Genomic DNA, 243,793 nt, shown 5'->3' on the forward strand with positions numbered 1-243,793 from the left:
AGGCCGGTCCAATGAGCTTCCTGGTTCCACAGTGCAGAAACTCCATGTTCCTTCATCGTATGAGTCTCACCACCTGCTCCCTGAAGCTGTATTTGATGAGAAAGGAATTATGGGAAATCTCAGGAAAGACAGGAATAACTGGGCCACTGGCGGGGTGTGAGCGATGAGGGAGTGCAAGCGTCCATATGTCTGTCTGCAGAGCAGGGAGCCTCCATCCTATCAGGGCGCCGGGATGCTATGTCATGTGATCAGCTCAGGGGTTGCTGGGATAGCTTTGGATCTTGGTGTGTGTGATGGACTGTGCTGTTTGCCTATGTACCTGAGAATCCCTCTAAACCAGGGGTCATCAACTATATTTGTCAGAGGGCCAGAGTTTTACCAGACAGTCTCCTTGGGGGCCGGACCCCCAAGAAGAAAATCAAATAAAAATCTAATTTTGGCTTAACATTATGTTTAATGTTTATACTTTTTCAATTTCATAGCCTAAATATAGTCATTCTGACAAGAGACTCAGTTGTTGTTATTGTTAGTTGCTTTAATAGTGTGGACCACTATTTTCTTTTTGATCCTCACAATTTTGGAATCCAGTCGCGGATTGAACGGCTCAGTGGGCCGGATTTGGCCCGCGGGCCGCCAGTTGATGATCAGTGCTCTAAACCTTCACCTGTGAGATCTTACCCACCAATCAGAGTGCTCCTAGCAGCGTAACAAACACTCCAGATCTCTCCAGGCCGCCTCCTCCACATGACCATCACTACCTTGAAGTTCTGTCCTTTGTCAGCCCCCCACCCTCCAATCTGCTACCCCAATTTGCACCCCAATCAGGGCAAATAATTCAAGGATAATACAGAAGACTTTGCTCTCGCCCCCATAATCTGCAGCAACCTTTTTCAGAGCTTCATGTGAACATCAGCCTAGAGTTTCAAGAAGAGGTCGGACCTCAGTGGGTTAACCTGCTATATGCTAACAAGAGCCAATCAATGGGGACCTTGACAGAGTTGAGTCTCACATCAGCAGCTCTATCAGCACATTCAGCCTATCGCATCAACAAGAACCTGCTAAAGTGTCCTGAGAAGATAAGCTTGTGAGATGTGCATGGCAGTCATTTTCTGAGCACATACAGAATGGGGGAGGAATACTGGGCGCCCCTAGTGGCAGGAACAAGTAGTGGCAAAAGGGAAATGAAGATCTAAAGAAACACAAGGTCCTGTTAGGGAAGCCACACCATTGGCAGCTTCTGCACAAGCTCCCAGTTGCCAAAGAGGGAATCATCGCTCTGCAGAAGGGCGAGATGAGCTGAGTGTTCCCAGCTGCTGGCCATTCTGTCTTTATTCAGCATGTTTATGGTGCACCACGCGTTCAAAGCGCCGTTATCGCTCCGCATTTTACCAGGGAATGTTTTCATCTTCTGCTTCCCTATCATCCGAGATGCCGTTTGAGCTGCAGAGGCGCGTGAGTGAGCAGAGAGTGACGGTCACCCCACTTCCCCAATAAATAAAACATCCCCGTAAAGTGGAAGATTAGAGGACGGCCTGCAGGCTTGTGTCCGGTCCAAGTGTCGCGCCGCTCCTGAGCCCGTCTGATCTGTAGCCAGGCCCGACCCGACAAGTCCAAGGGGGGTCGACTGATGACATCACAGGGCACAGTGGTAAGAGCCAAGCGCTCGATGCTTCATAACCCCTTTGTGATGCTTTCGAGCAGCTCAGTGTCGTGCCACGAGGATGCAGGGGGGGTCAGAGTGAGAACAGAGACATGCGGCTGACCTAATGTCCTCATTCAATATTGCAAATGACTGATGCCGGTCAAAACCCATTGGGCGACACAGGTGGCCTTGAGCGCCATCTTCTGGTGAGTCACTGACTTGGCAAGCGAACCCCAGAGCAACGCTCTAGGGCTCCAGGTGGGCTTCGGCCGGCACTGCGGACGACTGCTGCCGCTCTGAGGAAGGTCAAAAGGATGCACTGAATAAACAACAGCCTCCAGATCTCACACAAAGCGGGCAAACCGTAGCACCCATGCTAACATGGCATTAGCGGCCAGACCGTTGGGTCTCGGGTGTCCCCAGGGGTTGAGGCTGGATCTTCAGGGAGATCCGACAGAGCCGTCCAAGTGTGATTTACTCTCCTTAGTGTGAGTCACACACCAGTGCTACGTGCTACATCCAGGCACCCGTGCAGCACCAAGTCACTCCAGTGAGTGTTTCCCTCCGGAGCAGATGCGTTTCCCAGTGTGGCTGGCAGCCTGGCACCAAGGCCGGTCGTCACGCAGGAGAGCGGGCAGCCATGTTGAGGAGTGGTGCTCAGCCTGCTGAGTTTGTTTATTTTTAAAACAAATCTGAATAAATCTGTTCATTTTTGGAAAACAGAATCATCTCACAAGCTTTGCGGTCTCCGGGTAAATGTCCCCGAATGGTCGTTCCTCATCGATGGCTCTTGCACTAACCCTGCCCCCGTGCTGACGAGGAGAAGTGCTATAGATAATTAACGATTACGTTTACCGTATTTATCTTCGCGCCCCCACACCGCGACCTGGAGCACCGCGTGGTCCTCGGGAGCCTCATACAGACACAGTGTGATGCATGTGAAGCATCTCTGGCCACCCTGCGGAGGGACTGCAAATGAGGCAAAACCAGGCTGGGGGTCCTCATCCACCTCCTCCCCCCACCCACCCGCCCCCAAGCCATTCCACAGGAGACAAATCACTTTAGTCTTCTTAAAGAGCCGGCGTCACTGAAGAGCACCGGGATCCGCTGAATTCCAGATCTCACTCTACTGTTGATCATTGTGAATCTTATCAGTCAATACCCACAGGCACGACCCTAGTGCCAAAACACGGGCGTCATTTTTATCCATCTGGCTTCTGTAATGGCTCGTCGAGGGTCCCACTAAGTCTAGAGCCTATTCCTGGAAGCATGACAGAGAGCTGCCAGTCTATCACCGAGCTAACATGCACAAAACCACATACTCTGAGTCATTTAGAGACACCTGTTCATCTAACTGTATGCCCTTGGATTACTGGAGTAGAGGGATTCAAACCCCTGGAGGTGGGAGATGCAGTGTGCTCCCTACTGACCCACATCACCACCTTTTTTCATGTACCCTCCAGCACTCCACTTGAGTTGCCGCGTTTCACTCACGAACCGCTATAAACGCAACAATACTTTTACTTCCCGCAGGCTGGACCACATGGGTGCAGTGCCGCTCACTGGCACTGCGCCAAAGTGCCGCAGTCGAGAGGCACTGGATACTTTTTGATCCAGTATTTTCTGACATTTGGCGTCAGGAGGAGTCATGCAAGAATTTTACTGTACCACATGGCCAAGTAAGAAATCACTTCCCGTATTTCTCAAACGTTTCGTGGAAGAGCACGCTGAAATTAGAAGAGCGAGATGGATCGCTGTGGTAATGAGGCACTAATGATCACCGTTTGTCTTTGAAAGACATATAAAGAGTTTTAACCGGAGCAGGATGTGGTGTAATAGACCCGAGCAAGCAGCTTCCCTGCTTCTGGGCTCAGAGGGCCCGCAGTGGGCGCTCCATGTTGGATGCGAGTCATATCTCTCCATATGAGGCGATTTTTGGGAGAAGGTCATATTCAAGATGGAGGAAGATGTTGTTTTGAAGGTATAGTACAGAGGAACATAAGACTGTATAGAGCGATTCCAGAGAGCATCTGGGGGGAATGAGCCCTCGTAAATTATGTAGCTGCTTCTAAAGTTCAGCTATAGGTTTAAGAAAATATTTCACTAGGGGGTAGAAAAGCACTGGAAAAATAACTGAAACCTATGACTGAAAACCAGTGCTGGATAGAATTTCTGTTCAGTAGTGCTTCTGCTTGTAATATTACAGCCATTTTGTATCTGAAACTAATTGAAGATTATTGACTTAGGACATTGCTTGTCCTAAGCCTTGCTTTGCAGAGCAGATTTTTAAAACGTCACCCTTAAAAAAACACAACTGAAAGTCAAATTAGCAACAATGAAGTTAACAGCATGTGCTGCCATTTTGCTGCGGTAAAAGTCACCCTCGCTTTTGGTGTACCATCAGAGATAGTTTACGAAGCCAAGCTTTTTAAGTATTAAAAAAAAACCTTCTAAAAGCATTTAGGAAGGCAGAGACTTTGTGATGAGCGCTTAGAATTATAACAGCACTCTGGCATCCGCGCAGCCACACAGTTATGCATGTGAGCCACCTACTGGCCGGTTGGGTGAACAGCCTCATTGTCCATCTGCTGGAAATTCTGTCTGGAATCCCAGAAGACCAGAAAAAAGGTATATTTTGGAGGAAAAAAAATGCCAACTATCCACCCCACACTTGCGATTTATTTCATTATTTCACTTTTTTAAAAAGTACCACACAAGGACAGAATATGTAATTGTTCGTTTTTTTTAAAGACAGTCGGTTTGAGGCTACTTGGAGAATCAATAATTCATCCCTAACTCCATGGCAAAAATTTCCATTTTCATGAGCACAGAGGAGCTTAAACAAAGTGGTGTCCATTAGAGATTGTGGGGTTTGAGACAGGCCACACTCTCATTTGGGGAGTGGCATCAGAATCAGCCCACTGAGTAAAATGCACGTGAGGGGGGGGTTTTGGTGGGGGTATATTCTGCTATTGTAGCATTAAGTTCAAGCCAAGAACCGTTACCCCTTCACCAATCATCAACTCCACCACAGAGCATGTTGGGACCAAGAAGATATACACAAAACTCAACCAGAGAATATGACCTGATCTGCACGTGGAAGGGTGATTGCATTTCATAACCATAGTGGTCACTAGCAGTATATGATAATAGCATTTGGCCTGGCAAAATCTTCTCTCAATTGCCAGGCATTCGTGAATGACATTCTGTGTGATTTGTGCCTCCCAAAAAATAATTCATTCTCAGAGAAATTCGTTTTTCTCCTTGAGTGACTACATGCCTCTTCATTTTCTGGATACACAGGAGTCTGACATACCCGGCAGCTGATTCAGGAGCAGTTCTGGTGGCACGGGAACACAGACACCTTGGTCTTGGCCTTGGTCTTCTCCTCTTGAATACAGTCTAGGGAACACAATGATCCTCACCTGCTCCCAGACTGAACCACTGGGGGGGGGGGGCAAACTATCACACTGGGGTCTGGAAGCCAAGTGGAACCCACATCAATGGTACATGTTCGAGGAGGGAATGCAATCCAGGAACACCTGGAAGTCCAGATAACAAGCCTGACCGGCTATATAAATATCCATCTTTGGTTGTTGGTTTGTTTGTTCATTTCATAGTTTGACACTTAATTTATCATAACGTCTTTGGCACAATCCTTCATTACCCCGTGGCCCTTTCTGCAGCTGTACATTCGTTCGCCTGTGTCACCTCACTGCATCCTTTCAGTTATCAGTTTTGCACTTATCTGTGTATTTTCATCTTCTCCGCTTACCTTCAGCTCCTTCTGCTCCATCTGTTGAGTTCCGGTTTGTGTCCTCAAGCGCCGGAGCCCCCCGCCCGTCACCAGCACAAGTTCCATCATCCGCAGAGGAGGACCTGTCGTTCTCACCAGGCAGTGACCGGATTCGTGGGCATGTTTGTTGCTATTTTCTCAGCTATGCATTGTCTTTAGTTAATAATGCACCTGGGTTTTCAGGTCAGTTTCCCCTGTCAGTTCCTTTGTATAATATGTCACAGGAACCAAATGAAATGATGCTTTTTTTCCCATTTGCACAGTAGATTTATTACTTTTTTGCATATCCCATCTTGCTCTCCTTTAAGACATACATGCATTTATACAGGTGAGAGCAACACTTGGGGTGCTGAGTGCAATGTCAGCCATTTATCTGCAAGCATGGAACATTTTTCAGGTGGGTTAAGAGTCTTGCTCAAGGGCTCAGTTGAGATTATTGACTATTTTGCCAAGGACAGAATTCGAACCGGCGACCTTCCAATCACAGGCACAAAGCCACATGCCCCCCCAAATTAGCAAGGAACGAGCCCATGTACATATTTAGTTTGTTTTAGAACTTGTAGGTGCCGATGGGCCGTAGAAAAGCGTGAACGGCTCAGAGGGGAGGAATCCTGACAGCAGTGGATATGCAGAAGCCAGCGTGAAGGGTTCAGCACAGGCTGCCAGAGAGAATAGGGAAATCGTGGGCTACAGACCGGTCAAGGTGAGCGCGTACAGAACCAAGAATTTTTCCTCAGAAATCTGGCGGTCAGAGCAATAAATCCATAATTCAAGTACTGCAGCTAAAGAGGAAGGCCTACATTTTTGATTAGATTTAACACCTTTAGAAATCAAAGAAAGTACAGCAGACCACTGGGTCACGGTAAACACTGGACCAAGCCAGGCCACTGCACCAGCTTCCATTAGGGCAAATGCTTTTAAAAATTCCTTATTTATGCACCTCACACCTTGTTTGCATTATTTTACTGATGAGAAATACGTACAGCCTCTCTGTAGGTTACTACGGGGTTACATTCCGATAAACCTATCGCAAGGCAAAATGCATTCAGTACACCTAACCTAACACCTAACCTAACACCTAACCTAACACCTAACCTAGCCTACCGTAAACACGCTTAGAACATTTACATTAGCCTACAGTTGGGCAAAATCATTAACACAAATAAATGTTGAATATCTCATGTAATTCGTTGAGTAAATGTACTGACGGTGAAAAACATTTACTCGTCGTAAAGTCGAAATATCGTAACATGGACCATCGTAACGCGGGGAGTGTCTGTATTAGAGACGGCCAAGACAGACTGCTTCCAGGAGATTTCTAAAAAAACTTTGAGGTAAAACAACTGTTTCAGGGATGTCTGAAATTGATTTTAGATTAATGCATAGATAAATAAAGGTAACACTTTCCTGGAAAGTCTGTGAGGGTGGCAGACCTGACCTCACAGAATAGTGCTGTTTAGCTGCTGTCAGCCATTTTTACTGGCTGTTCATGGGCTGTGTGTTTTTCCCTTTGAGTATGAAAAAATTGAAATAACAGAAAACTGCGTCAGTGGGAAACAGAGCTAGCAGACAGGAAGGATTCAGGCAGCTTAGAGGACAGCTGCGGAAGGGACAGGGCCCATTGCCCCGGTCATGTCTCCTCACTGCTATAAAAGACAGCGGGGGGGAATAATTTAGGGTCCACTCTGAGCACAAGTTCACAAAGGAACAGATCAAAGCAGCCGAGAGTGGAAACAGATTGTGGGCCATATTCCGTTTCCATACAGGATGTGCCAAATCCAGAGGGTATCGGTTTACATGTGTCTGCTAGCATGCAGGAGTCACTCAAACCCGCTGCTCTGGGACGCGCTCCGCACATATGCACCCCCCGGACGGCTCTAAGTCAACAATTCCCCAGAGGCGCCTCCCAGTCACTTATTTTAAGGGGGGGACAATACCATTGATTGTTTCTTCCCTCTAATTAAAAATAGTAATCGGATTGGGACAAACGGCTTATCATTCTACTTCATCTTCCCCCACAAGCGCCGTAATGAGCAAACTTATTTATCTCCACCCTTTTCTTTAGGGCAAATCCCTCCGGGTTTGTTGTCAAAGGCAGCGATCACAAACGCACACGTCTTGATATTCAGCCGGAAGACTCTCCTCCTTCCTCGGTGAAGGAACCCCCCTCCCTCCGCCGCTTGGCGTCAATCCTTCAAATCCAAAGTGCGGCTGCGACAATAACGAGGCTGGCGGGACTAATTGAAACGAACCGGTCGTGAAATATTAAACGGCTCCTTCAAAGCGCTGCCAGACCTCACATCCCCGCATTGAGGGACCGGCTGTGGTGTCCTTCACTCATTAAACCCTAATTCAGCCATCGTCTATTTGTCTACGCGTGAAAACTTGCAAGAACTGCATTGTCGGCGTTTGCAGTTTCCAGAATAAATTGAATAGCTTGGCAGCGGACAGAGACGGAAACCTAAATATTTTACGGGCTGTCCATCGCTGCTCCATAGGGCGAAGCTGTATCAGATGCGCGCACATTCGATTTTCACGACCCAAACTGCTCACTCAGATCTCAGCGTCCCCTGCAAGGGACTCGATCTAATCACGTCGCCACCCAGAAAACGCAAACGTGTAGAGAAGCAAAAGTCTTCAGTAAGAAGCACAGTTAGGAACTGTACCTAATACATTATAATTTTGTATGCCCCAGCAGACGTTGTCAAAGAGGGAATCAGCAAGGATGGGAGGGGATGTGTAAAATCCATTTAGGATTTCTTAAAAAAATATAAAAAGCTAAAGAAGCTTGCTTCATAATTTGTTATAACGTAATACAATGTCAGGGAACATAATTTCCTACAACGATTTCCGATTTAAGTTTTTTATCTTTGATAGGGATTCCTAGACTCTGATATCCTGGATTTTTATTTAAGAACAACCGGCAAGTGCTCTTCATCTTAAAAACATCTACTTGGCGCTTTTCATCTGGCAGCTGGCGTATCTGTGATGATAGCAGGGAAGCTCCTGAATGGAAAATTACCGATCTTTGTTTCCTTAAGTCTAAGGAACGATTTTATCCTGAAGCTTCCTGCCAGCGTGATCATGCTTATGACAACAAGTGAAGCAGAAAAAAACTAAAAACTCCCGTGGGTTGTGTCAAGAACAAACAAAAGATGTGATCTCAAAGTTTACTTCAGAGGGCAAGAGTATTTGGGTTTGTTTATGAAGTGCTGCTGCCATCCAGTGGTGAAGCTTTGCATTACCACATGATGAGAGGCATCGAAGATCGCTCTCTCCAAGACGGACATTGCTGTGCCAGATACAGCAGGAATACGGTTTGGTATATCAAAATGTTGAGTACTATTACAAAATTCAATAAACATATTTAAATGAAAGACACAGACAAAACAGGTGACTCACTGTCGCTGGGTGACCCAGTGACGCAGATCTCCTCAGACACTCATTTGCCTGTGGAAAGTTAATTTATTTACAGATTAACCCATTTAAAATTACATACCATAGACCTCGGGGTCTAATTAGTGTCTCATATTGAGCTGGAACATTAAGAAAGTTTCAAAGAGAAAGTTTTATTTATTTATTTTTAACGGCAGCAGTAATAGCACAACTATTTCCTGCGTGACTGAGCTGATTTTTTTTTCCCAGTCTCTGGAAAGGCTGTGACCTCTAATTAAATGGGAATATCGCTGTGAAAAGTATGACAATGCTTCTTTGTGGGACTGGCTTCCTGCATTCCTCATAATTGAAATAGGCCATTATACTGTTCAGCAGCGATGCTTGGCAACACTCAAACCATGCATTTTATGCATGGGGGCCCTGGGCATTTGGAAGCCCCCTGTTGGCCACAAATGCTCACTACACAGGGGGTGGTCAGGGAGGCCCAGATACAAAATACCCCCCCGATATTGCTGCAGGAAGGAAGGAGCCTATTGGTTTTCCACAGCAAAGCCTGTTTCTGGAGTACGTGTTTATTTTTTAAATCACGCACATCCAGCACAATCCAGGACATAGGCTGCATTTATAAAGAGCTCTGGGTTAGCTGGAGGGTCCGACTGGGGCTGGCCGTGCTTCTCTACGGTAATGGGCCAACCTGTTGTGCTTTGAAGCCGCTTCATTTCCGGCAAAATCAATACCTGCAAGAGAGCCTTCCTCTCCTGCGGGGTAACTTCTCAGGAAGGCAGGCTGCAATACGCGAAAAGATGGACATCATCACTAGGGGATGAAGAGCATTAAAAATATAGGTGGTGTCCGTAGACCCCCGTGCTGGGATCAGCTCCAAATGACCTCCGCGAGGCCCTCGCCCGAAGGAAAAGGTCAGCACAAGTTACTTCAGAGCCTCTCCATAATGCCATCCAGGCCACAATGCCAGATGACAGCAAGGACATGGAGTTTAAAGGCCACTTTGGTCTGCGATGCGTAGGGACCTGCAGCTGGAATTATGGTGGCACCATGGGGTCAAAAAGAAACACCGGTTTTCAAAACACAATTGACACAAATTGATGTTCACTGTGTAAACAAATCAAAAAGTAAAGATTAAGAAACCAAACAGGATATTTGCCTATTTCACATTTTGTGGACATCGGGCACTGCGATTCGGGCGGTAGCACCATGTCCTCTCACCTTCGTGATTCTACGTTTGCTTCCTGCCCCTGCTCTGCATGTGTGTGTGTTTAAAATTATTACATTGTGAGGACCAGATTTCCCCACTATGTGATTAAAAACCTGTAACTTTCCACATTTTTTGGTCCCCACCAGGGAAAACTCAATTTTATAAAAAAAAATAATAATAATTAAATGTCTGACTGCAATCAAAAAACTACAAAATGGTTAAGGTTAGGGATACGTAGGAGTTAGCGTTGTCACTGCTGGGATTACGATTATGCCCATAAAAATGAATGGAGAGTCCCCATAAAGACATGAATATATGGACTCTGTGTGTGAGTTTGTATGTGTGTAGAACTTAGCATACTGCATGCAGCTGTGTAAGCTGGTGCCTCTAAACCCATTCTCATAATAATAATGCGAGCATGTGCCTTGCAATGGACTGATACCCCACCCTGTCTGTCCCCTGCCTTATAGCACAGGCTCCAAGCTTGTCATGACTGTGTACTAGATACGGGGCCAGAAGATGGATGGATGGATTTTACAGCTTAATTTAATTTAACAGGTCAAACTTAACCTCTTCCCCAGTGGCACTCTGCCTCCTGAAGACACATAAATCCTTCTCCTGCAGAGAAACGTGATTATAGAGCAGGAGTGGCCCAAACCTTATTATACAAAACCAGCCTTCTGTTGAAATATCTCCAGCCAGCGTAGAGCTGGCATGCTGCCTAGATCAGCGTCACGTCTGCCCCCAGTCCACTCCGCTCTACGCCTTGTGTAAATGCTAATGGTTATTTTTGTAGCTCAAGTAAAGTTACTACAATCTGTCAATCAGGCCCCGAGTGGCTCATTCACAAATCCACTCCCCTGCACTTTGTTCTGCAAAATAAGGACTGCATTATGAGTGTACACATCAAAGAAAAACATGTACAGAGGGAAATTTACCACGATTTGTATTTGGTGTTTTGGGACTGCAAGGAATCGCAACATTCTGACTTTTAGGGACACATAGAACAGGTAAGCGGTAATGATTTATATTTAAGGTTGTCACATTACTAAGATAATGCCTAAAACAACAGCATCGGGAATGCGTTGCCATATATGTCGATTTTCTCTCATATAATGGTATACTTTTAACTTCTGTAATTACCCAAAGTCCTCAGCCTATAGGCAAGCAGGTGCCCCCTAGTGGAAATGTTTAAGACTGCATTTCTTAGGAGTGGTTTCACCTTATACATTCTTATATCAGCTCTTGCTTGGTTAGCATTTGGTTAATATTTTCCACACTCAGTGAGTGTCACAGGACGCTTCCATACTTCTGTCACACGCTGCTTCATAGTCCCAAGTATAGCCTTTCAAGAAGCCACTAGTATAGTTGCTTGTTTACATAAAGGAAAGGTTCTCACCAACGGAAAAAACAACATACAAGAGATTCAAAGTTACACATCCTGTTTGCACAATCGTTTGCAATTTCCACATACTGACAGCTGGCCCAGTGCATATCACGCATGGAAAAGGATTATTGAAAGGCGATCACACACTAATGCATAGTTGTAGTCACAAGACTTACTGCTGGCTTGGTCATGATCGCGACGTGTGTATCATCTGTTCATTAAGACCAGCTGAGTGTTATATTTAAACCCCTCTGCAATATCTACCTCCATCTGCAACACGAACCACTTCATGCCCCATACACTGAATTAGTGCTCCAAGGTGACACACGTGTCACATAAGACTCAGAAAAACAGCTCAAATCATGTTCACACTGCTTTTCACAAACTTCAGTGGTTCAAAGAAACGTTCCCACCTTTTTGTGGTCAGTTCATTGACGAAATTATGAAGCGTGTCAACATCAGTGTCACCTTATGGCAATACATTACACTTTAGTCCTGCGTGGCAGAAATCACAAGTCGTGTAGTCCTGTTGTAACCCTATTACAACGTGTGTTCTTCATGCCCAAGCAAATTCTCAGCTGCTTGACTGGAGCGATTTTCCAAACAAGTGTAGTGCACCACTCATTATACAGTGTAAATATCGTGTTTCCCATCATAATGACTAGAGCTGGGCAATCGGGTTATTAACAAAGAGTTTAGTCCTATGTTTGCTTGTTACTACGGCTTCGTAATTATAGACAGATGCCTTTCTTTAAACTGGAACGGGAACAGGACAGTGTCACACCGACATCCACAGACCAAACGGCGCACTAAAGCCAGTGCCTCTCTGGCCACCATGTGGGGCAGCAGATTCTAACCCCAGGGACAATCTTCTGCGAGTCATATACTCAGCAAGTGTGCTTCAATGTGGCACACACATAAAAGAGTGGGCTGGGATCTTTTGAATGCACAGGGAAGCAGCTTTAAATTCCAACTGGGGTATTATTTCCGAGCGAAACTGTTATGCGGTTTAGGTGAACACGGTACTATTTTTAACACTTTGGGGTGTAACTCTGAAATTGCAACTCTGTCAACAGTATATCTATATCTACAAGACTCCAAGGAGTGAAGATAGCTTTCCATTCTAAAACTCTACCTGTATATTACAAACTATACACAAAAATAACTTGAAAGTCATACATACATTGGCAGACACCCCTCCTAGGAGAGCAAAATTGGTCTCTGCAAATTCTCTACAATGAATGAATGCTTTATCGACCCCTTACATTTCATAAAGCGCTGCCTGTATTCCGGAAACACTCAAGTTCATGTCTTCCCCATAAATTTTAGATGGTGGTATGAAAAGATCAGGAGTCCTGGGGAACTGTGACATACATCATAAACGATGACAGTGGAATCGTACAGATTTACTTTGCATATTTTATAAAGTCAAATAACTTAGGCTCATACATCTTTAAGGGGAAAACAGGTACATTGCAATACGATGCTGTTCTCAGTCTAAATTGGCCAGAGGTCCAAAAAAATAAATTTCTCCTAATGAACATGAACTAAATACCACACAATCTGCGATTCCAAAAGCAAAAGTGACTGGATGAATGAACACACATCGACTTGAACAAATTTATTTTTCAAGCTTAATCAGTTTAAATATTGCCTCTTTAAAAGAAAAAAAGTGAAAAACTTTATAGTGCTGAGCTAATCCTCAGTGTGCATCTGCAAGCCCTACCCCGCCCCCCCACCAGAGGTTTTTGTGATGCCTGCTTGTGATGCGTGGGGGGGGGGGGGGAGGGGGAGGGTGTCGTCGCTCACAAAATCCGATCCTTCCCCAGAAGTGGGGAAAGCCTAGACAAATTGCCACTATACAAGATCAACGGACAGCAGAGCAAGTTTCAAGGATACCTGAAGACAAAGTTAAAAGCTTGGTTTAATGCAAGAATCATCGTTATACATGAATACCTATTCAACGCTTTGCACCTTTTCTTTTACAAGAAGTACCACATATATCATACCAGCACCTAAATGGTAAGTATATACATTATTTACTCACAAAAAATTAAGTCTAGGATTATCCATGAGGGGAGACATCCGGTATCATGTTATTTTGGAGGGCGATGGAGAAATGAATATTAGGCCATACTGGAATACTAAGTGCGTGACCATTATGGCGCCTGGTACTATGTCACAAGAGAAGAATGGGCGACGGCTGGAACTAAAACAAGACAAAATCAAATTTTGTGGGAGAGACCAGTCTCACAAAGTCCAATATTCTGTCAAGTGGTGTCACACAGGGGCCTGGGAATCAGTCTCATGCTGCAGATATAACTTAATATGGTAGGTGGCAAAGCTGCGGGAATGGGGGGTTTTGGTGACCCAACAAAGCAGGAGTAACATAAGAGTAATCGCGTTCAAACATCTGACCCATGGGACTGGACACAAGTAATTCAACCTTAAACCTGGAAATGTTCACCTTTAATGAACTTGCTAAGTACTAACAGACATTCTGAGTGACCAAAACATTAGTGACATGGTCCAATCATTACTGATCTCACTACTCTTGGAAATGGCATCAATGATGGCCCTTGTTTCCTTAAGGATGGGGGGTGTGGGGGTGGGGATAAAAATGTGCTGAGGATTAAGTGGCTTTTATTTTAAGCAGCACAGTGCATCACTGAGAAACTCCGCTCAGATCATTCGGTTGCGTTTATGGGTCGGGGAGTCTGTGATGACGTCGCCACACTGGGCTGAGGTCCGCTTCCTGGTTCCACCGTTGTCCAGGTGGAGTGCCATCTCCTCTGATATGAAAGTGTTCAAGTCCACGTCGTGGAGTCCATTTCTCCTGCGGCTGGGGTTGGAGCCACTGCCCACGTGGGTAGGAGACCCCGGGGTACTGGACCGCACGCTTATGCTCGCCATTGCTCCGCTCAAACCTAGAGAGACGACACAGCCACTGAAGGACACGTGCGACAGGTGATGACCACCTTTTCAAACCTGACAGCCCGTCCTTGACACCCAGAGCCCAGCATATAGGCTGCAGGCTGACACCACAAATAGCACCCAGCCTGCTCTTTACGAATATATATAGTCACTCTGAAAAGCTGTAATTACAATTTGCCCAGCTGTTAATTTAAAAGGGCTGTCAGGACCCTTAAAAGGAGGTTGAAATGCTTAAACAACCCCCCCCCTCCCCCAAAAAGCCACTCATCCAGTAAAAGAGCTGGTCTTCAAAGGCCACCAAACTTAGCTATACATGAAACCATGGCCTCCTCCAACCACCGAAAAATAAATTCGCAAAAGGAAAAAACAGGATTCCAACAGCACCTGAACACACCGTGAATCAGGCACAACGTACACTGGCATTTATTAGCTATTTATTAGCAGTTACCAACTAACACTGGTTCTCTCAGGTCCACAGGTACCTGCTGTTCATAAAGGTGTCAAAATGGTCTGAGGAACAAAATCACTGCCGCCACTATCCATGACACACACATGCACACAGTCTAATGGGTAACAGACACGGGTGAGATGTACTTACCATGCAACGCTATGGCTTCTCGAAAAGGCTGTAAATCAGTCTCTACGGACGAGCTCGTTTCCGTGGAAGGGGCCCGGCTCGGAGGCACGACAGTCAGTTTCGGGGGGGCTCTGGAAGTCCTTGGTGGGGGGGCTTTCCCACACAGGAAACTGATCAAGTCCTCCCTGCGAATGGTCCTCCTGCGCTTTTTCACCCAGGCCAGTACGTCCTTGTTGCGGCGCTGGTAGCCGATCTGAATTCCCAAGTCGTAACTCCTCTGATGAGCTTCCACGCTTTCTGCAGGGTGGGGGGGGGGGGGTACAGCAGCAAGCAGCCCAGATTAACCGCACAGCTGGGATGACTGGTCAACCACCCCACCACATCGGACACATTTCAACCAAAATCTTAACACAACACTAAAAACTAAATCACAGACGACTGAGGTAAGAAATTGCCTTTGAACAATCAGTGTGAGTGGTGGGGAAGACCAGGCTGAAACACAGCAGCTAAATACCTTCCGGTACTCAGCACAAGAATTCATAGCTATTCTTGAAAAAGGAAGCCAAACTTCTTTTCTCCTTTCTGGAGAACTCTACTCAAATAAGTGTCACCTGACAGTTTAAATCTCCCCTTTCTTATAAGAAACCAGCCATCTACCACTAAACAGTGATGACAAGTGAAACTACAATTACAGCAGAGCTAATTAACCCAGTGGTATCTCATTATCCCAGGAGAGCTAAGGAGCAGCTGCTTCACTCACACACCAATAAGCAATGAAAGCAATTTGCTCCTATAAGGCATAATTTGCAGCACTGCATTGTGCAGTGTTAATGACACCCAAGTATCAAGTATTCAGGCCTCACAGGGGCAGATCTCAAAATGACACCAGCAGATATGCACAACCGCTTACAAGAACCTTCCCGTTTACCACAGCGACTTTCTAGAACAAGTAAAGTGAAAAATATGGCCTTTATGTATCAACAAAGGGGTTTTAGGATACCGGAGCACAAAGTCAGAGCAGAGCAAGTTTTATGAGTACATTTTAAAAAGCAGGAAGTCGGACATGGGTTCATTACCTTTATATAGATTGGTGACAGCTGTGGCAGCATTCTGAAATGGTACCCAGAGTGAAAGGCCCTGCTGTTGGCACACTCGGTCTGTGGGGTGGGGATAGAAAAAGAAAGAAAAAAAGAAAACCAAAAGACATGAGAGCGCGTTCAGACCACGCCGCACGCCATTAATGTGGTTTATCTAGAGCCAGCTGTGAGCCACCCTGAACAAACGTCAAAAAACGTCACAGTGCCAGCTAGGCATATAGCCGACTGACGAATGTATCGCTATATGGCGATTTTCAAACACGTTATTTTATATATATGTATAAAACAATATTCTGTAATGCGGTCGATTGGCGTTGCGCCATTTCGTTTAGGTCTTTTCAGACTTCAAAGCCGCGCCGGACCGCTGCCCTCCCCCCCCGCCGCCCTTATCTTTCACCCGTCAGCCGAGCCACCCTGCCTGCGCTTCAAAACAGCCGAGGCCCGCATGTAGCAACTTCATCGAGAGGAGGATCGAAAAACACCCGAAATATCCACATCGTGTCATAATGTATCCGTCGCGATGAATTCCCTTCGCCATTTTGTCAGGCGCTCGCAGCTAAACAGATCAAGACGCGACTGGCGTTTCTTTAACGCCGGCTGAGGGAGGTGAATAACAACTCGTCTATTTAATTGTTCGGTTTACTAAACTTATCAACTAAGTAATAGTTTAGTAGGAGCACCGTCGGTTTAACTGGACAGCGCTTAAGGGGGGCATCTGTCGCCCGTGGACCTCCTGCCAGGACTTCGCCATTTTGTTCCCGTTGCGCGGCCCGGTCGGCGCCCTCTGTCTGTGTCTCTCCCCGGGCCGCCGGGCAGCCAAAAATGCTGCCAGGACTCGGAGATCCGCCTTTACCGGGCCGCCAAAGCCCTAGTCAGGCCGAACGGAACAGAGGAGGCCGCGTAGCCTCCTCCACCCCTCCCTCTTTCTACATCCCACCCAAACACACTCGGGAAACCGCAAATATTACGGTATCCATCGCCATCTTGTTAAGCTAACGGGTCGCTAACGCCAGTGCCTAGTCAATAACTAAGCTCCCGCAAACCTCTTATTAGTTAGTCTATTAACAGTTCTAGGAAACTTCTCAACAGTTCGTCCGACTGGGAACAGGGGTAACCGATTAGGATTCCAATTTCCGTTTTTGTCCGCTACTCAAAATGTCGGTGGCTAATTAGCGAAAGGGGATAGCTTATTAGCTTATAGGCTAACGGTAGCTAACGTCTGGTCGGCGGTCGGGTGTAACCGGTCTCCGTGACTGAACTACCCGAAAATCAGGCAGCTCACGGCGTCGTTCGGACCTTTATAAAGCTGCGCGACAGCAGTTGCGGAGTTCTGGAAGAGGTGCCACAGTTTTTGTTGGCCCGGATCGGCCTCTTCTTCATTCGGTTCCTCCTGCTCGGCCTCAGCCAAACACTGCCGCTCCCATTTCGAGAACCAGTGCTCGGGACCGTGTTCTTGGATCTCCGCTTCCCCCTCCTCCTTTTTATCCTCCATCGCCGCGTTTATATTGCCTTTTGATTTAAAAGGACAAAGTTATATTTCTGTAAAAATATATAACCGGGCGAAGCGGAAGGACTCTCCTTCACGGACTCATCAATACAATACTGTTATTTCATATCTATGCGTTACACTACTTCACTCTGACAATTCCCAAACAAACTGAACCTATTACGCCACCGACTCGAACCTATAATGAAGACATACTACCTTGCTCACATTTAAAGCCCCACCTTTTTAACGGAAATATTATAGTGATTGGGTACAATCGCACCCTTAACGTGGCTTTTAAATCACATTTAAATATATAACTGGACAAATGAGACGTCTATCAGCTGACGTCACAAAAGAATGCCATGTTTTAATTCGGCATACAAAACGTCACGTAGCGAGGCAGACAAACTTGAATGTATGCTCAGTGCGCAGACTCACAGCTGCCACCGCTCTGTTTGGCTGACACAGCTGAGGGGCTTTACGTTGCTGTCGATAACAAGACATGAGTAGTGAAAACATGCGTCACATGTAGCAGCATATGAAAATGGCCGAGGTGATGAAGCGTTAACAGGACGTATTGATTCATTAGCAGGCATGTAATATGTTTAAATATACTAACGCAAAAATTGTCAAGAGATGGAATACTGTTAATTATGTCATGAGATAAAGTAGGCCTTCTAAGTCAAACACTATTGAATATCTTCAATAAATCAGTAAGCGGCCTGCAGTTTCTGGCCTATTGCTATGTAATACAGACTAATTATAATAAATGCTCTAAGCATCTGATGTGATTTGATGAGCAGCAGAACAGGTCTTAAACACAAGTTTTTGATGTATGTTCACTTATAATGCAACAAAATAATTAAAATGTATCAAGGTGTGGGGCCCAACCAGCACTCTAGACTAGACCGTTAATTTAGTAGAAATGCAACATCAAAATGAAGAAATATGCCAACTACGTATGTTTCTCTTCACAATAGTCTATGCTTCATTTACCCCTGACTTTACTACAACTTCACTTTCATAATGGCCCATATGTCACAACAAGTTTGTCTCAACAGCCTCTGTGATAAGGAGTTTGCCAAATGAAGACTGCCTCAATTACCTGGAAGTGTCTACACTTGTCAGTATTTTACTGATTGCCAGCCAATAAGTCATATTTCTGTCATGATGTTGGTTTTGAAAATAATTTAAATTTATTTGTGCCCAAAACACATTACTGACCATGCCAATAGTAGTAACCTATCTATTTGAATTAATATGTTATAATATGCCCTTGTTCAAAGATTACAATAAAAGACAAATGAGTTATCCAAGTGCAACAATTTCACATTACCATATCCATGCTTAATGACAATTATATGAGTGTACATAAATTTGAAATGTTGGAATGGCCATATGGAATGTTTACTCATTCACCACGCTGGGTGCAAAGACCAGTATACAAATAATAAATAGACAATAGACGTTTGTGCAGTAGTGCAGTGACACAAGCACCACTGCAGACATTAGAGTTGACGTATGGTGCAGGTGCACGTGCCATTGACGTGGTCTACATTTAACTCGTGATGCTACAGATAGGTAAGGGGAAGAAACTGTATCTGAATGCAGTAGTCAGCACTGTGATACTGTGATACCTCCAAGCATGTTCCAGCAGTGAAAGCAGCTCATGCTTGGCAGGTTTGGGGGAATTAGCTCTCAAATGTGGGTATTTTGCTATCACAGACATTAAATCTAAATCAAAACATGTATTTTATATTACAGTATATTAAAATGCGATCATGAAAATGTATTTGTATACTTCTGAAGTGCTTTGGAAAAGTAATCATAATGAGAAATGGTTCAATACTTTTAAAATATTAGAATTATTCCCCTGATATTTATTCTTTGTAGTCACTGGGACTGTTTGGATGCTATATTTAAGGCTGTGCTGAATCACCATTATGTCTTCATAGCTTTCAGAGATACTGAGAAATGTTCAGTGTGGGATTGCAAAAAGCAATCTCTGTCTTGAACAGAAAATCTCAATCTGTGTTTTGTTTGATATAGTTTGCAAATAATTTCCATTTCGCCACTCTGTGCATCATTGCATAAGGAAACAATGCACAGAGAATAAAAAATGTGCCTTCAGTATGTGTAGGCAGTAGGGTATTTTCCATTTGCTACAACCCCAGTGGATCCAGTTCTATTTACCATAAGGATTGTCATGCTTTATGAAAAGTAACTGGTGAAGAAAACAAAATGAAACAGACAGCTTTGACTTTTGTTTTGCTTGAAATTTTTTTTGTTGCAATATAAACAAAAACAAAATTCCCACAATGCATTGAAATGTGGTTGATGTTGGCAACACATAGGTACAGCTGAGGTGTGTACCTGCTTGGTTAATCATACTGATTGTAGCTGCTAGTCAGTGCTGGATTTGATGATGTCTGTGAGCTGCTTACATTCCTGTAGTCCAAGTGCTGCAAAATCTGATTCCAGGGGTTTTGAAGGGTGACCTGGTAGTTCAGGACATGGCTGAACCATTGCCCTAAGCCTGCTTGAATGGCCTCCCTCCATTCCCATCATATTGTCTGCCTCCTTCCCTCCATCCAAAAACATGTGGGACTGGACTTCCGTTAGATTGTGATTATGTGTGGAAGAATCTTTTTTGACTTCCTGTGATTTCCAGCAGAAGATCAAAATCATTGTAAATATGGCTGGATAAGCTGCTGTAAAACAAACCAATGGAGGACTGTTTTGTTCCTTATCTGATTAAAATAAGATTAACTTTACTGGTCCCAGGGGTCATTGTAATTTTTAAATATGATCATTGTGGTTTTGCAGAGTGTTTATTGTAGGCCACAGTGACATTTTTTTAAATCAATTTAATAAGGTAATTTAGCACATTTTCGCTCTGAAAACAGGCATAATCAGAATACTAAATAATCGGAGTAAGGGACTGTAGAGAATAAGGGCCATTTAGTATCGTTTCATACATAAGGCATACGTTTTTCATATTTAATTTTTATGTATCTACATGTCACATCTTGCAAACATTTTTCCTGTTTAAGTAAAATGGGTTACTGTATATGTAACACAAAATGCGATGTTAAACAGTGCCACAAAGTTCCAATTAATAATCAATGTAGTGAATAAAAAAAGAATGCTTTATCAGTAGGTTTACTGCAAAAACTGCTGTGCAAGGACTTTATTTGCATCTGAAGGAGGTATTTCCGTAGGGATTTTTATTATTAATATGGCATTACTGTGCTACATTTCTGTCACAATAAATTCAGCAATTATAACATGAGTATGAATCATTCAACGAAGATAAATTTGCGATCACTTACTGATATAAATTTCTTTTAGGAGAAAATAATACTAAGCTTGCAGTATTTGACTTTTGTCTAAAAAGCACCGCAGAACATAAAAGGGGGGCTCTGGACACTATGTGATTAAGAATTGCAAGGGCAAATAATGATTATTTGTGTATTATTATTAATAACAATGATGGTAAATTGTAAGCGCGGCTGGCTGCTGGCGGGCAGCGCAGCGGCGCGGCGCTCCGGTCTCCATGCGGATGTGACATTTCAGAGCAGAGCGCGACCGCCATTTTGAGTTTTACCTCAAACGGAACATCACAAACCGAGAGAGTGGGGCGAGAAGCTTGGCTGTGACTGGGCTCAGAAAGAGAAAAGGCCATCGCATATATTAGAAAACAAGAAGAATTGCGACGACAGTAACCGTCACCATCATCGACGGCTGCACTCGACCGCGAAAAGCTGGAGCGTGTCCGTCCGTGTTGGTAAATACGGTGGTTTCATGTCAGGGGGGGAGGAGGAGGGAAAAAAAAAGTCGAGCACCGGCCGGGCGCCTCGCGTCGCATCGCCGCCGAACTTCCAAATTAGCGCGATTCCCGATTAGCGGCGCGTTTGAATGGATAGCTTCTCTAGTCGCTCTCCCCCAGTAGCGGGACGGTCGGAGGGGCGCACGGACTGGAAAGGCTGCCGCGGAAGCTGTGTTTGAGCCGATATAAATATCCCGAGATCGCCTCGATTTAAATATACGCAGATATACGCGCGTCGGCGTGGTGTAGCCCATTCGGCCCGGGCTTTAGCTGCCTGTCTGGCGTTAGCTAGCCGTTAGCACCCTGTTTGTGCTCACCGGCTGCGGGTAGCGGTGCATCTCTGCCCGACTGCTTCACTCACCTCGCCTGCCGCCCCATATTTTTGGGGTAAAGGCGCACTGACTCTTATTTTATTCACGCGTTGGAGCCCCGGTTTATCTAGCGCCGCGTAGCCTCCCCCCCCGTTAAGGCGCCGAGATTGGGCGAATAGCGAGCAAATACGTCCGCGTTTCGCTGCCTGCTCCCCCGCCGACCTCCCACCCCCAGTCCCCGGTGCTGACGGCAGATAAGGCCCAGGTCGTCTCGGAGCAGGCCCGGCTGCCCGGACTCGACCCGTTGTCCGCACCTCCGCGCTCGCAGGCCCCCCACCAGCCGCCCCGAACCCAGCCGACCCCAGAAGCGACGTCGGAGAAGGCCGAGGGGATAGAAGAGGAAACCGAGCGCCGCGCCGCAACACCCGTCGACATGAACCACCACCATCACCATCACACCCAGCAGCAGCAGCAGAAGACCGGCGAGCAGCAGCTCAGCGAGCCCGAGGATATGGAAATGGAAGGTGAGCGGAGGCCGAGGCGGGCATTGTTCCCAGCTCCGTGTGCTGGGCCGGACTGGGGGGTGACAAACCTCAGGTTATCATATCTTTGGGGGTGCGTCGCGGTCGTCTAGCGGCGTTAGCTTTCGCACCGCGGGCTGTCCTGCCCCGGGGGCCCGGATATTTTATATACTGAGGGGGGACGTGCGTTATGTGTAGTTATTTTATAAAACAGCAAAATCCTAAAGTAACACTGACTTCTGCAATCAATGTTAACTACCTATATGCCCCCCAATATACTAACGTTAACAGTGCGCCCCGTTGTCAGCTATATCAATCGCCAATTCGTTTAAAACCCACTAGTAGTACTTACTAGTATAACCGCGACTAGGTGGGAGTTAATAGACCGTTGGGCCGGTAACGTTATCCTTATTGACTAGGTGGGTTGGTGGGTGTATAATTAGGTTAGTTTTTTAATTCCTGGTATTGCCGGTGTGTTAGCGGCTCGTTTTACCGATCCGGGAAGCATAGCGGGTAATCTGCACTAACCACACCGGCTGCTGGAGTGGATACCGATGCGGTAAAAACCATTAAATGATGGTGGAGGGCGGCAGGGTGTCCGGCCGCATGTTTAGCCGTAAACGTCGATGGCTAGTTGCGACCCAGCCGGTCACGGCGCGGCGAATTAAAAACTGAGGTGAACTAGCGAAGTATCCCATCAGATGGGCTGTGTTTCTCACGGGGGATCTTGGCACGTCAGGGAAATGCTGTTATTTAGCCGGTTAAACGGGTAACTATCGCGGTGAAGATGTGCTGGTTAAGCGGATAGCTAGCGATTTATTAGCTTTCGGAAGGTGAAGGCAGTTTGCAAAAAAAAAAAAAAAAAACTGCCTATTTCCCGCCTCTGTCGACGTTCAGATTTTAATTATTAATGTTTTTAGCTGTAATGATAAATTTAGAGTGATTTTTCTCCGAGCTGCTAGTCGAATTGAATGACACACAGAATAGCTACTTAGCACGTTAGCCAACTGGGGGTGGGGGGGGTGGTGAATGGCCATTTCCATCCAAGATGGTGGTGGGATATATTTTGCAACAACCCATTTTTTTTATGAAAGACCTTTGCGCATGTTTTACTTGATCGGGATACTGACAGGAGGGTTAAGACTTCCTGCGTGAGCGCGATCACCGCCGGGACAGGACCGTCAGCTAGTGAAAGTTAGCAATGCGTTTGACCCGCGATTACTGGGACATCGCGGGCAGTGCGGTGCCGTGCATTTCCCCCTAACATTGCGGGGACGGGAAAGTGGTAGGGATGCACTGCTGCTTTGTCCCGACCCGGGATCGGAGCACGGAACAGGCGCTGCCAGTCCGATTTTGGCTGCGGTGCGAGTAGGCCTGCATGTGGGACCTGCGCCGCGCGGTGATTTGCTGCTTCATTGTATGAAGACACCACGCGTGGGGCTCGCCATTTTTAATCATCCACATTTTCTTTCATCCCCCCGTCCCGTCTGCTGTCGTCACCTATTTCTGCGGTCGCTTAGTGGACTGCCGGCCCGGAGGCGATATTTTTTCCTCTGCTTTTGCATCTGGGTCCTTTGTCGATCGGGGTAAAAATCCGAACCGCAAGTGCTATCAATGCAAAGTCATTAATGACTGCTGGCGAGCCAGAGGCGTCGCTGGTTTATTTATCGGGGGCTGGTCGTCGGTTTTCGGGCCTGGTGTCAGGAGCTCACCCGACAGGCCGCGCTGATCGCCGCAATTTTAAATGCGCATCTAAGGCACTATTTAAGTTACCGTCCGCTCCTGCCGTTTTTCCTACACGTAATTCGTGAACGAACGCACGTCAGGAAATAGGGCCGAGGCAGCATCCTTATTCTCCGTATTTCTAGAATTACACGCGTTAGGGAAAACCCGGAAACATCAGGAGGAATTTACTGTGTTACAATGTATGTGGGACAGAATTCCATATTCCTGAGTTTTATCCGACATTGTATGGCTTGTTTACCGCTTTGGTAATTTTAAACGTGATCTCATCAAGGGAAGCTGGGGTTCTGTTACACAGGCTTCCTATTTGTAGTTTGAATTAAACAGTCAACAAAAATTTATGCTAAGACTACTTGTGTGACAGTCCTGGCAACCTCACAGGCCTGTCTGGTGGCTGACAGGATCAGCCTGTCCCAGCCGGGATGCGTCAGCATTGAGGCTTAACACTAGGGACCGGATGCTCTTATTCCAGATAAAACCCTACTCCTGCATGCTGGTGGTTCATGGTGCGTCCCATAACACATGATGCGGTTGAAAGCCACGTGATGCTTTTAAACTCGCGCTAACAAACATTTTTTATCTTATCTGAGGTTAAGTGGGGGTGGGGGAGGGGGCAGTGTCACTCATCTTTCTGAAAGTGATACAGACATTCCTGCAAGGATTTAAGAGCAACTATCGGCAGTGAAGCTTTAAACATAGAAGCCAGACACAAAAGCCTCGCATCAGTACGAATGCATCTATATGTGGATATACACGAATGTATACAGCTAAGGGTTTGTACAGGGAATGAGCAATGTGGTTACTGATGACATAATCGCCACGTTTGCCCTGAATCCTGACAGGCTCGATTATTTCCCATAATCCTTTGGCCGGTAGATGAACTTCTGCTTTTGCTTCAGATAGGAAAAAGCAGTCTATCACAGAGCTGTGAATTTGGTTCTCATGTTGTCCTAATGTCTGCAGGATGCAGGCCCCGCTTTGAGATTCACTGTATGTAGTTCTTCGATTTTTATTGAATTTTTAATTTTTTTTTATTGCATCCGGAGGAGCGGCAGTAGTACCCACCTTTCTTTTCCGTTTTCCAGCTGGAGACACCGATGATCCCCCGAGAATCCCTCCGAACCCCGTCATCAACGGAAACGTAGCCATGGCTGACGGCCACAACAACACAGAGGAGGATATGGAGGATGGTGAGGGGCCGGCGGGTCTCCGGGAGAGGGGGGGGGGGCGGTCAGGGAAGCTACAGGAGCGTGTTGGTGCCACCGTGGCGCGTCTGGACGCGGTGACAGACCAGATCAGCTCCTCCTTCGAATGCCACCTGTCTTACGTTTGGTTAAAACCTCTATAAGGCATAGCACAATATGGAAAAAAAAAAATCCATTAAATTTAGTTAACTGCATTTGAAGTACTTTTTCAAATCCCATTTGTTTGTTCTGTACGTTAAAGAAAATATAGGCGCTTCAGAACTTGAAATCAAGCTTTGATGTATTAAGCGCCTGCCGGCTGTTCTGTCCCCCGGCCACCTCAGACACCAGCTGGAGATCCGAGTCCACCTTCCGCTTCGTGGTTGAGCGCTTCAGCCGGCTCAGCGAGTCCGTGCTCAGCCCATCCTGCTTCGTGAGGAACCTACCGTGGAAGATCATGGTGATGCCGCGCTTTTATCCCGACCGACCCCACCAGAAGAGCGTCGGCTTCTTCCTGCAGTGCAACGCTGAGTCCGACTCCACGTAAGAGCCGTTCTGCGCGGCGTCTATGCCGAGGAGCGTCCGGGGTAACGGGGCACGCGTGACGGAGCGGAACCGGTCTGACCGCCAGTTAGGTGCACCCTGAAATGCTTCTGTTTGAATTGCTCTGCATCCTGGTTTCTTTTTAGAGCTAAGGAATATGAATCATCCCATGGAAGCATTAACTGGTGGTATCTTTGTGAAGGGCTCTTGTTGGACACATGACAGTTTGTTTTAGAGAACTTCAGCTGTGTTGAGTCCGGTAGAGATGCATGATATATAGGCCAAAAATTAAGACATTGACATTGGCCAGGGTTGTCAGTCTTGGCCGATAGTCAGCTGATATTTAAACTAACCCATATTCAGAGTTAGCAGCACCAGAGGTAAAAACAGAACTACTAAAATAATGAAGATAAATGGGCGATCGTTCGTGCAATTTCATTGTGGAGGGTGAGGGGATTTTTACGGCTCATTCGCCAAGTAGATCCTCACTACAGTCTCCCAAGTCGGCACTGCTTCTCTGAGGTCTCACTGCCTGCGTTATATGACGTTATATGGCTGCTACACACATTCATAGGATCTTAAGTAATAACATCATTGAGGTTGTTTTTTTCTGTGGATTTGTGGAGCTCAGGGTTTAGCCGGTTGTCGACATCAGTAATAGACAAAAATATCTTATCGGTATCCGATTACTAGCAGTAATGACCATTGGATGTTTCCCTGCTGATCTGAGTGGTTCTGCGATCCCTCACAGGTCCTGGTCCTGCCATGCCCAGGCCATGCTGAAAATAATCAATTTCAAAGACGACGAGAAGTCTTTCAGCCGGAGGATCAGCCACCTCTTCTTCCACAAGGAGAACGACTGGGGTTTCTCCAACTTCATGTCATGGAGCGTGAGTCCATTATGTCACTCCGGTTTATGCGGAACGACTGTTTTCCAGCAGCTGTGCAGCACAGTCATAGCATGTGTAGTTTTTATCAGGTCATGGCTTTTATGTCGTTGACTGGTGGGTCCCTTATGATGCTGCACCAATAGCTGTTGGCTGTTTTATTTTATCGTTCCGGTTGCGGTGTCACGAGCACTTCAGGATGAAATGGATGCTGTCGGTCTGCTCGAGGTTTACCTTAGTTTGGCTGCGTCACCTGCTAGTGCGCAGCTTTTTCAGCCCGACCGGGAGTCCATGTCTTTAAAATCGGCACACCAATCACAGACGCGTGACCCAAATGGCTGCCAGTCTGAGCCCCTTGCGGCCTGCAGATTTCTCATACTCCTGAGAAAGACACTTGACCTTAATTGGTTCCGTTTTAAAAATAAATAAATAACCCGTTGTTGCGATGAAATTGGATCAGATCGCCTTGATGCTGAGCAGTGGAGGAGTCATTTGGGTCCGTGTGGTGAAACTGAAGGTTTTCTCCACCGAATTCAGGATGTCACAGATCCAGAGAGGGGCTTCATCGAAGACGACAAGGTGACCTTCGAGGTCTACGTTCAGGCTGATGCCCCGCATGGAGTGGCGTAAGTTCACACCCTTTGTCCTCTCCTGGTAGACCACCTGATGATGTATTACACCTGTGGTATCAGCACTGATTTAAGACGCATCTTTATATAATCACACCCTGCCAGTCAGGGCGGGACCTTAGCGAGGAATAGCTGCTTTTGGAGTATTTCTATAGGTCAGGGCTATTCAAATCTTCAAGGCCCGGGCAGTGCTGATTTTTTTTCCAGCCTTCCTTCACCTGTGAGCCCAGGTATCAAGCCTGTGGCCAATCAGAATCAGTAATTATTAAACTAACCACCTGGGAGAACTGAAAACGTGGCCTGGATTTGGAATCCATGGCCTGATTTGAAGAGCCCTGCTATAGGCTGACTGCTGCCCTTCATCGCCCAATCACAGGTGGGATTCGAAGAAACACACAGGCTACGTGGGCTTAAAGAACCAAGGGGCCACGTGTTACATGAACAGCTTACTGCAGACGCTGTTCTTTACCAACCAGCTTCGGCGGGTGAGTCTCCGTCCTGGTCTTGCTTTGCCGGCATCGTGATCAAACAGCACCTAACCAAGGGCCCCCTTTGTCCCCAGGCCGTGTACATGATGCCCACTGAGGGGGACGACTCATCAAAGAGCGTCCCGCTGGCGCTGCAGAGGGTCTTCTACGAGCTGCAGCACAGCGACAAGCCGGTGGGCACGAAGAAGCTGACCAAGTCGTTCGGGTGAGAGGACCGCGGGGGGGTGCCGGCCGCTGTACTCTCCATAAAACCTGATACAGTAAATCAATCTGACATAATTGCTGAATCATATATGGTGGGTGCATCATGTTAAAGCTGTACGTTCGACATCTTCAGAACGAGTAATGTAGAAACCCCCCATAAAGATGGAGACTAATTTTGTTAATTTGCATTGATCAGATTGCATGTGATTCCAGATCAATCGCATATACGACCATAAGAGTTGGATAATTACGGTTTCGGCTTCCTAATGGGAATGAATCTTTTATCTGTTCTTCAGTTTCCTGTCTGTGTCTTTATATCCTTATTCCCATGGAAAGGATTTCAGTTGCACTTAAAAGTAACACACATGCAGTGCAAGTGCCCGTCTGATCCTGAAACCCCCGCTTACCTTGGCAGGTGGGAAACGCTGGACAGCTTCATGCAGCACGATGTGCAGGAGCTGTGCAGGGTGGTGAGTACGGCATCCTACCGTTCACTAATTTTAAGTTCATTACTATCTGGAAACGGGTCCCTTGTAAATTCATGCCGATTCACTGTTATCTGTCCCACGCGTCTGATCTCCAGCTCCTTGACAATGTGGAGAACAAGATGAAAGGCACGTGTGTGGAAGGCACCATCCCAAAGCTCTTCCGAGGGAAGATGGTGGTCAGTTGACATATTTATTTATGTATCCCACAATTTCTTACACCTTGTTTCCTGTGTTGTGAATGTTTTTTTCCCCCCTTCAATTTCCTCCATTCTAGTCCTATATCCAGTGTAAGCATGTGGACTACAGATCTGAACGAATAGAGGATTACTACGACATCCAACTGGGCATTAAAGGAAAGAAGAACAGTGAGTCTGCCGTATATGCCGGCTGTGCATCTCAGCGTGTTCCTCCCCATGCAGGAACCCTGGGCTATCAGTCATTCTTGATCAACCAGTTCCTTCTGCTTGCAGCGGCGATTACTGAATTGCAGCACTGGTTGTTTTCGAAGACTGGGAGCAGTTTTCAAAACATTTGCTTCGCCCTAATCCGTATGCAGCAATACATAAATATGATTTGAGGACAAAACTGTTCTTTTTGCAGATTATTTCTTGTAGACACATGCCAGGTTTACAGGTATAGCTACTATTTCATGCATATATGAAGCTATCGGGGATGGGCCGATCCACATTTTTTCAGTTCCGATCCGATTCCAATACAAGAGCTCTTTTTACTTTAATATTTCAATAATGTATGAAAATTATATGATTAGAGTTATTAAACTAGCAAATACAGATGGAAAAAAGTATGCCAGAAAATCTTTAATTAGGCTACTAGAAAAATGCATGACGTCCTGTTCCATGTCATCTGTACATCTCATTTTAAGCGTTTTTGAGGCGTTCTACAGTTCAATTTGAACATCTTCCAAGCGCGGATACGCAAGTGCTGAATGGTTAAAATGCACCACAATGTTTCTCCCACTGCCAACAGCGTCACTTACACTTCATAGTGATAGCAGCCCCTCCTGTATCACAAGCTGTAGCGAGTGTGAAACAGGCCAAGCTAGTGACTGCTAAATCATCCATTGCTTTTTTCATATTGCTCTCATCTCGTACAATTGCGTGCACTTTTAGTGGGATTTTCCACTAAACGCTAACTCCCACTTCTTAACTTTATTTTTACAAAGATTGCAAATCACTGTGCTACTAGTTAGTGGCAAATTGACTGAGGCCTTCTGCTTGAATGCCACAAAAACACATTTAAAATGGGAGAGAGCCGTCTGATTACTTGAACAAATAGCTCCTATTTCATGTTAAACCTATCTTCTTAGAGACTGCCAAAAAGTAAATAAGTATCAGATGTGGATCGGTCATGTATGGTCAAATAGGTCTGGATCGGCTCTGGTACCAATCCGAATATCGGATCAGTGCATCTCTAGAGGTAACCCTGCCTCGGGTTGAGATTATCCTTCATGTTTTTAAGATATCCCTTTCTTGCCACTGGTTTTCTAGCCTGTGCCATGTCTGACAGACAAACATGTATTTTATTAATGCTGAAGGAAATTCCTGGTTTATAGTAGCCTGAAACACATTTTAGATGGTGAAAGACATTTACACACTTAGACTGACAATAAAGAAATGTACAGGGATGGTGCACAAAATGTTGCGGAGTTCCACAGTAAGGGCGCAGTGGATTGAATGAACGAGCGATCTGTAGTCTTACACTGGGGGTGTGTAACACAGGCTGCCGTGTGCATCGTCATCAGGGAGGTCTAATGCTGCTTCTCTCCGCAGTTTTTGAGTCCTTCAAGGATTATGTGGCCGTGGAGCAGCTGGATGGGGACAACAAGTACGACGCGGGGGAGCACGGTCTGCAGGTGGGGGTCGCGGCCTGGGCAGGAAAGCTGGAGCCCCCCCGGGCCCCTTCACCTTGTTGGCCGGGCGAATGACCCCTGTTCTCTGGCTGTTTCACAGGAAGCTGAAAAGGGGGTGAAGTTTCTGACATTCCCCCCGATTCTGCATCTGCAGCTGATGAGGTTCATGTACGACCCTCAGACAGACCAAAACATCAAGATAAATGACAGGTAACGGGAACAGAACGGCCGTTCACTGCTGCCCTCTGGGAGGCGCCCTCGTCTTCCTCCCCCCCCCCCCTCTGCCCCGAATGTCATCCATTCTCTCCCCCTCAGGTTCGAGTTTCCCGAGCAGCTGCCCCTGGACGAGTTCCTGCAGAAGCCGGATGTCAAAGATCCTGCGAACTACATCTTGCACGCCGTCCTGGTGCACAGCGGCGACAACCACGGCGGCCATTACGTCGTCTACCTCAATCCCAAAGGAGACGGCAAGGTGAGCGTGGAGGCCTCCTCTCTGCCTTGGGGTGCCGGCCGTCGCAGGGGCCGTGCTTTAGTCGCCGGAGGCTGGTTCATGCTTACTGGGAACATGCCACCACTCTCACAGAGGTGGTGGTGGTGTAACTCTCATCACCGAGGTCGGGCCCGCAGACACCCCTTAAATTGGAACTACACGTATAGTCCGTTCAGTGATGCAGACTAAGCCTCAATTGTTCATTGGCCAGAGGAAAAGTAGCAGGAGTCAATTGTATACAAACATTTTATATCCCCTCTGTTCAGACTGAAGCAAACGTATAGCTTTGTGGATTGAAAGAAAGTCCGCAAATACCAGTATTTATATGGTTTCTTAATGGATTATTAACTCCCAGCTGGCTGCAAACTAAAATAAAATGTTCAAACAGCATATGCCTGCGTATGTCCTTGCACCAGTTTTTTTTAAATTTAAGTTTAATTTGAAATTTCATTCTAAGTATTTAATTATTTTAAATTTGTATATCTGTTTAGTTTTTAATCTATGTATTAGTTTTAGTTGTGTCCCAACCCCACCCCACCCCTCACCCCCCCCCCATCAGCATGTGTCCTGTCCTTCTGCCATGTATTGCCTAAATACATTACGGCACAAATCTTTTATTTGAAAAAGAAAAAGTCGTTTCTTAGTTGTTGGTTATTCACTGGGGGGATTGATTGCAGGGCACAGGTTTTTATTTCTATTTTATTAATACGACCCAACGTTTATGATTCAATCCTAAATCTGGCCAGCAGATCGATGTTTAATTTTCCACAGAATAAAAAACACAATGTAGCGTTATCCTGCTAATAAGCGCCGGCCCCGGTGTTGTAGGTAGACGCAGGCAAACAGTATTCAGTCTTATTGAGGTACAATCTGCTCCGTCTCTTTTCCCGCACTTCCACGTAACTTCCATGTTAGTGCCAGTGCTTGTGGTCCAAGCAATCAGCAAGTAATCGCTGTAAGTGCCTCCATCACAGTGCCTCAGAGGAACTGAATCAGAGAGAGTTCTGATGATCTTGCTCACACACACACATGCATACACAAACCGATTCTCGCTCTCTCTGGGTGTTTCTATATATGACAATATGGTCAGGCCCTATATCTGGGGCATGCTTGCACATAAATGAGGGCCGAATATGCAAGTCGCAGTGATCTGCCTAGTTAAAACATTTAGTCGCACTCTCCAAAAACAGTTGCAAGATGCGACTATAAATGGTGGCAGTCTGGAACCCTGTGGAGCCATACTTTGATTCCTTCTGCGTTTTCTATGTGTCAAAAACAAGACACACGAGCCAAGAGTCTGTTTTTCCTTCAGGCCTCCGTGATGTTTGTGTAACGTTACGTTGGACAGCCAATCACCACTGACTTTAGATCTCTACACAAGTATGCTGCATGGCTTATTAGCTCACAGACACTGAGATTTATTGTTTGGGTATCATAATTTGGCACCGAAAGAATTTTTCGATCCTTAGTAGGATCGGAGCCTTTCGGTTGGTACCACAAAAGTACCGAAGTTCGTTTGTATGAGCCTGAATGTCCCCTCTTATTTGACACCACAGTGGTGCAAGTTCGACGACGACGTCGTGTCCAGATGTACGAAGGAGGAGGCGATCGAACACAACTACGGCGGGCATGATGACGACCTCTCCGTGCGCCATTGTACCAACGCTTACATGCTGGTGTACATCCGAGAGTCCAAGCTCAGTAAGCGGCCGTCTGGGGGGGGACGTCATGAGGATGGGTGGCCATTAGAGGACACTGACCAGCCATGTCCCCCACGCAGGCGAGGTGCTGCAGCCCGTCACAGACATGGACATCCCACAGCAGCTAGTTGAGAGGCTGCAGGAGGAGAAGAGGGTGGAGGCCCAGAAGCGTAAGGAACGTCAAGAGGCCCACCTCTACATGCAGGTCCAGGTGAGCGTGTGGGGTCCTGGTTCCGGGTGCGCCCCGCGGTGACTGGGGGAGGTACATCACCCTAAACCGAGGTCCATGCCATTTCAGATTGTCACCGAGGATCAGTTCTGTGGCCACCAGGGCAACGACATGTATGACGAGGAGAAGGTGAAGTACACAGTGTTCAAGGTCCTAAAGAACTCCACACTGGCAGAGTTCGTCCAGAACCTCTCACAGAACATGGTGAGCTCCCCTCCTGCCGACTCGGCGCGTCCATCTGTCCTTGCAGTGGGATTACTGGGGCCCGGGGGAGACAGAGAACCTACAGCCAGGCTTGTGTTACTCTATCGCAGGGATTCCCGCAGGACCAAATCCGGCTCTGGCCCATGCAGGCCAGGAGCAACGGCACCAAGAGACCAGCCATGTTGGATTACGAAGCCGATTGCAGCAAGTCCGTAAGTGTGCAGCAGCCTGCGTGCCCGTGCGGGTTTGTATTTGGTCCCCACAATGTGGTAAAACCTGCTACATTTTAGCTGATGTCATAGTTAGGGTTATGCCTATGGAAATGAATGGGGAGTCCCCACATTGTTAGGAATACATGAAGTATGAGTATCTGTGTGCAGGTTGTAAAGGCTGTGGACCTCTCTGCTTGCTTGTCTGGGTGTGGTGGTTGTTTTCAAGCGCTGGTGATTTTAACTGCGCTCATTTGTGGCCCTTCCTGCACCAGATGATTGATCTGAGCGATAACGAGAACCCATGGACAATTTTTCTGGAGACCGTGGACCCAGAAATGGCTGCTAGTGGTGCAACATTGCCCAAGTTCGACAAAGACCGTTAGTGTCCATCCCGCCCGCACACAGAGCCTCTGGGCCGCGATGACAGCCTGGATCCGTCTGTCCGTCATATATGCGCTGACTTGGGCTCTTTGTTCCCCCACAGATGATGTGATGTTGTTCTTGAAAATGTATGATCCAAAAACAAAGAGCTTAAATTATTGTGGACATATCTACACACCTATATCTTGTAAAATACGTAAGTAAATGAGTAGGGGAGGGGTCAAATAGAGAAAAGGCTGTATTGACGGAAGGCATTAAAGTCCCATTTTTTTCTCTCCAACAAACAGGAGACTTGCTGCAAGTCATGTGTGAAAGAGCAGGATTTCAGCAAGGAACTAACCTTATCCTCTATGAGGTATGCTGTGGGCGGGGCTTCATGGCTCAGGTCTTGTTTCCTGTGCACTGATTGGCTTGTTAGTTGTAAAGTTCTTTTGATTTAGCACTGCTGTCTAATCCAGGTAAAAACAGAACAGCCAGTTTTCTCTAACATAGCCAGGCTACACTTTTCATGCCTAAAGCTTCTTGCGTCGCTCCCCTTTCCAGGAAGTTAAACCGAATTTAACGGAGCGGATTCAGGACTACGACGTCTCCTTGGACAAGGCTCTGGATGAGCTCATGGATGGGGATATAATAGTGTTTCAGAAGTGAGTGCTGTTCTGGTTCCCTGTGGTCGTGCTCCGTTGGTGACCGGCCGCCCGTCACGCTGTCCGTGCCCCTCTTTCCAGGGATGACCCCGAGAATGATGCAGGTGATCTGCTGACTGCAAAAGACTACTTCAGAGACTTGTACCATCGCGTTGATGTCATCTTCTGTGACAAAACCATTCACAACGATCCAGGCTTCGTTGTAACGCTTTCAAACAGGATGAACTACTTCCAGGTATGGTTTTTCACAGCTGGTTTCCAGTAGCAAAAGCTTCAGAAATTCCAGACTATATGTATTCACACTTAATGTACGATAATGGCTAAAACGTTTTCTGCAGGACGATTTGTAAACTGTTCAGCAGTTGATTTTTCATGGCTCAAACTTCATGCAATACCGATCTCATCCTGCAGGTGGCGAAGACTGTTGCTCAGAGACTAAACACCGACCCCATGCTCCTGCAGTTTTTCAAGTCCCAAGGGTACGTGCCCCCTTCAGGAATGACGGAAACGGGCGCTACTGCTCTCTGTTCGACATGCAGTCAGCAGGCTTTTGTCTTTTTTTTTATTTATTTTGAGCAAAAGTGCAGGCCTAGCCAATAAGGCTCAAAGCCTCGGCTCTACGCGGTCAAATTAACGATCGCCACTGCTGTTTTTAAAGGGCCCGCTAGCTTTTGAACTGGTAACGTTTACCCCCTTTAGCCACATTAAGTGCCCATATGAGTCTCTCCCTTTCTGTGTGGTGCAGATACCGCGATGGACCAGGCAACCCCCTCAGACACAACTATGAAGGCACCCTACGAGACTTGCTGCAGTTCTTCAAACCCAGGCAGCCCAAAAAGCTGTACTATCAGCAGGTGAGCATTCGCGCCCCCTGCCATCGCCACGGTGTACTGCGCTCCCTCAAGGATTAACCTGGCAGGTTCTCTGCTAGCTAGTAGGTTCACCCCAGCGTTTATGCCCTCAGCTGAAGATGAAGATCACAGATTTCGAGAACAGGAGGAGCTTCAAGTCCATATGGCTGAACAGTCAGTTCCGGGAAGAGGTAATAATGAGCATACAGTGGCACAAGCTGATAGATGTATCTGTCACCAAAGAGCTGCCGATGGACTGGGTGTTTTCTGCTGTACAGGAAATAACACTATACCCTGACAAGCATGGCTGTGTGCGTGACCTTCTGGAGGAGTGTAAGAAGGCGGTGGAACTATCTGAGAAGGGTTCTGAAAAGCTGAGGTACGCTACACTTGGTGAATCTTACACTTGTAGGAACAGGGGCAGTCTGAAGAACGTGTAGCTATGTGTGGTTCTGACCATTCCACTAGGAATCTGGGTGGGGTGGTATGTGGCTCAGCGGGTTATAGGGCGCCGTACCTGTGATCAGAAGGTTGTCGGTTCACATCTCACTCTCTCTCCACAGGCTGCTAGAAATTGTAAGCTACAAAATAATTGGAGTTCACCAAGAGGATGAGTTGTTGGAGTGCTTATCCCCCGCAGCGAGCCGGACGTTCAGAATAGAGGTTCGTACCGTCCAGCCTCTCGCCAGACAGATCTGGCTGCCAGTCTCAGGTTTGAAAAGTGTGCCTGTAGTTTTCTGTACGTTTTGTGATGGCCCTCTTCCTCCCGGCCAGGAAATCTCCCTGGACCAGGTGAACCTTGACAAGGAGAAAGAGATGCTGATTCCTGTTGCACATTTTCACAAGGAAGTCTTCGGGACATTCGGGATTCCTTTCCTGCTGAAGATTCGCCAGGTACGCCTCGGGACGTCAGAGATCATGCTCACGCGGGACGCCGGTTTGCTTTCCACCCCTGACATCCGTGAATTTGTCTCTCCTCGCAGGGCGAACCGTTCAGAGAGGTCATGAGAAGAATTCAGACCATGCTGGACATCCAGGAAAAGGAGTTTGAAAAGGTCAGGCTCGTGAGGTTTTCCGGTTTCTAACTACTTATCAGTAAATAAGGAGATGTGGATGATGTCATTGTGGATTCCTTAATAACTATGCAGTACTTTTATTAGCCTTAGGGCTAATGTCTTTTTTTAATTATTTATAGTTCAAGTTTGCGATCGTCATGATGGGACGACATCAGTACATCAATGAAGACGAATACGAAGTAAATCTTAAAGATTTTGAGCCACAGCCAGGTAACTTAAAACTTTAATTGTGTATGTAAATTATTTTAATATTGTCAAAGTGTCTGTCGTGAAATTCCTTTAAAGAGGGTTTTCTCAGTCCAGTACTCAGAGAGCCTAGAGAAGCCACATTTTTTGCTCCCAGTAGGGATGTGGGAGGCAGCATAAAATGTACCTGTCTGGGGCTCTCAAAGAACTGGTTTGAGAAACACTGCTTTAAAGGAACCCAAGTCAATGTGGTATGCAGACGATAAAGCCAGAGTAAGTGAGCGGTGTAGATTTTTGAAATGCTGAAAGGCATAACTTCGGGAATGTGCTCCGTCTCATGTAGCCCTGCTTTTCATCCGCCGGCTGTTCATTGAGAAACCTCTCAACCATGCATTCCCCCCTCCCCAGGGAACATGTCTCACCCCAGGCCTTGGTTAGGGCTTGACCATTTTAACAAAGCCCCGAAGAGAGGCCGCTACACTTACCTGGAAAAAGCAATCAAGATACACAACTGACGTCCCCACCCCAACCCGCTGTACTAAAGACTTTAACCAAACCCTTTGTGTGCATCATTTTAACAGCCGCAGAGTTTGGGCGTTTGGGTACACACGCACCGTTTATGAAGTCTTCAGCAAAACGGATCGCTGCTCCTTTTCCCCTTTTTTTGGGTTCTTTTTTGAGGCTGTTCGATTTGGCTTCTATGTAACTATTGACTGCCTATTTTTGTCTGGAAGAATTCATTGGATTTTAACACGAGAGGACTGTATGAACTTAGGGGTTTTTTTTTTTTTTGGGTTTTGTTTTTAAAAAAAGCTGCTGCCTGGGGGGCGGAGCAGAGGGATAGATGGAGGGAGGGGCCATTTTTGCAGGAAGGCGTCTGACCTGGTCGCAAGAACCGCAGCTGGCTTGGGCTTGCTAGTTGCCTAACGTGGTTGTCATATTTTCCTGGTCCCTTAGTGCAACTAGTTCACTTCATGTTTACACAATTCTTTCTCACTTAGTTTGGTTGGAGGAATTCAGTTTTGTCTTCTTTCAAATCTTGTATAATAAAAAAAACCACAGCATCCATTAAAAAAAACAAAAAAAAAAATCTAAGCGTCTGTACTTCATCTTGCACGTTGGCACTTAAATCGCAAAGATGATACATTTTTCAGCACTGTTAAATGTAATCTTTGATCCTCCCCCCCGCTTGTTTCAGTTTCCGGAACTCTCCTCGCCATTTTGTTCCCGCCTTGTTGGCCCCTGTCCTTTTGCTGTGGGTTTGGTGACGCCGTTCGGGCTTCTGATCGGCTCGAGGGGTTTTTACTGTAGTGTACATTGGCAACAAACAGCACACCCTTCGCGGTAATGGGTTTAGGACAGTGTTTCCCAATCCTGTCCCTGTAGACCCATAGCCAATCCACGTATTTGCTCCCTCTGAGTGGCCTACCAGGAGAGTCTACATTTTTGCTCCCTCCCAGCTAGGGAGCAAAAACAGGGACTGTCTCTGGGTCCCCCAAGGACCAGATTAGGAAACACTGGTTTAGGATATAGTGAAACCAGCATTATAAACGGAAATCCAGCCCTTTCCAAGCACAGGAGACGTGCTCCCTAGGGTGTAGTTGGCTTTGTAAAGAAATTCAAATTGTATATTTAAAGAATGGACATGTAAAATTAAACACAAATTTTGTTGGTTACAACACAGTTCAGATGTTCATATTCCTTGTGTGTAGTTTTTTTTCCTGATTTTTGTTTATTAACTAATGGCAACAGTGTCTAGTTAAAGTGCAGTACAAAGATGACCTTCAGATCATATCTTTTCTCCAGTCTAATTCCTCCCTGTAGCAGCAGTGTACGACAACTATTCCTGTATATTGCCTTTTTGCTGGAAAATGTATGTTGAATAAAATTTTCTATAAAATGCTGTGCATTAGTCAACTTTGAACAAAGAAACACTTATAAAATTGGGGGGTGGGTGGCTTCTGCGAGCCCCAGGTGTGTCTTTACCACTTACACTCGATTAAAAACATGAACATGGTATCTGGGCTCACTGGGCAGCCTCCCTCCACCGCCATTGGCTGTACTACCTAACTGGTCATTTCCTGTGCTCAGGCATGAGCCTCAACACACTTTGCCTTATAGGTGGTAAGTTTGCTACCAAACAGCCCTTGAATTATGGGAAAATGTTCCAAGCTGCTATCAGCACTGGTTCAAGTCCATCAATTGAATCTGCATACAGACGGCAAAACACGTAATTGGAAAATTAACTGGCTTTATTGAATTGTTGCGTTTAAAAGTACTTCAATACACCATAAGATGTGATTATTTACAAAATATTCATACATCTTGGGATATCCTAGACATTTCTGGGATGACATCTTCCTGGATGCCTTTGTGCATAAAAATGACTTCTGATTAACAATCATTCTCTCACTTGGCCGTAGTTCAGCTGAAGACTGAGCAAGTTTCTGGTACATGCACCCATATTGCTTAACTATGAAGGTTGTGTGAGGTTTGCACTGGCTGTTGAGGAGATCCCAGTGTTAGCAACATTTCTTCTTTTGCACGTTTATGATCTGGTGACACTTGGGGCAGGAGTGGTAGACATCCTTGAAGAATTTCATGAAGAAGGGGAGTAGGCAGCATCCAATCACCAGCCTGCAAGTGAACAGGGTGCCCAATCACCGAATACAACCCAATCAGACGTCGTTAATCAGAAGCGTCATCAGTGACCGACAGCACAACAACGCCCACCATGGATTCTAAGGTACAGATTAGCGTGTGGTATAATCCGAACTAAAGTGATATAATTTACGAGTCATTTTCAGTGAATACAGGCACAGAGAAGCAGCACCCTTACCCACAGAGTATGAAGAGCAGGCACATGAGCCATGCATAGGCTCCAACTTTGTAGGTAACTTCAGTCATGACCTGCTGTTGACAGTTTATACATGTCGTCATTCCAGGGGAACGGGACAGCTCGGTTTCATAACTTACAAACTTGTTCTTGGATTCGGGTTGGACTGAGGAGAAAAAATAAAAACAAGAGATGTGACATACAGTAGCTGTGAAAAGTACTTGACCGCACAAAAGCAGGCAGACCTTAAAATCTTCACTGCCAATCTTAGTTAAAATTTAAGTGGGGGGGGGGGGGAAATCAAAATTTTAAGGCAAGATACTCACCGTTGCGATACGGGGTGCTCTCTGGGGGGGTAAATGGCGTGTGCGGGTGATAGACCTTAACATCATCCGTCTCACCCACTGCAGGTGCGGAGAACAGATCGGTGAGAAAAGCATTAGTTTTTTTGCAGGCTGTTAATATCTTTTCCAAATGCATCATTTCACCCAAATAAGCTGGAGGAGATCTGTTACGCTCTGACTGTAATAGTGTCTGTGCAAATCAATGAATTTACATCTCGAAGCGAAAAGCCCCCATGAAGTGATGATGACTGACACATGGTGTCCAACTCAGCATTGCAGGTTCATCAGGTCTACAGCCTGAGGAAGAATGGAGCGGCAACTCGAGTGTCCATGCTGATGTCAGACTAGGGCCTTGAGATAAGTTAACCTGCGCCTGGGTTCAGCCCCAACGTTTGAGCCCTCAGCTACTTAACGGGAGTTTATCCCATAACTGTGTATGGTGGTTTAACAACAACATGATCACAGAGCATCAGGTAAGCCTTGCCTGAGATGACGTAGGGTGGGGGTATAGTCCCAGGGTCCCCATTCGCCGACGCACTCATGTTCTTCAGCTAAAGGATTTCTTGGGGGAGGGGGGAAGAGAGAGAGAGAAAACATGAGGACAGTCAAGCATCAGGAGGCAGATTGTCACAACAGGATGCATAAATTAAAGTAGGTGAGATCTGCTTCCTGACTGAAACGGACATCGATGCCACACTCCACTGTAAACACGGACAAACTTTGACACACATCAGTCAGTCTGCATCAAGTGAGGCATGCATCTCAGTCAGCCCGTAGCAGAATCTAGAAAAAGAGCACCAGTCACTGGCTCATGTTCCTCAGAAGTTCAACTCAGATTTATTTTTAGATAGCACCTTTCACAACTCGGTTGCCCCAAGGCACTCGAAAGGTGTGGCAATCTATCATTACATAACTTACACAAAATGGTGCATGAAATGGAAAAGATACAAGTGGAAAGTAAATCCAGAAGACAGAGGAGAGGACCCAGAAACTAAAAAGTAATGAGAAACACACACACAGCCCCTGGTGGTCCAAGGTCAATTGGCTGTGTACCATCTGAACCAGATTACAGAAAGGGTTAAATTGGCGCCCCCTTCTGGAACATTTGTTATATTACACACCTATAATCCAGTCAATCCCGGATAGAATTTTACAACCCGATGCTTCAGCCCCGTCAACACCCCACACACTGTCGTACAGCTTACGGAAAAGTCACACCATGTAGGAACAAGTGGTATTCTGTCGCACAACCAGTGACAGATGTACACGCGTCGCCCCAAACCCTCAGAGATGGATGTGACAGTACTGGGTGTAATCCAGATCACAATCAGCAAGACTGCAAACACACTACGAGTTCAACAAGTAGGTCACACTGAGGAGAGAGCATGGAGAAAAGGAATGGAAACTGTTTCTCAGATTTTTTTTGGCAGATCTGACAGGTCGTTTCAGCCAAAAACAGAGGACATTCCTTTGAAGAAAAATGTGCTGACAACTACGATTTTCTCAGAGTGAGTTTTGACTTTTCATTAAGATTAGTAATCACTCCATTCGCAAATCTAGCCTCAGTCTGGACACTCGTTTCCCTGTTCATGGGCAAAATAAATAAATGAATGAAACCGATGAACAGGTGATGTAGAGGACTTGAATGCCTGTACCACACGTGAAGGAACCGCCTAGTAATGATAGAAGGTGAGTCTTCTGCAACCTAGAGCTATGGACATTACTCACCAAGAACTCAAAATACAGTCAAATGTGCTGCTTGACCGGTTCCTGTTGGTTAAAACCAAGCTTCGACAGGCATGACGCACTATAATCCTACTCTGAGTTCTGCACCCTCAGTTCTCCAGTTACATCTCATTAATGCGTTTCCTGCTGAATCCTTTTTGCTTTGTTGTTACAGGCAATGCAGAAATGCTGTACAAAAAACCCCCCAAAATGAAGCTATTTTCCTGGCTGACAACAATTAGCAGTTTAAGGCAAAGCCCCTTAATTCCGGAAGTCCGCACAGACTATTGAGGTTTCTCTTCCTTGCTGCAACAAAACATATTTTCTTAGGTCAAATTCCTCCTCCCCCCAAAAAAAAGAAAGCAAAGCAAACAGCAAAGCTACAGTATGTTACCCTTTTTCTTATAGTATTGTAAACATTTACTCAAAAACTGTCCCTCTCAAAGATCCTCATGGACCATGCTTAGTCAACATTGTGGTTTGCCCATTATTACTTAATCAATAAACTCCTCTACAAATCACTCCATGGAAATCTCTCCCTACCTCCGTGCACATCCATATAGTGAATCCTCACAGCATCCAGTGGATAAACCCTCATGCTTTGTCTTCCTGCCCTAAAGTCTTTACAGTTCAAAAATAAACCCATAATGTAAATTACTTTCTGCTCAATCATGTACATACGAAGGAAATTTGATTCCAAAGTGCTTTAAGTCATCAAATTCCAAGATAAACACAAAATGGTAATAAATTCATACATCAATGATGATGTCTTTATGTCTGTAGGTGGGTCTGGAATGTCAGTCAGTGGCATTTTTTTCATTCTTCTGTCATATGTGACACTTCCTGTCATTCCTCAGCAGTCTCTTGCAGTCATTCAGAAAGAAGAGCATGATCAGCTACTGGAGGTGTGTCTAGACATGGTTTTAGATTTGTAGCTGCAGACCTGTAAATTCCTTCTGAAGCCAAATGGGCCGTTTTAACACGTTTAAAAATCAAGAAGTGAAAAATTCCTGCAGAAATAGTGACGATCGATGAACCAATACCGCCCACGGTACCAATGGAGACTTGATAAACCCTCAGCAAACTTGGTTTAAAAGGGACCTCACATCAGTCAACCATTCCTTTTAAAAACCATTCCTTTTTTTTAGCTTTCGTTTCGGACACTTCGCTGGGTCACGTTTCAGCGTCGCACGGATAGCAGAAGGCCAGAAACTGCGTGTAGCAGATGTGAAGTTCGAGTAAGATTGGTCATGTGAAAGGCCCCGATCGGGCATATTGGATACACAACAATACACCGGAATGAGGAAATTACGCCGATCTCAGAGTCCTGGAAATCCCCACAGTGCTATAAATAATCCAAGTCAATCAATCAATCACTCAACACCAACAAAGAAAAAAAAAGCTGCGAGGATGCTTTAACTGTTTTGGTCGCGTATAGGCATCATCGGGCACAGTCATAAACACCAGTCGAGAGAGTTTATAAGCTTTTCCAAAAACCATGTATAAATGTGCGAACTTTACTCTGTTGTCTTCCCATGCTAATAATTCGTTCATATTCATGATACATTGACATCCATCGTCTGTTTGTATTTAGAGAATTAAAAGGCGACGTATTTAAAGGTAAATCATATGTAGCATTTCTCATTAACTTTAAAACACTGAATAAAATGCTTAATTGTGTTGTAAAGGTATTAAAAGACATTTAAAGGATCTTACCTGTGTGCAAAACAGTGATTCTGTACTAAATGATCAGCTGTCAATAGACTGCCGCTATTTATACGACACCACCTCTGGTTTGAATTAAGAGGAAAATGAATATGCATGGGTCTGAGTCACGGGCCAGGTGATTGGGTCGGTGCCATTCTGTTTGCTTTGCACATCTGAGGAATCCTTCCTACTGCTAAACCTGTTTCTCCCCCGACAAAGGCAGGCTCTGTCAGTCGCTGACCAAGAATGTGCCCCGGTCTGCCTGGGACACTGACTGTCACGGCGTCACGAGCCTGCATGTCACTGACACATCTCTGCTTTTTTTCTGATTTTTTGATGGGTTTAAGTGTTGTTACGCTTTTTTGATCCAGATTGGTATCGGGTTTTTTTTTTTGCTCCCTGTGGCTGTCAGAGTTGCAGCTAACGTTGCATGGTAAGGGGAGTGGAACAAGGATTTACTAAATAAAAAATGCTTTATGTTTGTGTTCTGTAAACAAAACCCAATACCGTAAAATATACCGGAACTTTTCCCCTGGGGGATTCTCATGCATTTTGCCGAAGTAATTTTAACACATGTAAACAGTAACCATCAAGCACGTGCAGTGGGGCGGGGGATACCTGAGCAGCCGCCCCTCGAAAAATCTGTGCACGTCATTGCCAACCATCATGCTATTACACTCAAAAGTAGGCCTAATTTGGTAATTAGCCTAAATAAACTTCAAGGAATTTAATTGACGGAATTTTAACGCTACTATTGGTGAAGTTCTAACTTTCTAAATTTATTTCTAAATAGTCACAGAAAACAAAAATGCAGAAAGAATAACTGACGCCATAAAACACATATAAGGTACTATTAATAGGATAATTGTAATTGGTTTTGTTAATCATCAGCGAAGAGTGTTCCTGATTAGGTGAATAACTGAAAGCCAATGCATCGTAAATGATCAACACGTTTGTAATGCATGGCCGTCAATGCTGGCGGAGCCAGAAAATTTTCTGTGGGGTGGCCAGGGTGGCAGGGAGGTCATTTTGTGGTGGAACATAAATCTAAATATGAATACAAGGCATATTAAGGGAATATTTAAGGTACTTTAGGTAACTATACATTGTTTATAATTCAGGCAGTGGTAGAATTATCAAACACACATTTAATGTATTAATTTCTTGCAGTCAAGATAACAACCTTACACTAAGTACAAGATTCATAAAACTTCCGCATCACTGTTCTGAGAGCAAATGTTTAGCTCAGTAGTACTATGAGTTCATTATCTGTCAGTGTATCATCAGAGACACAGAGAAACAGTAAAGTAATAAAATGAGTGTTTTTTTTATCACTCTGATTTAACCAGAATGCAAATACGCCGGGGGTGGCCAATGGGATGGCCAGGGTCACCCCTTGTCACCACTACCCCCCAGGTCCGTGTATGCCAGTTATAGGCTATAGCGATCAATATTTATTTGTGCACATATGTGGGAATTTCCTACATATGTTACTGCCGTGGGTCATACTGCGAAGGGTGTGGTGTTGTGATACTGGTGTGGGAGGCGTATTCACACTCAGACTAGGGGCCGCTGTTTGTGTGAGTCAGCTGGAAGATTGCTGTTGCTCCAGCGGAGCAGCATTCCTGTAGACGGAGGTCTAAACCGGTTTTTGGGAGGGGATTAAAGTTAGGGGGCCTGAACGGTCTTCTGAACAAAATCGGATCAAAATAGGCATTCTTTGTGACAACACCCTCTCCCGCCCTGTACACACCCCTTCCCTTTTCTACACCAGTCGGTGGTACTCGATCGGTACTAGCTTACTGCAGAGGTCCACGGTGGTATTTTTAAGGCGATAAACCTTAAAGACAGCAATAATAACGTTTTGGTCCAGTAACCTGATTTTAATGCGGTAACTTTTATTAATTGTTAATTATTCATTTCAACACTGCATGACGTCTGGGACTTTCTTTAAAAATCCACAGAGTACACTCCGATGCCCTGATGCAGGAGCCCAACCGGACGCTGCCGAATTACCTTACAGTCAGGAAAAATAAATTAAAAAATATTAATTTATTGAAATGTCGCCATTGGCTCCCTCAGATGAGACCTTTGCACCATTAAAAGCTTTACACTGACACAACAGGAAATGTATTCGACGAATATTTTATTTAGCTAACAAACCGCTATTTGTGTCACTGTGACCTGAAGGGAAATATCTCATGCTTATTTTCGAGAAATCCTTCCCCGTCACAGGGTTGCCAACTCAAATGCATCTCGCGTGATACTCACGCTTTCTGACGCTCACGTAAGAAATCTTTAGGCAAATCTATATTATTCCATTATAAACCTAAACTTAGCTACATCAAAAGCGTTGAGGTCGTTTGCACACCCTACAGACTATTTACAACTGTTACATACATGTAAACGTGTGTGCAGACTTGTCTCGAATGGAAAACCTCACGCCAGCCAGCTGACCAAAGCTGGCAACCCTGCTGTGTCTATGCTTTCTTATATGCGGGTTTGCAAGTTGTTGTTGTTTGTGGGGAGGGGGGTCTTTTTCACTTTATAAAAGAACGTCTTATTTCTGGGCTCTGGTCACTTTACTATTTAGCCTATTTATTGTCATGTTACTGACACTCGCATTTATTCTTTCTCTTTGCTGTCACGTTATTTTGTTTCATTATCTTGTGTCACTGTAAACATGTTTAAACTTTATCCTCCTGATACCCGACCTATTCATTTATGTCCATTGCAGTGGACATTGTATTTTTGCATTTATTTTTTCGCTGATGTTGGGAAACGTATTTATTCTTGTTGTGCACTAAAGAGCACATGCTGTGAAATTAAAATAAAAATAAATTTGAAAAAATCTAAATTGTAAGATGTCTTATTTCCTCCAAAGACAAATAACCTACAATTGAAGGACACTTTTTTCCTTGGGTCTCAGGAGGATATGGTACGTCAATAAAACCCCTAATAATAATTCTACTATTGAACAGGAGGAGGCGCCGTGCCGCCCTAGTGTGACCCGTTTCGGATAGGATATTGTGCCGGCTGATAGTGGACTGTCAAAGTAAAAGGAAATGCAGACTTCCCTTCACGCGAAAGCTTATCTGAAGCTGTTAAAAAACAATGATATGAGTAGAAAATTGGGTAAACTGGCAAACCCTTATCTCACCCAATGAACACGAATATTTGTGATACGTAAAGAGTTTTTAAAAAGTTGGTTTTAAATAGAAGTAGGTATAGATGCGGGCTTGGTGCCTGTCGCTGCAGCAGAGATTGATCTGATTTTAAATGAATTCAAGAAATATCTTAAAGGAGCACTGACGTCTGAATGTGGACAAAATTGCTGATGCCGACATAAACTGCATGTTTCTATGCGAAGCCATATTGTCTTCTATTAGTATAAAGCTTACTCATCATAATTTAATTCTTGCCAGTAAAAATAACATTCTTACTAGAAAAATATACTAGTATTATATAATTTCTACTAATTCTTTTTATAGAGCTCTATAATTCCTTTTTACTATAGTCATATATATATTCCCATTGACTTCAACCGTATTATTGCCTCACATATCCTAATTTCAGTTTATTTTTTACTAGGAATAATTCCTATTGTATATATCTGTAATTACATTTTGACTAGTATAGGCTACTAGTAAAAACACAATTCTTACTAGTGAAAATAATGATTCGTACTAGTCCTAAGAAAACTATAGATATTTAAAATTCACATTCTGACTAGTAAAAATTAATTTTTTATTAGTTAGAATGTTATATCTACTAGTAGAAACCAAGTTGTGTCGAATAAACCTTATACTAATAAAAGACTATATTTGGCTTGCTATACTGGTTTGTCTGAGTACAGTACGTGTTGTTTAGTCTGGCGTGCTTTTAATACCGTGGTTAATGCTTTACGTGTTTTAATAAGTTCTTAGTGTTACCTTTGAATTCTTGCGAACTGAGCAACACTTTCTGTATGTATATTCATCGTGCAGCAGTTTAAGCAAAAATATGTCATAATGTATTAGCGGGCTGAAGTCAGGTTGTACAGTATTTCACATGTGACCCAGTGCCGTAGCCGGGATTTTTGAAATACCGAGGTCAAAAGTGATACCGCTTCCTATAGGTGTGCCCTGTAAAGAATGTCGTGGTTACTGGAGTTGCAGAAAATACTGAGGACTTGACCTCGGTGTTCTCACTGGTAGATACGGGCAGATCGACATGCACTCATCACTCATTTTTAATATTACTGCGCAAACTGTTAGGATGCTCAACACGTTATTGTGCGGAAAAATGAGGAATTTATGTTAGAGTGACAGAGTGGGGGGGGGGGGGGGGGGGGGGGGATTGGGAGTGTTGAGATGGGGAGGATTATCCCCCTAAATAATATCACATATAATGTCTGATTTACAAAAAATACATACGATTGATGTGTGTCATTATATAATTATTTTCTTTCAATTTGTATTTGGAGAATCCCTACTCTCCGTTAAAACGGTTTCTTCCCAGATAGCATCATGTTATTGTTTCAGCGTTGAATTATAGTTAAATGCGTTGAATTATGGCCAATGTTAAATTATCAACGTTGAAACTGAATTGATTTTTGGTCGAATTTTCAATATTGAAAAATTGATGGTGGCAAAACCTTGATTCAGTGTTGATATAAAGTGATCAAGATTGAAAATCAACGTTTTTGTCTGATATGGAATCAATGTCATTTCAGCATATGTGTGCTATCCGGGTTCTCAGCTCCCGCTCCAGCAGTCAGACGCTCAGCTCCAGACCCGAGAGTAAAGAGCCGATTAACACAGATAGCGCTCAGCGTAAAGGCGCAGTTCGGCTTTGAATGTAAATACTTAACTCAGTGAAGACTTTGTATCCCAACCAACAGGTAATCAATTAAAGGTTATGTGAAATGGTGGAATTTAATCGTTTTATGTCGATTAAGTTTCAAGGTAATCTTATTTACTTGTGCAAACTGCAACTAGCTTGGTTAGATAACAGCATAGCACAAATAGCAACGCTGATAACGCAGCGGTACATAGCGTTTGTGTCAGTTACAATTCTCACCCTACCGTCATTGCTGTTACGGCGTAAGATTGCGTAAGAAGCCCATCAAAAACAGGGACAGACCTGGCATTTATTTGGAAAACACCGTAGAGTGAGTCATTAAAGAACCAGAAACTCCAGAATCATTTAGTTTATAAATTGTGTTGGCAGAAAGTCCCATTTATTGCCAAGAAGAGATTCAGTAAATCTCCTGTATTTACTTTTATGGGTCTCTAGAAGAAGGTTTAGTCGCTGTTGTATGTGTGTTGCGTTTCTTTAGGATTTTAGGATAGTTTGTGAGAGAGACAGGGTGCAGGAAAATGACAGGGGCATCATAGTGGACCCTGAGGTGAGGTCATTTTTCCGCTGTGCATGGCCGTTCATGGACGCAGACGCATTCATGGACAAACATAGTAGATCAACATGGCATGTACAACAGCACCAGCAGCCATAGTTACGGTGTGTTATGTGTTAAGTTGTGAGTAAGCTAAACTTAAGTAATGCAGAACATAAGCTGGCAAACTTCCACAATAGAGGCCCTGTAGCAGAAGGGTTTACTCTCAAATGTCACTTTATTTATATGTGGAATGGTCACATAACCTGCGTTCTGTGATCTGAGTGGACAATGAGGCTTGTAAACTTGAAGTAATTCTGTTATGTAGGCGGGTGCTACACCATTAAATGCCTTATATGTAAGTATAGTAGTAGAACTTTGACTTCCTGCACCTGGTGACAATTCAAGCTGCTGCTTTTTTAATGCACTGAAAGGTGTTTAATGTGTGATCTGTGCTCCCAGATAATAGAACATTACAAAGTCTTATCTCCTGTATACAAAAGCATGGATTAGTTTTTCAGCGTCTTGAATAATGAGAAAACATAGTTTGGCAATGTTCCGTAACTGCAGGACGCACGCCTTCGATACCACATCCATGCGACATTTGAACAACAGGCTTGCACTGACAATGACGTTCAGCCCCTCAGAGTAAGGTGAAGAGGTTACAGCGAACTAATGTGTTTGAGAGAGAGCGAATCTGTGTCTTTGGGGCATCTGTTAAACCCATCTGATGATAGTTTGGTCCCTTGATGTCAACCTGGCAAACAAGAACCACCCCCCCCCCCCCTTCTTTTTGGAGCATCCAGTGATGGGATGGATCTTCAAGTCTGGCTCCTCCCCACCCACCCACTACCAGTGCCGCTGAATAAAAGCCCCACCCTCGCCATAGGGGATCCTTTATTCAGGCTCCAGCGGTGAAAGCCACATCTTCTCACATCCATCATGCCGGACTGCAGAGTGAGAGTGGACCTCATCCTCATCGTCCTCTGCCTCCACACGCAGCTCATCATTGGCCAGGATTGGGTCCAGACAGAGCAGCCTAAGCCTGTAATCCACAGGCTCAGGCATCTGGATGAGCAGGTCAGTCACGAGCCACACTGGACCCGTCCAGTCGATTCATTTCAGTCAGGCAAATCTACTCGGTGAAAATTCTGCATGTCTCAGCTCTGCTATCTGCTAGAACATCGTCCTCAAGGCTTCTCACGGCATCCAAGATCCAGGTGATGGCTTAAAGTGAAAGCAGAACTATGTATGATGTTTTTTTTTTGGACATTCATTTTCCTATTTTTATGCCTTCAAGTCTCAGATTCAAGTTTCATGAAACTTAAAACGTGAATCTTGCGCGAATAAAAATAGGAGAATGGGTATTAAAAAAGCCAAAGCCACTTTAGTCCCTGCATACTCGTCAGCTCTTGTCTTGCCAACAGTTAACATGAAAATAAATGCATCACATTTGCTGCTGCCCGTCTGTTTTGAACAACTGTTTTCGTATTTCCATTTGCTTCGCAGTTCCGCCGATTCCAGGAGGTCACTCTCATGCGCCTCAGTGACATCGCCGCCAACTACAACATCTCCTACAACATAGACGTGCGCTTCCAGGAGCTGATGGAGCAGTACCAAAGCATCTCCGACGTCCTGAAGGAGTTCCAGACCATGACAGCCAATGACCTGAAGAGTCTGAAGTTCTGGATGACAAAGCTGCAGAAGAAGACCAAAAAGATGGAGGTGAAGGTCATCGCTCTGGAGAAAGCTGTGGATGAGAACGGCAAGGCCGTGAGGAAGGACATCCAGAAGGTCATGTTGTCCAATCTCACCAGGGAGCTCCAGGTCCACAAGGAACAGATCAGCATGATCTCAGCTCACAGTGAACAGCTCCAGAGCAGTTTGAGAACCCTGAGGGACTCCGTAAGGAAACAAGAGAAGAAGATCTCCAGGCTGGAGAAACGGTTGTGGGACATGTTTCAGGCCATGGGCTTCCATCACTTCGATTCTGGCTACACCCCCCCAGTTACATCCGCTCGGCAGGAAGAGGATCCCAGGAGTCCCCACCCCATTGAGAAGCTCCTGGCCCAACATTCCAAAGGCCGGAAGTCCAAGGCCGACCAGGTGCCGCTCACAGCCATGCCAGAAGCTGCAGCCCAGGAAGAACCAGAGCTACGCGACGTGCCGCAACTACCTCTGAGGCACAGAATCCCTCATCAGCAGCACACGTCCAGGAGACCAGGCACGAGTATGTATCCCTAAGGGCGGCTAACCATCAGGCTTATCTCCTAGCAGGTCTCATGGCACCTACATGGGCGACACCTGCACAGCCTCATCACATAGCTCTGCAGTTAGCTCATCGCCACGCTTTCTTTTATGCGTTTAAAACCGCACTCAAGCCGAAGGTCATAGCTGATCGTACTTCAGGAGGTAACTGCAGGCATTCAGAAACAATTAGGTAACAAAGTATCCAAATTTGACATAGGTTTGTCATATAGCCTGCAAACTCCACCCATGTGGAACCCTGGCAGGGACTCGAACCCGGGCCAGGAGGTGTGAGGTGACTTTTGAAAAGCCAGGTCTCCAGCATTCTGACTTTGCTGGCAGGGGGGAATAAAATTTTCTATGACTGAAATTCAGTTTTTGCTATTGTGATCAAAGGGGGGAAGCTTATGTAAACAAAGAACTTATCAATCTCAGTTATAGACACAAAACACTGGAAGATGTATTATGATTAGAATTCGTAATGGGAAGACACAGAGAATGAGGGCAGGAATTGTGAAATATTTTTAATGATTCTAACAGGAAGAATTACAGTCTTCCAGCTTCTGTAACTGGAATAACATTCAGACTTCTGACTTTCTCTCAAAATGCCAGGTTTTTTATAAGAATGTGATTTTTCTGCGGAATCTCCTCCTTTTGCATCCCGGATGCTCTTGATAGATTTCAGGGTTTGAATAACACTCTGAGAAACACACAGGCAGCTCGGCAGCTCTGGTGAAGTAAGTCCAAAGTGCGCTAGATGCTGGAACGTCACAAAATCTAGAGCAAATTAACTGATGTAATTACAAGGTTTTGGGGGAAGGAAGACATGCCACATTCAAAAGGGAGAGAGTCACTGAAGTGGAAGTTAAAACATTTGCCTTGGCCTTTGGTTATGGCCTCTTAATCATTCCCTGAATAGTAAGTCACATGCTTTTATGTTGTACAATCAAACCCATTCAAGTGGCTCAGTATGATGTGATCAGCAGAGGTGGAAAGTTCAGGTCCAGAAAGTACAAATCCAGACCAAGATTTTGTTTCAACCAATCAGTTGAGTAGTCTGTAACTGTGACTCTTTATACTGAACTAGTTGGTTGAAACAAAACCTTGGTCTGGATTTGTACTTTGTGGACCTGAACTTTCTACCTCTGGTTATCAGTAATGGTTCTTCATTCCAATGACAGACTCAGTACACCGTTTACAAATTTGGAGTGAATTTCCATTCCATCCATCCGTGTTCTGTAGCTGCTTGTCTGGTAAAGGCTCATGGTGTCCCTGGCACCTCTCCCAGGATAAGAATGCCCTGGTCCATCGCAGGGCAGGACACACACACACACCAGCATGCACACACACACACAAACACACACATGTAGGGGTGGACATCAAAGCCACAACCCTGGAGTTTACAGAGCCAAGCACTAAGCCCCCAGCTCACCAAACTACCAGTGAATTTGTTATGCTTTTCAGACTCGGGCAGTCTGGCAATCCCTGTTCTGAGGGACTATTCTGCTCTTCTTGTCCCCTCCCCCACAGTATGCAACGTGAAGTCCATGCTACTGTTCCCCTCTGCCTCGATCCAGAACTACGTCACCTTCAGAAAGGGCTTCCCCTCCGGGATCCACGAGCTGTCCATGTGCACCTGGCTGAGGCTGAGCACCCCCTACATGGGGACCCTGCTCTCCTACGCCACTGAGGACAACGACAACAAGCTGATTCTCTATGGTCGCAACTCCAGCCAGCTGAACAGCATGGACTTCGTCATCGGCGACCCGTCGTACCGCCAGCTGCCCACGGCGGGACTCCTGGGCGGAGACTGGCACCACCTCTGCGTCATCTGGTCCGCCGCCGAGGGCCGCTTCTGGCAGTACGTGGACCGGCGCCTCACCTCGGCCGGCTCCAGGTTCCAGAAGGGCTACGAGATCCCACCGGGGGGGTCGCTGGTGATGGGCCAGGAACAGGACTCGGTGGGCGGGGATTTCGATGCGGCCGAGGCCTTCGTGGGTCGGGTGGCCGGCTTTGCCCTGTGGGACCGGGTGCTGAGTCCTGGTGAAGTTTCTGCAGTCACCACGGGGAAATCTCTACCCAGAGAACCCATTCTAACCATGGACGATGTGGACCAGCTCAATGGTTCCGTGCAACTGGTGGACTGTGCCTGCCTGGAACACTGTACTTAGAACCCTATTTGTCTTCTGAGGGGTACTTTAACATCCAGCCAGCCTGGAAGACCACAAACTATCCAAATGCTTGAGCCACATGCATGCTGTCCATTGCACACATGTGGGGGCATATTTAAGAAGCTCACAGAACCTTTTGTATCTAAATGAATATGCACTGTTCTTGATAGGAACCTTATATGGAAATCTGTTCAAGAACAAATATAATAGCAGTATGTAAACACTGTGTTTCTTTGTTGTTTAGCATCATGTCTAACTGTAAAAATATTGCTTAAAGGAAGCATTTGCTCAATCAAGCCTCAACTCATTTTTTCACTGTTTGCATTTCATCTAGGTGTATTAAACACATGGCCCTGTGTTTTGATTCCAGATAGGTGGTGCTAATGTTGTGTAAAATACTTTAACGCAGTGTTTCTACCTCAGGGACCCCTGGACAGTCCCTGCCAGACAGCTGGGGGGGGGGGGAGCAAAAAACCTGGACTTTCTGGGGGTCCCCGGGGACCGGTTTGAGACACACTGTTACAGTTACAGATGTTATCAATTATGTTGTTCAAGTTTGTGGAACTATGAGTACTACATTTCTGAGTGATATCTGTCATTTCAATATGGAAATTCTAAATAAAAGTTTTTTTTTCTTGAGTGAAATTATACTCCTTGGATGTTGTTATGCCTTCTAGAAGCTTGAACAATTGTTACGTTTTAGATTCTATCTGCAACAGTGTTTTGTATATTGTTATACAAGTTGCAGTGGTAGGGGTGGCATGGTGGTGCAGAGATGGATGGAGGTTGCAGCAATTTCTGCAAAACTTTGTGCGATATCGATCAGTTATTATCCACTGTCGGGACAATATCAAATGAAAATGGTTAGTAAGTGTCTGGTGCAACAACGTGAATAACATTAGTTTCTTCTTGGTTTATTTTACAATTGCGAAATGCCTGCCGATACTTGCGTGTCCCTAAAATGTCATGACGCCCCATCAAACGGCGTGCTAAATGACTAGGACGGTCTCGTGCTAAGGTGTCTTTCTTTTTTTCGGTGCCATAAAAAAATCTTTACGTTATGTTATTTACATTACATTTCTAATATAATATGTTGATCTAACATAAAAAGTCAACTGTTAACTGCAGTAATGTGGTTACTTTAGCATGCATATACAAATAGATATGAAATTTATGCGGTCGTTTAAGACCGATGAAGCAGCGTTTAATTTCCTTTTAATTAATTTCAAGTTGACTGGCTGAGCACTATACCGCTTGACTGCTGTAAAACGAATTATGCTGCTACCCTGTTTGTCGCGAGGGGCTTTCCGTAGTCTGGGTGCTTCCTCGTCACGTGAGTGCTGGTCACGTGAGTGTCATATTGGAAAGTGCGGCTCTGCAAGGGAGGACTGGGCAGCGGACTTGCTGGGATAGAAAAACGCCCCGGGAGAAACGGTGGACGGCTGAAGTCACCGTGCAGTGCCAGCATTATGGCGAACATCGCGAAGAAAGTGTCGTGGTCCAGTCGGGGTGACGAGCCGGCCCAGGGGGAGGGTACTCCGCTGCTTAATGGCACTGGCGCAGCAAGATATTCCAGACAGGTAACTTGCTTGTTTACCTGGTATCTTGCAGTTAGTCCTCTGTTAGCTACCAACAAGGCAAGATCAAATCTCATTCTAATTAGCAAGTTGTCGAAGTGGTGTAGTTTTGGTTATTTGTAATACAAGCCAAGTTTCATAACCATAAGTGACTTATTCATTCGTGACAAATGTTCCCCAGCCCGCTGCGATACTTTTTAATAATCTGTCTGATATGCTTAACATAACGGTAATTAAGTCCCTTTCATGTTTGTTGCTGTAATGTTTATTGCGGTAATGTAGCGAAGTCTTGGTGGGTTAAGTTGGGCATTGTATCCTTGATCCTCCTAACACTGGGCGCATACTCTGTTTTTTTTAATTATCCACGAAGGGACGAAGTTAGGCTACATAATTAGAGTAAAAGTATACAGTTTATGTTGCGAAAGTATCAGATTCAATTGAACTTTTCCCAGACTTGTAAACTTTCTTTTTCGTCTGATACCTTTTGACTCTTTTACAGTATTATGATTCATTAACTGTTTAGCTTGCTTACATTATATTTCATTAAATGACATTTAGAGTTTGTATGTTTAATGTTGTCCCTTAAAGAATGATCCCCCCTGTGATCAGTAAAGTATTTTCTTGTTACCTTGCCTTGCTTTATCTCAATTGTTTAACTGACTTGAGATTTTACTTGAATAAAACGTCCTATCTCTGTCCACAGTTTTCCGGTGGTAAGCTCTTTCATATAGGAAGGCTCAGCACCGTGGACCTTGAAGAAGAAATAGACGAAGAGGTAATCTTGGAGGTTTATCAAATTTCCTCTTTTTCATGCTATTTTTTTGTGATCCGCTGTGGTTTTTCGTGTCGGTATTTGTTTGTAGCTGGCTGCGGCATGTGCTGTATCAGAACTTTTATTTTTATTATACTGCTTTGGATTCAGAGTGTGACAGTTACTGTAATGTGACACACGTGCTGTTTGTGGACCAGATTTGGTGCCTTACTGCTCGACACATAACGAAATCGCGGACCCGCGTGTAAGTCTGCGGGAACCGCTGTGGTCCGTTTCTCTTCCCGTCGCTGTTGCACACAGCAGATTGCGCTAATTTGGATTTTTAGATCCAAAAAAAAAAAAAAAACTTAAAACTGCAATTGCATGCACACGCACAGGATGTCAGGCAACGTTTGAGTCAATGCTGTGATAAGACCTGTTTTTTAGTTAACCTGGAGCAACTACCAAATCTGTTTCTTGGTAATAAGTGTAGGCAGTGATTTAAAAACCCAGTCGCCCTCATCCTCTCGCAGACCTTTAGCTGTTAATCCTACTGTGCAGCAACTTGCGAAATAAAAGCGCTCAGTATTTGGACAACACCCTCCAGTCATGCAGGGTTCATTGAAAATCCCTTGTGTGTGTTTCTGGTTACTTTGTGTGCTTTTGATTAGGCCCACAGACAAGTTAGATAACTTAATGATCGCTCTCGCATTATTCTGTGTGCAGGAGTCTGTTGTTTCCCGGCCAAAGGAGATTCCACACAACGAGAAGCTCCTTTCCCTGAAATATGAGGTAAAGGGCCAGCTTAGTTTTTCCACATAAACCGGGGTCCTTGATGAATTTTAACGCCTGCCACGAATGTTGTCATGTTCAGTGAGGGCCATGTTTGTGTGTTTTAGAGCCTCGACTATGACAACAGTGAAAATCAGCTGTTTCTGGAGGAGGAAAGACGGATGAGCCAAATGGTCGGTCTGACCGCTGACCGATTTCTGTTTTGGTTATTTTCTGATATGCGGTAAAACAAATCTGGGTGGAATATGGGGGTGGGGTGGGGATCATCCTTTAAGACGTGTCTTCTTCATAACGGGTAGGATAGAGTAAGAAATTGAGCCCACACTATGGTTTATAATTGGGCAAGGTATAACTGTGAATTGTTTTATTTTATTTTTTTTTACAGTGGCTTAGTATGCCTCACTAGAGGAAACGGTGAATGCAGTAAGAGTGTGTTGGATGTTGGGTAGTTGATAGGCCCTAACTAGCGTCAGTGCTAACGATGATGCTAACGGTGGCGCTAAACTGACATTGATGCTAACGTTAGCGCTAACGTTGATGCTAATAATGATGCTAATAATGATGCTAATAATGATGCTAATAATGATGCTAATAATGATGCTAACAATGGCGCTAACGTTGACGCTAATGATGGTTCCCCCCCCCCATCTTCTCGGGTCATGGCCTCTGTAGGGCTTTAAGTGCCTGGAGATGAGTCGCTGGCTGGTGTGTGCCCTCATTGGGATCCTCACCGGCCTCATCGCCTGCTTCATCGACATCGTGGTGGAGAACCTGGCCGGTCTCAAGTACCAAGTCATTCAGCAGAGTATCCTTCCAACAGGGACGAATGTCCGTGACCTAGATGCCTCTTGGATTTTTTTTTTTCCTTAACCTCTTCTGTTTTCGCTCAGATATTGAAAGGTTCACAGAGACAGGGGGATTGTCCATCTCCCTGATCTTATGGGTGCTGCTCAACTCCGCTTTTGTCATGGTGGGCTCTGTGATAGTGGCCTTCTTCGAGGTAAGGCACAGCCTCACTATCAACCTGGTGTCTGATTGGCTGAACCAGCGCAGGGCTGGACTGGAAGGCCCCGTTGGTCACCGATTGGTTGATCCCCGTTTTTCCGGTCAGCTTATTGGTGCTCTCTTTCTGTGTCTCTAAGCCGATTGCAGCTGGAAGTGGAATTCCCCAGATAAAGTGTTACCTGAATGGTGTGAAAATACCCCGTGTTGTGCGTCTTAAGGTAATGTGCTGGTGTGTTACCTCATCCCCTCAACCCCTCCTGGGTGTGGTGATTCTGTGAATGACTTGTCTGGTCAGATCCACAATACCATTAATTTCCCTGTTTGCCTGGTCATTGCTGCAAGGCCAGATAACCTTAATGTAGTAGAGTAGGACAAAAGCAGTAAAACTGAGTCATTAGATGACATCACTGCCCCCCCCCCCCCCCCCCCCCCCCCCATCCCCTGTGCCCAGACTCTCGTGGTGAAGGTCTGTGGAGTGATTTGTTCAGTGGTCGGCGGCCTCGCCGTGGGGAAGGTGAGAGATTCCATTCCGTACCACCGTACAGTCAAGGACCACTTTGGCCAAAATGGTGGTAAGCATCTCTGCCCCCCCCCCACCCCCCATGTGTCTGAAGGAAGGACCCATGATCCACTCGGGTGCTGTGGTGGCGGCTGGCATTTCCCAAGGCAGGAGCACATCTCTGAAGAGGGACTTCAAGGTCAGTTTCTCCGTGGTCTTGTTGTCTTTGTCTACATTAAGAGTTACGCATAGGGTCTCGTCCATCTTTCCTGAGGCTCTATAGAAGCCCTCAACTCGGTCACCAGTTTGTGAGGAATTTGTGTCAGATGAATGAAATCTCTCAGATCATAAACACTAAAAATCCTCTCCTGAAGTCTTCTGCGTGAGCTCCGGCTGCACGGGCTTCCACAATGGCGCTCAAAGCTTCTTTTGAGAGCAGAACCCTGAGTCTGATTCATCTGCAGATCTTCGAATACTTCCGCCGGGACACAGAGAAGAGGGACTTTGTATCGGCGGGCGCGGCTGCAGGGGTGTCTGCCGCTTTCGGAGCTCCTGTGGGTAAGACCTGAACCTCTGATCTCAGATCAGTTCCACGCCTCCAGAATCTGATGGTACCCCCATCAGGGTCCCCCTTCCCAAGAAGGGAAGCCATGACTGATAAAGAAGGTCATTGCTTTTTAGGTTTCAGGATATGGAAGTTCATGGTGGCTCTGTGTCGATGAATAATCCAGGAAAAAATGTCATAATAAAGGCATGGAGTCTCACTAAAGGAGCCTTATCCTTGTAATGGAGACCCCTATATGGCCTTTGCTGAATATTTCCAGTTTAGTGGCGCTAATCTGTGAGTAATGCAGTCATGCAGCAGTTTCTGAAGGTTTCTGGACTTGCAGGTGGTGTCCTTTTCAGCTTGGAGGAGGGAGCCTCCTTCTGGAACCAGATGCTGACCTGGAGAATCGTGAGTGACGTTTCCGATTAGCATACCGTATCTCCTTCCCTCGCCACGGAGCTCTGGTATAATGTAACCATTTAGTGACCCGTATCTTTCAGTTCTTCGCTTCCATGATCTCGACCTTCACCCTGAACTTCTTCATGAGTATCTACCACAACAAGCCGGGAGATTTTAGTAACCCGGGTCTCATCAACTTTGGACGCTTTGACAGCGATGTAAGTTTCCCCTTACTGTCGGTTTTGTGATGCGGATTGTCCCTTTTTTAAAAGTTTGTAGACAAAATCTTGAAAGTCATTAGATTATTGGGCGTCGGTAGTTGATCCAGTTATCTTGGCCAATGGGATGCTGTCAGCTATTACCCTCTGACATTGACTAACGGGAGGCAGGGAACCAGTGGAGAAAATGTGATGTTTATGGACGGTTGGACAGCTTAGAGTGGAGAGCATTTTATAATCATCACCTCGTTTGGGGGAAGGACGGTGGTCTCATTCTGGATTTTGGTCAAAATTATACCAAGCTCACACTATTCCCGAACACATTTTGGTCATTCCCGTCTGAGCCGTTCAAGAAGGGGCTGATCTGTGAGCTTTATGCGGAAACAACGGTGAGAGAAAAGGATGAGCTGTTATTTCCAGAAGGGGTTTGACTCGATACTCTGTCACATGAGAAGTGATGTATTTTTACCTGCCTTCTGGTCACACGGGTCGGAAAGGAAAACGTGAAAGGTTCATTGGGGGGCTTGGACACAGCCCCCCCCCCAGCACATGACTTTCCTGGGAGTCCCCCTGGGCTGGAAATATAGTGATCATCTCGGTGGATATGAATTCCGTGCCGGTTTTAGTTGAATGTCCTGGCTAGGTAGACTTGTCAGCGATGGCTGTGGATGTTTCTTGTTACAAGAGAGGCGCCTGCAGCAGGTTAAATGCTAAGCAGACACGACTGTTTATTTTTTATTTTTTTGCAACAGAATTTGACCTTCGCTGCCTGAGGTTTTTGGGAACCTTCACTCCGGAAGCCTACTGTATGCTTCCTAAAATGAAAAGTTGCCGTAGGATCACAACACGTCCGCCATTTTTTAAAATATATATAAAATAAGGTGAACAAGTGGTCCCCCATGTGTGTAGTCCTTGAGGGTGTGATGTCATCATTTGCATGTTTGACTGGAGGATTCTGGGTATTGATTTTTCTTTTTTACGCCCCCCTCCCCAGAGCACAGAGTACTACCTATATGAGATTCCTCTGTTTATCATCATGGGAGCCTTCGGTGAGAGAGAGTCTTATTGTGGAAACCTAAGCCTTGCTCTTTTACATTTTAACGGACCGGTTCTGTTTCTGGTTTTCTCACGTCGTGCCCATGTCTCCTTCACCCCCGCAGGTGGATTGCTTGGAGCACTGTTCAACGTCCTGAACTACTGGCTCACCATCCTCAGGATCAGGTGTGCCTGTGTGTGTGTGTGTGTGTGTGTGTGTGTGTGTGTGTGTGTCTATGTGTGTGTGTGTGTGTGTCTATGTGTGTGTGTGTGTGTGTCTATGTGTGTGTGTGTGTGTGTGTGTGTGTGTGTGTGTCTGCCTGTGTGTGTGTGTGTGTGTGTGTCTGCCTGTGTGTGTGTGTGTGTGTGTGTCTGCCTGTGTGTGTGTGTGTGTGTGTCTGCCTGTGTGTGTGTGTGTGTCTGCCTGTGTGTGTGTGTGTGTCTGCCTGTGTGTGTGTCTGCCTGTGTGTGAGGCCTGGTCTGTCTGAAACTTGCTCCTCTCTCCATCTAAACACTTCAAATTATATTGACACATATCCCGAGACTGTGGAGCTGACCTTGAACCTGCCCCACACTGGTTTGATGCAAATGAAAGTTGTCCCACAACAATGCCCCCCCCCCCCCCCCAGGTATATCCACCGGCCCTGCCTGCAGGTGATGGAGGCCGTGCTGGTTGCCGCCGTGACGGCCACCGTGTCCTTCACTATGATCTACTTCTCTGACGACTGCCAGCCCCTGGGGGAGGATCAGCTGGAGGAATACCCCTTGCAGGTAAGGCAGTTGGAGGTGGGGTCTGTGGTGGGTGGGGTTTCAGAGGGGTGTGGTCTGTGGGAGGCGGGACTCAACCTGCCAGTGTCTGGGAGACGGCAAATGAGGTGACTTGAGCTCCAGGAGGTTTAATTTTATTGGTTGAACAGGTGAGAGGGCGTTTACTCCGTCCTCAGGCCTGAACCTCCACTTATCCCCCTCACAGCTGTTCTGTGCTGATGGCGAGTACAATTCCATGGCCACAGCCGTCTTCAACACCCCGGAGAGGAGTGTCCGCAGCCTGTTCCACAGCCCCGCAGGTCCGTGGAGCTTCCAGCACACGTTACGGGTCGTGACCTGAAGCAGGATTGGTCGCCCCTGCTGGGCCCTTCCTCTGGAAGAGATTTCAATTTCAGTCCGTTGTCCATCTTCAGAATGAACACCTGTGTTTGATATTGGTGACAGGCGGGTGGTGACTCGGCTAGGTCCGGGGCAGCTGTTTGAACAGTCAGACTCCTCTGTCGTGTCGTAGGTTTGTTTACGGGCCGCTTTTGGCTGATGGTTTTCCCAGACAGTCAGCTAAACCCGCACACACAATCCTCCTCAATTATTCAAGGCTTCCCTCGTTCGGGATAAGAGGGAATGTCACCCTGCCTGGGCAGCAGCATCAAGGAGATACAGAGGGGAAGAACGGGTGCGCTTCTTTGAATCTTTGATTCTTTGAATCAAGTTCTTTGAATCTTGAATCTTGAATCTTAAGTGCCCTGACAAATGCCACCGAAGTCAAGTTTGATCAGCACTAAACTATTCATCTCTGCCCTCTAGTGGACAAAAGAGGTACCAAAGTATCTTGACTTGGTCTTGATTGGCTTCAAATTACACTTTACAACAGGTAGAAAATATTTTGCGGTAGAGAAATGGAAATGATCGTATTAAAATTGCCACTCATCATGAAATAATTTCTGTAAACCTGTATACTCATTACAAGGGCGAATCAAGTAAAACTAGCTGGGTTCGCTAGTTTAGCGTTTCCTAATCCAGGCCTCAGGAACCCACAGATGACCCAGCTCCCTGCCACACGATCAACATTTTAGCAAAAACGTGGACCGTCCATGGGTCCAGATTGGGAAACACTGATGAATTCCTATCCCCCTCGGCAGGTTCCTACAATCCCGTGACCTTGGGAATCTTCACCATTACCTACTTCTTCCTGGCCTGCTGGACATACGGCCTGACCGTGTCCGCCGGGGTCTTCATCCCCTCGCTGCTCATCGGCGCCGCCTGGGGGCGGCTCTTTGGCATCCTGCTGGCCTCCATTACGCCGCACAATTCCATACAGGTACATCAGGCCGGGTCGCCATTCCTGGGGAAGCGCTGTATAGCCAGTAAGGCGGCGGCGTCCGCTGGCAGAGGGGCGGTTATAATAGCGGAACTCATCCCCCAGCAGAGAGAGACTTCACAGTAGCGCCATTTCCGCTGACCTTGATTTTGAAGAAGCAAAACTGAAAATCCGTTGATGGGGACGCTCAAATTTCAGGAAAACAAACCCTCAGACACTGTGGAAAAAATGTTTGTTTGATTGAAGTGGTTTTTGTGGCGAGTCGATGAAAAACGATTTGCAAGACTGAAATGGAAGCCGATTTTGTGAACGTATCTCATGAAAAGCTCAATCCATGTTGAGGCACGGAATCATAAACGGCAAGTATTATTTCCATGATGTCACTTAATGGAAACACCCTTTTCACAATTTCACTTTGTCAACAAATTTGCTTATTTGTGCAAAACTTTAATGGAAGCATAGCAGGTTTTGATCTATTAAGGAGGTCAAACAAGGCCTTTAAAAGTCAGAGGGCCTCCTTCAACACCTGCTTTAGATTGATTTTCCTCTTTGTATTGTCCAATCAGATTTAGTCTTTAGGCAGTCACATGATTCTTTGAAGGTGCCTTATTGGTTAGTGCTGTATCGATTTCCTTCCAGTCCTGGGGAAGCTGGGATACCCAGCATCGTGTCGACATAGATGTAGTTTAACACAATGTTTGGTGGAAGTTAAGCCCCTCGAAGTTTTTGAATGAGCATGTTTTATGATTTGTGGCATTTCGTTTGACAGACGTTGGCCGACCCTGGGAAGTACGCTCTCATCGGAGCCGCCGCCCAGCTTGGTGAGTGTCCGTGATGTCAAGGGTCAGCCTGCTTTCAGAGCTCGTCTAGAGGTGCACGGAGGCACATGAGGCTCCGGGTTCGCGTCTGTTGACAAACGTCTTTTCCAGGTGGCATCGTGAGGATGACCCTCAGCCTGACTGTCATCATGGTGGAAGCCACCGGAAACGTCACCTATGGCCTGCCCATAATGCTGGTTCTGATGACAGCGAAGATCGTGGGCGATTATTTCGTGGAGGTCAGTGTTGACGTGGCAGGTTGGAGCGGGTTGGTCCATTGGCATTATGTGTTCAGCTCACAGAGCTAGTCAATGAGTGATGGCCTCATCGCCTTTCAGACTGTGCAGAACATGGAATCGGGGCCAGTCATGTCTCATTAACTGCTCCGGTCTCATGTTTGCTTTTAGTGTGGGTGGTGCAGCCAGCCACCAGTCTGACGCCGTCTTCTGTATCTGTCCTTCCAGTGACTGACTTTTGAGAACCCTTCCGTTATTGTTTTTGCACAGCTGTCTAACTCAAGGTGGCACTTAGTGCTGCGACAGCTCGTTCCGCTTCCCTGTTCCTCAATGTGCCAGCAGAATCTGCTTAGAGGAAGTAGAACTTCATGGGGTGGCAGGGGAGGGGGGGGGGGCAGCTTGTGAATGTTGTGCAGATGTGACCTTAAGCTCTTCTGAGTGTCTCGAATATCCCCACAGGGGCTATATGACATCCACATCAAGCTGCAAAGTGTGCCCTTCCTGCACTGGGATGCCCCAGCCACCTCCCACTCCCTGACTGCCAGGTAGATCACCCCCTACAGGAGCTCCCCTGCTAATGCCACAAAGAGCCCAGTACATGCATTTAGCAAGACATTGGTGCTTCATTCTCACTGTATATTCGAGTTTGGTGTGTCTGTCCATTCAGGGAGGTCATGAGCTCTCCAGTGACCTGCTTCAACCTGGTGGAGAAGGTGGGCACTATTGTGGATGTGCTCAGCAACACCTCGACCAATCACAACGGGTTCCCTGTAGTCTCCAGGTTGAGTGATGGCTGTGAGGTATGTCCCTCCCACTAGGGGTGATTTGTTCTGGAGATTTGTCACATGGTGTACTTTGGGGCTTCACTAATCTGAATTTTGTGCTTTTAGCCAGGGAAAATCTGTGGCTTAATCCTGCGTTCCCAGCTTATCGTGCTCCTGAAACACAAGGTGAGTGTGACCTATGATTCCTGCAGATGTCAGCTGAAGAAGGAGCGTGTCTGTCCACACTAACATCTGTCAGGGTGCTTTGTGTATATGCATGCCTGTGAATGATAGCTGTGCAGCTGACCAATGAGAGGTTTGCTTAATGAATACATGGCTGTGACTGGCAGTGCCAGTGACCAATGAGGGGTTTGCTTACTGTATGCACGGTTGTGAATGGCAGTGCAGCTAACCAATTAGAAGTGTGCTCATCCACGTTGTGACCGGTGAACTCTTGTCAACCAGGTGTTTGTGGAACGGGCTCGTTCTCGTCTCAATCAGCGCAAACTGCAGCTGAAGGACTTCCGGGACGCCTACCCTCGCTTCCCCCCGATCCAGTCCATCCACGTGTCCCAAGACGAGAGGGAGTGCATGATGGACCTGACAGAGTTCATGAATCCCACACCCTACACTGTCACGCAGGTATGAGTCTCAGCCTTGGTCTTGGTCCTTGAGTTTATAAAATGAACCAGAGACAGATCTGACTAAACAGTCATGTTCTGCGACTGTCATTGTGTCTCTTTCAGGAGACGTCCCTTCCTCGTGTCTTCAAGCTGTTCAGGGCCCTTGGTCTGCGGCACCTCATTGTGGTGGACAGTGACAACCAGGTACGTCTGTCTTGCGAGGCCATCTGGCCATCGGCATCTTCAGCACGTATCTTCATTCTCATTGTAAAATTCTAAAATTACTGCATCGGTTTTCAGCCTTTGGCCATTGGGCCATTTATCTAGATCAAGGTTGTTACCCTGGCTTCCTGTGCTTGAGCCCCCGCCCCTTCCTGGTCACATGACCAGCTATCTATGCCGCCTTCTATCTACCAATCATGTTCCCGGTGCCCAGGTGGTGGGACTGGTGACGCGGAAGGACCTGGCCCGTTACCACCTGGGCAAACACGGCCTGGAGGAGCTGCAGCTGGCGCAGACGTGATGCATGGAAGGCGACTGCCACGCTGTTCATCAGGCCGCCCCCCTGCCCCCAGCCAGCCCCCGCCAGAACCTGCACCAGACGTGCATTACAGAAAAGTCCGGAGCCCAGATGGTTTCTGGTTTTGTTCATCGAGGTTGGGTTGGGATGGGGGAGGGGTTCGATTTCATGTCTGTTTTCTGACTTTTTGTTGCCCCGTCCCAGTTTGCACATAAAATAATTTATCAGTTATGTTTTTAAAGCACTTCAGAGAGAGTGTGTGTGTGTGTGTGTGTGTGTGTGTGTGTGTGTGTGTGTGTGTGTGTGTGTGTGTACACACACACACTTAGGTGTCAATCCTTTTATGTGGTCATTTGCAAAGCTTTGGTAACATTGTGATGTACATTAGTGTCAATGTGTATAAAGCATTTCAAGGTGTGTGTGTGTGTGTGTGTGTGTGTGTGTGTGTGTGTGTGAGAGAGAGAGGGAGAGATTAGCCAGGCCAAAAAGTTTTTTGAGTGTATGTGCTGGTCTGTTGTGGGGGGTGTGGCTCAGTTTTCCCACGACTAATTTTATTTTAGGGGGAGTTCATTTTCCTCTCCCAGATAATTGTATTGCACATTGTACCATTAACCAATGCCTCCCACTCCTCCCATGCCAGTGCGGGTAAGACCAACCCCCCCCCCGCCAGTGCATGACAGTACATACCCCCCCACCCCACCCCCCGACCCGCCTTGACCTCATGCTGGATGCTAGCGGTTTTTAGCATACAGTGTTTTCTCATGAATTCGCCCATCTGCTCACTGCCTGCCCCCCCCCGCCAGTGCATGACAGTACATACCCCCCCACCCCAGGTGATTCTGAAGGTTCTGTGTTTTTCACAGCGAATGTTTTTTTTTTTTTTTTTTATTTATTTTTTTTTGTGCCGTACAGCCTCTAGATGGCAGAAACTCTGGTTTCTGAGATATACCTGAATAAATTATGCAAATCGGGGTCAGGTTTACATGGGTCGGGTGCCAAACAATGCCAGTGGGGGGGGGGGGGTGACCATGGGTCGTGTTTTGGCTGAGAGAGCACTGGTGCATTGAGCAAAGGAACTTGTGTTGGTCTTTGCAGACTGTGCTAGACTTTAAATGCCTTGTACCCCACCCCATTTCCCATCTGCACCCTACAACTTGCAAATCTTTGCAATGTCACGTGCAGGGGGTCCCCCTACTGGGCAAGCGAGGCCACTACAGCTGCTGGAGCCCTTGGAGGTCCATCCATACAGTTTTTGCCAACAGCAGAGTTTACACTTCGACTAGTCATGTGCTGTTAGTTATTTTGTTTTTAATTAAGGTAAACTTACCTAAGTGACCCAGATCAGCTAAATAGGGTTTTTCCCCACCCTTCAAACCTATCAAAAATGAGCGTACCAGCTAAACGATGTGAATCCCTATCAGATTTTAATTATTCTGAATATTAAATGTCGTCGTGTTTTAATTCAACCTTAAATTAAAGTATTTCCATTTTAAAGAGCACTGTGACTGGATGAGAGAAATGTTTTGGTATTAGCAAGTACCACCTTAGAGTACATTTATAGAAACTGCTGGAATGTAGTGGATAATTTTGCATAATTTTAATTTTATTGCCAAGCTTGATTTTCTGCAGTGATTTATGAAATCTAATAAAGGTTTTGATCCATATGCCTATTTGTATTGCACGAGTCAGTCATGCTGTTTAATAAGAATCATTTGTATTTATACAAACAATGCAAACTTCTATTAAATAGCGTGTTTGACGATACTGCTGGTGGCTCCTTGGCACTCATTGAGCAACATGTCTGGATCCTAAATTTCTACCTTCTGGCACACAAATTCTCTGACTAAATGAGATTATTGCAGTCCCATTGCTGAGGTAATCCCATTATTTAGCTAGATGTTGCTGAATGTATTTCAATGGGAGGTCTAGAAAGCTTGGAAAGCAGCTTGACGGGGTACAAATGAGACGTGCATTAATGTTTTGTACTTTTCTGTTGTTGGAAACTAACATAAAAAAAGTGTGCCATAGGACATGAACATGCCTTTCCATCCCGATCCCTGAGCCCGATTTTCCCAGATATTAGCAGAACAATGAGAAATTCTATATATGTAACTAGCAACAATTTGAAACCGACAATCAACATTTAATTAAGTTTTCGTTAATGTTTGCTTGTTAAAGAATTCGGTGCACATTTTTTTTTTAACACATAACATTTGGTTGAAACTGTAATGTGGCGCCATAAAGGGGGGCAGATTAGGACAATAAAAAATTTGGAACATAACTGCATTGGTGTGGGTTTGTGGCCCAATATGATATGCATTCATGGGGCCCAAACTATCTAGCAGGATCCCTGCATAGATTTCTTTGTATATTTTTAACTAAGGTTTGAAGGACTCCAGAGATTGAGGTATTGTGTTTTAAAAGTTTCCTTGGACCACCACAGTAAATTTTACAGAGCAGGGGCCCCCATAACTTTTGCTGTGCAGTAAATTTTGCTGACTGGGAAGGGGGGGGGGGCTCACATACCCATCGGCCCACCTTGAAAATGCCCTGAACGCCAACTGACTGTCCAGCCCTGCTGTAAAGTTGCAGAAAGATGCAACATTGTATTGTGACCTTATGATGCATTACTGATGCGAGGAACAACGCATTAAGCGGCACATGACATGTTAAGGTGGACCTTACGAACCCGTAACGCACTAATGTGGCGCTATGGACGCCGGGCGTTTTTCGCTTGACGATGAAATGCCAGGCTATGCGTCAGTAATGCTTTCAGAGAAGATTCACTCATTAGTCTGATGTGAAAACTTAATCAGATTATGGGTCCTTTTTAGTGCCAGAATGCTACATAATCCATGGCAAATGGACATTGGGGCCGTCTTTATGATGTTATGCTGACAGTGCCCTTAATCCCCCCCACCCCCACCAATCCCTCTCCCTACTTCACGTTGTCTCTTAAACCTGTATGTTTCAGTAATATGAACACAGAATTTCAGTATTTTCTTGAAAGCAGTTGTTTTATTTTTATCCTGCAAGTTTCATGCATTTTTAAGAACTGCAGAACATCAGTCAGCTGTGCACTGCTAGAATCATGAGGATTGCCTTGATGGGTAGTGGAGTTGAAGGATTTATGTAGTCAATTTTAATTAAAAAAAGAAGAAGGAAATCTATTACAAAGTAATCTGCAAAATAGTAGTTTTTTTACATAAGAATTGCAAGACAACCAGATTAATTTGACACTCGTACTGTGTGGGTGCAGAGGGCACAAGGCTTTAACTTTCATGACGCAGAACCTTCACAAGAAAAAGTGCAGAACGATTCTGCAAAACCATATAAGGAAATAAAGCAAGTGGTGCTATATTATTATTAAACATTTATTTCTGCTTTCTTTAAAGGGTTATTGTTATAAACTCAAACTTATTTCAACAATATTGTTTAAGAGTTGACTAGGGGCAAAGTACTGCTGTGATTTACAGTGCTTACCTGGCTTAATATTTCATTGCACTAATTCTGCTTAAATACCTAAGGTATAACAGAAGGGTACTTCCAGGGGCTTAATAAACCATCGATCCATCTTTCAAAAATGTTTATCCAGTCCTGGGTTACGGTGAACCCAGAACCTATCATAGCTAGAATAGGACATGAGGCTGTTAGTGGCTGCCAGTGCTCCACAGGGCACGCACACACACACACACACACATTAAGAACAATTCAGGGTTTGCCAGCTCACAAAAACGCATTGCATTATGGGAAGGCACTAGAGTACCCAGGGAAAACATGTAAACTTCACTAATTCAAAACACTTAGTATTGGGCTTCCATTGTGAGCTTCAGCAGCTGATAAACAAACCATCAATAATGAATATCCCAGGCTTTGGTAATGGACAGAAACTTCCTGACGCGTCCCATATTCCTGACGCATTCCTCACCGTGACACTGTCTACTTCACATTCACAGCTCAATATTTTATTCAAGACCCATGTTTTCAGACTGGAGCCGAATGGAAAATTTTAAAGATCAACATAGTAGAAAATTTAGTTCTAAAAGATGTCACAGTGTGGAAGAAAGTTTCGGTGTTCAATGAACGTATGAGATGCAGTAGAAATTCATCTTACTCTAGGTAATCTTCAGTTTTATCTTTCAGGGACGGGGATATAGTTAATTTAGAAATATGCTGCTTTTTGAAACACTAAGTAGGATTCCAGTACTTTTCCAAGACACGGTATAATAGTATAATGTATTGTTGGTAGGCTGTGGGAGGAGGGTGCTGTCCTGGGGGGAGGGGAGACAGGTGACTGAAACCTTTTGTACCGATTTGTTCTGCCTGTCTGTTGGGTAGCATTTTGTTTGCTTTCTTTGTGCTTCCAGTAAATCTAGGTCCCTTTCCCATCAAACCAGCAAGTCCGTGCGGCGTGGATCTCTGGCTAATCCCTTTTGTTGTTCGATTCCCTCCGCGGAAAAAAAAAGAACTCGAGATGACCTGCAAGCATGTTCTTGAAATGCTTTCATCACGTGGTTCCGAACCACATCTCCAGCAGGTCAGTGATCTCAGAGTAACACATGCACTTTATAAGCCAAAAGAAAGGTACCTTGAGAAGTACGACACTTGTGTTATTCCAAATTGATATTTAAGTGACAGAACTCCACTAAAGGTGAACTAAAAACTTGCTTAATTTATTGAGAAATGCTGAGGAAGTAAATGAACAAAGGACAGGAGAAGCAACTGGAATCTAAAGCGGACATGATGCAGGCTCGATACTGTGCACTGTTTTGATCTGGAATATGGGACACAGAATCCACATTATAAGCACTGAGCAAAATGCCAAGTTTTAAAACGGCTATTTATCTATTACACCCATTGTTTCAGTGAAAGTTGTATGCAGATGTTTATTACTTAGTAATAAGGCAATATTTGGCTCAACTATGGCTTGTCTGTTACTAAATGAAATAAACTTTTCCTCTATATAGAGACACAGGACTTTTCTCACTTAAAAATTCTGATCTAAACCATAATTTAGTCTGTTCTCATTTAACATGACACTATAATAAAAATAGATCCAATGTTAAAAAAAAAAAAAACCTGGAAGACTGCGTCAAATAGAGCAGCAGAGCACTGCCCCGAAACAGCCTCTGTGGGGCAGCAGTGAGCTCAGAGTGCATCCCCCCCAGGAGGCAATATTAGGAAGAGCAGGCTGCTGTGGGACTTGCCAGCGACCCCAGGGACTTGGTCTTGCTGTTGTCCTCTAAGGCCTGGGTGAACAGGGCAGGGTTACGGCTGGAGTGCCGCTGGCGTCTCACAAAGGGAAAGACGCTGGGGCATGATGGGAAGGAGAACATGTCACCATTAGCGTTGTGCTAACACTTGTAGCACTGCCTTTAATATGTCAGCCATGTTGGAAAATGCTTAACTCGGAACACTACCGTGGAATTACAAACAGAAACTGGAGAGCATCACAGGGGACGCAAAAGCAATTAACGTTACACAACTCTGTGTAGTCTTAGTGACGAGGCTAAGCCGAAGCCAGCAGTTCACACTAAGCCCAAAAATCCCTGGAATTAATCATTAACAACCCCAGCTACTTAGATATACACCAGAAACAGAACTTGTGTGTTCCCCACACCAATATGAGTCTTATCCCCTTATTATACAAAATACATGGAATATATTACAGAAAGTCCCCTTTTATAGAAAATAGTAGTTTACCTCTTTTTGGTCTCTTGTGGTTCTATGGCTCTAGCCAGCATGTTTTTGTAGAGATCGGACTTTAAATAGCGGGCGTAGGAGTCCTGCGGGCGAAAGGAGAGGCAGAGGGCCCGTTTTAATGAAGCTGCCATCCGTTGTCATGGCTGTGCACAGCCAACGCTCCTACCTTCTTCATCAGGAAATAGATATGCATCTGGGCGTCATCCAGGACAAAGCGATGTGGGCTCTTCATGCCCTGCAGGGTCTTCTCCATGGTCTTGCTGTCTACGTTTATCCACTTGCTGGCCCCCGGGGCCAGGAACTGCCTGGGGGGGGGAAGGAAGTGATGAGCCTGAGCTTTGCAGTCCCACAGGGAGTGTGCAAGTGCCATATCAGGGCATGCTCTAAATACGACTGGGATGCAAACCGTCCCACTGGGCCACAAGGTCGCACTCACTTGTAGACCTCGTCCACCTTCTGCGGGATCGTGGCGCTCTCGCCGTGCCGGATGTTCTCACAGGCCTCCCAGAAGCAGAGGTTCTCCACTGTGAATAAAACAGCACATGCATCAGTTACATGCAGGAGCCTCTCATCACAATGCCAATTTGGAGGAGTTGCCTTTCATAGAGGGATCATGATTATTTATTTAGCAGATGCTACATCCATTTTTTTTGAGAGGGCAGGGTCAGTCAGTCCCTCGAGTAACTGGGTTTAAGGTCTTGATCGACGGCCCAATAGTGAGGTCACTCAGCTGACTCTGGGATTTGAACTGATGACCTCCTGCAATGATTCCCGAATCTGCTGAGCCACACACCGCCCACAACGATCAAACAATGAATATGATTTTACTTGTTGACAATGCCTCCATGAAACTGATCTACTTGGGGGGGTTCTACATGCTGCTCACCACTGAACTCCTTCTCCAGGTACTCCCTGAACTTGCACCGTCCCAGAGGGTCCCTGAGGAGCTCCGTGAAGCCAAACCCCCATCGTTCCACCCGCAGCTTGGTGGGTGTCTCCACCCTACACCAGGAGGCATGAAAGCGAAGAGAGGACAGTTACCTCTGGTGGGGGGTGGCCCTGAAGCGGCAGGATGGGGGGGTAACGCACACTCACATATCGGCATTCAGCGTCCAGAGTGCTGTGTCGTCCGTTATCCAGGGATTGCTGGGGGGGCAGCCTTGCATCATGGGGTCATGGTTCAGGTACTGCTCGCTGAACTTAACGAAGCTGAACACAGAAGACCAGCCAATCCCAGTTTTAGTGCTACTTTCTTTATAAACCTTGCAAGTCATCAAATATTCAGTTTTAATGCTGGCATATTCCAGCAAGCTGGAGTTGGAAATGAAGTGAAATGATGATGAAATGATTATACTTTATTAAACCCCATAAGGAAATTCTCTTTTCGCCTCCCCCATCTTGCTCTCCGTAGGTGAGAGAAAGCTTGGCGGTGAAGGGCAGCCACCCGTAGCGGTGCTCAGGGATCTGGGGGTTACGGGCCCTGCTCAAGGACCCGCAAATGTGCTGAAGCCGGGCTTGAACCAGCGACCTTCTGATCGATATTATTTTAAGTAATTATTTGCAGTTAAATACAGTTCAATTCAGTTTAATAGTTAACTGGTGTCAATACTAGTTAAGCATCATTAACCCAGGATATGTGTGTCTCTGAGATTGATGGTGAAAGATGGACGAAAGGAAGAAAGGAGGAGGTAAGGTTTTCACAAAGAGCAGCCCCCAGCATTTTTGTCAGAATGAACATGAAATAGATCCCCCCCACCAATCAGGCACAGTAGACAGAATACCCAGAGATATCCCCCAGTTAGGGACTAATGTGGCCTGATGTGGAGCCAGTGGCCCCCCAGCCATGCTGGGACTGAGGCTGAATCACGGGTGTTGGGGGTGGGTGGGGGAGGCTGTTATCCAACCTTTCCAGACAGATGGAGGACTTGACCCTCGAGCGGCCTAGGGATTTCCTGATGTGTTCAATCTGGTGTCGGGAGCCATGGAAAATCACACGGGGAAGATAAGAGTCAGAAAAAAGGCACAGCATGATGAAGAAAGCTTTCCAACCCCTGATAAGAGCCCTGCTGTTGTACCCTTAAACGGAATTTGTCAATAACTGAGAGTGCAAACAAAAGGAAACAATAACAGATGTAGATCATTCAGCAGCAATTTTCTTATGATAGCATTCTTAAGAGCCCACTTAATCACCCTCTCTGGTTGTTCTAGGCAACCATCCCATCAGCTGAAATAGGTTCACTCCAAATTCTGTCAGGCTTACCTCTCCTTTGTAGTAATCCGCGTTCTGTTCTGTAAAGAACAAAGAAACAAAACCATCTCTGAACATGCTATGAGCCACATGTTTATGGGAGTTTTACTTACGCAAAAATGTTCTGAGGGCATAAGGTTCATTGGTTCAGAGAGATAACCAATCAGATTGTAGAAGTGGTGGATACATGCAACTAGAGGAGGGGGGATCAACCAATCAGATGTCTTGTTCCTGCCTCCACTAGTTGCTTAGACCCAGCTCCTCTACAATCTAATTGGTTATCTCTCTGAACCAATCACTTTTCCTTCTGCCCTCAGAACATTTTTGTGAGGGTACAACTCCCGTGACCGAATCACATGCTAGGAATCAGACAGTAGGAATCCTGCTCACACTCAGTTACTGACTTTACTAAGCAGACATCCAGTCTAAAAACCATGCATAATATAGCACTATTACGAGTATGTATTTTGGGACTGCTGATGTACTTACGTTAGCATGGAAAATGAGAGCAGGAAGTGAAAAAGAATGGAGACAGAAAGTTCAGCACAACGAAGCGCTCTCACACACTCACACACACGCTTTACTTGGAAGGCCCTCCTACCATGAAAACTGATTATCACTTCACTACCTCAGGTAAATTGGGGGCCCAAAGCAACAGCCTATTCTGCCTATAGCTGCCATATATATGTTATTTATATATAGATATTTATATACATATTTTTTTTCATGACTTTGACTTTGTCTAGGCCACAAGCAGCAGCCTTGTCTGCCTGGATCCGGTCCTGTGACTGACAGAGGCGATAAACAGCAGGTACTGGCATATTATATTACCGAACAAATGTATATGTTTAATAAAAAGCTCAAACCAGCTGCACTCGGGAGTTATGCCGGTTCCTTCGCTCAGGGCCTTGGTCTTGCACGTTGAATGCTCCCGGCTGCAGAAAATCAGGGGGGTGAGAAATCCTTAGGTGTACTTTAGGTGAAGAGTGAGCTCGTTTATCTCAAGCAGGTCTAACGCTGCATTAACACCACTTAACACTACTGGCCACATTTCCCACGATGCCACGGGGTACAGCCCATGGTGACACTGCCCAGTAGGGGGCAGTGTGACAGCTTTCCAAAAGGACCATTCGGTAACACAGTATCCATGAGTATCCATTCTGTAAACCCTAGTTTACAGAATAAACTAACCAAACATGGATTCTGAATGCATTCTGATTTAACGTGGTTTCCTTAAATCTCAATTAAAGTGCTTCAGATCAGCTCAGGATTTAACAGCAGAGAGACTATTTGGCAAATTATTACGCTGCTATTTGCAATTACATCCATTATCTATCCGCTAACATGCAGCATTAAGGCTGAGCCGCAGGAATAGAGGTCAGATAATGGATCCGGTATTCCGGAGGTGGGATCCTCTTCCAGCTCGTTTAAAAGGCCCAACAAGCGGGGCGGGGGGGGGGGGGGGGGTCTCTTCACACTCCTTCCTCCCAGATTCATGCATCACCAGCCTTAGCGATGCGTCTCGTGCTTCTCAGGCAGAGAGAAAGGAGGCAGGAAGCGGCTGTTCTGTCGTCTGCTGGTTTAAATCCCCCCGCTTCCCCCGTCAGCCAGGCTGTACCGGGGCGCAGAGCATCTCCTCCGCAGGACGCCTTCTACACACGAGCAGCACCTGACTGGGAGCCCCGACACTGCGTGGTTTTTGGCTAAACTGTGTTTCCGTCCGATTGACGTCAAAACGGTGGGTTTCATCAATGAGGGTTTGTGTGTGGCTGAGCAGTCGCTGCCTAAGACTGGAAGGTTGCCGGTTTAAATCCCACAGTCAGCAGCGTGACATCGCCACTGGACCCTTGAAAAAAGTCCCCAAACCCCCCAACTGCTCTAGGGGCAGTCTCAATAAAATGTACATCTGCAAAATAATTTAGGACGTGATCCGCAGCTGCGCGGCTGCCGTTCCCACCTCCCGATGCCGCCCCGGATGGGGCTGATGGCCAACATAAACGCTGATGCTTATTAGCCCTGAGAGATGTTCTTCCTGAACATGAAGTCTAGACTCTTTCAAGGCTGGAGATGCTGCTCACCCAGCAGAACGGGGTCCCAGTGACTGCCAGGATACAGCCAGCCACACACCCCACTCTTCTCCTCTCCCAGGCTTTCATTCTCCACTCTCCTGTGTTATTCATGAACTCCAAATTACACTCAGCGAGGGTACGGCCACTCTTCCCCGCAGCCTGCTGTCCTGTGCGTCTGCTGAAAGCTCTCGTCCCACAGCACATAGGCTTCTTCCCAGCTAAGTAAATATTTCATGATCACACTGAAGCAGTAGTGGGTTATCAGGCCTGTAGTGATATATTCTCCCCCCCCCCCACAAAGTATGCATGGAGACACTCTGTGTGTCTTACTTAACGAAGATAAAATGCCCCCCCCCCCCTCTGTGATGGAATGGGACACTGCCTATGTCTTCAAGGCCCAGACCACACCGGAAAACCCTCACAGACGATCTCATAATAGTGATCAGGGTAAAAGGAGCGGATGCTGAGGGAGGGGTAAATACAGGGGGCGGGGCCAAAGGGGCACCAGCCCCAGCTGAAAGATGATTGGCTTCCAGAATGCCGCCTCTCCTGACACTCACCGAGTCAAAACAGAGCAGTGGGTAATGATAAGGCTGGCCGCGTAAATGATTATGCTGCCACACCCAACACATGACAAACCACCTCAGGGATGAGAACCTGAGTGCAGCCATGTGGCGGGTGATACCTCAGCACCACACCAGTGGCTGGAGTGCCAATCCTGCCACCAACCCCCACGTTTTCCCCTGTAAATTGGAGGACCTCCTTATTGGGCTGGATGTAGATTAACGTCATACCCAGGATGAAGCAACTGCAGGTTAAGGGCCTTGCTCAAGGGCCCAACAGAGTAGAATCACTCCAGGCATTCATGGGATTTGAACCAGCAACCTTCCAGTTGCAGGCACAGATCCCTAGCCTCAGAGACGCTACTCCGCCCACCAACCTTAAAAAAACTCCTAGATTCGCCCCCAGCCTGAGGGGATATTCGAGATGCCAGGGTGCACTGAATTCGGATTCACCCAGTGTGTGCCTCACTCTATTCACAGCCTACTGGGTTTTCAGATTTCGGGGGAGGGGCTTACTGGCGGTCTGTTGACGAGCCAATAGGCCTGCTCCTGACATTCCAGCACGATGCGGTCCGCCTTGCGCCTCTGTTTGGCTGCCCTGGTTGGAGGAGAGCAACCAATGGAGAGTCAGAGAGCATGCTGGGTAATAGTGCTTAGCATATAGCGGTAATCACTGAACTGCAAGGTAGGGTTTTCATTTTTCTGTTTTCTTTTTCAGGGGTCTGATTTAGCAGATAGGAGGGAGATTATGACCATACACCATGTTACTTTTCAATTTAGGTAACTCATCATCATCCTGTTAATATGAGATTTATTCATCCATTCTCATCTGTCCCCTTGTGCACATTTATGAAATTGGTTTCATAGCTCGATGCGACAGTGTCCCCAGACGGGGGTGGGGTTTACCTGAGCTGTTCCTTCGCCTGCATCACCACAAAGTCCCAGGTGTGGTTGATCCGTTTGTGCAACATGTTGTAGCTGTCCTGCCGGGACAATGTTTAAATGCGACATTGCCAGGTCACACGGCTGGCTGCATTGCCGCATGGGTTCACGTTAAGACTCACAGGCAGAACCCCTCCCAGGATATCAGCTGGCAGCGTCGGATTCACAAACCCCCTTACTGAAGAGAACCTAAGATGCTTTGACCCTGACGCAATATGGCGGCAAGCTGGTGGATGTCTATGTGCGACCCTACTATGCACATAGTTGGTGGGAGTTTTTCTTACACAAAAATGTTCTGAGGGCAGAAGAAAAAATGATTTGTTCAGAGAGATAACCAATCAGATTGCAGAGGAGGTGGGTCCAAGCAACTAGAGGCGGAGGGAACAAGACATCTTATTGTTTGCTCCTGCCTTCTCTAGTTGCTTGGATCCACCTCATCTGCAATCTAATTGGTTATCTCTCTGAACCAATCATTTTTCCTTTTGCCCTCAGAACATTTTGTCTAAGAAAAACTCCCATGAGCATTCAGCTATCAAATGATCTCATCATGCAGTGCTTCAGACCAGTGAATAAGAATAACATTGAAACGTACATAAATAAAATCTCTTACCTTTTCATAGTCTATCAGCTGCCCTTGCTTTCTGATATTCTTCTTAGTCAAATAAATTGCTTTAGGACAGCAAAAGAGAAACATGGCAAGAATCTGTGTTTTTTATTATTCTAGTAAAGGGAAATAATTATGTAATAGGAGAGCACGTGATTAATAATTGGTAATCACCGTAATCCAGCTCGGAGGCTGGCCACTGCTGAGAGCTCCAGAAGTATGGAGTCTGGCAGAACAGGAGACGTTGTCATTTGAAACTATTCAAAAGCGCCGTGACAAAAGTGCTTCATGATTTAACATGTCAGGGACAGGGCGGGTGGAGGGCATTTTGCTACTCTAACTTGCATTGGTTCTCATACATAAGTGTTTCCCAATCCGGTCCTCGGCGACCCACAGATGATCCACGTTTTTGCACCCTCCCAGCTCCGGAGACCGGACCAGATTAAGAAACACTGTCCTACACAGTAATTCCAGTCTCTCCAACGAATAGTTACGATATGCGTGCCCAGTCATGGCCACCACCCTCTCGCGCTCCCCTCCATCTCAGGAAACCGTGGTTTTCAGGTTACCTGGAAGCGATACGGCGTCTCGTCGGGCCGCAGGACAAGCGTCCTGGGGTCCTTAAGGGGGTAAATGTAGCCATGCTTCACGATCAGATTCCCCACATGAAGTGCCTCTGAAAACACATAAAGTGGTCACTCATTTCCACGCAAACTACTCAGAGCTCAAACAAATTCACTTCGTGTATCCCAGATTTACTAATTCTCTAAATTCATGTCAGTGGAGTACTAGTACACTAGAACACAGAGTAGGCCTATTATATTTTATTTACGGTATAGCAAGTAACTGGAAAAAACGTGGACATGCACCCACAGAATAAGCCGCGGGGATGGTGCATTCCTCATCGGAACTATAATTAATTACGAGTAATTGGGACTTTCCACTTTCCGGCTGCCTCCGCTGCCATTGGCCGTTAGAGGCTCCCGGGGGGCTCAGACCGGCGCAGCAACAGCGCTGCTAGGGGGAAGCCTGGTGTTTACAGGAAGGCGCAACTGCTTACCGGGGCAACAGGTTTCTTGCCCATGAGTGTACATTCAAGTCTGTTAATGCATCTGCCATCTACTGCCTAAAAGTCCCCTCCTTTCCATTCCGACTTATGTTCCAATCTGGGCTGTAAATCAGGGATGCCCGCTCCCTTGCTATTTAAAACCTCACCTGCATCGCCCGGGAATTCAGGAGAACAGCGTCTCCCAGAAGTGCATAATGAGGGAGACGGATAATGATATTTCTCCAGGCATGATTGACTGCCTCTGGCTGTCAGCGACGTTTGCATCGGGATTATCAAACCGTACAGCTCACCGTGCGCAGAGAAGCGACTCGGGACTGGTCTAAAGATTATTTGTACTAATAGCCTCTCAACAGAAACATAAATAATTCAGCAGATAAATTGACGCCAGGGGAAGAAAATCCCAAAAGCTTCAGGCGAAGGGGGTGTCTATGTTATGGATAAGCTCACGTATTCATTCACAGGCTCAGCAATATGAATAGAACAGAACATGCTTCTGTCAGACACGTTGTGAATTGCATATGCCTACACATAAATGCAGCTAGGCTAATCTTCTGTTGTATATGGATGACAAATTCAAGTACATCATTTGTGTTTATTATTCAAAAGACAGTAGTTTTTTCTGTTATTTTATTACAAAAAAAACTGATGACGTCTTTCGCCAGCTGGGGCGCCATCGTAGTCATGAAGGGAAAAAACAATCAATTAACCTCACATAAGAGCACCAGGTAACGCTACCCTACAGACCTCTCTCGGCCCTACCTTCTTCCATGATGGAGTACTTCTGAATTAGCCACTCCACGATATCATTTCCTGGGAAGGCACAGCGAGGAAGGCATCTAGTTAGAGTCGAGAAATGCATTAAGCCGTCATAAATCAAAAACGCTGAACTCGATAAATAAATTACATAAATAAATATGAGCGCAAGGAGATCGATGACAGTCTTAATGCACAGGATTCCTGAAGACCGCCGATGTATGGGCTTTCCTGTGAAGGGCTTAAATTACCATTAGGACCCGGCCCCCGGGACAGCGTGCCTGGCACTCACTCCCGGCGGTAAGACAAGCCGGGCGGTAAAAAGAAATACTTTTAAAAAGTAAAATATGTATCTTGCACCTGTCATCGCATGTGGAATCACTGTGATTAGCAGTCTTTGATTCTTCATCTTTATCCCCATGTCGGGATCTTGCATCGCCACAATGACTTGTTCAATCTGGGATAAAAAAAAAAGAACCAGACATAGTGAAAATGTTCGACCTAGTAATATAACAATTGCTTCATCGGAGTGTTGATTTAATATGTAATCGTTATATTCATCATTAAATCACCGGATAGACACAATCATATAAATTTAGGCATATAAGAAAACTACAAGATTTTTCCTCTGATTATCTTAACTGCACGTCAAAGACGTTATCGGATATTCCCGACTACAGACTTTCGGTTAGATCATTTATTTGCGTTATTAATTCGGCTTCTGATTACATTAAACTAAACATACTCAGATTTTTACAACCTTTGCTTGTCGGTTATTTTTGGGATCTTTCTGGATGGGCTCAAGGCGGGGTCAGTAAGCACAAGCAAACTGCCAAAAAATGTGTTACATGAAAATAGTTTGATGTTGGCCTATGGCGATATGTTTGGCTATAATTAGGAGGCAATATCACACAATAGGACTATATATATCGTGTGTATATATATGTATGTATGTAGCCTATATGTTGAATTATTTTGTTGTTATCACAAACGTATAGCCTGATCATAAATTCCACGGATACCTGGGTGTTGTAGGCTATGTTCCATTATAGCCTAATTATGAAAGTTTGATTTATATGTGAAGTGTGGCTTAGATTCGAGAATTAACCATAGATTTTAACAAGGTTTTCATTTAAAACTTATATCATATAATAAAATCCTCGTCCGAACGAACATAGACCTATGTCAGAATGAAAAATCATTTTAATTACTTTTGTGATGCATCAGTATCAACAGCTGATTTTTACAATGTCATAATAGATATAGATATAATGCGGTTCATACTTTTGAAGTTGATATATCTCCCGAAAAAAATCAACTCAAGGATAGTCTGCGTCTGTATAGGTCTGAACTTCAGAATAGACCTTACCTTTGTTAGGCGCGGCATCTGTGACTTGCAGCTGTTCCCTTGGATAAAGATGTTTATTGTCATGCTTACAGCATCTCTCCGGCGTTTGTGAAGTTGGGATTGACTGATGCTGTCCTGTGTGGGTTTTTTTTTTTTATTCCTTCTACACGCGAACTCTGCTTGTTACTGCCCCATAGTGGAGCGCAAGTGAAGCGGGCTACCGGAGATTTGCACTATTTTTCGGTATTTGGTTAATGTGCATACTATGGCTTCAAAAAAAGACTCAGTTTGGCCAGTAAAAAAAATTGCCATATAATAATAGAAAAATTTTCTTTCCCACTTTTTTTTCTTGATTTGATTACCGACTTCACGTAGGTTACTTACACTGTATTACGTCGCACAATGTAATATTGCGAAACTGTGATTTGGTGACAGTGTTTCTTCATGGAATTTCCCGTTTAAGTATCATCTTAATATAAAGTTATATGGCTGCTCTGATATCAGCGGAGATGTACTTTTCTTTTCTCTTAAGGACCACCATGACAAGAAACTCAATCATTGATTACTCTCGAGTGTTAGTAGTCGTCTACATGAACATATAGAAATATTGTACATACATCTCCTCGTTAGTATAGTGGTGAGTATCCCCGCCTGTCACGCGGGAGACCGGGGTTCGATTCCCCGACGGGGAGTAAGTTACATTTTGTAATATATTTTCTTAATTTATTGCCTTGAACAGTATCATTTGCTAGATTAAGTAAAAACTTCAGCAGCAGTGAAACGTTATGGCAAGAACGGTTGCTAGCGTTTACTGACTTCCGCTAAAAATCAGTTGGTGAAGAACCGAAGCACCAATGACCGAGTAGCCTACTATTCGCATGAGGCGCTTGTTGGATGAGTGACGTGAGTAAGATCAAATCCCAAGGGGCATCTTGTTTTAAAATTAAGGTTATTAACAACTTGAATCAGTGTAAAAATCCAACAGGTATTTAAAGTATAAGAGATATTCGTGATACAGCCTATCCAGGGTTTGGATTACGGACCGGGCCAGCGGGGCCGCTGCCCAGGGGCCCTTGGGGTGCAGGGCGCCCGTGGGGCCCCTAGCCCAAAACAATTTGCAACGCTTATCAACAATGTATTTTCGTTTGTCTATTTTAGAGGGCCTACATTCTTTGATCCTCTGCCTACAAGGGCCCCTGACCCTATAGGGCCTCTGATGGAAACATGGAGGGAGGGTGTTGAATTGTGGTGGTGGTGGTGGTGAGGGGGGCCCTCGCGAACGTTTTGCCCAGGGGCCCACACAACCCATAATCCGTCCCTGAGCCTATCCCTATATATACGACTGATTTCAATAGCCTATATACCTTTATTGTGTTCTAAGTGTCAGGAAGTAGCATACTTCGAAACAGCAACTAACTTTGGACAGCCATGCACCTCTCACTTCCAAGTACTCTTCCGACCTGCAACGTACACTCAGCTTTCTTGACTTCCTCACCCTTCACCTTCTTCATCGAATTCCTCAGTTAGCCGCTAGATGGCAACAGCATAAACGCGGAAAACGCTTCTCTCAACTTCTAGGTAAGCACGTGATGCATTTAATTAACTGCTTCTAAACTGTCGACTGGGAAGCAGCTTGTCTCCAGTACTAACCTGTTGCGTTGTTCTTTAAAGAGCTCTACAGTCTTGCATCTCTCAAATATAATAAATATTTAACCACAAACAAAACAATAGCATTATTGATTACAATGTTTTATTGTGTTTTATTAGTGTTTAAGCCCATTTATTTGACCCTAAACAAGTAACTGAGCATTAAATTAATATATGAAAAAAGATTACTTGGTGATCAGTGAATGATATTTCGATGGCTGATGAATGCTTCTGTTTCCTACTGTGAATGATGGGGCTCTGAAAAGTAGACCCACAAAATATTGCACTCAAGTTGTGAAGTTCAACCACGTAGCGTAATGCAAGAGCTTCGCCTCCATCCTGATTGGCTTTCTTATTTCCTGAACCGACCTCCGCTGAATCGTGCAGCGCATCAGAAAACTTCGGTACACATTGATCGCTTGCAGCTTTGGGAGGTAAGTTTATATACATGTAAAGTACATATATATTATTGTTTGTAATTCAATTCGTGGGTATCACTTCGACGTATGCTCGTTAGAATGCGATTTTAATGAAAAGTTCAAACGCTGAAAGTGAAAACTTCAAATAGCCTAAAGAAACTTAAATTGTGCGATTTACTTGGGGTTGGGAGGGGGGTAAAACTGCAAACGGCAGTAAAGCGCATTACATTCGTTTGATTGTGATGAAGAATAAGATCTGCTTTTCATAACTGTTGAACACGGAGATCAGAGATTGTGTAGCTGTTGCTAAATTAGAATGTAGTAAGACTATGAAAAGCATCCGCAATGCCGTCGCATCCTGTCCTATCATGTCTACGGCATGTCGGAAACATCCAGTCTTGGTAGGCTTATATTTGTTCTCGTTTCTTGTTTTTGATAATGAGAAATATATAAGCTACTTGTGCACCCCCCCCCCCCCCCGCCTCCCAATTTTACTGTGCTTAAAACGATCATTTTTGTATGTTGAGTTGACTTACACATCTATCCTAAAAAGGCAAAGTAAAAATTCACACTTTTTGAATTACAATGTTACGTTCCGCCACTAGTTAAATATGACATGATTATGGAAAAACATTGCCTCAAAAGTATATCTTGCATATAAAATAGCCGTCCGTTTAAAGCAAATGGACAAGGAATTAGCCACTGCCTCTTAAGGAATCTTATCTGTCTATTAAAGTTAAATTGTCCAGACTTTTTCGTCATAGCCCCCATATGGACCGTCTATTTAGTAAAAAAAGAAAAAACATTAAGATGCTTCTTTATTAGATCCTGCAAGGAAATTAGTAGGCTCTTCAAAACAACAGGAAATGCTTGCACAATGAAGGCACCTTTTTAGTTGAAGTAGGGGTTCTTCAATAATTTTTCTGTTGACCCCTTTGGTAGTCTGGTGAAGCGTACCGACACCTTCCAGCTACATCACGTGCGATATAGTGGCGCTTCTGATAACTGCGGCAAGTAGTGACGATCGTTAAGTAGAATATCACTAAAAACTGTAACTGTGATCGCAGGTAGGCTCATGTTGGCTCTGCTGCGGTTTGCCGCCTGCATTCATATTACTGGAAATTTCAGTTAGAAATTACCGAAGATAAAGATGTAATTTCACAGATCCCGTGACATCTCTCCGCGTATCCCAGGTTAATAATCCCCGAATTAAAGGATCCTTTGATTTTCTGCCATGTTTGCTAGCGTCTTAACTGATGAAATATAGATAGTCGGGACTGTTCCTCTTCACGCGCTATGCAGGAAGTAGAATATCTCAGAAACTGATCTCCTACTGCATGTAGGCCCTAAGTATTATTGTAAAAGAAGAATCGTGCGGTAAATTCATGTAAAACAGCCTGTTCTGTTTTGTTTTGTTTTGAGCTCGTGTTAATCCTCATTGGTCTTATTTAAAATTGAGTTTACTTGCAAAAGATTACTGTGTTGCTCTGCATTTTATGGAATAAATGAAATCTTTTTGGGCCAAACTGCAGCCGAGATATGATGGTGAAAATCAAGACACGTCTCTCATTTGCAACTTATTTCACAATAAAAGTAGAAAATGGGAAGCAACGTAGGAATATGTAATGCAATATTGATTGGAATGTTTTATTAATTTGAATCATGAATAATGATAGCCTGTAAGGGCCTAGCAACAGCAGTCTTTATAAGACGGGATTGAATGTTCTAACAATATTGTATTTGGTTAGTACCAAACAAAACACGATGTTAAACAGAAAAAAAACAATATTATCATGCGCAATGCAGTTCTGCCGCCGAATAGTGAAATCGGCATTGTTCGGATGGCGGCGGTAGCAGAAATGAAGCTTCTTCAACGGCCTCTGAACAGGATGTGACACACAAATGCATGATTGTGTGGGGTGTTTGTGTGCGTGTGTGGTGTCTGTCAGCCAGCAGCTTTCTGTTTGATGCTGTGAAAATGAAGAACTAGTGAATAAGCGATTTTCTGATCAAGGGAATAGAATATTGATGTATTAAAATGAACTGAGCAGGAAGATGTCTTTTCGGGAATTAACAAGGTATAGAGGCCTAGAATTAACTGAGAGTCACACAGTTGCTTAATGCCGGATTGCCAGGGTAACCATAAATAATCCGCCACGCCAATGTGGTCCGTTTCCCCTGCGTTTTGCTTAACATCTTCTATGATCCGTAACGCTTTTATTTTCTATCTGCGGCGTTACTCCGTCACTCCACCCGCCTTCGTATCTCAAGGCAAACTGAAGGCGCTCTTTTCAGGAAAAGTGCGTGATCAAAGCCTTCCCGCCTCTTAAAAGCAGCTGCCGAGGATGCGGGGCAGTTGTGAGGATGCCTCTGCGCCGAGGCGATCCGTGTGTCTCGGATGGCAGCCCCGCGAAAGAGGCAGGGGGTGCCTGCCTCCGATTCGATGCCGCACCGCCTAAGGCCGAAAACATTTGGGGGTGAAGTTGTGCAGTTATGTATGATTTATTCATCGTCGCACAACCTGCAGCTTTCCCATTTCGCGGAGCTGGGTATCTCTGCCTTACCGCAGCAGGGTAATAAAATCGGATTCGTGATTAAATCGGAGCTTCTGGGTTAGTTTGATGGCATTGCCTGCTGGCTTTTCTTGCGGGAAACCGATGGGTGTAAATGAGACTTAACTGAGTTGGACGCCAGGGGACGGAGTTTAGATGCAGGGCATGAGAGCCGGCGGACAAGTGCTCCCTGCCGGATCAATTTAATCGATTCTTGCGAAAAAGCTATAATAATAATAATAATAATACATTCATGTCTCCGCAAATCTGACAGTAGAGTCTAACAGGAAACACAACTAAATATAAAATTGCATAGTAAATCTGAGCGCTGATCTAGACAAACATGTTTGGCAACATTTAGCCTAGTTATAGAGGCCACTTACAGTATCTTACAGGGTGGATTTTAAGTAAGTCTTTAGATTCAACTTAATTAATTATTGCGCGAAGTGCACGTAGGCTGCAGGCACAATAAGGTGCGTCACTACGTCACGGACAGGATTCGAACCTGTGCGGGGAAACCCCATTGGATTTCGAGTCCAACGCCTTAACCTCTCGGCCACCGTGACTGTCGCTTCGTATTTATTGTCATGGGAATGCGGTTTGACAGTGTTTTTACAGCGTGTTGGCCGCTGCATTATTTAAAGATGAGTGTTCATTGTTTTTAAGAACGCCCAGAGCGCAACTGAATGAATAGGCGGACGGAGTCCCATTCATCCATTCATTCATTATGGGTCGGGCTGTGCCTTAACAGATTACAGAGACCTTTTCTCCTCGCTGCGTGAGGTGCTTCTCCGCCTGGGCCCCTGGTTTACCGCAGCGGCGTGATGGAGAGGCGCGTCTCACACCGGCGCTGGGGGCAGTGTGGGGACGCCGAAGCCAGTCCTCCCCCCACTCCAGGTCCTGGCTGGTCCGTGATTAACCCATGAAGTGTAATTCTGCGGGTTGGTGTGTTAATGTCAGCGAAAAAAATATAGCCTACAGCCCTGGGGAAGAATGTCTTAATTCAGCACGCTCCGGTTTCGTTTATTCTCATTTTGTTGCTTCTTTGGTCTTTATTTTGTTGTTTTTACGGCTATGCGATTCATAGCTAAATGTAACTACCGGCATGTATATTCAAATGATAAAATCCCGCTTTGCATTAGGATGGGCAAATCCTATCAAATTAAATTCTTAACGCGACAAAAAATACGAAAATATTTTTTTTTTAAAGTGTCTGTCTTGCTTTCAGCTAACCTGGCTTTTCAAGTGATGTGGATTAGATAACTAATTTAGTAGTAAATCGTATCTTGAGATAAAATATGCGGCAGGCGAGGAGTCACGCATAATCGAAGTGGGCTCTGTGTTTGCAGCCTGACAAATTAGTTAAAATCGCTTCATAAAACGCTTCGGGGAGATGCAAAGTTAGTGTCGCCTGTCCATTGTTATTCCCTTTTTATCGGTGGGGGACAGACCCCGGACCCACGTGGGCATTTAGGCTCAGGTGCCCTGAGTTTTGCTGTTACCATGGAGACCCGGGTCCGCATGTAAAATCGGCATCAGGTTGGCGTTGACGTCACGGTCATCCGCGGCACCCTGGTGATGTCCGGTTGGGTTGCACGTGGGGATGCCTTTCTTTCTCCTGGCTCACCTCTTTCATCTGCCCGGAAACAGGGATGCTGGGTCACCTGGCTGCTGTGCCCACGCTTGATGGAGGTTGTGAGGTCATTAAAAAAAAATAAAAAATCTTGCATACACAAAGAGGCTGTTACAGGTGACCCAAGTGTGTCCCTCTATCAGAACACACTTGCGGTCGTCTATTGTGCTAGCAGAGCGCAACTGTGAGGGCAGCCCGTGTCACTGACCGCAATTCGATTTCTCAACCGAAAAGGCCAAAAGTCAAAATGGTGGAGGAGTTGCAGCCAGCCTGCAGCCAGCACTTTGGCATCTGGGGCCATTCAGATGGGCGCTGACCTTGCACAGCAACGGCAAGATACTCTGAGAACGCAGTGCTTGCGGGATCCTTTTTATTTTTTGCGGGAGTAACTCGGCTTATGATGCCAAGCTCTGTGTTTTCTGTCTCGACCTCCTGTGAGCGTGATGGGATACCCCACGGGGGAGCGGGCGCTGGCTCAAATTGCCGGGGGTTGGTGGAGGAGGGTCCCTTGTTGACAAATGGAGAGGTGGAGCCAGGCTGTAAGCTGACAGATCCTGTGTGCAATAAGAAGGGAAGGATCCTCTTTATATTTGCCGGCAAGACTTGGATCCCGCTGCTGCTTAAGCGAAAGAGAGGGAGGGAGGGGGGAGAGCGAGGGAGCAAGGGAGGGGGGCTGGGGTGAGCGGAGGAGAGGAGGAAAGAAAAGGATGAGATCATCGCAGTCTCCCAGCTAATGAGCGACGGGGCCGAGCCTGCTGAGCCGGGTGGGGGGGGGATTGTGGGGGGCGCTCTCTTCTCTCCGCTGGTGAATCGATAGCCTCTGCAGACAGACGCCGGGCTTTCGCATCACGGCCCGCTCCTCATGCTGCCAGGAGAGTCTCTGCCATAGCGTGTCGCCATCGCCGATCCGGAGCAGGTCCTGGGTCCCCCCTGTGCTGCCCGTCCGCCTCCTGCGCCCCCCCGGCACCGCCCCTTGGACGCTCAGGAAGTGCACCTGGACAATCAAACTTTAATCCCATCTACAGCCGAATCCTATTTTTAAATCCGTCTGTGGGAACGCTTGCTCCACTTTTCTTTTTTCTGGATTCACCCGGAATCTCGGAGAACATCCGGACGAGGCACGATGCTGGGCTTGGATGTGTGTGAGTTTGGTGGTCAGCTTCTCGAGCTGTTCTGGTTGACGCTCTGCTACCGAGGTGAGAAATACAGTTTTTTATACAGGGCGGGGGGCGATTGGGTTCGATAGCATCAGTGTTAGGATAGGGGTGCTGTCACTGTGCTCCCCCCTAATTTGTGCCCACGGTTAGCTGAACTCTGTCTGCCGGCGTTGTCGTGGCGCTATGCCTATTGGCGGTGCTGATCCGGCTCTCTTCCCTTGCCGAGTCACAGGAGGCTTGGCTTTGACTCTCTGTTGCCCGCGTCCGAGTCACAGCCATGCATGATATGTCTCTTAAACAGCCGGAGTGGGAGTGCCAGGCTGGGCATCGATCAGGCTGTTGTCACTGTTGTACAGGCTTGGACTCACAGCCCCCCCGCCCAACAGTGCCTCCTCGCCCACCCGGGCATCCCCTTTTCCCTGCCGCAAAGCTTCACACCCTTTTCGGCGACCAGTGCGAAGCAGGCTGTGTACATACACTCCACATCTCTCTCGGACAGGATTCATGATGATGGGCGTGAGCAGAGTGGCCTGTTTGTAGATCCAGGGCAACGATGCGGCTTATTTTAAGTTTGGGAAAATCCCATCTGTACCAAAATGGGATGGGGGGGGGGGTAACTCCTCAATGCCCAGCTGGCTCCAGATTAATTGTGAATCTCTGCTCACATTCAGCTGTGGCTACACCTGTCTGTCTAGTTCCTGCACCGCCTCTGAATTCACCCCGAGAGTCTCTGCGGACCAGCCTGTCGGCCAGACGGCTGCTTAATGAACGAGGTTCGAAATAAATAGGTCTGTGGCACTCGCGAAGGACCCTGGGGATTAATCTAGGCCGGTCGGATGGTGAGGGAAGCTTCCGGAGGCTGGGAGATGGACGATGGCAGCGCTGCCATCACTCCCGGTCCCCCGTGCAGAGTGTCGACAGAGGCAGCGGAAGGAACATGACTGGTGACCATGGTAACACTAAGGCATGCGTCTGGGGACAATAAACGTGCGAACCACCAACTTAATGACGACTCCTACAAAGTCCAGGAGAGAAGTATCTTGTAGATCTAGATCTAAACATAACCAATGGGGATCGCTCCTTTTAAAAAGAAAAAGATTCAGCTCGACCCAGTGACAGTTCCTGAATTCCTGGAGCAGGGAAAGCGAACGTGTATGATGGGTAGGAATTTTCCCCCGGGGCGACGCCATACGTGGTCTTGCAAGTTCAGATCTGTCTGTGGCAGGATATCTGAGTCGTGACGGAATGTTCGAGTCCCTCCGTATCGTTCCTTGGGAGTTAGTCTTTGGCGACTATCCTCCATGTTTGAATCATGGGATTTAACAACCAGATTCACTGTCGTTTTCTTTGCCAATTGTAACTCGACTGTCCGGCCTTCATTCCTGTGCCGTATACCAGCTGCATTGATTTTATTTACTTTTTTTTTTGCTTGAACACACATCTGATAAGCAGGAATTCATCCAAATCCTGCCGATTAGAAAAAGCCGTTGATGGACATACTGGAATTTTGGCTCTGATGTGCCCAGTACCATTTCCAGTCTGACTACTGGCATGTAACAACAAGTAAAAAAAATAATAATAATAATTGGTAAAAAATAACCTCCCCCAGTGTAGGTTTTGTCAGATCATAAATATCTTCGGCCAGGAATTTAGATTAGCATTGTGTCTCTGTCTGCTCTCCCCCCTCCCCCATTCCATTAATTATCTGCTTTTATAGAGCTGAGTCTCCAGGTCCCCTTGGCCTTGATGGCCAGCCGTGTGCCTGGCTGATAAAACTGGGGGGGGGGGGGTTGGAGGGGTGCTATTCAGGGGGGGCTGTCATCCTGCAGGCGAAAGGCTCAGGATGGGGAGGGTAAGCTGATCCTGGATCAGTTGTTAATGCAGCATGTCTGGGGTTGTCAGTATTCAGGCATCATTCAGGCATCATTTTAGCTTTATGCTAAGCATCTTCCAGGGACGTCTCACTGGAATCTGTAACGTTGTCTCTGATGTGGTTCGGACACGTGCACCAGTGTAACAATCCCCAGGCCGTTCGGACCACTGAGTAAACATACTCTGGCGTTTAGAACACAATAAGCAGTGCACGTCTTCGGTCACTGGTGTGGTCGTTGGATTGGTGGCTTGTAGCTGACCCGCCCGCCACTCTCCCATCTCGTTTGACATCAAGCGGCCCTGACAGCAGTTACTGTCAAAGGTCAAAGGTTAACTGGCTCTCATGCCCAGCGGGCTCTTTGTGTTTATTGGCAGCCACTTACACGGAGACCTCCCCCACGAAGCTCCGCCCAGTGCTGCTCTTAATCCCCTCCCCCGGTAATTACATATTCATTATTTGGTGCACTTTAATAAACTTGGAATAGCAGTCTCTGCAGGGAAGGGGGGGGAATGTAAAAATAATTTTTAAATTCCGATCCGATTCGGAATGGGATGTTTCCGATTCCCCTTTGGGGGTGCTAACCTGCCTGCAAGGCCCCCCCGCCGACGTGAGGCAGGTCTGGCATGATCTGTGTCCCTGCCAAGCTAACTGCCCAATCAGGGCAGGTTTGGGTGCCAGTGCACAGTCATAATGAAGGTAATTAGGTTATAATGGACTGACTTAATCGTCCATTAATTGGCCTCGTCTCTGAGCATCCATGTTTGCATGTTTCTTTTCTCAAGTACTGTACATGCTGGTCTTTGACTTGCTGGTTCGTGGTCAGGGCTGAAACACAGACACTGAAAGATTCATGAGCAAACTTGCAGGGTCAAGGGCACAGAGCCTCATCCTCGCCCCCCCCACCCCCCACTCGCTCGGCTGCCCTGACTAAGATGAATTTTTCATCCACCGGTTATAAATATTTTTATAGGAAAAGTTTTACTAGTGGTCGAAAGCGAACTATTTTGTTAATATTTAATTCTGCTTAAAAAAAAGATTCTGGTTATTTAAATTTTTGATAGACTCTTGGAAGTTTTTCTTCCCCCTGGGCCTCTTTGCTATTTCCCTTAAACTCTGTTTATTAGCTGCATGTTCAAATTAGCCTAAACTCTGCGGCGTGTTTAAAAAACTATAGGAGGAACTGTCCGTTTCTGCATATCCCACAATGCACTGCAGCCAGATGCCAGCAGGCGGACTGAGTGCCTGGTGAGTGATTAGCGCCAGTGACGGGATGAACCTGGAGGTGGTGGCCTTCCGGTGTCATGTGACTTGGGGGGTGTTCGGTCAAAATGGGCGAGGGAGAGTAACGAGCGCATTAAATGCGTCTCCGTCCCGCTTTATGGATGTTCCAATATAAAACCCATTATGGATTTAGCTCTGCATTACAGAGGCCCACTTCTGTGCTGATGAGGGAGGCCGGGGCAGTGTCGCTCCCAAGTGGGGGTGCCTTGTAAATAACGTTAATAACGTTGTAAATACCGTAAAATAATGGTAACCACGTGGGCGGCATGCAGGATGATGCCGCTGCCTCGCACCGCCCTCTCTTTATTTCCGTAACCAAGGATACGTGTCCCTCACAGGGTAATAAATGCCCTCCCCCACCGTAGATAGGTATAAGGTATGATGTCATTGTTTTGTGGCGCACGGTGCACTGTCTGATCCAAACAAGAGCTTGGACGCTTAACGAGTTCCCTCCTCTCCATATAATGCCTTCGTTTGGTTAATTAATACAACAAATGACCTCATCAGCTTCACATCCATCTCTATAATGACTTCTGAAGGGTGCTTAGAAATCTGCTCCTCTCACTGGTGGAGCAGGTAGCAGAGAAGCTGTTGCTGATGTCTGTGGGAGACTCGCCACGCAGCCGCGCAGTCACGCAGTCACGCAGCCGCGCAGTCACGCAGTCACGCAGCCACGCAGTCACGCGGTCACGCGGTCACGCGGTCAGACGGGGACACCGAGGCAAGGGACACTTCCAGAGGATTCTCACACCATGCTTCATGTCAGAAACTGACAAATGGCCACCTAAACATGTGTAACATTCCTGTCGCCATCTCCAGAAATGGGGAAATAATGACACGAATTGCGAGTTGACCTTTTCGTGTGAAAGCGGACGTCTGACTGCGATGAACTGAATTTGCTTTGATGGCGCTGATGGATTCCTACAAGCTCGCGCTGCATTATTCCGGCAGGAAGTGATGTCACTAAGAGTGTTTCGCAGTTCTTTTTTTTTCCCAACCCTAGTGGATTGGGGAGCGTCGATGTTGGCTCTTTCATTTCTGCACAGGCTGCGTCGTTGTATTTTATTTCTTGTGCTTCTGTCGTGTTTCGGTCTCGCGGATTTTCCCGTACCCTCCGCTGCAGCTGTCTGTTCCCTTGAAGTCAGTTTAGCCACCAGTGTCCAGCAGCCCAACCCTCTGGCCCAGTGTCTCCCAATCCGTTCCTCAGGAACCCACAGCCAGTCCATGTTTTTGCTCCCTGCCAGACAGTCCGAATTTTCGCTCCCTCCCTGTTCCCGGTAGGGAGCAAAAACGTGGAGTTTCTCTGGGTCCCCAATGACCGGATTGGGAAACACTGATCTAGCCCGAGCTCCTTCCCGCCATGTTAACCTGCTGAGCCGACCTCTTGAACCCGCAGACATCATGGCCGACAAGGAGGCTGAGAAGCACGTGGCCGGGCAGGCAGAGGACGACGAGGTGGACCTGAACTACCAGCCGCCGGCGCAGAAGTCCCTGCAGGAGATCCAGGAGCTGGACAAGGATGACGAAAGCCTCAACAAATACAAGCAAGCCCTGCTGGGATCTGGCCCAGCGGTGTCCGGTGAGTTCGCCTCCTCACCACCATAACAGGGCTGTGATTTATTTCCCTTGACCGCTGTTTCCTGCCACAGTCCAAAGACATGCGGTTAGGCCCCCCCGTGACCCTGGCCAGGATATCATCAAAGATGGATGGATTATTGCTCAATATGGATATAAATAGTAAATCAGTATGCATATACTTATTTAATCAGACTGATTACACTGTTTTGTTGCCATAAATCAGCAGTTTGTACAGATTCCCCTTGTGGTCAAAAAGCGTTTTTAAGGGGCAGGCTACACGTTAAATAGTGGGAGGGAAAAATACCTGGGGGTGCTAATTTTATCCTCCTCATATCACATCATCATGGATCAGACTAGTCAAAGACCCCTTTGATTAACCCTCAAAGGGCTCTTTTAAAGACCCAGGTGTGTCTTGGGGAGTGGGGGGGGGTCATTTGCAGCTGCAGGAATCTGCCACAGGGCTCACCACTGGTCAGGGGTGGCAGACACGCCTGTCGTGAATCAGATGCACGGGGAGCGGGGAGGCGGAGCATCACGGCAGAGCGTAGGGGCCAGCTCTGCGCGTCTATGCGGAACCTTCCATTCTCCTCGAGAGATCAGTGCCGCGGAGATAACAGGAACCCAGCACTTCCCCTTTCGCTGTTTGCTGGGGCGTGCGGGTACGGGGGGTGGGGGTTACTGCTAACTGCGACCCATTTGGGGGAGCTGACTGGTGGGGGCAGCTTCTGCTTTCCTTACGTCTCGCCAATATCACGCCCGTTCTCCCCCAAAGACGGCTGGTGTCGGGATGTGTTGGCGTGCGGAGAACGCTGAACGTTCCCGTGTTCCCTTGCAGACCCCGGCGTGCCCAACGTGCAGGTGACGCGGCTGACACTGATGTGTGAGGAGGCCCCCGGACCGATCACCATGGACCTCACAGGTATGCCGTTGCCACGGAAACTGTAGAACACGCCCCTGATTCACTACGAGGGCTGGGGTAACATGTGGGCGGGGGTTGTGGCTTGGGGTGGCCCAGGCACTGGTGGGCATGGCCTGACGACTCCTGAGTTGGGTTTGTGGTAAATACAGAATGGCTTATACTTTCTATTCTCCCGCCATCCTCCCCCCCCCCACCCCACCCCCCGGTGCTGAGACTGCAGTGTTTGCACAGTGGACGCGACCCCTGGGCCTCTGTGGCATTCTAATGAGCCCCGCCGCTATCGGCGCTGTGGGTGATGTCATTCCCGTGGAGACCGAGCGCTGGCCCTGCAAAGGGGTGACATCATCGTAAGACAAATAACCGGCAAGGGCACATAGTGCGTCATGGTCACTCTGGCTTTGTCCGTCCCTCTGTTGACGATTTTTAGCCAGTTGGACTCGCAGCTGCTGGGCTGGGCTCGGTACGGCTGTTAATCCGACTGCCCCTGTGGCAGTGGGCGGGGCTTTCAGCTTTTGGGGCACGATGCGGTTTCAGCTGCCGATCTGAACAGGAAACTCTGGTCCTGTTTCTGTTCCACTCATCCGCCTACATCCCACTACACTCCCCCCCCCCCCACTTGTGGCAGCTGGATTTCTCAAACTGGGCGAGAGAAGGCAAAACATGCATAAGATCATGGGGGAATCGGGGGGCGGGGGGAGCGGAAGGGGATTGCCGCTGGGAGATGTCACGTATCCTTTTCATACCTGTGGCCCCAGTGCTGCTGGGAGCTGGAATGGGTTTGTTTTTTGGACCTTAATTGTGGGTGAAACAAGCCCTCGGTGCTAGACTAAGGTGCGAAGCATGGGATGGGGTGGGGACACTCTGAGGTGCTTGGGGACACTCTCTAAGGCGCGTGGGGACACTTGGGGGTTGTGTGACCATGCTGGCTTCTTGCTCTGCTCTCGGTGTCCCTGTCTGTCCCTGCCCACAGCGATCCATCTGAGTGGTGCACAGGCTTGACCAGGGGCCGGAGCTTGATGTCAGTCCCTCTGATTGGGGGATAAGTGACTCTTCAGGTGGGAATAAGTGGGCACCCTCCGTGGTCGAGGCGTGCCGTCATCAGGGGCATCGGTGGGCTGGCATGATGATGATCTTCTCACTGCCCGGGAGTGCAGATGAAGCAGTGGGAGCACAGATGAAGCAGTGGGAGCACAGATGAAGCAGTGGGAGCGCAGATGGAGCAGTGGGAGCGCAGATGGAGCAGTGGGAGCACAGATGAAGCAGTGGGAGCGCAGATGAAGCCGTGGGAGCGCAGTTGAAGCAGAAGCAGTGGGAGCGCAGATGAAGCAGTGGTAGCGCAGATGGAGCAGTGGGAGCACAGATGAAGCAGTGGGAGCGCAGATGAAGCAGTGAGAGCGCAGATGAAGCAGTGGGAGCACACATGAAGCAGTGGTAGCGCAGATGGAGCAGTGGGAGCACAGATGAAGCAGTGGGAGCGCAGATGAAGCAGTGGGAGCGCAGATGAAGCAGTGGGAGCGCAGATGGAGCAGTGGGAGCGCAGATGGAGCAGTGGGAGCACAGATGAAGCAGTGGGAGCGCAGATGAAGCAGTGGTAGCGCAGATGGAGCAGTGGGAGCACAGATGGAGCAGTGGGAGCACAGATGAAGCAGTGGGAGCACAGATGAAGCAGTGGGAGCGCAGATGGAGCAGTGGGAGCGCAGATGAAGCAGTGGGAGCACAGATGAAGCAGTGGGAGCACAGATGAAGCAGTGAGAGCGCAGATGGAGCAGTGGGAGCACAGATGAAGCAGTGGAAGCGCAGATGGAGCAGTGGGAGCGCAGATGGAGCAGTGGGAGCACAGATGAAGCAGTGGGAGCACAGATGAAGCAGTGAGAGCGCAGATGGAGCAGTGGGAGCGCAGATGAAGCAGTGGGAGCACAGATGAAGCAGTGGGAGCACAGATGAAGCAGTGAGAGCGCAGATGGAGCAGTGGGAGCGCAGATGAAGCAGTGGGAGCACAGATGAAGCAGTGAGAGTGCAGATGGAGCAGTGGGAGCACAGATGAAGCAGTGGGAGCACAGATGAAGCAGTGGTAGCGCAGATGGAGCACAGGCCTGCCTGGCGTTCCCGGCGATCCATCTGGATGGTCAGTGTACGTCGGACAAAGTTTCCATATTTGCAGAACCTGCATGAAGGTGGACTTTGACTTTGACGCACCGCAGTTTCTGTTCCGCTCTGGGTCATCTGTCGCGACCTAGCAGGAAGTGACACAGGAGTTCGGTCATCAAGCCGGTGCCGTCTCCCTCCCAGCTGCTCATGCCCGTGTTCCCGATAGACCTGTCAGTCGGGTTGCCTCACGGAGAAGGTCCCCCCCCCCCCCCACCACGTCACACCGTAAACAAAACCATCGGCTGACCCCGATTCCGGCCGCAAGGTGCATTGGGCCACAGATCACAGATGCCTCCTTAGTTGAAGTCTCTCCCCAAAACTCTGTCAGGCTGAGTGACTTGGATCCGGAGTGAAAGACGTGAGACGGCTGACCTTTGACCCCTTAGCGAGCCGTCGGTGTGACGGGAGTGCTTCAGGGAGTGGCAGGACAAAAAAGTGGCGTATTGTCACGGTGGAAGCGGCCAGTATGAGCCCCGGACGTCCCCAAGAGCAGCCTGAGTGTGGAGCTGGCGGTCGTGAGGTGACAGGAAATGCGGCTCAGGGGGTTTGCTCCTGCTGAACGCTGATGCCAGGTTCTGGCGAGCTGGGCCGGGTTCCTGACTGCAGACTCTGTGTGTGTGTGTGTGTGTGTGCGCGAGCGGGTATACCTATCCTTATTCGGACACAATGTCCTCATAACGTTTTTTTTCCCTTATGGGGACCGGTTTCCTGGTCCCCATAAAGGAAAACTCTATTTTATAAAAATCGGTGACTGCTATGAAAAAACTAAAAATGCAAATACTCTTGTATTTTGTTTGGTTACTTATGGTTATGGTTAGGGCAGGGTAGGGGTTAAGGTTGTCATAGTTAGCGTTAGCATTTTTCCATTGAAATGAATGAGCGGTCCCCATAAGGATATATTCACCCTACATGTGCGTGCGTGCCTGTGTGTCTGTGAGTAAGCTCGTCCCTTAACGGGCACAAAATGTAGTACAATTTGTGGAGGTGTGACCCCCACCCAACAAATACAACTGTTTATGCAGCTGCATCTGTTACGTTGAGGACCTAAAATCACACAAATGTCTCATTTTTATCCACATTTCATTTTTTTGCTGAAATGTTTCTAGGCACCATTCTGTGCATTAAAATGAGATCCGGTGTGAAGTCAGTTATCAGAAAGTATGTGCGTGTGTCAGTGCATGTGTGTGTGTCTGCGTGCCTGTCAATGTGTGTTGGTGCGTGTGTCGGTATGTGCATGTGTGTCTGTGTCAGTGCATGTCTGTGTGTGTGTCAGTGCGCGTGTGTCTGTGTGTGTGTATCTGTGCGCACAACAAGGACACCAACCCATTTTCTTGCATCCATCCATCCTCCCCCCGTGGAAGTACATTACCATTCTGTTACTTATGCAAATAGCTGATGAGCTCATATTTCTCTTTGAAGTAACACCCCCCCCCCCCTACACATTCCTGTTGAATGGTTATTCAGCCCAGAAGCCCCTCCCCAGAGACGCTATCTGGGGCCGGGAGGATTTAAGTGCTGAACGTGAAAATCGGCGTTTGTTTGAAGCAAAAGTTCAAACGAGCGGCGTGCAAGACTGCTGAGTCCCGGGGCGAGATCGCAGGAGGCTCTCTGGTTTTTACGGTCGTTTATATCACGGTCTGCCGCGGAACATGGCCCGGCACTGGTGTCAGCAGGACACGGACCCAGCACTCTGAGTGGGAACTTCAATATTGGGTAATATCACTCAGCTTTAAATGTCAGTGTTAAAGAAGCTCAAGGGTGACAGAGGGCGGAATGCAGGAGTGACAACGGCCGTGACCACAGAGAACAACTAAATAAAACATCCCAGGGTTGAAATGCAGGATCGGACCCGATGGATGAGCTGCATCTAACCACACCCTGACTGTGATCCTGCTAGGACCCCAAGCTTCTGTTTTCCCATCAGCCCCGGGGGCTGTGGCGCGTAAAAGGATCTCTGTGTGCCACAGCAGGGCCATTATCTTGCGGCCTTATCAGCTTCCTCTTCTGAGCCGAGGGGCCGTACGACTGCAATCGTGTGCAGTTTCGATATCAGTCTGCCTCCTTGAACACAGACCGTTCAGAATGAGGGGGGGAGGGGGTTCTGTGCATAACCGTTGGTTTTCTTCGCTTCCTCCCCTGACGACAACATTCTCGTAACGAGTCACAGGAGGCGCTAAACGAAACGAGCTACGCTGTAATACTTAGAAAGTGAATTGATCCGGGATGGATTTCTTTAGTACAGAAATCAATAGCGCAACAGGATTCCGCCAAAGATTGCAGCGGAGTGAGATGGTTATAAATTTAGGGAGAGCTTCCAGTTTTTTGAGATGCCATTCATGTGTCCTCTAGGTGACCTTGAGGCCCTGAAGAAGCAAAATTTCATCCTGAAGGAGGGCGTGGACTACCGGGTCAAGATCCATTTCAAGGTGAGCTGAAGATCAATACGCCCAGAGAGGCTGAGCCACTGGCAGAATAGGTGTTAAACTGTCCCTCCTGCCTGATGGTGTTCTATATACATAGGGCTTGTGTATCAGTCCTCAGTACTCTTTGAGGGAGGGGGAAACCCACAGGGAGTTGGAGGGGGAGGCAGCAGAGGGTGAACTCAAAAGTCGTTCCCTGACCTCAAGAAACAGGCAGCAAAGAAATCCTGTGGAAAAATAAAAGGACAGGAAATTAATGGAGCGTAGCTGAAGGAGGAGGGCGATCTGGCGGGAGCTGAGTGATTGTGTGTGCTGCGCGGGCCGTGCCAAAAACATCACACTACTCTGGGGCACAAGCAGTGATGATCTGCCCCTGCCTGCCCCCGTCTCTCAGGTCCAGGGAACATTTAGACAGGCTGAAGTAGTTCTTTGGTATATACATGACATATACTCCAGTAAATACCAAGGCTTATGAGCCTACAGTGACAGTGTTATAGGCCAGGACTGAGGGTCACAGGGGAGGGATTCCATTGGGTCATTTCCAAACATCACCCGGAGCTTTCACACCACAGAGACTTTTTCAAGAACCAGAATCATTTTCCAGAGCCAGGAACTTTTGTCGTGTTCACACTGCAGTCCCTCAGACGCAGTTCCAGAACCCTTTTTAGTCCCTGCTCCAGGCTAGGTAATTTTCGTTCAAGCACAAACTACTAGGGAGGGGCTTATAGAGATAGCTTGCTGGTTGGTTAACCAGGTTAACCACAAGCACCTTTGCTAGCTTGGAAATTGCATGGAAAATAGATAGAGGTTGTGGAGCAAAAATTGAGCAGATGGAATTATTTCTGTATCCCAATTGCATTAATAAATACATTTTTGTTAGCTTCTCCATGTTTCTGCACTGGAAGATTCAATCAGTAACCAATATACTTTTGTCTATTAACGCCAGTGCCAGCAGTGAAACTTGCCAGTGCTTATTAGCGGGATAACGTTACATAATTTTTTAAAATTCTGTGGAAAACAAAAGATCGATCAGCTGGACAGATTGAATAATGAATTATAAACATGCAGTGGGTCATATAAATCAAATAAATTTTTCAGACAATGTGATTGATCTGTCCAATAATTAAAACAGCTAGGTCGTCCTCCTTTTTGTTTTGGTAGGCGGTGTTGTTTCGTACAAAACTACGTGTTAAGTTTATCCTTCGAGCTTTATTCGTGTCCCTTGCTTATTTAGCATAAAGGTCAGAGTTCCTGATGGGAAAGCGACACACGAAAGTGTCCAGGAGCTACAAGAGTTCCAGGTCAAGAACGTGCAAGAATTCGGAACCAGGTTCCGGAACTGCAGTGTGAAAGCATCCACATGGCCTGTAACAAACATCCCCAATCCTGCCGGTTTTCCAGGAGAGTTGACGCTATAGCATTCTGCTTCTGCTGCCTGCCTCTGCGGATAAAAGCTCAGTCATTTTTGGGAAATTATTACAGCGAAGGTAGGACGAAATGCATCCAGGGCGACTCGAGATGTTTTCGTCATCTCCGTGTGGCCGGCACAGGACAGTGCTCAGCGTTTGAAGACTCCCCTCCCCCCCACTCCAGCTGGCTCATTTTGTCACACAAACCCATGGACACAAACAGCCCATATATCTAAATCACCCCACGGCTGTATGTCACTTGGTGGGGTGGCCTTTGGGCAGCATTTCCTCTCAAATGGCGTAGGCGTCGATGCAAATAAATGGATCTGCATGACCGCTTCCCGAAGGTCACCAATATTAAAGCGTACATCTAAACACGGAGCCGCTTTCCCAAGCCACCGCAGATCTCTCTAAAAATAACCTTCCGAGAAGAAAGGGCGAGACGGAAACACTCCGCGTTTATGTTAGCGATTTGGGAACGTTCTCCCTAAGGCGGCTACACACATCGAAAACTGTGACCCAACCAGCAGTGTCACGCCCGCAGGGGGATAGACATTCAGGATATACAGGAAATTGATTCTCCAGTGTCTTTCCCAGAGAAGATGGCTCTGGCATTCGTGGGATCTGGCGGTAATTTTTGCAGGAAAACTAACAAAAGGGGAAAAAAAACAAATGGACTCGATTCAGAAATCAGTGTTTTGGTGGGAGCAATCAAAAACATGGGGGGGAGAGAGACATGGATGGGATGCTTGAGTATATGCTTCACAGCCCTGCGATGGTGTTTTTTCCCCAAACGTTTCAGCCACTGTATGTGTCTGGAATAAGCAAGTGTCCCTTTTCCTGCTGCTGCGAGGCCCCCTGGTGGCAGACAGCTGCATTGTCCTTTATCGCGGCGCTCTGACTGTTGGATTTGGCAGAAATACGCGGCATTAATAGGGGAAAAACCAGCTGTGCTTGCTATTAACCCCCTTTTGTCTGGTTCGAAACAGGTGAACAGGGACATCGTGTCAGGAATGAAGTACGTGCACCTGATGTACAGAAAGGGCCTGAGAGGTAAGGAAGGATCTGTAGATTGGTGTAAAACTATGATATCATACCTAGGAACTGATGCCTGCCCATCACAGGGCAACACTTTCACACGCTAGGGGCATAAACCAGGGGAGCCAGACCCAGGGAAGGGGGGGGCAGGAATCACAGCTGTTCTCTCCCATAGTGGACAAGGCCGTGTACATGGTGGGCAGCTACGGGCCGCGGGCAGAGGAGCATGAGTTCATGACCCCGGTGGAGGAGGCGCCCAAAGGCATGCTGGTACGTGGGAGTTACCACATCAAGTCTTTCTTCACGGACGACGACAAGACCGACCATCTGTCCTGGGAGTGGAACCTGCAGATCAAGAAGGACTGGGACTCCAAGGAGTAGGGTGGAGGATGCCCGCCCCCCCATCCCATCCACCTGCGACAGCGGTGTGTGCGTGAAAGCTGTACAAACAGGAAATCAGGCTGCTTTGGGGGGGGGGGGGGGGAAGCAGATCGCGGCTTGTGTAGAAAAATAATGATGATTAAAAAAAGAAATTTGAAAAAATGGTTAACTGGGTCTAAGTGTGTTGGAAAGGGGATCGAAATTAATTCCATTAATTGAATTCCTTGCCCCCGTCACCTCTGGTCGCTTTGTGTCCTGAAGCTCCCACATTACTGTTGCGATCCTGTTCCTGCGCTTTACTGTTTTCGCTGCCGTTTGGGACCGTGGCGTCGTCTTCTTGCCGTGCTTGAATGTAAACGGACTGCATTCCTACTACGCCTAGAGATTTGGGACCCGCCCCCAGGGCCGGCAAACTGGTTACCTGTAGGCCGAGTATCCCTGCTACAGATAATACAGCCTGGGGTGTCCGGAGGTGTCCGTGGTACGTTCTTTGTCTGATCGCTCTGTTCTTACAGCTTTCATTACCATACCCCACGTCCTTTGCGACAGTGACATTCGACCCTTAATTTGAGTGATGGATTACTGATTTCAGAAACGTAAGTGTGATTCTAAAGAGCCGAAAAAGAAGTGATGAGGGAAAAAAATAAAATAAAATACACCACAACCAACCCACATTGTCTTGGCATGTCTACATGACCGTTCTGCATTTCAGTCCTATTGTTTTATTTCCCCTGTGTCTGTTGTTAGACGCTTTAACTTGAAAACATTTTTAAACTTGCCGTTCTTGATCATGTGTCATACTGAGTGTTTCCTGTTAATTGACCAAAATGAAGATGTAGTCAGAATGCTTAATGATGTCTGCGTAAAAATTAAAAGAATGCGTTTAAGAAATGTACAGAATGCATGTAATACTGGATGTCTCGCAGATAAGATCTCAAACCTTTCTGGTGACCTCAGTGGGCTACATAATATTTTCTTTTTCTCTTCGGATGTAAGGAGAAAATAGCGAAGCAAAGGTTCATAGGATGTCCTAAGATTTTTTTGTTTTTCCTTGTGTAACTAAAACGGTGGTAGTTCAACTGTCTGATTCAGATTACTGTGGAGTTTAGATGTACCGCTATATTTCATCGTCACTCAGAAACCACAAAAGGAGGCAAAAGTCGAACCTTGGACAGTGTTTGTACATTTTAAAAGGCTTAGTGTTGGTGGTGTATATATACATCTACACTCCCTTCCGCTGAACCATTGAATTCGAGTATCTGTGATGTCTTGGTGCGTGCTGCATGCATAGGTCTTCTCCAGTTTTTTTTGTACTGTGTTTGCCAAATGGATTAAAATAACGAGAGGAAAGTGTAAGGGTCTGGCCACTGCGGCAATTTCCGGCCTTTCGACTTTAATGATAAATTGCTTTTTCTTTGACGCAGTTCACACGTCCATGATGACCGATTGCTGTAACTTCGAGTTTTAGTGTCAAAACTTTTTCAAGCGTCTTGTACCTTTTAATAAAGCTCAGATTAAATAAGCCTTCCTATGTTTGAAACTCTGCTTCTAATTTTGTACCCACAGCCAACATTGTAACCCGGAATACTGAACAGCTGCGTATTTTAGCCACCTTGCTCAAAGATAACAGCAGGGACCGGGATCAGCAGCCACGGGGACCCAAGTTCATGCACTTAACTACTGTGCAACATGTTACCTTAAAGCCCATCCTGCAACCAGCTATTCTTTGGTTTCACCATTTCAAATGTTTTCACAAATATTGACCTTAAGCTAAGATCCGCTTAATTTTGGGTAATATATTTTCTGGTGCTATTTTATTGCAAAGGAAATGGCTGCAGTTCCTTAAAACGCACAACTGCCCTTTGTAGTCTATAAAATGGAAGCGGATATGCACTTAGGTATTGATTTGTTATGTGTATAGCGGTATACAACTTCTGGTGCTTGGACCTGCGTGTTACCAGCACACGTCCTTGTCACGCTACATGGTGAATCATTATCATGTAGCATTTTGGAATATGCTGTTAAGTGTCTGGTTCGAGGCACGAGGAGGCAAAAAGACTACAAAACAGTAATGCCATTACTCAGGGTTGCCAATTTTAGTCAGCTGGCTGGCGTGAGATGTTCGATTCGAGACTAATCTGCACACACATACACACGCATTTACGTGTATGAAACACTTTTATCACCTTGTAGTCTGCAGGGTTTGCAAACTATCCCATCGCTTTTAATGTTGGTAATTTTAGGTTTATATAATGGAATAATATAGATTCGCAGTAAGATATCTTGCGCGCGTGTCGCTCCTGAGTATTTCAGTAACTAACATTCTGAGTACAGGTATGAACATTCAAAAATGCCCCCTTTCTCATTCAGTAAAATTATACAACAGCTGAAAATCTTAACTTATGTTAACCATAGGTGGACAAAGTATACAACTTCATTACTAGAGTCAAATATATTACTCCCGTACGAGTTAAAGTTATTCAGTCAAATTTAGTTCAAATACTGGAGCACTCGCTATTAAAAAACTTAGGTATTCTAAAGTACATTTTCTTTCTTTAATGCTAACGCACTGTTGTATTGTTGCCACAGGGCATTTGCAGAACCTGATAACGATTCAAAGAACGCGTACAGGAACCAGTTAGCTTGACAAACAGTTGAGGCAACATCGGTTCCAATTAATATTGCGACTTAGCGGGCAAAACCATAAGGTCGTTTGACCAGCCATAGCGTAAACACTGCAATCACTATAGCACAGACATCTTGGTTTAAAATATTATGTAAATCGACATGCTTTGTCAGGTTGGAGGGCGGATTTTTATAGGCCTTGAAGTTTTCGCGGGGTAGCTAGATAGAGCAGACATTTAAAACGAAACACATATTTCTTCATTTCAAAAATCTAAAACATGGGCCATGGGTGCTCTGCTAAGGAATCCTTATCATCTTTATCTCCCGTAATAGCAGTCTTCATCAGTTTACTGTGACTGATTTTTTTTTCCAGTGATGAACACGTTATAGCCTATCGCGTTTTAGAAAATAAAATTCGTCCGCTGACTTCAAAGCTGTATTTTAACATAATGAGTAACAATTAAGAACCTTCATTGAAATGTAGTGGAATCAAAAGTGCAATATTTTTGTAAAAGTCATAAGTTTACAAACAATTTGATGCTCAGATAAAGTACTTATACTCGTGAAATTAATTTCTAATTTATACTTCATTACTGCCCACCCCGATGCTAACCCTGTAAAACTTATTAAACACGCTAGGGAGGAGAAGCTTGGAGTTGAAATACAATATTCACAATATTCATGACTCAATGAATTAATTCAGTGCATCACCCCAAAATATTTAAAATAAGAATTACCCATATACATTTCGCGTTAATGTATAACTCACAGTACATACAGGTATTTTGGACCATTTGGTGGTCCGTATCTAAGCGCTCGTACCACGCCCACATTAACAACGTCATCACTCCTGAGAAAGCTACTTCCAATCAGATCTGAGAAAAGTATTGCCGAACACGCCCCCTTGTTGCTGCAGGAATTGAGAAGAAATGGCAACTGCGTTGAGGCGGTTAGCGAAGTGCAGCGTTTCTGGTATGCTTGAATGTATTGCTCCTTGGACATTAACATCTCGGTGGTTTGCACAGACACGCTTGCAGCATGTGCTCTGTGCATTTTGCCCCGTATTTTTTCTTGAATTCAAGTTTACTAAATATGCCAGGCTAAACTGGTGCCCTTTTCAAGAATGAGGTTAAAGGTAATCAGATGGTGTGATTTTCGTTTTGCGCATCAATGGCGCAGCGCCCTGCGCGGCAGATTTATTAATTAAGAGCATTTGTAGACAATTTGGTGAACAAACCCAAATTTAATTTGAGAATCGAAGAACCCTTCCCAGAGTATCCACCCTCCTCCTAGTGTCCCTACTTATTTTAAGTTTTATTTTTTTTCCCCGCAAAAATATTACTTGTAAACAACGCGGGATGAGTAAGTGCTTTAAATCAAACTATGAACCTGTCCTACACAGCGTGGGGTAAATTCGAGGCTGTACGGGCTGAAATACCTAATAACCTTCGCACACTTTGTAAACTTTCCCCAGCAAGGTTGTTGTCCTTCGCCGGGCACAGCCGCGGTAGGAGAGGTCATTTTGCTCGGCCATGCACGGTGGTAGCTCAGAGGAACTTCTCGTCGGCATCCACAATGACAGTGGACTTGGACAGCAGCACAGGTAAGCAACCCCGAACCTTATAATGGTAACCAAATACAATTGCATGTTTTTGGGGTAGGAAAACTTTTTATGTTATGCAGGTCTTCAAGTAGTGGGACTTGGCACGCTAATGGCTCCACATGTAAGCTAATTAAAAAACTGAAATACTTAAGGATTATCTTTACTATCTGCAGGGTTGGGTTAATTTGTTCCATCTTGTTTAAGAACAGTCTATATTCATGTCTGTGCTAAGACCCACTCATGTGCATTTATGTCACACACACTCTCAGCACCTCCATATCTTGAGTGTTTTTCGTTCGATTTTGTTGGGGTAGGTATTGCGGTGATGAAGCTCCATAGCCCCCCGGTTAACAGCCTCAGCCTGGACTTCCTCACGGAGATCGCCATCAGCCTGGAGAAACTTGAAATGAACAAGGGTTGCCGGGGCGTTGTTGTGACCTCTGTAAGTTAGCTGATTTAATCAGCAGTACCTCTTAATCACCAGCAGGTGGCATAGCAGTTTAAGCTCTCCCAGCAATTGACCTAAAAGAACCTTCTAAAAGAACTACTTAAGTTAAATATGTACACATATTCAGTGGTACCTTGGTTTACGAGCATAATTCGTTCCGGAAACATGCTTGTAATCCAAAGCACTCGTATATCAAAGCAAATTTTCCCATTAGAAATAATGGAAACTCATATGATCTGTTCTACAACTCAAAAATATTCATATAAAAATTATTAATACAAAATATAAAGTAAAAATACATAAAACAAATTAACCTGCACTTTACCTTTGAAAAGAATCGTGGATGGTGTGAGGGAGACGAGAGAGGAGAAGAGGAGGGTTATTTTGTAGGACGACTTTCACTATAATTAACGGAATCACTGCTATCGGTTGGCTCACTGGAATCTTTTTCTGTTTGTGCGACTTTAACAAGGAACCTATCCAATGACAGCCTCTTTTGCCTCCTTTTCGATATCGCAAAAATGTGGACATTTCATTGTCGTTAAACAGATTCATTGCTCGCACTGCTACACCCTTATTCAGGTGGTGCTTTTCTACTAAATTTTGAATATACAAGTGAGGCATGCCGACTGAGACAAAGCATGGGAGACGATTACCCACAATTCCGCAGCATGAGAAAGTGAATAACCATTGGTTCAGTTGTGATGACGTGTGCTCAGTGTCAAAACAAGAAGCGCACGCATGTGCTTCCTGTTTTGAAGCCGAGCGCATGTAAAAACAAGAAAAACAAGGAGCGCATGTGTGCCATGATTTTTGATGATACTTGGCGCTCGTAAACCAGGACTTGCTCGGTTTCCAAGTCACAATTCATTAAAAATCTTTGCTCGTCTTGCGAAACACTTGTAAACCGCGTTACTCGTAATCCGAGGTTCCACTGTACAGGTAAAATTCACAAATATGCACTGAGTAGTTTTCTATGAAAGTATGTTCTAAATGATTCTAAGAATGATTATTGTTGCTATTTTTCATCAGTAAAACAATTGATTTAGGCATATGAAACATGCCTCCATCTATGGTCTTTGTGTCAGCCTTGGTGTGTGTTTTCTGTTTAACAAAGTCTTTAATTTACATAGTGTTAAGCGTGATGTTCTGTCTGGTTTGTACTCGTCGTTCATGTCCCAAATGGAGAAGGCTCAAGATGTATGGGCGCCGTGTTTGGTTGTTGTGCTGCAGGCGTTGCCGAAGATCTTCTCTGCGGGCTTGGACATCTTGGAGATGTATGGAAAAAGCCCGGAGCGCTGTGGCGAGTTCTGGAGAGCCGTGCAAGAGATGTGGCTGAAGTTCTACAGCTCCAGGCTGGTCACCGTCGCTGCCATTAATGTACGAGCCAGTGCCCAGGATGTGGAGCTCTCTCATGCTGTTTTTGTGGAAGAATGGAACCTGGCGCCAGAGGGTTGCTTGGTTGCGTCCTGTGAGCGAGATGCTAAACCTTAAATAATTTAAACTACATTCAGTGGAAATGCACTGTGTAAATTCAGTTGAGAATCACAGTAAGTTCTGACAAGAACTTTGACTTATTTGTGGGTTTTTAGAAGTAATTTACAGATCAAACCCATTTTAAATACCTGGAATAGTTGCCAGCAGACTGTTAGTGTATGAGAGCATAACAGGAGTCATCAGAGGAGGTATGATTTCCTCCTGCCCTTCCCCGTTTTACCCTTTTGACCTATCAGGGTTCCAGCCCTGCAGGGGGCTGCCTTTTGTCCATGACGTGTGACTACAGGATCATGGCCGACAACCCACGCTACAGCATCGGACTGAATGAGACCCAGCTGGGCATCGTGGCACCTTTCTGGTGAGTGACGGCGGTCGTTATGGAAGGGAATGGTTTGGGGGAGGTGTGTAGTTCAGCAGATTATGACGATGTGTGTGAGATCGGAAAGTCGCTGGTTCAGATTCCATGATCGCAGGGAAAATTCACCTGTTGGGCCCTTGAGCAAAAGGGCCCCGATCGCTCCAGTGACTGGCTGATCCTGCTTTCTCAAAAAAAATATACCTTTTGGATAAAAGGATCTGCAACGTAAGTAAAATACAGTGCAGATGCGACTTATGAGGTGGGATTCACACAGTCCAAGGGTACTGTGGTGTTAAGCTTCCACATGAGCACCAGAGATTTGTGTCGCTCCAGGTTTAAGGACACCATGGTGAACACAGTGGGCCACAGGACAGCAGAGATAGCCCTACAGCTGGGGCTGCTCTACTCCCCCCAGGACGCCCTGAAGATCGGCATGGTGGACGAGCTGGTGCCCGAGGAGAAGCTCGTGAGCACGGCCACAGAGGCCATGGCAAGGTGGTTCGCCATCCCAGGTCAGAGACGCGGCTGTCATGTGATACGCCAGCAACCAATGAGCTGCCCCCAAATTCGTACCATGTGCTTCGTGGGGAGATTCAGGCCACATAGAGGCACGGATGTGCTGGAAGAGGGTCTAGAGTCATGTGATGTGATGTGATCAGGGGAACTTTAAAGTCAGAAATGTAACTTTAAAAAAATAATGTAGGGCAGTCTTTTAGTGATGTGGGCTGATGGGTTAATACCCATGATGCAGCTGTCACACCAAAATGAGACATGACTTAGTTTAATGTCCAAAGCTTTCCAATGATAACAGTCCAGCTCTGTGTCTGTAGAGGTCACACGGTGTGTGTGTGTGTGTGTGTGTGGATTAAGTTTATATTAGATTGTGGGGACCAGATGTCCCCCACAATGTGATATAAACCAGTTATTTTAACATTATGGGGATCATTTTTCAGGTCACCACAAAGATCTGTGCATGCAGTCAAAAAACAAAACATGCCAAAAGTCACATATTTTGTTTGGTTACTTATGGTTAAGGTTAGGGCTGGGTAGGGGTTAAGGTCATCATATTGCGATTAGAGTTTCCCCCATAGAAGTGAATGGAGAGTCCCCACAAAGATATAATTACAAACCTTTGTGTGTGGGTGTGTAACAGTCTCCTCACACCTCAGCATGCCCGTGAATTACCCTCCAGGTTTACTATGAATGATGGGTGTAATGCAGTGTGATGCTGTGCACGCTCCGCGATTTCGGCGCGTGCCCGAGCCAGCTGTCCTCACGCATGTCGGCCCCCGCCCCCCTCTCGCCATCAGATCACGCCCGGCAAATCACCAAGTCCGCGATGAGGAAGCCCACCATCGATAAGCTGCTGTCCGCCAGGGAGACGGATATCAGCAACTTTGTGAGCTTCATCACCAAGGACTCCATCCAGAAGTCCCTCAAGCTGTATTTGGAGAACCTCCGAAAGAAAAAGGCATAGGTGGGGGTCCTCCCCGACCCCGAATTTGACAGCGATACCCTGTGACTCACACACACCAATGATAAGGGATCTAAGGAGTACTTTTATCGCTATACTTAATCGTTAGTATTAAGGTAGTGTCTGAATACTCTTCTAACAGACTAATTATAAGCCTACAATTACAGGTTTTGCTTTTTGTAGACATAGAAATTAAACATAAAATCAATAGTAAACAATACACATCTTTGAAAGCCAAGGAGGAAAAGCTGAATAAACTCGTTCTCTTCTACTTTTGCTTTGTCTTTTATTTAAAGGAGGCAGTGTTAGGTTCTCTTATTGTCACGCCTTGAAGCACACAGGCTTTGGATTTCCTTGGCTTCATTCTTTAATTCGATCACTTCTGGGGTTGAGGTTCATGGAATTCCTCAAGCTCCCTTAAGCTGCACTTCGACGGGAAAGTGGTCACTGACAGCCAGAGCCTAGAAGAAGGAGATACGGTGAGAGGAAGCAGAAGTTCAGCATCTCGGATGCATGCTCTGAATTTCAGCAGCACTTTAAGGTTCTTCTGGATGGTTCTTTTATTTTGTTCACCCAGCAGGGTTCTGGTTCGACCCATCAGCCCTTGTTCTGATTGCAGTGTGAGCTTGCTTACCAGGCTTTGGCTCAGTTTCAGTGCCGTCATGAAGTCATAAATGGCCGCAGACCCCGGAACCACGTACTGCATCATTGTTGCCGTGGCGACAATTCTGATTCACATTTAAAAAGAAATGAGGACCAATTAGGTTGAAAGCTGGCGTGTTGGACAGTGTCGTGGTACCAGTACGTCTCTCTGGCCACTCACCGGTCATATGGGCACTCTGTGTTCGTCACCGTGGTGTCTGCACTGTTGGGGATCAGCCAATGATAGCTTCGGTCTGTGTGAAGTCGGATCTGCTCCCAGTCCGATTCAAGGACGTAGTTACAACCAGCATTGAAGTCTCCTAAAAGCAGTATATTCTAGAAAAAAACAAGGCATTGCTAGCATGTTTTTATGCAGTGTACTATTTGCAAGAATGGTTACAGAAGTTATAGCGTAATACCTCAGAACCTTGTCGCTATATAGTGATAAATGTATCTTAATAAAGAGCACTGGCAGCACCCAAATCAGTAGAACATCCAATTCAAAGTGAGAACTGAATATTCACTGAGATTCATTTAAAAATTCCAATTTTCATAAGCAGTTCAATATTTGGATCGCAAATTTTCATTTCTTTGTGCTGCCATAAACCAAAAACTTTCGTCATAATCCCTTGGGCATGACTTCTGACCCACATCTGTGCCCAAGAAGCTCCTCGTCTCGTCAACGACGTCGTAAAGGGCGTCGATTTCCTTCACGGCGGAATCTGGGGAGGTGTGCTGGGGGATGAGTGCGAAGTCCGGCACACCTAGAAAGTCATATAGGCAGTCGCTGATGGTTAACTGTGGGTAAGGGCTGTGCACAATCCATGATGTGCCCATGGGGATTGTGGGTAAAGAAGTGACCGTGTGATCAAAGGGTTAAAGCCTGTTTTTTTGGCTCCTGAATTAAGATAATCATCAGAATTACATGTGAAAATGCCTGTGTGTGGTTGGGTATCCTATAAAATTGCCCCACAGAGCCTTAAAGTTTCAGGCTTTGTCTTGAGTTTTATTTGGTTGTTTTAATATCTTAATTTAATATGAGCGTTAGTGATTGATCTTAAGAATTGCTGGTAAATTTTGCTAAGAATTCCGAAATGTAAACTGTTAAAGTGGTTTTGTGCATCGCCCACCAGAACGTTTGGATGAAAACATGACGACAAAGGGCTCGCGGCTAAACGTGTCTGTGCCGCAAGCTTCACAGCCGTCGTCGTACAGGAAGCTCTCGACGACGGAGACCATGTCATCTCTACCAAAAGAAAATGCACACAAAGGTTTTATTGTTGGGAAAGGAATTATCAGTTTCAATGAACTGTGTAAATTGTACATATTTGACAATCAAGAAAGCCTTGTGTAAATTTAAACTGTCATAAGGTATGAACTTACCACATTTAATTCACGGGAATGTTTATTTGACCAGAAAGGTTTACCTGTATATGAAAAGGTATCGTTCCTTGTAGGTGTCTCTGCCAAGTGGCTCACTGGCTATGTATTCATAGTGAAACGGTGAGATGCCACTACAACAAAACGAAAACAGAAAGTCCATTTAGTACCAACCATGCAGAGCCTATCTGTGAACTGACGGGATGGTTATGGTAGGGGCGTCTGCTTTGATAGTTTCCTACCTGTTAACACTCTCCATCAGTTTACGCGTGGCTGTCAAGTCACTGTCTCTCACCTCCTGAATAAGTATGACGTCATACCTGTGGACTATCTGTCACATATGAAAAGAGAGTCACCAGATCAGAATTATTGTAGGAGGCCTTATTCATATAGATATGTACAGGAAAGCTCATGATTTGAAATCTGTATTACAAAGGGTGGAACAAATGCAGGAGACCGACTGAAATTAAAATAACATCGTCTTTAAATAAAAGACAAAGCAGAAGTGGAAGAGAGCAATAGTGCGGTGATATCTAATTTGCATAAAAGAAAATTTGTCATGGTGTTTTAATTATCCGCCTTGCGACACTGACCAGGATAAGTAGTTGTATGGTGGCTGGATGGATGCCCATCCTTAAACCACCCTCACCTGTGGATTGTGACATTAAAGTCCAGATCAACTCACTTTCACAATGATATCAACCAGAGTGCTGTTGGATGCCTTTTTGTCTCCAAAGGTTTTGATGTTGAAGGCAGCAATCAGTAAGGATCCGGTGGCCAGGTGTAGCCAGGGTAGAATCAGCAAAAAGGAAAAACCCAGCCTCATTCTGTCTGAACAATGAAGCAAAACACAATTACACCATTACAGCCAGCTTTATAGATACATTCACTCTATTTTCATTACAACTGCCCCTTAAATAATAGGAATCAGAGACAAACATAAGTATTACACTGTAACCAGTGCCATTTTTTTCACATTCTATCCTACTCCCACTAGGCTTCAGAAATGTACGTTGTTTAAATCACAAACATTCCTCATAATGATTCAGATATAAAACTCCTCTATAAAAGAACATTTTCAAAAATCTATGTTACTGCCACATTTTTTCTAGTTCTTTCTTAATAGTTAGGAAGTGTAGACGTCTCTACCTGTTCCTGATTTTGGGAAGATCTCCTGGATTGCGAGGAAGTGTTTGCCAGTGAGCAGCTTGTTTGTATGTGATGAAAGGATCACATGTTCTGGTATTTTTAAAATCAACAATGGCGTGTGAAAATGCACCATGTGCATGTTGATGAAGGGAGGGTCTTGGTGATAGCAGGGGGCACCCGTTGGGGGAGGGGGCAGGGGGGTTCAGTCAAATGAACATGTGCAAAGCTTCACATTTGGAAGAGCATACAGAAAATATTGGACTTTCAAATGTTTTTTTTGCCACAAAACAAAGGCTAATACCCCTTTCTGCTGCATAATGCACGTGTTCAATAATCTACTGGGAGGCAGAAAGTGTAATTTATAAAGATTATTATTTTCTGATTATAAACAGTGAATTTCATATATATAAAAATGGACCGCCATATCCTGCAATGAATAAGCAGTTGGAAGATGGATGAGTGGCTAGAGTAGCTGGATTTGCAGAATTGATCCAAGAATTAGGAACAAAAGTTTGCAACGAATACAAAACAGGCGATACAAAATTATATGATCAATAACAATATAATTGTTAAATATCTAGTTTTATATAGAACGTGACGCACGTAATCATGATAAAAATTCTTTAAAAATTCGAAATCATTGAATTGTTCTCCCCCCTCCTTTCATATTCTCTTGCGTGGCCTTCCGCGCATTTTTTGTCCTAAAAGGGCCGCCGTACTTCGCAGTGCAGCGCGCCGCCGTTGCACATCGTGGGGACGTTTTCCTGTATCTTTTACTCATTTGTTGTGCTAAACGTTAATTTGTATGTCTTGTAGAGATATGCTAGGATAACACTGAGAAACTGGGTAAGGAAAAACCTTAATGGCATGTCGATGTAGCGGTTTCAAAAACCACTGATCAGGATTTCTGTGTACGTGAATGCCAAAGCGGAGGTGTCATTGTTAGTACTTTAGCTGGTTTCAAGAGTTTGGAAATGATATTTTAGTCTTCCCAGTAACAACGATTCAACCAATTGACAGGTTAATATGAATGAATGAGTTAAACTTTTTTTGTTGCAAGTTTTACTTCTGAAACAATGATGCAACCAGTGATTTTTTATTATGTTATTTTATGGTGATAAGTGATCCGTGAAGACGGGGTTTCGTTTTAAGTGATTGTTTACGTGTTGGTACCGTCGCCCCTATTGCTGTTTAGCATAGATTGTGGAATTCATGTGATTGCAGTGTTTTTGGTTGGTCGCCGGTGAACATGCAGGTACGACACACTGACAGTAGGTCGTCACGTTGTAAAATAATCAGGAAATATCTGGCTAGCTACCATTTAGTTTATTTTTTAGCTATTTTGTTTTTTTTTTATTATCTGGTTTAATTAAGTGGTCTGAGCATTTGTCTTAAAAGCCGAAAACTAAACTGATCCACCAATCACACGCCGGATAAAGTTGATATAGTAAGTTTCGAGAACTCCCAGCTCCGTTAAGAAATGGCATTTGCAGGATAATATCGCGCATACTCGAAACAAAAAGTACGATGGCGTTACAGCGACGGTCCCTAAACTACACTTTGTAACAATGGCTTCTATGGGACCCGAGCACATGGGGGTAATGATGGGCTTTACGGATCGCGCGAGGGTCACAAATGTCTCACCTACCGTCAGACTGAAAAGGCCCAAGGGTCACACCGCTTCCTGTTTTTATTATATTAAACACCTTGCATATATATTATGAATTTAACCTGTTCTCCACCGGTAACCGCTTCTCCTCTTGCTGATTATAATTGAGGCGTAAAAGATTCGCGTCGAAGTTATTAGAGTTCCTGTAATTAAATTGATTAAGTGTTCGTGGGATATTTAAATATAAAACCAGTCCCTTACTCATGCAATTATTTTGGGTTTAAAAGTTTTATGTAGTGACTGTACAACATCGTTTGGTAAAGGTGTATATCGTGGGCAGGGTTATGTATTAATTTACAAATGGACTTTCACAGACTGCCCCATTTTCTGTGATATTGACTCCCGTTGCTCTCTTGCTTCCCCCAGACCCACCATGAGTGACATTCGCCATTCCCTGCTGAGACGGGATGCCCTGAGCGCTGCCAAGGAGGTGCTCTACCACCTTGATATCTACTTCAGCAGCCAGCTGCAGAGCACGGCGCTGCCCATCGTGGACAAGGCCACCATCGAGCTGGTGGAGGACTTCATCTTCCACGTCCCCAAGGACCGTGGAGTCCAGCTCAAAGTGAGTCCCCCTGCCCGCCTCCGCCGACAAAGCGACCCGGTGACCGCAGGTTTCTGAGTCTGTTTTGTGGTTCCTTAGGAACTGAGATTAATTTCGAGTTTACAGAGGAATTTTTAGCATTTGCACCTGAGATTGTCTTCCAGGAACCTGGCACCCCCTGGACCAAAATCCAGAAGTTTCCCCATAGATATTATGCTGTATTCCTGTGTGAGACTTGAACCCCGTATCATCCTGTGAATTAAAAGTAATTGTTAAACTTGAGGTTTAGTTACATATCAGCCAGTGTAATAACTTTTTAGGAGACATTTTACCTCAAAGTGACTTACGTTTTTGAGAAAGCACGGTCAGACCGTCCCTAGGGCGATTAGAGGTTCAGAGTAAGGTCTTGTTCGAGGGCCCAACATTGACATCACTCTGCTGACCCAGAGATTTGAACCAACAGCCTTCTCATCACAGGCTCAGCACCCTAACCCACTGGGCCCCCATAACTGTTCATAGTTTGGGGGGGGTAATTGATATATATCGGGCATGCTACATGGTGAAAGTATAAATTACTGCCACCAATTCCATTCAGAATAAATGACCCCCCCCCCCCCCCCGTCCCACAGAGGATGAGCTCCCTGCAGGAGCTGCAGCTGCTGGAGATCATGTGCAGCTACTTCCAGGAGCAGAGCAAAGACGCCGTGCGCCAGCTCATCTTCTCGGCCCTGTTCAGCCCCCAGGGCAACAGGGCGGACGACAGCCGCATGGCCATGCTGGGCAAACTGGTTTCCATGGCGGTGGCCGTGTGCCGTGTGCCCATCCTGGAGTGTGCCGCATCCTGGCTGCAGGTGTGTGAAGGTGGGGTGGGGGGGGGGGGGTGTTGTCTCTGGCTTTGACGACAGTGGACTGTGAAGCTGAATGCTGCATGCATGCTTCTAAGTAATGCTTGTGTCAACACTTCATTCCTTTAATGCCTAACAAGGTTAAGTATGCCAGTAAATATTTAAGTTGCTGTATTTAACACAAGGCCGTGAGGATGGAGCAGCTGGCAAGTCAGATAAGTGCCATCTGACTGGTGGCACTTTTTTTGTCGCCCCCACCTCACCCCCCCCCCCCCCCCCCAGAGGACCCATGCGCTCTACTGCGTGCGGCTGGCTAAGGTCCTGGTGGACGATTACTGCAGCCTGGTACCTGGATCCCTGCAGACCCTGCAGCACATCTACACAGCCAGCCCGCGATTCTGCTGCCAGTTCATCACGGCCGTCACGGCGCTCTACGACTTCTCCTCAGGTATCCCCCCCCCCCCCTCCCCGGGTGACCGTTCTGCGGGGCGGCCTAACTGCCACCTGCAGCACAGCAGTGGCCTTGTTAAAGACATGAGCAGGATTACTGGCCACCAGGTCAATCCATCCATCCATAACCATCCAATCAGTAAGGCCCGAATCAGGAAACACGGGAACAGGGCAGGGGACACCCAGAGTGGGATGTCAGTCCATCGCAGGCCACATAGTCGCACACTGTGGACGATTTACAGATACTAATGGTGAATGTGTACCATGTTACCCCTAGGAAGGTCCAGGGGTGGTGAACAGGCAGTTTGGGTCTCAATCAACCAATAGCAGTAGGTACCCAGAAGTGGAGTTCAGAACCACTGCTTTATTAGTGGCTGATGGTGAGGTCATCCCAAAAACCCACACCGGCTCTCCCTGGATCAAGTTCGCCACCCCTGTCTTAGACCTTAACTAACAACCTTCAGGTTAAAAAGTCCTTGCGTTTGAACAATGTCGCCCTTAAGCTTATCTTGCTGAAGACCCTTCACTGCTTATTTCATCCCGTACGTTTCCTTCTTAAACATCGTGGTGATGAACGTGGAGGATTCATTCTTTCGGTTGGTCTGTTTCTCCTACAGAGGATTTGATCCCTTCCCCTGGCCTGCTGGAGATGGTGGTCACCTGGGTCGTGGATGATCCCAGGCTCACACTCATCACGTTCCTCAACATGCCCATTTCGGCCAGCCTGCCGCTGGGCTCGCTGGGGGTGACGCCCCTGTTGGGCCTGGTGCGCTGGTGCGTCAAGGCCCCACTGGCCAAGCGGGCCAAGGAGTCGGCGCCGACTGCCGACACAGAGTCCTTCTACTCCAAGCTGCACCTGGGTGTCCTGCAGATCCTCCTGATGCTCCAGGTGCACCTGACCGAGAAGAACCTGTTCGGGCGGCTCGAGCTGCTGCAGTTCGAACACGTGGTGCAGCTGGTGGAGGAGCTGAACCCCCTCAATGCCTCCAGAGAAATCGAGCTCTCCCTCAACCGGCTGGCTCAGGTGCTGCAGGTCTCCTTGTCGGCTGGGGCCCTGCTGTGCACGAGAGGTGGGTTCGGAGTCCATCGCGCGCCGGCGCTCCTTGGGTTTCCCTTCAGACTTTTGACGGCCTGTTCCTTTCCTCCACAGAGGACCTCAGGTCTCTGTGTTCCAGGTTACCGCACAACAAGTAAGTCGTCTGCATCGTATTTTTAGATCCGGGATGCAGGGATCCATTTCGATTTGACTCCAGATCGTTGTGACCCTAATTGCATGAGCAGCCTTGTGGGAATGACTGGCAGAATGGCTGGGTGACTTATCTTGTGATTGGTGCATGCTGATTTTTGAATGCCGCTGCCTCCGCCCCCCCCAGCCAAACCAAGCTAGACCTAGGACTGCTCTCTTCCCTCAACCGGAAAAGAGGTCGATGTCATTAAAATAAAGATGCAGACCTACTGCTTAGAGCTCTTACCACGGTGACCTTACGTGACACCCTTGTAAAGAAGAGGTCTTGATTTTCTGTATTGTCCCTCCCCAGCCTGCTTCAGCTGGTCATGTCCGGTCCAGTCCAGCAGCCGCCTCACTCTCCTTTTCAGCCCGGGTTTTACCCCCACATCCACACGCCGCCGCTGGGATACCCTCCTCGTCCCTCCCCCCCTGCCCACAACACGCACCCATCTCACCCAGCGCCACAGTTCCTTCCCGGGATGTCCTTCCCCTACCGCCCCATCCGTTGACCACGTCCCCACACCTATTTGTAAAGATCAGCTGCATGTATGTATGTATGTATGTATATTGACTCACATTGCCATTGTACTAAATATGGAGGTTTTGTAACAAAATCATATGTTGGGTCTTGCAGCATAAGCTGATAAGCTGTGAAAGATGAATAAATGTATGGATGTAGAAACGTTATGTTTTAAATATTTAATGTTTCATTTGTTTTATCATATTGTAAAAAAATATGACACTGGGAACATGACTGACTTGTTGAAGTAAAATGGTCAAATTAGTGAATGCATCAAATGTTTGATGTCTGACACAGGTATTGTTTCAAGATTTCATTCTGAACAGAGAATTTTATACATTTGCCAAGTCAGAGGAATGGCTTGATATCTAACCTATTTTTGTTGGTATGACTGTAAGCCCAGAAATAGTAATATGTTGTTGTTCAACCAAAGAAACTCCTGTATATGTTTGGCTAAAGTGCAGGGAATCCTACGATTCCTACTTTAAACATTTTTAAAATATAATTTGTTATCAGAAAACTATTTTTATTTGGATGTTTATTTTTATGGATGATATTGGTAGAACTGAAGTACTTTGGCACACAAATTTGAGGAAATGACTGTATACACAAGTACATTATCGACAAAATAATTTCTTGGGCACTTGTAATAAAGATTTAGTTTCAATTTCATTATGATGACTTATTCATGTGGATGTCTTTAAAACACGACACATTTTTACCCTTAGTCTGTCATTTTAAAAAGCTACATTTGCCCGGAGTACTTCAAGTTAGATACCTTTTAAGCAAAGTACTTATGATCACTACTATTGGCAATTGTTCTGCCAAAGAAACGTTCCTACATGTTATACACTGCCTGGCCAAAAAAAAGTCGCCATTTGAATTTTTTGCGCCTTTAGCTTTGATTATGGCGCATATTTATCATGGCATTGTTTCCACAAGCTTATGCAACATCTCATCCTTTATTTTCATCCCGATTTGCATTAATTTCTCACCGAGATCCTGTATTGACGAGTGAGTTGAACCACACCGTAAAGCCTCCTTCATCACATCCCAGAGACCTTCAATGAGGTTAAGGTCACAACTCTGTGGTGACCAAGTCACGCGTGAAAATGATTCCTCGTGCTCCCTGAACCACTCTGACAATTTGAACCCATTGAATCTTGGCATTCTTGTCTTGGAATATGCCCATGCCAACAGGGAAGAAAAAATCCATTTATGATGGATGGAGGTGTAACCTGGCCATTCAGTAGATTCAGGTACTCAGCTGACTTTACTCTATTGCTGCATAACGTTGCAGGACTGTAATAATGATCTAGTCATTGGCTTTTAAGTATTTGCTGATATAAATTCAAATAGTGACCTTCTTTTTGGACGGGCAGTGTATAATCACATTTACACAACCATATCAGACAGGCACCACAAACTGAGATTCCATGTGCAATGACGTCATGCGGAATATGAGAAGGAGGCTGACTTCCGGTTCGGCGACGGAAGACGACGAGCTGCCCGGTCGACGGTCGTTACGGAAACCACGGGAGCTAGTGACCGAGACGATCTGGGGCGCTCGTCTGAATGTTAATTTTCCTTGAAGCAGGAAGAAAACGAAAGTTCATGTTTTGCCATGGTTCTGCCGCTACACTGAACGAGCGTTGGGAACGACGAGGGAAACGACGGTTCACATTCTTTTTGCTTTAAGCACAGAAACAAGGCAGGTGGCCAAAACTATTTGGCTAGCCAACATTAGCTGCAGAGCCGAGTGCTACATGCAGCTGTGCATTTGATATTAGACACCTTGCTAGTTGTTATTTATTTTCCCGGTATACTATTTAGAGCAAGTCGACCTTTATGTGAGTTATAGCATCTTCTAAGTAGCGCAATAAATGTTGTGAACTTAAACGACCGCGCGCCCGAAGGTTGCTAATCTTATGCCTAACGTAGTTCCTGGTGCTACGCTGGGGGTCATTCGCTAGTCTGCCGGCTTATAGACAGGGAAATGAAATGCATGAGTCGTACCGAGGGTCCCCCCAGCAGCTGCTGCTTGTCATTCTGCTGAAGCCTCTAGTTAAGCAGGTAAAAAGTGCCTTTTGCTCATTCAGGTGGCTCACCGCAGTAAAAGTGCACCGTTATTCCTGCAGATGTGTGCTAGGGGTACGTAGATGATTGTGGTCATTTTGGTTTCTGTTGACTGCTGCGTCCCGCCAGGTCCTTGTAAGTGCCAGTATAATCGGCTGCTGAGATGTTCTGCACAGGCATTAAGGTGCGAGGTAGGGAATCCCTGTCAGGTGTGGGGTGATTTAACAGTGAAGGAAACAGTATTGCCAGCCAGGTGTGTCAAGAGCTTCCTGATTATTCAGTGTAACCTGTGTTATAACCTTTGTGTTCACTTATGGGGTTAACACGATGCTGTCTCCATCCGTTTAGCGAATTGTGTTTATCTTTCACGCGTCGCTATATATTCGTAAAGGGACGGATTTGTTAATAAGATTTAACATCTTTTTTTCTAAATAGCTGGGTAAAAGATGGAGGAAATTGGTTTTGAATACATAAAGTACAGTGTTACGGGGAATAAACTACACATTAATTCACTTTAACGTTGTAAATAATTGTATTAGTTTCAATTGAACTGCACTTATTTTCTTGGCCAGCTTTCATGCATTGTTATGTATAATGTATAATGGCTTCTCTTTTTTCTATGATTGTCAAGTTAGAAGTGACAGCCGTTGGCCAGTAGGACTCTTATGCTCACCTAAGGACTTCATTATTATTATTCATTATTATTTAAGTGTTTGTTTACTTATTTATTTATTCATTTATTTGATTGGTTCAGGTGTGAATGACAGACGTGGTGCCCTCTGTGCTCAGTGAGATCAAGCTCCGCCTGCTTTGCCGCGATGACATAGACAGCATCAAGCTGCTGTGTGGTGATTGGTTCCCCATCGAGTGAGTACTGCCCCCCCCCCCCCCATTCTACAGCTGAATCCGGTCCTCACAGCCTGGACTGTATATCATTTAAGAGACCTGATTTATGTGTAATTATGTGGGTCTTATGTACATTTTTAGAGTTCTTAAAATATGTTCATAGTAACTGTTGTGATTTGCATTATAACTTTTGTTTGATTGCTTTTTTTTATATCTAGTTTTTTAAGACATCACTGCCATAATAATTTACACACCCGCTCTGTCTCCTGACTCATTTACTGCAGTCTAGTCTATATGTGACCAAGGCAGTGTTTTTAACTCTGCTTTGAATAAAATCTCACAAAGCAATGTCATAATCCCTTTGACATCACTGTACCATATATTGTACCTCCAAATCAGGTGAGTTGATCACTTATTGATCTGCTTATCTCTACTTACTTGACTTCGTATAATAGGTCACATCAACATCACCAGTGACTGTCAGACTTTGTGCGTCTAAGCACGACACACGAGCCATATGTTACCCATTATTAACAGCCTGTTTGCTAACAAATTAATCAACACAAGGATGAAATGCAAGAAAATAAGTCTGTGTTTGCAACGGTAGCTCCTTTGTTCCAGGTACCCGGACTCATGGTATCACGACATCACCTCAAACAAGAAATTCTTCTCCCTGGCTGCCACCTTCAGAGGTAGCATCGTAGGAATGATTGTGGCCGAAATAAAAGGCAGAACGAAAGTGCACAAAGAGGTAGGCAAGGTGTCCACTCAGGCCAAGCTGCCGCTTGGGGTCCATCGTCTTGGATGGGGTGTTCAACACCTGTCCTCTGGAGCTATGTGTGACCAACGATTAGGTGAAGATCCCTTCAGAGAAACAACCTAATGACTGGCTTGGGTCGTTTGTGTTCGTATTTCTCCTATTTCGGCCTCAAAGTCTTCTAAATGGAGCAACTGGATTGACATAAAGTTCTGTTTTTAGACTGTGATTAATTAGCCTGTACTCTGTGGCCTTGACTTTTTTTTTTTCTTCCCAAGCAAAGAGGGACCTTATTACTGTTGGTTGGGTTGGTGATAACCAGCTGACTTTGCTCTTTATTGGTTAACAGGGATTTTCTGGTCTTACTTCTGGTTCTAGTTCTAGGTCTTAGGTTTTGGGATTATCTGCTACCATACCTAACCATGCACAACCGTTTATTGATGTAACTGTAACGAGTGGTTTTTTATCTTAAGTACTAAGACTCTGGTTCTGTACATGTTTGTACACTACCGCATATGTTCCGATCATTTCGCAGTACGAGAGAGCTCTCTCCTGAACGCAGCGCACACTCCTCATCACGGGTTGTTTTTTTTCCTGTCCTCCTCCTCCACCCTCAGGATGGAGACATCCTGGCCTCTAGCTTTCCTGTCGACACTCAGGTCGCATACATCTTAAGTCTGGGAGTGGTGAAGGAATTCCGTAAACATGGAATAGGTATGTCGCCGGCCTTGTATCCCACGAGAACCTCTATCATGAAGAGTGACGCGGGTGGCGCAGGGTGAGCACTTTGACTCAGAGAGATCGGCACGTGCTTTCTGGCCCTTGCAGGCTCTCTTTTGCTGGACAGTTTGAAGGAGCACATCTCCACTACGGCTCAGGACCACTGCAAGGCCATCTACCTGCATGTGCTGACCACGAACAACACCGCCATCCACTTTTATGAGAACAGATATTTCAAGCAGCATCACTACCTGCCCTATTACTATTCCATACGTGGGGTTCTTAAAGACGGCTTTACTTATGTTCTCTACATTAATGGTGGACATCCTCCCTGGACCATGTTATATCCTTTCATGCTTCTTTGTAGGGCTTTTAACTGTCATAGCGGGAGTTTTACTTGGTTTCGTTTCACTCGCACTGGATGACTTATTATTTTCTTAGTTTGCAGTTGGCCTATTATGTAAAGCAGTAGTCTCCAACCTTTTTTGTGCAGTGATAGCCAAATTTACAGCAATCTGGGGAGCTACTGAACCTTGGATAGATTTTGCCAACTGGGGGGACCAATTGGGGGGCAAGGGGGTGGCGTGCCGGTCAGCTAGGAAGGTCTTAAACATCCACCGGTCAATCACAGTTGACTGGTTGGCACCCCCTGGTCTGTGATTTCCTTTACCTATTATTTTTTTTATGTCTACCATAGGTAGGCTAAACACTCACTTTACTAGCAATGGGAAAATAATATGCTGAAATGCAAGGTGGGTCTTAATGAAGTAACCAATGGGACGGTGGTTTGGAAGCGTAATTTCTCCCGTCACTAAAAACACTCGCGCTGTGAGAAATGCTGCCCCCTGCAGTCCATTATTTCTGGTCTTCAGTTATTCAGTGTGGTGAGTTTATTTCTCTTGTAGCTGCTGTTTTTCCTCAGGCATTCACCGTTCTTAAACTGTAATTGCTCAGTTTTTGTCTCTGTGCGTGATCATGAATCAGAAAATACGAGCTATGTCCCAGCAAAGGATATTCTTTATTAAAAAATGTAAAAACTGTTACAATAATGGCTTCATTTTAGTTTATATGGTACGTTTCAGTGACATTAGACCTGCAGCTGGTTCCTCTCCAAAACCGCAACTTAAACAGTGAGGTAGCATGAACCATGTGACCCTCCAGGACTGATATACAGGAAGTGTTTTTTTTTCCTTGACATTTCCCCCACTGACTATATCCAACATATTGGCTCCACTCTGGCCAACCTGAGCCCGTGTACCATTCCTCAGAGGATTTACCGGCAGGCTCATAACCTCCTGCGCAGTTTCCTGCCCTGGTCAGGGATCTCGTCGAAGAGCGGCATAGAATACAGCAGGACCATGTGACCAGGGAGCGGCCAGAGCGGGCGGGCACGTGCTGACCTCGGTGAGTGTCCAGAAAGGCTCCCGTAAATGATGGATGCTCATCTTGTTTTAATCTTCCAAGTGCCCCTTCTTAGTCAGGGTGCTAACAGGTATCACTAGTCCATTCTTCAGAGTGCTCTCTTTTAATGAGATTTTTATTCAGTATATGATAGTGGGTTTGCCTGCTTGCTTGTGTGAAAGTAAAAAAAATATTTGGATTTAAAATTGAGAATTCAGATGTCTAATGAGAATTATGGTTGTATTTACCAGAGCAGTGTAGTATTTCATGATTTATGACTTTTTATAAGCATGTTTTGTTCTTTGTTTTAGGAATGGAGTATTATTTTTCTTCCTTTTGGAGCCATCATTATTGGCCATCTGGACCCGTTGGGGGAGTCTCTTGATGAAAGAAGTCCTGAATGCACTCTTGCCTCCTCCCTGCTCAAAGACACAGACAATGTAATATACCTGTACATTATATATACTAATATATGAGCAGATTTTTTTTTCACTTGCCATCTGCTTGCATAGTGCAGATTTTTTTTCTCTCTCCTTCAGTCAGTAATGTGCTGCTATGCAGAGCACCTCTGTATGCCATGTCCACGTTTTTAATGTAGCATTAGGGCCATAGACGTACCCATTTGTTTTTAAAGGAAAAAGTATCATATTTACAGTAGTGAGCGCATTCCTCAAGGCGCACACACACATAGCCACCCGTCTGACACGACTGTCAACAGAACCGGAGTAGAGGAAGGCATCGCTGACGTTCTGCCGACCTTTCCTGTGACATTTCATTTCACTGGGTTTCTCCAAATTCTCTCCAGTCAGCAGCTCATCGAGAGTGATGCATTTGGGACTGGCGAATGTGTTCGATACGAAACAATTTGTCTGTATGCAATATCCTGCAGTTTTTATTTTGAGATCACGTTGTGCAGTTACTTGCATTTCGTAATAATTATCGCCCTTGTATAAGGAGATGCATGCCAACCTAACAGTACAAGAGTGAAATGTAATGCAATGTCAAACCAGGGATGTTTATCTAAGATACATGTATGACTCTCTTAAGGATACTCCACTGGGAGATAATTTAAGGTGTCTTCACTTTGACCGTCTGACATAGTTTAATGTAGTTATGTCACTGCAGACATAATGACCTTCAGTGTCTTTAAGAAGAAGAGACCTTGGTTTTATCCAGCATTTATTATTAAAGTTAACATTTTAAAAAGAACATGTTCTTCAAATACCTTTTAGAAGTTTATATTGTCTTGCATCTGAAAAGTATATGGGCAATGGTTGACAACATGATTCATGTGAACCCAGTGAAATCTAGCCTGCCTTTCACAGTTATTTTAGAATTTGTGGTCACTTTAGTAAGGGTTAAAAGCATTGGATGTGTTTGTTTTTCCTTTCTGTGACCCTGTAATGGGTACCGGGTTGGGAGGTAGAAAAAAGGGTGTTTGATTCCCCTCCCCGTTATTAATTGGTTACATTTCAGATGCACTGCATTGGGTATGTGTCATTGTCATTACACTGTTTGTTTTTAATGTTGTACAGTATCCCACGTGTTTTGATGATAATAGAGTTCTGTTGAACACCCTAACCATTGACTGATAAATATTTTTTGGATGGGCAATATTTGTCGGTATTTTCTCCTCAAATGTATTTGAAGAACAGGTATTGTGGGTATAGCAATGTCCTGTTTTTTTTTAAACTTTCCTGACCCTGTTTTTGTACACAATATACGAATACTTTGTGAGATGTATATCTGTATACAATATTTATATAGGCTTGTACTGATGACAGTTAAAACACCAAAAATATATTAATTCATCCATTCATATAAGAAAGGCTTTAAGGCGATTATTACGCAAGCCTATCTTTTCTTTTTTGTAATTGAGCAATTTATTGGTTGCAGCTGATCATTAAATAAGAAAATTACGTTTGCAGCAGTTTCTTCGAATTGTTTTTAGTCGGAATACCGTAATTGCATGTGACGAAGTCGCATTTCCTTTGCTATTCGGAGAAATACGGTGGTATTTACTTTGTGACGTCAGTCTTGAACGAACGGTGCCGCGACGCCCCTTGAAACACGCCCGCGCTCCTGGCTTCGAGAATCGGTAGTTGTGAGTAGTGTGGTTGTTTGTCTTGCTTCCGAAGAGGAAAAACATCGGCCTCTTGAAGTACTGTTTCCATCTAAGGCTAAATCTTGAAATACTTATTTTTTACTAGATAACCTAGATTATAACCGGAAAAAACATTTTCCATCACTTACAACTACAGAGTCGCTATAATAAGGTAGGTGACCTTAACGCTTAACTGTCCATGTGTAAATAACAAATGTTTCATCACGGAATTGTCGTATCATGAAGATAAAATTGTGACTAAGAAATTTTGAATGTATGTAAGTAATGCTTAATAAATCTGTAAGTGTTTTCTGGCTTAAGTTTGGGAAAGCTACTTTCGTTTGCGATGTTCTTTAAAACAACTGGATGACTACAAAGAAAGCGAAGCGGATTTCGAAATTTCAACAGGAAAATGTTTGTTCGACGCAATCATATCTTTACATGCATAATGAAAATAAGCCAAATGATTTGAAATAATGCCAAGGTGCCCTTTTATTCGTCCAGGCCAGTGGTTAGGAAGTGGTCTGATCAAGTCGGGAAATATTGTGATCTTTCTGGTGTGTTGCCAAACAGTGCACAAGACATTATTTAGTTACTCGTCAGATGTAGCCTATATACACAATTTCCTATAAAGCATAATGATGTCCCCATGTGCTCCGTGTACTCAATTTATAAAGCACGCCACGAGTTATTAAAGTGAGAATAACTTGAAAATATTTATTATATTTGTTAAGCAGTATTGGCTGTGTTTGTTATTGTGGGTTTTCTGCTGATCTCGGTACAACGACGGTGCACCTCTGTCGTTGCCTGCAACAGATCGTGACGGCTTCCAGGACGGAAAAAAGACACGCAATCCGTTGTTGCTTTTTCAGCCTGGGAAACCAGCGCCAGGAACCGTACCAAGCATAAGAATAACTGATGGCTATCTGCAGCTTCATAGGGAAAATCCCCAGTACAATTAACATAGTTAATCGGTTTAGCAAGCAGACCAAGCGGTAGTATTACACTGTCGTGTATTTCATCCGATGTGACTAAATTGATACGATTGTATGTGTTAAAACTATTAGAGAAACTCACAATAATGAGTAACTCTTGAAGATAATGATGTTCGATTGAGACGGACTTCTATGTATGACTTTTTATTGGCATTTAGACATCAGTTCCTTGAAAGGTTCCCTTTCTTTCACTTTGGGGATGTGGGTGTGTTTGGTCTTGATTTTGCAGCAGCTCTCCCAAGATTGCTTTGTTTTCATAGCGTCATTCACACATTTGTTCGGATGAAAGCCAAGTAGATAAGATCGAGTCCGGAGCCACAGAAAGATATGCCGGAAACTTGCGATTTTTATGACTTTCTCAAGCCTGTGTTTCCCAGATCTACTAGGATGTTTCCTGCAGAACTACTGTTCTGGTTGTTAAAGAGCGATGGATACATGTTTACTGAATAAATGTGACAGCTGTTAACATGGTACATTAACATAGTTCGAAGTACCACGTTACCAGACCCAAGAAGGGTAGTATCACAGTATTGCTAGGTGAAATATTCAAGATGTGTAATTGGGCAATTGTCAGTAATCCACAAAAGTAATATGTTTTACCGTTAGTTTTATGTCATCCTCTCTCAGTACGGGCTGCCCGTCAGAGCCACAATGGATGGATCCAAATTCCCCAGTGCATGCACTGATGTTTCAGAGTACTTGTGGCGGCTGTTTGGGTGGCTGAGAGTACTCTCCCTAATGCCTGTTTAACTTTCTTCATCCAGATTAGTGGAATGGCCTTTTAGTTGATTTATATGCCGCTCCAGGTCCTCCTTTTCCAGGAACAAGTGCACCAAGAAAACCACTTTAGTAAAGATGAATGGTGTTTATGGACAGGGGCCCGGAGAGACGGACTTCTGTCATCCAAGTTAAGGTGTCTGATTTCCAGCATTATCCTCCATCTAGATGGACTTTAACACAATGGGTTGTAAGTGTTAAAGCGCATTAAAACACTTCCTTTGTACCCATAGATGTTTTCCAGACCATAAGTTCTTAGTCCAGTAGGGAACCAGAAATCATTCCTTTTTTTGTCATCCTGAGCTGCAGTGCAAGACTTATGTTCTGATTTTGAAAGATGAAATGAGATGCTTAAACCACCAGAAGATGGTGGTTAGTCAATGGACTCTTCACATACTGGTGGAATCATCATGAATCAGCTGAATCAGATATTAGTTTCTACAGGCTGGGTGGGGTACCAGCATTCGACTGTGCCTTGTGATTGTGCCCTGCATTCATAAATCCTTTGTAGTTTCTGTAACTGATTAAACCCATGTATTGAAGTGTCTCGAAAGACTTGAATTGGCTTTATTTTGTTTTGCATGCAACTAGGTAAATTCCTTTTCATTTTGATTTTGGAAGGTTCCCTAAAAAGCCATGGCTGACATTCTGTCATTCTGGATTTTTGGATTCTCTACTGGTCAGTGTGTGTGTGGCACATCTCTAGCATTGGAGCTACTCGCAATTAGGCTGAAATGCTTGCAAATTTCAAACGAATAGCAACAAGCGTTTACTGGAGGTGTAACGCTTAAAGGGGCTTTGAATGTACCGCGCTTACCTGTCTAATGAAGCGTTTGCCTTGTCTCAGGGCAAACAAAACCAAGGAAGAGCTCTTATTTAAAATATAGAATACGGGCAGGATTTCTTGTTAAGCTAGAAACTTGTTGGATTTAAGTTACCCCAGTTTAAATTGACTTTATCTTTGTCTGACCTTCAACTAATTAATCTACTTAAAATCTAGGTGTGATGTCATTAATTAAGTAACGCAGAGAAAGGAAAATGCTGAGGGGCGATTTGGGTTTTATCAGGCGCGGACTTCTCAGCTGAGCTTCCTGAGGTCATGGGCGCTGCTCGCTGGCTAGTCTTTGGTTCTCCTGAGAAATCCGCTTTTCAGTTTCTGCATGTCATTTAATTTGTCTCTGTGAGGTCACCTTAAACTGGAACCTTGCAGTACGTCTCATCAGGAGAGAGGCTTTAGCTGAAAGTGTTTTGACCTGGTTTTTTTTTTTTTTTGTAACAATGCTACTTGGAGTTGTATTCTGTTTCTAACATGTCTCTGTAGATTTGCCTCATTTTTAGGTTCATTTTTGGTACTATTCCAATTTCACAGTGTATCTGATTTGGACGGGCAAAATCAAAGACCTGCTAACTTGGCTGAGGACCCTTCATCTGCCGAGAATCGATAGGCACAGCCAGAGATCTTTCAGGCTGACCCTGGCAGCTGTTTTATTATCGAGCAGATCTTTTTATTAACAGGGTTTTTCAGCTTAACTCTGAGGCTTAGTAGTACCTGTAGTTAATTGCATGTTCATAGTGGCTCAGTGTTTATGAACAGATTCCCAGAACCAGAGTCAAGTGACATAGCGTGGCGTCTGCTCGAATGCCTGTACTTGGTGGACATGGGATCGTAAATATCTGAACGAAGGTCACCTTATCGTTTGGTTTTACTTCTTGGCATGATGGAGGTGACCACGGCTGATGGGACATGTTCTAAGCAAGCATTTAACATGTGGTATGTTAATGTAAAATATCGTCGTCTGGAAAGTTTTGTTTTGTATTTTGATATGTAGTATATGGTGTTCAGAGGAGACTGACACCGCATTAAATTGCGACTTGAATTTCATGCACGTCCCTGAATAGGGTTTGCCCGTTCATAAATATTCGACCACAACATTTCAAACATCCATCCATCCATCCATCACCTAACCTCTTATCTTGGTCAGTGGGGGCCTGGAACCTATCCCAGGCTGCGTAGTGTACAGGCCCGGGGAGGCCTACACCTTGGACGGAACACCACCGCTTTCAAAACATGTCCGAAGAAATGAAAACAAACTAAAATAACAGCAGTTAATATTCTCAGAAATCTCATTAAACTTGTTTGCCTTGTACCTAAACAAAGACAAAGGAGCAAGACTATCTTTTTCTGGCCTTTGGGTGGTGCCGTGATGATTGTTCTTCCCGATAGGCACGGATTCAGCTCCCTTCTACACGGCGAGCTAACCGTTATCCTGAAATCCAGCTAAAAGGTCCCTATTTTCCATAGAATGGCCCAAGAATTTTTTGCCCTTGCTCCTTTAGAACAGGAACTGAGGAGCCGAGGTCAGCATTCCTACAACCCTGGAGTACGAACACTACTTGTGACAATAATAATCCCAGTGGGGTAATTCTTATATATTTTAGCCTTATTTTAAATGCTTACCACAATTTTAAACTCAAACCTTTTACTGAAGTCGCCTAGGGTAAGTGATCACTGTAACAAAAAACATGCTTGTAAAGTCTTTGACCATATTTGTAATATACTGTGTATAGTTACCTACAACAAGTTAACCCTTATCCGTCACCTCACTGCTTCTTGCTAACTTGCCGTAAATTCCCCTAACTATATTTTACAGTGTTTACATGGAAGGACATCACTTGTAACATTAAGACTGGGCAACTATGGTGCAGTTTGGTACTTATGAAGTTTACATTGATCTTCTAAAACATTTCACTTTATCTGTGTGGGGTTTTAATGCTTTCTGTGTTAGTTTAATTTTAGGAGTCGCCTTTACGTTTAACCGAAAGCAAAATGACGTGACCTTCTTTATGCTTTAATCGAAGTGCGCAAAGCTTTAATCTCGAACCCGTGCCGAGTCGCGAGAGTCAGCAGCTGATCGCTTGCTCCTGAGGATTAAAAGATTAAACCATCCTGACATTTAGCTCTGGTAATTGTTGACACATTCTTGATAAAGGTTAGTAACGGGTAATATCAGGTTGTTGAGATATCATGGCTTTGTTGCTATAAGAGAAATTTTCCCATCATTGCATTTATTTATAAAGGTTTGATGTCATTCTTAGTGAAAATACCCACATAGGTTGAAGGTTGATTCCTTTGGAAAAAGATCAACATTTCTTTGTGGAAGAACCATCTGAAGGTTCATGTTTCGGATGCAATTCCAAAGCAGAGTCCCTTCTGACACAGGAATACGGTACTCTTAAAGGCTTGTGCTTGTGAAATTTGCTCAGGTAAAAAAAAAAAAAAACAAAAAAACAATTTTGTGGTTTTGACCCTTCTTTGATGGTATGATAGCAACCCACCTGACCGGCAAGCAAACAAGATGTTTTTCAGCCACATTTGGTGTGTATGTGTGTGTGTGTGTGTGGCGGGGGGGGGGGGGGGGGTGTTAACTGTCATTTGTTTTGATAAGTGGTAATTTGTTTTGTTTCCTAAGTGTTGGATGCAAAAAAATGAAACGTTTGTAAGCAGATACGCATGAACACTTTAAGCTGTTGTTTTAGGAAAAGGGTAAAATATTCCATGTTTGTTTGTGAAATTCCGGGGCCATTTGGGATAATGAACTTTACTCATGAGTCAGCAGGTAGCTTGCAGTTACCTGTCGATCTGTTACCAGTTTATTCATCTGTTCAGGTCCAGAACACGCTAAACAAATCGTGCACTTCGCGTTCATGGCTGTTTCCTGGAAGTCAGCTGATCTTAGCCCGCGACAGAAAGTGGATGAAATCGCCACATGGATAGATAATGCTTTGTGTAATAATCCCCCGGGTGCCTGATACACAAAGCTGCCTTTGTCCTGGTAACCTTGCTACCCAGAATGCCACAGAGGAATGGCAATTGCGGCCATTGCTGACTGCTTGGGCTGCAGCTTATCAGAGCCTGTTGGTGTGTGTTTACGTGTTTTAATGTGTAGGCCTAGCGCTGGCACAGTCATGAAATTTTAGCTCACATTTAATTGTCATACAAATAATTGCAATTATCGATTGTCTTTTTATGTTCATTTTATAACACTATCAGGCTAGATTTACCCTAATCATAGTTTAATAATATGTATACTGTATACCTTATGAAGAATTGAGTATTGAAAACAAAACTGAATTAGCTTTGTAAACAAGATTTGTACTGGCCATGCAGACATGACAGTTAAACGTTAAGCCTCGAGATAAACAGTTACTCTTGTTACTTCCCGATTTTTACCTCGCACGTCTGCACCCGCGGATCCCTTCATCCTGCCATTTTACTGCAAATCATATCGTCTACATTTACAGCAAACTAAGCTGGATAACTTATTGAAATGAAGGTAGTCTGGGGCAAATATAAGGTGAACCAAGATAAAATCTATTTAAACTGGCGTATCTTAAATCTTACAAGTTATCCAGCTAAGCAAGAAATCTGGCTTAGGTACAAATAGGGCAGCTGATGCTGTCATTAAATGAGCGCTAGTCAAACCTTACACGGTAGAAAACTATGTAGTGATAGTGATAGAAATACGACAGTTCTGTATCATCCAGCCAGTTTTTTATACTGATGAATGGAGACGATTCTAGCGATTATTCAAAAAATAATCGTGGTCTGCTGAAATAATCGCGATTATGTAATAATTGTGACAGGCCTATTTAGCTCCATTCAGGAGCTGCCGATGCCAAAGGGGGGCATCCTACACCTGCCCGGTGCCTCTCTGTGTCCCTGTCAGCCTTATTGAGTCTTAATGTGCCTTTACATTTTAAGCTTTGTTAAAACGGGTTGGCACGCCGTGTCTGTGATCGGAAGGTCATCAGTTCAAATCCCAGGGATGGCAGTGATTTCACTGTTGGGCCCCTGAGCAGCGGCCTTGATTTTAGTTGCCCCAGGGACTGTCTGTCCTTGCTTACTCAAAATAGCATAAAAAATGTATGGCGCTTTGGGGGGAAAAAAGCATCTGTTAAATAAAAATAAATCACAACTAGAGACGTGTTGTGGGACCACCATAGATGGGATGCCAGTCCATGACAGGAAACATGCACAAACTCAGCTTAACTCACACAGTCATACGTTTCTGGCAGTTTCTTATGTATGATTCCTGTTTATTACTGTCTAAATGTGTATATTGTGGTACTGTAAACCTGCAATTTCCATTGTAATTAATAAAGTATCTCTATCTTATGTATTTATAGTATCTGTCTAATCTGTTTAATCTGATTCGTTTTGTCTAAATGTTTTTACTTTATATTTCAGGAATGTAATGCGTCAGAATCTTAGACAATCCCATCCTGCCAGCTTCAGGTCCTGTGTGTCAGCTGTCAGGCAGCCAGAGGTGGATAGTTCAGGTCCAGAAAGTAAAAATCCAGACCAAGATTTTGTTTCAACCAACCAGTTGAGCGTAAAGAGTCACAGAGTACTCAGCGGGTTGGTTGAAACAAAATCTTGGTCTGGATTTTTACTTTCTGGACCTGAACTATCCACCTCTGCAGGTTGGGCAGTGCGGGGCGCTGATGCTCTGACCTTGCCCTGTTCAGCAGATGGACTTTCACCGTGTTTATTCAGCCACGGTATTTATCTCTGCCTGCTTTGAAATGATCTGTTCATTCCTGGTCATGGTCACACCTCGCCTGGTACCTCGACAGGAAATTTCACTTAAGCTCAGCATGTCCTTTTCCTTCCATTGTGTCTTTTTAAAGCCCGACGTGGCAGAATGTTCCGGTCGCTCTGTGACCTGTTGCGGACACTCATTCCTGCTCCTGAGATAACTCTTCATTAGTCTATTGTGTTTTTTTTTTTTTATCTTCGTGTCCTTTTTACATGCCCATTTTCCCTCCCTCGTTTCAGGTTATCATAAATTACCTCCCAATAATTTTATCCAAATAGGTAATTTTAACACTTAAAGCACCTCTGGGTTTATATTCTGAAACTGTTAAAAATGATACTTTAATGTAATAACTGAATTGTCCAAAAACACAGGAGCCTAGTTGTTCGGCATGCTGTGTCGCTGTATTTATATCTCATCTGTTGTAATGGACTTCGAGATTTGAATCAGTTTGAATCCTGTATATCCATTCCTTTTGGCGTTAATGTGACATTATATAGCAGTAAAGGAGTTCTGAATGTGAACGTGCTCTTGCGGCCAGTGCCTGGGACAGGCCTGCACATACAGGGTAAAGTGAACGGCAAAAAAAATCTGATTGAATTTGTGCATTGTCATTGCATTTTGAGGCTTTGTTGTTTCCCTGTAAGGGGCTTTATTCGATTACCATGGACTCTGAGCCCAGACTGATGTCCGGAAGTACGCGGAGTACTGTGAATGCGACAGAAAGGCCGTCCTGTGAATCATCTCTGCCCTCGCGGCCGTGGCTCTAAACACCATACCCCCCCCCGAGCCCCCCCACCTCTGCCTTTCAATGGAACACAGATCTTTTGATCTTTTGTCGACCGGTGAGAAGCTTCTGCCTTCCACTTCCTTTCTAGAACACTCTGATTCATCTCAGCCAGATGTTAATGCCCATATGCGGACATTGTAGGGGGGGGGGGGGGTGTTCACTCATCATTGTGCCTTTTGAGAATGGACTGTTTGAACTGCGTAATGAGACTTTGCCATCCTGGCTGGTAACCCGGCCTGATGATTACAGGCCCGTCGCTGTGGATGATGCAGCCAAACCGGGCAAAAATTACACGTCAACTTTACCCATATAATCACACACACAGACCTAATGTCTTCGCTGTCTGAGTGTAAGGAAACAATATTTAATGGCGGAAAATGCGCTAGAGGAGAAGCACACAGAAATGAGCAATGATTAGCCTTGTGTTTGCATTTTGCAAACCTCCAGTATAAAATAACGTTAATGTTCAGTAATGTTTCAATGAGGGCGGCTTTTAACTGAATGCACTGTACTGCTGTTCAGTGCTGCATTTAAATATATAATAAAAAAAATACAATATCTTTCTGCGCCCTTGGTGACATGCCTGCGGGCTGCTAGTTTGGAAATCCTGAATGTGCCTGTAACTCTGTGTCGTAAGAGATGGCGTGAAAATCGAAAGGGTTTCACGCTCTTCGGGGAATCGCGACCCATTTGGCAAACGTAACCGAGAGCTCCGGACAGCAGGCGGCCTCTTATGCAGGGATCGCGTTACAGCCGGCAAGTGGCTCCGAGCGACTATGCTCCCGCCGTTTGGCTTCGCCACGTCGCGCTATTTCGTGCTGAGACGTCGCTTGTCCTCTGGGACCACAGTTGTTTGCTTTTTAAGCCGTAATCGGGCCATTAGTATCCTGAAGCACAGCGTCGTGAATGTGGACAGAAGGTAAGAGCTGCGAGATCAGTCCGCTAACGCTGGGTCTCTGATTAAAGGCCACAGAAGCGGTTAGACCTCACAATGTGAATATCCTGCAGGTGTTTGAGACAAACATGTTGAATAAGATCAGCTGGGTCACATGGCCATTGATCCTCTCCGCCTGGGCTGTCTTTGTCATGTCTATCAGTTTTGTTGAATTTGATCATTTTAGTAGTTTTTTTTTAAAGTAGTTAGTCATTTTAATAGTTTTTTCCAGTTTTTTTCTTTTTTCAGGTTAATGGTGGTGCTTTGAAGTGCATAACACATTATTTCTTTGATCGCATTTAACCGTGTAAATTTTGATCCCCCGATGGGAGATATGAGCAAGTTGTCACCATTCCCCCCCCCCCCCCCCCAACATTATGACAGCATAAGCGCGCCCTGTCCACAACAAAGTGAAACTGAAAGTTAGCGCCCCCCCCCCCCCCCTCAGATTTTGCCAGTCTTCGGGGGCCCACGGACACCCCATGCTGCTGCTGTGTGAGCTGGCAGGGAGCGAAAATGTGGACCGTCTGGCAGGGAGCCCAATGGGAGCGAAAACAGGAATTGGCTGTGGGTCTCTGAGGACCGGATTGACTGGCCCTGCATCCACAACACACTTGCCCTTATTAGAGCTGGTATTGTACTGATTTCACGTTTGCATCCAGCTTGCTGTATGTCCATGTTTAATCTCATCTCTTTGGAACACAGTTTAATCTCATGGGAGCATATATTTCCTCAGTTTGGTACTCTTATCCTAGGCCACATTGTTGACCAAAAAAAAAAACGTCGCCATTTGAATTTATATCAGCAAATGCTTAAGAGTCAATGACTGGATCATTATTACAGCTCAGCTACGTTATGCAGCAATAAAATGAAGTCAGCCGAGTACCTAAATCTACTGAATGGCCAGGTTACACCTCCATCCATCATCAATGGATTTTTTCTTCCCTGTTGGCATGGGCATATTCCAGGACAAGAATGCCAAGATTCATTGGGTTCGAATTGTCAAAGAGTGGTTCAGGGAGCATGAGGAATCATTTTCACGCGTGACTTGGTCACCACAGAGTTGTGACCTTAACCTCATTGAAGGTCTCTGGGATGTGATGAAGGAGGCTTTACGGTGTGGTTCAACTCACTTGTCAATACAGGATCTCGGTGAGAAATTAATATGGATTAAAATAAAGGATGAGATGTTGCTTAAGCCTGTGGAAACAATGCCATGACAAATGTGCACCATAATCAAAGCTAAAGGCAGTCCAACGACAAATTCAAATGGCGCCTTTTATTTTGGCCGGGCAGTGTAGGTTGATAGACTGTTAAACTAAAAAAAAAAAAAAAACTTTTTAAAAAATTTTTTACTTGTATTTCATTTCTGCTAGTTCTGAACTGGTTGTTTCAGTTTAGTTTCTCTGTTTCACTTATGCTTTTTGTATTGTTTTAATTTTGATTAACTCAATGCTCTTTTTTATTTTCAGTATTGGTTAACCTGGATGTGAACATTAGGGGGGGGAATTGGCAGTGACCTCCCAATTCAGTGTTCTATCGATATTCGTTTGCCGAATTGATATGTATCACGATATGAAGTAGTCTTTGCTGAAGAGCATTTTAGGTCTACATCTAAAGAAAAGATGAGCTGTAACAGTGCATGTTTGTTGTGTGCCCCCCCCCCCAGTGAACATTACATGCTGTGTTTAATTCCGCTGTTGGGTTCCCTTTTTGGATCCTGTGTTGTGCAATATTTTTCATTTAGTAATTCTCTGTGCAATATAATATTCATATTATTGTTAATTCATTGTCCTGACAATACCTCATTGTTACCTTATTAGCTGTATTACCTTATCTTGTTCAACGTTGCTACTTTCTATACACTTTCAAGAAGTTTTTGTACGTAGTACTTTTTGCATGCACTGTATACGTGTCGTTTTTCTTTGTATCGGAAGGGGTAGCTGCTTTGTACTTTCATTGTACATGACAATAAAAGGCTTCTAATTCTTTCAGGAGAATGGTGATACTTTAAGCTGGGTTTCATGAATTTTTATTCATAAGATCCATCCTCTGACCTTTCGGCTTTCATTTCCATCACTGCTCAATTGCTAAAAATGAACAGCAGTGTAACCAGTAATACTCCAGTGATCCTGCTCTGCTTTTCCTTCTGTGACTCATATTTCAGTCTTGGGCACTTTACAGCTCTGGGGAAGACAATATAAGGGTTAAGAAAGGGAGTTTGTTACTGTCATGGTTTTCAATATAGTAAGAAATGGCTCAGCAGGTTAAGACTCTGCCTGTGATCGGAAGGTTGCTAGTTGAAATCCCAGTGATTTTACAACTGGGCCCCCTGACTAAGAACCTTCTGTTAAATAATTGAAATGTAAAATATAAAAGAGTGGGAACCTGATTCGGGGCAGGAATGTCCAGCAGTAGTCCTGATTGGGTTGGGTTGAAGTCAACTGAGCAGCTGCTGTTTGTGTAAACAGGTTCTCATTTCTCTCAGAGCTCAGTGGCTGGGAGGTTCCCTAATTCCTCTGAGAGTCGGGACCAAATGAATGTCCAGGATCGTGCTTTAAGTATCTCCTTCCTTGACGTGTAACTGAGAAGGACTCTAGCAGGCAGTAGTGTCATCAGGAAGAGCTGATTTGGTGCCGACCTACTGTAGGGGTTCGCAAGTTAATGACAGGAACTCCGGCTGCCTGCAGTGGGGGGGGGTCTCTGGCATTTCATGCAAACAGCCATAAAATTCAATTAAGGAGTCCTGCTTGGTGCATAGGTGGGAGGGATGGGGCTTATTCATTATCCCTTAACATTAATGCCGATCAGCTGCTCACAGAAGTCCTAAGTACTTTGTACAATTACTTGTTTATATCACGTTGATTCAGTAAAGAACTTTGATGCTACTACACCGAGACAACCGCTTGGTCTCGAATCAACAACCCTTGTGTTTTATAAGTTTGGGCTGTTCTGCTGAATATGATTTATTGACAGCTCTACTGCTCTCAGCTCTATGAATGTGGCCCGTATTGGTTATCTTTTGGGATAGACTCTACATTTAGTGGACTCCACCTGTACTGGTTTAGCGTATGAAGCTATGGAAAAACTGCATAGCACTGGTGACCTGTGAACATTTACCAGCTATGCAACCCTGAGGTATTAAAGAAACCAGTCTTTGCTTGTACATTTTCAGCATAGTACGGGATATTGTACTGTGCCTGACTCCTTATTGACCGATGCTAATGGAGAACATGCCTCCTCCCTCCCCTCCCTAGGGCCTGCCACGGTAGTCATGTCCTCAGAGGCATCGTCCCCGGTGGCCCCCCCCGCCACATCGCCCACCTCCCCAGCCTCGCCGACATCCCCCGGCTCCCTGGACCTGCCCTCATGCCGGCAACGGGGGCGTGACCGCTCCCCCTCCCCCATGCGGGACTACCTTATCCCCAGCCCGCTCCCCACACGTCGCACACGTACCTGCTCGGCGTGAGTATCCTCGCTATCCCGACCAATCATAACTGTTGTTAGTGGGTTTAAGCCAATGGAAGCCAAGAGCCAGGAGGATGTGGGCAGAATCAGATGGTAATTGACAGCACATGATAGCCCAAACCTCTCCTTTGGATGTGGTTGAACTCTCATCCTCGGCCTAAAGTGCTTATAAAAGATATAGGGCTGTGAAAGTTAACACATCAGTCTATTAGCATATCCAAGTCATAATGTCAACTGTTAATACGTTAATTTTGACATCCTAATGGGAGACTAGTATAAGCAAAGAATCTTAATAGGGCCATCACACGATTAATTTTTAATCACAATTAATTGCACACCTTTGCGATTAATCATACAATTAATCGCCTACCTTGGGGACTAATGGCATACAGAATCATGTTACAATACAATCAAAAAAGATTTTACAGTCTGCATGCTCAGTATAGAAATTGAATTCTATAAAAAAAAAAAATCTTTACTCATACTATTCTCCCCTTGGGGCAGTAAAATTAGTAGACAATCAAATAACAAAGCTTTGAGATTAACGCTCATATGTTAATGAGTTAACTTTGACAGCCCTAAAATGATGGATGAAACATGTGCTCTTTTTCACCTGGGACATCCTCATCCTCTGGTTCCTGATGGCCAGCTTCTTTGTCTCCAGATATTTCCACGTTGGACTTTTTTCACTTTTTTTCACGTCTCTGGTGTCTGTGGGATTTGAAGCCTTAGGGGAGAGAGTATCTCACCTGCCGTCCTCGTGAGGGCCTCCCCTTTGTGTCTGTTTGGGGTCCCTCCTGGCGAGGAGGCTCAGCATGTACCGCTGTCATTTCCCTAGTAAAACACTCGTAATACCTATAATACTGATTAAAAAATATTGAAAAAAGGGAACTGTCGTGTATTAGGGTTTCAAATCCCCCAAGTGCTGTCTGTATGGAATTTGCATGCTCTTTCTCTAATGTGAGACCTTCCTGTAGACTCTTGCCCTTTTGCATATGATTGTGCATGTCCTGTAGTGAGTTAGCGCCCCAAGCAAGGGGTCCCCCAGGCTTTGCAGTGCTTCCAGGGTAGGGTCCAAGCAACCCCTGTACTTCTGATCAGGAAAGCAGTCAGAAGACCGAGAGATGCATGAATAAATCCTAACTCTAGTTGAATAGACCCCAAAACCAGATGAATATCATTTAGATAAGAGAAGCTTTAGCTGTGGATACGAGGGCTAAGCCCCCAGCAAGGTGCCGTCTGTCCCTGTGACACAACCGATCTGTGAGCTGTTGCCGCCTCGCCCTGCAGCACGGCGCGGGCCGCGGCGGGACCCATGTTCACCGGCGTGTGCAAGTGCTTCTCGCGCTCCAAAGGACACGGCTTCATCACGCCAGCCGACGGTGGCAGGGACATCTTCGTGCACATCTCAGAGTGAGTCCCCCTCTCCCCCAAATGCCTCTGGGTTCATGCGCATCCAGGGAGACAAGGAAACCGCTGGGAAAAACCGTCGATATATCGTTAATTACATTCCTTTATTTATTAACACACTTTTATCCAAAGCAACATACAACTAGGTGAGCAGCGTTAGACTGTCTCTGGGGCTTTAGGGGTTAAGGACTTTGCTCAAGAGCCCAATCGTAAAATCACCCTGCCAATCCTGGCATTTGAACCTCCAACCTAATTGCAGGCAGAGTCCCCAAAAGGGGTCTCGACCCAGATAGGACTCAAACTGACAATCCCTGGCTTAGGAGGCCAGTACCTTATCTATTAGGCTGGTAGGGCTGCCTTCATTTCCCTCGTATAATATTAACTGAGGGCCCTGGTTCTTGTGGTTCCAGTGTGAATCCTGTGGCTCACTGAGTGTGTTTTTCCGAGCTGTGTGTGCAGCGGTGGTGTTAACCACCTTTCAAACTGCATTTGTGTGGGACCTGGAGGTTTGGGGCCCCCTGTTGGCAACAAAGTCACCCCACTAAATATTTTAAAAACACATTTTATAATTATCACTGACGTTTTGTAGAAGCATGTCCTGCTAATCATCTAGCCTGCTATAATCCCCTGACTGTACTCAGTGTTTGTTTAGTTTTGGAAACTATCTGGGGGTTAGGGTTGTTGGGCCCCAAAAACAACACGTCCTCCCCTGTCTGTGACTATGGGGGGAGGCTGCGATAACAGCTATACAGTGAAGCACAGTGAGAAATGCCAATATTCATTATCGCTGCATCTTAGCTCTGAATTTCCAGTCTTGACCTGAGCTAAACCAGTGGAAATTTGAGCTTGCTGCCGCAGACCAGGGCAGCTGCTATTTCCTTGCGATGTGGGTGAAAGATCCGGCCATGTTACATTTTTCTGGATTTAATTACAGGCGTCGTTAGCCACTGTGACTCATGTTGGGCATCCAGGCCTCATTCACCACACACACACATTTAGTGTGTGTCATTCATGGACTGCATTTTAAATTGCCTTTTGTTTCCTTAAAGGAACCTTTATTAATTGCATGAGTATGAAGTTTGCCTTTTGTTTTGGGACTTTTTAATCCCAGTCATATTTGTACAGGATTGCTTTGAAGTTGATGTGCATGTATTGAGACCCTTTGATTCCATAATCTTTCGATCGCCATGGTGACCGACCGGGACAGCAGATGTGTCCTCAGAGGGAGATCTTAAGCACTTTGTTTAGCCTGGGGAGGGAGGCGGTCCACCGCATTAGCCGTCACGATCGTCTGTGGGACCCGTCGTCACCAATTCCGCGATGTCTCCCCCACAGCATCGAGGGCGAGTATGTGCCAGTAGAGGGTGATGAGGTCAGCTACAAGGTCTGCTCCATCCCACCCAAGCTCCAGAAGGTCCAGGCTGTGGAGGTCACCATCACTCACCTGGCCCCTGGCACCAAGCATGAGACGTGGTCCGGCATGGTGCTGAACTCGTAAGGGAGTCGACGGGCAGCCACACGCCGGCATTGAGTCATTTGTGGTGCCGGGCTGGTAGGGTCAGGTCAGGTGGTGAATATATCTTCAAGATGCCTTTTTTTGTATGGGGGGGGGGGTGTTGATAACAGGGACAAGAATATAAGAATATGTCTTACAAAGCATTCCTATCTAATAAAGTCTTCGCTTGAACTATTAAAAAAGCATATTATTGGAAGAACTTTATCTGTGTTGGCTGACTCGTCATTGCAGTCCTGGTGACAGTCTGTGTTTATGGGATGGACATGTTTGAAATGGTGACGGTGAAACTGGAGCAGCGGTGACACAGCAGTAGGAGCGGGAGCTGCAGTCACTGCGTTTTTTGCATTTGAGTACATGGGAGGAGCTATTTTTTTTTTTGCATTGCAGGAAACCAGTCGGGCATGTTGAAGGTCGGTGTCTAAGCAGATGCAGACATTGTTTTTGAGAAACAACTTATTTTTTGCGACGAATGTTTGGATCTAATTACAGTTGTTTTCCCTAAAGCCACAGTTGCAACAGTTCTCAGAAGCTGACTAATTTAAGCTCTGTTTTGAGTGGGAAAAATAATAGCAAAATTAGCCTTTGATGGGAATGTGGCCCAGCCAGCTGAAGTTTTTTTCTGTTAAAAATGTATCACTTGAGTTTGGGGGGGGGGTTGTGTTATGCTGATTGCTCAACCTTGACTGATGACAGGATGACGCTTTAGTGTGTCGTTACTCCTGCAGGCAGAGTATTGTGTTAGAGAATATGGAGGTTTAATGATGATTCAGTATGACTGTTTTTTAATTATCACCCTGCTGCCATCAAATATCTCCCCACCTTAGAAGTTTCTCAAGGCAAAGTGACTTTACAATAAAGATCCCCAATTACAGCACCATGGCAACAGCCCTCAAGGGACAAGTGACACGGGGACGAGATGAACGCAGGTGTCACTTAAGAAACATGGTAATTAGTGCATCAAACCACAAACATCACGAAGCTGTTCTCCAGACGTGCTTTAACCAAAGCACAGCTAACATGTGCGTTTACTTCTGTATGTATGGAGTCTTACCACAAGTGTTACATAAAGCCTTTGTATGGTAAAATGCATTACTGGAGTTGCGTGCCAAATAATTTCCAATGACTGCTCGTAAAAATCAACTAAAATAGACTAATGAGACACAGACTGCATACAGCTATGACGGCGTGAATAACTGTAGACGTAGACCAGTTATGAAATTGCAGTGGTGAAAGCATTCCTGGCACTGTGACTCACATTAGGGTTACATGCGGTTCCTGATAATTGGTTTGCATTATCAACACCATCTTCCCATGACCAAACGACGTTGTCCTCAGCAGCGCAAGTCTACCTTCAGGGTCTCGAGAGTCCGCTCCGTTTACCTCGTCTCTGTGAAAGCACTTCCCCCATGAGTCTGGTTGTCAAGGTTCCAATTTGTGGATTTATTTTTTTCCCCCCAGTCTTGTTACGAATGTTTTTTGTTAAGGATATAAGAACCTCTGACACGGAAACCAATAAAATTGCCATAAAGATATTAAACCTGAACATCTTCAGTGGTCCCATGCAGCAAAGACTATCATCAGCCACTTTTTCCCCACCATAGATTTAATGTTAAGACTCAAAACATTCTTTAAAAAAAAAAAAAAAAAAATACAAATACAAATTTTAAACAAATTAATGCAAATGTTATTTACAGATATTCACAACGATGGTGACAGAAATTAAAAGGTCTTTTAGAATACATAGTCGTTAGACAACAATTAGACCAGACTTGTAATTACATCTAAACTAGCAATTCTTACATTACCATATAACAAAGCGTTTCTCATGTTAAATTGCAAACATCCTTTTACAGTAGATTTACTTGAAACATCTAATGCTTTTAATTCCTGGAAATAAAATTACAACTCTAGTACAGAGAGAGAGATTTTAAAATGGCTGCAGCTTCAGGATGTGGTCACGACTTCTAAAAATGTTTAACATTCAAAACGTTTTAAACACGAGACCATTAACGCTTAAAACGGGTTTGGCTGCATCACAAAAATAAGTCGTTATTGACACGGTGTAAGACGGGTTCCACAAGTTACTTTAATTTGGGACTGAGACTGAGCTAACTGTCCCATAACTAGGACTAAAATCGACCAGAGGTGCACAGTTCTTCTGTATGAACTGTAGAAGGTTAGGAGGACATCTGTGTTTAGGTTCATAATGGGACTACAATGGCTGAACTCGGTTTCTTGATCAATGCAGATTCTCTCCTCTGAATATGTACAACCAACTAAACGAGGCAGAAACTGCCAAAAACCGTAGATATCTACCGAAGGTCAAGACCGGCACACCGCAGCAAGGTAAAGTGCGATCGACATGATGTAAAAATGGTGATTCACAGACTCTAGGTGCGTTCTGAGCATGGAGCCGCTCTGTCTTGCTCTGCCTGGAAGTTTAGCACCTGGGTCGGGCATAACGGGCGGCGCCGGGCTCACTTTAGCGGGGAATCGCTAAAGTGCCCGGCGACGCGGCAGCCGGCTTGGAAAGGCCTAGGATTCAGGCACGTTGCAGCTGACACTAAGAGAAGGAGCACGTCTGCAGAATAAAAGGAGCCACACTGGGGAAATAAATGGCACTCGTGCCCATATGGTCACAGAGGAGCACGAACGGACCCTGACTTCTATCAAAAACATCTCCAGGTTCCTTCATTGAGCCATTTCTCCTCCTCTCACTGACTCTGTTCCTCACACCAATATAAATAATTTAAAAGTACTGTGTGTAGTGTGGCACAGTACTTTCAAGCCGTTTACCTTCTAGGAGCACAAACCCCTGCCACTTTTTTAAAATCCAATTTTATATATAATTCTTTTAAAAAACAGGGCAAAAGTGTGGTTAGTGTTTCTGTAAACTACTGTCAAGATAAGACCATTTACTTAAGGAATGAGTATTGTGCGTGACATCATAAGCATTGCTGTTTGATAGTATTAATTAGTACATCAAATCGCCCGCTAGTATCTAGTGCTACGAGCTAAATGCCCAGGTTCGTGTGAACTTGTTCAAAGGTTATACATTTATACAGAGCACCAAGACTCAAAACTGTCCATTGGGCAGCCACTTCATAAAGTTTAAGGAAACGGTTCAGCAAGGTCTCATGTCACTGCCTTCATCCACCACACCATCCATCTTCTACACCCTTGTGTCCTACCAATGCTTAAAAATTAATTACAAGTCCTTTCAGTGTCACGCCACTTGCAAGGATGAATAACAGGCTTCGTTAACGTCTCATTACATTAGTTTAAAATCAGACAATGGGATGCACACAATGTTTTATGACGTCTGAAAACAGATGCCAGCCTCCGCCCCACCTAGTGGAGACCTAGAGTACTGCTAGATTAACGGTCACAAAGTTAGCGTCTGAAATGTTGTTGTGACATCCACATACTCTGACTGTACTCCCACCTCTGCAAATACAAACCCGACTTTGCAGGACTGCATGATTATCCCTGTAACACTACTGCCAGCAGATGTGATCACATTTTGGAAAATAATTAATTGCATGAGACAATGTCGAGAAATTGTGCTCTTGCTAATGAGGGTATAAGAACTGATTTTGTGCAATTCTTAATATCTATACATGTTACTGAAAGAATGAATGTGGGTGGAACTTCTGTTAAAGAACATGTGTGATTGGCTCATTCACATTATATCACTATGGATTACTCCCCCGATTGGTTTGACTCTGTGCTTCTCCCAGGATGGCCAGCCCCCCCACCCCTCCGCCACTAGCCTATTTGTGCTCGGCCAGCACGTCGTTGAAGATGTTGAGGAAGAGGTGGACGTGGTACTCCTTGAAGACCAGAGAGGGCCGGAACCGAATGGACTTGTCGCCACATCCGCCCAAGATGACCCCTGTGCATCAGAGCAGAGGATCGGCTCATCAGACCACTGCCATATAATCAGTCACATTCAAAAACATAAACACCACATTTACCCCGAAAAGCCAAAACATTATGACTGCGCCCATGTGAAGCAAAAATCAAGTCTCGTAAAAAGGTGCGCATATATTACATGGTAAGTTAATGTTCGGTGCTCGTAGTCGACATGTGGAATGCAGACGAAATGGGTGGGGATAAAATCTGAGTGACTTTGACCAGACGACTGGGTCTGAGGATCTCCAATACAGCAAGGCTTGTGGGGCTCCCAGTCAGGTGAGGCGAGTGCCTACTGGGAGAACACCGAGGAGGAAAGAAGTGCCAGCAGCCATAACACTGGCAGTTCAGACTAGGTGATTCCCTTGAAGCTAAGCTGGTTTGGGCCTGGCCAGTACTTGGATGGGAGACCAACTACGTTGCTGCTGGAAGAGGTGTTGGTGTGGCCAGCAGGGGGAGCCCATCCTGTGGTCTGTGTAGATCCCAGTACGGTGATAAGGACATTGTGCTGTAAAAATGGTGCTGTCCTTCGGCTGAGGTGTAAAAACCGTGGTCCTGACTCAGATCCCTGGGCATCTTTCGAAAGAGTAGGAGTGGTACCCTGGTGTCCCAGTCATATCTTAGCTACTGTGTGGTGAGCATACTGGTGCAGAATGGCTGCCGTTGTATCATCCAGGTGGGGGCTACGTGGTGGTGGTTCAAGTTGCTTCTATAAAGCACTATGGGTGTCTAACATGCTGTGGCACAAACGGAAGATAATTTTGATGGTCTTGGAAGTAGCGTGTCAACATAGTACTCCCAGGGATCGATCCCTGCTCAGTACAGTACAGTGTCATCATATTTTGGCTCATAGGTGTATAAACAGCTCAACTAACTCGCATCAAATGAAGATCATGTGTTTAAACGGAATTACTAAAATAAAATAATCAGTAAAATCACATTGATGCTTTAAAGTTATAGTTGGTTTGTGTTTTAAGTACTGGTTTGTGGTCTGAACTTTCTGAAGTAGGAAGTTACACCACCTCCTACTGGTGTAAGGTCAGCATCGCACCCAGCCACCTACCTTTGTCCCTGACCTTCTGGATCAGGGCGTCTCGCGTTTTGTCATCACAGGCGTCGATGGCACAGAAGGTGCCCAAGCCTCTGGCAGCGTTCAGGAGGTGGGGGTACTGGGTCTGGGTGGAAGGGGGTGGAGAGGCAAAGCCCTGTTAGATGCTCAACTGCTAAATGAGCGGCTCGGCTCGGCTGGCCGTTCACTACCTGGAGCTCGATGAGGCCGTGCAGTAGGGCCGCCCCCGAGCGCGTGACCTCGCCCAGCAGCCGCTCCGTCTTGATCACGTTCAGCACCGCGGATAGGAAGACGTTCTTGGAAGGGTCTCCCATCCAGGTGTTGAAGATACGGTACGGCTGTGAGGAACACAGCAAAGATTTTAAACACAGCTTATGAGCCCCCCCTCAGAACCGCAGTAACAGCCCCTCCCCATCTCGCTATAAAACACCGCGGTTAATTATACCTGGATGTGGGTCGAAGCTTCGCTATTTACTCCTATTTAAGTGGTCAAATTCTACGGCAGAAAAGAACATATATACTGTAGATGTTCAAGTACCTTATCAGGCATGAGCTCATCTCGGAAGAAAAAGCCCCCAGTCAGCATTTTCTTGCTGAAGGAGACGACGTCCACGGGCTCGTCCAGATCCCAGTGCTCGTGCGCCCAGAACTTTCCGGTAGGACCGCACCCGGTCTGGACCTCATCCACTTGGAAAGCACAGCCATGCTGCCAAGGATCAGATTGGAGAATCCCAAGATACATCATTAAGAAGCTGATCTGTAGCTATGACACAGGAGCCACCAAGAGGCGTAAAGAGGGGCGGGGCCAGAGGGGCACTGGACCCAGCTGATTGGTCCACAGCATACCCATTCCCTTGTCACTCAAAAATTCATATAAAAGTGTGTATTATTATTATTATTATTATTATTATAGAATTTCTCCTGCACCCCACCTTGCGTGCAATGTTCCTCAGCTTCTTGAAGAAGTCTGGAGAGGCGTGGTTGTCCCCCCCCTCAGCCTGGATTGGCTCGATCACAATTCCCGCCACGGTCTTGCCCTTCTGCCTCCACTTCACGATGAGGTCCTCCACCTGCAGGGGGGGGGGGGGGGTGCATGCTGTCAGACCTGCCCGAAGCCTCCGCGTTTACCCTGTGGAGTCGCTGTTAAAATATCCCTTCAGAGAGCGAGGGAGCTGAAGAGTAGCGGCAGAGGAGGGAGTGCGTGGGGGAGCGAGAGGGCAGGGCGGACCTCCTCCAGGCAGCGCGCCTCCTCCTGGCCGTTCTCCCGCACAAACTCCTCCAGCGGGTACCGCAGCTTAGGGAAGGGGGCGATGGGCCAGTCAAAGGAGGGCACGTCCAGCTTGTGGATGGCCTTGGAGTGCGTGGTGGCCAGGCAGCCTGGGGGCAGGAGAAACATCCCGCTATGCACCACACTTCTAGCGAGATGACTTGGCTACCCGAGAGGAGCACGGAGCCTCCACCCAGCTCTGCATTAAACATCAAAAACAGCTGGAAAAAAACCAGGAACGTTCCTGAAATCAGCTCCTGGCCCACAAACGACATTCCAAAGCCCCCTTAGCAGGGCGACTCCGGGACGATGTTGACGTGACATCACCTACCCATAGTCCTTCCGTGGAAACCGCCCATGAAAGACAGGATGCTGAGGTCGGGGCAGCCCGGGCCCTGAGGGAGGGACCCAGAACAAGGGGGACGGTCCAATCAGCTTTAAACTCATCGCAAAACAAACAATCCAGTCATATTTGAAGAAACACAGAACAAACTAGAGCTGGAACATGTTCCCGCAGAGGTCGCCCCGCCTGAGCTGGCTGAATCTGGCTTGGAGGGGATGTTTTTTTACCTGGTTGACCATGCATGAGGTCATCTCCTCCTGTGTCGGTGTTTTGTGTCCCCGCTCCTTGTTCTGGGAATTAAAACAGTCATCTGAGGATACAGTGCGTCATTACCTTGGCAATCCACACGTTCTAAAAGCCGTAACGTTAGTAATATGGGCTCAGTTACGATTTGAACGCAAAAACTATGACAATTTCCGAGACCACAGATTGAAAATGATTCGGGGCCATGAGGAATAGATGTTAACGACGGTTGGACCCTCTTGTATTCTGCACACAATCAGGAGTGACGAGGACAGCAATCTGCGCCCGTTTCTCACAACGTTTCTGGGGCCCATCACTCACCCTGTGCCAGATGAATATGGACTTGAAGGCGTTCTCGTTGGAGCAGGAGCCGCAGGACATGGTCTGCACATGTCTCATGCCCCTGGGGGCCACCTTGAAGAGTAAGAAACCTTACATTACTGACCCACTAGGGGGCAGCAGAGGGAGCAGTAGTTAGAATTTGGAACTGCATCTAAATATTACCATCTGAAACCCCAGGAAGAGAATCTTGGCTGTAGCCCAGAGTGCAGTTAACTAAAATATTTATTTTTCGATTATTTTCTATTTGAATGCCTCGAGGAATACAGCTGCAAACAGCGCCAGTCTGGTTAAAATATATTCACTCATGATAGGGCAGACGAATAAATTAAGTGACATCATTGCCAGCAAGCAGTCAGGAAAAGTTCAGGTTGTTGGAAAGTGGTGGCAGCTCCCTGACGCAGATGAAATAATCAGATGTGGAGCTTTTGCGCTACACTGGATGTCATGTGGCCACTGGTAAACAGTCCAGTTGAAGCTCAAGCAAAACGTGTCGAGGATATGAAGGTATGTTTTCAGGACCCAGATAACCACACTGGGTCTCCAGCCTTCCATTTTAAAAACCACCGACAGCATATGGACCCAAGAAGGCACAAAGGTCCTGACCGCACTCACCGAAAGCAGGCTCTCGTTCAGCCGATCCGGAAAGTTCTCCGGCGGTAGGATCCCAAGGGCTGGCCGATTCACAAACGTGCTCTGAAAAGCAATAGGGAAAAAAAATAATTAACCACTCAGACACGCAATTGCATTTAATTTAATTGTTTTATGCAGAACCAGGTGAGGAAGGATAAGCAGTAAAACCTCATGCCAACACTGGTACGTTCAGATAAGGTCACACAGCTATGAAACGGCTGCCGATAAGAGCCATCGTTTGGCGAAGCAGTGAGATGAATTTTACCCATAACGCCTTGGGTTCCCTCCCCCCCTGCTTCCGCTTACCAGGTTGTGGGGGCTACTCATGACCTTCATGAGGGCCGGATGGTTGTATCCTGGTGACAGAGAAGACATGGCATTAGCTCATTAGGAGATTCATAACCAGTGACCTTTAACCTCTGACCTCAGACAGTTTAATGCATCCATTCACTGCCAAATGATTCAGTGCAGCCAGGTTATATGGATAATAGTGCTTTAGAGGAACTCTAATGTCAGAGCAGATATCAGAAGAGTAGATAATGCCCATCATCCCAAAACAGGACAGTTACACAATGACAGACCAGATCCTGCCATTACATAAAGACCATAAAAGTTATTGTGCGTGAGGCTGTATAACTAGAGGACACTCTGAACCAGTGGAACCAGAACCCTGCCCAGTTCCACCACTGGTGACATTTGCGGTCACAGTAACACAGCGAGCTCCACCAGTAAACAAAATCAAGCAAATTCCAATATTGGGGGAGGGGAGTCAACATTAACACCAAACAGGGGGCTGAGTGCGTCGAGGGGAGAAGTGAGGCAAGACCCAGGAGACCACAAGATGTGGGGAGGCGTGACCAAACAGCGGCCAGGCCGTCCACTGGCCGCTCTGGCCGATTCCCGTACCGCTCGTCCTCCAAGCATTGGGGGGTGTTTGTCAGCACTGGGTCGTCCTGGTGTCACCGTGCCACAAACACTTCCAAGCCTGCCACTGACTCCTCCTGTGCATCCCATGTAAACCCCTCTCACTGAATAAATGGGTAAGAAATTAGACATTTTGCACAACCTTCTCACACTATGTCCCTGTACCGGTGCACTTCCCCGACCCTGTTCTGCTGCAGGCAAGCGTTTTTTTTCCCCCCCTTGAGATCTTTAATACATGCATGCCCGCATGTATCCGACAGTCACCCTGGGGGAACACCCCATGGGATTCTGGGTAAATTTTCAGGAAGACAGTCAGCTCAATCCCTCAATTCAGACCCATGACGCATTAACACTGTGTCTTCAGGACCTCCCCCACCCCCAAACCCACAAGCGAAGAAATAGAGCTATAGCCCCTCCCCCTCACCAAGGATCCACAGCAGACTCCGCCACAGCCCCCCGCCCCCCCCACCCCGGCTGTTGCCGCAGCAGCACCGAGGCGTCATACCCGCTCAAGCCGGATCTGCTCATCACGAGCCGAGAAGAGGCCGTCTGCAGCTGCGTATGACCGGCTGCAGGTCTGCGGCTGCGTATGACCGGCTGCAGGTCTGCGCACATGAGCGCTTTGCATTTTATGAAAACACACCTGCACTATAGCTCTAGTGCTGTCACACACACACACACACACACACACACACACACACACACACACACACACACACACACACACACACACACACACACACACACACACACACACACACACTCTGGAAAAAGACCTTTATCAGCTCCCATCTTTTCCTCCCCTGAACTGGCACGTCACGGACGCCCAGATTTGTCACTGTGTGATTACTCGGCGACACAGACATCCTCCCCACGCAGACAAGCTTCCTCTGAGCCCCGGGGGCACTGCGTCAAACAGCAATTCCCAGTGCTCAGCTACACTCCACCAACTGGGAAGGGAGTGGGGGGCTCACTCCCCAGGGACATTCAAAAAGGGCCACCCCCACTTTGCATTTGTAAACCTTTAAGCAAGGAAGAGTCAGCAAGACAATGAGTATGATGTCACAGCGGAGAAAAAAATTATAATAATAAAAAAAGCACAGGATCTGGCTCATTGCTGTTCACAGGCCTGTGTGTCAAAACATCTCGGAATCGCACAGAAATACACAGCTCTACTTTCAGCATCTATTCATCAGCCTCTGCCAGCATCCCCCCCCCCCCCGCCTCCACTTTGGTATTTTTAGAAGGTTTCTTATCCAACTTCTGCGTCTAACATGGAGTTTATTTACAAGGCGCACATTGTAAAAAGGATCAGGTTACCGTTAGCGATGGGGTGGAGGGGGGTGACGCGAGCCGCGCCGGGTGTAACACTCACCGATGGGGATGGAGGAGATCTGGGTGTACAGGTCCAGCATGCGGTTGCCGTCCACATCCACCAGATAGTTGCCCCTGCTCTCCTCATAGTTGCAGAAGAAGTGGACGGCACCCACATTCTGCAGGAAGACATGACCTGAATGTCAACTCTACTTCTGGGAAGACGCTCCATTATTATTATTATTATTATTATTATTGAGCGTCCAGTTTCAAGGTACAACATGTGTCAACATACTGGAAATACCAGGCTATACTCCCACACGGAAGGCTACGCCGTGCCGGACCGGGCTATACTCCCACACGGAAGGCTACGCCGTGCCGGACCGGGCTATACTCCCACACGGAAGGCTACGCCGTGCCGGACCGGGCTATACTCCCACACGGAAGGCTACGCCGTGCCGGACCGGGCTATACTCCCACACGGAAGGCTACGCCGTGCCGGACCGGGCTATACTCCCATATGGTGTCATGTAAACCGTAAGCTTGCATCGGTGCTTCAGTCATGCATGCTGGGAGACACAGTGTCCTCCACAAGCCACTGGTCAGACTACAAACAGCACCACCTATAGGGATAAATAAGCTTCCTCCTGCCCAGCCGGGAACGTTCCCCCGTGGTCCACAAATGTTCACACTGCTAGACGACGTGTCCTCGTTCAGTAACCCACTTCTTTCCTGGCTCAGCTCCCAAAGACCGTAGGACCCTCAAGCACCCCAAGACACCGCGCCTGCACGTTAGGCCCTGGCGAGACATTTGATCCACATAAAAACAGGACGGGAAACAGCCAAAACAGACCCAAAGCCCACGGCCAAAGAGAAGCAAAAGGGCGAGTGCATCTCCTCCTCTGGGGTCCAAAAACATCTTTATGCTACGAAATGTCACGACCGGCTCAGCGTGTCCCAGTCCTTCTGCAGCGATAATGCAGCCCGAGACGGCGATCTGCCAGGTTACGTCACGCTTAAGGTCAGCCAACGAGCAGATTCTGAAACCTGCTGACTCGCCCTCAGCGAAGGACCGCTTCCATGAGGCGAGACGACGCACGACAAGAGCTACAAGCATAAGGGATCTAATTCACTTGTTCTCTGACGAGACTAGAGTTGCGTTCCAAACGCAATAAGAAACGCTGGCTGAAGGAGTCATTCACAAACGGTTTCAGAAACAGGATCTACCAGGTCATGCAGATGCATGCCAGCTACCTACTTAAACCTAAGAGGATCTTTTATTTAATCAAGAATTTTGTGTGTAATGTTACTGTATATTCGGGGGGGGGGGGGGGGGGGGAGGTTCCCCATCTCCAGTGTAACCGCAGGCCAGTTCTAGGTAGCCTGGAGCATAAAGATGGGATGTCAGTCCATCACTGGTCACATATCGGCCTAAAAATCACACCCTACGGGAAATCTAGAGAAACCTAACTGCACATCTTTTAACTGGGCATGGAAACTAGCATGTTGTGGGACGAACATGCAAACCCTCCCCGCACACAAAGAGGGAGGTGGGATTCGAACCTGCTGTCGTAAGGCAACAGCGCTAGCCAGCGAGTAAACCTTCCTTAAGAACGAACAGTGTCGGTTTCAGGTGGACAGTTCAAGGAAGCGCGGCGATGATGGACGATCGGTTCCCCCCTTGCCGGTTCTCACCTGAATCTCCCCCAACTGCCTCATCAGCTCCTGCAAGCAGAGAAAGACAACAGAAGATCCCCTTAGTTATTTGAACTCTTGGTCTCTCGGCTGTTCGGCGATTGTAACGTCCTGGAGGACAGACAAACAACCTGCTGCTGTATGAGTGTCAATTGCAAAACAACAAGCTGCTGATAATCCCATCATCTAACAGAAGTTTAAACCTTTCAGCGGATCCTTAAGTAACCTTCGAAGGATCCTTTCCACACAGGGAACCCAGAGGCGCATAATATCTACTCAATGGAAGTTTTAAATCACAACCCCAGCAACGCCACATCTATCATAACCCAGCATCCAAGCTGCACACCAGTGATGCTATAATCATTACCAAAAATGGCTGAATAGGGCGCAGCGAGAAAATGTGCTTTAAATAACCCCATAACTCATGTTACCTGTCTGAGAAAAGCAGCAGTACAACCTCGTAACTATAAATTAGAGGGGCAACAGACCGCCTGTGACAAATGTGACATTCAAAGCACGAGAGGTATCTGAAAGTCTGGGAAATATTCAGGAAGCAAGTGAGGAACGTGACCATTCACAAGCGTGTGCACGCTGCTCACCTTGGACCGGGGTCCAGGCACCTTGCTTTTCATGGAAGGACCGTCATAGTCAAACTCATCCAGGGTCTTCGCTGCGGTCTTGCTCACGTGTCTGTATCCTGCAGATATTTAGAACATACAAGAGACTAATGAGTTATTAAAAATTGCTGAGGCAGCCACTGAGCATTAGACCTTATTTAAAATATAAATTGTAATAAAAGAGGTAATCTTCACAGAATTGAGGTACACATCTCTCTAGTTAATGGTCACATCCATAATGGGAGTTTTGTAATCATTAACTACCACAGTACCCTTACTTATCTACTATTACTACGCTATTGAAGGGAAGTTTCGGAACAAATATGCTGGCATGTTTCTATACAAATATGTAGCAGTTACATTTGTCAACATGCTACATTTAAAACATGACAATGGGCCACAAGAACTAATAGAAAACAAAAAAAATGCAGGAAAACCAGCACATCTACACTGGGCGGTTTCTAAGCCTCGCACCCTCAAACAGAGTCACGGGACGGGAGTGTGAGGGGCGCATGCATCTACTGCATTACGTCTCCAGAAGAGCTGACAAAAAGGAAACTGAGATTCTCAGCTGCAGGGCCCTAAAACAGGCAGAGTCGCTGCCGCTTCCAGAATCTTCCATCTTCCCTTCACAAACAGACACACAACATCCCAGCAGGTGTCAAGACGACCGCAAGACTCTCCACCTTTACGGGGCGAGATCAGCACGGCCGACTGGATCAAACTGGAATCTGTCGATCATTCATTTCCCCTGTGCTGTCAAACCTTTGTACTACTGGAGAGGACCGTGTGCTGGGGGCTGGGGGGCAAGCTGTCCTCCACCAGGCAATAAAATGCAAATTTACCACAGTTCATTCTACACTTTAAACTAGGAGGTCAAATTTCACTTAAAAAAAAAGAAAAAAAGACTCCTTTAAATTTAACGTCACTTTAAGAATAAACAGCTGAAAATTACAGGTTACAGGTTAACGACAGCAGCTAAACCCCGGGGGCCTTGTAAACACGGGGATCTGTGCCCCTCCCCCCACCCCCATCAGAGGACAGCACTGCAGACTCACCCGGGCCAGACAGACGCAGGCTCTGGCACAGGGGCACTGTCAGGTGGCGGCTGAAGAGGCTACAGGCCATGCTTGCGTGCCAGGGAGCAGGATGGGGTCAGGCCTCAGCAGCTGTGGGGAGATGGGGGTGAACCAAGGTTAGAGAGCAACGACAGAGGCCAGTAGGACATGGGATCAAGTCCCAGTAATCACAGGTCTAATAAAATTTAAAATAATGGAACTGTTCGACTTGACAGGCTGCAGGAATGAGCAGAGATGATGAAAACTATTCAGAAACGCAAGAGCACTGTGTCTTTTATAGTCTAATATTTACTGTAATGCTTGCATTTTTTTTTGGATAAAATAGTCCACAAAGCTAATGAATAGTGACAGGATATGATCAGTTACCACTGGATTTCACTGGTTCTTCAAAAACAGAAATATAAACAAAACCAGCTAATATGAGAACGTATAAACCCAGCGGCACGGCTCCTGATATTCCAGCAAGACCTTCTCACTCAGAGCAGACACCTGCCCAGGAACCTCAAATGAAGATCAGAAGACAGGTTGTTTCTAAAAGTTGTGGTCATAGAAATGACAGATAACCCTAAACGGGAGAATGACGGGTATCGGAATCGCAGCTGTCGAGGAGGGTTTATACATCCCGTTTATTCTGCTGATGCTCCCCCCTCCCCAGCCCCGACCTTACTGGCAGTTTAAGGTCTGCTGGTAGCTGGAACAGAAAAGCGACAGCGGTCCAACAAAGCCACTGCGTTAAGCCAGGAGAACACGAGGCGAGTGCAGTCTGGAACCGCTGCTGTCCAATGACAGGAGCCGCAGAGGGGTGTGGGAGGGCTTTCTGAGATTGGCCAATCAGAGGGCCCCTCTACCTCAAAACGGCCAGGAGCTTTTAGACGAGTCCCATCAACGTTAATGTCCTAGTTACAGCTAGCAGGAAAGCTGGCACCGGCCCAAAGACCATCCAGGGTCCTTAGGCTGACTTGCCCTTTGCTCACATATGGCATCTGCTAGTGGCCTTAACAGGAGATAAGGAGGGTTATTTTAGAGCCAAGTATGCAGTGTGCTGAGTCTCCACATAACACACACACACACACACACACAGTCCTTAATGCTCATGGTGCAGCGCCTTAGACTGTGCTGTCAGAATGCATCGCTCACTTCTGTGAGCATGGGGGGGGCTTTCCGGTCTGCACTGGATCGGGGGGGGGGGGGGGGCTCCGCTTACGTAACCTGGTGGGGCAGAAGCAAGGCCATTCCAGGCATCTTCCACAGAGATCTGTGCAGTCACTCCTAACTGGATTGCACTGGTTTACAAAAAATAAAATATAGACTAACCCCCGCCTCTCCCCCAATACATCCAAAAAAATTAGTTATAATGGCTGAGCAGTGTGGGGGTTACCCAGTCATTCTGCTAACAGCAGCCCCGAATATACATAAATGTAATAAAAATCAATAATAAATACCTCAAAAGCCAGACGGGAACCATGGAATATCAGGCAATACAAGAGTTTTGAAAACATATATAGTGGGGAAATATGAACAATGACTCATTCTAACGGTCATTCTTTTGATGCAGCACAAGCCAGCAGGCCCAAGAGGAAACGGGCGAGGATCTCGCTAAATTAAATTAGCGTCGAGCGCATTTAGCAGCAAACAGAAATCGGGCTTCATCTACTCTAGTGTAGCTACTTGTTATTCATCGAGGGCAGCAGCCTCGGCCGGGCACTGGGGGGGACATTTTACCAGGGAAAACGGCCTACTGGTGAATATTACATAAGGATTGAGGCGGGAGGGGGGTGGGGTATTGTTTCAAATGACGCTAGTCAAACCACAAACCTACATGCACAGAATTGAAAACTAACTTCTTTCATGTTTATAATAAAAATAAAAAAATAAAAAATAAAATGTAGACTGAGCAGAGAAGATGAAAGCTATTCTGTAACTTGAAAGCACTGTGCCTTTTATAGTCTGGTATTTATTTTCTGTAATGCTTGCAGTTTCCTTCAGGATCAATAAAGTTTCTCTCTTATTGACTTGTAGCTGTAAACTTGTACATGGAAAAGGGTTCTAGATGCACGAGTACACAAAACGGCGACCCGGTCATGTGGAAAAGCCTTCCCGCCCGATAACGCCGATGTCCAAGGCAGCGGACGCTGGCTGCCCGTGATCTGAAGCCAAAGCGACTTGCTACATCACTACCACCACCCGCCAGGCCCCCGTTGGTGGGAGAAGACTGAGCCCGTTTCCAAAGACTCTCCTATTAGAACAAGGAGAGGACATTTTGTTCATATGGTTTATCTACTGACCAACTGTGGCAGACAACGGTCAACAGCCAACAACGCCGCGATAATTTCCCCAGTCGGATCCCAGTCAACACACCTTCAGAGGGTTAACTTAGTGCTAACAAGAGGCTCGCTAATTGGTTGTCATAGCAACAGAAGAGGCTTTTAAACGGACTACAGGGAGCAGAAGTAGCATTGAAGGGTTATAGAGTTGGGCTCTATCCGTTCCTGCACACGGCAGCCCAAGGTTGTCAAGGCAACGAAAAATAAATAAACAAAAAGACGCTGACCTTTAAAGGTACATGCCCACCAGCGACAGCGAGCCTTTAAGCTAAACCTGAAAGTACCTGTGTTACCCATGTGGCATAATACAAGTAGTATGGTGTTAAAAAAATAAAAAAATAAAAAATTAAAATATAAGTATATTATGTGTGGTCAAAACATGTCGGGACTCTGGTGCGGCTCCTCGGGCGGGATTCAACGGAAAGCGGCGCTCCCCACGCATTCAGGGTTCCGCTTAATCTCACGGCGGGGCCTCCTTCACCGCGGGGAGGGAACCATCCTGAGACGGCCCGGCCTTCCACCCCCACCATACCTCCATCCTCCCCTACAGCCAAGGCCTGGGCTTGAGTTCGCAAAAGCAATTCACAGAGTGTCAGTATTTAAATTAAAACAGATGGGGAAAGACCCCCCACCCAGTGGTTCCCACTGGTGTGAGATACCAGTGATGAATTACGACACCTTTCCATCGTAGGCAGGAAACTAAACAACACAAGCACTTAAAGGGCGTTTCGGGGTCACGGCCCAGCGAGTCTAGTTCTCGTTATTGGTTAAACGGCGAGGCCAATGTGTCACATCAGGAACCAAATCAATTTTTATCAAAGCATCAGTCTAAGAAACTACACTGTATAATGTACTTACGCTGTACCTAGACTTGTGGAAAAATAACACTGTAAAAGCATGAAATATGCCATTTTACATATACGTGCACAACACATCTTTTCCCATCCATAAACTCCACCGGGTAAGTGCAGTTGTAATGTGTGATGTCAGCCCACTATTGGTATTAATGTTTGCCTCAGCTCACTTCAGAAAGACTGGACATCCCCAGACCTGGTGGCTTTGCACCTTTACGCCGGAGTCACTGTGGATTTAATTGGTGCAAAACAATCACAGGCCACACAAGCCATCCTCCCACCCACCCCCAACTCAATACCAAAGCCCTTTGCCTGCATTCGTTCCACTGGATTGGAAAAACTTTATTGAACATATCAATTACAATCAGGACTGGAATGCCGCTATTTCATAGATTTCAATGTGAGTGGTGCGGGTGGAGACTGCTTAAACTGCATCCACTTCACCTACCAAATTTACCTTTCTAAGAAAATAAATATATAATAAAAGTTTACAGCCCAAAGGATTTAGTAGGTGACCCACTTGGTGAATCCACCCGGCACATTAATCAGCAGTAATTCCAGCATCATCAGTCTGCTTCAGTGGCTGGATTTCCTCAACTGTGTCATTCATAATTAATAATTGCAGACCGAAATTTAGTTCAGCGTGGAGCCAGGATGTCATTATTTAAAGAATATCCAAATCCAGTGCGGAAATATCACTAGGCTCTCGCCCAATTCATTGTCTCCCGACTCTTCGTCGCTTCTTTAACTCCTTAATCGCTGCCATCTTGGTTTTGCTCAAACAACTTCCGATTCCCCAGACCGACTTAACATGCAGAAGACACGCTGTACTTTCACGAAATGCAAACTCTTTCCCAACGCGACTAAGGTCTCTGATAAAAGCTCACGCACTCAGGCACAGCACCGCGCACTCGGCGCCGATCCCCCAGCGAGCCGGTGCCTCCGACCCTCTCCGACGTGCCCAGCGCCCGCAACGGCGATCGACGCGTCTATCCTTATAAACATCTGCAATTACACTCTCTGCTATAACTTAAACCCGATGACGAACCAACATGAGTATTTAAAAATAAAACAAATTCGGCATCATAACAGTCTAGACAGAACCATGCACATCAGAGAATTAAAACATTAAAATCCCAAAGCATCGGCGTAGCAGCCGCAGTATTTGACGGCTCAGACCCACCAGGATCCTCAGGCTCCCCGAGCGGCGCAGCGCTGAACGGCGGACGCCAGCAAGAAGCAACCGGTTCCGACTGGATCGATCTAGCCGGATGTGTACCGTAAACGACACACTGCAGCTGTCACCCCCCACCCCCACCGCGGACCCATCGCCCCGCAGGCGTGCCCGGGTTAGGCAAAGTGAAACGAAAGAAGTTAACTTAAGATGGCTTGCAAGTCTGATGCCAAGACGCAGCCTGGATGCGCAGGTGCAGCACGTTACGGCACCGCCGACAGCCTGTATGGGAAGCTGCGGCATGCAATGTTCATCACCGCAGGCACCTGTCAGGCGCAAACCGGCCCGAGGAAGGTGGGAGGCGGCGGGTCTTCGGCGCCCTAACGGCGCCCCGGCCGGACTTACCGGGCAGCGCGGAACAGGAAACCGCGCGAATCTCAGCGGCGAGCAGCACCGCGCATCCGACTGCTTGCAAGGAGGCGTCTGTCTACAAAAACATCTATAGAAATTTGGCTTCGGTCCTGTGGAGGGAGGGAGTCTCTGATCCGGTGGGGGGGTGGAAAGGGGAGAGACTCCGGTAACCAATGGGGTGGCGGAGAAAGCGAGACGGGGAAGCCGACTCCCCCGGGCCGGGTTGAGCGCTGGGTCTCACTTGTCATCTTATGCAACCAAGGATCGGCGATTGCATACTCGGCTGGACAAGAAAACAACAAACATTAGTTTAATTAGGTGATTGAATTATCTTCATACCAGACTGAGCTAGTTTTCGCTCACGCTGCAGAAACGTATGCCGCATCTGATTTAAAAAAAAATAGCCCTTAAATGTCACACGTCATTTGCAGTTACTACAGAATCAAGGAAACTACTTAATACTTAATTACTAGTAATTAGCTAGGTTAAAAATTTGGTTTAAAAATAGGCTACTTGGTTGGATCAAGTTTTGGATCAAGCTTAACAGTGTCCTGTTAATACTGTAACTTTTCTTATATTGGCAAGAAATACCTCGTGGCTGTATTGAATCTATGAAAAGGTGTCATTAAATTCTGTCTGAATTTCGCAATGAATTTGAGATTTAAGATTGAGATTTTGTGATTGTTGTGCAGGAGGCAGCGCTCGGAAACTCAGGGCAACGTTTTACTGACAGGGCAATGATGTTTTACTAAAGAGAAAGCGACCCCCCTCCCCACATCGATAGGATTATTGAAAAGAACAAGACGGCTCTCCGCAATTTATCTTGTAAAAACACAGCCTTTGTGCGCCGTGCGATGACTTGGAGACGCACCCCGATGCACGCCATCTTGAAAACTAATTCATCATTTGGACCTTCAGAGTAAACTGTGCGAGGCGTGCAGTTAAAGAAAAAAACAAAGACCTCCCCCCCCCCCTAATGTCTGCTACTTTAATCGGCATCCAGCACAGATGGGTGCCAGTGAGGCAGCATGTCGCGTATGTATAAATGCTGCAATTGATCCCGGTGAAACACGACGCTGCTGGATTACTGGATGTAAACATCAGACTAAACCTCATGTCCGCCTAATTTAAGTTTAAAATAACAGGTTTCTGGTGGTGTATTTGGTTACATGGAAAGGGATTCTGTGAAATGTGGTGTCCCTAACTTAGCAAATTATGCAAAATTTATAGGTGCTGCTCATGAATCAGGACGCACCTAGTAAAATTCTTATTTTATAAAGTCTAGCTGTGTCGTAATTTTTGATGCGGTGCCGCGTGCTTTTCCCCTGTTAATCCAATTGTGAAAACAGGATCCATGCGGGTCATAAAATGGACGGTCTGTCATCCGAAATGCTTTCTAGTATTAACCCTTAGATAGATTTTCACTCACCAATAAAACTTTAACCCTCACATTCACAAAAAGCTTATATAAGCTTATAAGACAACGACCCGAAGCACATATCGAGGTTATGCAAGTACTGCAGCCTATTATCTTATCATTTTGTGAACACGGAAAGAGATGCTACGACAGATGATTGGCCCGCCCCCCAATCCCCCAACTTGGAATGTGTTAGATCAGATAGTAAGAGCAAGGTAGCCAACTTGTGTCCAGAACTTGTGTGGGAACTCCTTCAGCACTGTAGGAGAAGCATTCCAGATGGCTACATCTGTAAGCTGATTGAAGGAATATCAAGAGTCTGCAATGCTGTCATTGAAGAAAAGGGGGCTATTTTGAAGAGTGTAATACCTGAAAAAATTGCGATGTTGAACACTTCCTCGGTTTTAGCAATATTTAATATGTATTACTTCATCACCTCTAGGTTGTTTACTATAAGATGAATGGCATATCTAAAACAGAGACAAATGCATTAAAAGTTGGCGTGTTCAGACTTTTGACTGGTACTGTAAATAACATGATTATTTTCTACCCCAAAAGAAAAGTAAACGAATATAAAAGCAACCGGGAACAAGTTCAGCTGATTTAATAATCTAAAGCTAAACTGTATATTTTATACATTTCTGCAACCAAATGATAAACATCCAGCCACCACACAAATCTTGTACACTTTAATAAATATTAAATGTTATTTCTTTTTAAAATGTGTCACCTCGATCAAAGCCACTTTGTTAAATAAACACAAACTGCAAAACGCATCGACAAACAATCGTGATATAATCACGTTTATCACACAGTTGTTACTCGGTTTCACTTGATTTTTTAACTATGACAAACCTCCTAAAACAAGTCAAACAAAAGCAATCCTTAAACGGAAAACCACTGCATAATTATTTAAACAAACTCTATAGATTACACACTGCAAAAAAAAAAACATTAAAAGTTTGAGTGGAAAATTACCCACGCAAGCTGTGGAGGTTAACATCCACTTGTGTTAGTATTCTGGTGTCGACGTCCGTCCGCTACATCCGAGTCCTCTGGGGTACAGGGGCTGCTGATCGTACCTCCGGAGGTCGCGGCGCCTGGCTTCTGAGATGTGTTAAAACGCTATATCTATCAACGCAGCCATCACTTGCATAGAGGGAAGCATCACCAGGGTATCACACCTAGTTCTCAGCTACCAACTGGAAAATGGCCGAATTTGCGTTTCATTCACAAATTCAAAAGCCAGGGGTCACAGTTTATGTACTGCAATTAATCTATTGCGTGCTGGGACTCGGTGCCCCTTCCAATGGCACAGGGATTACAGGTTTTTCTCTTTTTTTTAATGAAACAAATGAAGCTGTTACTTTCCACAACTCCTGCAACAAGACAAAGGAAGAGTGGATTAGCAAATTGGCAATACAGATACAGTGATCAAAGAGGAATATTCTAACTAAATCAATAAGACTCTAGTAAAGCTTCAAAACTACATCAGCGAAAGTTTTCTACACTGCAGGTCAGAAAATCAATAAAATCACTACACACGTTACTAATGAGCATAATAAAGACGCAACTTCATGACCTGTGAAGCGAAAATGCTGCTTTGCTTGTTTAAATTGTTGTGCCAGGCGCTGCATTCCAGGGTCCAGCAGTGTAATGCATTTTTCTACCCAAGTGGAACTAAGTGGATGCAATCGCCGGAGCACAACAGCACCCTCTAGTGGCGCATAGTCGTGCCGAACGCGGCTGCCGTACGGGAATGCGAATAATCTCACCAGCTGCTCCACGCGCTCATATTCGAAGAACTGCGGGAAGCGCGTCTCCACCGACTCCACGGAGAATCTCATCTTGCCGTCAGTCAGACCTCCCAGGTCTCTCAGACAGCGGCGGAAGTGGTCGTAAGCTTCGCAGGAAATGTCCAGGTGCTGGATGGTGAAATTCAGCCTGGGAGGCAGAGAAATCAACTACGGCGGTTGGTCTGGACCACACCCGAGCGCGTCCCTAACCAGCGGAGCAGCTTACCGCTTCTCAATCGACAGGTAGATGGCGCTGGGCTGGTGGAGGTTGCTTGTCATTCTATACAGTGTCCGGAACAAGCTGTCCGTGAGATCCTCATCATAGCACACTGTTGGGGGGGGAGGGGCACAAACAGGTTTTAATCAAAAAGATTTTTTCCACTTTATAATGACAAAATTTCTTCTTAGTGGTGTCATACACGTAGGTCTGGGGTGGAGGGGGGAGGGGGGGTTACTTTCAAACACCTACAATCAGCAGCTATTAGCACAGTGGTGCCGTCGTGTAGGTCCGCGATCTCCTCTTCCGACCAGCCAAACTCGGAGGCCGCATCTAACCAAGAACAGGATGCAGGAGTGTGGAATTCAGATGAGGGACTGTTATCATGCCGTCATTAAAGACATTAAGGGTTTAGGGGTGGACTTGAGACCGGGGGGTTGTGGGTCTCTGGGGGACAAAATGCAGGGCCGTGATTGGCTGTAGATCTGCACAATCACGAGCTGTGCAAAAGTCCAATCTGTGTCCTCAGTCCTCTCTGAAGGTGCTGTTATAAATCATCTGATACTACAATACTACAATAATAAAAGTAGTACCATCCATCGTATGAATAATATTACATCTTAGCTGTGTAAATGATAATAGTTGCAGGAACCGACTTTAAGCCTGTGAAGAGAATGAGAGCAGCCTTCCAGTTTAGTGCAGAAGGTGAATGTTACGCCATTCTACCTGAAGGGAAATCGTCTCCCATCCAGTCCAATTCACGCACTTTGACTTCACCACCTGTCAGAGAGAAAAGGGAGCGAGAGTCACCATCTGACGTGGCCCTGGTTCCGTCAAAAGAGAGAGAAAAGGCAGGCAAACAGCGTGGAAGTACCACGGAATGACAGCAGGTGGCGACAGTGCCTGATCCCACTCTCAGTGCCGAGCCATAAAGGCGGAAACGCCGAGCTACAGGAACGGAGGCCTGACTTCAAGCTAGCGGGAAACTACGCAGGGATTTAGCAGGTAGCGCTAACGAGGAGCACTGAGATGAATTAAAACGGAATGATAAGGTGGTCCAGCAAAGGCAAATTAATTTCCGAATAAAATGGCAGCAAACCGTTAATCAACAAACGAGAGCCCATCTGGATGCAGGGCTGTAACATCCCGCATTTTAAGGAAAGTAATCAAGCATGAAAGCACAGCCCAGCTCCAAAGAGGCGGCCCCTCGATTCAAAAAGTCAGCCGGCGTGCGTTTGGTTCACCTGCGGACTCCAAGAGATGCCTGTTCAAAGCCACGTTCCTCTGACACATGCCTAGAAGGTCACGGCCAACATCTAACAGAACACAGAAACATATTAAAGTTAAAAAGACAGACATTTCAATTTAAGATCAGTGTGATACGCAATATCAAAGATTTACAAACAAACAGCACATTTAACAACACAAGAAGATGCCTTAAAAATGCATGCACATATATGAATATATATATATAGATGTACAGACCAGTAAACAGCAAGACTGCATGTATGTCTATCAGTGTGTTTGCAGTATGCAACTTACTATATGTTTACTATTTAATATTATTACTTACTATATGTCTACCTTAACTGCTCTTTGCCAGAAAATGTTCAGCTTCCCGTTTTATTGTGCTGGTGAATACAAAGCAGTTCTCGTCAAGCCTTATATCTGTTCCCTATCTGTTATTCATACTTGGAAAAAAAAAGAAAGCTCAAGGTCATTTACATTCAGTGCACCAGATGGTGATCTAGAGTAAGAAAGTTTACAGAACTTCATTAATAGACATAATGAAGTAGCATTCATTTGAAAGAGTTGTTCATTTGGCAGTTTAAGCTATATTCATAAACCATGGCTTATAATTAAAACAAATCAGTTTCATGGCCGACATCTTTTTCCAAATACTCTGTTTTCTAAAAAAAATATACACACAAGTTCCTTGGGAATGGCATTGTGCTAATTGCTATTTTTGGGCAGGAAAATCTCTCCAGATTGTTAACAGTAAAAGTATACTTTAAAAGGCCCAGCTTTTTATATGGAATAATAGTGTCACGTTGCTTTAATGTAGATTGCTGGTGACACTGTCTCGTCAAGTTATCCCCCTCCTGGCTGGTCAAGGGACTCTCAAATATGACCTTCAAGGCTGAAATCATCGGCACATAATGTAGAAATGCACTTTTAATCATTTATCAGGAAGAACATTACTACACTACCTCAGAGTGAAGAGCTCCTCTGTTATAATTCTTCACATTCAAATAATTGATCCAGGCTGTTCTTTTCTACAAAAGCAGACCAGTACAAAAGGCTATTCTGCCAAACAGCCGACCGAATCCTAACTGAGTGATGTGCTCAGTCTGGCTCACCCAGTTCAATAATTATTTTCGCAAACAGTTCCCTTGAGGTTTCTGGAAAGTTCTTTTCATAAAGACAAGCCACACTCATTCAGACAAAGTGATTCGTTGAAAATGTTTTTTTCTTTTTTTTTTTTTTTTTTTAAATCGCTCTTATCCAAGGTCTCTCATGTACTTGGAAAAATTCGCGTCTGAAATACAGTTTGGCCAGTATGCAATAAATAAGCTTTACAGAGCTGGCAGTGTGGAATCCAGCTCATCTTGCTCTCTCATCATTTTGCAGTGCACCTGCATTATTGTGCTACGCATATCTGCTGCTGGACAATTTTTAGCTAACCTATTTCAGCCCTCAGATAAAAGAAACCTTCTGTATCCATCTTAAGGCTGCAACATGACTTCTGCCACCTTCTTAAAAGCCCGCAGAGACTGGCAGTGCCCTTCTCTACCTGTACCTGTGCAGTAGACCCGCTTGGCAACAGTTGCCATGGCCAGGCTGGTGAAACCCATTCCAGCGCCGAGTTCGAGTGCCGTGGATCCTTTGAATAGCTCCGGCTGGGAGAGGATGAAGTCGGCCATCAAGAAGGCACCACGCCACACCTGGAGGAGACCACAGGTGTCCATCACATCGGACACCGTCGCCAGGCAACAGGAGACAGAGCACAGAGGAAGCTAGTGGAGCTCACCTGCTTCCCTACGTCTTCTAACGGTGTGGCCATTGTATGTTCTACTCAATAGGGGGGGGGGAGAGAGAGAACCCATCAGATTACACATGAACGCAGGAGTGTGCTGCCAAATGTTAAGCATAATCAACATGACAGGCCCTTAATAAAACAAGTTAAACTGATGGTGATTAAAATTCTTCAGAATCCAGCATGCTTCACTCCACGGAATTCTCCGAAGGTTCTCGTTAATAGTGGACTATTTTTAGTTAGGGAACAATCAGGTTCCTTAGTTGTGATATTCTTGAAATAGATGAACAGCCTTGTTGGCAGTAAGCTGCTGTCGTCTCATGCATAAACACCACTGCTTCTGCACGTTCTCTCTGCTCCCACTGTACGTTTGCTCAAGACCCCACAGGAGATACCAGAGTGCGCCTGTTATTCTAAAGGGGGGGGGGGGGGGCTCCCTGTCTGCCCCCCCATGATCTTAAAAGCGCTGTGGGAGCCTCACCGATTTTAATCACGTCTTTGGAATATTCCTCCTCATCCACCCACTGCAGCTCCGTGGCTTCGCCCCTGCTGAGGATCGTGGGATTCACTCTGTCGCGAATTCTAAGGTCTGGTTCAGAGGTACGACTCTCCCTGGGCCTCCTGACCACATCCAGATCTCCATCTTCATCCACAAGAGATTGCGGGGGGGTCTGTGTCTCATTCTGCTCCCCCGCCCCCTCCTGTCCTCCATCCAGGCTGCAAACGCCCTCGGAACACTGGAGAATCTTGAACCGGGAAACAAAAACTACACAGGAAAACAAGAAATAATCATTTCTATTCTTAATGGGTAATGTGTTTTCATAACATTTTTTTTTTTTAATTTCCTCTTGAAACTAAAATAATGTATGTGTGTTTGTTTGGGAGGTATGTATATAGTACGTTGTGGGGACACTTAGTCCCCACAAAGTGATAAAAAACTTGTTATTTTCATGTTGTGGGGACCATTTTTAAGTCCCCACAAGGGGAAACTTTAGAAAAATCTATGATCGCAATTAAAAAAAAACTAAAAATGCCAAAAATCTTGTATTTTATTTGGTTACTTATGGTTAAGGTTTGGGCTGGGTTAGGGGTTAAGGTCATCATTGTTGGGATTAGGGTTTTTCCAATAGAAATGAAGGGACGGTCCCCACAAACATTATTTTCTATCTCTCTATTATTATCTATTACCCCCTGCTGCATCAAAGATGGGCTGCTGAGATCAGGTTTAATATAAAATGGAAGGTAATATAATACACTGATAGGGAGTTGGAGGCTTTAAAGCTTGCTAAGGTTGTTATTTCTTACTAGGGAACATGTCACATGCAATCAATGCAGTACATCTGCAGAGGAGCATTGATCATCCTTTACCACTAACCCCCACCTGCTTTTTATTTGTTACACCCCAATCAGGACCCAGAGCCAAACCCACCAGAAAACATCCTAATGTTACATCAAAAGCAGAGAATACAATGCAGAGTCACAACCCAAACCTTTACGGATGTGGAGTCCAGTTTTAAAACGAACGTGCTGAATTTCAACAGCACGCAGAAGCACAAACAAAACCATTTCCCAAAAACCATGATAATAACCCCCCCCCCCCCCCAAGTAGGTAGGTTTCTGTCTTTCTGTTCTATTCTGGGCTTTTTGGACAGGCCAGATGTCACGTTTCGATGTGCCCCGTGGAAAACTTCAAGAACAGCAGGCCTGACAGTTTCACGGCAATCGTACTGACGCAGATGGAAAGGTTTCCACTGCTGATGCACGGCGGATGTAAACACTGCATTTAACGGCCTGCTGGCTGTTCAGCCAAGCAAACGCCCCACTGGCTTAGCCAATGAGATGATGGAGAGATATGTCCTTGTTATGTCACGTCCCAAGCTGCGTTAATATACTTTTATATATATATAAATGTTTATAAAGATAAACTTCATTATTTCAGGGGGGAAACTCTTGATAAGTTCGGCTCAGTTGGCTGGGAATTGAGGTTAGGCCTACTGCTTGTAAGGCAGCTACGCTAACAAGGAAGGACTACAAGTTATGTCCACCAGAGGGCAGTGCAAGAAAATCATCTTGGTCGGCTCCGTTTCTGGTCTCACTTGTTGTGCCATAAAATGTTGTACACTCACCTGCTAATTTTGTGACATGGCTGCACCATTCTCTATATTCTACCCACTGCTCCACATCGTATTAGTACTTTGCTCTGCCACGTATCACTTTACTACTTCATGTTGAATGTTGCATTATATGTTGTTAGATCTCTCGCAGTAGTTAGCATGTCCTATTTAGTATATTAAGGCTGCACGATACTGGAAGTTTGTGTTTCTGCAATAATTATATATATATTTCTGCAATGTTAAAAACAAAATGGAGTTCAAAATAAATCAATTTCTCACAAACACTTCTGTAAGTGATTTAAAAAGCAAGTATGAAAATGATTACGATCGAGTGACTCTGAAAGTGCACGCACAGCTCGTGCAGAAGCAGTGGAGGTAAACTTTAATTTTAAACATATACTACATCATCTTGAAAAGGAAGGATCATTAAAATCTAAAAGCTTGCTGAGTTTTGTTTCTTATAAATGATTTAGCGAAACGTAACCGCCCCCCCCCCCCCCCCCCAGTCTTGGCGAATTTCATCACCGATATTTCTAATTACCGGATCTGCACTGAAAAATAACATTGCTTATAAAATTAACTTATACTGCAGTACAGTATGAAAGCCTGATCTCAACCCAGCTGCGATGCCAGAATTGCAATGTCGATAATAGTACCGGCAATTACCCAACCCTACTTAGTATTTTTTTTTCTGTACTGTAACCTTGCACTGTCTTCTGCATTGTCTGTAGTCTGTGGAGAAGGCATTCAGTAACAATTTCATTGTATTCTATACATAGGCAGAGTTGCCACCTTTGGTCCACTGGCTGGAGTGAGATTTTAAATTTGAGACTAGTACGTCTACACACATGTATGTAAGACTTTTGTTACATTGTAGATAGTCTGAAATGGAATAAGTCGGACAAGATTTTGTTGTCCGAGTTGCCCCTGTGACGTAATTTCAACATGGCGACTTGGTTTGTTTGTAGTTTGTTTACCGATCCAAAAAAGAATATCGCTATGAATGTATTAAAATATTTTATAAAGCTTTTAATGTGGTTTGACTAGTTCGTGTTTCTTGTTTGTCTCTCGGAAAAATCTCCATTTCTCCATTTTCTCCATTTGGAAAACTCCAAATCTGCTAAAATATAAAGCAACAACACACAGCAATGTGTGTTCATGGAGGCAGCCATGTTTGTTCCGAGATGTGGGTAGCTCGAACGGGAGATTGTCGGACGTGATGTCACTCAACTCGGAATTTCCGAGTTCTGAGAGAAAAACGAACGCACCATTAGATACAGCTCTATGACGGTGTCAATTCCTCCAGAGGCCACAGGGGGGCGCCACATTATAAACAACAAGGACAAGTATCTGAAGCGTGACTGGTGATTGATGCCACTAAGGAAATTGTCAAGACTGACCGACATACAGGGACAGGCTTTGTCGCATACCTCTGCTCTTGCTGCTTACACAAACGCACAAAATTTAAGTCACTGAGACTTAAATCAGGATCATTTCGGCTGCTACTGCCCCTAGTGGTCAGGTCATATGCCCCCCTCCGCGTTACCTGGCTGTCCTGCAGCATTGAGGCGGACCATGAGGTGGCGTGCATTGGGAATCAGCAGGTGGACGTCGGAGAGCACAGTGTCACTGCGGAAGGTGACCTGGTCCATATCTGGCCCAGGGCATCAGGACTTGATGGTGCTCCTGGAAGGCAAAGCACCGAGAGAAACTGTATCATATCTACCCAAGCCTGAACTGGTGGTAAGCTTAAAACACCTCACTCAACAGCACAGCCAACAGTACAGCCTAAGAAACGCTTGTTTCTAATAGGCTCCTCTCTGAATGCAAAATAAAGCCCATCTACTATAAAAAATTTGGACTAGAACAAGTAAACTGCAAGCAGTTAGATATACGAGTGCAGTCAGATGAATTATTATCACATGGAAGTCTGGAATGAGAACTGTTAAGGCAGGGAATGTGCTTTTTTTAGATGCTGATAGAACTTAGTTTTTTTTTATTCATAGTGCACATAAAATTGTTCACGGGAAACATAGTAAGAGTGCTACATTCTATCTTGTTTACAATGGGATAAATGCTCTTTTCCGGAAAAACAAGCGATATGAAATTCATGCATTCTGCAATACGTCATTTAAAAAAATCCTGGGACACAGACTTTCCATCGATTCAGAAAAGCTGCCGTTCCCCTCCTCAAATCGCAGCAAATCCCTTCTCCTCTACCGTATCGAGCCTTGCTCATATGGCTCAAAACTAGGAAATCAACAAATAAAAAATTAGGCTGCGAAATACTGGTTAGTTTGGAAATCCAAAACGCCATGCCGAGTCGCACCCATTCCATACCACTTACTTTGGTAATGTTCTCTAATGCACGCGTTTGCTATCCAAAATCATCAATCTCTCTGTAATTCCCAGTTAGTTTGAGACCCAGAGGACACAAAGAGTTTTGGTGAAACTTACGGGGATCTAGCGCCACAAATCCCCGTGGCTGTCAAGTTTCAGATACTTGCCACACGCCGCCTTCAATCACAAGGGGGCACCTAACCAGATATTCGTCGTACTCTCGTAAATTCCCGCAAAAACAAGCTGTTGTTCCATAATAGCTGTTATTAATTATTATAAATTTATAAACAAAACTATTATTCCAACGTCACCCACATTTAAATAACATTTTACAAGTTTTGTAAAATACTACATGTTAGACGATTACCTTACACTACAAGGAGCGTCACATTCAATAGGATCCTACCTTGCAAGGGGAACAAGTTATAAAAGGTTCCGCTGAATTTGTATTTCGACGAAATTTATTAATTTTATTTTAGATTATAATTTTAAATTCACATTATTTTATACTGTATTTCATTTTAATGTTTAGTGTTTGCAATTTGCGCACGATTTATTTCTAAATTTGCCTACGGTACCAGTGAGCCATTAGTCTTTCTGCAAAAGGAAATCCACACCTGCTCACACATCGTTAAAGTTTTATATAATAGCCTACTAGTTCTGTGTGTTATCTTGAATATGAACACCGTACTCTGGTTTTATAATCATTTCAGCCTATGCACAATGATTCATGGTTTCGTGTTTGGGAGCATTTATGAGTTTCATCCTTTTTAATAACAAAATATGCTTATTCACTGCCTTAATTATATAAATGAATATTCTATTACAACTGCTATCCGGTACAGGGTCGTAAAAGGGTCCTATGAAGCATAGGGCACCAAAGTAGGCAGGGTTGCCAACTCAGGTCAGCTGACTGGAGTTATATTTTCAATTTGAGACAAGTCTGCACACACATTTACAATATGTATGCAACAGTTTTATTATCTTAAAATAAATTACCTAAATAGTTTGTAGGGTTTGCAAGCTGCCCTGGCGATTTTGATGTAGCTAATTTGATGTAGCTAATTAGGTTTATGATAGATTAATATAAATTTGCTGTAAGAATTCGTGCATTACCCCGAGAACCTGAAAGTGGAAGTGCGTGAGATGCGTGAGAATTGGTATCCTGGAGTAGGAGTACACATTGGACGGAATGCCAGTACATTGGAGCGCATATACACCTCATATAGCCTAAATGCATGCTTTTGCAAAGACTCCAATGGAAACGTAAAATGTTGAAATTGACGAATGCAGTGTGATGAAAATATGAAATGACGCTTTATTTTCCATTTGTACAGGTGCGAGGGCAGGTACATTTGAATGCTTATCTTCTCATATAACTTTTTTTTCTCCCTTGAGACATACATATACACACGTGAAGCCCGGGATCAGAGCGCAGGGTTAGCAAATTATGGAGCATTTTCAGTACCTGTCAGCAAGAGAGTAACTTCGTATTGAACATTGTGGGGTTAAGGTCCTCACCCATTCATCATAACAATATGATTTTTTATTTCATTTTATTTATTTATCTATTTATTTTGGTAGGGGTGGGGGTGTATTGGCCAGTTCTGAATATTGGGGGGGGGGGGGGGGGGGGGGGTTTACAACCCCAATCCTCCTCCTCCCTATAATTTACGCCCATGTATGTCAGTATAGTTAGCTATGCGTTTTATTTGTAAAGGTCGTTGTGGCCGTGGCACAATAACAAGTGATGCTGAACTAGTGTCAGAAAAGGGACGGTTTTCTGTAAAATCCCAGCAGGTAGGAGGCGGAGAATGAGGGCAAAGCCTTTAAAAAAAGTGCCACCTCCTTGTTAAATATGACAGCTGGTCATGGAGTCGGGTGACAGTCGACAGATAGAACTGTGATATAACTGACTAAAATATGAACTGCAAAGCTGTGGGCGTTTGACACTTTGTCCCCTAACAGATTATCCTGAGCTACAGATCTCCACCAAGTCTGTCAAGATGAAGCTTACGCTGAACGCTTTGGCTATTTTCGTGGCTGTCTCCGGTGTTTTGAGTTTCGTGTTTCTTGTCCTTGCTATAGGAACGGATTTTTGGTATATTATCGATACATCCAGACTGGACCGCAACTCCTCACATCTTAGTTCGCATTCGGGGTTATGGAGGACTTGCAACGGTAAGTAAAATGGATTTCGTGAAGACGAATCAACTATTTGGATTTGGATATATGACGGTTCTAAAATACAAATTCTATTCTAGCTCAAAACCAATGCTGGCCATTCATAAACCCTTTTGGAAATTCAAACAACTACACGAATTCTGAGAGACAACTTCTTGGTAAGAATCCTTTAAATTCTAACCATAAATGATCACATCGATGTGGGCTGTGTAACCAGACTGTAAAAAGCTGAGCAAATACAGTGCTACAGTAAACTCGACAGCTGAAAAGCAGACGGTAATTAGGGTGACTTTGAATCGGAAAGACTCTTAATTATCGCACTTTTTACATCGACGCGGGGAAGATACTTAATGCAACTAGTTGCATAACGGCGTATGAGAGAGTTTGGGGAAGAGATATTGAGGAAGACAACTTGTTCATTTAAATAAATTTGGGTATTTATTGGGGGATTAATGAAGGCAAATGAACTATTACGGGGTACACGCCCCCCCCCCCAAAAAAAAATATGTTAAGGACAGCATTCGACCGGCACATGGTATTTAAACTGGATTTTTTTTTTTGTGAAATTGCTGCTGATTTTAACAACTGAGCTGGTTAGGCAGTACTGGGCACAGATTCTTAAACAAATATCCATCTTCTGTCGTAAGATATTTGAATACAGACTCGTTTCTTTCGTCCACAGTTTTATTTAACACAATTCTTTGGTTTGAAGGAATTAAATCTATGTGAGCTATTAGAAAATTACCTTGGATTATAGTCTTTTTTAAGATTAAAAATAATGGAACAATAGACCGCATGCACTCCTCATTTCTAGTTGCTGTTACAGTGCCTTCATAGACCATCGTGTTATTCGCCTTGAGTAAGTGATGTCAGAGTTTGTCTTAATCTTGTAAAGACTTAAGGGCCAAGTTATTGACATCATGTATTCATAGCCAGGCTCTACTTTACCTTAATAAAACTGTCAACAGGGGTGCATAGTTTCAATAATAAACGCGCAAACACACGGCTGTGCAAAATATCTGCCATAAACAGTTCGCGAGACGTTGGCCCGGCAGTTTCCATGGTGATAATGTCGTCCATTGAGACGGCGCGAGCTTGCAAATCGATCCCTGAACAGGGACCGGTGCGGGAACCGAACCTTCAGCTCCATGTGCAAGTATGGCAATGTTAATTATACTTAAATTTAGATGGTATTATATGGCATTTCGGGAGCTGTAGGTTTTGTCAGTAAGGATTTATAAGTGAGTATAAATTCCCGCAAAACCTTAAATGGACAAAATAACCAGACATGTTTACATATGTACGGTTATTCTTCTGCTAGGTGCATCTAGAACTGATGATAGTGTAGAAATTTTCCAACCTATATCTGACCTTTAACAGACCTATAGACACTACTTCCAATAAGACAACTTTAACTGTAGGTTCGTTGGAACAATTAAACTTTAGTCTGTTTGAGCTAATGGGGTTGGTATGAATGGCAGGGACACGCTCCTACTAATGTTGTGGGAGTATCGTGGGTGTTTAGTGGGGCGCTCGGTTCGGGTCCGATTTGATCCCTACCGATGTTGAAACCAAACCTGCCCCCTTGGTTTGGAGCCAGTGCTGCAAAGAATGACATTTGAAATGGCTGTCCAGCAGTTACATTTGTTGAAAACGAGTCAGCACGGGGGCAAACATTGTGCATCATTGCCTGACACCTACTGGGCTTTGGGTTTGAATGTCAGCTCTGATCTATGTTTGTGGTGTTTGCGTATCTTCCCTGTGTAGTTTCCTCGCGGTCTAAAGACAAGCAGACATGCTATAACTGCACCCTGCATTGCCCCCTGCATTGCCCCCACCAAGTCTGATCATGCTTATATATGAAAGACAGATGGATATCTTAACACTAAATAGATTTGATTTGTAATCCTGTATTGATTCAACTTGATACAAAAACAACGAATACTTTCCCAAGCCTATAAATCAGTCTGAGCCAGAGGAACTGTTTAGTAGACCACTCGGGTGGTATAAAACAAAACTACGTGCAAAAAAACATAAAAAAAAACGAAAAACAATAATGTTTTCTACATCTACACCTGAACGAGTCACACACGGTACTCTTTTCAAGTCTGCACAAATAACAAAAAGGCTGAATCACTTTAATTACATAAACCACTTACCACGGAAGAAGAAAGTACTGAAATACTGAAAAGAAAGATTGTCTTCTGAAATTACCTTACAGTTTCTAATAATAAAAGAAACCACTTTCGCTTTTATTTTAAATAGGTCTAAATATTTTTGCTGCGACAGTAAAGGGAAATAAATTACGTTCTCTTTAACCAGTCATTACATTTATGCATTTTGTATTCTGTACGTTCACTGCAGGTAATTTTGCCTAATCTGGAGGTCAGATGTAGCAATATGGCCAGAATTACCCCGTTCATTCCAAGTGCAGGCCGAATGCATAGTATTTTACACTGCATAGCAGTTAGGCAAACCATCGTATTTTGGCGACGTCCTGTAAATCAGACTCGTGACCACAGCTCTTTAAACACATATTATACCGGGAATCAAATGATCAAATTACCGCTTTTCACAGAAGTACCCCCACGAAAATGTGTGTTGGGAACTAAATGACAAAATGACCCACATTAGCGGGAGCGCACGGGAGAGGATGAGCTTGCTACCCTTTTGTGTGTCAGCCGTGATCCCACCGTATTTTGGCCAGCAGCGAAACAACAGTGTTAATTATGCATATTCACAATGTACATCCTATAATAACTCCTCTCATTTTCCGTGTTTCATATTCAAGTCATATTTCTCAGGGAAAACAGTTTTATTATGCACAAAGTCGCCTTCTATTTTGGGGCTACCGTGGCAGCTATAAGTCACCTTGGTTTTATGCAAAGAGAACAGTTGGCAGGGGTAATTATATTAATTAACATCCCACGCAGTTATGGCATTATTGTATGCAACGTTTTACAATACTTTCTAGCCAATAATTGCACAGACGGTAACATAAAGGGAAATGTCACGGGGTTAAGGTTTTAACCTTAAAGGAAAGTATGCGCAAAGAAAAAATGGGAAAGGAAGGCAAAATATGCCGTTTTTTGTATACGGAAAGAGGAGCCAGTAAGGAAAGAGTTCACTGGGATATACCTGCGAGGTATGTCTTAAAAATGCGACAGTAAATAAAACAAACACACACACACACACACACACACACACACACACACACAAGATGACATTACATCATTGGTAACCTCTTCATCTCTGAGCAGGAAACATCTGCACATGTCTAATACGATTGTCCAGGCAGACCAGAGGCGGTCAGTCACCGCTGCAGAAGCAAAAGAATAAATCAGAATTAGACACACTCCAGCTTCTCATAAGATTGGCTTATATATATATATATATATATATATATATATATATATATATATATATATATGCCTACCGTGAATTCAAGCTATAGACCTACGTCCACTGACAGCAGAAATAAGTGCCTTGCGTCTCAATGCATCTCATTACTCCTAGAGGACCTAATGGAGACATCCAATATGGCTTATGAACAGACAAGAAAATATCAGTCGCCGGAATATTGTAGGGGTTTATTAACGCGAAGCAATTAAACCACTCAAGCAGGCACGTGCGGACTGCCCGAAGGTGTCTGTCCCTTTTGCCCGAACGATCAAAAGTGCCCCGATTTTAGTGTTAGTTTCGATGGTCATTAACGACCACACTAAGTTTACTGGGGGACCCCCCCACCACCACCATGCCCCCGTCAAGCTCCCTTATCTAGAAAACGGCATCGCTTCGTGTGTTCGAGTTTACTTACTGAATATTGCATGTACGCCAGCATTTCGCTCCTATGCCGAAACTTATAAACTTAAATACGCGGAAGCAATTTCAAATATCAGTAAATGTATCCGGTTGTCTTAACTTTTAATTGCAACAGAAGTATCATCTTCGAACTCTTTTCGAATCAACATGATCGTAATCAATGCGCGCTTATATAGTATAACCACTGTAAATCTGATTTTTAGATGTTTAAAGCCGAAAGCCAAGGGGGACCTAAAGGATCTTGTTCTGTAGTTGTCTTCTTCGTCCCACAGGAATGCACGGCACCTTCGTCATCCTACTTCCTCTGAGCCTTATAATGATGGCGGTCGGCGGCATGGTCAGCTTCATCAGCATCCTGGCCCGGGCCAGAGTGATGCTGCTACTTACCGCAGTTTTTCTCTTGTTCGGGGGTAAGCGGATCCTGCCTCTTTGTCAAACAGGGGGGGCGGGGTAATTGGTTTAGTCTGAGATGGGGGCCCAATTTGACATCCTTTCATCTGGTCCAAAATCTCTAGAGGCTCCCCTGCTCCTTAGGGTTGAGGGCTCTCATGACATTTGGGTCTTGAGTGTTAAGTTCTTTAGATGGAGCTTAACGAGACGTTCAACTAAGGGAAATTAACTTTACACTTATTTTTTTTAAACAAAATTCCCTAGCCTCTACATTGCGAAGCATTTGGGAAATGTATAAAATATTCATAAATGTGTATTTCAGCATCTGATTTCAACATCACCATGAGAAATTGTAACAATAAGAACTTTCCTTGCGCAAACTGAAAATAATTAAAATGATCTGTAAAATAATTATTTAAACCTCTCGTTTGTACTGCAATATCCCAAACCATTTGAATTAATTAAGAGCGACCATGTTTGCAAGACAGGGAGCTCACCGCTGCGCTGTTGGATCCGCATTGCAGACATCGGTGCTGAAGCTTCCTCGTGTGTAGCTCACGTAGCTTTTCTCACTTACCTGGGAAATGCCAGCCTTTGACTGCACTTATGTCTGTTAATGGAACAGAAGGTGTACGCATTCGCCGGTGAATCACTCAAGATGCCCCGATGGTTTGTGACTTCGAACAGCTTAAGTAAATGCCTTATATTTTTTACTTATATACGTTAATGACCATGTGAAAAATTAATGCCAGATGAATTATGGATTCATAATTCACTGCTTCCTTCAGGTGATATATGGATTTTCAGCACTGAATATAATAGCTTGTGTAATTATATACAGTATATAAGTATAATAATCAAAATAATTAAACAAGCCCTGGTTGTTACCCATAGAACTACTGCACCCATCTGACTGACTGTGGACCAAAAGGGTTGTAGATCCTTTCTGCAGCACATGGAAAGCCTGACACCCCCCCCCCCAAATTCTGCCCCCAGCCCTAGTCAGCCTGGCCGGCATCAGCGTCTATGTGGCATACTCAGCAGCAGCCTTCAAGGAGGCCCTGTGCATCTCTGGCAGGAAGACTCTGGAGGGCCTGGACGTCCACTTTGGCTGGTCTCTGGCCCTGGCTTGGATCTCCTTCATCACTGAGGTGCTCACCGGCGCCGCCCTCCTGGTGGCATCTCGCATCACTACTGTGCTCAGCAGGCAGGAACATGCTATTTGAGTTCGGGACCGATCTTCGAAGAAACTCAACGTCAGTGTCAGCTTCTAGGGCTCGAAAACTGACACACACCTAACAGATCACGTCCCTGAACCGGGTCTGGGATTCAAAGACTCTTAGCCATGATCTGCTTTTGACAGTTCCAGTTTCCAAGCTAGTATCCTAACAGTGTGGGCCAGATATTTTTTTTTTCTGTCGAGAAAAATGTCTTACTGATGACCTATGTTTGATTTGTTGTTGTTGCTTTGTGGAAACACTTAAAAGCTAGAACTAGTGCTGAATTTTCATAAAAACATTAAGTGCAACAACATCAATTGCATTTAGTGCTAGTAATCCAGGAAGTTGCCTTTATTAAAAAACGTATCTCTAAGCCACGTAATAATCTTAATCTTACCCCAGTTTTGTCCCATCAGCAAAGGTGTAATTACGAGGTTTGAATTTCCCTTCTGATAGCAGTACAACCTGGGGTATAATGATTATCAGAAAGGCTCACAGACGTGAAGGGGCGCCTGTACGAGCTGTGTTTGAGTTGCATTATCTGAATCCCTAAGCATATTTCAGGCAATAAATTTGCAGTTTGTTTCAGCCTATGAACCATTCTCTGCAAGAAAGAGAAATGCCATTTTCCAGTAAAATCATGTGAAGTGTCCTGTGTCATTCTGTGGATTTAATTTGCAGAAATGAATCAATGTTAATTAATCTCGAGTAAAATGTCACGATGTGTGAAGAACACTAATAACAACTTTATATACTCGTCCATTTTCTTTCTTTTGTCCTTTTATAAATATGCATTGCATGGTTCCAGCCAAAAAAAGAACCTGGCAGCTCTCCTGGCGCAGCGAGTAGAAAGTTACCTGTTTTTGTGGAAACAGATAAATACAAACACAGGCCTACTGGCAGGACCCAAATGTGCCAAAGCCAGCAAGGTTGGTATAATTATTAGGAACAAGTACCACTGGCTGTGGACTGCTCTGCTGACTGAATAAGATTTCCCCACTTAATTAAATTCAAGCATGTCACATGACCGTTATGCACAATAACCTTTCATACACACTCGGTGACAAAAAAAAATGTGAATCTGCAGGTGGCGAAAGGTCATGTGACTGTATCGCAATGATTATAATATCAGATGAAATGGAGGAGTTGGCAGTAAGGGCACAGTGCTGGCCCCATGTCAGTAGGGTGCGGCCGGTCTGCACATGTACCAAATTACATCCAAATTGGACCATCATTTCTGGGTGCTTACTTTTTTTTGTCGAAAGTTTCGCAATAATTAAATGCATAAAATGATTTAGCCAGTGCCTGTCATATAACCGCTACTGACACGTCTGAGTCACGGGATCCGAAAGTTTACAGTCACTTTGAACTGCCGGACGGGCAGAGCCTATAACCAAAGTGGCTCTTAAGGAGACATTCGCGTTTTCCACAGGAAACGGCAAACAAAGTCGTATAGCTCAGAGTGGTAATTAAGAGCCATCATGTGCCTGTACCCCTGCAGCAAAACCATCACTAAGCATAACAATATATTAACTTTCCCCACTTAGGCCCTACCGTTATCTATGACGAGCAAGGGCCAACGATTCGCTCGCTCGTTGTCTAAAAGCCGACTCTGGATAGGCTATAATAGCTTTTATCGTACGTGCTTTATCTAATAATACCGTTACATCACACTGCATTATTGCTATATTAGATCATACCTCCTACAAGTCCCATGACAGTATCTCAGAGATGAGAGACGATACTAAATCGGCACGTCAGGTGTTGGAGCGGCACCAGGCCGAAGGGGATGTTTCACATGCTTTCAAAATATTAGTATTCACGGATGTGTTACAGCTTTCTTGCAATATTTTATCATATATTGTACGTTGCACCTAAAACACACACATTTGTTTACGCAAATACAAAATATCTCATCCCAGCCTGGTAAGGAGCTCAGTCTGCTTGGGTAATGAAGGGTTTCACGGTGAAACCTGTTGAGAGATCAGAGAGCGAGCAAAGACTGATCTTAATCCCCCTTCCCCACATCCACGCTGGATGATATTCATCCCGCAAACAGTGAAGGCGACGCTGTTCTTTCAGTGTAGGCACTAGATTTTCTGTAACACTTAATCACGCGCTAACATAAACAAATCTGTCATACTGACACGCGTCTACCTTGGTTTGACAGCTCAATACAGTCGTACAGGCATAGACAATTTGTAAACATATCACAACAACAACCTGCCATTTTATCAAAGGGCAGGGTTGTCCTGCAAAACGCGAGTTGCATTTTCAAGACGCAATTCGGTTCGTCAAATAAATGCCAACCGGAAATCATTACATCTTTGATAACGCAAAGGCTGAGAATGTAATTGGATAATTGTAATTTGAAATGCAGCTACGTGCATAATAGAGGTGGTATTAAACTCCCGCTTAAACACTGTTCACCTGCAATGTACGACCTGCCTCGCTTGTACGTCGCTTTGGGCTAAATATGCAAATTAAAATATATCTGTACACGTTCAGATACCGATTTTCATTGAGCTCTGAAGGCACCTAACGGCACTTACAGGTGGATACCGTGCGGTAAGGGACGACCCTTGCTTAATATTTAACGTTTTCAACATAAACCTATAAATTCCCTAATGAGTAGATTTGTAGGGCGTTTAAACTCAGATTAATTTAGCAAATGGTCATTAATACAGCATTCAGATACATCTGAACGCATATAAATGATTTCAGAAACACAGCTGGGGGTGCCTTGGCCAGTAATCCTGGGGAATTAGATGGTTTAAAAATCGATTCCATTAAAATGCAAATGTTTTCTGTCAAGCATCCTCTCGCAACCGTAAGACGCTACACTTGAGAACATAACAGTGTCCTAATGTTAAACTTTTGTTTTATTCTTTGAAATTATGTCGTATCATGCAAACTGTCAGCTTGGATATATACAAACTGTGCACCAAACAAAAAGGCTGAACGTTCACAGCAAACCCTTACTTTATATTCCCGCAGTTACACGGTCTATGTACAGTCCATGGGTTTGAACACATTCTCAGCACTGTCGTCTAATCCATCGCCACCTCATCCTCTTCATCATCCTCCTCCTCTTCCTTGCCTTCCTCTTCATCGAAGTAGCGCTCCTCCGCATCGCGGCTCACGATGTCCAGGTTGTCGTAGTCCGGATTCTCGTCCACCTCGCTGGAATGCAGCATCACGGCATGTTAGTCACAGCTGTGTGTCCCGGTGGTCTAGGGTGGCCAGCCTGTCCTCAGGCCTGTCAAATTCTCGCCACCTTAAATATATACAGCCTGCTCTCGACCTCATTTGTCTTGAGAATTTTTTATTTTATTGTTTCTTAAAAAAACCCCTACATTTTCTCAAAACACCGCAACTTGCCCACAGACCCTCAAATACAACTGGATACACAGACTAACAAATGAAATGCATGGCTTCTCACTTCACACATACAGGCATTTACACCTGGGATTTTTTATCCACTAATATCACCCAGCCGCAGCCATATAACACCGTCTGGGAGTCCAGCTCTCCCAGGCGTGACCCGCTGACCTGTAGTTGAAGTCCTCATCTTTTCCTTCCAGGAAGCGTTCATGCATCTGACTGACGAACTCCTCCCGCAGCCGGGCCTTCTCCTCTGGGGTGGGCTCCCACTCCGAACCCCTGGCTTCACAGGCCTCTGTGGGTGCAGGCCGGTAGCATGATGACAATGTGACATCCACCCACCTTCGTCAGGCGGGAGTGAAGAAATACTGCAAATTTTGCTTACTGACTGCTCTGAGATATTCTGGGATGGCTTATGACAGGCGAATCCTGTCTATTATTACCATCAGTAAAGATAACTCTAAGGCACAAGGCAAAGGGACTAGAAGGTTCTATGCTATAAAGGGACAATGGGCATCATGCAACTAAAACAACCTGCAGTCCCCTGTCTGTATAGGTCAAATGTTGGTAAACTCTGGGTCAAATCACCCAGCTGTCTTTAAACCACTAATGACCTCAGGATTAGCGGAAAAGGCTAAAGTTAGCGAAAAGGGCTCCCCACCATTTACAGAGGCTGAGAACGGGCAAGCACAATGGCGCCACCTAGTGCAAATCTGTGGCCAGTCAGATTATCAAAGTGAAAGCAAATAAGGACAGAGGAAGACAGCTCTCACCATCGTCTTCCTCATCATCCTCCTCCTGGGCGCCCTCTTCCTTGTCCTGCTGCCAGTGCAGGCGGCGCTGGAGCAGCTGTTCCTGGTAGGAGTTGATGAGCAGGTCGGCCAGGCCTCCAGCGCCCCCTGCCAGCAGGCCCTGGGAGCGCTCAGCCAGCTCGTCCTCGTTCAGGTACTGACCGATGTACTGCTCATACAGCAGTGGCTCTCGGCCCCTCATCTGCTCCTCGCTGAAATACTTGCCCTCTGGTGGAGGTGGGGGGGGGGGGTGCTGGTGAGAATAGGCAGGTGGCAGGAAAACAGTCCCTACGCTGACACCCAAGCATGTACCCATTGGTGGAAACTATCACTCCAAAAAAAAAAAAAACCCACAAAATTAAAATAACATAAAAAATACAATGCATGATTGAAATCTAGCATTATTCATTCTAAACTAAACTTAATCTTACCTAATTATGGTGTTTCTCATTCTGATAGTGCCATTACTAGTTCAATAGATTTAATTCCTTAACAAATAACCAATTGATAATCAGTTTTAAAGGGATTAATGAGCAGTTGAGCAGTGAGCCCTTTTGATTGGATAATGATGTGGGCCAGTTGCCCCGGCAACACAGCTCGTGACCCTCACCCTGCTGCAGGGCCCTGAGGGCGGCATAGCGGTGGTTCTTCACACTGGTCTTGCTGGCCTGGCCGGTCGCCCTCCTGCGCACCTCATCACTGTAGTACTGGGTGCGGCAGTCGGCACTCAGGTGGGCGAAGGCATCCAGGTGCTCTGGCTTCAGGTGAGCCTGGTAACGCTCCAGGAAGACCAAGGGCTTGGATCGGTACTGCTCCAGCAGGACAGCCCGCCGCTCCTCAAGTGTCAGGTCAGGCTCCCCGAGCTGCTGGCTCTTCACGGGGTTCGCACTGACCGCCACCGCCTCGATCATATTGGACAAGGCACTGGGACACTCATCCTAAACAGGAGCCAAAGCGTGATGTCACTGCAAGGGACTGCCATGTTGGCACTTACCATGCCAGGAGGTCTCAATGCCAGTAACTACCTCTGGCTTATCTGGTCTAATAATTATGCTGTGTAATATTTGGATTACCCCAAAAGCAGCAGTAAGGTATTTTCTAAATACACTCACCTAAAGGATTATAAGGAACACCTATTCAATTTCTCATTAATGCAATTATCCAATCAACCAATCACATGGCAGTTGCTTCAATTCATTTAGGGGTGTGGTCCTGGTCAAGACAATCTCCTGAACTCCAAACTGAATGTCAGAATGGGAAAGAAAGGTGATTTAAGCAATTTTGAGCGTGGCATGGTTGTTGGTGCCAGACGGGCCGGTCTGAGTATTTCACAATCTGCTCAGTTACTGGGATTTTCACACACAACCATTTCTAGGGTTTACAAAGAATGGTGTGCAAAGGGAAAAACATCCAGTATGCGGCAGTCCTGTGGGCAAAAATGCCTTGTTGATGCTAGAGGTCAGAGGAGAATGGGCCGACTGATTCAAGCTGATAGAAGAGCAACTTTGACTGAAATAACCACTCGTTACAACCGAGGTATGCAGCAAAGCATTTGTGAAGCCACAACACGCACAACCTTGAGGCGGATGGGCTACAACAGCAGAAGACCCCACTGGGTACCACTCATCTCCACTACAAATAGGAAAAAGAGGCTACAATTTGCACGAGCTCACCAAAATTGGACAGTTGAAGACTGGAAAAATGTTGCCTGGTCTGATGAGTCTCGATTTCTGTTGAGACATTCAAATGGTAGAGTCAGAATTTGGCATAAACAGAATGAAAATAAATGGATCCATCATGCCTTGTTACCACTGTGCAGGCTGGTGGTGGTGGTGTAATGGTGTGGGGGATGTTTTCTTGGCACACTTTAGGCCCCTTAGTGCCAATTGGGCATCGTTTAAATGCCACGGCCTACCTGAGCATTGTTTCTGACCATGTCCATCCCTTTATGACCACCATGTACCCATCCTCTGATGGCTACTTCCAGCAGGATAATGCACCATGTCACAAAGCTCGAATCATTTCAAATTGGTTTCTTGAACATGACAATGAGTTCACTGTACTAAAATGGCCCCCACAGTCACCAGATCTCAACCCAATAGAGCATCTTTGGGATGTGGTGGAACGGGAGCTTCGTGCCCTAAATGTGCATCCCACAAATCTCCATCAACTGCAAGATGCTATCCTATCAATATGGGCCAACATTTCTAAAGAATGCTTTCAGCACCTTGTTGAATCAATGCCACGTAGAATTAAGGCAGTTCTGAAGGCGAAAGGGGGTCAAACACCGTATTAGTATGGTGTTCCTAATAAGTGTATATACCTCACATAAGGATGTCTCCAGTTATAAATATCGTGATTAATGCAGGGCGTTGTGTTCATAAAAATTATATTTAAATGCACACAAAGCCCGCCAGGACTTTTAATAACGCCAGAAACAGACGTTACTACCAAATGCACTTTGTATTTATGAGATTTTAATCTTTGTCATATTCTTTGAATTTTTGCGAGGCTGACAAGTGTTTCGAGTCATCAGAAATACGGTGATGAGCATTGCAGTGAGACAGTTAAACTCTATGGCTATACTTTATTTTTGTAACATTGTTAAAATGACTTGTTCTTTACCTGTGTACTCTTCGGTTTTTCATCATCGTCCGCCGCTTCACGCGCTGATGCGTAGTCCCGTGCTTCGAAACTGGAGCCGCCCGATACCGTCGACCCGGTACACGGTTCGATTTCACCCCACATGCCTATGATGAGCCATCCACGTTTTATATACAAGTTAAGTTTAGCCTGCAATGTATATAGGCATATTTTATGCAGATGCTTATGTATACATCAAATGTATATAATAATGTACGCTGCAGGCAGTTGAACTATAATTTCACATCGGTAAATCTTGCCTAGGAAATAACCTGGATAATCTTTGGCACGACATTCGCCAGCTGTTTAATTACATGAAAATGATTTAAAACACGGAGTTACCTTTTTTGCTCTAGCGAATGCACCTTCCTTTTTAAGCCGAATAAAACATAAATCACAGAATACTCAACCATGTAACTAGATGTAATTAATTATTGCACAGCATTCTCGAAGCTATAATAATTTATTTACTTGTTAAAGTTAAAACGTCTGAAAATCTTTTCTTGACGGCTGTTTCTACAATCCCATGTTTTCTACTACACTTGTCCGTCAATATTATCAGTCCCCGGCGCACGCTATACGTGGGAGAGTAGTTCCCCCGCTAATGATTTGTCGTTGTAGAAACGTTTAGGCTACCGATCGTTGCGATTAATGTATGGAAATAGTCAATGCTCCCAGAACGTTATCCCGCTACTTCGACTTCTACCACAACTAAGACTAATATTATAAAAGCCAATGAATGGCATGGTAGAGCAGCGGGTAACATCGTCACTTTAGACATAAAAGATCATGGACGGCATATTCGTAATATGCGCTTATAGAACTTTTATAAATTATAATAAAATATATTTTATTATAAAACGTTATCTCTATCTCACCCTTAATTATATGAAAAGGATGTTCAGGTAATAATTTTATCATGTTGACATTAACAGAACCTTTGTTAAAATGTAAAACGTGGAAATAAAGTTCTCTGCCAAATCGGAGAAGACCTTTCATACACTCACCTAAAGGATTATTAGGAACACCATACTAATACGGTGTTTGACCCCCTTTCACCTTCAGAACTGCCTTAATTCTACGTGGCATTGATTCAACAAGGTGCTGAAAGCATTCTTTAGAAATGTTGGCCCATATTGATAGGATAGCATCTTGCAGTTGATGGAGATTTGTGGGATGCACATCCAGGGCACGAAGCTCCCGTTCCACCACATCCCAAAGATGCTCTATTGGGTTGAGATCTGGTGACTGTGGGGGCCATTGTAGTACAGTGAACTCATTGTCATGTTCAAGAAACCAATTTGAAATTATTCGAGCTTTATGACATGGTGCATTATCCTGCTGGAAGTAGCCATCAGAGGATGGGTACATGGTGGTCATAAAGGGATGGACATGGTCAGAAACAATGCTCAGGTAGGCCGTGGTATTTAAACGATGCCCAATTGGCACTAAGGGGCCTAAAGTGTGCCAAGAAAACATCCCCCACACCATTACACCACCACCACCAGCCTGCACAGTGGTAACAAGGCATGATGGATCCATTTATTTTCATTCTGTTTACACCAAATTCTGACTCTACCATTTGAATGTCTCAACAGAAATCGAGACTCATCAGACCAGGCAACATTTTTCCAGTCGTCAACTGTCCAATTTTGGTGAGCTTGTGCAAATTGTAGCCTCCTTTTCCTATTTGTAGTGGAGATGAGTGGTACCCGGTGGGGTCTTCTGCTGTTGTAGCCCATCCGCCTGAAGGTTGTGCGTGTTGTGGCTTCACAAATGCTTTGCTGCATACCTCGGTTGTAACGAGTGGTTATTTCAGTCAAAGTTGCTCTTCTATCAGCTTGAATCATTCGGCCCATTCTCCTCTGACCTCTAGCATCAACAAGGCATTTTTGCCCACAGGACTGCCGCATACTGGATGTTTTTCCCTTTGCACACCATTCTTTGTAAAGCCTAGAAATGGTTGTGCGTGAAAATCCCAGTAACTGAGCAGATTGTGAAATACTCAGACCGGCCCGTCTGGCACCAACAACCATGCCACGCTCAAAATTGCTTAAATCACCTTTCTTTCCCATTCTGACATTCAGTTTGGAGTTCAGGAGATTGTCTTGACCAGGACCACACCCCTAAATGCATTGAAGCAACTGCCATGTGATTGGTTGATTAGATAATTGCATTAATGAGAAATTGAACAGGTGTTCCTAATAATCCTTTAGGTGAGTGTATAACGTTGGCTAATATTCTGGGAACGTTTCCTGTTACCTGGGTCCGCGTAGCTACACCAGGGGTATTCTTTGAATGAATAATTATTTCGTGTTTTCTCAAAACACCACTGGATGGTGCTATAAATACACAGAAGATAATGCTTGTGTTCTTATCCTTAACACCCTGAACAGGATACAATTTGAAAGACATTTCAATAACATTCGCAATTTAGGCCTACATTTTATACGATTCAGAGTGACAATCAATCTCTAAATCAAAATTATACTAAAACTTTCACGTATAACCATCGTTCTTGGTTTAAGTGACAAATAGCTACAGGAGTAGTAAACAAAAGATATTTATTAAAAATAAATAAACCAATGAGCATGATGCAATATATTACATTGTAATATGTGATTCAGGCCATTTTTGAATAAAAAGAAAAACATTTTGAATAAAAAGTAATTTTCAGTAATCTAGAATAAAAAACAAACATTGAAATCGAGGGAAATCGACTTCTAAATTTCAAAGCTTTTCTAAAACTATTTTTTTTTCCTACAGCTAATCTTCCTTGCACGCTCATATTTTTAGTTTTATTATGGATATATATTAACGGCAGTTAACGGCAACATAACTAAACACGTAACTTCAAGTAGAGAATAAGACAAAGATAAATACTTTCATTTCTTCCCATTCATGGTCTAAACAGACTATGGCTTTTCAGCGATTATCGTACAAACGCTCACAATACTCATTTCATGAAGTTACAACAGAAAGCCAGCTCACGTGATACATATGTGAGACTAGTTCCACACATCTACAGCCCAAACGTGTATTGGAAAGACAGAACCGTTTACATAAACGCTGACACAATATGTCAATGTGCGGTCACTACTAAGAGCAGGTCTTTGTGTAAAGAAGCAAGATATTTTACTTTTTTTTATCATTTTAATCTTTACAGACTACACCCCTTCTGTACATGTCAAACAACCAGTCTCAATAATAATAATTATCATCAATGACATTGATGTTGATTTTAATCTGGTTGTCAGCAAATGAATAATAAAATAAACTTATTCAATAGCATTTCAGAGAAAACGTGAAATACAAGAAGTGCCCCTTTGTTACCGTCCGCTGTTTCTGGATTCTCGCGCTGCCAGTTCGATCTGCGCTAAATAGCGCAGCACCTACTGGAGTTTCCGCAAGTCATCTGCACACCCATTAGAAAAGTCCATTTGCGCTACACAGTATCAATGCTACGTCTGTTTTAGCCATTTTACTTCTGGACCTGCAAGGCTTTTGCTAATTTTTCCACGTCACCAGTTAACGGATATCAGCATCGGCTACATAAAGCTATCGATTGCAAAATATATTCGCAGGATCATGATTATTAGAATGTTAGAACGTACACGTTCTTATTTAGACTTATTTTCTTTTAGCCGGTAAAAAATTCTATCCAGTTATTCAGCCAAGCACTGCAAGCCAGTGAATAAAACTGGGCCTCTCATGTGAAACAAAGAGCGTAAACCAGGGAGAACATCTTCGGCGTATTAAATGTAAAAAATATTGGAGTGTTTTTGCGTCCTTAATTAAAATGAAATAACAGAATAATCTACGACAAAGTTGCTCTTAAACGATGCCACAAGATATATTATATCCCATAGCTTTACCCACACAACTGACTACCAAGATCACGTTAGCCTTTTTGTGACTCGGCGCCGTTAAAATTAAGTTAATATTATCGATCGAGTACTTACACAAAATGTAATATCATCGATAAAAAAACGAGAGATGTGCAGCGCTCATCTTTGAATCAATGTTTTTCTTGAAGTATTAACAGGGAGTAAAGTCTCCGCACACCGTTGATGTTCCGAGGCGCCAAAACGCGCGAGCTGTTTCTTATCCTACATTATGAGCAGGACGAAATTCTTTGGATGTGCACGCGTTCAACGAGTGTAAATATTAATTAAAATACTTCATTTTATTGCAAGTGAAACAAAAACACACAAATAATTCAGAGTGTTCTGTGAGGAAAACACGTTTGCCATTACTATGGACTGTATATTTGAGGCACTACTGCGTATTCCCAAGCTTTTAAATATCAATGCTTCTTCTGAGGTAAATGTTTATACTCACAATAAATTTCATTTCAAAAGTACCCTTTAAGTATTTAAAAAATCAGAACTGTTTTTACTAGTACGGGACTTGAAGATTCAGATTAAAAATATTTAAATATCACCTGTGTAATTTTCAAAACATATAAATACTGAAGAGGTTTCCTACTGTGTACATATTAAAATTATTTTTCCCCTTTCTTCCTATCAAAGCCTAAACTACTCATTAAAGTGTGGGAGAGCTATAAACATTGCATTTTTATACAAAAAGCCCTGAACCCACAATAACATACTAGTCTGAAGGCCGAAATTAGTCAAAAAGGGTCTTCGGCCATGTAAAATCATTCATGCAACTTTATACTTGTACATGTGATAAATATGTTACAAACTTCAGATTTGTTCTAATCCCCTAAGTAGTCTCACTGTTACAGTTGAGTACCACAAAAAAAGCCACAAAGTTCTCCTTCTGTGTGCAATATAATCAAATATCGTTTGATAAGTGAGAAACTTCACATCCTGTTTAAAATTAGCTTCTGAACTCTTGTCAAAACCTGAAATTCCCAACTCTAAAGGCACCACTTCAAGGCGGAAAATTCAAATGGTTTTAGTGGGACGTCTAATTAGATTTCTTGTATCACATCATAACATCATGACCAATTGACTTTTTCTGTAACAACTTAAGCCCTACTCCCAACAACTACAAACATAAAATACAATACAGGAAAACACACTTTGTGACAATTATTATTTGATTGGCTATTCAAAGTGTTTCATGTACAGTCGGGTTGGTGGTAAATTCCCAGTGAGTTCATGTCACTAGCACAGTTTTCAGAAGGGGAGAAAAATTCATAAAAGTGTAGTTAAAAGTTTGTCTCCTTTTGAATGAAAAAGGGTTGGTTGTTCATCGTTCTGGTCACACTGCACTTCCGGTGGGAATTCCATATATTCACACAATCTCTTTGTAATAAATTGAACCCTGAATATCACTTATTGCACTCGGGTTACAGAAAATTAGTAGTTTGGTTTTCAGTGGATTTCATCAATACAAAAGATCTGTGTTCTCCACAGAATAAAAAAATAAACTTAAATTTTCAGCAGCTCTATGTATGCAAGAATCAATCCAACGACTGCTGAAATAATAATTAAAAAAAACTGTACATTCACAAAAGGACAACAAAACACCAACCCACTTCAAATTCAAACTGGTATGTGCAAAACGGCACTCATCTCTATAAAAATATGTGCATATGAACACAGCTATTTTCTTCAATGGTACAATATTTTCCTGTTATACCACAAGATGTACAGAACATGTACAAGTTTTTTTTCTGAATATGTACCTTAACGTACTGTGTCTTTAAGGAAATGACAGTAAATAAATAAATCTATAAAATAAAACAAGTCGGTACATATTTTGGAACCCAAATCAATGTGATTGAGCCATGGGAAGTAAAGATCCCAGTGCGAAAAGAGTTAAATTGCATATCCAATGGAAAGTACCGGAACCCAGGTCAGGTGGGCTCCCTCTGTTCCACACAGAGATGCAGTATCTGACAAGCTCCGGCTATGCCACAGCGTCGTCCACATCTTCAGTCCTGGTGCCCGCCACTCCAATGAGGCCCCTCTTCCGGAGTGGACTCCTGGCAGGGCTGGCCAAAGCAGGGTCACCGGCCTCGTCAGAGCGAACGTTTGGACCGTCCTGGACCCCAGCCTCCCGGCCGGCAGAGCAGGACGATGAGCCCAGTGGCTCAGAATCCCGAGAGACATCTGCCACACTGTTCCGCGCATTCAGGTCCGGCAACTGCAGTACAGACAGGTGCCCACGGCTGCCAGGACAGCGCCGGAGGTTCTCAGATTGGGAGGCGACCTCTGCAGGCTGCAGCGTCTCCTGCAGGTCCAGTGTGGGGTCACCACGCTGCGGGGGCAGCTCGGAGGAGGGGGTTCTCCTGCGCAGCAGCGTGCTGGTCTCTGGAGGGGGAACGAGGGAGACGGTCGCAAGCTCCGCCTCCCGGGGCGGCTCCACTGAGATGCAAGGTGGGCTCATCTTCTTCTTCCTGGGGGCGGTTTGGCTCCGGGTTGGCACGGACCTTCCCCGGGATGAGCCTTGCCATGGGTGGTGGGTTGGAAGCCTGAGGACTGAGCCGTCGGCATCACCATTTTTGGCAAAGCGGCAAATCTCGATAGAGTGACGACGAGCCTCGTTGGCCCCAGAGGGCTTGGCCAAGAAGCCGGCGGCATCCACGCTAGAGAACTTCTTTGGGTCCTTCTCCTTGGTCCGGCAAGCTGCCAGGTGGGTAGAGCTGCCTCTCTTCGGCAGCCGGGCAGCAGGCGTGGCACACGGCGAGAGCGAGTGGCTGCGGGCGGCCGGCTGGCTGCATCCCCCCCGGCGCCGGGCTGAGCTGTTGATGTGCCAGACTTCCTCATCAGTTGGGTCCTTCAAGCTGGGAAGCAGGCCGTCGGGGATGGCAGCTCGGCGTGAAACACGGTTTTGGCCTAGAACTGGACAGCGGGGGTACATGCTGCCCTTGTGAGGTCGTGAGGATGGTGGAGGGGAACCCTGTGGGCTGGCAGGTCCAGAGGACGCCATCCAGGGCAGTGATAGAGTCAAGCTGTCTGGCATTGGAGCTCGTATATTCCAGCTATCTCCAGACTGCCTTTCCAGGCCATCAAAGCTTCTGGCCTCCAAAGAATCCTTTTTCATCATCTTCCTGAAGTCCTCCTGGAGGAAACATGACAGCCTGAGAAACAGCTCAGGGTCCACGGACCGTGTTGACCATGCCGGTAGGGCCGCCTCATTACCTGTTGGCGGCGCGACTTGCCGTTGCCCAAGTAGGCTTTCATCGGGGGTGGCTGGATCCTTGGCCGGCCCCCGTCGTCACACTGTGTCTGGGGAGACGCTCCAGGCACCTGCAGCAGGAAGCTCTCCCCACAGGGTTGGGACTGAACAGAAGTTGTGGAACCTGCAGAAGCGGAAAGCCAAACCACGGGGATGGGTTTCTCCTGCTGGCAATGAGTCTGACACAGGTCACCTGAAATTTCTTATGAAGTGCTATTGTGACTTGTAATGACTTGATACCAGAGATATGATGTCCTAAAAACTTCTGGGACATAGCTAGTGCAGTGACCCCCAGTCCTTGGCCATGAGTCCCTCATCGATTTATTTTGCCCGGTTGGAGCTGGATGGCCTGCCCCCCCCCCCCCCCCATAAAAACAAACCCATTCAAAGGTAGCTAACTGGGCCTTTCAACACAAAGTCTTAACCTCATGCTGACTCAGCGACCATGAATGCTTAAGACATTACCTAAATGAAGACTTCTGCCAATGGGACTATCCTCCGGCAAAGGATAGGGGGCGCTGGCTGGTCTCACAGGCCGGAACATGTAGCTATCATTAGGCAACGAGTGCATCCTGGAGACAGACATCTTCTGCAAAGACAGCAAGTCCTCCTTGGGCTGAAAAGACCCTCCATCCTGCAGGCAGAAAACCCTGTTTACTCATTCTTTCCTTCCTTCTTTCATCTCATTAACGTCTCGAAAATTGGAACAGGTTTTCCGAATAAGGTACGGTGGCCCGGGTGCGAAAAAGAAAAAAATTCAAGATTCATGAACCTCAGCTGCCTACATTTCAAAGAACAGATAAGAGCTGAAAAAATCTCTTCTCTTCTGCAATGTTAATTTTCATTCTGTGGGTTGTTCAGTGACTTAAAGACTTATTTTTGTATTGACTGCCTTAGAAAACCCCCAGTTATTTTTAACTCGTTTGTCCTGGAGTCTCTGGCGCATCATTGGCATCCCCTGCCGGATGACTGACAAGAGAACTAATGCCGGCGTCCGTCCACCAAATCACCACTTACATGCTTTAAAGCAGAGGGTGACTGACAGAGCTTTCAGCACGGCCCCTGTCTGGAGAGGCCAGTGGATGCTGATTAGCTGTGTTTGCCTTCAGATCGAATTAAAGACCCCGGCACTCTGCCGTGTGCTTCTTCTGCCGGCTCCATGTGGCAATTAAAGTCCCATCTAGTGGATGTTTCGCAAAATGATTTTTATTTAGGGACTGGATAATGGACAAGATACTGTATTACCGTAGCAAACCAGGTGATGCCAGAAGAATGAGTCATGTGACCAGATTCTTCTTCATTACCCCTTTCAGTGCCAGAGCCCCTATGGCTATATGGCAAATCGTGCAAACCAGAAGCCCCTGGAGGAGCAATCTTATGGATTAACGTATCTGTGAGAGGGGAAAGCACAGTCACTCGCCTGATCTGGTGAGCCAGAGCGTGGTGTCATGTAGGTGGGCCGGTTCTCCGGTCCCAGGTCCAAGCTGTCCGAGGCCGCACTGAATCGCCGCTCCTCCTCTGCTTCCATCTCGGCGTCCATGTCGTCGTCTTCATTCATTTCCTTGTTGCTCTCCTCCAGGTGCTTCATGAGCACGGCCACCACCACGTTGACCAGCACGAACTGGGCGATCAGCACGAAGGTGACGAAGTAGAGAGGCGAGAAGATTGGCAGGTAGCTCAGGCAGTGCTTATCCTCAGTCCTGCACTCCCGCAGCGTGTCCTGCAGAGGGCAGCACATGTCCTGTATCACCTTCACATCCATAACATTTCACACTCCTACGTCAACTTCAATTCGCCGCACTTCAGCATCTCATACTCAAACACGACGTTCCTCCAACGTGACAGTTCATCATCACATTCTCCTACATCAGCTTTCTTCATTATCCCACACCTTCAGTAGTCTCCTAAACATACCGGGGCGATTCTAGGATCTTCTATGGGATGGGGGGGCGGGCAACCTTATCATAGGCAATGACAGGGGAAGGGGGCACTCAGCGCACTTGCCTTCATAATGCCGTTCCAGTTGTCCCCGGTGGACACCCTGAACAGGGTCAGGAACGCCATCCCAAAGTTCTCGAACGTGGCGTGCCTGCTCAGACCTTCACAGGGGTTGTCATCTGTACATTCTGGAATGTAAATCGGAATTATCAATAATGCCCCCGGCACAAAATTAGTATACCATTAGCATAAAACAGGCATCAAATTCATTAGTTGTGAAAGCACGCTGTGTCTTCATGTTCCGCTTTGCTTAAAAAAAGATCTTAATGGCTGCATATTTTTTTCGGAACTGATCCTGACTTATTTTTTTTCTCAACCACTCACCCCGAAAGATATTTAATTCTCTGTTATCTCAAAAGTGTTACATTTTTCATGACCTGCCTTCCGAAGCGCGTCAGAAACTGCAGCGGAACACCCTTTCGCGTGCAGTGTCCAATATTGCGGCTGGCTTTTTATGCTCTTGTGCAAAAACCACGCTTCTTCTCCCGCCTGTACCCTTCCCTGCAGTGTTACCATGGTGACCGGCGAACGTTTACATTGTCTCCCAACACTAGCCCCTAGTTAGCCGCCGCACAGACCAGCAGATATGAGATATGTTATTGAAATCTTAAAACTCCTGCTAATGTGATTTGACATTCCTGACTAGGACGCGGTGGCTTTTCCCTGTCACGTAGCCCAGCAGTTTGTGCCTTTTAAAGTGGTTCTTGCAGAGAACAGCGACCTATTTGACAGGAGCGGCCGTACTGTGGCGCCCATAAGGCCGTAGCCGTGGCAGTTTTCGCTTTCTGATGGCGGAAGAGGCACAGCAGGTCCCAAGGTAACAGGAGGCCTGGACGTGGTAATGAAAAAACGTGTGGATGATCACTTCACACATAAATACGGTTTCGGTGCCTCTACACAAACAGGGACACAGTGACAGCAGGTCTGCTCGAGTCGGAACGCGTTCTCCAGGCGGTTCTCGACTGAGCTAATCTTCGATCTGGAATATAACAGGCCATCACCATTCTAAATAAGGACCCATGAGAAACTGTCTCATAATCTAACCACCCACTGCACAAGTTTCGTACCCTTATAGACTCGTTTGCACTATAAACAAGCTGTTATGTTTCTTCCGAAAAAGGCCAGTTCTTTATTCTACTTAATGTCTTTGTATTTTTACAATTAGATTTTTAGTTGTATGTTTAATTTGTATCAGTCATGACACCACCTGCGGCCAAAGAAATTCCTTGTACTTCTCTGTACTTGGCAAATAAAAAGATTCTGATAAGAGTCTGTCACTGCAGTATTCCTGTCAGGTTCCTGCAGATTCATTTAAATAATAAACCAGGCACATCTTTCACAGAGAGTATCTGGACGACGCAGATGTGAGTGCAGATCTCGGGAGCTGCATCTCAGATGTTCTGAGGAGGAGAGATACCAACCCAGCTTCCCGAAGAGCTCCACGCCTAGGGCCGCATAGATGAAGAACAGCAACATGAAGAGCAGCCCCAAATTCCCCACCTGGAAGTGGAGAGAAGTGGATGACGCAGGGCATGATGGGACAGCGGAGGTGGCAGAGACATGTAATGTGCAGGACACACCTGCACGCACTTGGCCTTTCACATGCTCACATTCACAAACACACACACACACACACACACACACACCTGTGGTAAGGCCTGGACCACTGTGTCCAACAAGGCCCTCATCCCCGTGGCCATCTTCAGCAGCTTCAGCACTGGTGTGGAGGGTGGGGGGTGGTTATTGGCAAGGAAACATTGAGTGAGGGGGGTTCAGACTTAAGAAATCATACCAAACCATAACATCCTCGCTAAGCAACCAGGACAGGTGGGGGGGGGGGGGGGTTACCTCTAGCAATCCTGAGGACCCTCATGATGCGGATGATGGTGGGATTTATGGGCAGGGAAGCGTTGATCTCAATCTCCTCCAGCGTGATCCCCATGATGGACAGTAAGACAATTCCCAGATCCAGCTGGTTCCACCTGGGAACAGACGGGCATTCCCGTAACCCTAATCCGCCACTGGATGATGACTCACAAGTCACCTGCTGCTTCATCTGCCCCCTTGCACAAATTAATTGAAACAAATTCAACATTTCAACATATAATATGACCTCCTCGGTAGCATTTGGATGCAATTTGGCATGACATCCAGCAATTTTGAGCAGTCTTCAATGATCTTGGGGTCTTAGTACCATTACTGAATTAACACCTGAATAAGCTTATCTTTTGTGGTACAGTCCATTCTACGAAAACCCATTGAAAAAGTGATTAATGAAGGCGTAGTTTTGGCTTTACAGAAGGAAACTTATAATCAGACTAAAAAAACTATTACTTGTTTCAAGTAATTTGCACAAGGTTGTAGTTATACAGCAGGAAATTTTCTGAAGTATTTCTACCTAATTACCTCAACGCTCTTATAGAAAGGACCCTCAACGGATTTGAACTAGCGATCTTCAAGTCCTTACTGGGCTATGTGTTGCCCACAGTTCCCAAGAGACAGGGTTTGCCTTGCTGTCATCACCAGAGTTAAACTGGGAGAATGGATGTCACATCCTTCAGTGGAGCTTCAAAAGGCGAAGTACCAAGCCATTTAAGATAATTTCCCCATTAATGGAAAATAACACTTCACTGCGGGTGACAAACACCTCCCCTCTAATGGGTGATAATAAGCCCCAGCCTTTCCACTTCAGACTGGCGCTGCTATAGGCCTCACTGGCGTCAAGCTTCACTGTGAGCCAGGTGATGAAGTCCACGGCCCAGGAAGCTCCCCCCCCCCGGCGAGACCCGCTACCTGTCTTTGAAGAACCGGCGGAATCCGAACGCGATCAGCTTGAGCAGGGCCTCGAGGATGAAGATCACGGTGAAGAAGTAGTTGCAGTACTTCAGCGACACCTCAAGGTACTGCGAGGCAAGAAAAAGCGGGTCACGGGTCAACGGCTTGATCCATCACACCACATCTGCGGGAACCATCATCCATCTGGACGTCATGTTTTCAGACCCCAACCGAGGGGTTTTTAACTCTGGACACGGAGCACCTAAGATTACGGTTTTTTTTGGTGGACGCTTAATGCCTTAAATCCAGGGGTCTCCTACTCCTGGTATATTGCGTTCATGAGACTGGAGGAACAAGCTGCAACGGTGAATGACTTAGACCAGTGTTTCTCAATCTGGTCTTTTGTGGACTGTCTGCCAGGGAGCTCAGAGGGAGCAAAGAAAACATGGACTGGCTGTGGATCCCTGAGGACTGGATTGCGGAACACTGCAATATATACTGCTGAAATATTTCACATTTTTAAACGAAAATTTTAAGCCTGCGATGACTTAACAGACATATTATATGAGTAAAACTGGCAGAATACATTAGTACAAACCTTACAGGTAACTAGATCAACGACCTCAGCAGAGGTCGAGCGTGAAGGTGTACTGTACTGATAAGGAGACAAGCCAGCAAAAGAAAATTGTCCAATTTCAGATTGTAGCATAGTAGCAAATGTAATTTTTGAATCATTCAATGCTCTAAAGCAGGATTCCTTAACCTTTCCAAACACAAAGCCCAACTATTCAGCATTTATCATGTTGGAGGCCTGGGGGCAGGGGTCCTCAGCCCTCTGTAAATTTCATGGACCAGGGGGGACCTCTGTATATTTTGCTGTGCGATTCAGTGGTTGGGAAACCCTTCCATAAAGTATTTACTAAGTTCTGGTCTTCGAGATGATTAAGAAGCTGAACGGTTTGTTAGAACTAGTTTCTTTGCACAAAAATCTGCATTAGTCGAGGCAAATGATTGGAACCAGTTCATTTAAGTAATTGTATTTCACACAACATACTTAAAATAAGAGACAGATATGTGGTAATTGGCAGTAATAGAGAAATCCAGATAGTCTTTTTGGAACTGACAAATGAAAACTTTGTCAATGATCAGGCTTGGTGCAACAAAATCATATGGTCGCTTCCCAGGTTTGAGATGCTGTAGCGTGGGCAAGCGTGTGTGGTTCACTGAGGTAGAAGGGGGAAGAGGGCTGTAAGAATTTGCCTACCTGCGGCTGCCTGTAGTGCTCCAGAGACATGGTGACCACGTTGACGCCGATGATGATGGTGATGAAGATGTCCAGGTAATGGTTGGTGCACAGTGTGTGGATGTAGAGCCGGGCCGGTGAGTAGTCGGCATAGTAAGGTCGCTGTTGGGCTTCTGCAGGGGGGGGGGGAACAAAACCGACCTGATTACATGACTGCCTGACCTCACATGACCATCAACCATCCTCTGTTGGTCCACAGAACTCTACAGCACATGCCTTTCATGCTTATACCAAATTAAACCATCAGAATTAAATGAAAACCCATCATTTGATAACGTTGTATGTAACATGGCATGGCTGTTGCATACAAGGTGCATCAACTCTCTTCAGAGCCCATGCTCGTCCACAGATCTCCTCAGTGGGACTGAAGGCCCAAACCAGCCTGGAAATCTGCCATGTCTGTGTCTCTCCCACAGGGGACACACACACAAGTATCTGGGATAAAGGGCACTTTTAAATAAAATCCAGAATGGGTTTTGGTTCTGGGGGAATATGTGAACCGAAGGTATGAGGGAATTGAACGGCAGGGGAGTCATCCATCTGAGGAAAGCTGAGGGTGGAGATCTGGTTCTGGACTTATGGTCTGGTGACATGCAGTCAGCTCATAGACAGGAATACACTTCTTGACAAATGAGCATGTTTTCGATATCTATGTGTAAACGAGACTCTCCTTGGCCGAATCGCAGCTTCCCAAACACCCACAATCTCGCAGGTCAGCTAAATGCTTTGTCTGGATAACAGCTATTTAATCTGTAAAATATTATTATCATATTTGCTCAAATTGTTGATCGCAAATATTGATAGAAACAGGTGGAATTAGCATTGCTGTACATCAATGTTTATTCAGATGTCCCGATTTCATCACAAGTGAGAATTTCATGAAGTCCCATGATTATTGTGTACAAATCACACTGTCATAAGTGTGCCTACAGCCTTTCAGACACACTAATCTGAAAGGATCCATGTCTAAAACAATAATCATTGGGGAAAAGTACTGAACTGGACAACTACAACACAACAGGTTTGCTGCCAGGGGATCAGAGATCCAGAAGAACCCTTAGCATCCAAGGTTCTGCTACTCCGAAGCACGCCAGTGGTCCTCCGAAGCGCACATCTGTTTGTCCAGCAAACCTGCTCATCACGTCATTCCACAATACAGTTACCCATGATGCTCTGCTCATCATAGGCACCGCTGTTTAGTTTCCTCAAGTAAAGCATGAAAGGCTTACGTTGTACCATGTGAGGCATGGTAATAACCCAAGAACGTTGACTCGAGATGTTGGGTAGGGCAGTAAGTAGAGTATGAGGTGTGCTTGTGGGAGGTCACTCAGTTTCTAACCTCAGATTTACCTCTTTACCTGAACAAAATGAACCAAATGGATTTTTAGTGTTCAGCTTGGTGTTAGTCCACTTGCTGGTTGGCCCAACTTGGGGCCTCTGTCTGTGCTGGGCCTGTCCCAGGGCATATCAGGGGCCACTAGGCTGGCTTCATGCCCTCATGCAGTGCACCTCTAGGGGGCATGCGGGGGTCCATGCTGCCACCTTGGGGCTTCTGCCTCTAGGTGGCGGCTGTTTGTCTCAGGCTGTAGAGGCAGGCAGGTTTCAGAAAGGTTACCGACCCGACCGCCGGCCCGACCCGCCTATCTCCTTACTCCTGCGCCTCCTCTCCAGGCGCCGCTGCCGCTTCTCCTCACGCCGTCGGGTCTCCTCCTCCTCCTGGTCCTGCCGACACTTGTGGAAGTTCTCCACCACCACGCCCACGAACATGTTGAGCACGAAGAAGCTGACGATGAGCAGGAAGGAGATGAAGAACAGCAGCATCCAGGGGTTGTGGTTCCTCACCGGCTGCGGGGGTTGGGGAGGTGGCTTATGTTAGAGACGCCCTGCTAAACCCAGAGGTTCTGGTCACGTGACCCTCCTTCTGTCAGCTGCTAACCTCCAGAGTGAGAGCATCATGTGACTTTACCGTTGTCCCGCATCAACCACCAAAGTCATCTTGCCGAGGGGTGATTTTTACACTCAAATAAATAAACTGCACAATTTAAACCTGTTACTTCAGCAGCGGTAACAGAATGTAGCCCCCACATTAAATGCATCGCGTAATTAATAACATCAGGAGAACTAATTAGGCCGTCCAGCTAATTGCTGCTAGCCGGTTCAATGGTAAATCGCTCTCAGCAAAGACCTTGCACCTTGTGTACCCATCAACTGAATCACTGAAATTAAGAGCTGTTGTTCATTACCCCCTCCAAACAATGTTATCTGCAGGCCGGAGGCAGGACTGTGTTCTGTTTCCCATTTGTTATTGGGAGGCCCACCCTGTGTACTGGTCAGCATTTGATGAAATTAAGGACGACTGAAAAATGTCGTTGGCCATTAGCCCACGTGCTCACCTGCTGGTCCACGGCCACGGCATCCAGACCATCATACATGATGTTCACCCAGCCATCCTTGGAAGCCAGGACGAACAGGGTCATCAGAGCCTGAAATGGGAGGCCACAGCAGCGACGTCAACAGAGCTGCCCCCCCCCCCCCCCCCCGGCCTGCCATCAGCGTATCTGGTGGCAACGCATTTATGAAACCCACAATCTAATCTTTTAGATGATTACTCTTTTAGAGTAACTTTTAGAATGCTAATATTCTAAGAAACCAATTAAAAAACCCACTATGAATCCAGAAAGCCAACATGCTACACGCTATTATCATACTTTACACTAGGGACACCATTGAGGCAAACCAGTCACCTGGCCCAGGTTGTCGAAGTTGTACTTCCTCCGTATCCAGCGATAGTTGGCACTGAGGCAGTCCGATTTGTTGGTGATGTTTTTCATGTCAGATCCTTCGCAGTGGTAAAACTTCCCCTTAAAAAGCTACAGAGGAAATGGGGAGGTGCAGTGGAGTTTGTCGGGGGGGGGGTTCTAGTGGAGACCTACCACTCTGATGAACATCACCTTCATAAATTTCATAAGCTCGTCAGCTATATAAGCATATGGCGTCTGTTTACACAAGAGCGTTCCCTCAGGAAATCAGAGAAAAACGGTAATTAGGAATCTTAAAAGACAACAAGAAAAAAAACATGCAACCGCAGAAACGCTGTGTTCCCTCCCCCACAAAGACGCCGTAAAAGTCTCCTTAAAAGTAGCTTCACTTTTCGTCTACGGTAAACGTTAAACACAGCCAGCAAACAAGATCCCGACTCAAGAGTCCCTGTCAGCGGGAGGAGAAATGGACGAGTCCTGCCCATAAATCAGCCCAGAGTGAACCTAAAACACCCTCTATGGCCCCACCCGCCCTCTTAAAATTCCATAATTCATCACGAGTCCAGTCAACCATCGCCCAAGGGGTGAAGGGGAACTAATTTCATTATACATGCTCTGTACCCCCCCCCCCCCAAGGCAAGGAAGAGACTCATTGGAAGGTAGCATGAGGGAGTCCATCCTGTTTTGATTAAGCATGATCTATGCCCCATGTCCCCATGACAACTGCTTATGTCACACCCCAGCGTGGTGGATAGTTCAGATCCAGAAAGTACAAATCCAGACCAAGATTTTATTTGAACCAACAAGTTGAGTATAAAGAGTCATAGTCATAGAGTACTCAACTGGTTGGTTCAAACAAAATCTTGGTCTGGATTTGTACTTTCTGGACCTGAAATTTCCAAATCTACACCCCAGGATGGGCTCATGAGCTCCTAGGAGTGGAATCCCACAAGAAGGAGCGCTGTCATGTCAAAATCCTCCCCCATCCAAATTCCTTCCCCAAGTGATGTATCATTCAGCTTTTTGGCTGATGACACAATGGTGATGGTGCAGTTTTGAGTTGCCCCGTTTCAGGTTCACACGGATGGCGTTACTTTTAACTGGACCCACAACTAGAAGCATACAGATTCGGATCCTAGGAAGACAAATTACAATCAGCAATAGTAAGGTGCTACAGGATTCTTGAAGTTGTACTAAGGGCTCCTGCAGTTCTTGACAGGAGCAGCAGGAGGCGCAACTGTTAACTCAACGTTAAGGTTCAGATTGTAGGAAGAAAAACTACCAGTGTGAAGTTAATCCGAACTGCGGAGCTGAACCACAAGGAGAGGGGAGGATGACAATAATGGAGACCAATATGTCCCTCGTAATGGGGCAGGGTGGCCCAGAGAGGCAAACCCAAGTCTGATCTCTCTTGTGTGGGCCTCCAGCATTAAAATAAAGACTGACACCCCCGGCCCCCCCACTCGGAGTTTCATTTATGGGGCTCTGCCTTGTCACGCAGGAGACAAAGGTCAGAAAAACAGCCTGACTAATCTTTTCTGAGCTTACAAAGACAAATCAGTATTATAACGCGATTTGCTTGCATTCTCCAGGTGCAAGGCGGCCATATTTCTGAACCACGCACTAACCTGAACTCCCAGGATGCCGAACACGATGAAGAAGGCGCAGCATATCAGCACGATGTTCCCGATGGGCCGCAGTGAGGTGATCAGGGTCTCCACCACCAGCTTCAGGCCTGGTGCCCGGCTGATCACCCTGAATTTGGCGGGGCGGCACTAATCAGTCAGACTCGGGCATCTGCATCATACTGCCTGGTCATTTTCTCCCATCTTTTATATCTAAGTGTTCTTTTAATACAAGATGCACTTCTCAACATTAAGGTAGAATTTCTGCAGAATTTGAACCAGCAGTCACCACGAAACACTGATTCACTGTTTTCTCAGACTCCTACAGTGTTTGTTTCATTTGATACATAGAAATACAACATACATACTGGAGACTGGCAGTTTTGGCGTGAGAGGTCGGTATTAGTTACGAGAGTTGGGTAATTCAGGTCTAAAGAGCAAAAGTCCAGACCGTGTTTTTGTTTCAACCAACCAGTTGAGTACTCTGTGACTGTGACTCTTTATGCTCAACTGGTTGGTTGAAACAAAATCTAGGTCTGGACTTTTACTCTCCGGACCTGAATTACCCAACTCAGTTAGTTACCAGCATGAGTTAGACATACAGCCACCCGTCACGGGCCCCCACCTCAACGGCCGCAGCGTCCTCAGCAAGCGCAGAACTCTCAGGATGCCCAGGATCCGGTTTCCGCTGGCGGAAGCCAGCGACGCCAGGAGGTCCACCAACGAGACCATCACCAGACCGCCGTCCAACACATTCCAGCTGCTTCGCAGGTAGCTTCCACACCCCACGCAGAGGCCCAGCGCCACCACCTGCCGTTACACGTCATTTCAGATATACCACCCAGTTATTCAAAAATCTAATTACATAAGAAACAAATTTTGCACATAGATATTTAAAAACTGTAATTTAATGTGTATTTTGTGTCGGGAATTACTGTGAAATACATGTAATTGTAATTAAATGTTTTGTAATTGTATTTGTGTGGTGACTATAATGAAACGCATATTTTGTGTGGGCATTTTGTACTTTCTGCATTATTCTGGCTAAGTAAGAATCCAGTAACAGCCTTAGGAAATACTGCATTCAGGCACCTCAGGCTTTGTGTAAGATCTCGCATGCTTGTCTTGTTCGTTAATGAACCTGAAATGCAGTAGGAGCTGCCAATTTTAAGTGGTACCAGTACACAAAAACAACCTGAACAACCTGATCTGAATTTCTGTGTAGAAACAAATACACCCACAACACACTGTTTCAATATGGCTCACAGCACATAACTCTCTAAGGTGATTGGCTCCAGATCAGTGTTAGTCTCTCTGTACAATTGAACCTGACTGCACAATTAATCATAGTTAATGAATGAACTGTGGGAATACAGCAAGGAGAATGGGTCCACAGAATGAAAAGCGAAGAGGTTAAATGGCACAAGAACATGTTTTCCGGGTGTGCTAATGAAGTACCCACCCAACCCCACAAAACCTCAATGCTACTTCACATAAATACACCCCCCCCCCACCCCCATACCGACAAATTAAATAAGCATGCTACCTTTACAGTCATCTCAGCAACAAAGATCACAGTGAAAACGTAATTGGAGATAGTGAGGAACAGGCGCTCCTGAAATAGCAAAGCAGAACATCATCCATGTGTGGCAGAATTTATGAAATATGCCCCCCAAGCGCCACCTCCGAATTTCCGCACTGGACGGTTTAGAAAGCGGGTGCGGCATACCCTGCCGCGAGGGAGGATGTCGGGCCTTTCCAAGGCAATGGTGATGCAGTTGAGGAAGATGAAGACCAGCACCACATGGTCGAACATCCTGTGCGAGATTAGCCGCTGGCAGGCCCCTCGGAACCTGTGGGAGATGGGACGGGTTTCCTTGGGGACTGTTTTCGCGAGCGGACACCCGGCCGGTGAGACCCGCGAGGGCGGGTGCACTCACCTGTTCTGCGGGGAGAAGATGTATAGGGACCAATCCATGTGATCGACACACCACCAGGGCCTGTACCTCTCCCAAGTCTTCCTCAGCCGGATCCCACAGGTCTGTACAACGAAGGGGTCAGATGAGACATTCCATAGTCACACCAGCAAGAGGTGCAGCGGTTAAACAACCAAAAGAAAACCCTCTTTATATCAAAACTAAAAAGGTCCTTAAGTTGATGAGGAGGTGTAAATCTTAAATTAAAAGAAAGCAATGCAGTTTACAGATAAGACACTAGAGACACTTCCACTGCTCCTCCAATGTCAACCTATCAGAAACACATCCAGCTTAAGTGGCACACTCTCGCTGCCATTCTGGAGGTTACCCCTGCCTGGTTCTGATCCGGCACACTCCACCTCCTGGCTCTCTGCTGATTCCACTCACCCAGAGCAGCAGCCAAATCGTCGTGTGCAGAGTCATCAAAGTTTTTGCTAAAGTCACACCAGGTTTTCTCCTTTTTTTTTTTTTCCTTTTTCTTAATCCCAGCTCCGGCTGATAAGCTCCTACTGAACTGTGTTTCTCACAATCTAAGCGCGTATCCAGGACAGAGCTGTGGGGAGCCTTGGGGCCAATCCCAGGTGGCATAGTGCACGAAGCGGACACATCCAGTCCTCCGTGGGGCACATACACACAAGCCAGAGGCGATTTATAGATGCCGGAAGCCTAAGCGAATGTGATTGGACTGTGGGAGCTAAGCCAGGGCAACTCGAAGAATCCTACACGGGGCATGGAGGACATGCAGGCTCGCGCACACGCAGCGCGGCGCAGAGGTAGCGTACGGAGCGTTAGAACCACCCACTGAGACACCATGTCACCCCATTTAGCAAACAATTAATGTACACAGAAAAGGCCTGCAGGTGCTCTTGTGCCTTAAATTATGTCCCCTTTAATTGATCGTTTATGGAATAAACAGAAAATTAGTACGAGGCCTCGTTCAAATTAATTAAGTGCCGTCAAGGGCCACGGAAAGATTGAAAAGTCACGTTCGGCTGCGCATTTCCCGGCCGTTCGAATCGTGCCATTAATTCAGTTAAGCGCTAGATCGAGGCTAATTAATTACGGGCTCAATGGGAAACACATGCAGCCGCTTCCACCGGGGGCTGGGGTTCGGCAGTCCCACCTGAATGGTAAAAGCGCGCGGTGCTAAAATCCCAAATAGTGAAGATCACAGCTTTAATTTTTCAAAATTCCAGACTAGGGCTAAAAATGAGAGCTCTATGCTGGACTCTGTATTCCGCTGAGAGGAAAGTTTGGTGACTCTCCCCTCGGCATCTTTTTTGAGTCTGAAACGCCAGGTTTCTCCGGAGTCCCCGGCGACCACAGAGGTGACTTTCTAACTGCCCGAACACCATTTTTCCGCCGGCGAGGCAGAACACTGGATGCATCAAAGCCCCGACCGGCCCCCTCCCCCGGCGAACTCGGGGGGAGGGGGGCTTCGTTTGAGCTTAATTATTCCTCTTATTTTTGTATGATGACCGGGAGGGACAAGGCACAGGTGTGTCTGAGCAGGCCGGCGTGGGCGACAGTACTGGCTACTTACGTCGTCCATGTCCTCCTCGCTGTCGGGGTTTTCCTTGGGGGGTCTTAATAACCCCGCATGGGGGGGATGGAGGGTCCTGCCATTGCGGTCAAGCATCTCGACAGACGAGCGGCCCGCGGGTCCATGGAGCAGCTCAGGGAGGTCCAGGGTTTCGGGGTGGGGGTGGAGAAGCGGCCCCCCGCCTGCGGCCCCCCTTCCCGCGCCCGGCTCGCCATCCTCGTCCGACTCGTCGACGCCCCTGCGGCCCACGCCCGACAGCAGCGACTCCCGCTCTCCCGACGGGTCCCGCCGCTTCAGGCTGGGCGCGCGGCTAAGACTGTTCCAGCTGGAGCGCCGGCTGCCCCAGGCACTGCCTGACCCCCAGGGGGTGCAAGGGGAGCCCTGTCGACTGGACTGAGGGGTGAGACATGGGGGGGGGGGGGGCAGGGAGAGGTAAGCAAGGCACAAATTTGTCAGTGTCCTCACTCCAGAAAAAAAAACCAAACGGTTGGGTTTAGGGACTAAACTGCTGCCAAGGAACTCAAATATCACATTATAATTAATCACATTAACCTGTCCTGAGTTCGTCTGGGGCCCAGTAAAGCACATTGTAAGTCTGACATGCAATGAAATGTAATGCCAAAGCACGCAGAATATTCAAGTCAGATGATAATTGCCCTCTTAAGAAAAACACCTCGCATCACCATAGCAACTGCTCCCCCCCCTGACCCACAGAACACGGGGATGCCTTTTCATCTGGAAGTGTAGACCAGGCTGCAGCAACTGTGAACCCCATGGACATCACTGGCATTAAACTTTATTTACCACGGAATATCCATTAAACAGCCAAAATGAGCGTAACTGATTGAATATGTATGTATTGGGTGTCATGTGACCTGTCATGTGACCAGAGCCGCCCACTCACCGGGGACCTCTGGTCACAGCTGCCGGGCTCCACGAAGGTGCCGCTGCCCCTGCGTGACTCACAGGCGGCATGCATCAGGTCGGCGCCCAGCGAGCTCCGGGGCGTGGCCGCCGTGTGCATGATGGCCGGGGCGGGCAGGCTGCCGGCGCCGCCCTCCAGGTGCCCGTTTCCCACCACGAGAGAGTACGTCTTCATCTCTGGGGTAGGAGAGGCACATGAGAGTGTTCCTGCCAGGGCGGAGCGCGGCGACGTGGCGGACGGGAGCATTAATCAGCCGCTGCTTTGGTAGCGTGCCCGGCTCGCGGGCCATGCGGGCAGCAGGAGGCCCCTCCCAGCTTCCCACATCCTCCGCTCCATTTGCTTTATAGCCGCCATTATTCGGACATAAGTTTGCTGTCAACCGCCCATCAGATGCTAATTAAAAAGCATTAAACGCCGTCTGGAGCGTCACCTGCGGCCTGGCACTCCGGCTGCTTCTCATCCTCGGGACACGTCACTGATGACTTCTCCTCACCGGCGTCCGATCTGTTGGCGTCCCCCTGCAGGGTGATGGGGGCGGAGGCTCCGGTGACTGAACTCCGCTCTCCCCATACCCCCCCAAAGAACAGCCCAACCCGACGCCTCACCTCCGCCTGGAAGCCCTCCACCAGGATGGCCACCAGCAGGTTGAAGAGCACGTAGTTCCCGAAGGTCATGAGGGCCACGAAGTAGAGGGCGGCCCAGGGGGAGGTGGAGGCCATGCCGTTGTAGAGCACCACGTTCCAGTCCTCCTGGGTCAGGATCTGCAAGCACAGAGCCATGGGTCCACAGGGGTCCGTGGCAAATCAACAGTGGCAGATTGACCACTGGCTCTCCTATGAAAAGGCCACAGCTCCAAACATGGAGTTCATGATCTCCAACCCTCAGCTGACAGTGGGAGCAGGAGTGTCTTGCATTTGCGGATAAATAATTCCGCTAATCCTGGGGTCGGCAGCCATTCTTGCCGAGTCCTCGTCGCTTACATAACATCCTGTTTTTGGAGATGCTGAGCGCAGCACCGCAGAGGGTGGTGAGGATCTTGTGGACCGTTACCGAGACGCGCCTCACAGCGGGCCGGGACACACACACACACCGCAAGCGGCCTCGGAGAGCCGGAGAGCGTCATAAAGGACTTCGGTCACCCTGCACAGACACTATGCTCCCTCCTCCATCTGCCACACAGTAGGACTTTAAGCTCATGGACGCTAAGACTCGGACAGTTTCACCCGCAGGCTTCTCAGCAAAAGCTAATTGCACACAAAATCTTGCTATTATTAACATTGTGACAGCTCTTATTCCCTTGGTTCGCCCCGCCGATGCACCTCTTGCACATGTAAATTCAAAGCATTTGTTTGTCTACAGTGGTGTTATTTTCTGTTATTTATTGTTATTTATTGTTGGCCGCTGTGTCTGTTTGGCACTATGGGTCTGCGGGAAGTCTGTAAGTAAGAATCACATCGTACTGTGTAAACGTGACGATAAAAGAACATTGACCCTTGGTCAATGAGCCATTTGCTGCAAATGGACAATACTGCGAGTTAGGGCAAACTGGGCTGCACAGGGGCGCCTGGTCCACTAACCACCAGTGAGGGAGCAAATGACACGAAAAAAAGCAGGGGTGCCTGGGCAGTGTTTGGAGACTACAGCCCCACCCCCAGGGAACCTCTTTTACACCAGAGAGACTCAGGAGAGAGGTAGCGTGTCTATGTAGGTCCCTTGGCTTTTTTAAGCCCCCGCAGGCATGTCCGCTCTTCACGCCAGCGCCTCTGACCTGAAAGACGGTGACAATCGCCCACAGCAAGGAGTCAAAGTTCTTCCTGTCTGGGATGGTGTCTCCGTTTTCTGTCCTCTGGCTGAACTTGCAGCCGAACAGATGCATTCCTAGAATACTGAGAGAGACCGAAGATGAGAGAAGAATGAACGATTGATTAAACTTCACCTCATTCACGATGGCTGCTTGTTCATGAAAACACATTTAGCCTCATTAAATTAAGTGTTTAAGGGTCTGGAGGTAACAATTACTGGCTCTGGATCCCCGGGGGGGGGGAAACTGTCGTACCCTTGAGAGAGGATTTAACTCGAACCGTCGCCAATAAGTACAAAATAGACCGGTGGCAGGAATCCATAACAATCGACTGCTGGCTAATTCAGCCCCTTCGTCACGTCAAAAAGCAACACAACCCCCGAATGGCACCTGAAGATGAAGATGAAGAGCATGAGGAGCATGCAGAAGGTGGCCACGTTGTCCATGGTCTTCATCAGCACCACCAGCTGACGGCGCAGCGCTGGCAGGAAGCGCACCAGCTTGAGGACCCGAAGGAGCCGGAATGTCCGCAGCACCGACAGGCCGCCGTCCGCCTGGCCCACGATCTCCCACACGCTGCAGAAAGGCACAGACACACACACATGCTGGGCTGGTTATCGACACGCACACACACGCCGGCCCAGTTACTGACACGCACACACACACACACGGCAGGCATGTGACCAACATGCACTCGGTCCTGGTAAGCACTGACTTCTTGATGGTGAAGGAAACGGAACAGAGCTGACACACGTTGCTTCCGAGCTGCGAAGATGCCTACGTACTGAGACAAGCAGTGTGACTTTGCTTAAACTGTGTTTACGCAAAATCTGCAAAAAAATCGGACCTCAAGGGGCCAGAGAGTGCAGACTTTCATTCAGCTTCGGCTCTTAATTAATGAGTCAGATGGATTTTAAGTCATCTTCCTGGGGTTTTTTTTTCGGCGTAATGTGGGTGCTAATTAAAATGCATTCCCCGAAAACCCACAGGCTTGGAAAAACAATGGGTGTTCGGTTCATTTTAGAGAAGAAGGAGCAAGCAGAGGAGGAGTGAGCATGAACCTAATGATGACGATGATCCCGTCAAAGATGTTGTACGGGTTCCTGATGTAGCCCAGGAGACTGAAGGCCAGGAGTTTGAGCAGCATCTCCAGCGCAAACATGCTGGTGAAGACGATGTTGCTGATCTCCAGGATGTCCGTCAGCTCGTCTGGCTGCCGGAACAATGAAAAATGGACACAGACCTCAGAAAAGGGGTCGTCCCCAAAGATCACAATGTAATAAAACACAGGAATATACAAAATAAACACAATAAAGGTCAGGGGACGCTAACACTACTACGTCTGGTTCTGGATCAAAAAAGCCAACCAAGGACTCTCTAAGTTCCAGAACCCCCAAAAGTTGATGGTTATGACCCACAGAAATTGGTTTCCCTCCATTTTGGAGCAGCCAATAACAGAGGACCCCTCACATGCCTGACATGACCTTTCCCTGCCTTCTGATTGGCTCGACTGTCCCGATGGACTTCTGTAAATCAACGATTGGCCTAGAAACCATGTCAGCTGCTTACACCAGTTCGTAATACCCATAAGACCGCCACGCTCAAACATTAGGATCTTTGTCCCCGCTATATCTGAGAGACAAGCCCGACTTCCTAAGAACTCACCACCAACCTTACACAACAATACACTTCTTATGAAAAACACCATGACTGCTCCAAAGTCACCAGCACGGCGTTCCATGACGGGAAAATTCATTCTTTCCTAACCGCAGGATCTTCAGAGCAGCTCCGAATAATGAAACATTTTGGCTATATTTCCACGATCTTGCAAAAGGGTTTATCATATGCAGATGGTCAGTGGAAGGTTCTTAGACCTCCAAACCAACAATGTGAGCAGTGTCTCCACACCCTCACCTGTTGGTGGTACTCGATGCCCATGCTCAAAGTGTTGACTAGGATGGCGATCATGATGCCACGGTTGAAGTACTTGCTCTCCGCGACCCTCTTCAGCTTCATCTGGAATTTCTCCCACAGTCGTGGCACTGAATGTTGCTTTTTGCGTGGCCAGCTCCGGCCACCCCAACTGCCTCTGCCACGTCTCACCTCACGGGGGAACTCCAGGGCTACCCCCTCCATCTCGGAGCCATTGCTGTCCGAGTCACAGACCGTATCCAGGGTCCCAGCACAGTACGGGCAGCCAGGGGCCTCAAGGCGAGGCCGGGTCGGGACCGTCCCCCCTGCGGGGAGCTGCAGGCTGAGGCAGACAGCCCCTCGATGCAGGCCTGTGGAGAAGACAGAGACTTGTGCTGTTTGTTCTGCTGAGCGCATGACAGCATTCGCCACAGTCTGGTTCTATTCTAGATCCCCGAATTGTCACTCTACCGCAATCATTAACCCTGGAGCTACGATGATTCATGAATTATGCCAAGAGCCATCAAGACTGTGACAGAGAGTTGGCGATACTTTTCAATTGCCAAAAACCCATTACCATAAGACTACCATTAATTAAGGTGACTATAAGTAAATTTAACTACATGGTACTGTGTACCCTTAATGTTCTATATAAGTCTCATACCTGTGCTTTATTCTGATGGTAGATCAGTAAACATAATATGGTAAAACCAACATGGGGATCATCCTCATACCTTGCTCACCAGCAAATGGGTGCAGCCTATCACAGGGGTCAGGGAGGCTATAGTTTAAAGCAGGAGTCGCCGGATTCTTGCCCTTTCGTCTGGGGGTGGCACTGATGTAGCCGGAGAGGGCTGAGGACATGACGGTGGGGTAATTGATGCCGCCGTTAATGTAGGAGGTGTGTCCTGGGCCGGGCCTCCACGGCCGGGGGCTGGCTTGTGAGAAGCCCCGCCTCTCTGAAGTCTCATAGGTCCCCTGGGAGTGGGTGGGGCTGCCATTACTGAAGTGGTAATGGCGCTGGTGGTTGGCGCGTGTCCACCGGCGGTCACCGCTAGCAGCCCGGGCCCGCCTCCGGCCGCCGCCGGTCCCACCCCTGCTGGCGTTGGGGTTCACCTTCTTGCGTCGCTTGCTCTGCCAGTTGCCGTAGACGCGCAGCGCCCGGCGCTTCACCTTGCGGTACAGGTGGCCCAGGTACTTGAGCAGCTCCTCGTAGCAGCTGCCCGGCTCTGAGTAGCTGGCCAGAGTACTGTCGTTGGACAGGAAGCGAGCACGCTGCTCCCGCATTAGCTGGTTTTCCCGCTGCTTGGTCTCCGAAAACTGGGTGGCGATGACCACCAGGCACAGGTTGATCATGAAGAAGGAACCCACCTGGGAAGAGCAGAGAGAGCTCTACCTTCATGTCCTCCATGCCATACTCACTTGCAGCATCCATTGTTCCTCATTTCTTACCTCTTCCTTACTCATTAGCTCAAACCGTGTCTTATTATTTTATCGGTATGCTTTGTCTTTAATGCTTAGACCTTATTCCTTACTTCATCATCACTCTTTATTTCTCATTACTCATTAATCCTCTCCACTTGCTCCTTCTTTGCTGATTAATCCTCACTCCTTTACCATTACCCCTCTGTACTTCCTCCTTACCTTATAACCTTCTCACCATAAGTCCCCATTACTCATAAATCCTCTTTCCTTGCTCCTTCTTTACTCATTAGTTCTCATTTCTTACTCTTTCTTTACTCAGTAGCCTTCCTTACTTTTCCTTAATTTGGTGCCCTCAAACCACACTTCTCACTTACTCATAAATCCTCCTTCCTTAATCATTCTACTAATTAGTCCTTTCTCCTTACTCTTTTTTACTCATTAATCCTTCCTTACTAATTAGTCCTCTTCACTTCCACCTTACTCTGTAGCCCTTTTACCATACTTTCCCCTAACTTATGCATCTTCTGTTCTTACTCCTTCTTTGTTAATCAGTCCTCACTCCTTATTCCTTCTTTACTCCTTACTCTGTAGTTCTCTCGCCATACTTTACTGATAAATTCTTTCCTTACTCCTGCTTTACTCATTAGTAGTCCTTACTCTGTAGTCCTCTCACCAAACTCATCCCTTACTCATAAATCCTCTTTCCTTACTCCTTCTTTACTCATTAATAGTCCTTACTCTGTAACCCTCTAACCATACTTCTTCCTTACTCAGAAATCCACTTTCCTTACTCCTCCTTTACCCATTGGTCCTCTCTCCTTACTTATCCATCAATCACAATCACTTTAAAGGCTCTGAGATGCTTTCTGTAGCGCCCCCCCGCCCCCCCCCCCCCTCCTCAGAAAAAGCATCGCCTCCTTCTGGACCTTCTGACGGCACAGATTCACTGTGTATCAGAATTTGAATTCATCGCACTGTTTGTACCAGCGGCTCATTAAAGGTAGGCAGCAGTATACTTTGCTTTGCCCAGAATCGCATTATCCTGCAATTGCATTATTTAGAGACAACTGCAGTGCAGGGAGAGAGCAGCGCAGCCAGTCACACGCTCGGGAAAAGGCTGCAGCTCGAGCAGCAGAGCGATGCGTGGAGCGGGGAGTACTTACGATGATGAGTAACATGAAGTATATAAAATTGTAAAAAGAGTGGGCATCCATGACGTAATACATGATATCCACCCATCCTTCCAAGGTTATCACCTGTGTGGGGGGGGGAAAGAGTGAGTGATTTAGGAATAAAATAAACCAAACGGAGAGAGCAGCAACACGCAGCCCTGCACGGGAGTGCCATCTAGCAACGGCATGGCAACCGTCCCCACCCCTCCGGGACAAAAAAAAGCGGAGATCTAGCCCTGAGGAGGGGGGATTTAATGTGGGCCTGCGTGTGTCCCTCTGTACCTGAGACATGCAAAGGAGATATGAAGGCATTTTGTCCAGCTGTCACAAATTACAGGCTTCGGAGAATGCGAGTCCGCTTCACCCATCCCCCGTGTCATTCGACTGGCACACGCACGATTCTTACCCACCTACTTACTGCCTGGCGCTATTTTTTAACTTCCACTTAATATTTAAAGAGACGGGAATAAAAAAAAAACCTGCACACACCGACTGCTCACAGGCAGTTAGGCAGAGCACGGATGTTGTCACAGAGCCGCGGCCGATTCCTGGCTCGCGATGCTGCGTGCAGGATTCCCGTGAGCAGTCTTGGAGGGAAATCAGAATTTGTCCGGGATCATGGCCGACGTGGTGCTGGGTAACCAGCGGGGGCGGGGCCCTGTCAGGATGATTCGTGATTCATCACTTCCTTACTGCAGTGCCTGGTTTTAACTTGTGAAGCTCCTCCCACCCGAGCCGGCCAATCACAGGGCACGCTGTCGATCACGGACGCACACACCTAGGACGCCGCTGTCTACCCCTGACCGACTTACGGTGCTCATTCCATTTTCACTTGTAAGAAAATTTCCACGGCTCACGCGTGGGCTGCAGAACACTTCTTGTCGCTCGCGGTTTATTAACAGAGGAGAGCAGCTCAGGTGTGCTAGGAGTCAGTGGGGGGGCTTTCGGTCACAGCAAAGTCACACGCTGAGGGAAACACGACTAATAGGGTGTGAAAGCAGCACAGCGTGTTGGGGGGGGGGGGGGGGGTCTTCGGCCTGTGACGGATAGCACCCCTGACAGGAACATTCCTGAAGCGGATCTGTAATTCCTGTGCACGTCACCGGGGGGCGTCTGTCATTAGAAGTCAACTCTCTCCCAGCAATTTGCGAAGCAAAAGCTGCTTCTTTCCCCTGGATGTGGAAAAAAAAACGAGCAAAGACACACAGATGTGAACCATGAACGGAGTCGGGGGCCTGGGGGGGGCGCCACTGACAGGAAATCTCGTGGGGGAAGTTTGAGGTGGGCGGGTCCATTACGACAGCCACCAGTCCGTCACAAGGCGAATATCATTCTGGCCGTCATGCGCTCCAGCTACAGCCAGCGCTCCCGTTGCTGTCCGCGTTAACAGCTCCCAGATGCTGCTTCCACCGGCTCCACAGCCCTGTGGCCCCAACATAAGTCCATGGAAGCCCCCCCCCCCCATCTCCAAAAGTCTGGTCTGACAGCAGCAACGTTCGCAAGGATCTGGGAGACGGAAGTCAGTCACCCAGAAAAATGACCCCTGACAGAATGCCACAAGGCGCTGATTGGACCCGGGCCAGACCCCGCCCCCCCCCACCACATTCCATGTGAGGACAGAGCAGGAAAACCAATTAAGAGAGCTTTGGCCCGCCATCTCCAGGCCGTGTGCAGCTTTGTCGTGATGTAAGCCGTCTCGGAAAACCGTGAGAACTAGCAGTGACTCTCCGCGACGACCGTGACTCGCAAAAAGACGACCGTGACTCGCCACGATGACTGTGACTTGCTTCCGACCGTTTGACTGGACAAGCGCACAAAATGGGCTGCATGTTCACTGCAAACCCCCCCCCTAGGCCTCGGACACGGATGGAGAGTGCAGATGGGGGGGGTTCTGGGGAGGTACGGGAAGGCCCCACCTGAAAGATGGCGATCCAAGCGTAGCCGATGTTGTCGAAGTTGATGGCTCCCTTGTGCGGGTTGAGCTCCCCCGGTCGGCACAGCCTGTAATACTGGTTCCAGTTGACGCAGCCCTCGTCTGTGTGGTTGGCAGAGGCGACGCCCAGCTGGCACTCGGTCCTGCCCTCCTTGAAGGGGGGCACGCTCCGGCAGTGCAGCATCCCGTTGTCCCGGGGCGAGGAGCAGATGAAGGGGTTGTCCTCCCCATCCTCGTGCTTGTAGTAGGGACTCAGGAAAGACAGGTTGTACGTCCTGCTCAGGTGTGGGGGCCAGGGTGCGTGGGGGGGGGGGGGGGGAAGAGGAAGAGGGGGCACAAACAGAATTACAAACACCTGAAAAAGGAGGTCCCAGTAAAATGCCAGGAAAAAAAACTCAAATTAATAATGAACAATAATCATTAATAATTTACATATAATTTGCATGTAAAGTATATTTATACAAAAAAAAAACAATACAAGGACAATTATACACAAATGTGCTAATGAGCCACATGAGATTTAAAACTGATAGTTTTCCTATTAATTTCACCTCCACAAAACCTGATTACCAAAAACAGAGATGTGACGTAAAAAAGAAAATTCCTTCTGCTTAACGACGCTGCCAGCCTTCCCACGACTGTCAAAATGGGCCCCTCTCCTCGTGTGAGGAATCACTGGCTTTCTGTTTAAATGCCATTATTCTAGCTGACACCAAGGTCAAACGCTCCTCCAGGTTCATTAGCCAAACAGGGAGGATTTTTTTCTGCATTTGCACGCAATCGTACACGGTTTCAATCGTGCTGTATTTTTTTCACCCTTTGGATTATATGCTTTGTATAAGAAATGGTAAAGGACAAAAGGTTCAAAACACACAGAGATCATCGTCCCTTTAAGAGGCTGGCAGAGTTTTACAAATGATGACGCCTCAGTCTGTCAGTCAGGACGGTGCTGATTACACAGATCAAGTTTTGTCTAACAGACGGCTCCCCTCTTGCCAGCAAAGAGTTCCTGCTATAATCCCATCTGTTGGTGTTGACTTTCTCCCTTGCAAAAATAATCAACAAATTAAGTCCGCTCTCTCTGATCTTACAGTAATTCAATCTAATTAGTGTCTGAATTAGTGTGAACTTGGGGAATTTATGCAAGAAACTACATTCAAAGAAATCAGCCCTGAATAAAGATGTGCTACAGTCTGATTTTTGCATTTATATCTATAATTAATTAATAATTAATTATAACTCTATAATTAACTGTAATCCCCCTTCCTGACACTCCCCACTTCCTGTATTTATCTTTGACCACACCCTCACTTCCTGTGTTGGCTGACCACACCCCCTACCAGTACATCTACGTCTGACCATACCCTCACTTCCTGTATCCTCCTATACCTAATCTCACTCCTCACTTCCTGTGATTATCTCTCTGACCATACCCTCACTTCCTGTGTTGGCTGACCACACCCCCTACCAGTACTTCTACGTCTGACCATACCCTCACTTCCTGTATCCTCCTATACCTAATCTCACTCCTCACTTCCTGTTTTTATCACTCCGACCATACCCTTACTTCCTGTATCCTTCTATATCTACCCTCACTCCTCACTTCCTGTTTTTATCACTCCGACCATACCCTTACTTCCTGTATCCTTCTATATCTACCCTCACTCCTCACTTCCTGTTTTTATCACTCCGACCATACCCTTACTTCCTGTATCCTTCTATATCTACCCTCACTCCTCACTTCCTGTGATTATCTCTCTGACTATATCCACACTTCCTGTATCCCCCTATTTCTAATCTCCCTCCTCACTTCCTGTTTTTATCTCTCTGACCATGACCTCATTTCCTTTATCCTCCTATATCTAATCTCATTCCTCACTTCCTGCTTTTATCCATCCGACCATGCCCTCACTTCCTGTACCCTCCTACATCTACCCTAACTCTTCACTTCCTGTACGCCTATATTTAAACCCACTCCCCACTTTCCCGCATTTATTTCAATCTGACCTCCCCCCCCCCTTCCCTATCCCTGTGCTTACCTCCTAAAATCATCCTCTAGGAAGCACCGGTTCCTCAGCAGCCCGGCCCAGAGCTGCACCCCCACGATGCCGAAGATGAAGAAGACGAAGAAGCACAGCAAGAGCACGTTGCCTAACATAGGCAGCGTGTCCAGGAGTAGCGTCACCAGGATCCTCATGCCTGCAGAGAGCAGAAACACCCCCGCAGGCGGCTCAGCGGGACCCAGGAATTCACACACGCGCTCACGGCTTAGGGCCAATCTGTCTGATCTGCGAGAAGGCAGAGCACACGCTACAGCAGCCACCTCACACTGTGGCGCAGGAAATGCACACTGGAGCAGGGAACCAAGGGCTGCAGACGGCAAGCCGAGGAAGAACGTAGTACTGCTTCGCTAATAAATAAACACTAGTGGTTGCTGTGCAGTGGTCTATCGACAAAAGGCACTGGAGCAGATTTTGGACTCGGGAGGATAATGAAGAATTTCTTGCTCTCAACTGAAAAACAGAAAGACAAAAAAAAAAAACGCACAGTGAAAAACGCGCAGTGAAAAACGCATAGCATAACCCGTCCATCTCCACATTCCGGGCCCCCTTGAAGGCTGCTTCCAGAGAGGCGGTCTCCCTTGGCGACGGGTACCGCCTCCATGTCAGTCTGTAGCATCACCAGAAGTGGGCTGCCATCTTCCTGCCTGTTTCACGCACAGATCTCTTTAACCAGCAAAGCTCCATGATGCTTGTCTGCGGACCTTCTCTACAAGCTGCTCTCCGTTTTAAAGTCTTACATCAATCAGCAGCACAATCTTAAATCCCGGCTTTGTGTCCGCCTGAAACCTTACATTGCAGCTGACTGGCTGATACCTTTATCGACAGGAAATTACTGGTCCAATTTCACTGGAACAATGCAGGATTAGAAGACCTTAAACCAAAGGTACCAAGGTACCACAGAAAGGTCCTTTTTGGTACTTGAGCCAACAGCAATCAAGATATAAGCCTTTGTCCTTAACCGCTGTACACCAGTTGCGTGAAAGATCAAATTGCATCAAACTGGCCATTTAATTAGAACACAGATCATTAATATTGTAAACCGTTCTTAATCTAAAGGAATTTACTTTACCAGAAAACAGAAAAATCAGCAAAGGCAGGGATGGTGAGCTGAGTGTGGGAATCGAACCCACAATCCTGGCGGTAGGAGGCGGGAGTGCGACACACTGAGCCACCCCAGAGGCCAAACTGGCACGCTACCAGCTGTGGTTCCATGTAGCTCAGCTCTGTTTATAACCCGTTTTACTGCAATACAGCATAATTCTTATCGTTCTGTTTTTAAAGCACGAAATATATTTTTACACTTTCTGTTTGTGCCTATTACATTAGAGTGAGACACGACAGTAAAAATATACCCAAGCAGCCCAATTTGTGCTGAGTGAAGCGCTGCCAGGCCCAGCTCCCAGCGGTATTCTGGGAAAACAACCTCGCCAGGGCAATTGCCACAGTGATCCAGCGTTGCCCGCCAGTCCCAGGGCCCTGGAAGTCGGCTAAGTGGACCAAGAGGATGTGGCCGACGAGGCACAGCATCCTCTGGGTCTGACCTGAGTCACATCGACATCTCAACCGCGACACGCACATACACACACATATAGTACTGTACAAATGTCTGAGGCAGTCAAAGGAAATGTTTTAAGCTATTTATTTGGGTAGTAAGTAAATATATGCTTGGAACAAAATACTCAATTTAACATTAGAACATATGCAAATTAGAGTAAAGCAATAAAAACTAACAGGAATTTCTTCTATTATACAAAAAAGTTACTGAGATCTTGCTGGATGGCTAGAAGAACACAAACTGCTTTGGCTCCCAAACCTCTCCTCAGAGACACCTCAGCCATTCCATGTGTTGGTTAAGCTTCACCATCAGCTCATTTTAATGATGAATTTAATTAGTTAAAAGAGTCATTGAGGTATTAATTAGCCATATGAGGTGCGGTAATGGTCGAGTCAAATTGGATGGTAGCTGCAGCTGGGTTAAGGTTCTGAGGTCAGGAGAGGTACTGAAATGGCTGAGCTAACACTCCGAGAGACATAATAGCATAGCTTTAGACTAACATGAAGGTCACTTAAACATTATTTTCCTTGAGTGCCTGATACTTTTGCACAGTACTGTGCATTGGAGCCTGAGTCAGGGGGGAACGTGAACCTTAAGCTGATTAATAAATGAAAGTTACTTTAAACCAAACACACTCGGGCTTCTGCAGCGATTTGCAGTGAACCAGCCTTTCCAGAAGTCCCCAGAAATCTACTTCCATGCACCCTCTGTGTTTAAGGGGGAGGGGGGTAGAACACTCCCAAGCAGGGATGCCTAAGCAGAAACCAGCCCCGCATCCCCCCCACCAAAGCTGATGAATCTGGCTTCAGCAAAAAGCAACCCGGCTAACCCTCCCTAGAAAGCAGTTTGAGACGGCAAGATGGCGACATACGCAATCCATCAGGACAATTTCTAAAATTAAACAAAAATAAATGTATTTTCTCAGGCAAAGTGTAAGCCAGCCGTGTGACGGGTCCCCGCCGGACGAGTGCGTCCCCATGTTACGGCGCCCCCCCCCCCCCATTCATACAATCCACCCCCCCCCAGTCCAACTCCGCTCAGCGGTTACCCACCGCCGTGGCCGACGTCTGCACAGCAAGCCTCCCGTACTACAGCAGGAAGTCTTAAATCCCCCCCCCCCACCCCCCATTACCACAGGAAGGTGCAGAGTCTTTTGATTCATCTGTTTTTTTGCTTGGTTTTGTTTTGTTTGCCATACATCACCACGCTGGGCTCCACCTCCGGCCCTCTCACACACCCCTCGCTAAATCACCAAATCTCCCCCGGCAATCCCGGAATCTCTGGGCTAGGCACACTGTCTCTGCCGACCTGCTGACTTCGGGACAGATCAGGCTGGGAATTTAACAAGCCTTTCCTTTAAAAGGCAGCAATCTGACTGCACAGCAGCCTGGTCATTTACACACGCTGTTGGGCTATTACCCATAACACAGGACTCCTTTGCAACACTCACAGTATCTGCATTACACTGTTACATTGCACTGTGCTAATGAATTTATTACCATAATTGTACTTATTGTAAGTCTTATCTTATTGACTTACTATTTAATTGCATTCTTTTAGCACCTTAATTTATTCCTGTGTTTGTGTTATGCAGAGTAAGATTTTCATTGTATAGCATAACTGTTTACTTGCTTAAGACAATAACCTCTTGAATTGCCGAATGTTGGAGCTGTTCCCCTTTGCATTGGTTACTTTGTTGGCAGCTGCCAATGAGCTAACACAGTACAGTAGTTGATTGGTAGGAATAATGCCCCGATCCTTCAGCGGCCGGTGTGTCACTTACTGGGGACCCTGTTGATGGCCCGTAGGGGTCTCAGCACGCGCACGGTGCGAATGGCTGATAGGCTGGAGTTGTGGCCATCCAGCGAGTACTCCATCATCCTGTAGGGGGCACAAGAGAAGGAAAGAACACCACCACTCAGAACCTGCTTAGAACCCGGTCAACAGCACCAAACACTTGTTGCGAACCCAGCCAGCACCACCCAGAACCTGCTTAGAACCCTACCAGGATGCTCAGAACCTGCTCATACTCCGGCCAACACTACCCAGAACCTGCTCAGAACCCAGTCAGCACTACTCAGAACCTGGCTAGCACCACCCAGAACCTACTCAAAACCCTGCCAGCACCACCCAGAATCAACTCAGAACCTGACCAGCACCACCCAGAACCTACTCAGAACCTGACCAGCACCATCCAGAAACTGCTCAAAACTTTGCCAGCACCACCCAGAATCAACTCAGAACCTGGCTAGTACCACCCAGAACCTGCTTCAAAACCCAACCAACACCACCTAGAACTTATTCAGACCCCAGCCAGCAGCACCCAGAACATGCTTAGAAATCTACCAGCACCACTCCAAACCTGCTCAGAACCTGGCCAGTACCACTCAGAACCTGCTCAAAACCCAGCCAGCACCACTCAGAACCTGCTCAGAACCTGACCAGCACCACCAGAACCTGCTGAGAATCCTGCCAGCACCACCCAGAACCTGCTCAGAACCCTGCCAACACTATCTAGAATCTGCTCAGAACCTGACCAGCACCACCCAGAACCTGCTGAGAATCCTGCCAGCACCACCCAGAACCTGCTCAGAACCCCGCCAACACTACCTAGAATCTGCTCAGAACCTGACCAGCACCACTCAGAACCTGCTGAGAATCCTGCCAGCACCACCCAGAACCTGCTCAGAACCCCGCCAACACTACCTATACTCTGCTCAGAACCTGACCAGCACCACCCAGAACCTGCTTAGAACCCTACCAGCACCACTCATAACCTCCTTAGAACCCTACCAGCACCACTCAGAACCTGCACAGAACCCGACCGGCACCACCCAGAACCTGCTTAGAACCCTACCAGCACCACACAGAACCTGCATAGAACCCTACTAGCACCACTCAGAACCTGATGAGAATCTTCCAAGCACCACCCAGCATCACGCAGGCCCTGCTGTCAGCCACAGATAAAGCCTCCAGTCCAATTAAGTTCAGGTCAATTAAGAAATTAAATGGCTAATTGGCAACATTTCTATACAGAAGAAGCATACCTCGCTCAAGATAATAGGTTTATGGAAATGATTATGGAAAAATAAATTAATCAATGGGAAACCATGCCAGGAGGAGGAGAGGGGTTTGTCTTGAAGGACATTTAAACACAGACAGGACGTTGGAGATGTTACACAATGTAAGTAAGGGTTCAAGATGAAGGTGTGTCACAGGAAGAAAATGAGCAGTGTGAACATCTCAGAGGTGAGAGGACAGTATTTGCGGTGAGCAACGGACATCCCAGGAACATCTGACACATCCAGACGGCATCAGCAGCACGAGCCAGAGCCTCCTCCTATCAGGGGTTGGTGAGGGGCTGGGGTGGGATTCGGGGGCGCGGGGCTGACCCTGCCATGACGATGAAGAAGTCCAGGCGATTCCAGGTGTCGCTTAGGTAACACTTGGGCCCGAAGATCCCGAGAGCGAGCATCTTGACGACCATCTCGACGGCGAAGAAGGCGAAGATGAAGTCATCAAACGCCTGCGGGCACAGACGCAGCAGCGGGAAAACTTAACGTCAAAGGTTCTCCATTATGACATTTTTTCATACTTTTAGTTGCTTTGCTTCTTTTTTTACTGATATTTTCCTGGGACAATTCAAGACAAGCTTCCCATTCGCTTGTCCTTGTCCACGGCCCCTGCTGCTCCAGGCTGAGTCACAGCTCACGATTTCACAGCACGATTACTCACGCACTCGATTATTCACCGGCCCGGGGCAATCACAAAGGGTCAAGTGTGTGACAGAACTTCCCCTTTCTGGGATTTAACCCCCCCTCCCCTGTTCCCACACCTCCCGTCCTCCAGGGGGCGCTCACCTGCAGGATGGAGCACCACTCGGACTCGCAGCGGATGTCCTCGCAGGGCTGGTACAGGCCCAGGGTCGCACAGTTCAGGAGGATGACCAGCATGCTCACACGCTCGAACCAGGTACACAGGAGTCAAGGGTCAACAGGAAATGGAGAGAGAGAGAAAAAAACAAACAGCCACCCCCACTGGCTTGGGAACAGGCGTGTGCCTTCAGAGAAAAACCTGACAGAACGCAGATCTTTTAAAAGCTACCAGACTCGCTCACCAGCCACAAATTCATGTAAAAACAAGACATGCAAACCCCATCCCCCACTCTCAACTCTAGACAAAATACCATTTCATTATATATATACACACACACACACACACTAATTGCATTAATGTTTCTTTCTATGGCTGGTAGATAATGAAAGGACAGACCTTTGCCTTGGCTTAAAAAAAAAACTGCAGTTAATTCATCACCAAAAAGCCAAACACTCTGTATTCCTGTCTGTCCATCTGGCAGCACACTGTAGTAACCCATAATATTGTTAGTGGGTAACTAGGTAATAACAAGACTGATTACACGAGGGGGGAGCTTCAGTCGTGCAAAGCTCCGCTGTGACCCCCCCCCCCCCCCATCTTCATCATTTCCATTCCATCCCGCCAGAAAGAGACTGACAAAAAGTTTAAACTGCCAGCGAGAGGCAAACAGAGAGGGAGGGAGGGCGGATTTATCACATTTACACCCCTTAGCCTTACAGAAATCTCCCCCAACAGCGCAGAACGTAAACCTCCCCTGGAACGGACACTTTGGGTCGCTCTCCCCCTGACGACGGATGGCCGACGTGGTATCCAAAACATGAAGACAGACCATCCTTCCGGAACGTTCTAAGCGAAGGCGTCCTGGGGTCCTTGGAGCGGTTCGCTCTCTCACTTATCCGTTTAGTCACCATTAGACAACGTTTCAGGCCGGGCTGTACATCCAAATGCGATGCTTCATCTCGAGTTTTTAACGAATGCTGAGTCCCATCGACTGGGTTCACAGCAGTTTGACCAAACAATAGGGAGGCATCACCCACTTCAGGGTGAACAGGGCCGATGGAGAATCACAGAGTTTAGTTAGAAGGATATAGACTCAGGTTCTGCCAACTGACTCTGGTCATATGGACTGAGGAAGACTTGACTGACTTGTTTTGAAGATTGTCACTGCCAATCAGCTGTCCTTGACTTCACTAGGTTGCTCATTTTTCCCAAAACACCCTTTATCAGCAGGCATATGTATCAAACGTTGTTGGAACCCCTCCTCAGTGCCCTTGTCAGCAAAATTTACACAGAGAATTTACGTGAGCACGCAAAGTGTGGTAGGCAAGGAGGGACAGACAGCCTCTATGGCAAATACAGTGTCTGTTTCCCCTTCAAGATGGCTACGGGCAAAGTGTACTTTTCATGTCCTTGGCCGGACATCCATTAGGGTCAGCTGAGACCAGTCTCCTGAAGCCTCACACAGACGGAGATACAATGAAGTCTGTGACATCACGTCTGGTGATAAGGAAAAACCAGACCTGGATTTGCACAAGCACCTGCCTCATTTAAATGTCAAAATGTCAAATCAAACTTCAGCAGAAGGGGGTGAGGCCGTAAGCACGGCCAAGATTGATTGGATAAAATTCTGGGGATCCCACTGGGCGAGGCCAGTGATTTGCAGCCCAGTGTGATCCCGCCCACTATGGGTTTCAAAACTTCCTTTTTCCTATCAGAGGGAAGTTCCTATCAGAGTTTGACCCAAGCATCATGGGTGGCACCATTTTTAAAGGTAGGGTTTAAAAACAGAAATAGATGACGCCGCACTAGCAACCCCCCCCCCAGCAAGAGAAGCGTAATTAATCACATCACTCCTCCAGCAAAGTGAATAGAGAAAGCTATTAATAGGGACAGATTTCCAGCATCTACTCTCCCACAGAGCCACAGTCAATAGAGCATGAATAACACTGAACTGGTTGCTGCTAAATTTCTCCCCCCCTACCCGAATATCACCCTCAGGAGGTACAGTAATGGGGGGGGGGGGGATATTCATCTCCTCACCTTAAAAACACACCTTAAAAATGTTCACAGCTACACTGCCTCATGTGAAACTTGGCTGCAAAAATGAAAAGACATTTTACTTCGATAAATAAACTCCTTTAATCTGTGTTGATAGAACAATGACATTAAGGGGGGTGGGGGGGCAAGACAGGGGTCCAGAGATGCACAGGACGCACCAGGAGTTCTGGGGGATGTGGTGCAGCATGTTTGCATGCTGTAAAAAGCCAGCAAATACACTGGCGCAGACTGTGGCACCTATGGCTAGAATGAAGTGCGTTTCCAAACATAAAACAGGGGCTCTCCCTTGTGAAATATTTGCAAAAACTTCCTCGGATGTCGGCCAGGGGAAAACCAACATCTGCGCAGACACCTGCTGGCTCTCGTGCAGGAGACGTCCTGCCTGACCGGGAGAGACTGTGCCAGCCAGGCTCTCTGAGGCTACTCACCGTACCCGGCTATACCGTGACCCCACCCAGAATCACACACTCTCAGGAACGGCGTAAAATCGCAGCAAAGTCGTCTTAGCTATCAGTAGCCTTTGGTCAGGAATGCCGGTGTTTACTTAGCTACAGGTGCAAAGTGTATATAGGGCCTTAGAACCATAGAACCAGCACCAACATTTACAGCTTATAGAACGACAGCCGGCTAACATGGATGCTGAGGAGTCATGGTACAAACTGTTTAAACACATGAGGGTGACAACACCCCAAATCTGAAGATGGGGAAAGTCCTGTTCGAGTCCTGTGCTACGGAGTTTTAGGACACCACCCAAAAGAAAAACAGCTTCATTTTTTTACTAATGGAAAAAAACAGCTCTTGGCCCTGCGGTTGATTAAGTTAGCCATGATAGTTCTACTGTGTGAAATCAATTCCGTGACCCAGGTGCCCGGCAACCAGCAAAGCAGCCTTTGGAGGGAAGATCTGCAGACCACCGGCACAGAAGCGCCGACCAACGAGTGATTAACGCGGCGAGAAGGACAAAGAAATGCAGACAGACAACCGATTACTGGCTCCATAACTGCATAACTACCTGGAATCTGGCGGACAGAGATAAGGCCTGAGCACCGGCCCGCAAGGCCCTTATATGGACACATTCGCAGGCTCCTTCCACCCACTCGCTGATCCGGGATCAGCTCGCCCTCAGGATGTCAGGCTAGCACCGCTAGGAATGAAAAGTGCCGTAACTGAGATATGGCTCGCTAAGGAGGCTGTAGACTAAGAGAGAATCGCTCGAGAAAAACAGACCGAGCTTCTTCCGAATTTCAGACTTGAGAGATCATCGGACAGTCACTCAGCACACATTCCAGGCACGAGGCAGTCTTTGGCACCGCAGATGGTGTTCATGGGGACGCGTTGCGGTTTTAAGGGCGGCACCGTGACATCATGGCACCAGAGAGGCTGGATTCGGTGCTGGCCAACCCTAGGACGCCATCTTTTGAGGGGGCGCCAACTCATCCAGCCGATTTCACTTTGTCTCCAACAGGGGGCACTGGTGGTGAAGTTTGCCTAGAGTGTCACATAGGCTGCGCTCAGTATGACTGGATTTAAAGACTAAGGAACACTTTTGCAATGTGTTTCTGCAGCTTGACCACTTAATATTAATTAATTTTAATAACAACTAGGGGAATTCTCAGATCATCATAGAACAGTCTTCAGCGAAGGCACCGTACCTATTATTATTCTACAATTAAGCCATTTGTGCAGCCTGGAATTTCCCTAGAGTGGTTACGTTTAATACCCAGTTCCTTAACTGCTACCCCATGAGCAACGCCAGTTAGCAGTGGGGGAAAAAGACCTTGGAACGTGGGATTAATTTCCTGGTTACTCCACTTCTTGTTGGTTGAACCAAGCAGAACATGGTCATGGCCAGAAGCCCCTTTGATGAAAGTATTTTAATAAAACTCAACCCGTTTAAAGATGGCTGCTGTACTGGCTGTGGTCTTCCTAAGAGAATCAGTCTTTCTGTTTTTACACACAGCTTCAAAAATCACGTAATTCTGAACACTCATTCCTTCAGCTCTGACCCAGGTGCTTGTGGGCCTCATCATCAGCCTGAGGCATCATGGGAAAAAAAAAATCCACCCACGCTTTCCAAGTGGCTCGAACCAATAAGCTGATGCCGCAGATGGACTCATTTCACTTTAACCAACAGTCGCAGTCGCTTGAGGAAAAAGACCAACAATCCAGGGATGCTTTTGTTTGCATTGTTCCTGTTTCGTTTGATTTCGTTTAGTTTTGTTTTCCTCACAGACTCATGACCCTGGACTCCTCGAGCCACATAGCTACCAGGACGAAACTACTTAGACGTCGAAACAATTAGATCAACAAACTACAGACAGATGCAAACATTTCGGCTGGGTCTCCCCGCAGGCTGTAATTTCTGATAAAAGGGCTGTAATTTTGTGCTGGTGTTTACGTAGTATTCCCTGCACACTACCCCCCCCCCCCCTCCCCTTCGCTGCAGCGCCCGCTGCGAGGTCTGCCGCAACGCTGAACGGAAGCACGACGCATGAGCGGCTGTGGAGGACAAATAAACAGCAAAAAAAAAACAACAGAATTTAGGGATTCAGCCAACCGGGCTCTGCTGTTGACTTTTGGGAACCATGGCGATATCTGCGCGATTGGCTCACGATGTTCACAAAGAGCAAATACATTAAGGAATACATCTGTGGGATACCAGTCAGACACATTTAAACCCCCCCCCCCCAAAAAAAAAAGAAAACTTTACATCTTCTCAGCAGAACTTCACACCCACTTGCTATAGGTCCCCTGGCAATAATAACCAGCTATTAACAATTATTTATTTGTTGGAGATTAATGGGCGCATTAAGGAGGACCATGTGACAGACCTGCATAAAACCATGTGAGCCAAGGGCTGCTATGCTGTATATTTAACCCTGAAATTAACTGATTTAAGGTGTGGGTCAGTGATGTACACATGTATCTCAAGGTCAAAATTTGGAGGTAGGTTGTTCATTAGACATTTCTTGCCCCTCTCCATATATGGGAGCACAGCACAGTGTCCTAGTGAGTACGCTTCCTGTAACCATGGCAATGTGGACCACACCTCAACACTGTTGCCCCCGACAACAGCCCCCGCTTTCCAAAATGCTACAAGGAACTAACATGCAGGGCGGGGCTAGAGCAATGCACAAGTGACCCGTGAGTCTGGTGTGAATCCGGAAGCCATGTCTTCCTTTGGAGGAAGGCACCATTAGGAATTCAGACTAGGAAGGATCTGAGCTCTCCCTCTTAATCGCCTCTGGAATTCTGGGATTGCTGCCCGAGGCTAAAAGGATATTTTCTCCATGTCATGCAGTAATTTACAGCAGTGTTTCCCAATCCGGTCCTTGGGGATTTGCTGTCGGTCCATATTTTTGCTCCCTCCCAGGAGGGACTATTTGTGGGTCTCCGAGGACCGAACTGAGAAACACCGATTTACAGTAACAAGAAGTGCCGATGACACCCAACACCACTGTGACCCCAGACCTCCCATCAAATTGGCACCTGCATCTAGGCAACGGGACGAGCCTCCTCCAAGGTAACGGGTCACGACTTTGGGTGGCACCCAAAGATGCCCGATGTCCTTCGCCGTTCCAGCGTGGTGTCATGGTGACCGTGCCACAAGTGCTAATACAGCTCGCCGGGCCCCGATCCGGTGGACTCCTCCAAGATCCCATCCTGGACAGTCAAGCACTAATTTTGCTCAGACTTTCTGTCGAGCTGAAGGTTTCTTGGTCTCATGGCTGGAGTGGATCTTAGTCTCAGTCCAGGGAATTTGTCGAACCTTGGGTTATTATTTCCTTGCTCTCATCACAAGCCAACAGGGTGGTTTATTTATATATCACAATTCAGATGCAAGGCAATTCAAAGTGCTTTTCAGAGGCACAGGGATACATTGAAATAGGAGACATTAAAGTTACATTTAAAAGACAATAAAAACAAAACAATAGGAATCCAGCAGCTAATGCTGCTTAAACCCTTTAAAAACCTAAAAGCCAAAGCAAACAAATAAATGTTTAATGGGAAAAAGTTAGAGGCAGGGTATGGATAAACTCCTGCTGATTTATTTTATCGGCCACTCCGACATCGGCTTTCAGCCAGAGATAGAGCCCCGAGTAACCAGCACGCCGACTGCCGTCCTACTGCAGCGAACATGCGAGCTCCGTGCCGCCCTCTGGCTGCGGCTTGTTCTGCAGCTCTGCCGGCGGAGGGAGATGTTCTCAGGAATGTTTTGTCCCCGGAGAGTTGCCTGGCGACGGGCTAATCGCGGCCGCGCACGCGGAGGGCCGCTGACACGGGGGGCTCTCGCCTGACGCGCGGCGCCACCGCCGCCTCGTCCTGCGATAACAGACGCCAGCGCACTCTGTGTCCTCAAGCACGCGGTGTCACCAAGCCGCCGGCAGCAACAGCAGCCGCAGCCAGAGCCACCAAATGCCACTGTGAGCTGTAGCGGAATAAAGGACCTTTTTGTTTGGAAGACCCTGTGCTGTGGTTCATTAGCTAAAGGACGGGCTTGTGTGTGTGTGTGTGTGTGTGAGAAAGTGTCGCCGTGTGCATGTGTTGGTGTGTGTGTGTCTCTGTGTATGTATGCCGGTGTGTGTGAGAGTGTGTTGCTGTGTGTGAGTGTGTGTTGGTGCTTGTGTGTGAGTCTGCGTCTCTGCGTGCGTCAGTCGGTGTGTGTGTGTGAGTCACTGTGTGCGTGTGACGGCGTGTGTGTGTCTCTGTGAGCGTGTGTCAGTGTGAGTGGGAAAAATCTTATCTTCCTTCCACCTTCTTCGTTTTATGCCAGAATTCACAATGTCAGTGTCAAGCCCAAAACAGCATCACGTCTAAAACCAAAAATGCCCCCACTGTAAGAACGGTGACGTGTGTTAGCGTGAGATTGTGAGAAAGTGAGAGTGTGATTGTACGAAATTAAGAGTGTGAAATACTGAGAAAGTGTGATCAAGAGTGTGAGAATCTGAGAAAGTGTGTGAGAAAGTAAGAGTGTGAAAGAGTGAGAGAATGAGAATCTGAGAGAGTGTGTGAGGATGTAAGAATGTGTCAGGGAGTTTGTGAGCGTGTGTGACAGTGTCTGAGACAGTCTGTGAGTGTGAGAGGTTGTGAGTGTGTGTGAGCGTCTGTGAATCTGTAAGAGTGTGTGAGAGAGTTAGTGAGAGTGCGCAAGAGTGTGTGAGAGTGCTCCTCGATTAAAGCTAGCACAGACGAAAGGTAAAGAAGCCAATCAGGTCAAATGTAAAGAATAATTGCTCCTCTAAAGTGCAGAGCACATATGAAGTGAATCCCTCTCTGGAGTTGTGCTGCTATTTTGGAATCATGCATCGCAGCCTGACGTGAGCATGTGACGCCAGCCTGCCAGCCAGCCACGCCCCCCCCCCCCCCCCATAGCGAGCGAGTGAGTGAACGAGCAGCGTCGACCGCCTCCCACAAACTGCGGACTGTGTTTTTGAGGCAGCAAATCAAGGACAAACGTAAAGATGAAGATTTGTAAACTACCAGAAAAAAAATGACAGAGCATCATCCCAGCAGGGCCTGGGGGTGTCTGTCCCATGCAGCCCCTGGCTCCGCAAACAGCCATAACCCAGCAGAAGTGTTTACAGAAGAAGCTGCCTGATGAATTTCCTCCTTTTCATGTCCCTTGATGCGAAGGACGCCGGCAGACCAACCTCGCCTTGAGCCACTCAGGAAGCAGACGGGTTTCATTAAAAGTCCTCACACAGGGGCCCTTGTTCCGGGCTGGTCACAGCAGCCGGCAGAGGCCCTGAGACCCGGATCCCCAGGCCCAGCAACAGCTACACAGGCTTAAGAGCTCAGCCTGACATGGGTGGGTGGGTACAGCCACCCCAGAGGGACTCCCTGACATCCAGGTTTCGCTGCCATTGGTCACCATCAAGACTCAAGGTTGTGCCCTCAAAAAATAACATTAGAAGCTTCTATTCCATCAGGGATTCTCCAACAACCACACATGCCCTATGTAGATATCTACACATCCATTAATATGGCCCTATCATTTTTCTATACTCTCCTATATGAATATCATTCTAATATGCTACAGCATAATGACAAACCGAGTTAAAACCACATCCTGGCCTGTAATTCTGGCGTTTTTCCCACAGATGGCGCAATGCCAAATTGCTCATGGTAAACTATTACTGCCTGGGTTGCATTCAAACACTTTTTCAATTCCAAGAGCTTTATGATCTGTTTTGCCATTTTTTTTTCTTCCTTGTGAAATAGAATGTTTGGTAAAGCATAGAAATTTTGACGAAAACTCATGCATTACTGGAAATGAAGTACATCTACGCAAGCAGAAATTATTCATGTTCTGGTTACACTGGCAGAGAAGCGTTTTGCTTTTCTCCAGGTTTCACACAGAAACAGGAAGTTGGCCCAGTTCCCTGACAGGAAGTAGCATTAAGATCAAAGGCTTGGCCAGGTAGCTTCGGCAGAACGCGCGCTAGGCTAACAGTGAACCACTGGCCATATGAGTCTTAAATCCCTCATCTGTTCGTCCTTCAAATGGCAATGAAGGAACAGGGGACTGCAGGGCAAACCAAGTCTTAAATCAAAAAATCGATTAAGTCGAAACGCTGGCGATGTAATGACTTCAAGCGCATTGGGCTGCACAAACGAAGTGGAGCAGTTACCACGCCTTCATGACGTAACTGTGGGACTTCAGCCAAAAACACGAGACCCATCCTCCATATCTCTTTGCCGTCCTCTGCTGATTAACGACCCCTCTGCAGAAGCCTGTCACTTTACAGCCTTCAGCACAGTGATTTCTAAAGCTGCCTCTCTGTGTACTTTCCTCTACTACTATAGCTGTCACTTTGCTAATACTTCATACCCAAAAGCACTTTTCAATTTACTGTTTACATTTATACAAACTGACTCCTTGTAAACCCTGGGGTTAGACATCCGGCTCCTTAAATGTTGGACTGATGCCGGTGTTACCCTCCTTGCTGTATTCCAGTTTACATCTCGGAGAACCTAAAATGAAATTAGTAAGAAAGCAATATGCATCTCTTGGCTACATCCTCCTGGATGGTGAACAGACCTAATTCTGACATGTGTTGTTCTGACAGCCACAGGTTAATTACAGCATTTGCTCAAGGTTTAACTGCTAATTGCTTTATTGCATTCGGGGTGATAATGTCAGGGAGAGACTTAAACATCTGTGCTGATGTCTGAATCTTTTACGACCTCACAGCAGATTAGAGAGAGAGGAGAGTGGCAGCACTGAGGAACACTATGGTGTGAAAAAGGACAGACAGAGCAAGAAATTACTGTAGGATACTTCATTTAAAAGTCTTCATTATTTTTTGTTTAGTTTTTATATTTTGTTCTGTCACCCATTTAGTTTGTTCTGATAGATGTGACCGGATCTTCTAACCCGGTATGCAAATGGCAGTCAACACCTTCAAACCGACGCACTTTCCAGGTGCATGTTTACACTAGAGACCAATACACATACTCACACAAAAAAGCTTCAACCTTGGGCTGGAGCTGTCATGGTTACACATTCATGACAGACTAAGTACAGGATGGCAAAGCCTTAGAAGACATCAACAAGATGTGGCACACGCCCACTGGCTCCAGCCGTGCAACGCGATTGGCTCCAGCCTCAACCTCGCTTTACAGGATTGGCCGTAGATCCACCAAAATAATAATATATTGGACAGTTCAAGGGCCACACAAGCCTACTGCATTTACTCTGGAGCCAGTTAAGGTGGTTTCTTAGAGTAGATGATTCCTGGTGAGAACTGACACCCAACCAGAACCCCTTAAACTTCAGAACACTAAGAGAAGCCAAACCCACAGCAGAAAGTTCACGACTAATATCACAAAAAGCTCATTTGGTCTTAAAATTTTTTTTAAATGACATAAACCTGTCATTGTTGAATCATTTAACAAGACCCAGGCCATCAGCAATTTTCTGTCACATTAGCTTCTGTGGAACGTTTTGCATTCTAGAGTTGTCTGAGGCTCAGAGCCAATGAAAATGGAGGACAGGGGTCATCGGTCGGTCACGGCAGCAGGGAGGAGACCCCGCGTGCCGACAGCCTGGGGTTCGCGTTCCCGACACACGTCTAAAGGCCACCCTCAAGGCCGAGCGTTTCTGGAAGGATCCGGAGATTCTTGCGTGATTCATGGGAAGGGGAGAGGAGCCTTCCTGGGCGAGCGGCCAGCTGTCACTACGACGATGGACAAACGGTTTACATTCGCATTTGTATTTAAATGACTCAATTACACAGCCATAAAAAGGGCTGGGAAACAGCTCTGAAGAACAAGAAATCGTAAATGACCTGAATTGTCAACCTGCAAGATTGATTACCGCTCACAAATAAATTGCAAATATCTATAAATACCCATTTAGTAAACATAGTGCAAAAATCTGTTGTGCAAATTGCAAGTTGTTTAAGGTTGAAATGGCTATGAAATATACAGCCATGGAAAAAATTAAGAGACCACAGGACAATTTATTTTCACTCATTTCTCAATTTTTGGATGTTTGTCTGTGAATAGCATCATTTTTTTTGCAAACTCCTGCCTGGTTCTTCCCTGCTTCTCATTAATGAAGGGCTTCTTCCTTGCTTTATGGGACTTCAGTCCTGCTTCTAGGAGCCTGATATGAACTGTCCTAGCAGTGCACCTCACACCTGCACTTAATGTCTCCCATTCCTTTTGAAGGTCACTCGATGTCATCCTCCGATTCATGAGGAACTGCCAGATAAATTGTACACACACACACACACACACACAAATACACACACACACACACACACAAACAAACACACTGACAGGTTTGTAATTATATCTTTGTGGGGACTCTCTATTTTTTGCATTTTTAGTTTTTTCATTGCAGTCACTGATTTTTATAAAATAGTTTTATAAATACAATTTCCTGGTCCCCATAAGGGAAAAAAACGGATATTTATCACGTTGTGGGGACATTGAGTCCCCATAAGGTAAGGTATACCCGCTCACACACACACACACAACTGCCATTTTCACAACTACTGATTGCAGAAAAGCCTTTTGCATTGTATTTGCCATAGTGTTACATTCTATTGCCCAGTTCTTTTATTTATTACTTTTCTGTTGATATTATTGATATTCCTTTATATTCTCTGTTTACTTACATCATCCTTTGCTATAATTCTTTCTGTGCTACTGGACAGAGACATTTCCTCCACAGGGATCAATAAATTTCCATCTTATATAACACTTTACTGTATCTTCTTAATAACGGATCATCTAAAATTCAGCTTCTAGATTTTCCTGCAAGATATTGTGGCTTATTGACTTTGCTCAGTGTAATTGTCCCAGTCTGTTCAGCCCGTCTAAGCCTATTCCCCAGTTTCCCCAGTGCTACTGGTTATGGCTCTTGTTGGTGACACTGGTCTACCATTGCCTCTCTCATCTGCCCTGCTCTTCGTTCATTCTGCATTTTTCCATCTATATTTCTGCCGTACATATCCCATAAGCCCCTGGGACGGAGGTCAGAGTGTTCATCCTTCACACAACCTGTCCTCTAAGCTGAAACCTCTTTGGGGCTTTTAGTCAAAAACAAACAGCTACATAATCTCTACCACCACCAAAAAGCTCACAGCCACACTTGTGGGAGATGGGGGAACGGACATTTGTTTTCCGAAGTCACGCCAGAACTCCCGGACAAGCTCGACGTGGAGCAGGTTGGGCAGATGTTGGTGTCAGATGCGTGTAGATGGAGCGACTCATCGGCGAGCCGGTGGTGCGATGAGTTGCAGGCGTCACGCCCCACCGATGCCTCACAAATGCTGTCTCCTGATAGCTGCAGGGGGGGGGCAGCTTTCACCAGCAACAGTACCTGACAGATGTGGAGCATGTTACGCGATGAAGATGTGAGAAACGTAAACGCACCCGACCTCCTGGAACAATCCTTCACTGCCTTTCGAAACACGTCTGCAAAGCTCTAACCGTCCATGCTAAGGGGCGGAGCTGGAGCCAGATCGCTAGTGTTTAAAGCTAAATGAGATGGATGAGACACATGGAGAAGACAGGCGGGGGCCTTCAGCGCCAACACGGGCCCTGCAGGAAACCCCAACCGGGCCCAAAAGGTGCCCACAAGCGCCAATCCATGTCATCCTCAACACCATCCAGAGCACCTAGAGGCTGAATCCACCACTTAGCGGTAATTTACGCAGCCATTTGCATCACGTTAATTAGGTCTCGATAATCCACCAAAGGAAATATGGTGCATATTTAATAAATGTTTCAAACACTGCTGCTGATTAAAAACGGTCATCTGTTAGAATTTACTAATGTTGCTACAAGCCTTTAACGTGAATTGATTTGATATTTATGGCCTCACGCACCCATAAACACAGCAGAGCGTGATGTCGGTGCACCTGTGACAGTTACGATTTCTGTTGTGAAATGCAGGAGGCAGATTATGCTGATTGCTGTAAAAATCAACGTGAAGCGACTTGACAGGACTGACAGCAGCTGGTATTGCATGCAAGCGAGCAGCGGTCTGCTGCAATTTCATCCCATTTCCTGCATTAAAGCAGCAAAGATAACTGCAGTCGAAGGGCCGAGGTCTCAAAAAGCGACCTCCAAACTCATTAATCTGGATTCATCTTCAACTTAAATTTAAGTCAATATTTAAATCAAGCCGGTCTTAGTAAAGAAACCCTAATGATGATGTAGAAGTTTACCAAGGATTTGTCCATCACCAAGACACCAGCTGCCACCAGTGAAAGCAACTACTAATCAATAAATAAATAAGCTCTGGAAATAATGTCTCACCCGGCAGCCAGCGTGGTTATACATCAAAGCCACACAGGTCAGCGGTCAGCCCCAAGCGGAACAACACAGCTGAACATCAGAGAACTCAGATGCTTGGGTCAGATGTAGCCATGTTTCTAATCAAAGTTTCTGTGAATCTGCACGGTTTAAATCACATGCTGATTGGACAAGGGAAGCCAATATCTTAGGGGAAGGGGTGCAGCTCTGCAGGTTGGGACTCAGAAGGTTGCCAGTTCAAATCCCATGATCAGCAGAATGATCCCACTACTTGGCACTTGAGCAAGGCCCTTATCCACAACTTCTCCAGGGACTGGCTGACCCAACTGTCTCCTCTACACCAGTTCCATGAGGTGGCCTCCTGGGATGCTTGTCCAGCTGTCCTGAAGGAGGTCCCACATATATGCTGAGCACTCATTGGTCGCTTTTCCTTCACTCTCTGGTCAGAACAAAACTATTTCTGTTGTGTTTAGGTCAGGTGGCCAGGCCAACACCACCACTCTCTTTTGTAGGCGGCTTGGCATGTCCAAACTTTTGACTGGTATGGTATCAGACCAAAATTAGTGTGCCTTCAATATGCTTTCAAAGATGCTGTGTAGGGCGCATGACAGTGAAACTGAATTCAAACCACAGCAAGACAGGATTCACCTCCATTATCACCTAAAGGTCGTTAACTCCAAACCATGACCTGAAACCTGATGAAATTACTTGTTAATTGTCCACTGCCCCTGATTTTTAGTCATCCTGCACCGGTCTACCTTATGGTAAAGGAGTCGACGTGAATCAGCACGTGAGCACAAAGGTGAGCTGAAGCTTGTAGCCACTGACAGCAGCTCATGTCAGGGCCACAGATGACCCACCACCTGCTCCCTTGCGCCCCCATGTGGACAGGATTTCAAAAAGAACTGCAACACTACGAAAGGCCACCTGGGGTAAAAACTATAGTATATTTCAAAATCCACACACCCCCGCGGAGTCTGAAGGCCCATGTGAGGAACTTCATGTTCAGAAAGGTCATGAAGACAAGTGAAGCATTAAGTGAACCGCTCTCGGCCCAGCAGAATAAAAAACGGCTCTTTCTAATTTGCTGTACAGAAAGAAACCACTTTCGGAAAGGGGGGTAAAAATCAGTGCTGGAGAATTCTCCACAGCAACAGCTGCGCAATCGAGCCTCTCTGAAGTGACACAACCCGCGTATCTGAATTTTTTTAAATGCGAGGAATGCACACAAAGACCAAACGTATTGTTGGTAGAACACAACTGGTGTCACGAAACGTGATCATTTAAACACCAGGAGGGATCATGAGCCTAGGGGAACACAGATATCCACACAGACTCTGAGAGCAAGTAGCATCAGACACATTGCAGAATAAGGTGTCTGTTGGGGCTCCTGTTCCCCCCGCAGTTTTGGCAGGGCGTGAACACTTTGATCTCATCTCTCCTCCCTGAGATCATGGGCTGAGATGGTGGTTTCGCCGAAATGTCACGCAACGACCCCGACCTCCATCTGTGCCTCGCCCTCCAGATCACTCACCTATCAGACATTGTGCGACGCACGTGCACTGACTTGGCGGAAATCCCACCAGCATGGGGCAACCGAGCCTCTGCACGCCCCCCGCCCCCCCACCCGCCTCCGCAGCAATGCACGAAGGGTTTTTTTTTTTTTTACACACTTGCTTGTTGCCTGGCAACCAGGTGGTTCCCTGTGACGTTGTTCCTCTCCCTTGGAGGCTTCCCCACGCACTCTAATTTTAGCGGGAGCCCAGGAGCTTCCTCTGTGCTCCGTGGGATATGATGGGTGGCCGAACCGGGCCCGGCGTGGACAGCACCCCACCGCCGTGCCACAGAATACTTTGGAGTGGGGTACGAGATTAAGGCCGATCTCTGTCATACTGCCTTGATTCCATCCAGTCGTCACTGACGCGTCACCTTCCCCCGCCGGCAATGTGGAGAACGCCTCGGGTTCATCGCTAACGTGAATCCAGAAAAGCCCATGGAGCCCTATGGACCGTCTGTCGGCATCGCCATGACAACCGCATCCTCCAGCTGACAGGGGCCTCACTCATAAGAAAAGTGCTTTTCAGAGGCCTGCTAATGTACTGAGCACCATATCAAATTCGAGTTATTTCTAAACCAGATATTACTGCCATTTTAAAAACTGACAGCTTTTGAACCCAGGTGGTGGAATGGTTGAGGTCTCCTTAGCAACTTATTTTTTTCTGTCAAAATTAAGAATTTTTCCTATTATCCATGTAAGCGCAAGGACCCCTAATGCAGATAAATATGTAAAAGCATAAACTGCAGCCAACAGGCCCCTCCCATATGACTGGCTCCCCCCACGGATCTTACAGTTAGATGTGACTGCCACTCAAAAACAACAGCCAATAGGGGACCAGCAGGTTCAGCCCACCCAGAAGGCGACCATTAGCACAAGTTCCCAGCTTAAAATCCACAGTGAAGTGAAGACATGCGGAATGGACTGGGGGTGGGGTTACAAGTACAAGAAAAAATACACAACACAGTATTTATAAGGGATGCTGCATAAACATACAGTATGCAGCAGGCTGACTTTTTCTCATATTGCCTTGGAAAGTAAGTTCTCAATCAACAGATTCCAGTGGCAACAGGAAATGCACTCAAAGGAGCACCAAACGGCAATCAAATACATGCATTTCAACTGCAGGCACAATCATAAATGTTCATTACGTCTTACATCTCAGGAGCTTAGGGACGATTATAACCCGCCGGGGTGGACTCTGCTGTAACCCGGTCCAGTAATCGGATTTTACGTCCATGACAGCCATCATCAGCCTGTCTGGATGTCATTTGTTCATGTAGGGTCACAAACAGGGCAGCGAGACGTGCGCGAAACTCAAAAGAACGGGGGAGGACCTTAGCCACTCCAACCTAGAAATGGAAAAATGGCTCAACAGAATCTCGGTGATGAGAGGACCCCCCTAGTTTATTTATCTTCCCCCCCCCCCCCAAAGGAGCACCCCCATGGCCATCAGAATAGGTCAGGTCTGATGCAGAATCACCCTTCAATCTTCCAGACTTGACTCCACCTTCCAGAGCTGGCTCCTCCCATAGAGTAAAGCCACACCCACAGTACAGAGAAATTCCACAATAAGAAAGAACTTTATCTAAAGTCTATGGATCACTGTGTACTGCGATGAGAGTGTTCCAGGGCGTGATTCTGTTATACATCACCCCCCTCGGCACCGCTTTTGATAATGGGTGGCAGTCAGGTATAAATCTTCCCCCCGCGAGTTCAATGCGCTTACAGCTGTTCAGTCGATATTTACCGGTGCTCTCAAAATAGCCCAGGAGCCCCTGAATGTGACGCACGAATGCATCAGCTGGGACAGACAGATGAGAAAACAGACATCCTGTCACTGAACACAGCTGTATCTAAAGACAGACTCGTTATGGCCTCCCAAACCCACTGACAGATCTGCATCTCCTGCCAGGTGGAACTCACAAATGGCTGTCAAAAAAAAAACAACTACACCACCTGACCAAATTAGCCCAATTAGGTCCCCCTCAAAACCTCAATCACTCTGTCCCAAAAAGCTGTTAGGGCCAAGCGGTGAACTGCAACACCATCGTTTACTAGGTCAGCTTTTGTTGTCACCTTAAAAAAAAAAAAGAGAGTTAAAAAGATAAACAGGAGATGGCAGTGCATTGTGGGAAAATGCAAGAGAGTCGACTGTCTAGAGATAAAACATTTCCAAAAAGGGGAATGAAAGCAGTAACGGACCCAGACCCCAAGCCTCAATCTCAAACCCACACTCTATGACATAATTTAAACGGCATGCAGATTCCCTCCCCCATGAGTGCAACATTATTCCACAATGCTATTACTTAGCTACTTTTTAACCACCTTGCACAGGTCTGTTTCACATATGGATGTTTCGCCAAGGTGATGGGGGTGAAACACCTTTGTCAACAGTAACACTAGCAGCTTTTCTCAGGGGACCTGAACCAGTTACTTTTTTTGCAATCGCAAGCCAAACTCCTTAACTGGTACACAACCCATTACCCAAACAGAAAAACAAAAGCCCCAGTACGACTGGGTTATTTAAAACGTCAAAGAAGCACACAGCCACTTGATAAGGCCACTACGTGTTCCCCAGCTTCTGAGGTTTGTGCCATTTAATAAAAGCAGCTCCGGTACACAGGATGCATTATATTTTAAGAAGTACCTTTAAAATGTCTGTTTGTCTCCCCCAGACTATTCGCAGACCTCACGGCCTGAGATGAACAGAGCTGACCGGTGTGTACTTTGGCCAAACACAACCTGTTGATGGTTTGAAGTGAAGGCCAGCCTCCTGTATTTACTCACATGCTGATAAGGCTGCATCCTGCCATCGGAATCTAGTTACGTAATTACGGGCGACCGGGCAATAAAAAAAACCCATCAAGCCGATGAGAAAACGAGAAGGAGAGAGGAGAAGGATGGCCAAGAGGAGATCACTGTTAATCAGGGACCATCGATCAGCGTTATAAATGAAGCAGTGAGTCGGATTAAGGCACTACATCATGGGTTACGTGGGTGAAGCTTGCCTTAGTATTAGTGACTGCCGTCGCCACGGCAACTGCCCAGCGATGCCGGCATTCCGAGATGCTGCTTGTGGAACTGTCGGTAACCCGGGAGATTGGTTAGCCTTAGACAACATGGTCATAAATATATGTGACGCTACGATGTCATAACTGGGGAATCAGTAGAAAAAAGATTATAGGGTGTCACATCCAAACTGTGGGGGGGGGGGGGGGGGGGTTTGGCAATGCTCTTCAGATTTTCTGACTCTTGAAAAGGCAAACAACCCTCAGCACTGAGAAGTGTCAAATTGGTTCACTTAGGGAAATAATTAGTTCAATCAAGCACTTAAGTGCCCAACTGGAATGGGGGAGTCTGGCCCGACCAGCCCATGCTCTGGCCAAAACCAGTAAGTTCACTGGTGCCTAGCAACTGCCAGTACTCGTGCTGGGGAACTCCCTGCCAACACACAACCCAGTCCCACAGGAAGAAAAAAATACTGTAACGGGGTCCCCAGGCAAGTAGGCGCAGAGGCTGATGGGAAGCGGGGGCCTTCGACACGTGGGAAGCACCCACCGGGGGCTCCGGATTCCTCCACGGAAAGGCGTCTCAAATTTACCATGAGCCACCGAAGAAGCAGCACAAGAACGCTACACTAATGACACGCGCTTCCCAGAGCAAAAGGCACAGACACGCACACGCACGCACTATAATTAACCCCCTACTTAATACCTACCGCTTCATTATCATTTCCTCTTATTATTACTTACTGTGCAACCTGCTTGCATTTCACAACTCAAGCACCTAATTTCTGCATGCAATATATATATATATGTTATTTATGTATTTTTTTTGCCTGGTGCAACGTAAGCAGAGCACCGTGCACACTATCGTCAGCAAGAGCTGCCGTCAGACTCGTATGAGGCAGCCAGCTATCGTGCTGCAGGCCACGCCTACTGACCGGCGAGGCAAACCGAATGTGATGCTTTGCTGAAACAGTAACTGCAGACCGTCATTAACCTGGGGGTGGAGTGGGGGGGGGTTCTGTGACTTACTGCTAATAAGATCTTTCCAGCGTGACCCAATTTCACACGAGTCCAGCGCTGACACTCCGTGTAACTCAGCCAGTCATAATCATTTATTGTAGTGGCTAAGCAGGTACATTATGTTCCACAGACTTATAGGTTACTAGCTGCCACTTGATACAATCACTTAACATCACTGTAGCAATTTCAGTTAAGGACACCCACAGAATTACTCTCAGGACTTATGGCCGTAACCTTTCTCCATCTCCAGAAAACCCCCTGCTAAGATCCACATACAGCGTCTGTCTGCTGGGTATTTACAGCAGCGGTCCAAAGGCTGCCACACAAGCCTACAGGTGCAGGGAGATTTGTGGCTGGAGCAATCAAATGTATACATGCTCCAGTCCGGAAGTGGAGAAACGACAAACTGTCTCCAGGAAAAAGGTGGAGAGTATCACACTTAAAACTGGCGCACGCCCACAACACCATTACTGCTAGAAGAATGTCCATACATCCATGCAACTGTCAGATATAATAAAACAAAATATAGCAACTGGAGTGAAACCAGCCGTCCTGTATTTAAAGAGAAGCCAGAAACCAGAGGGTAAAAACACAACAAAATGACGTCAGCTAGCATAAAAACGAGCACAGCGCCAAAAAAAAAATGACCCCATCACTACCGCTACGTCACACTGGTGACGTATATCGCACATATCAGAAACATGCTACAACAGCCCGTCCTTTCAGCGACGAGAATATACAACATTTAAAAAGAAATCATGAGAAAAGCACCATGCCCAATGTTAGCTAACAGATACTCAGCGACCTACTAATTCATTGGCCGTACCACCAGTAAAGAACAATAGCAATTCCGTCATCCACATGACAGCCACGCTTCGCATGCAGATCGGGGGATCAGCTTCACTTTTTGACAGAAAGCCCGCACGATCTGAAGCACCGAATCTCTTTTCCATTCCCATACCTTCGGAGCCGGTCCGTTGGAGGAGCAGATTCAAGGGGACCATAACTCACAGGGCCCTTGTACACGTAAGGCTGACTGAGGGGTGGTGCAAGGTAACTTTCTGTCAAGGGGGCCAAATTTTCTAGGTACGCCCTTGCTTCGGAGTTTATAAATTATAAACAAATAGTTATTTATGAACTCTGCCCTCCTGAACGATCTGCAGTAAATCGGTCGTGACAAGAGAGCTTTTTAAACATGCTAAAACGGCGATCTCGCTACATTTTGTAATACTGTCAGAGTAACTGCTAATGACATGTTTCGGGTGCAAATGGATCTGTGCGAAAGTGAAGCACGGAGCCGTAATGTGAAGCGGCATCTGTGCGTTTCCCTGATGCCTGATTTACCGGCTGCCGTCAAGGCCTGGGTCTGTTTGGCGATGCCTCCCCCATAAATCAATACTGCGACGCGCGTAAAAAAAACTCCAGCAACAAATGAAACACTAAAGAAACCCACAAAAAACCTAAACAAGATACCAAGAAATTAGCAAATTGATCTGTTCATGAAATACCAAGCTTTCTAGCAGACAGGGCCGATAGAGCCAGCCATTATGTCTATGAAATATTTTGTTTCAGATCTTCACAGAACTTGACAGAACTCCAAGCCGACTTGATGCTAATAAAGATAATTTAATTCAAAATACCCCCACACACCTTTTCAGTAATAATAACTTTTGTATACTTCGATAAATCTCCAAATGTTTGATGACACCTTCCATTTAACCGTAAAGTTTGCAGATCGCCGGTCCCTGAAGGGCTGAACATTAATATAACAGACATAAAGGGCTCACAGTTCCCATGAGTACGACCAGCCTACTGTTCTGCTTTTGGTCAAACACTGCGATATGCAATAATTGCCCATTTTCAAATTTTCACTCACAAGGACTGCAGACGCCCCCACTCCAACTCATGTCAGACACAAAGGCTTCAAAAAGCGATTAAGGAGATCAAAAGCCTGGCCACTCTGCACAAAAGAAATGTCAGGCACGTTGATGCAAGAAAAGGATATGGATTACAGACCAGTCTGAGGCACCAACTGCGAGGTCGGGTTGTCTGTTTGATGCAAAAGAAGACAACGGGTGCCAGGCCCGGGTACGGCGGCTGCTCCTTATCATCCATGACCAGGTCAGGAGCGGGATCGCGGCCGCTCGACCCTCCGGAACCGGTACTCTCCGCGTTAGGGTTCCCGGCGCTGCCCTCCTCCTTCTCCTTCTCCTCATCGCCCTCGGTGTCCTCGCACCGAACCGGGAGCTGGACGGACTCCCAAATGGGTACCCTCACCTCCTGGAAGTCCAAGTACTGTACGGGCTTTCGCGCCTCGCCATCAGTCATGATAGCGCAGCTGGCAGCGGGTCCTGTAACAGCAGAGGTGAGGGTCACCCACTGACGGCAGCTAGACAATAGACGCGCTTTGCGAGAGCTGCATTAATGCGCCTCAATACAGTGGCATCGCTACCAGTTACTGCCGCTCAAGTTCGGCGCGTCCGTCGAATCGCTTTTCCCTGTTTGAATGTACATTTTAATCCGCATTGCCGGATTGGGATCATTTGCATCCTTTTCATTATTTTTTCTAAAAAAAAACGTGGGTAGAGGCAAAACCGAAAAGCCATCGTATGATTAATATATACAAAAATAGCACTACAGAATTATCTAGCAGCAGTTATATCTGAGAAAAGAAAAATCAACTATATCTTGAGATCTACACCTTTGCGTGCTGGAAGTATTTGTAAGATAATGACCTACAATTGGATCCGCAGTGATGACTGGTATACGCTGCTTCAACAGTACGGTTTTACCAAAAGTTAAAAATAAACAAAGAAATTACCTTTCAGCTGAGGTACCGTAAGTTCCCATAAGCGTTTCTTGTAATGTCAGTACACCGCAGCCAAATCCTTAGTGAGCCAAAGCATGCTTCTATTGTACTTGGTTTGCGCACTCCCAGTGTACTTTTCCGCTGCTCAGATTTGCGTAGATTCAGATTCGGATTGCGGCACCGTAAGTGAACAGATCGGACGGGAATAAGAATTTCTAAAAAATCGCAGCATCTATGCCGGACGGAGAGTAAGGCTCCGCACCGAGGCGCCCATCGCCGTGCGTCCGCGCCGCTCCAGCTTCCTTCTGGTATTGATACGTCAAACTTCTGGGTTCCCCGGTTCCTCTCACACGTGATGCCGCTTCGCACCGGGACGATCGGCACCAGCACCATGTGCTCAGTTCGGTGCGTTTTCACCTTCTCTAGCTTGTTTAGACAGCACTATTTAGTAAGTAAGCGCAAAGGGAGTGATTCAAGCAGCGTAAGCAGCGCTGAATAAACCGCAGACCGCATCTTACACCAGGGATCTCACGGCAGCTTCTATAATGGCCTGTTTAAAGAGCGCTATTATGCGTAATGTTGCGTCTTTCTGTTTTGTGATAATGCTGTAATATACTGTTCTTTGTACATGCCCACAAGTACGATATAATCATTCCTAGCGTGCGCCCAAAATGCATCCCCTGTAATCCGTAGTCTTCATTTTTAAGTCAAAATGATTATACCTAATAGCGTTAATCTTCAGTAAAAATCCCATAAAATGTCAGATTTCTCATCATGTCTTAGCAGCGCATTTCAGTATCTGTGAGTTAAAATGCGTAAAGAGAGTTCAGGGTGGAGACTAAAAACTGCCTGGGTTTTGGTTTGACTGCAAAGAGAACTAATTAGCGGCGGATCGCACTGCGCGTAGCGCCTATGTGAGATGTGAGCAGTTTCTGCCGCTGACGGCGTCCTCTGCCGCGTCTCCCACAGGACCGCTACGCCTCCACACTTTGGAGAAGAAGCCAGAACTAAAAAAAAAAAGAAATTAATAAAAAAAAGCCCCGTCAGATTTGCGCCGCCTCATATTCCAGATACGGTCTATTAACATTTTATTACTCATCACGCGTTTACCCTCCGTTTGTAAATGTATCACGCAGAATGATTTATTCTGTCGTTTATGGCATT

The 243,793-nt window shown here is 46.0% G+C and overlaps 17 protein-coding genes and 2 non-coding genes across 47 annotated transcripts; 10 read left to right on the plus strand and 9 right to left on the minus strand.

Moving 5' to 3' along the window:
* Window positions 1–13,340: 13,340 nt before the first annotated feature.
* On the minus strand, window positions 13,341–17,748 carry hapstr1a (HUWE1 associated protein modifying stress responses a). The gene is made up of 4 exons (XM_023822173.2): window positions 17,339–17,748; window positions 16,022–16,102; window positions 14,967–15,242; window positions 13,341–14,361 (listed from the first exon to the last, which is right to left on the minus strand). Exons 1-4 carry the CDS (start codon window positions 17,532–17,534, stop codon window positions 14,117–14,119), a joined length of 798 nt encoding a protein of 265 aa, XP_023677941.1. The 5' UTR covers window positions 17,535–17,748; the 3' UTR covers window positions 13,341–14,116.
* Window positions 17,749–21,109: 3,361 nt separating this feature from the next.
* usp7 (ubiquitin specific peptidase 7 (herpes virus-associated)) lies at window positions 21,110–38,101 on the plus strand. Of its 4 annotated transcripts, none has more exons than XM_023821860.2 (31): window positions 21,110–22,195; window positions 25,021–25,125; window positions 25,464–25,662; window positions 26,414–26,552; window positions 27,087–27,175; window positions 27,555–27,663; window positions 27,741–27,871; window positions 28,286–28,340; window positions 28,454–28,534; window positions 28,633–28,723; window positions 30,149–30,231; window positions 30,329–30,438; window positions 30,544–30,700; window positions 32,275–32,419; window positions 32,499–32,629; window positions 32,717–32,851; window positions 32,962–33,063; window positions 33,336–33,441; window positions 33,548–33,640; window positions 33,732–33,799; window positions 33,988–34,088; window positions 34,170–34,323; window positions 34,500–34,567; window positions 34,834–34,942; window positions 35,053–35,130; window positions 35,218–35,318; window positions 35,503–35,602; window positions 35,714–35,833; window positions 35,923–35,994; window positions 36,135–36,225; window positions 36,610–38,101. In XM_023821860.2, exons 1-31 carry the CDS (start codon window positions 22,105–22,107, stop codon window positions 36,714–36,716), a joined length of 3,321 nt encoding a protein of 1,106 aa, XP_023677628.1. In that variant the 5' UTR covers window positions 21,110–22,104; the 3' UTR covers window positions 36,717–38,101. The 4 variants fall into 4 exon arrangements, with proteins under 4 accessions (XP_023677628.1, XP_072560712.1, XP_023677630.1 ...); XM_072704611.1 differs by lacking the exon at window positions 21,110–22,195 and adding an exon at window positions 22,660–22,751; XM_023821862.2 differs by lacking the exon at window positions 21,110–22,195 and adding an exon at window positions 23,262–23,778.
* A 334-nt stretch (window positions 38,102–38,435) lies between these two features.
* Window positions 38,436–42,929, minus strand: litafd (LITAF domain containing). Of its 2 annotated transcripts, none has more exons than XM_023821773.2 (5): window positions 42,823–42,929; window positions 39,866–39,943; window positions 39,364–39,441; window positions 39,041–39,203; window positions 38,436–38,838 (listed from the first exon to the last, which is right to left on the minus strand). In XM_023821773.2, the coding sequence occupies exons 2-5, from the start codon at window positions 39,921–39,923 to the stop codon at window positions 38,724–38,726; spliced, it is 414 nt and encodes a 137-aa protein (XP_023677541.1). In that variant the 5' UTR covers window positions 39,924–39,943; window positions 42,823–42,929; the 3' UTR covers window positions 38,436–38,723. The 2 variants fall into 2 exon arrangements, with proteins under 2 accessions (XP_023677541.1, XP_023677542.1); XM_023821774.2 differs by lacking the exon at window positions 42,823–42,929 and adding an exon at window positions 41,650–41,727.
* A 6,137-nt stretch (window positions 42,930–49,066) lies between these two features.
* Window positions 49,067–53,244, plus strand: ptx4 (pentraxin 4, long). The gene is made up of 3 exons (XM_023821731.2): window positions 49,067–49,267; window positions 49,697–50,417; window positions 51,965–53,244. The coding sequence occupies exons 1-3, from the start codon at window positions 49,130–49,132 to the stop codon at window positions 52,603–52,605; spliced, it is 1,500 nt and encodes a 499-aa protein (XP_023677499.2). The 5' UTR covers window positions 49,067–49,129; the 3' UTR covers window positions 52,606–53,244.
* Window positions 53,245–53,847: 603 nt separating this feature from the next.
* Window positions 53,848–64,860, plus strand: clcn7 (chloride channel 7). The gene is made up of 25 exons (XM_023822021.2): window positions 53,848–54,185; window positions 54,886–54,957; window positions 55,660–55,725; window positions 55,833–55,898; window positions 56,398–56,530; window positions 56,616–56,725; window positions 56,868–56,948; window positions 57,182–57,244; window positions 57,345–57,428; window positions 57,694–57,787; window positions 58,120–58,184; window positions 58,277–58,393; window positions 59,388–59,442; window positions 59,554–59,614; window positions 60,058–60,199; window positions 60,402–60,495; window positions 61,336–61,514; window positions 62,284–62,335; window positions 62,444–62,571; window positions 63,028–63,113; window positions 63,236–63,368; window positions 63,459–63,518; window positions 63,798–63,974; window positions 64,079–64,159; window positions 64,392–64,860. The coding sequence occupies exons 1-25, from the start codon at window positions 54,075–54,077 to the stop codon at window positions 64,476–64,478; spliced, it is 2,397 nt and encodes a 798-aa protein (XP_023677789.2). The 5' UTR covers window positions 53,848–54,074; the 3' UTR covers window positions 64,479–64,860.
* Window positions 64,861–69,121: 4,261 nt separating this feature from the next.
* Window positions 69,122–79,906, minus strand: rgs11 (regulator of G protein signaling 11). Of its 2 annotated transcripts, none has more exons than XM_023822022.1 (17): window positions 79,796–79,906; window positions 78,787–78,883; window positions 78,433–78,483; window positions 77,174–77,280; window positions 76,779–76,830; window positions 76,611–76,669; window positions 75,965–76,041; window positions 75,575–75,656; window positions 73,293–73,361; window positions 72,439–72,462; window positions 72,083–72,144; window positions 71,274–71,387; window positions 71,065–71,180; window positions 70,615–70,702; window positions 70,345–70,483; window positions 70,179–70,261; window positions 69,122–69,785 (listed from the first exon to the last, which is right to left on the minus strand). In XM_023822022.1, the coding sequence occupies exons 1-17, from the start codon at window positions 79,856–79,858 to the stop codon at window positions 69,653–69,655; spliced, it is 1,416 nt and encodes a 471-aa protein (XP_023677790.1). In that variant the 5' UTR covers window positions 79,859–79,906; the 3' UTR covers window positions 69,122–69,652. The 2 variants fall into 2 exon arrangements, with proteins under 2 accessions (XP_023677790.1, XP_072561184.1); XM_072705083.1 differs by having other exon boundaries at window positions 78,433–78,509; window positions 79,796–79,822.
* A 488-nt stretch (window positions 79,907–80,394) lies between these two features.
* On the plus strand, window positions 80,395–80,466 carry trnad-guc (transfer RNA aspartic acid (anticodon GUC)). Its single transcript has one exon. It is a non-coding gene; the product is annotated as a tRNA-Asp (tRNA).
* Window positions 80,467–81,701: 1,235 nt separating this feature from the next.
* arhgdig (Rho GDP dissociation inhibitor (GDI) gamma) lies at window positions 81,702–101,751 on the plus strand. Of its 2 annotated transcripts, none has more exons than XM_023822075.2 (6): window positions 81,702–81,855; window positions 91,733–91,915; window positions 92,750–92,833; window positions 97,331–97,407; window positions 99,800–99,863; window positions 100,024–101,751. In XM_023822075.2, exons 2-6 carry the CDS (start codon window positions 91,738–91,740, stop codon window positions 100,227–100,229), a joined length of 609 nt encoding a protein of 202 aa, XP_023677843.1. In that variant the 5' UTR covers window positions 81,702–81,855; window positions 91,733–91,737; the 3' UTR covers window positions 100,230–101,751. The 2 variants fall into 2 exon arrangements, with proteins under 2 accessions (XP_023677843.1, XP_023677842.1); XM_023822074.2 differs by lacking the exon at window positions 81,702–81,855 and adding an exon at window positions 86,830–87,221.
* Window positions 84,877–84,958, minus strand: trnas-cga (transfer RNA serine (anticodon CGA)). Its single transcript has one exon. It is a non-coding gene; the product is annotated as a tRNA-Ser (tRNA).
* A 1,920-nt stretch (window positions 101,752–103,671) lies between the features above and the next one.
* On the plus strand, window positions 103,672–108,505 carry eci1 (enoyl-CoA delta isomerase 1). Its single transcript, XM_023822115.2, has 7 exons — window positions 103,672–103,826; window positions 104,329–104,457; window positions 104,772–104,899; window positions 106,139–106,285; window positions 106,639–106,760; window positions 107,094–107,272; window positions 108,071–108,505. The coding sequence occupies exons 1-7, from the start codon at window positions 103,784–103,786 to the stop codon at window positions 108,235–108,237; spliced, it is 915 nt and encodes a 304-aa protein (XP_023677883.1). The 5' UTR covers window positions 103,672–103,783; the 3' UTR covers window positions 108,238–108,505.
* Window positions 108,482–113,147, minus strand: dnase1 (deoxyribonuclease I). 4 transcript variants are annotated; one of them, XM_023822118.2, is made up of 9 exons: window positions 113,054–113,147; window positions 110,942–111,087; window positions 110,499–110,587; window positions 110,304–110,390; window positions 110,007–110,122; window positions 109,528–109,640; window positions 109,058–109,212; window positions 108,869–108,962; window positions 108,482–108,695 (listed from the first exon to the last, which is right to left on the minus strand). In XM_023822118.2, exons 2-9 carry the CDS (start codon window positions 111,080–111,082, stop codon window positions 108,642–108,644), a joined length of 849 nt encoding a protein of 282 aa, XP_023677886.2. In that variant the 5' UTR covers window positions 111,083–111,087; window positions 113,054–113,147; the 3' UTR covers window positions 108,482–108,641. The 4 variants fall into 4 exon arrangements, with proteins under 4 accessions (XP_023677886.2, XP_023677887.2, XP_023677885.2 ...); XM_023822119.2 differs by having other exon boundaries at window positions 110,942–111,083; window positions 113,054–113,075; XM_023822117.2 differs by lacking the exon at window positions 113,054–113,147 and adding an exon at window positions 111,406–111,452 and having other exon boundaries at window positions 110,942–111,083.
* On the plus strand, window positions 112,096–117,333 carry ints15 (integrator complex subunit 15). Of its 2 annotated transcripts, none has more exons than XM_023822112.2 (7): window positions 112,096–112,251; window positions 113,441–113,639; window positions 114,248–114,469; window positions 114,746–114,911; window positions 115,531–115,983; window positions 116,064–116,103; window positions 116,452–117,333. In XM_023822112.2, the coding sequence occupies exons 2-7, from the start codon at window positions 113,448–113,450 to the stop codon at window positions 116,648–116,650; spliced, it is 1,272 nt and encodes a 423-aa protein (XP_023677880.2). In that variant the 5' UTR covers window positions 112,096–112,251; window positions 113,441–113,447; the 3' UTR covers window positions 116,651–117,333. The 2 variants fall into 2 exon arrangements, with proteins under 2 accessions (XP_023677880.2, XP_023677881.2); XM_023822113.2 differs by lacking the exon at window positions 112,096–112,251 and adding an exon at window positions 112,265–112,852.
* An 827-nt stretch (window positions 117,334–118,160) lies between these two features.
* naa60 (N-alpha-acetyltransferase 60, NatF catalytic subunit) lies at window positions 118,161–124,388 on the plus strand. Of its 6 annotated transcripts, none has more exons than XM_072704641.1 (8): window positions 118,391–118,734; window positions 118,867–118,928; window positions 119,492–119,604; window positions 120,205–120,334; window positions 120,958–121,054; window positions 121,169–121,403; window positions 122,268–122,464; window positions 122,773–124,388. In XM_072704641.1, exons 3-7 carry the CDS (start codon window positions 119,498–119,500, stop codon window positions 122,422–122,424), a joined length of 726 nt encoding a protein of 241 aa, XP_072560742.1. In that variant the 5' UTR covers window positions 118,391–118,734; window positions 118,867–118,928; window positions 119,492–119,497; the 3' UTR covers window positions 122,425–122,464; window positions 122,773–124,388. The 6 variants fall into 6 exon arrangements, with proteins under 6 accessions (XP_023677466.1, XP_072560742.1, XP_072560743.1 ...); XM_072704642.1 differs by having other exon boundaries at window positions 118,867–118,921; XM_023821698.2 differs by lacking the exons at window positions 118,391–118,734; window positions 118,867–118,928 and adding an exon at window positions 118,161–118,372.
* A 126-nt stretch (window positions 124,389–124,514) lies between these two features.
* On the plus strand, window positions 124,515–140,251 carry carhsp1 (calcium regulated heat stable protein 1). Its single transcript, XM_023821704.2, has 4 exons — window positions 124,515–124,737; window positions 136,916–137,123; window positions 138,417–138,539; window positions 139,872–140,251. Exons 2-4 carry the CDS (start codon window positions 136,933–136,935, stop codon window positions 140,032–140,034), a joined length of 477 nt encoding a protein of 158 aa, XP_023677472.2. The 5' UTR covers window positions 124,515–124,737; window positions 136,916–136,932; the 3' UTR covers window positions 140,035–140,251.
* A 1,436-nt stretch (window positions 140,252–141,687) lies between these two features.
* abat (4-aminobutyrate aminotransferase) lies at window positions 141,688–158,539 on the minus strand. 3 transcript variants are annotated; one of them, XM_023821685.2, is made up of 16 exons: window positions 158,248–158,539; window positions 153,470–153,580; window positions 152,394–152,491; window positions 151,795–151,824; window positions 150,161–150,278; window positions 148,168–148,217; window positions 147,844–147,924; window positions 147,211–147,303; window positions 146,874–146,936; window positions 146,635–146,698; window positions 146,265–146,413; window positions 145,969–146,106; window positions 145,575–145,742; window positions 145,228–145,374; window positions 145,031–145,142; window positions 141,688–143,947 (listed from the first exon to the last, which is right to left on the minus strand). In XM_023821685.2, exons 2-16 carry the CDS (start codon window positions 153,537–153,539, stop codon window positions 143,826–143,828), a joined length of 1,503 nt encoding a protein of 500 aa, XP_023677453.1. In that variant the 5' UTR covers window positions 153,540–153,580; window positions 158,248–158,539; the 3' UTR covers window positions 141,688–143,825. The 3 variants fall into 3 exon arrangements, with proteins under 3 accessions (XP_023677453.1, XP_023677454.1, XP_023677455.1); XM_023821686.2 differs by lacking the exon at window positions 158,248–158,539 and adding an exon at window positions 157,852–158,131; XM_023821687.2 differs by lacking the exon at window positions 158,248–158,539 and adding an exon at window positions 154,158–154,558.
* A 1,529-nt stretch (window positions 158,540–160,068) lies between these two features.
* On the minus strand, window positions 160,069–169,712 carry mettl22 (methyltransferase 22, Kin17 lysine). Of its 5 annotated transcripts, none has more exons than XM_023821688.2 (12): window positions 169,542–169,580; window positions 169,292–169,371; window positions 168,381–168,520; window positions 165,202–165,486; window positions 164,715–164,755; window positions 164,484–164,628; window positions 162,928–162,999; window positions 162,410–162,463; window positions 161,936–162,016; window positions 161,693–161,795; window positions 161,446–161,614; window positions 160,069–161,049 (listed from the first exon to the last, which is right to left on the minus strand). In XM_023821688.2, exons 3-12 carry the CDS (start codon window positions 168,484–168,486, stop codon window positions 160,948–160,950), a joined length of 1,158 nt encoding a protein of 385 aa, XP_023677456.2. In that variant the 5' UTR covers window positions 168,487–168,520; window positions 169,292–169,371; window positions 169,542–169,580; the 3' UTR covers window positions 160,069–160,947. The 5 variants fall into 5 exon arrangements, with proteins under 5 accessions (XP_023677456.2, XP_023677458.2, XP_023677461.2 ...); XM_023821690.2 differs by having other exon boundaries at window positions 169,547–169,565; XM_023821693.2 differs by lacking the exons at window positions 169,292–169,371; window positions 169,542–169,580 and adding an exon at window positions 169,581–169,712.
* Window positions 169,713–171,045: 1,333 nt separating this feature from the next.
* Window positions 171,046–177,441, plus strand: LOC111849110 (transmembrane protein 114). The gene is made up of 4 exons (XM_023821703.2): window positions 171,046–171,355; window positions 171,439–171,516; window positions 175,453–175,590; window positions 176,567–177,441. Exons 1-4 carry the CDS (start codon window positions 171,181–171,183, stop codon window positions 176,794–176,796), a joined length of 621 nt encoding a protein of 206 aa, XP_023677471.1. The 5' UTR covers window positions 171,046–171,180; the 3' UTR covers window positions 176,797–177,441.
* Window positions 177,442–179,654: 2,213 nt separating this feature from the next.
* On the minus strand, window positions 179,655–184,179 carry ccdc97 (coiled-coil domain containing 97). 6 transcript variants are annotated; one of them, XM_072704638.1, is made up of 7 exons: window positions 183,951–184,179; window positions 183,591–183,715; window positions 182,639–182,695; window positions 181,576–181,903; window positions 180,948–181,193; window positions 180,343–180,469; window positions 179,655–179,973 (listed from the first exon to the last, which is right to left on the minus strand). In XM_072704638.1, the coding sequence occupies exons 2-7, from the start codon at window positions 183,711–183,713 to the stop codon at window positions 179,841–179,843; spliced, it is 1,014 nt and encodes a 337-aa protein (XP_072560739.1). In that variant the 5' UTR covers window positions 183,714–183,715; window positions 183,951–184,179; the 3' UTR covers window positions 179,655–179,840. The 6 variants fall into 6 exon arrangements, with proteins under 6 accessions (XP_072560739.1, XP_072560738.1, XP_072560741.1 ...); XM_072704637.1 differs by having other exon boundaries at window positions 183,591–183,758; XM_072704640.1 differs by having other exon boundaries at window positions 184,080–184,161.
* A 1,976-nt stretch (window positions 184,180–186,155) lies between these two features.
* Window positions 186,156–243,561, minus strand: cacna1ha (calcium channel, voltage-dependent, T type, alpha 1H subunit a). 3 transcript variants are annotated; one of them, XM_072704710.1, is made up of 35 exons: window positions 242,642–243,561; window positions 241,826–242,171; window positions 221,388–221,499; window positions 220,920–221,053; window positions 219,311–219,408; window positions 215,949–216,108; window positions 213,893–214,184; window positions 211,968–212,060; window positions 210,123–210,750; window positions 209,383–209,750; window positions 208,530–208,681; window positions 207,859–208,044; window positions 207,436–207,553; window positions 206,273–206,428; window positions 206,098–206,185; window positions 205,647–205,843; window positions 204,743–205,135; window positions 203,164–203,264; window positions 202,953–203,076; window positions 202,770–202,838; window positions 201,849–202,033; window positions 201,227–201,353; window positions 199,584–199,709; window positions 199,233–199,322; window positions 198,459–198,684; window positions 196,801–196,952; window positions 195,555–195,664; window positions 194,610–194,743; window positions 194,408–194,478; window positions 194,183–194,261; window positions 192,768–192,889; window positions 192,184–192,483; window positions 191,229–191,397; window positions 190,727–190,887; window positions 186,156–190,646 (listed from the first exon to the last, which is right to left on the minus strand). In XM_072704710.1, exons 2-35 carry the CDS (start codon window positions 242,146–242,148, stop codon window positions 189,492–189,494), a joined length of 6,999 nt encoding a protein of 2,332 aa, XP_072560811.1. In that variant the 5' UTR covers window positions 242,149–242,171; window positions 242,642–243,561; the 3' UTR covers window positions 186,156–189,491. The 3 variants fall into 3 exon arrangements, with proteins under 3 accessions (XP_072560811.1, XP_072560810.1, XP_072560812.1); XM_072704709.1 differs by having other exon boundaries at window positions 210,114–210,750; XM_072704711.1 differs by having other exon boundaries at window positions 198,492–198,684; window positions 210,114–210,750; window positions 242,642–243,560.
* Window positions 243,562–243,793: the final 232 nt, after the last annotated feature.

This window comes from Paramormyrops kingsleyae, chromosome 22 (genome assembly GCF_048594095.1).
Source record: "Paramormyrops kingsleyae isolate MSU_618 chromosome 22, PKINGS_0.4, whole genome shotgun sequence".
Lineage (NCBI taxonomy): Eukaryota > Metazoa > Chordata > Actinopteri > Osteoglossiformes > Mormyridae > Paramormyrops > Paramormyrops kingsleyae.

Bases quoted from the DNA above. Each gene is read 5' to 3' on its own strand.
- mettl22 (XM_023821693.2), bottom strand. From the start codon at position 168,486: ATGGACCAGGTCACCTTCCGCAGTGACACTGTGCTCTCCGACGTCCAC. The intron at 164,629-164,714 runs GTGAGCTCCACT...GGTCTCCTCCAG, and splicing joins TAGAAGACGTAGGGAAGCAG to GTGTGGCGTGGTGCCTTCTT. The intron at 161,796-161,935 runs GTAGGTGTTTGA...CCCCCCCAACAG, and splicing joins TGTGCTAATAGCTGCTGATT to TGTGCTATGATGAGGATCTC.
- abat (XM_023821685.2), bottom strand. From the start codon at position 153,539: ATGGCCTGTAGCCTCTTCAGCCGCCACCTGACAGTGCCCCTGTGCCAG. The intron at 147,925-148,167 runs GTAAGCGGAAGC...ATTGCTTTTCAG, and splicing joins TGAGTAGCCCCCACAACCTG to AGCACGTTTGTGAATCGGCC. The intron at 146,414-146,634 runs GTAGGTGATGTC...TCCTGCCCCCAG, and splicing joins TTTCCACGGAAGGACTATGG to GCTGCCTGGCCACCACGCAC.
- ptx4 (XM_023821731.2), top strand. From the start codon at position 49,130: ATGCCGGACTGCAGAGTGAGAGTGGACCTCATCCTCATCGTCCTCTGC. The intron at 49,268-49,696 runs GTCAGTCACGAG...TTTGCTTCGCAG, and splicing joins TCAGGCATCTGGATGAGCAG to TTCCGCCGATTCCAGGAGGT. The intron at 50,418-51,964 runs GTATGTATCCCT...CCTCCCCCACAG, and splicing joins GTCCAGGAGACCAGGCACGA to TATGCAACGTGAAGTCCATG.
- carhsp1 (XM_023821704.2), top strand. From the start codon at position 136,933: ATGTCCTCAGAGGCATCGTCCCCGGTGGCCCCCCCCGCCACATCGCCC. The intron at 137,124-138,416 runs GTGAGTATCCTC...CTCGCCCTGCAG, and splicing joins CGCACACGTACCTGCTCGGC to CACGGCGCGGGCCGCGGCGG. The intron at 138,540-139,871 runs GTGAGTCCCCCT...TCTCCCCCACAG, and splicing joins ATCTTCGTGCACATCTCAGA to CATCGAGGGCGAGTATGTGC.
- hapstr1a (XM_023822173.2), bottom strand. From the start codon at position 17,534: ATGGAGGATAAAAAGGAGGAGGGGGAAGCGGAGATCCAAGAACACGGT. The intron at 16,103-17,338 runs GTCCGAACGACG...CCCACCCCACAG, and splicing joins TGTCGCGCAGCTTTATAAAG to ACCGAGTGTGCCAACAGCAG. The intron at 15,243-16,021 runs GTAATGAACCCA...CCCACCCTGCAG, and splicing joins TGTCACCAATCTATATAAAG to AAAGCGTGGAAGCTCATCAG.
- usp7 (XM_023821860.2), top strand. From the start codon at position 22,105: ATGAACCACCACCATCACCATCACACCCAGCAGCAGCAGCAGAAGACC. The intron at 27,872-28,285 runs GTGAGAGGACCG...TTACCTTGGCAG, and splicing joins AAGCTGACCAAGTCGTTCGG to GTGGGAAACGCTGGACAGCT. The intron at 35,319-35,502 runs GTACGCTACACT...CTCTCTCCACAG, and splicing joins AAGGGTTCTGAAAAGCTGAG to GCTGCTAGAAATTGTAAGCT.
- LOC111849110 (XM_023821703.2), top strand. From the start codon at position 171,181: ATGAAGCTTACGCTGAACGCTTTGGCTATTTTCGTGGCTGTCTCCGGT. The intron at 171,517-175,452 runs GTAAGAATCCTT...TTCGTCCCACAG, and splicing joins TTCTGAGAGACAACTTCTTG to GAATGCACGGCACCTTCGTC. The intron at 175,591-176,566 runs GTAAGCGGATCC...TTCTGCCCCCAG, and splicing joins AGTTTTTCTCTTGTTCGGGG to CCCTAGTCAGCCTGGCCGGC.
- arhgdig (XM_023822074.2), top strand. From the start codon at position 87,149: ATGCTGGGCTTGGATGTGTGTGAGTTTGGTGGTCAGCTTCTCGAGCTG. The intron at 97,408-99,799 runs GTGAGCTGAAGA...GGTTCGAAACAG, and splicing joins GGGTCAAGATCCATTTCAAG to GTGAACAGGGACATCGTGTC. The intron at 99,864-100,023 runs GTAAGGAAGGAT...TCTCTCCCATAG, and splicing joins GTACAGAAAGGGCCTGAGAG to TGGACAAGGCCGTGTACATG.
- dnase1 (XM_023822118.2), bottom strand. From the start codon at position 111,082: ATGAGGCTGGGTTTTTCCTTTTTGCTGATTCTACCCTGGCTACACCTG. The intron at 109,641-110,006 runs GTGGGCGATGCA...ATGACTTTCTAG, and splicing joins GTTTTCATCCAAACGTTCTG to GTGTGCCGGACTTCGCACTC. The intron at 109,213-109,527 runs GTGGGTCAGAAG...GTTTTTTTCTAG, and splicing joins GGAGCTTCTTGGGCACAGAT to AATATACTGCTTTTAGGAGA.
- eci1 (XM_023822115.2), top strand. From the start codon at position 103,784: ATGGCAACTGCGTTGAGGCGGTTAGCGAAGTGCAGCGTTTCTG. The intron at 103,827-104,328 runs GTATGCTTGAAT...AACTTTCCCCAG, and splicing joins AGCGAAGTGCAGCGTTTCTG to CAAGGTTGTTGTCCTTCGCC. The intron at 106,761-107,093 runs GTGAGTGACGGC...GTGTCGCTCCAG, and splicing joins GGCATCGTGGCACCTTTCTG to GTTTAAGGACACCATGGTGA.
- naa60 (XM_023821698.2), top strand. From the start codon at position 119,498: ATGACAGACGTGGTGCCCTCTGTGCTCAGTGAGATCAAGCTCCGCCTG. The intron at 119,605-120,204 runs GTGAGTACTGCC...CCTTTGTTCCAG, and splicing joins GGTGATTGGTTCCCCATCGA to GTACCCGGACTCATGGTATC. The intron at 120,335-120,957 runs GTAGGCAAGGTG...CTCCACCCTCAG, and splicing joins GAACGAAAGTGCACAAAGAG to GATGGAGACATCCTGGCCTC.
- cacna1ha (XM_072704709.1), bottom strand. From the start codon at position 242,148: ATGACTGATGGCGAGGCGCGAAAGCCCGTACAGTACTTGGACTTCCAG. The intron at 203,265-204,742 runs GTAAGTAGCCAG...TTCGTTGTACAG, and splicing joins GCGAGGAGGACATGGACGAC to ACCTGTGGGATCCGGCTGAG. The intron at 199,710-201,226 runs GTTAGTGCGTGG...TTTCCTCTGTAG, and splicing joins TCGGCATCCTGGGAGTTCAG to CTTTTTAAGGGGAAGTTTTA.
- rgs11 (XM_023822022.1), bottom strand. From the start codon at position 79,858: ATGACAATAAACATCTTTATCCAAGGGAACAGCTGCAAGTCACAGATG. The intron at 72,463-73,292 runs GTTTGAGCTTTT...TTTACAGAACAG, and splicing joins ATAACTCCCGAGTGCAGCTG to AACGCGGATTACTACAAAGG. The intron at 70,484-70,614 runs GTGAGTGCGACC...TCCCCCCCCCAG, and splicing joins AAGGTGGACGAGGTCTACAA to GCAGTTCCTGGCCCCGGGGG.
- clcn7 (XM_023822021.2), top strand. From the start codon at position 54,075: ATGGCGAACATCGCGAAGAAAGTGTCGTGGTCCAGTCGGGGTGACGAG. The intron at 54,186-54,885 runs GTAACTTGCTTG...CTCTGTCCACAG, and splicing joins CAGCAAGATATTCCAGACAG to TTTTCCGGTGGTAAGCTCTT. The intron at 63,519-63,797 runs GTGAGTGTGACC...CTTGTCAACCAG, and splicing joins TCGTGCTCCTGAAACACAAG to GTGTTTGTGGAACGGGCTCG.
- ints15 (XM_023822112.2), top strand. From the start codon at position 113,448: ATGAGTGACATTCGCCATTCCCTGCTGAGACGGGATGCCCTGAGCGCT. The intron at 114,912-115,530 runs GTATCCCCCCCC...TTTCTCCTACAG, and splicing joins GCTCTACGACTTCTCCTCAG to AGGATTTGATCCCTTCCCCT. The intron at 115,984-116,063 runs GTGGGTTCGGAG...TTTCCTCCACAG, and splicing joins GGCCCTGCTGTGCACGAGAG to AGGACCTCAGGTCTCTGTGT.
- litafd (XM_023821773.2), bottom strand. From the start codon at position 39,923: ATGAGTGCGTCGGCGAATGGGGACCCTGGGACTATACCCCCACCCTAC. The intron at 39,442-39,865 runs GCAAGGCTTACC...CCGCACCTGCAG, and splicing joins CCCACCCTACGTCATCTCAG to TGGGTGAGACGGATGATGTT. The intron at 38,839-39,040 runs GTAAGGGTGCTG...GTTCACTTGCAG, and splicing joins CTGCTCTTCATACTCTGTGG to GCTGGTGATTGGATGCTGCC.
- ccdc97 (XM_072704638.1), bottom strand. From the start codon at position 183,713: ATGTGGGGTGAAATCGAACCGTGTACCGGGTCGACGGTATCGGGCGGC. The intron at 182,696-183,590 runs GTAAAGAACAAG...ATGTCTCAACAG, and splicing joins AAAAACCGAAGAGTACACAG to AAATCGAGACTCATCAGACC. The intron at 181,904-182,638 runs GTGAGCTCGTGC...GCTCCTGTTTAG, and splicing joins TCTTCAACTGTCCAATTTTG to GATGAGTGTCCCAGTGCCTT.